Source organism: Schistocerca cancellata, chromosome 4, assembly GCF_023864275.1.
Source record: "Schistocerca cancellata isolate TAMUIC-IGC-003103 chromosome 4, iqSchCanc2.1, whole genome shotgun sequence".
Classification (NCBI taxonomy): Eukaryota; Metazoa; Arthropoda; class Insecta; order Orthoptera; family Acrididae; genus Schistocerca; species Schistocerca cancellata.
The window spans coordinates 784610802-784899159 of NC_064629.1; the positions used below are offsets into that span (position 1 = coordinate 784610802).

The following is a 288358-nucleotide window of genomic DNA, read 5'->3' on the forward strand; positions in this document are numbered from 1 at the left end:
GTATCTTTCGTCCATTTTTGTAGAGAAGCGCTCGAAGTTTACGTGCCTCGCAAAGCAGTATAAATGCTGTCACGGTCTCTGTAAAATGTAACTCTACTCCCTGTGATTCTAAGTGGTGAAGCTGGAAGCTATGTTATTCGGAATGACGTTCAAAAGTGATACCTTTATCATGTATTTATTTACTGAACACCATAAACTGATAATATCGAGACAGTTAATAATGATTAACTGAAAACTAACAATTTCCTCAGAGCATGGTCATACGACAGAACTAGATTGGGAAACATTCTGTCGGCGACTATCGGCTATGCGCACGCCTGTACCTCGCACTTACGCTCCTGATATTTCGCAGCTATTCGTCATTTTCGTTAGCTTAGATATTACTCATTTATTTATTAAGGCGATCGATCGCTGGCGTTTTCGTATTGTTGTAGGAAAGTCCTTATGACCTGTACGCTTCTCCTGATTCTGTATGGAAAAAAGTGATTTTTATAAGCAAAAACACTGACGGGAAAAAATAATACACCTGCCAAGACGACGTTGATTTTGATCCGATGACGGCATATGCCATCTGGAGGATCGTAGATGTACTTACAGTGATTTCAGCGTCGTCCGCCAACAGACCGCGTAGCGGCATAACTAACAGAGCGCCATCTGTGTCTATCGTTTAACAGGGACTGCTCTCAGCCTGAAGACTCAGTGTGATGCAAATGTGTGAAGCAAGCAGGCAATCATGTCACGGAGGTGTACTCGTGGTGCCTACAACCACCTGAGCGAGTTGCAAGTAGGTCAAATTGTGGCCATTCCCGTGGTGGGATGGTCCTTTCCGATAATTGCCACACAAGTTGGACGTGTTGCGTTGGTTGTGCAACGATGCTGGTATCAGTGGTCACGTGAACATTCTCACACCCGTAGACAAGTTTCTGGAAGTCCATGTAGTGCATCGCAGAAGCCCGCAAGGATCATCGTCTTACAAGGGCAGCAGCGACAGATCTCCTAGCAACTACAGTAGAGATAAGAGGGTTTTGGAGCTGTTGCGAACCGTTGATTAGCAGTGGGACTACGGTTACCCACACCTCTTGCCAGTCTTCCACTCACAACACCGATGTACGGCTCCAGCGATGCCTTCAGAATCAGAGGATCACTTGGAAATTGGAATGGTGAGCCGTGGTCTTCAGCGATGAAAACCGTTTCTGCCTGCATGCTGGTTATGGTTGTATGCCCATACGACGTAGACCTGGTGAGTGCTGTCTCGTAGGGTGCATTCGTCCAAAACACACTGGCCGCATCCCACGCCTAATGGCCTACATGCCATAAGCTACAGCTCTCGTTCACTTTCGGTGTTTCTGGACGGGACGCTAAGCAACGTTCGGCGCCTGCAGAATGTATTTAGAGCCGTTCTTTCGCCTTCTTGGTAATTTGTTCCAACAGGATAATGTTCGCGCACTCACTGCTCATGAAACTAAACGTGCTCTGCAAGACGTGGAGCAACTTCCCTGGCCAACACGACCTCCAGACTTGTCTCTAGTCAAGCACATATCGGGCATGATGGGATGAGAAGTGACTAGTGAGACTCGTCAACCAACTGTAACAGAGCTACGTAAACAGGTCGAGCAGGGGTCGAATAACCTATCCCGGGCAGTATTAGCCATCTGTGTGATCGACTGGATGCCACAAGTTCCGCCTGCATTGCCACCCGTGGAGGCTACACGACATACTACTCGGGTCTTTCAGCATGCGTCGAACATCAGAACCGCTTGTGCTATTGATCCTTAAATGCAATCATTTCATGTACTCTATGTGCACTGTTGCAACAATGAATCCTCACTGAATTGGAAACCTTTAAAAGGGTATACATTTTTTTACTCCAGCAATTTAACTTGCTTCTTGCCAGAGGAAATGTACTTTCTCTCCTTTCCTTGCTGCTGACGTAACGGGCGTTCTCATGTATAGCCACAGCGCCTCACATCACCGTCCACTGGCAACGACATATGGTCCATCAGCTCCTTCAGCCAACGTAGGAACTGAAATCTTTCTCCCAACTGTGTGCGTTCTGCAGTACCGCATTACTGGTTGAAAGCCACATGACATCTGCAGATGTGATGCAAAATTGTAAAACTGGAAAATAAGGAAATAAGATGTGGTTTCAACATAAGGGGTACTTTCCACATTGCCGTCGGCAGTTTGTTTTCAGAATTGGGATTTATTTTAAACCAAATCGTAATTGTGGAAACAGTTCGAACAAGTTCCAGAGTATTGATCATCCACATAAAATTTGCTCAGAACAATTGTTTGACTTTATGTACTTTTGGAAAATTAATAAAAACATTTCCATCACATTTTCCACTGGGTAGACGCCCAGCGCAAAGAAATCCACCAGACCCTTTCCCACAATTTGCACTGTACATACACAAAACAGACAGAATACACAAATGCAATATACACAATAAACACGAGAAATGCATTTCTCTTAACCCTACAATGGAGCATTACTGCTCACCATTACACTATTTTAAGAAGCACTTACGACTCAACGTCGTTCTTGGATAACGCATGACACTGACACCAATATTTTGCTTGAAACACTTATTTTTCGGCCGAAATTGCTGGCCCTAAGCGACGCGTTTCTGCTGTGTTCCGTTCATTACAGCCATCATTTCTGTCTACACCAACCGCGTCTCTTGTTGCTGATTGCTGATCTGGTTCGGCCCTAAGTATACATCAACTGTTTATGTGTGCTCCGAATTTTCCCGCGTAACCATCCATCATTACCCTTAGTTTGAGTACATGCAATAAGAACAAATATTTTAGAAACAAAATAAGGGCAATAGCTTACATTTCCTATACAACTAATATTTTAAGAATCATATTCCCTTTTTCTGTCCAGGAGGCAAATTCATAAGACTCTACAAGTATTAACTAACAAATATTTTTTTTCAAATGCGCTTCTTTAATTAATTATTTCACAATAAACAACCATATCATCATATGACACACTAATGCTTTCACTGTTTTCCACGAACTAACGAGTCTATTATATTATTTCCTTTAATTGATCACTTAATCATAAATAATAATCCGCTACATAAAAAAATACTACGTATGAAGTTCATTATTTATTCACATTCCTTGAGGACAGTACCTTTCTCTTGGTTTGTTTACTTACAGAAACATTCAGATTCGTCCTTGATTACGTTACGCCTGCCTTCATTCATTCTCGCACTCCGGCCGCGTCAGCTGCCAGCCACACCCTTCAGAGGCCATTAGTACTGCACAAGTTGTCTGGGCCGTGTAAATGCCTCGCCAGCGGCACAGCACGATTGACTTTGGCCCTCGCGGAATTCATTCATCTCCGACTGCGTATTGAATGCAAACATGAAACTAGACACATGTTCTCTCAAAATATTTAAAACAATTGTGTCTCTTAATACTCTTACATTTTTACTGTGATACTGTTGTTGTGGTCTTCAGTCCTGAGACTGATTTGATGCAGCTCTCCATGCTACTCTATCCTGTGCAAGCTTCTTCACCTCCCAGTACGTACTGCAGCCTACATCCTTCTGAAACTTCATACGAGGGAACCTCCCCATCGCACCCCCCTCAGATTTAGTCATAAGTTAGCACAGTGGATAGTTCTTGAAACACTGAACACAGATCACTCGAGAAAACAGGAAGAAGTTGTATGGAACTATGAAAAAAATAAGCAAAATATACAAACTGACTAGTCCATCCTCAAGATAGGCAACATCAAGAATAGGTGATCTGAGGATCGCCGTGGTCCCGTGGTTAGCGTGGGCAGCTGCGGAACAAAAGGTTATTGGTTCAAGTCTTTCCTCGAGGGAAAATTTTACTTTCTTTATTTTCGCAAAGTTATGATCTGTCCGTTCGTTCATTGACGTCTCTGTTCACTATAATAAGTTTAGTGTCTGTGTTTTGCGACCGCACCGCAAAACCGTGCGATTAGTAGACGAAAGGACGTGCACCTCCAATGGGAACCGAAAACATTTGATCGCAGGGTCATAGGTCAACCGATTCCTCCACAGGAAAACACGTCTGATATATTCTATACGACACTGGTGACGGCATGTGCGTCACATGACAGGAATATGTTGTCGACCCACCTAACTTGTACACTTGGCGAATGGGTAAAAAGATTCTCCTACCTTGCCCGATTTAGGTTTTCTTGTGGATGTGATAATCACTCCCAAAAAAGTGATGAAAACATAAGAGTTTGTCACATAGACTGCAACAAATGAATGCAACAGTTTCACATTCGCTCAGTTTTTCCTGTGCTCTGTCAAAACATATGTTTTTAACGTTTTCAAATTTTTCCGTGTGTAGACCGTCAAATCCAGCATATGTCCAAGAAAATCTGAACATGTCCTGGAATTTTGTAGAGTGAAGTTGATTTTGTGTGAGTGCCTGCACTTTGATAATTGTCTGAAAATAAAAAATTAAAATTTTCACTCTAGGGAAGACTTGAACCAAGGACCTCTCGTCCCGCAGTTGCTCACGCTAACCACGGGACCACGGCGCTCCTGAGCTCAGATTATCCTCTATGCTGCTTATCATGATAATGGCCTACTCAATTTGTATATTATGCTTATTTTTTTCCTAGTTCCACACAACTTCTTCCTGTTTTCTCCATTGATCTGTGTTCAGTTTTTCAAGGCCTATCCGCTGTGCCAACTTATAACTAAATCTGAGGGGGGTGCGATGGGGAGGTTCCCTTGTTAGTGTATTCATCTCTTGGTCTCCCTCTACGATTTTTACCCTCCACGCTGCCCTCCAATACTAAATTGGTGATCCCTTGATGCCTCAGAATATGCCCCATCAACCGATCCCTTCTTCTAGTCAAGTTGTGCCACAAATATCTCTCAATTCTATTCAATACCTCCTCATTAGTTATGCGATCTACCCATCTAATCTTCAAAATTCTTCTGTAGCACCACATTTCGAAAGCTTCTATTCTCTTTTTGTCTAAACTATTTATCGTCCACTTTTCACTTCAATATATGGCTACACTCCATACAAATACTTTCAGAAACGACTTCCTGACACTTAAATCTGTACTCGATGTTAACAGATTTCTCTTTTTCAGATACGCTTTCCTTGCCATTGCCAGTTTATATTTTATATCCTCTCTACTTTAACCATCATCAGTTATTTCGCTCCTCAAATAGCAAAACTCATTTACTACTTTAAGCGTCTCATTTCCTAATCTAATTCCCGCAGCATCACCCGATTTAATTCGGTTACATTCCATTATCCTCGGTTTGCTTCTGTTGATGTTCATCTTATACCCTCCTTTCAAGACACTGTCCATTCCGTTCAGCTGGTCTTCCAGGGCCTGAGTAAATTCTGTGCTGTATCTGGGTCTTTCAGGTACACTTCATATATTTGTTTACTAGAGAGATTTCTCGTCGATAGCTGGTTTTCGAACTTGTCAGAGCCGGCAGGCTTCCCCTTAACTACCAAAGTATCTCTTAACATCAAGTAGACTGTGTATACCTCTTAGTACTTTGGATTCAGCATGTGCCATTTCTACTGGATTTCGTCTATATACATGGCTCATAATATGCTGCTCTCCAAAACTCCCCTCGTACATCTTTGTTTCGTCCTTCATGTTGACTGATTTCTCGTCATTTCCTTACTCTTGTAAATTTCTAAAATACGTTCTGTTTCCTTGAAAACAAATTCTGTAACCCTCCTTTTACAGCTTCGTAAATTTCTTTTATTCTATCAGTAACAATTTACCTATATCGTCATTCTTCATCACGATTGTACTGCTTGAGAATACGTTCAGTGTAGTTTAATATCTGATGCTTTACTCTCACTTTTACTATTTTGTTAATCATATTAATTCCCTATAGTTTAGTTCTCCTTTAACAATTTGCTAGTTTGCTAGTTTTGTTACACTGAAGTCACTCCTTCTTTATCTTTACTGGGCTCATACTGAAAACATTCACTGATCAACGCCACATAGCATCGCTTATCACTTCCCTGCAAGAGACCATCAGTATTTGCAAATTTTGTTGTAATCTCCGTACTACTTAACTTAAGGGTCATACTACCCTTCTCCTAACACAAGACTTGAGCATGGTGTACCAACAAATTCTTTTCCAAAATAAAACTGATCCATTTATCTGTACCACCATGTCAATAATTCTCACTACTTTTTCTTTATACCTCATTTACATTAACTTTTGTTTGTTTCTTCCACCGGCATCTACGACCTCAAATTCCTGCACTAGTAACACCAGTACGGACTTTCTCCCTATTAATTGCTCACAAGATCCTATTACAAAGGCACATAACTTGATGACTATCGCAATGATCGCTATTGTTTCAATACTGCCAGCTTCAAACGTCCCACTACACTGATAATTCTCTTTATTCTCATTGCTTGACTCTTTCCTCTTATCCACTTTTTCTTTGTCTTTGTCATTAGATCATCTGTTTCCATGGAGTTCTGAACTCTCGCCTAGGTTCTGACTGTGAAAATCATCATTTTATCTACACTAATGAAAATGTACAATCTCATCAGTGTTTGCTGTGTCACAATCATTATTTTATTTATCTCGACAAAAACGTGAGCCCCTTCGTTTCCCACCTATTAATTTTCTGCGAGTACCATCACCGTATATTTCATTCCCATTTGTAGGAACACTGGTTCCGTATTACTGTTTTCTTTCCCATTGTACTTTGATTTCCACCTTACACCATTCCAATCGTTACCTTCCGTTGTTTTCTTTGGCAAAGTAATCACCAGACACGAAACCTTCAAAATATTCGCAGCTTTCTTTCTGTTATTCTCAATAGGACGTACCTCGCTCTTGGTGACGATCTTGTGTAAATTATCTACTTTCAAATAGTGGCCTTCATGAACGACTTTTAGATTTATCTTCCCATGCTTACTTATACTGTGTACTTTTCTCTTAGTAGATAATTTGCAGGAAGTAACCATTTTTACATACTAGACTTCTTCGTTAAAATTTCCGCCATTGTTATTCATGACAGCCGGCCGAAGTGGCCGAGCGGTTCTAGGCGCTACAGTCTGGAACCGCGTGACCGCTACGGTCGCAGGTTCGAATCCTGCTTCGGGCATGGATGTGTGTGATGTCCTTAGGTTAGTTATGTTTAAGTAGTGCTAAGTTCTAGGGGACTGATGACCTCAGAAGTTAAGTCCCATAGTGCTCATAGCCATTTTGAACCATTATTCATGATAATAAGTTTTCTTAATTTTGAATATAACTTTTCTTCTACTTTTGCAGCAAACGCATCAGTGCCTCTGGAAGTTAAATCCATGAGCTTTAGGTGAATACCAGCCACATTGTCAGGTATTTCTCTAGGATTAGTTTTCACAAAATTCTGTACTGACTATTACGAGGTGCATTCAAGTTCTAAGGCCTCCGATTTTTTTTCTAATTAACTACTCACCCGAAATCGATGAAACTGGCGTTACTTCTCGACTTAATCGCCCTGCAGACATACACATTTTTCACAACGCTGACGCCATGATTCCATAGCAGCGGCGAAGGCTTCTTTAGGAGTCTGTTTTGGCCACTGGAAAATCGCTGAGGCAATAGCAGCACGGCTGGTGAATGTGCGACCACGGAGAGTGTCTTTCATTGTTGGAAAAAGCCAAAAGTCACTAGGAGCCAGGTCAGGTGAGTAGGGAGCATGAGGAATCACTTCAAAGTTGTTATCACGAAGAAACTGTAGCGTAACGTTAGCTCGATGTGCGGGTGCGTTGTCTTGGTGAAACAGCACACGCGCAGCCCTTCCCGGACGTTTTTGTTTCAGTGCAGGAAGGAATTTGTCCTTCAAAACATTTTCGTAGGATGCACCTGTTACCGTTGTGCCCTTTGGAACGCAGTGGGTAAGGATTACGCCCTCACTGTCCCAGAACATGGACACCATCATTTTTTCAGCACTGGCGGTTACCCGACATTTTTTTGGTGGTGGTGAATCTGTGTGCTTCCATTGAGCTGACTGGCGCTTTGTTTGTGGATTGAAAAATGGCATCCACGTCTCATCCATTGTCACAACCGATGAAAAGAAAGTCCCATTCATGCTGTCGTTGTGCGTCAACATTGCTTGGCAACATGCAACACGGGCAGCCATGTGGTCGTCCGTCAGCATTCGTGGCACCCACCTGGATGACACTTTTCGTATTTTCAGGTCGTCATGCAGAATTGTGTGCACAGAACCCACAGAAATGCCAACTCTGGAGGCGATCTGTTCAACAGTCATTCGGCGATCCTCCAAAGCAATCAAAGCAATTCTCTCCCCTTTCTCGATCATGTCATCAGACCGGCTTGTGCGAGCCCGAGGTTGTTTCAGTTTGTTGTCACACGATGTTCTGCTTTCATTAAACTGTCGCACCCACGAACGCACTTTCGACACATCCATAACTCCATCACCACATGTCTCCTTCAACTGTCGATGAATTTCAATTGGTTTCACACCACGCAAATTCAGAAAACGAATGATTGCACGCTGTTCGAGTAAGGAAAACGTCGCCACTTTAAGTATTTAAAATAGCTCTCATTCTCGCCGCTGGCGGTAAAATTCCATCTGCCATACGGTGCTGCCATCTCTGGGACGTATTGACAATGAACGCGGCCTCATTTTAAAACAATGCGCATGTTTCTATCTCATTCCAGTCTGGAGAAAAAAAATCATAAGCCTTAGAACTTGAATGCACCTCGTATGTCAGACAACGCTGACCCAATTTCAGCCGGCCGGTGTGGCCGTGCGGTTAAAGGCGCTTCAGTCTGGAATCGCGTGACCGCTACGGTCGCAGGTTCGAATCCTGCCTCGGGCATGGATGTGTGTGATGTCCTTAGGTTAGTTAGGTTTAATTAGTTCTAAGTTCTAGGCGACTGATGACCTCAGAAGTTAAGTCGTATAGTGCTCAGAGCCATTTGAACCATTTTTTTTACCCAATTTCAACGATTTCTCTGTTTAAATCAGAGACTGACACAGAACTCTTTTCAATCTCCTTACTGAAATTACATTTGAGGTACTTGTACAGGAAAACAGGTACACCTATATCTGAAAATTAAGTTGCACCACAAGTTTCCGTAATATGAGAAGTCACTTGGAAATATTGGTTTGTTATATGCTCCATTGGAATATGTAACAGACAAAGCTCAAGGGAAAGTTGACAAATTCTGGCGAAACATAGAGGAGATTAGAGCATGTTCGGAGATATGAAGACAATAACGTTTTACTCCATCAGTGCACGAGTACTGCTACGATGCACCGTCAACCATGCACTGTACAGTGGCTTGTTGGTTATTTATTTGTATATGAGGCAGTAAAATTGCGGGAAAAATTGTGGAGGGTCAGTTATTGGTGAAGGACTGGCAGCTGACCTGGATGTAAATAAGTGTTAACTATACCACACAAATAGTGCTGGAAGTCCTCTACTGGAAAAATTACACCGTACCTGGAAACACTAACTACCGTCAAACATCTAGGAGTATGCAACTGGAGTGACATAAAGTGAGATGCACAAAGTGAAAGTTTGTAAGGCTCTGACTGATTTGCGGAAATATCAAGGGAATGCAGTGCCTCGTGCGCGAAAGAACTGTGTTTGAAGACACCTGATAGACCGCTCTTTCTTACAACTGTTAGCTCGTCAGTCTGAGACTCATACCATGATCGATAATAGATGCAAGATATAAGATGGTTCGAGTAGAAATATCTCTCAGTCTGCCTCGTACGCACGTTCCCTGTAATTAACAAACGGGGTTTCGCAAGAACTACTTTGTCGCCCTTCCGTCGAACCTCATTTGCTACAGAAATGGGAACGATGTCAAAGTACTGCATATGCGTATGTCTGAACAACTATTAGGCTGAACTGTGGAAGAGACAAACAGCCGCAGAAAATGCATAAGTGTAAATCGCATTTCACTACTCTACACTGTACACACTAGGTCGTGTGTAATTTCGTTCAGGTGATTGGAGGGGACCGCGCCCCCTGGAGCCCCTCCCCCCCCCCTGCCACTTAGGCTACTGCTTCAGTTCATGCGTAGTGTCTATGTGAGGGGTGAGATATTTTATATTCCAGTCGAAGTCCGATATTATGCGGTTGCCTTGCTAACTACAGTATAATTGAAGGTTCAGCAGCGATGCTTATTTGGTGATGGCTCTGGAAAAGTATTATGCCCACTTCCGTTTGTATTTTCACTATGAAGAAACTATATCTCGCGTAGTGACCATGAAACAGATTAGCGTACGCACAGAGGGAGACAGATAATAAATTTTTAATCGTTCAGCACGGGTCTAGGACGGAAGGGAAATCGATAACACTGTTACAATGTACGCCACACCATGCACTGTGAAATGCCTTGTGGTCTTGCGATAGCGTTCTCGCTTCCCGCGCACGTGGTCCTGGGTTCGATTCCCGGCGGGGTCAGGGATTTTCCCTGCCTCGAGATAACTGGGTATTGTTGTGCCATCATCATTCATCCCGATTACGGTGGGAGGAAGGCAATGGCAAACGACCTCCGCTAGGACCTTGCCTAGTCGTCGATGCGGGAGACCCGCACCGTCCCCTAAGCTCCTCGGAGTATGGGACCTCATCATCATCACAGTCAGGTGACAAGTCGTGGGATGCGCCCTAATATCATGTCGGACCTCCTGTTTTCCCGGCTTAGTGCAGCACCTTGACGTGGCATGTACTCAAAAAGTCGTTGGAAGTCCTTTACAGAAATATTGAATCATACTGCCTCTATAACCGTCCATAATTGTTAAAGTGTTGACGGTGCAGTATTTTGTGCACAAACTGACCTCTTGATTATGTCCCATAAATTTTCGTTGCGATTATTCATGTCGAGAGATCTGGGTGGCCAAATCATTTTCTCGAACTGTCCCGAATGTTTTTGAAACCAATGGCTTCGTGGAGTCTGCATCACACTCGAACCCTACCATCAGCTCTTACCACCGTAAATGGGACTCATCTGACCAGGCCACATTTTTTCATTAGTTTAGGAGGCAAACGATATGGTCACGAGCCCAAAAAAATGGCTCAAATGGCTCTGAGCACTATGGGACTCAACATCTTAGGTCATAAGTCCCCTAGAACTTAGAACTACTTAAACCTAACTAACCTAAGGACATCACACACACCCATGCTCGAGGCAGGATTCGAACCTGCGACCGTAGCAGTCCCGCGGTTCCGGACTGCAGCGCCAGAACCGCTAGACCACCGCGGCCGGCAAGGTCACGAGCCCAGAAGACTCGCTGCGGGCGATGTCGTGCTGTTAGCAAAAACACTCGGGAGAAATGAAATATAAGCCTTATAAGTGAGGGAAGGTCCAGCAGCAGTCTCTGTCGGAGACCTGTGTCGTTGGCGGTGGTCGTTCAAATCCATATGTGTAGTTGGAGTTTCGTATTCTTAAAGCTTGCGACCAAAGTGTGTTTGTAGCTGTATTCATCTAGGAAAGGTATGTCATAATGCTGAAACATTAATAATAATGTGTCATTCCTGATGATTAAGTGTCATCCTATAAAATTTGAATGTAAGACTGGCGGTATCTGTCTATGTATGTCGTACTCTGATTGCATACAGACAGACAGATCTCTGCTGCTTCAGCAGGATGTGGGCTGAGCGTGACTCGAAGACAGATCCGTATCTGATGTGGAATGCGGGGTACTTGGTGGTTAAGTTGGTGTGGGAGGATAATGTGTTTGTGCATATCCACTCCCGCTCGCGGAGGCTGCTACCGCCCTCCGCTAGACATACATGACCTCCTAGTTGTGAACAGTAGATGGAGCTAGAGACATGGGACGTTCCATTTCGAAAATCGTTAGTGAATTCAATATTCCGAGGTCTACAGTGTCAAGAGTGTGCGGACAATATCAAATTTCACGAATTACCTCTCACCATGAACAACGCAGTGGCCGACGGCTTCACTTAACGGCCGATAGCAGCAGCGTCTGCGTACAGTTGTCGGTGCCAATAGACAAGCAACACTGCATGAAATAACCACGGAAATAAATGTGGGAACGTACGACTAACGCAGCCGTTAGGACAATGGAGCAAAATTGGGCTTCAGTCGGCTATGAAAGCAGACGACCGACGAGAATGCTTTTGCTAACAGCACATCACGTCCAACACCTTTCCTGCGCTCTATGTCTTTTGGACCCTAGACGACTGGTAAAACATGGCATTGTCAGATGAGTAATGATTTTTTAGAAGCTAATGGTGGGGTTCGAGTGTATCACCTATGATGCCAGGAAGCTACGGACTGAAGTTGTGAGCAAGGCACTGTGCAAGTTGGTGGTGGCACCATACTGGTGTGGAATGTGTTTACCGCTAATTGACTGGAAATGGTTATGTTTAGATACCTCAAGGCTATTTGCAGACAATAATTTATTCAATGTTTCCAGAAAACTATTCAATTTATATCGATGACAATGCGCCATGTCATCGGGCATAGTTTTTCGCGATTGGTTTGAAGAACTTTTGGCACAGTTCGAGAGAATGATTAGGCCAATCAGATTGGCCGATATGAATCCCGTCGAATATTTATGAGACGTAATCGAGAGGCCAGCTCGTCCATAAAATCCTGCACCGGCAACACTTATGAACGGCTATAGGGGCAGCATGACGCGGTATTTCTACAGTGGACTTCCAGCGTTGAGTACATGGGAAAAATATGCCCGACACGATATTGGGAGGTATCCCTTGACTTTTGTTACTTCAATGTAGCCGGCCGCGGTGGCCGAGCGGTTCTAGGCGCTTCAGTGTGGAACCGCGTGGCTGCTACGGTCGCGGGTTCGAATCCCGCCTCGTGCACGGATGTGTGTGATGTCCTTAGGTTAGTTAGGTTTAAGAAGTTCTGAGTTCTAGGGGACTGATGATCTCAGATGTTAAGTCCCATAGCGCTCAGAGCCATATTAACCATTTGAACTTCAGTGTACGTCGGGGTCAGTAAATATTACTGTCATATAGTTATTATTGTTTAAGAGAGCATACATGCAATACGATGACTCTGCATGCCTTCATCTCTCTGCAGAGTGCTTGCTGGTGCAAAGATGAGTGAAGCTGGAACAATGGTCTGCTTGAATAAGGGCCAGACGTGGACCAATACCTTATTAACCATCTCAATTTGTGAAGCTCTTTCTCTTGAATGAATTATCCAGTTTTTCTTGAAACTGTAATTATTTGTTTGTCTATTCAGGTACATCACATCTAGCGATTTCCACCCTACTTGGGTTACTCCTTTTTGGTGTGTGCTTTCTTTCTCTTATAGTGAACATGGATAAAAAATAATAACAGACAGTATATAAACACACCATTACGTCTGTCAAAACAATCCAAATGGTTCAAATGGATATGAGCACTATGGGACTCAACTGCTGTGGTCATAAGTCCCCTAGAACTTAGAACTACTTAAACCAAACTAACCTAAGGACATCACACACATCCATGCCCGAGGCAGGATTCGAACCTGCGACCGTAGCGGTCGTGCGGTTCCAGACTGTAGCGCCTTTAACCTCTCGGCCACTCCGGCCGACTCAAAACAATTACTTGATATATATACCATTACTCTGATGAAGAACGGTACGTGGTAGACCTGAATTCAGATGGAAGAAGAAGTTGGAATGTGTGTGAATCCCTAAGGGACCGAACTGCTGAAGTCATCAGTCCCTAAACTTACATACTGCTTAAACTAACTTACGCTAAGGACAACACGCACCCCCATGCCCGAGGGAGGACTCGAACCTTCGGCGGGAGGGGGCGCGCAATTTGAGACATGGCGCCTCTAACCGCGCGGCCACTCGGCAATTCAGATGGAGAGGCGCTGCATCAAGAAAGAGAGCTGTGAGCGGAATCAGTGAGTGAACAGAGTATACAGATAGTGGAATTAATCCTGTGCCGTTTTTTGATCCTCTCCGTGTTCTCTATGTGAGTTGTGGGGAACAGAGTGACTCCTGACTCGCTTTGCAATTCGCTACGTGTGACAAGAGGCCGAGGACAAATGCTTACGCGACTCACGTATACCAAGAGTGGAGCTGCTCCAAAGAATAAAAAGTAATAACTCACTGTAAAGGATGTAAATATTTATTGGGCTTCTGAAATTTGAGATTTTCTTTTCAAATGAAGAGCAGGAATGTAAGTTGGTGCAGTATTTACTGTGCTAATGCAGCATTCTGAAGAAGTGACCTTTCTCCCTTCATGGGAGAGAATAGCTGCACACATTAATAAGACGTGCAAATCCATCCGTTATTTGTCACCTGTAGTGTTTTCTTTTGCATCTTTGGGAACGTTTCCATCGGAATGTAGCGTGGGGTACAGTTGATTAGCCTGCAGCAAAATTTTCACTCTACTCGATAATGTCACCAGAGGAACACTTCAAATCAGACGAGGTACCGCTCCTTTTTGTGAGTCACCAATCGCCCATCGCTTAGAAGTATCTGGCTCTTTAAATTAGCTCAGGAGCGGATCGCGTATCAGTATTGTTCGCTGTCCTAGTAAGATATATAAGGGGCTTGAGCAATGTCACATATTGAGTGATCACTGTGAAAGACAAGGAGGGTCCACACATTCATGGGTAACAGCCTTATCAGCACCAGACAGAAACTGAATGGGGCTTCACTGTGGGTCTACATTTAGTTAGCTGGTTGAATCGTGCAAGCGTAATCGTCGTTAAGGTTCCAGTCGATAATGTTTAACCATCGCTAGGGACGATTGCACTGTGCATCACAGTAACCCTTCACATTTGCGGCTGACGTCTGAGAACAGGTAATGGACACCGTGCAATATTCTGTGTCATGAAGCACTACTGGTAAGAGTGTAGGAGATGCTGGGGTAGGACATTACTGTCTCATGCGACACCTCAGCATAAACAGCTGCAGTTGTAGGCATACCACTATTGGGAAACATGGACTTCCAAAGAATGGTATCGCATTATGTTAAGCGATAAACTCCCGTTCTTCCCTATCCCAGAAGACCACTGTAGGAGTTTATGGCGACGATCTGAGAAGAGGTCCAATTCTTTCAATGTTTTGGAGGGACACAGTGGTGTTGAGTCTTGCATCATGGTATGCGGTGCCATCGAGTATAACTTCAGGTCACAGACGATAGTCATTAAGGGAACAACGGTACGCCACAGATATCCATCGTCGCCATGCGCTACCTCACATACGATAATATCATGGTGCCAATTTTCAACAGGTCAATGCTCGTCCATATACGGCACGTGTCTCCATGAACTGTCTGTTGGATGTTATGGTACTGCCACGGGCAGGTAGATCCCCCGATTTTTTTGCGCTACAACATGTGTGGGACCACCTCGGAGGTCAAGTTCGTTGCAGTGCCAGTCTCCTGGATATGGAGGACCAGTTGGCCAGCTTGCATCAGGAGGGGATACAATGGCTTTATGACACTTTCCAGCCGAATCAGCGCATGATTCTAGGCCAAGAGTGGGTCAAACGTCGTTGTAATTAGTGTGCTCATACTGCCAGGTTCTTTATTAACATTTTCTCGTATTGTAATCCTTGAAATAACATCAAACACCCATTCAAACTGTGAAATTTCATTTCATTTCCGCCTCCCTTTCTGGATGCTTTATTGTGTCTACAGTAAAATACTTGTATCTCTGTGGCATCCTGCCCAGAAGGTGGTCAAAACATAGCGCATATCACTCTCCCACCACTGTCCCGTGAGGTCATCCCGTGTGAGAAGAGGGTTCCTGAGACGACGCACTGCTAGTTTAAACTAGTTCAACGCATAATAAATATCAGGAGACAGCACAAGCAATGTAATTCGATTCTTTGCTATCCTGAAGGTAGGTGTTCACCAGATGGGGTCAGTGTGGCCGTGCATTATCGTATTTACAGGCGACATATAGCTGAAATATTTAATGCAGGTCTAGGCAGTAATTGGCAGCATCCTATTCCGATACTGCAGCGATGTAAAATTATCCTCGATGAAGATAAGAGACGTTCGATATCCGTCTATGACACAGACTTTTTACAGGAATTTGTAACGAACGAGTAGATCTTGCGGAGGCGGTTGCGTACTGCCTGCGTATATACTGCCGTCCCAGTTGCCTACAGAAAATCAATGAGCAGTTCTATTGCTATCACTCGAATTCCCCTTTGTTTACCTACCGTAGTTTCCAGATATCGGTCATCAGTTGATGATGTTGATGATTGGTAACAGCTATGAGACAGATCTTGTACGTCTGGAGTCTCACGTTAGCGGTCGAATGGTAGACTGACATTGTAGCAGTAAATTTACCGTGGAAGAAAATTACAGTGGCGACCACTTTCTGGCCGTTTACTGGGATTCCGCGCAGAGTAGGAGCTTCAAATGAACGTTTGAGGCAGACCAAACAGTGTACACAAGCGAATTCGTCACACTCACGACTGAAGACACAGCAAGCCCTGCTGAACTACATTCTGAATCCATGTTTACATTTGCCTCCGTTGCAGAGGACAGTACTCAGCCGTTTCCTGTGGTTAAAAAGTATCGAGGAAGATGCTTGCAGTGAAAGAAACACGAACTACACAGGTCATGAAGGTGGCGCAAAATATTGATTTTAGCAGTTTAGATAATCATACAGTTTACAGACACATTGAAAAATTATATCTTTATATCGGTGGGTCGTGAGTCCATTACTCCATGTAAAATTTACGTAATTATCAATATTTGTTTTTGTTACTTAGGTTAAATTTCATCTATGAAATGAAAGAAGGGAATTTAGAAGAGTATTTCTCTGTATTTTACCATGAATATGTGTGCAGCTAAATATCTAATTGCAGATGGAGAGTAAAAACATATTCCTCAAAATTAAGTGAACAAGTTTGTTACAGGTAATTGCTCAATTTTCTATAGCAGATGTACACCATCAATGTTTGTTAGCAAATAAAATATATTCACACAACTAATTCTTGCAATCACTTTTACAGTGACAGAATATGTTCATTAGCTCGAACTTCTTTCTTCCGTTTTTAGCCTTTGGATCTTTTACAGCACCTACTTTAGCACTTCGACGTTCATTTTTTGTTTTCCGTTATTCGGGGAAATCTTTCTGTAGAAGACAACGAGACCAACGATGTTGTCCTCCCTGATGAGCCCTTTTCTCACTGAGCTGCTGTCTTGATTATAAAGCCCATTGGGCAGGGATGCCCTGTCCTGTAACACTATTTGGTATCGTATTTTAGTTCATCTGTTGTGCACAAAAGCCATCTAGACAGTAAGTTTCTGAAAGTTGAAAAAGTAACAGAATCACATTCGCGATTCTAGTTTGTGGCATGTACACAGACACATGACACTAACAGTTAAGAACTTCTGTTTGAGCTTCTGTTTAACACTACACAATTTTAATTGCGAAGTCATGTCCTCATAACAGTTTCCGAGTAACTGATACGCGAGTCTTCTGCTCGGAAATCAGTTCCCTTACAGATAACACACCGCTTCATACTTCTTTGAAGATCATTTCTCTCTCTCTCTCTCACTCACTCACACGCGTGCGCACACACTCAACACACACACACACACACACACACACACACACACACATACACACACACATCCCTCTCTTATTTATTTCCTTGCCAGAACCTAATTAACATTTCTGCAAAGCATATTTTTGCATTACATAAAAATAATTAACTTATGTAGGGCACATAATTATCCATACGTACGGCAGTTACACGAATTCCGTATTCCACTCGACGATCTAATTGCCACAGTCTAGACCTTTATATTCGATTATTATTTTAGTAAAACTGTCGCTCCGCCATGCACTGTACAGTAGCTTGTGGAATAATTATTTAAACGTAGATGTTCTTCCCTAGTATCGATCTATGATAACAAAACAGTCTAAGATTAGATTTCCGGAATAACGAACGTAGCTCGCTAGAAAGTTTATCCTCCACTCCCTACTTGTTTGCTTGCAATCATAGCTCCGGTCTTTCCCCAGATTACGTGCTGTAATTTTAGACATGAGGATTTGCCTCCAAAACTCACGGAAACAACATGTGTAACAACACACAAAAATTTGTATTCCCACCGCCTCTGCTTAATATATCATTAATATTTTTGGTGTGCACGCCAGGACTGGTCCTCTCACACATGGCATAGAAATTACATATCAAGCGACAATAAACACAATGTTGTAACGGTGTGTCACTGTCCGGGAAGTCTGTCCCCTCAGCGGTTTCCGCTGAGGCTCATATAGGTCGGCCACATCCCTCCCAACATTAACAGCCAACGGTTACTAATTACATTTGTAGTAAACAATTTATCTTCTCAGTGCCCAGACCGAAAGATAAATTGTGTACCTCATCTAAAGCGCACTTAGGGGCTAATTAATTTCATACCCCATGGTCATCAAATGCGAATAAATGCATTAGTTATCTTAAATTAAAAGTGGTGCCCCGTCCATGTGACTAAACAACATCGAACTTAAATCTTGCTGTACAAAATACACTACCCAAAGAGCCCCAGACGCTTAACTTCAAAAATATATAGATGGTACAGAGCCCTAATATAAGTACAGGGAGAGCATAAAAATTTCCCTGTTAATTATAGTACTTAAATTAATTTACTAAAATTATTTCTAAAATTAACTAAAAATTACATACATGTAAACAGTTCGTTGCAAATTGTAGCTTAGGTAATTAACTGAAGATCAGAAATGAATATTTAATTCCTGTTGATAAAAACAACTGACATCTTAAAGAAAGAACATGAGAGCGCAGTAACTGTTCAGAACCACCACAGTGTCTCAATGCACGCTTTAAAATAGCAGAAAACAATCTGCCTCTAGTTTGACGTATAATGTGGCTGACAGCAAGCATCCCACATACCAGTTTTCTCTTGTTTCCCACTGAATTTAATAAACTAACGATTTCACGCTACCTTATAAGAAAATTATTAATAGAAGCATATTGTGATTACTGACTAATGTTGTCCTACACAGTCACTCTGCCGGCCGCGGTGGCCAAGCGTTTCTAGGCGCTTCAGTCCGGAACCGCGCGACCGCTATGGTCGCAGGTTTGAATCCTGCCTCGGGCAGGGATGTTTCTGATGTCCTTAGCTTAGTTAGGTTTAAGTAGTTCTAAGTTCTAGGGGACTGATGATCTCAGATGTTAAGCCCCGTAGTGCTCAGAGCCATTTGAACCATTTGAACCATCATTCTATTACACTCTGTGAACCGACATTTTCTTCGATAAATTTGGCTAGTTGTCCTTGGCTTGTACTACCCGACCCAGGTAGCTACAATATTTCATAATTATTTAAATAGATCGATCTACTCATCACTTAGTCATGTAAAAATCGTCCATGTACATGGCGTTAACTACACGTTGTCATTTATTTTCAAAACTTTTCACATAAAAATCTGCTGGTTCAAGCTGCAGTAATTGCTTTTATCATAAATTAATTTCAACTATTACGTTTTTCATTTTGCCTAACACATTTACATGAAAATCATAAAATATTCATACTTATAGCATACCTTATACTCATTCCACGAGAAACCCACTGTACTCGAAAAACTGACCGTGACTATATTAAGGCCGGCCGGAGTGGCCGAGCGGTTCTAGGCGCTACAGTCTGGAACCGCGCGACCGCTACGGTCGCAGGTTCGAATCCTGCCTCGGGCATGGATGTGTGTGACGTCCTTAGGTTAGTTAGGTTTAAGTAGTTTTAAGTTCTAGGGGACTGATGACCACAGCAGTTAAGTCCCATAGTGCTCAGAGCAATTGAACCATTTAAACTATATTAAGGCAAGACAATTTGTCCTTAAAAACTTCATTCGTACAGTATGTGATTGAAAGTATCCGGACACCTGGCTGAAAATGACTTACAAGTTAGTAGCGCCCTCCATTGGTAATGCTGTAATTCAATTCTTCACGGACTGCTGCACTGAGGAGAGGTTAACGATGTCGATCGGGAAGGCCTGGCTTGAAGTTGGCGTTCCAAAACATCCCAAAGGTGTTCTATAGGATTCAGGACAGGCCTCTGTGCAGGCCAGTCCATTACAGGGATGTTATTGTCGTGTAACCACTCCGCCACAGGCTGTGCTTTATGATCAGGTGCTGCATCGTGTTGAAAGATGCAATAACCATCCCCGAATTGCTCTTCAACAGTGGGAAGCAAGAGGTGCTTAAAACATCAGAGTAGGCCTGTGCTGTGATAGTGCCACTCAAAACAAAAAGGGGTGCAAGCCCCTCCATGAAAAATACGACCACACCATAACACCACCGACTCCGAATTTTACTGTTGGCACTACACACCCTGGCAGACGACCTTCACAGGACATTCGCCATACCCTCACCCTGCCATCGGATTGTCACATAGTGTACCATGATTCGTCACTCCACACAACGTTTTCCCACCGTGCAAACGTCCAATGTTTACGCTCCTTCCACCGGCTCGATGTGTGGCTTATGAGCAACCGCTCGACCATGAAATCCAAGTTGTCTCACCTCACACGTAACTGACATAGTACCTGCAGTAGATCCTGATGCAGTTTGGAATTCCTGTGTGACGGCCTGGATAGATGTCTGCCTATTACACATTACCACCCTCTTCAACTGTCTCCTGTCTCTGTCAGTCAACAGACGACGTTGGCGTGTACGCTTTTGTGCTGTACTTATCCCTTCACGTTTCCACTTCACTATCACATTGGATACAGTGGACCTAGGGACGTTTATGAGTGTGGAAATCTTGCGTACATGACACAAGTGACACCCAATCACCTGATCACGTTCGATGTCCGTGAGTTCCGCGGAGCGCGCCATTCTGCTCTCTCACGATGACTAACGTCTACTGAGGTTGCTGATATGGAGTACCTGGCAGTAGGTGGCAGCTCAATCACCTAATATGAAAATCGTATGCTTTGGGGCAACCTGGATACTTTTGATCACATAGTGTATCTTAGTATATATACTCTGAATATGTACAGGGAGACCAGAAACAGTCTGAAAATCTTGTAAGAGTATTACAGAGTAATTTGTGCTCAGAAATAATTGCTAAGAAAAAGTGAGATATGTTGCATCGTTTCTGCCTTAATTAGCATTTATGTTCGTCAGTTAGGCCGTTGCGTGTGCAGACTGAAGTGGCCCGCCAGATGAAATTAGTAACAGTTGTTCCCGAAGCGGATATGATAGTGCAGGGACTGCTCAGCCACTTGCTTGTGTTAGATCCTTACTACCTTCCCATGTCCAGTTATTGTAGCGCCCTGTCTCTTGGTTTTAGGAAACCAAATGAAGAACACATTTGGTGACACAGTCTCTCTGTTAGCCAAATTCAAAAACATGATAGCTAAACTTATGTGTGAAAAAAGCAATTACTGTGGCTTGATCCAATAGGTTTTTATGTGAAAAGCTTTGAGCATAAATGATAATATGTAACTAATATTATGTACATAAACCTTAACCACCCTCTTTCTAATCAGCCTACTGGACTGCGCTATAACTGACCGTCATCGCGTATGCTTAATGACATTTTACAGTGAGTAAAACTACCGTTACCGAAGGAAAATAATACCTGTTAGCAGGAGGAAACTGTACAACAGGCTCTTCTGGGAGAAGAATCTGTCCTAAATACTGATTATAATTTTGAAATGGGTGGAATTTAGGACAGTCGCTCACAAACCACACAGAGGGAAAAAGAGTATCATGTAATATTTTAATACAAAAATACTGATTATACAAAAAGTACTGGTGAGCAAAAAAGGGATAATTAAACGGTCGCCAGCCCACCATGGCAATGGATATCCAGAGTCTTAAGAAAGGTAATCGCAAAGGACATTAATCAAACAATCACTGCCGTGGTAATACAAGTTTGTCACCCTTTTCCACAACACGACAGTTCACGATAAAATAAATGAAACAGAAAGCAGTGAGTTTGTAGTTACATAATCTGAAATACCGAGTTTTGAAAGTAAATTTAAAAGAAGTTTCAGGTTAAATAAATGACTGTAACTGAAACTTCGTTTAGTAATAAATGACTTTCAGTAAACTCAGTATAACGTTATGCAAAATTTGGAAAAAGGCAAGCAATTTACTTTCAATTATTGAAGATTGAATTGAATTTACTTTAAACAAATGAGGAACTGATTTATTTTTAACGTAACAATAAGGTATGTACTAAGCCAGCAGAGGTCACTCGCAAAGCTAAATACTGAAAAAATTAAACTGCGCAGTCTTAATTTGTGCTGTATCTTTAGGAATTAGTTTTACCAGTGAAATCTTACGTTACATTAAGTGAGCGAAGTTAATATGCAAAATGGGAAAATAGTTAGATCTCTGCTGTGCAACAGAAGAATAAACAGTTACTGAGGAATCAAAATTTATACTGAAACTAGTCGTTAGAAAACAAACAAAACTGGCACTAGAGTTAATCAGTTTTCATATATTTACGACACTTCGTGATTGCATGGGAAGGAAAGGGACCCTGTTTGGTAATAATGTCTGAGGGCAATGACAACACAGGTGTGCCACAAGTTTTAACCATTACAGTTTGTTATTGAAGAAAGTTACACTTTGTGAAAGAAATACCACTGGATCATACCTGTACAGTATTACGTAACAGTCTTACGATGTTGTAGCTGTGCGGACAACGAAGAATGTAGCCGACGGCAGTGCTGTGCTGCCGCTGTTGCTGCAGCTGCTGGTTGAGAACGACGAGATGTCTCCAGAGCGACGGATAATTATGAGACAGGCAATAGTTAGAACTGCAGCTTCCTCCGGCTGTGCACAGATGTTGTCTGGTGACTTGGCGAACGACGCTGTTGTTGTTTTGTGCAGAGGTCTGTTGGTGTACCACTCAGTGGAGTTATCGTTGCTTGTGCTTAACAGTTTGGCTACTAGCTAGCAAAGCTGGAGTGTAGGTTGAAGCATTGCCACTAGATGATGGGGCTGGTGCTTGTCCAAATCTCGTCACTTGCTGCTGCCGCACAGGTCGATGTGGTTCTTCTGCAATGTTCAGATTCCAAATGTGATTTCGCTGCAGCAGAGTGTAGAAATCACTTACCTACAGGATGCTCTTTGACTTTCTTACTTTTGTGCGCCTGTGTTACGTCACTCAACAACCACATTGTTGTCAGAACTAGAGTAAGCAAGAAAGTTTATGTATCCACAAAATATCAACAGATTTCACCCGTTAAAGAAACAATTTCCGGCGTAAAATCACTAGAAAACACTTCTATGATAAGTTAGTGACGAATACTTGGGCATTTTAGACGCAGTAATGCTCACACGTGTCTTTCTTTAGCATCTGAATTCCCCAGTTCCATACATGGATTTTCACATTCGCACATTTGGATATAGTTCACTGAATCTTTTGTACTGTTTGATACGATGAAAACATTGTTTGATATGATGAAAACGAGTTTGTTGGCGATGCATGAGATCTATGAGGGGTATTCAATAAGTAATGCAACACATTTTTGTCTGAAAGCAGGTTATTTTACTAAGGATTCCAATACAGCGTACTATTCCAAACTCTATTATTCAACATAATCTCTGTTCAATGTGACGGCCTTACACCACCTTCCTGTGAGAGCGTGTATGCCTGCGTTGTACCATTCTACTGGTCGAAGTTGGAGCCATTGTCTTGCTGTATCAATAACCTCTGCATCATCCTGTGGACTGCATCCTTCATTGGGACAAGCAGATGAAAGTTGGAAGGTGCAAGATTGGGGCTGCAGGGTGAATGAGGAACAACAATCCAATAAAGTTCGGGTGAGTGAGACTTTGTGTGATAATGTAGAAGGAGTAGTTTGTCTGCATTTTTGTGGCGACGAACACACTGAAGTCGTTTCTTCAATTTCGTGATGTACCATAACAAATTCAGCTTTTTTCAACCGAAATTGACCGAGAAGAAATATGTTACATTACTTACTGAACGTCCCAATACGCAGAAAAGCACGCAAAAAATTTATAGGGGAACAAGAAGGCGCTGATCCTTTTAGTTTTACTGATTTCCGAACTCAGTCACGCTGCATATCAGTCAAATATGTATCCACTAAGAAAACACGTCCTTGCCGACCAAGAGCTGGGACGCGAGACCCCCTCCCTCTTCCCCTACCGCAAACACAAAGTCTACCTCTGTTCCTTGTTCAGACAGATGGGCAAAAAGTCGCTAGAGCTACTTGCTGTTTGAGCAGACGACTGAAACGAGGCGGAAAAGCCTGTAATTCGTTAAAACTGGTTCGGGGAGACCTCTTTGCGGCACAAAAAATACATGAGAAGCGAGATTCTAAGGGTTGGTATTGTTACTTGGGAGAGTTAGTGTAGGGGATTCTTTGCCTTCTGGTAAGTATTCAGACCACACACCCATTCGTTCAAGTTAAATGATCAATGCGAGAAAAGGAAGTCATTATGGCTACATTAGTGAGACTGTTGCATTTAAGGAAAAATGAAACGAAATACACCTAAGAGAGAAAAAAAATATGTGTCACGAAGGAATTTTTTGAATGGGACGGAAATCGGTAGATGTGATGTACATTACCGAAAAAAAAAAACAAATGATTGGCTCTGAGCACTATGGGACTTAACATCTGAGGTCATCAGACTGAAGCGCCTAGAACCGCTCGGCCACACCAAAACAAATGATAACAATTTCAGAAAAATAGAATGGTTTTGTTAGATGACCCACGGATTGTCACCCATGGAGTGTAAAATGAGATGTCAGGATGACAGTAGATTTGTTTAATTAACTTCTTTATTCTGGCCCTCGACTGCAGTAATCCACAACAGCTTGGTGGAGTCCAGTTGTCCCTCATGTGAAGCAACAGACGTCCACCATTGCCGACAGCACAAAGAGTGGGGCAGTGTGTGGCACTACACGAATGCCATTCTGGCTTCGCCTATGATGATGGCGTGAAAGCACAGCTGACAGTTTCATAGGGGCGGCCGTGATCTCTCTCCAGCAAGCGGGTGGCTCCTTGCTCCAGCAGTGGTTACATTCATACTGAGGGCAACTTTCCCTGTCTCGTGGGCGAACAGCAGACCCTGTACTGCATTCCAGGATGTTGCTGCATGCATCACAGACTCGCGATGGAGGCTGTGTTACTGAGACAAGAATATTTTAGTACACGAATGGCTCGGTACTTATACGTTCCAGACTTTGTTCCTTTAGGGCTTAAGCCACATACTCTAAGCACTTCCGTGGTGACAAGTAAGGAAAAGCTTCCATCCTTCTGCTAGCATATTGCAACATCAGCTGTTGCTATACCGTGCCTATCTGGCTCAGCTTTGCAATGCCTGTTGGCCGTGTTTTTCTTAGCAACGCTTAACACTTTTGCCTGCTTGCGGCTGGCTCTGTTGCAGCTCATTTGCGCTCTGGAGTACTTTTTGACTGAATATGGTCGATATGCCACTGCGCTCATTGTTATCATCACTCGGTCCATCGGGTCATCCAAACGAGATTATCCTTTACACGAGAATTCATAGCTACCGGCCTTTCTGGCCCTGTTTCACCTCTTAAGAATTAGTCTAACAACTCATTTCCTTAACCCCACTATTCAATCTTACACATTTCTGCAAAGACTCTTGCCCTTCTCCTTAACTCAAGCAACATGGAATTTATTTCATTATTGTGTCCCAAACATACAAGCTAAACTTAATCAATTATCCTTAATACTACACCCTTGTGTGTTCAGTTTCCTTCTGCTGCTTTTATGCTCTTCGTATCCAATCCACTTGAATCTGAACAACAGCTGGGTCCAAGATAGGTTTTGTGCAATATGTTCTATGCACCAAAGCAAAGACTACTCTCAGCAGAACAAGGGCCACTGCAGTGGTTGGAATGACAATAGTCAGTGTTGTCTCTTTCTAATATCGATTTTACCGATATAAATTTACGTACTGAAATAAGGTTTCCAGGGAGACTCATCCCTCCTGCTGTTCCAGAAGCGTATTTACAGACTGCATTAATTGCAGTCCAAGAGTTTGATTTAAGCTGGTTAGAATTGCCGCAGGTAGCACATCCATGGGCTCCTCTGGCCAATACAGACGAGGCAGTGAAATATTAGTTGAGATATTCCTGAAACCGGCGATCAGATGGAAAATAGGCCCCCTTAACTATCACACTGTTCCATTTAATAACAAACTATTCCCGTTTAATGCTAGCCTCTTTGCTGACGTAAGGTTTCCCTGCTCCAAACAACAATCCACTACTACCATCTTGTCAACATTAGAGTACAACCGATGCCCCTCGACCTGCTGAAAGTACAATTCCGACTTGATCACTTCTTTATTGTAGTCTCTAACCTCCTTTCGTCCCATGCAATTTCACTGCGCAGGAATCCTGCCTCTCTCTTATTACCATAGTTGGACAGATTTCCCCTCAGTAGCATCTTTTGGCACATTGCTTCCTCCATTTCTACATATCTTCCCTTGCTTTTTTTTTTGCAATTAGTAATACTTTCTACGTTTTTACTCTTTCAAAGTTCTTGAATATCCCACACCTGACGGGATACGTATAAACTTTGTAGCACTCGTAACATGCTTATTTGCCTGCTACTGGTATAGAATCAGAAATGTAAACTTTCGCTCCCTCAGTTCTCACCGATACTGTGGCTATCCTGAAATAAAAAGGTAAACTATTGTGCTCTGGTTCTAAATCCAACCCCAACTCCGGCGGTAAAAATTCCTTCTGTACTTTCTTAGACTCCCTAAATACTGCTCTGGCGACAACAAGTTTACCTGTAGCTAACCTCTTACAGCTTGCTGCATAGCCTCCTGTAGTTCTATTATTTTCCCTCGTGTTTCCCAAACACTACCTTCTACTGACTGCAACCATTCTGTCATTACTACTTTCCTATCTAAGACTTCTACTTTGGTTTGTAGTTCCCTAATATTCTGATTAATTGACTCTCTTATGGTTCTAGGATACCGCATTACTTCTCCAGTCAGTTGTCGGAATAGTCGTGTGTTGTTCAATATGTCCTTCTCTAAACTTGTAATCTACGTACTGTGCCAATCAGTCACGGCTTAGTTACCTTTTCCCACCGCTTAACCTCTTCTACAGTGTCGGTCACCCTTCAAATGTCTTCCTCATCAGCAGTGATAAATTAGCCGGCCGGTGTGGCCAAGCGGTTACAGGCGCTACAGTCTGGAACCGCGTGGCCGCTACGGTCGCAGGTTCGAATCCTGCCTCGGGCATGGATGTGTGTGATGTCCTTAGGTTAGGGAACTGATGACCTTAGAAGTTAAGTCACATAGTGCTCAGAGCCACAGCAGTGATAAATATTGTTTTCATAAGCCGGCCCCCAGCGTCGATCGAACCCCTCTTCCTTCATGTATGTGGAATAACCCCCACTCCTTAATTTCTCGTACTGTCTCACATACGCAAGCTCTTCCTTTGAGTATCACGTGCCTTTCCGTTCCCTGATGGAATCTATCGAATACTTCTCCAAATCTTCTCACCTCGTGAAGCACTTCCATGTGTTGAATACCACCTGTATCACCCAGAAATGACTGGTGAGCACTGCGTCTTTCTGCATGCCGAAAAGCACTCCCCCAGAGGTGCTGGTACCTTAACGCTTCCACCCCGATGAAGATCAGTACTCCCGCTATGAAGGGCATCATCTGATCTTCTCTGCACTTCACCTACAGGCAGGAATACCTGTTACTTTCTTCCTCCTGAAATTCATTGCTGCTCCGTACCGGCTTATACTAATTACACTAAATCTGTACGTAACCTAAAAATATATATATAATGACTATCTCCTAGGTCTTAATGCATACGGGTTCCTCATTGACGTTTCATTGACAACCTCTTGTTTATCTTCCGACACCCTTCTCCTCGCTCTCACTTCCTGGCCCACATCTCCTATCCCTGGATAACTTCTGGACTATATTAAAAAGGTTTCAGCCACCCCACACGCACAATTAACATTCTGGTCGGTAAATGAGTCTTGACATTTACTGGCACCGTAGTCGCTACTACTTGGTATGGCCCCTGTTACTTCGCAAGAAATTTCTTTGTCTTTTCCTTCGATGTATACGAAGTTGATAGGATCACCCTCTCACAAACCCTAGACTGTGGTCTTCTTGCAGTGCAGCCCACTGTTTCTTCCTATTTCATCTGTGATTGTGTATTTGTCCTCTGTACTCTATTCCAAATGTCCCTAATCGCCCTGGCAAATTTCTTAACAGAGTCTCCAGTCTTCATTTTCTTCGTTCACAGTATGTCAAACGGTGATGGCATTTTACAATCATATACTACTTCATATGGCGATAACCCTACATTCTATGCTGTTTTGAGTTGTAGACGGAGACGACGTACTTCAAATAGACATCCCAGTTAGTAAGATACGATTCAACGCAGTATCCAAGCATCTTCTCGATTGTCCTATGCATTCTTTCAGTCGTGGACTGTGCGGCTGGTCCCGGCGGAGGTTCGAGTCCCCCCCTCGAGCATGGGTGTGTCTGTTTGTCATTAGGATAATTCAGGTTAAGTAGTGTGTAAGCTTAGGGACTGATGACCTTAGCAGTTAAGTCCCATAAGATTTCACACACATTTGAACATTTGAACATTCTTTCAGTTCTTCCATTGGCTTATGGATGGGGAGGCCTCGTCCTTAACATCTTCACGTTCAGTAACTTATACAATTCCTTGAATAGATCTGATATGAAGTTCGTTCCCTGTTCTGTGAGTATTGTCTCAGGCCCTCCAGGCTTCAGTATCCAATGTGCTTCTGCCACTGTTGCTGCCAGCTGTTTCAGCGTAGTGACCATTTCTACATACCTTGAAAAATTATCTATTATTGTGAACACGCACTTATCCCCTGCAGTTGTTTCATTGAATGGGCCTAAAACATCAATCCCTAGAAATTTGAATGGTGCTAATGCTTCAGATAACCCCTGCAATGGTACTCTTGTTTGACACAGTAGCTTGCTGCTAGTCTTCTGTTGGTAGATCTGCAGCCTTCGTGACCCGCTACTATGTGATCACGAGCTTCTTGTAGCACTGTATTCCTTAGTTTCGGTAGTATCACTACCCTTTGTCCCTACTTGGTTCTCTGCATAGCAATTCATCCTGCATAGAAAACGGCGAATGCTCAAAATACCGCTTACATTCGTCATCCGTTGTCAGTGGAGTTTGCCATTCTTTATGCTCATTACCCCCAATATGTAATACTGCTGATTTTCTACTTAAGTCATCCACATTTCCGTGCTTCTTCCCAGGTCCATGTGGGACATCGAAATCAGAGTCATTTAGTATTACTAGCCATTACATCAAACTACTAGAAGTATCCTATAATCCCAACAACCATACTAATGCCACAGCACGGAGATGAAGTGCTACATACGTGAAATTTAACCGACAGGAAGAAGATGCTGTGATATGGGAGTGATGAGCTTTTCAAAGCATTCACACAAGGTTGGCGCCGGTGGCGACACCTACAACGTGCTGACATGAGGAAAGTTTCCAACCGATTTGTCATACACAAAAAGCAGTTGACCGGCGTTGCCTGGTGAAACGTTGTTGTGATGCCTCGTGTACGGAGGAGAAATGCGTACCATCACGTTTCCGACTTTGATAAAGGTCGGATTTAGCCTATCGCGATTGCGGTTTATCGTATCGCGATATTGCTGCTTGCGTTTGTCGAGATCCAATGACTGTTAGGAGAATATGGAATCGGTGGATTCAGGAGGGTAATACGGAACGCCGTGCTGGATCCCAACGGTCTCGTATCACTAGCAGTCGAGATGACAGGCATCTTACCCGCATGGCTGTAACGGATCGTGCAGCCTCGTCTCGATCCCTGAGTCAACAGATGGGGACGTTTGCAAGACAACAACCATCTGCACCAATAGTTCGACGACGTTTGCAGCAGCATGGACTATCAGCTCGGAGACCATGGCTGCGGTTATCCTTGACACTGCATCAGAGACAGGAGAGCCTGTAATGGTGTACTCAACGACGAAACTGAGTGCACGAATGGCAAAACGTCATTTTTTCGGATGAATCCAGGTTCTGTTTACAGCATCATGATTGTCGCATCCGTGTTTGGCGATATCGCGGTGAACGCACATTGGAAGCGTGTATTCGTCATCGCCATACTGGCGTATCACCCTGCGTGATGGTATGGGGTGCCATTGGTTACACGTCTCGGTCACCTCTTGTTCGCATTGACGGCACTTTGAACAGTGAACGTTACATTTCAGATGTGTTACGAATCGTCGCTCTACCCCTCATTCGATCCCTGCGAAACCCTACATTTCAGCAGGATAATGCACGATCGCATGTTGCAGGTCCTGTATGCGCCTTTCTGGATACAGAAAATGTTCGACTGCTGCCCTGGCCAGCACATTCTCCAGATCTCTCACCAACTTAAAATGTCTGGTTAATGTTGGCCGAGCAACTGGCTCGTCAGTATACGCCAGTCACTACTCTTGATGAACTGTTGTATCGTGCTGAAGCTGCATGGGCAGCTGTACCTGTACACGCCATCCTAGCTCTGTTTGACCGTTATTACGGCCGTTATTACGGCCAGAGGTGGTTGTTCTGGGTACTGATTTCTCTGGATCTATGCACCCAAATGGGTGAAAATGTAATCACATGTCAGTTCTAGTATAATATATTTGTCCAATGAGTACCCGTTTATGATCTGCATTTCTTCATGGTGTAGCTGTTTTAATGGCCAGTAGTGTATTTGACGGTCTAGACTTAACGGTCGAAATGGTCTTTGAAGGTTAAAACACATGGTAACAAATTTGTTAAGGGAATAATGATTCTTCTGCGAATGAAATGATTAAATATTCAGCCCATTCGAAAAGATCTTTATTCTCCGGATGTTACTGATGACTGCAGAGTGACGTTAATCATCCGCGCAGTCTCATCGGTCCGAGCACGCCAGGCGTGGTCTTTCGGTGCGACGGCCCTGTTTATGCGCAGGCTGAGGTTAGCTTTTCTCGGTAGTGTATTCGCAGGAGAGCGCAGAGGGTGACATTTACGTGCGGCCACGTGACGGCGTTATTGGCGCAGCACCGCCAGTGCAAACCAGTTTGTCGGCCCGGGGCGAGAGGCGGGCAGGCGCAAAGCCGCAGCCGATGTCATGGGGCGCGTCCAGACGGCGGGCTGCGCTGCGCGCTGCGGCTGACGCTAAGAGCCGCGCCCGCTCGCACATAATTATGGCGCAGGTCCGCGGACCGCACAAACGTCAGCGCGGCTTAACACTGCAGCTGGTAATTATGGCGGCGCTCCCCATTATAGTGTCCCGTGCGCTCAGCGGAGCGGATTAATCCCAGCGCTACGTAAACTCGGCCGCGTGTGTGCGCCGACGCCTGCTCCAAATACGTTGCACCGCGTCCATTTCCGTCCTTCCGACACAGCCGAATATAGCGCACGCACGGTTGGTGTCGGAATACGCGTGTAAGTGCTGCCAGTCGAGTGGAACGTCACTTTTTGTGTCCCCGCTACTCCGCTGAAGACATGCTGTGTTGCAGTAGGCTGTACGCCACCGATAATTGTAGAGACAACAGATGACACTGCCGTAAACATTTTTCGTGCGTGGGACGGAAGAAACAAAAATACTCACAGGTTCTTCTGCAGAAACTAAATGCTGTCATATTTACCACGTCCTTTAGAGACCAGAAGCAAAGTCCATGCAGTGAACTAAAGCAAACCACCTGTGATGTTTACCTGACCTCACGGACAGTAATATATTCATGAATAATCTTATTCGTATGATCACACGTTGTTGTCGAGCATGTTTCATGCATGACACATGACACTGCTAATGTGGCAAAATTACACATCGTTAGAGATAAATGTTACTTTGCTTTAGTTTTCTATGGTAATACGAACTTACTTTCCAGCCATACAATGCACAATATTGTTGAATGTGGTCTCAGTAGTGAAATTTATTCAGATTAAAACGGTGGCAAACATTCAGAAGTGCTAAAATTACAGTAAATCATTAAAAATGCAAAGTGTGTGTGTGTGTGTGTGTGTGTGTGTGTGTGTGTGTGTTATATACGATAATGTTTTCAATAATTTCTTTCTGAGGTAAGACAAAATAATAGTTTACATTCAGCTCACCTCACATTCGTGAGGTTTGTGCAACCTAAATCCCTATACTTGACGTGCGCTTTTCTACATATGAGCAGCCATTTCGGGCGCTAAAATGCACGTTTATACTTTTGCTTGTGACGATAATGTTGCGTTCTTCTTCTCTCACTTTTCTTCTCCTCCTTCTGTACTCTTCTCTCCCTAAGTTTATGGATTTCCTTTGATGGTGATACCTCTGTCAGACTGTAACGAAATGTTTTGGGGATAACGAATCAATGAAACGTAGTCACCTACACCAAAGTACGAAATATTAACATCTAAGAAAGAACAATTTTGGTACACTAAAATCAACGTTCACTTGCTTTGCTTCGGTAGAATTTAGAATCGAGTTACTCTCAACAATATTTTAGCAAGGTATTAGAAGGAAATAAAATTAAATCAACATACTGGCCATTCCTTCGTGAAGTCATGGTCGTAAATTATTTGTCAACTGTTGTTCCTGACACACGGTGGTTATTCTGAGAAAGACAAACAGCTTCCGTGTTCGTTCTCTAGAGTGTAGAGAAGCAGTACACTTTGATAATAAATGAATTGATATCTGAAGTATAATACAAAAAGGCCAGTTCCAATTTCTGACACTGAAGCACGAATGCTTGCTGTCTTCGGATACTTTCACTCTCTTGTATTTCCGGTAGTTCTCAGAATTTAAAAAAAAAAAAATATTTCTAATTCAGGAAGGAGGAGTCAGTTTTCTTTAAGAATTTTTCGAAAAAGTCTGAACTATTCTGCAATTTCATTTTCAATAGACTTCAGGCAGAATTGCTAAATTTAATTGATAAAGTAAAGAATATCAGATCTAGATGGCAAGTCTCCTTCTGGCACACTCATTTTTTTCTGCAAAAGAGCTATTCCCGATAGTTTAGAGCTTCGTACTGTAAAGTGTAATTAACTTTATTTACTATTTTAAATGCTTTTATTAATTTTTGTAACTTTATATTATGAAACGTCCCCTTAGAAAAATTATACATGACTGTGCTTAAACTGACACACAATATTTTTAGCGCAACGCAATCTGACTTTCAAAAATCCCTACAAAAGAATGGCCCTGACTAACATTAACCTATACCATTCACAAACAACTTACCTCACAAAAATCTTCGTTACTCGAACTACTGCAATACAGCGAGCGCCACTACTACCAGCTAAATAAAAGATTCAAACTACTGAAGGCACTAACTACTGATAGGCATAGTTAGCAATTGAAATATTTTGATAGAGAACAAACAATGTATTTACCTTAATAGTGTTGAAAAATCATAATATACATAGCAGTTCATGACATCCACTCTTATAAATTTCAAAACTCCGCCATTTCTCTCCCCACATCCACCATTGCTGGCGGCTCACCTCCAACTGCGCAATGCTACGCGCTGTTAACATCCAACTGCCCAACACTACAATGGCAGACAACAATGCAAACTAGCACACAACACAGCCAGTCATTTTTCATACAGAGCGCTACGTCGCGTTACCAATAAGAAAACCTAAACAGCCTACTTACATAGCCCCCATGCTCCCCACAAAAAATTTATACAAATTGTTTTGGTCACTGGCCAATACAGATTTGAAAAGAAATTTCATAATTACAGTAAGAAAAATATCAAATGTACACACTTATTAATACAATGTTGGTCAAAAGCTAAAATTTTCTCACAGTCCATAAAGACAGTCCTGATCATTCATCACAGTAAAACTGCCGTTTCTTTTCTCAAAGTCTGAGCAGTAAAAGACAATGCACATGGAAGTAGTGGATTTCCATGCAGTCTTGAAGAAGTAGTGTTGTCCTTCCAACAGGAAGACAGTGCTGACTCTTGACATGCTGACAGGTAATGGGCCACAACAGAACAAACCCACAGCAGAGTCATTCGACGTTTTGAAGAATATTGGTAGGTAGGTCATCACAGAGCAGACCCACTGTAGTCCTGGTAGAGATTACGATATTGGTGGGCCACCAGAGGTGATGGCACACTGCAGTCCTTGTAGAAACAATGGTATTGGTGAGTCATCAAAGGTGTAGACCCACTGTAGTCCTTGTAGAGATGTCTAGCAGCCATCTGCTGCGACTGTGCAGGTGCACAATCGCCATTGAAGAGTCTTGCGGAAAATATAGCAAGTCCATAAACCACCACTTGTGCACTCACAAAGATTTTGGAATTGTCCTTAGAACCAGCAATGCTGTTATCCAGTCCCTTGCTGAATTATTAACACACTTGCAAACACTAACAGTCCCTACTTCTCACATATTGTCCATATACTATGACCAACAGAAATGTGTGCAGTGAAATGGAACTTACAAGTTAATAATATGATGAACTGGTGTCAATTACAATTTTATAACATAAGAATACAATTACAAAGGTACAAAATACATCATTAAAGAACATAACAATACAGATAACATTTGTAGTACTGGCTTTACAAAGGAATCGAAATAACATATACATCAGTGTTACAGGAATTATGACATGAGTACATACATAAAAGATCAGAATAACTTTCAAAACATCAACTTCACACATGAGCAACAAAACAGAACAGATAAATAATGTCTAAACATATTTACAAAGTAAATAATATAGTATTAATGCAAATTATATTTGAGGGTAACAGTATTCCTCATCATAGTGAATGTAGCTGAGTATTAGAAAAATTCTACAACATAAATCGTATCAGATAAACACATAAAGACAGGATGAACACAAATACACAAGGGTACACAAACATATAGCGGAATAATACAAAAAGAAAGGACAGGGTTTGTTGTACTGCAGTATTTTGCAAACAAAACTTTCTTTACTTCTCGGAGATCTCCCTTCGTTCTTCATTATTTCCAAAAAGTCCTATCTATACCTGTTTTCTGTTCTTTTCTCGTATAACCTCTCAGTGCATTTCTTCAAATTCATCGTAACTCATTCTCTTATAGGCTACCCCCTCTTAAACTAACTTAAATCTACTGAGCTCAGATGCATAAACTAAGGGACGAGGCAATGCAGCAGCACAAAACTATTAACACAAACAGCAATGACAAAAAAATGCCAATTTGCAAAGCAAGCAGCAGTAAATCTAAATTAAGAGATAAAATGCAAAATTACAACTAATATGAGCCAATGTGCAGCAACAAGAAAAATAAATCAGTAGTAAAACTGGCTTAACAGAGTAATACAAAGTTAAAATTAGTAGCACTATGCCTGGCACACAGCAGCAACAAATGCAATATCTTATACCTACACATGACATAGCTCAAGCAGAAAAAATATTACGCTAAAGACAACAATGCAGACAAGGGAAATGTATATTCACATCTTAATGTCTATGTAATTAAAGTGGTGCACCACAAAAACTAATTCTACTAAAAATTACCAAGTACTTGAAAAGAAAATTATATATGCAGTTACTGTTATTAGTCCCTTCTTATTGTTCTTTCCATTCCGAGAGCTCCTTTTTCGAAGAATTTGGATCAGAAAATAATTATTTAATAGATCTGTTGACAGAACGTGTTCACATTAGCAGATGCATTTAAGTTTATTTTATAAAACCAATGCTGCAACACAGCTGGAAAACAGATATCAAATGAAATAAGCAATTACGCTAACCAAAGCATAAAAACATCATTCAATAGCTATGTGGCATTTCGTAAGTCAATAGCTCTCAACACTCGTAGAAAGACACTTGTCATAATCAGGTTTGCAGATGTAAGAATATCTCCCATCAATTCATAAGCATTTCAGTAAGTAGCACAAAATACGATATGTTTCCAAGTAATGAGCGTGTCGTATTTGCGATGCTTTCTACAATGGAATGTCAATAGCGAGGATAATGGCCTCCTTTTTTCTCCCCCTGCCCTGACTAACATTAACCTATACCATTCACAAATCACTTACCTCACAAAAAATCTTCGTTACTTGAACTACTGCAATACAGCGAGCGCCACTACTACCAGCTAAATAAAAGATTCAAACTACTGAAGGCACTAACTACTGATAGGCATAGTTAGCAAATGAAATATTTTGATAGAGAACAAACAATGTATTTACCTTAATAGTGTTGAAAAATCATAATATACATAGCAGTTCATGAAATCCAGTCTTACAAATTTCAAAACTCCGCCGTTTCTCTCCCCACATCCACCACTGCTGGCGGCTCACCTCCAACTGCGCAACGCTACGCGCTGTTAACGTCCAACTGCCCAACACTACAATGGCAGACAACAATGCAAACTAGCCACAGACTGCACACAGCACAGCCAGTCATTTGTCATACAGAGCGCTACGTGGCGTTACCAATAAGAAAACCTAAACAGCCTACTTACAATATTATAGTTATTAAATGTTTTTATCAGTATATAAAACATATTTTGATCAAATGGTCCCACGAATCATGATGAAATAAATTAAATGTAGATTTGAATGTGAAGTCAGACACAACCTAATTATAGTTTCGTTTACCTGTCGTGGGATACGTAACAACGCAAAGCTATATGTAGTTTTTTGCAAGTGTGTAATATTGTGTGTGTTTGTTCTGCTGTGAATAACACCAACTTATTAAATGAGACTGTGTGTCTCAGCCGACTCTCAACGGTGTTTCTGAGGACGTAAATCATTTTCAAGTTGTACTCGTATCGACCGCCAGTTTGTTTGCCAACAAACTATTAATGGCAATCTGTCAATGAACCGAAGTCTACCTTCTGCCTTACCTACGACTGACTCTATGTGATCATTCCATTTCCTTTCCTTTTAAATAATTACACCCGAGTTTTAATGTGAATTCATTTGTTGCAGTTCCGACTCATTAACAATGTAATCGTAAGATACTAATTTTTTCGTATTGTGAAGTGCTCAGTTTACATTAAAGAACATTTAAGGCAAGTTATCTATCTTTGCACAGCTTTGATATCTTATCAAGAGCTCACTGAATATTGTGCAGATATTTCTTCGGACAGTATTTCATTATAACTAGCTGCTTCGTCTGTAAAATGTCTGAAATTGCTAGTCATATAGTCTGAAAGGTCATTATTATAAAACGTGGACAGCAAGTGTCACAATACATACGAATTTATTTCTGCTTCTGTCGACTTTCCATCCAAGAAAACATGCTGCGCTATTCCTATCCACCCGCAGTCCTGTCACGTATTCTGTTTGATACCCACGCAGTTGTACTTGTCTTAATAAAGGTAGGCGCGGTACCGCTTAAAATGTTTATCGTAAGTCAAAAAATGTTGCTTCCACCATACTGCCTTAACCAACGGATTTCAGAATGTTTTTTTGAGAAAAATGCAAGTTGTATTTCGCGTAATCGATGTTTTTGGAATCGATGCTGGTTGGCATGGAGGAGGTCATTCGAATTTCCTCAAACATGCTTAAGCTCAGAGTATGTTGTACAATTCTTCAACACACGGACGTCAATGAGATTGGACGGTGGTTTCATGGATCACTTCGGCTATCATTTTTGTACGTGGGTATGGACTGTACTTTCTCCAAAACACAAGGAACAGTTTGTTGTTCAATGTATCTACAGTATATTGAAATACAAACTAACTCAGAAACGTGTGCTGGAAAAATGCAGTTAGTCTACAAAGGAGACTTCTCAGAAATCACTTGCGTGACCCGTATTAGAATATTGGTCCATTAAGTGGAACCAAAGCCTAATAGGAATAACGGGGTGTATTGAATATATACAAAGAAGAACGGCACAAATGGTCCTAGGGTTATATGACTCGCGGGAGAGAGTCGGGAGAAACGTTGACAATCTGAACTGGCAGAGGCTAAAAGATACACGCCAATGCCCTCGTGAGTTTACTTAAAACGTTTCAAGAACCAGTATTACGTGAACAATCAAGATATTTTACAGCGCCCTACTCATCGCTCCATTAGGGATCATGAAAAAAAGATTGGACTAATTACAACATACACAGAAACGTTTAAGCATTCATTCTTTCCACGTTCCGTTCTTGATTGGAACGGAATGAAATACTAACGTGTGGTACATGATAAGGACTCTCTGACATGGACCTTACAGCAGTGTTCATAGTATTATCTTGCTGTATTGGTCTAAGATATCATTGGTCTGTTAAGAGACAGGGAGGGTGGGCATTTGTGCCTGATAGAACTGAATAAGGAATCGGCTGTATGGCCACAAAAGATTATTGTCAAGAGTTCAACAATGCCCCGCTAAAAGGCTGCCGATTAGTTATTACCTGCTGGTCATCTGCATGTGTGCTACAAATAAAATTTCTCCTTGCAACCATTTCATACTGTACAATTTCTGTGGACCCCTATCAACTGATGACGCCTTATAAATGTTAGATCATTTGGGAAAACCGAAGATGAGTTCCAAATGTTTCTCTATAAATTACCCGTTACGGCAAAAGACTGTGACTTTAAGGCATTCGCTACAAAATGAGGGTAATGGAATTTCATGGCAGTGAACCGATTCCATCAATAATCGTGCTGCAGAACAAAACCCAGGAGCAACCCCCACAATTTATCGACTTGGGCTGAGATATTTCATATTTTCAAAACAGAAAGTGCAGAGAAATGTCGAAACTTATCAATAAGAATATGATGATATCGACAGCAATTTCAAAAATTAGGCAAACACAGAAACAATTGTGAAATTCTACAGAACAATAACGATTTTGTCACTGAAATTAGGAATTCAGACATGAACAGTAGCAAAATAGAAAAGAACAACACTAACAAAAATCAGAAATGAAAGTGCTAGGAAGAGCTAAAAGTGTAATAAGGCTTGTACGTTAGCGAAACGAACTACCTACTCAACAACAGTGTATTAAATATTTACGAATTACAGAGAAAATAGTTGACAGATGTGAAGGGGCTGAAACATAAGGGAATACTATAACATTTACTGAAGTATATACTGCAGAGGAAGCTACGTTTAGCAGAATAGGTCTCACCATGAATGCAATGATGAAGCAGCAAAAATCTGAGATACGCTCTTACACTCTTCGGTGTTTGTTAATTTATTTCATTATACATTATGCCCCCCCCCCCCCCCCCCCATGAACCATGGACCTTGCCGTTGGTGTGGAGGCTTGCGTTCCTCAACGATACAGATAGCAGTACCGAAGGTGCAACTACAACGGAAGGGTATCTGTTGAGAGGCCAGACAAACGCGTGGTTCCTGAGGAGGGGCAGCAGCCTTTTCAGTAGTTGCAGGGGCTGCAGTTTGGCTGATTGACTGATCTGGCCTTGTAACACTAACCAAAAGGGCCTTGCTGTGCTGGTACTGCGAACGGCTGAAAGCAAGGGGAAACTACAGCCGTAATTTTGCACGAGGGCATGCAGCTTTACTGTATGGTTAAATGATGATGGCGTTCTCTTGGGTAAAATATTCCGGAGGTAAAATAGTCCCCCATTCGGATCTCCGGACGGGGACTACTCAGGTGGACGTATTTATTAGGAGAAAGACAACTGGTGTTCTACGGGTCGGAGCGTGGAATGTCAGATCCCTTAATCGGGCAGGTAGGTTAGAAAATTTAAAAAGGGAAATAGATAGGTTAAAGTTAGATATAGTGGGAATTAGTGAAGTTCGGTTGCAGGAGCAACACGACTTCTGGTCAGGTGAATACACAGTTATAAATACAAAATGAAATAGGGGTAACGCAGGAGAAGGGTTAATAATGAATAAAAAAAATAGGAATGCGGGTAAGCTATTATAAACAGCATAGTGAACGCCTTATTGTGGCCAAGATGTCAGAGGTTGACAGATATGAAAATTACCGAACTATCAGTTTAATAAGTCACGGCTGCAAAATACTAACACGAATTCTTTACAGACGAATGGAAAAACTGGTAGAAGCCGACCTCGGGGAACATGAGTTTGGATTCCGTAGAAATGTTGGAACACGTGAGGCAATACTGACCCTACGACTTATCTTAGAAAATAGTTTAAGGAAAGGCAAACCTACGTTTCTAGCATTTGTAGACTTAGAGAAAGCTTTCGACAATGTTAACTGGAATACTCTGTTTCAAATTCTGAAGGTGGCAGGGGGAAAATACAGGGAGCGAAAGGCTGTTTACAATTTGTGCAAAAACCAGATGACAGTTATAAGAATTGAGGGGCATGAAGGGGAAGCAGTGGTTGGGAAGGGAGTGAGACAGGGTTGTAGCCTCTCCCCGATGTTACTCAATCTGTATATTGAGCAAGCAGTAAAGGAAACAAAAGAAAAATTCGGAGTAGGAATTAAAATCCATGGCGAAGAAATTAAAACTTTGAGGTTCGCCGATGACATTGTAATTCTGTCAGAGACAGCAAAGGACCTGGAAGAGCAGTTGAACGGAATGGACAGTGTCTTGAAAGGAGGATATAAGATGAACATCAACAAAAGCAAAACGAGGATAATGTAATGTAGTCGAATAAAGTCGGGTGATGCTGAGGGAATTAGATTAGGAAATGAGACACTTAAAGTAGTAAAGGAGTTTTATTATTTAGGGAGCAAAATAACTGATGATGGTCGAAGTAGAGAGGATATAAAATGTAGACTGGCAGTGGCAAGGAAAGCGTTTCTGAAGCGGAGAAATTTGTTAACATCGAGTGTAGATTTAAGTGTCAGGAAGTCGTTTCTGAGAGTATTTGTATGTAGTGTAGCCATGTATGGAAGTGAAACGTGGGCGATAAATAGTTTAGACAAAAAGAGAATAGAAGCTTTCAAAATGTGGTGCTACGAAAGAATGCTGAAGGTTAGATGGGTAGGTCACATAACTAATGACGAGGTATTGAGTAGAATTGGTGAGAAGAGAACTTTGTGGCGCAACTTGACTATAAGAAGGGTTCGGTTGGTAGGACATATTCTGAGGCATCAAGGGATCGCCAATTTAGTATTGGAAGGCAGAGCGGAGGGTAAAAATCGTAGAGGGAGACCAAGAGATGAACAAACTAAACAGATTCAGAAGGAAGTAGGTAGCAGTAGGTACTGGGAGATGAAGAAGCTTGCACAGGATAGAGTAGCATGGAGAGCTGCATCAAACCAGTCTCTGGACTGAAGACCACGACAACAACATACATTATGGTATGATATTATGCACAAAACGGATTTCCTCAAATCGAGGCTTCAGCGAAAGACTGCGGTCTTGCATAATACGTTCAAGAATGTGTCGAATGTTTTGAGAGAGGTTAGTGCGATAGGCTCAACGTGACATCAGTAATTCATAAGACACGTTCAACACGACGCTTGTCAATGGTGGTGAACCTCTGTGCCCTTCAGTGTAAGGAGTCACTCACTCTTTGAATCACAGTAGCTGCTGAATACGTCCTTTCCAAACAAGAGACTGACTGATTTATTCGCTATTGCTAACTCTCATTCACTGGTTACACAGTTTTCGGCCACTACATGTGCCACACGCGCATCCATTGACGGCATAGCGGCTGAACTAAGCTTCCCACTGTTTACCTGTTTGTTTGCTAGGGAACCATTGTTATTGAGATGCCGGAGCTGTCGGTACAACAACTTATCATATGGTATTCTTTGATGTGGATATTTTTCAGAACTGGGGACACGAACCAGCAACATGAGATAGCGCAGCGCTTAGCAGAGTGGACTCATTTCAGAAGGACGACGGTTCAAATCCTCTTTCAGCCCTGCAGAATTAGGTTATCCGCGATTTCTGTAGGTCACTTAAGGTAAACGCCGGAATGATTCCATTGAAAGGGCACTGCCCATTTCCTTCTCCCTCCTTACATAATCTGAGCTTCTGCACCGTTTCTGACGACCTCGTTGTTGACAGCGCGTTATACACTAAATTTTTTTCTCTATCAGGCTACTTTCATTATTTTAACCATAGCAGAAATTTATATTTGCCACATATTTTGTCCTGGTGACCCTGTTGGCAGATTGCCAATGCTAGATCTGTGCTCATATCCGCAACCAAACGTCAGACCAATGAGAACTGTGCAAATCTCAGTAAGTATGTGTTTACAGACCCATTTTATTGGACTTCCGAGGTGAAACACATTACCTGGTGAGCTTTAAATCATTCTTACACCTTAAATTCAAGATAGCTGTTGTGTAACGCTTCTCTTTCCCATGGCTGAAAATTTTATTATTACCAAGCATGCCATCTCGAGTGTAGAGGTCTAAGGACGACCTAAGCAGCAGTAGTCACCACGATCTATGGTATTTGTCAGAACAATGAAGGCCACGTATTAATTATATTACGAACCACATATTAAAATTCACGTATCTCTTAAATGTTCATCACTTCAGTCATGTGTCTACACTGTATGCAAGAGGACAGCTCATTCTTGCACACGTTGTCTTTGTTTGGTGACATGTGTGTATCACAGTCAAGAAGTTGTGATTTCTGTCAGTAGGGGTGGAGTCAGTGTAGATAGGAAATACGGCGATGGAGGAGGCGTGAGCGATGTACTGACGTTCACATCGCCACGACATACAGGGAACAGCTATCCTTCCAGGCACCAGTGTCAAGGCTACGCGGTCTTACGAACCAACTGCAGACATGTGTTCAACTAACTGCTATTCTATCACTATGCAATATAAATGTGAAGGAAGAGGAGGTGGTACTATAGATGACTATGCAAAACCGACCTGATGCGCGTGGTTTAGTTATTTGCGGGTTCCATGCATTACAATTGCGGCCCCTCGCTATTGTATGGGAGGTTCAAATGGATCAAATGGCTCTGAGCACTACGGGACTTAACATCCATGGTCATCAGTCCCCTAGAACTTAGAACTACTTAAACCTAACTAATCCAAGGACATCACACAACACCCAGTCATCACGAGGCAGAGAAAATCCCTGACCCCACCGGGAATCGAACCCGGGAACCCGGGCGTGGGAAGCGAGAACGCTACCGCTGTATGGGAGGAATCATTTTTATATTTGTATTAAAATTTCTCAGTGATGAATATGACAACATGCTGACCATTTACAAGGAAGTGTTAACACAGCCACTTTCACACGACTGGTGCTTCGTATCAATTGCAACCCAGCCTCACGAGTAAGTCACTTGGTCTCAGAGTCTGTCCAAAGCGAGTTCCGTCTGTTAGTGAAGCGTTTCTGTACAAAGTATCGCGAGGTACGTCTTAGTCGCTTCTAGACCTACGACAGTGACAGCTAATTTGGGTACTAGCTACCAAACTATTTTTCTGTAGAACTATGGGTGAGTGAGAGAAGCTTGTTCTCTTGTCCCTGCAAGTTCGTTGAATAAATGTATTTTAGACACTTGTCAGTTGGAGATGGTTACATTCAAACTACAGCTATAATGGATTTGGTGAGGTACACAGCTTGCTTAGTGTGTTAACGTATTTTTTTTGTTGTTTCTGGAGCGTGCATATACTTCAAACTATAACAAATCGAGGTAATATCTGACCCTGTAGTTTTCATTCGAGCTGCGGTGGGGAAGTTGGTGCATTTGTAGTTATCCGATTTCACCAGAGCACATGGTAGTGAGAATACAATTTTCACTCAAATATCGGAGGTTGCATGTGACTTAAACTCGTGTAGTCACTATCTGTTACATCACAACGTTATTTATTTTTAAATTTTCTTTGTGCGACGATATACATATGGGGTGTCTGAAATGTTAGATCTGACACTCTGGGCTGGTGATTACAAGGTAACTAATGCTGTAACCTCTCTCACTGATCGTTGAATTACGTTTTCTGTATTTTTGGTATTCGATATTTATTATTCGCATACTTCCTTTGCATTACAATTCTGATGACGTATCCTTCAATTATCAATGTGCGAACATAAAGTTCAGTTAAATTGCATTTTACTCAGTGCCAACAGAATTTAATCACACTGTGCTTTTACCTTTGTCTTTCGTAAGATTGTTCAACATAACAGTTAAGTACATGCGATGCAACACCAAGGCATGCGGTTGCAAAGACGACGTCACCGGATATCATTTTCTTCATCACAACAATTCATAAGTTAATAGGTTTCTCACTTAGACTATTACATTTGTTCTACACTGGTCGAGTCTATACGGCATTGTTTCGCACACGACAAATTATCATTGTTTTTGGTTGGTAATCACTACCCGAATCTAAATTATTCCGATTTACTCCATCGTTGCTTTTTCTGAAGTTTTCATCACTTCCGAAGTAGTGAAATTTATATCTATATGAATGGTGTCTCTTCTTTTGGAGACAACCGAAAGAATATACGCCATTTCCGTGTTTGATCGCACGACCGGACGTAGAATACGTTCAGAAAGGAAAAATTTCAATCTCTGCCGTATTCGGCAATGAAACAATTCACAGACAACAAACGAAAATTTGTACCAAGTCCGGGATTCGGAGCTGGATCTCCTGCTCACTAGGCAGATGCGTTAAACATCTGCGTCACCTAGGCACAATGGTTAGACATACGGACTACCCGAGTACGCTTCCATCCCCCACCCCCCCTTCTCACCCTTCCCACTCCAGACATTTTGCTCGTCGCATAACGCATAACGCGAAGTCCTGCTAGAACGCTGTACAGCGAATATTCAAACTAGCCTTCGAGTAAACATAGAAAATGGGCTAGGGGATACAATTTCGGTAGTGTGTGGCAATTGGATATTTGGATTGAGGGGGGACGCACACTTGGGTAGTCGATACAGTTATGTCTAACCATTTTGCTAAAGTGGCGTAGATGGGTAACGTGTCTGCCTACTGAACAGGAGACCTGGGTTCGAATCAATTTTCATTTGTCGCCGATGAACTCTTTCCTTGCTCGAATACGGCAGGGATTAGAATTTCTCCTTTCAGGACTTACAGTTCAGTTAGATTGCGTTACCAGGGGGTCTCAATCAACATCTTGTGGTAATCATCACGAACATCCAGGTCATATTTACAATGAGTGGCAATCTTAAAATGTCTTAAGCTAGGTTAATATCTCTAAAGCGCACATCGTGCGATTATTAGTCGTGGGTTTTCATTTAATAAATGATGCGTTGAATGCTTTGCATCACTGGGTATTTGATCAAAGATTTTTATGGCTGAATACCTGTCTCCCTTCTACGCTGTACTAAGAATGCGTGAAGGATAGCGTAACCAATATTTTCTTCTAACATTATACTAATGGATATTACTATTGTTTACGAGCTGTGATTGATTATTCACAAAACTTTTAAACGGTGTTACTGTGAGACTGTTACCAGTGTATCCAACTGAAAGGGTGCCTGCCGTTGTGGCCGTGCTGTTCTATGCGCTTCAGTCTGGAATCGCGTGGCTCCTACGGCCACAGGTTCGAATCCTGCCTCGGGCATGGATGTGTGTGATGTCCTTAGGTTAGTTAGGTTTAAGTAGTTCTAAGTTCTAGGGGACTGATGACCACAGATGTTAAATCCCATAGTGCTCAGAGCCATTTGAACCATTTTTTGTTGAAAGGGCAGTTTCTAGAGTGGACATCGCTATCACCCATATTAAACGCTTGTCTGCAACAAGCACCACCTTCCTTAGTTATGAGTGACCGTAAAATATGATGTCATAAGACATCAGTGAACGAAACTAGTAAAAGACAACCATTATATATTTCCATCTCCAGAATTTAATAGTACTCGTAACGATGAAGTTACAGGGCTTAGACGTTTAAGAATATCTGCAACATGTGACTGCCAATTAAGGTTCTTTTCGATTTAACACCTAGAAGCTTAGAATATTCTGACACTCAACCGAAGAAGTCGGGAATGCACGCATAACAGAATGGATACTTGAAGCAAATACCGATAATCGGGAACAGTTTCTAGCGAAAAGCGCTCCATCCACATACACAACATAACACCAACAGCTTTATGTACAGAGTAATACTAAAATGTGTTGCCGGTGATAGGGGATTAAGTGGTATGATGCGAGAGTTTTTACGTTTCTACAGCAGTTAGGGATAGATACGTTAGTTAGTTTATAACTCGAGTCAGAAAATAACTGTATCTGAAGGGAACTCATGTTATTGGTAGAATTATGACCATGGTCCTTACTAGGAGTAAAAAAGTAAAATAAGCGTTCTCTGGCTTGACAGCTAATACTATGGTACGTGAATCAATATTCACAAATAGCTGTTTGGTGGCTTACAGTACCTGATTTGTGAATAATAAACTAGGTATTAACCGTAACAGCATAGTGGCGCCAAACGAACTTGAACTCCTTGATGTAATAAAAGTTTGCAGTATAGTTACAATAGACCTCCTGAAGAAAGTCAAAGAAAACACTACTCTCTTACGTAAACAATTTCCAGTTTGCTCTATCACCTTAAAGATATAGAGCTTTGAAGCTTGTCTCTATCCACGGAGTTCGATGTCCCGCAGGGTGTTGTGCAATCTTAGATTTGTCTTAGTTATGACCACGGAAACAAGTAATATCACATTTAGGAAAGCTATGTTAACAAACAGATAAACGTGATTTTGTGTAGAGCTTTAAATTGACCCCTCCGTAAAGCGAACACCGTTCTTGCTGTTACATATGAAATGACAGAAGCTGGCCAGATTATATACGGCGGATGTGCATTAAACAGGTGATGGCATTTCTGTATATTACCAGCAAGGACGCCGGAGGGAAGTGTTAGAGCCAAACATACGCCAACGTGGCAACAGTGTGTCTAGCAAATTTGCGGTGTCTAAAGGCTCCCACCTGCAGCAATAAGCAAGCCAGCTGCACACGCAGCTGTAAAATACGAACATAAGACAGAAGCTACCTGCACACTAACAGCAGCCACGTCGTGGCCAGACTCTGCAAGTCTCGTAGCAACAGCGAAGCTCCTTAACGAGTGGATAGGAGTAACAGTTTCGGCATTGACGGCTGAGTCAGAGTAGGAACGTAACTAACATTTAGTGTCATACAGAACATATCAAGCCGGCCGCGGTGGTCTCGCGGTTCTAGGCGCTCAGTCCGGAGCCGCGCGACTGCTACGGTCGCAGGTTCGAATCCTGCCTCGGGCATGGATGTGTGTGATGTCCTTAGGTTAGTTAAGTTTAAGTAGTTCTAAGTTCCAGGGGACTGATGACCACAGATTTTAAGTCCCATAGTGCTCAGAGCCATTTTTTTTAGTACATATCAAACTTCTAGGAGCAAACAAGCATAAGTTGCCTTTCATCAGCAGCGTTATTATTTGATGTAGATACAAAATGTGCCGGATAAAGTCCTCATCTATAAGAGTAGCCCAAATGCAGAAGCCGCAAAATTCCTTTTTATCCGATTTCGTGCTGGACACACTGCGGTATACACAATGGTATAGGTTTTATAGGTGCAAAACCCGCTATATACCATTGAAAATGGCTGCAGAAAAATAGTGTTCGGATGTAAAGGACGCTAACTGCACGTTGTCTTCGGGTGCAAAGCCCCTAAATGTCTAATGTTTCCAAAACGCGTGAAGTTCAACTGACATGGAGGTCGCCGTGCCATGTTCGGATGCAAAGCACTCCAACTGACATTAGACTTCCCAATATAGACATTCAGAGCTACCTTTCAGACTGTTACAAAAAGAAGGGAAAATTTTCGCATTCAGAGATAGTTTGGCTGCGCTGTAGCGAACGCGTACGCAACAACGAAGCTCACGCCTCCGATGAATCGTCGAAATATGTGCCGGTAAGTACAGTTAAACTGATCAACAGTGTGTCTGTTGACATGTTTGTTGTGAGTGTTTTGAAGAAAATGAGTGATTTTGTTGTCGATTTAAATGCAGAAGGTAGTATAAGAAATGGGAATAATTGAAATAATAGGAATTCTGAAAGAAGTCGAATCCATCCAAGTAGTTGCAAACGATCAGAACGAGACTGAAGGTGACGATCCCTCCCAGGAAAGGATGAGGTATCCTAATCAGTAGAAGAGAAATGTTTCCACAGCAGAAAGGTAAGAATGTGAAAAGTATTATTATGCTTTATCGGTTGAAACATGAATATGCAAAAGGATCAAACCAAATAAAGTCCATGGTTCACCACATACTAACTATCCTAAACTTCGAAGGAGCGAAAAATCTTCCTTTTTTTTCGACGGATGTGGTGGTCAGAATAAAACAGGACGATGATCAGCACGCTGTCACTGGTTTCTTCTCGCAGTTCCCGACAATGTAGAAGAAATAGAATTGTGCCAGAACAAGATTTTCACTCTACAGCAGAGTGTGCGCTGATATGAAACTTCCTGGCAGATTAAAACTGTGTGCCGCACCGAGACTCTAACTCGGGACTTTTGCTTTTCGCGGGTAAGTGCTCTACCATCTTTCTTCTTTTGCCTTTTCCGGGCAAGAGTCCTACCAACCTTTTCTTGTATTTTAGCGCGAGCGGTCGCCTTACCACTTTCTTTGTCTACAATGACCAAATTTTGACAATTATAGGGTAATTAGAAATTAATTTAGTCAGGAAATGAATAAAACTGAAACTCTCCAAATGAAAATGACATGACGACATCGCTGATAGTACAAATACCAAAGAAACATGCTCCTCTAGCAATGAAATGAAATTCAAGTTGTTAGCGACACCTGATCACCATCCGACGGTCGACAGAGCCATAGAGCCATCTATTGAGCCGTCCTCCAGACGTTGGCGTGAGACTGGGTCGTCTTCTCTAAAATAACTAAGGTTCCGTTAAGTGTGATCGATGCCTGTCTCGACTTACTTCGTCTATCTCATCTCTCACCCGTCACACATCTGGCTGGCACGTTGGTGAATGTCCGCCGCAGATAATTAGCGAAGTCTTGCCTATATTTCTTATGCTCTTGAAGCTTCGCGTATTAATCCAGGAGAAAATGCCAAAAATCCATTCTGTCCTTTTCGATTCGTTGTAGACGTTGCCCACAACCATTCCCCGTACCCATGTCACTGCATTTGTTTTATGGACCAGAAAATAAGATTCTTGGGGGAAAAGGATGTGTCCGATGAAATTGTGTGAGGGGCAGTGCATAACAGGAATGCCAATATCTGTCGTGCCAAGTGCCATACCGGAGCCGCCCCACTACATGCTAAACGATGTTTATCAGTGTCCACTGTTGCACAGCTTAAACATAATGGAGTGTCTGCCAAATGAATCGCATGCCGCCTTTGGTTGGTTGCGAACTTCCTGTTTACCACCACATACCATGCTGAGCGTACCGACGTTGGGAGGTAAACGTTCCGTATAATGGTTCAAATGGCTCTGAGCACTATGCGACTTAACTTCTGAGGATATCAGTCGCCTAGAACTTAGAACTAATTAAACCTAACTAACCTAAGGCCATCACACACATCCATGCCCGAGGCAGGATTCGAACCTGCGACCGTAGCGGTCACGCGGTTCCAGACTGAAGCGCCTTTAACCGCACGGCCACACCGGCCGGCGTTCCGTATAATGCGCCATATCTTTTCCAAGGTATTCCTGGGGCACCGGCGCAGTAATATTTGGTACACATCTCGCGAGGTCGGCAGTCGTGTTGTTGGGAAGACTTCTCCGACATAGCTGAGCTCCACCATCTGAGCTACCCAAGCACGGCTCAGGCCCGTTCCTCACTGCTTCACTTCTGCCAGTACCTCGTCTCCTACCTTCCAAACTTCACATAAGGTCTCCTGCAACCTTGCAGAACTAGCGCTCCTGGGAGAAAGGACATTGCGGAGACATAGCCTAGCCACAGCCTGCGCGATGTTTCCAGAACGAGATTTTCACTGATATGAAACTTCCTGGCAGATTAAAACTGTGTGCGCACACTCCGTAGCAGAGTGAAAATCTCATTCTGGAAACATACCGCAGGCTGTGGCTAGGCTATGTCACCACAATGTCCTTTCCCCCCAGGAGTGCTAGTTCTGCAAGGATGCAGGAGACCTTCTGTGATGTTTGTAAGGTAGGAGACGAGGTACTGGCAGAAGTGAAGCTTTGAGGCCGGGGCGAGAGTCGTGCCACTAGTAAGCCAGCACGACTGAATGCTGTCGCCGTGTGAATGCGTTTGAACCGAAGCGTTGCAAGGCTGTCTGTTCCAGTCTGCATTTCGGCGCGGTCTTTTCCGATCTTTTTCGCTCCTTGCCAGTTTTCCTCGGCAGGATGGTAATGGCCTGCAGTCGCCGGTATATGCAGTAAAAGAAGATTCAGAATTAGTTATTTTTTTCCAAATATATACCGGTAACGCCTTGACTCGTCGTTGGCATCGTCTGTCAGTGCCCGCTGAAAGAATCGCGTCGTAAGCAACCTCCAGCCCACTCACGACAGCTAACACCGCACACTTCTTTCCAGCCGGCTGTTGCACTGGTAGTAGCCGGCCGCTGTGGCCGAGCGGTTCTAGGCGCTTCAGTACGGAACCGCGCTGCTGCTACGGTCGCAGGTTCGAATCCTGCCTCTGGCATCGATGTGTTTGATGTCCTTACGTTAGTTAGGTTTAAGTAGTTCTAAGTCTAGGGGACTGATGACCTCAAATGTTAAGTCCCATAGTGCTCAGAGCCATTTGAACCATTTTGTTGCACTGGTAGTTCACCGCTTGCGGTGGCCCCGGGTATGACTGTACCGCGACGCCACGGCAGTGACCGACGGCGACGCGTGTGTCGAACTTACACACGCCGAATTTGGAGGTGATCCGACGCACTACCCTTCTCGTCATCCGCCGTACCGCGATGACTATTGTGCAGCTGTGAAGTTCGACGATATTGGTCTGCGTCCTAGTAGGCCCTATTCAGTCCGCTGGAATGTCAGGATAGCTGGTGTCATGATCGTGATGGGTCAGAAAGACCTCCAGATCATCCCATCGGCTACAGAGGCAGACTGTGGTGTTGAGCTCTGAAACTGGTGATTATGGTGATGTAGCCATCTCTCCCAGTAGCAACTGTTGTTGTCCGTAGCGTGCAGGAAATCTACAACGGACTTGCGCCAGACGTCACTTCGCTGCAATCATGTACACCATCGTTCCATCTAACTGATTGCCTTAAGAGCTAAACTGCTGTGGTAGCTATGGAGCAAAGTTGTGGCTAATGTTTACCCGACCTCATTCGTCATGATCACATAGGGCTTGCTATTACGAAGGTGTCAACGGCTTCCCTTCTGCTGTGCTTGCTTAAAGAGCTTTTTCGAGCATAGAACTGATTTGTGAGAGCTCTTGGTAGCGTTTATTGCGTTCCCCTTAGCCTTGCTTTCGTCACATAACGAAGGTGACGCGACCCTGTTTGGCTGCTCTGCCGCACTACATTCTACTGAATTCTGCTTCCTGGCTAGCCAGAAAAGCCTGTAGCGAGATAGCTTCTCTCTCGGACTTCGAAAGTTTTATCTACACTCCTGGAAATTGAAATAAGAACACCGTCAATTCATTGTCCCAGGAAGGGGAAACTTTATTGACACATTCCTGGGGTCAGATACATCACATGATCACACTGACAGAACCACAGGCAAATAGACACAGGCCACAGAGCATGCACAATGTCGGCACTAGTACAGTGTATATCCACCTTTCGCAGCAATGCAGGCTGCTATTCTCCCATGGAGACTCGTAGAGATGCTGGATGTAGTCCTGTGGAAAGGCTTGCCATGCCATTTCCACCTGGCGCCTCAGTTGGACCAGCGTTCGTGCTGGACGTGCAGACCGCGTGAGACGACGCTTCATCCAGTCCCAAACATGCTCAATGGGGGACAGATCCGGAGATCTTGCTGGCCAGGGTAGTTGACTTACACCTTCTAGAGCACGTTGGGTGGCACGGGATACATGCGGACGTGCATTGTCCTGTTGGAACAGCAAGTTCCCTTGCCGGTCTAGGAATGGTAGAACGATGGGTTCGATGACGGTTTGGATGTACCGTGCACTATTCAGTGTCCCCTCGACGATCACCAGTGGTGTACGGCCAGTGTAGGAGATCGCTCCCCACACCATGATGCCGGGTGTTGGCCCTGTGTGCCTCGGTCGTATGCAGTCCTGATTGTGGCGCTCACCTGCACGGCGCCAAACACGCATACGACCATCATTGGCACCAAGGCAGAAGCGACTCTCATCGCTGAAGACGACACGTCTCCATTCGTCCCTCCATTCACGCCTGTCGCGACACCACTGGAGGCGGGCTGCACGATGTTGGGGCGTGAGCGGAAGACGGCCTAACGGTGTGCGGGACCGTAGCCCAGCTTCATGGAGACGGTTGCGAATGGTCCTCGCCGATACCCCAGGAGCAACAGTGTCCCTAATTTGCTGGGAAGTGGCGGTGCGGTCCCCTACGGCACTGCGTAGGATCCTACGGTCTTAACGTGCATCCGTGCGTCGCTGCGGTCCGGTCCCAGGTCGACGGGCACGTGCCCCTTCCGCCGACCATTGGCGACAACATCGATGTACTGTGGAGACCTCACGCCCCACGTGTTGAGTAATTCGGCGGTACGTCGACCCGGCCTCCCGCATGCCCCACTATACGCCCTCGCTTAAAGTCCGTCAACTGCACATACGGTTCACGTCCACGCTGTCGCGGCATGCTACCAATGTTAAAGAATGCGATGGAGCTCCGTATGCCACGGCAAACTGACTGACACTGACGGCGGCGGTGCACAAATGCTGCGCAGCTAGCGCCATTCGACGGCCAAGACCGCGGTTCCTGGTGTGTCCGCTGTGCCGTGCGTGTGATCATTGCTTGTACAGCCCTCTCGCAGTGTCCGGAGCAAGTATGGTGGGTCTGACACACCGGTGTCAATGTGTTCTTTTTTCCATTTCCAGGAGTGTATTTTACTGCCCTACAAAAGGTTGGCATGCAGCAGTGTACGTGCTTTCATACCCACGATCCTTAAACAATGGTGCGCGTCCGTGGAGCACCACAGTCAATCCTCCCGGTTGCTAATGTATCAGTTTGTCGCAACCGATGTTGTAGTCGAACAAAAATGGTACGTGATATATTGAGGTGCAACGGAAAACTTTCTCGATCCATATATTGAGCAGTTCTACGATTATGCACCACTCCGTGAAGCGGGAAATTTTAAAATGATGCAATCTTAAAACTGTTCTTATATCCAAGCAGTAGAGATCCTAGCATGGTTTCTTCATCAAAAATTTATGTACTATGTCCCATCTACAATATCTAGAAGCCTGTAATAGGACCTATGAAATACTATGTATATTTAGGGCGAGTCAGAGAAATTGCTCCCTTAAATTATTTCCTGAAACATTTAAGAAACCGTAATTCCGTCTTCGTATAAATTCGTTGTTAAATGTCCTTACTAAACGACGTATGACCTTTTTTCATAGTTACGATGCAACAACCTAATGAAAGATATGCGCACATCCAATATAGCGAATCAGACAGAACACGAATCGGTTAATCAAGGTATATTCTGAATTCGCTGACGTACAGAGGACCTGCGCAATACAAAAGCCTTTCCACTTCAGTTGTATGGGTTACCAATGTGGTGTCACCGCCAGACACCACACTTGCTAGGTGGTAGCCTTTAAATCGGCCGCGGTCCGTTAGTATACGACGGACCCGCGTGTCGCCACTGTCAGTGATTGCAGACCGAGCGCCGCCACACGGCAGGTCTAGAGACAGATCCTAGCACTCGCCCCAGTTGTACAGACGACTTTGCTAGCGATGCTACACTGACAACTACGCTCTCATTTGCCGAGACGATAGTTAGCATAGCCTTCAGCTACGTCATTTGCTACGACCTAGCAAGGCGCCATGACCAGTTTATATTGAGATTATATAATGTATCAACAAGAGAGATGTTCACCAATTGTGGATTAAAGTTAAGTATTCCAAAAGCTTCGTATTTTATTTATTCGACTCAACTCCTTTAATTGTTCCAGACCTCACGCCAGTCTGCGTGAGCTTAACGCGTGCATTTCGGCCTCCTCTAGCTATACAGTGTTGGCTCTTCTGCCAACACATCAACCAAAAACTAATATATAACGCATATACCATTAAGATAAATGACAAGCACTCATACCTCATCAACTGGTGAAACACTTAGCACGAGGGCAAACCGATATATACATAAGGATTCGGCTGTTGGAACATTTAATTGAGAAGATGAAGAAACTGGAACTGCCGCGCGGGATTAGCCGAGCGGTCTGGGGAGCTGTAGCAATGGACTGTGCGGCTGGTCCCGGCGGAGGTTCGAGTCCTCCCCTCGGGCATGGGTGTGTGTGTTTGTCCTTAGGATAATTTAGGTTAAGTAGTGTGTAAGCTTAGGGACTGATCACCTTAGCAGTTAAGTCCCATAAGATTTCACACACATTTGAACATTTTTTTGAAACTGGAACTTGAACGTAACAACATCCTAGATATCTTTGATTTTGTTTCTTTGTTTACTAAAGTGATACTCAGTTGCTGTACGGAGCATGTTTCTTCGACTTCCTGCACGATATCATCAGGGCGTACCGTGCATGTCTTACTTCGAGCTGCTGAATATGAATGGCGATTTCTATAACCAGCTAGAAGTCATGGTCTTCAGTAGTCCACTTAGTCTGGTGATTGCAGATTTCTTCGTGGAACATTCAGAAAGACAGGCATGTTTCGTCCCAGCACAGATCCAAGCTACCGATACAGTGTTGGTGTGACCTGCATTGTGCAGGCGCGCGGAGTGGTCGCGCGGTTTAATGCGTCATGTCACGGTCTGCGCAGCTCTTCCCGCCACAGGATTGAGTCCTCCCTCGGGCATGGGTGTGTGTGTTGTTCTTAGCATAAGTTAGTTTAAGTAGCGGTTAAGTCTAGCGACCGATGACCTAAGCAGTTTGGTCCCTTGGGAATTCACACTTAATTGAACATTTTTTTTTTCCATTGCGCAATCAGGCCATTAACGACGATATTGTTTCTTTGTACTTTCCCCTAAATAACCTTTATAATGTAGTCAACAGGGCGTAGATCCTTATTGGATTTTTAAGGTCTGTGTTGGGGAAGAGAGAAGGATATCTCGGCTTCCCCCGTCGGAGGTCCGATTCCTCCCTCGGGCATGGGTGTGTGTGTTGTCCTTATGATATGAACTCTTCCAATGAGTTTATTTAACATAAGACATATTTATATGAGAGGTGTTTGATCATCATATACCTTAACACATGTGTAAATGAGTTGATACCTATTTTTTTACCATTGAAGCACATTTCTTTATGATTCCATTCTATTCCGTATGGGCTTCCCACTATCGAGAGAAAAGAGCCATCTGGCTCCTTGTACAAATCTCATTAAATTCACTATATTTAGTGCCTAATTGAGAGACAAGTGCAATCTTTGCCTCTTGTCGTAACGTCTGCTGAATTAATGACCACTTAGACTAATTATTTTACCACTGCAACCTTGGCCTCCTTCAAAGGAAACAGTCGATATTCGGTTACTTGTTGCTGCTAACAACTGAAATCCGCTACAGTGCTGTATGAGACAGAGAATGTCTGTCTCTGTTCAACACTATTCATTTAAACATATATCAGATACACATAATTTTGCCACTTACCTACTGTTTGCGGTTGTGCCGCCCAGATTAATAGCCACACGGTCTCGGGAGTGTTGCCACGGTTCGCTCGGCTTCCCCCGTCGGAGGTTCGAGTCCTCCCTCGGGCGTGGGTGTGTGTGTTGTCCTTAGCGTAAGTTAGTTTAGGTTAGAGTAAGTACTGTGTAAGCCTAGGAACCGATTACCTCAATAGTTTGGTCCCATAGAACTAACCACAAATTTCCAAAATTTCCAGATTAATACTGTTTTCTCGTAGATGAAGTACTGCTGCTGCATCGGTAGCTGCTGCCATCTCACACTCTGGCTCTCTCTCAGTTACTGCGATCTTCTGCTATTCTACTACTTCCTCGATACTGACATTATTCTGACTATGGCTCTGCTTTGTACACCTATTAAGGCTCTTTCAAATGGCTGTATTCATCAGCTTCTAGGGCTGCTGGAAAATTTCATCCTCACGTGACTATCTTAATTTATGTCTACAAGTCAAGATTCATAGCTGGAATCTTCCTATGCCGAGCTCAGGTCGACCTCTTTCCGTCTTGACATTTTGACAAGTCGTAACAATCTGCATAGTGCCTTGGTAACTTGGTGCCAGTTGTGTATAAACGTAATATCTTTTAAAAATATCCCTTTACGCCATTGTGTCACCTGGCGGCACACAGAGGCATGCCTACCGAGAAGTTACATCGAAACTGTTTCACTTATGCTCTGAAATTTAACTAAAGTACTCCCAGTTAATGACAGGAATTATATCTGGCATTTTGCAAATCTAAGGTATGGTACAGGTATGTAGACAACACCATCATCTTGTGGAACCAAGGGTCAGAACAGGTCAACGACATACTACGTTCCCAAGGCAACATTAAATCAAAAATGAAGGTTGAAATGGAGCAACGGGTGCCCTTTGTAGATGGGATGTTTAGATGAAATGGTGAGCATCGAAATCTAATACACAAGGACTGATAACTGAACTGACTTTAAAGCCATCATCTGAGCCAGAATAAGGGTATGCTTAATTGCTCGCAATGCTTACAGGGAGAATATATGACCTGCAGCATCTCTGACGAGAGATGCAACACCTGAAATGCACTTTGAGGAGCAATGGCTTCTCCACCAGCTGCATAGCAAATGTTACGAGACGTAGCACCCAGCGAAGTGACATAATTTAATAAGACATGTGCTACATCACGAAATGAACTGTAACATACTGAGCAGACTGACATAAGAAAAAAATTAAATTAAATAAGGTTCACGTAATACCTTCCACATAGCCTCACAAAACACTTGATTTCATAGTCCTTTCTGAGCATAAAAAATTAATCTTCATAACGTAATAGAGGTAACTGCACAGTATTTCGAAAGTGGAGTACACTAACACGATGGGCATCTTGGTCTCAGGGGAAGGAGCAAATAGCGACATCTTTTTGATGACGTACCAATCTATTCCCCGGTGGAACACCTCTTGCCTCTCGCCTCAAGTTTGGTAAGGATCCTTCATCCGTACCCCGGGTGGGCCTTATTTGACTTGTAGCCCGTGTTGTAGAGCACGAGCGCGCTTGGGGTGGGTATGGCGCGGAGCGTTTCAGGTAGACAGTTTCTCTTCTTTTAGCTTGTGGTTGCCAAATTTTTGTAGAAATGTTTTGTGGTGCGACGGGCATCAGAATTGTGGCTGCATGATGCACTTAGTCAGTGTACGTCACTTTGCACAGTGCCCGGTGTGTCCCATCTGTGGTCTGATAATGGGCGTGATCTCACCAATAGCCACACTGCACAAAGTGATGACAGAATGGCTTCTGACGTCAAGACAGTTGTGTCAACTCGTCATGCATTGTGGTAGCAGGATTTAGTGGCCCGAAACCGGCGTGACATCAGTGAGTATTACCTTGGGACTGGGGAGGGCAGTGCTCCACCCACAGTGGACACTGCCCTTGGACCACAAAAGAATGACCACCTTTCATAAGGGACAGCCAGTCCAAATGTTCTGTGAGCGCCTTCCCATGCGACAAACACCGATGGAAAATAATCGCAACACCAATGAGGAGCCGGCCGTGGTGGCCTAGCGGTTCTAGGCGCTTCAGCCCGGAACCGCGCGACTGCTACGGTCGCAGGTTCGAATCCTGCCTCGGGCATGGATGTGTGTGATGTCCTTAGGTTAGTTAGGTTTACGTAGTTCTAAGTTCTAGGGGACTTATGGCCCCAGCTGTTAAGTCCCATAGTGCTCAGAGCCATTTGAACCATTTTTGAACCAATGAGGAGTTGTGCGACAGAAACAAAAGTTGGTAGACGAGTTTCTACATCTGAAAAACGATGTCTATTCACATTTCGCGTCAGTCGCATAAGAGCGGCCCTAGTAGCGCCACAAATCAGGTTTGCTTTAAATACAGGCCGTAACGCTCGTGAGTGTTAGTTACCTTTGAGAATGGACGTGGTGAGTTGAAATTAATCAAGAGTGCTTTTAACACGGCCAAGACGCCATTATCAGCACCTCACTGAGTTTGAACGAGGTCGTGTAATAGTGCTACGAGAAGCTACATATTTCTTCTGTAACACAGCAGGAAGATTTGGCAGGAATGTAACCACTATAAATGAATACTGGCCCGGTGGTCACGAGTATATACGGTACCAAGGAGACGGCCACGTGGCAATACCGAGAGGGAAAGCCATCGTGCTCGGCGTATGGGTCTGTCGTATCGTACTGCATCTGCAGCAGCAGCATGAGCAGCAATTGGCACCACAGTGACGCAACGAAGCGTTACAAATCGGTTGCTTCAAGAACAGCTCTGAGCCAGAGGCCTTGTAGCGTGCATTCCACTAGCTCGAAACGACCCCCATTTACGATTTCAGTGGCATCAAGTGAGAGTGGCGGCCACTGTGGCCGAGCGGTTCTAGACGCCTCAGGCATGGATGTGTGTGATCTCCTTAGGTTAGTTAGGTTTAAGTAGTTCTAAGTCTAGGGGACTGATGACCTCAGATGTTAAGTCCCATAGTGCTTAGAGCCATTTGAACCAAGTGAGAGGTCATTGGAGGGGAACGTAAAGCTCTGTTGTGGTTTCTGATGAAAGCTCGTTCTCCCTTGGTGCCAATGATGGCTGTGTGTTGGTTACAAGGAGGCCAGTTGACGGCCTGCACCCAACCTGCGTGTGTGCTAGACACACAGGGCCTACATCTGAAGTTATGTTCTGAGATGCGATTTCATATGACAGCAGGAGCACTCTCGTGGTTTTCACACGCATCCTGAGAGCAAAATTTTACTTCAGTCTGGTGATACGACCTTATTAATGACCAGCATAGCAAGAGGTGTTGTCCAACAGGATAACGCTCGCCCACATAGCGCTGTTGTAACGCAACACGCTCTCCAGAGTTTCTACATGCTGCCTTGGCCTGCTCGCTCACCAGACCTCCTATCGGACACATATGGGACATCATCGGACGACAACTGCAGCCTCATCCACAAACGGCATTAACCCTCCATTTATTGGCCACCAAGTTCCGCAGTCATTGAAATCCATCCCACAATCTGACATCCAGTACCTGTGTAGCACAATGCATGCTCGTTTGCATTCCTCCATTTAACATTCTGGCGGTTAAATTGGATATTAATGTAGCAGCATTTCACATTTGCAATGGCTTATCTCGTGCTTACATTAAACTGAGATCTTGGAATATTAATAATGTGAATATGTCACCTAGATAGATGTATTCCTGAAATTCCACTACTCTACATTAATTATGTTTATACTGAAATTTTTTTCCGTCAGTGAAAGGAGAGTGGCCTTCACTGCTTCCCCCAAACAGGCAGGCCCGATAGCTCTCCTCACGAGCGCAATCCGTTCTTGAGCCCCCATATACGTCCGTTGGTTTACAGGCAAAATTTAGAAACATTAACACACACAGAAGCATCTTAACATCTAACCACTTTCTAGAGAACACGAAGATAAGAAAAACCCGTTTACAAATGGGCAATATTAATCTCTACAATATTAGACAGACACACCGCACAGTGCCCTCCTCAAGAGGAGTATGAAACAATCATTTACAAATTAACAAGCAGCTTGAGTGGTTGGCTTTTCGAAATGACAATGAATAAAAAAAGATGTAATTCACAAGAATGTGATAAATCTTTACAATTCAAATCTCAGTGGCATGACTAACAAGGAAGCTAATTTTCACATCACATACAGATATTTTGTATTGACAATACTCTAAGATGAAGAAAAGGCCTGATAAAAATCCGAGGCATCAATTCTATCTATTCAATTCCTCTAAACTACAGGATCGTCACAATTTAGTACAACCCTTCTGCCTACTCTTGACACTTTACAATATTGCTGAAAGGCTACAATTCCAGAAACTACTAAAATTAGTAGGACTACATCATTATGTTCCCTTACATGCATTCTTTTCTACGCAACAACATGGTCTTTGAATTGTGTCCTTAAAGTCCTATTGCTATATATATTCTTTTTCTCTTGATGACTAATGATAGCCTTCGCTTCCTTCTAATGCGTGTTTGACAGTCACCAGCCATATATCTTAACATCACAGCTCATTTGAATGAATATTTAAATTGGGAAGACACCTACAACCAGTACCAGTACAATGGTATAAAGTATGAAAATTATTATGAACACGCTGAGATGCTCATATATCCATTACTTATTCCACAAAAATGCCATAGCTGTTTCTCTACCTTGCTTATGTAACTTAGCTCGTGGCATTGGTTACCCTGATGAGCACATAATCGTCACCCTTTACAGTAATGCATCTCTTGCTACATGGAAAGATATCCTCATTTAGAAGGCACATGAAAAAAAATCTCTTATTTGATATTCTTGTTGCCACCGTCGTTCATCTCATCCATCTTCGTAGAAGCCTTCACTGTTCCTCCTATCTCCAAGGTCCCATAGTAAAACAAACTAAAAGAAATCTTGGTGTGTTTTTAAGTGCAATACAAGACAGATGTCGAATTCCGAGTATTCTCTCTGTCCTACACGACATATTCATATTTTCCTTACCTCTCCCTTAAAGCACTTTTTCAGCGACCGGCAAAATAAAAATAAATCCTTAATGCCAACTCTCGCTTCACCCACATGGGCACGCTTCTACGTGGCAGCTGGAATTTTTTCACATAACAGCAAGCGTTCTCTGAACTTGAACTTAAATTCATCAACGTTGCACTAACGAAAGAATCTGAAACATTAGGAAAGACATGATGCTGCACAAAAGGCATTCATCTCGCGCAGTAGTTTTCAGAGCTTAATACTCAAATTTAACTGTCTGCACTCCCTTTCGGCTGGATCAATTTCCCACGTAATGCAACCTTACCTAAACATCGTACGAATCGTGCCCACTTATAACACAATTAGGAATACTTAAGTCAACGGTGACACTCACGTAATATTCAGGAACGGAAGATAATCACAAATAACATAGTAACCTAGAGGGAACCATACATTTAAGCATACACATACTAGATACAAAATTATAAGAAAAAGAAAATTCAGCTTTCCATGTCCATTACTCAGTTATCCTATAAATATCTTCAAACTGCACTCCCCTCGAACACTTGGAATGTGGTGTTTCTAATTCCATGGTGTTTGGATGTGTTATGCGAAAAGGCCTGCAATAGAAGTTAAAATACTTGTTACAAAGGAATTTCTGCATCTGCGATTCTAGTGCCACATCGTCATGTATGTGATCTAGAGATAAGATCGCCTCTTGCGACTCTTGACTAATTTCCTCATTCCTTACATTGTCTGCATGATCGTTAGCAATCCTTTGGGGCAAACTGCCATCACACACGTCGAACATGGTGACCCTATAACCCAGCAGGTTGAAATCAGCTGTCTTGTTCGTCAGTAACGAACTCTCATCGTTAGCCTTATTCTCGGCTTTGACCGAGTTATCACACTTCCCCCACACAGTGAGATGATCTATGGCCGATCTCCCACTACTGTATAACGAACTTGATTGTTCCAGGAAAGTAGCAGCCGCAGCAACTGGGACACATCGCCATCGCCTGTCACGGTAATTATGCATGATACCTATACTAACAAATCCAACCTTGCATGAGCTATCGCAGCTAGTAAGCCACTACTGCTCTTACTACCCATCCCACTGTCGCAGAGGTTTTTTTTTCCCACGGCACGAGCCATGGCACTTTTTTCCCTCTGCTCTTCAAATCGCTACCCTCACTCGCGTTTCGTCCACTATCTATCACCTGATGGACCGTGTTAATGCGTAGCCTTACCCAGACGCACGGACAACATCACAGCCCAGCATCCTCTGACCCACCTACTAGATAACTAACATGTTTACGGAGGTGACAGTAGAACTTTTGGCTTGGTCACCACGTTGGTGCGGGCGTGGAGGGGCCCCATCTCTATTAAAAAAAACTCATTCCTATTAATTCACTGACTACTACGCTGCAGTTAGGTAAACAGATCTCTTGAACACCACAAAAGTACTCCCAAGATTTGCATCACGTTTACAAAATACCAAAAAGTCTTAACCACTACACACAAGTCCGCCCTGATAGCTGAGTGGTAGCCGGCACAGTGGCTCAGCGTGTTCGGTCAGAGAGCTGGTTGGCCTCTGTAATAAAAAACTGAGTGGACTGATCAACAACTAACTTGAACGGATGTCATGTGATGTCCGCAACGACCAAACACAGCGATCAGCAACGTACCAAATGCAAAATAAAGTGGTCAGCGTGACGGAGTGCCGTTCTAAAGGCCTGGAATCGATTCCCGGGTGGGTCGGGGATTTTCTGCGCTCAGGGACTGAGTGTTGTCCTGTCTTCATCGTCATTTCATCCCCATCCAGCACGCAAGTGGCCCAATGTGGCGTCGAATGTACACTACTGGCCATTAAAATTGCTACACCACGAAGATGACGTGCTACAGACGCGAAATTTAACCAACAGGAAGAAGATGCTGTGATATACAAATGATTAGCTTTTCAGAGCATTCACACAAGGTTGGCGCCGGTGGCAACACCTACAGCGTGCTGACATGAGGAAAGTTTCCAACCGATTTCTCATACACAAACAGCAGTGGACTGGCGTTACCTGGTGAAACGTTGTTGCGATGCCTCGTGAAAGGAGGAGAAATGCGTACCATCACGCTTCCGACTTTGATAAAGGTCGGATTGTAGCCTATCGCGATTGCGGCTTATCGTATCGCGACATTCCTGCTCGCGTTGATCGAGATCCAATGACTGTTAGCAGAATATGGAATCGGTGGGTTCAGGAGGGTAATTGTGTACATAGTTCCGCGTAGTCAGCGCGTACACAACTTTCGCACTAGAGCGCGCCCCGCTAAGCACAACAGCGCAGGCGCAGCGCTCGTCCGTCTCCGCTCTACGAGATGGCGCTGCCATAAAGACGGACCAAATTCTGCTTCCGCCGATCCGCGTATTAATATGTCACGCAGCCAATGAGATTGCTGCTAACGTAGAACCTTTTCTCCTCATGGATCACACTCGCACAGTGAGGTGACCGCGCGAGGTATTATAACGAGAATACATACCTCCAATTAGTCAGTCTGCATTAGTCTGTAGTCAAGTTTCAGTCTGCGCCTAATAAGATTATCATATTCCTGCACATAGCCATGAAGAGAAATGTATAGACGCTCTGTCAAGTATCAGAGATATGTGAGAATAAGATTAACGTACCAAGACCAAAGGAACTTCAGATTGTCAATTGTAAATAGCATCCAGAACCAAGTTAAGTTATTTTTATGCTTGTTATTATTTTAATAAATGTGTGTGAAAATTAATCAGGTTCTGTTTAAAGTGGGTCACCGTCAATCTGCTACTCTAAGCGTGCAAGTGGCATTTCTATCGTCTGACCTAACGGCAGAAGACAAACACGCCACGATAAGACCACGAGACATGATGCTGACACTCGCCTACTTCGTTAGAGCGACAAGTCAAATAATCTGATGGTGTGTGTACCGAAGGTCTTACAGTACGCACACCACACATCACAAGGTGCACAGGTGGATATTACACACTGCAATAAAGACAAATAAACATAAAAATACAAAATATCAGACAATACATTTTGTGAAGCAGCACAGTAGTGCAGTCTAGCAACACAGAGGAAGAACACATGAAGAAATACGTGATCCTTGGAATTATAAAAATAGACCATTAGATAACATCCTACCATCTAACAGTTTTACGGAATCTCGAAAAGTATGGATAATTCTGAGCAGGGTTGACCAGATGAACGCTGATCCTGTGCTCTTTGAATGTATTTTGACCCTCTACGACTGTCTCTGATAGTCATGTCTCGTTCACGCACGCCATGTTCGCCACCCTGCATACTGACTGGATGAATTACATACCACGCACATAGGAGATAGATGAAAATAACATCGTGGTTTGTGCAACAGTATCCGTGATTTTATCTGTTTAACTCACGCAAGGTCCAGCTCCTTTTTAATACAGTGAATACTCAAAACTGTTGTTCATTTGATGTTCCTGTCCAGAATGACTGGATGGGGAAGTGGTTAAGAAATGCCGGTTATCATTACTCATCACAAAATCTTCTGATAACAAAATTAATTTATTCATTAACTTCTACAAGTGGAAACCTTTTACACGACACATTCCCAAGCGAAAGTTTGTATAAGCAGTATAATGTATTTTACTATAAATATTTCATTAATCAACACTTACTTATGGAAAGTAAAGAAATACAAAAGGTGAACTAATTGAACACAACCAACTCTGTGGGAATCAAAGGATGAAAATAGGAACCAGAGGATGTGCGTGTGTAAGTGATTCATACCGTAATGTATGCAGGCTATCAACCATTCTAATGTAAATGTTCGCCAGACGCAGAGTGCTCTAGGGAGTGTACCGAGATCTAGGTGTACTAGCAGGGTCACCCATCAACACATAAATGGGCCTAAAAATATAAAAATCATTACCAAGTAGTAATATCCCACAATGAATGTAACCATCGTACATACTATCGAAAGGGTTACGTTACAGTAGCCTTCGTATCCTGAGCACGTAATTGATTGATGGCCAGTATTTAGTCTATCTTCAATAAATTCAAAATCGTGAATAAATTACAATTGCTTGTATATATGGGTACTCGTTAAACACAGGAGAATGAATCTGTCGATTAACTATAGCTATGGGTACACATTCCTGCATGGAAAAGCATATGTTTGGCTGACGGCCAGTATTGAGACTATTTCACATAAATTCAGAAACTGCAAAATAAATCAGAATTACACGCATGTTTGGATACTCGATGAACTCAGAAGAATAAGATCTATCGATTAAACATAGACAAGGGCTGATACTCTTGAACTGATAAGCACACGGTTTGCTGATGGCCAGCATTCAGTCGAACATTCACAAAGCAAACCGCATTATAAATAGGAACAGTCCAAGAGATAGAAGGCAATACATGAATGGTAAGACCACAGAAACAAAATGCAAGTAATATTGCACATTTCAAATTACCATAAGCACCACAAGATTCCAAGTTTTACGGTCATACTTTCAAGACAAAGTACGAAGCTGCGTACCGCACGAAACAAATAAATTTTCCTCAAAAATAATGTAGACTCATAAAAATCTTCATTTGTCTCCCCAAAGAATGGTACCAAGCTAACCTCAGATACAAATCGAAATTATCCAATCGAATGCTTTGTCGATGATGGAAGAGCAGTGCTCACAGAAGTGCGTCCTTGCCTTACCAAGTCTTGCTGAAAAGTGCCTGAGTTCCTTGATGCGGACACATTCACCCTGCACCAATGGTTGGGGAATCAACCGCTGCCAACTAGGCACTTGCACCTTGAGAAACGGGACAAGCGCTCACTTTTACTGACCAGCGCCTTTGGTTTTAGAACAAGCTGTCTGAAGTTTAGGTTTGTACTACGAAGCTACTGCTCTACGAAGAGCTCTGAACACACCGGAACGGATTTCAAATTACTCGTATCCTCTCATACACAATCATATGCACACAATCATACTGTTTATCTATCTCTCTCTCTCTCTCTCTCTCTCTCTCTCTCTCTCTCTCTCTCACACACACACACACACACACACACACACAAAGGGAAAAGATAGGTAGGAAAATTGACAGCATGAAGGGAAAATAAATAATTAAACACAGACGCTCACTCTGCAGCTGAGGATGAGTGTTGACGAGGAAGTGAAAATAGAAACACGAAAACTAGCCGTTGTCAACACGTTGAGGCGTTAGTTGGATTTAACGTTTATGAAACGGACCTTACTGACACCTTTCAAGATCAACAGAGTGTACGTAAATGATAGAAGATGCAATCTCTGCAGTAGGTAGAATGACCACAAAACTGGACCGTTATTGTTCATGATTAGTGCTGTCAAGAGGCGTGGTAGGGTATATAATGGGTATGAAAAACTCATATGTTCAGTGAGCACTGTGAAGATCAAAGAGATGCTGCGTAGTCGTGTGAGACAGCGTTATTAACACCTGACACAGCTTAACAGCGACCTCATTGCAGGTCTGCAACTGATCTGCTGGTCAAATCGTGCAATATTCAGATTTATAGGGAGTAAAGTTATGATGTCGGTGGGATGCTGGACTACATCAGAACGTGAGGGAAGAAATATTCATCGTCACCGTTTTGGGCGACCACGTCTGAACATCAGGGAGGACGCTGTATTGTTCAACAAATGCCCATGTTTTGGAGAGGCACGCAGGGTTACTTCTTGCATCACGGTGAAGGAAGCTGTCTGATATGATTTCATGTGATGGCTGGTAGTCACTGAAGGAACTGTAACAGCACAGCGCTTCGTCACCGACATCCTGCGTCGTCAAGTGTTACCTCTAATGAGACAGTAGCGTGGTGCCATTTTTCAACAGATCTTTGTTGGCCCACACATGGCACGTGTCTTTGTGAACTGTCTGCATTATTTTGAGGTACTCCCGTAGCCAGCGAAATCCCCAGATCTGTCTCCGATAGAACTTAAGTAAGACCAGCCGGGACGTCAACTATTTCCCATGTCAGTATCCAGGAGGTTAAGATCCAGACAACAGTTGTTGGCCAACTTGCCACAGGAGACGATACAGTGCCTTTACAACACTCTTCTCATTCTAATCAGTGCCTGCATCTATGCCATATGGGATGCATCAGCTTACTAGTAAGTGGGCTCATACTGCAAGTTGTTTGTCAACTTGTATCGAATTTGTAATCACTGAAATAACATCACATACTCTCCCAACCAGTCATATTTCATTTCTTTTTCTCCTCCCCTTCTTGATGCTTCACTTTCTTTCCCAGGTAATGTAAAACAGTAGTAATTTAGCATGAAATAAGGTTTACACGTACTGTACAAAGTAGTCTAGTGGATGCGTTGGTGGACTCGTATCCGGAAAAGTGGGATTCGATTATTACGACCAATTCCTTATCCAATGTTGACCAACAAGCACTTATGTTCCGCCCAAGGAGACAACGATGTCGGTGGGACTCTAAAGATGAATGTTTCTTTTCTCCTCTCGCAGTTTCAATAAGCCTCATATACAATATGTAACATGCAATCGTTTTGTGAGTAGCACATTTTATCATAAGAAAATCTCGGTGGTATACCATTAAAAACTTATACGTGTCATTTTGAAAATATAGATGTGGTTATTATTTACGTATCCTCAGTGCGTTCTTAAAGAACTGAGGCAGAACCAGTTAGCAATAATGCTAGTCGAACAGTGGACGAAACTTGTAGGCTATAGGATATTTTCCTGTGTTAAAAATATGGTTCGGACTGTTGTTACATGGAGTGACTGTAACATTCAAATCACATTTACTGTCAATATTCTCAGAAAATATGTCTTATTTTCATGTAATTAAAGCTGAAAAATCATTAAATATCAATATTTGGTCACGTGGTCGGTAACGCTATGTTACTGGCCGAGGCTTGGGTGACGTCACAGACTAGGAGTTAAGACGAAGCTACACGTGGGTTACAGGAATGTAAGCCGAAGTTACTAGGTTTTTACGTACTTTTCTGCAAATAGTTTAACTATTTGGTGATGGAAAACACATTTACAACTTTTAAGTAACGACAGAAAAGAATTTTGTGAACACTGTTAGTGGAAACCTTACGAAAATCGATGAGTTTATGCTCCATTCATTTAGAGCTGTGATATGTGTAAGGACGAAGGTTCTTTTCCGTGCTCCTTGTAACATCATTTAAACTCGCTCAACACTAAGAATTGTGGAAGTTTTGCAAATGAGTCCGTATCTCATAGCTAGATTATCGACCATCAGTCATGAAGCACGACCCAAAGCACAATAAAATTATTCTTGGAATATCTTAGTGTTGATTTCCGTTGCACAAGATGCTCAGTAGACGTACTACCACCAGCATGCTCTCTGTGACGCAACGTATAGTGCACGTGACTGCTGATGAAAAGAACACAGATTCGAGTCTTGGAAGAATCTACAACTTTTTAAAGTTTTACACGAAATATGAAAATACCGTTAGCAAGAACTCGTTGTAGCAGTTGATTTGATATTGGGATATATTGTATATAGCTTCACATTAATTTTAGTCTCAGAAATGGACAACTGAAAATAAAGGCATCTACTTTGATTTGAAACAATTACCTATATCAGAGAGCACTGCTAGTAGTGAAGATATCACCATACTCCCACAGTACAATGAGATGTAGGACGATGTGGTTTTGTATCCGGAGAGTTATAAAGCAGGTACAGCATGCAACTAACACAAACGTAAGGGATGTGCTGTTTTGAGTGTAAACTAACGTCAGTATCTGAAGCAGAATTGGTTCAAATGGCTCTGAGCACTATAGGACTTAACTTCTAAGGTCATTTGTCCCCTAGAACTTAGAACTACTTCAACCTAACTAACCTAAGGACATCACACACATCCATGCCCGAGGCATGATTCGAACCTGCGACCGTAGCGGCCGCGCGGTTCCAGACTGTAGCGCCTTTAACCGCTTGGCCACCACGGCCGGCGAAGCAGAATTAACTACATCTTATGTAAGGTGATGAAACTTAAAAAGCTTAAAAAATAACGACCCTAGGTGGATGGTATGAAGATGAGAAAACCATTGTTTCCAATAAAGTAAAAGGTGTGTGGTCACATTAACTAGAAAATAGCTCCTTGAACGTCATGTGTGTGAACAGCTATTGCAAATGTAAGGGCATGTAAATGCCAAGGAAAACACAGTAACACTATGTTTCTAATATGTGTGGTGAAGGTTTGTAATTGTTATTTGCTTTTCATAAGAAAGGACTGTCGATTCGTTTCATAAACAAGTTGAAATACTGTTGTAGATTTGATTCGAAACAGCCACCTATAAATTTCGTCTTACAATATTCGACAATCCACCGCTCTACCAAGTGAGCTACCAATGGTGTAACGATAATTTTCATTGAGAGTTTAATTTCGTCGGCTGACGCTATCCATCCTTGTAATAGCGGGAAAGCGTATCTCGGAGGTAAATTAATGCTAAGACCTTCTTATTGACTTGGGCATCGACCTGGTGGCATTTTGCCAGTACAGTACAGCTAATTTTTACGCAGCTTCTCATTCTCTGAAACACACAAAAACAATTTTTCAAGAGGTTTTGTGGGTTTTATTGGTACAGTGTGGTACTACACACTATTTGTAATTCATTTTTCGAAAAAACAAGACGTCACTGTGAATTGGCTTTATTACAGTAGGAGCAGCGAGCTAGCCGGTGACGTCACAGGCATGACATGACTTGAGTGGAGCGTTTTAGCGGGCTTTGAAAGTATTTGAATTTCATTTTCGTTTATGTAAAAGAGTACAGAAATTCAAGGAGGAAAAAAGCATGTTATTAGCATAAAATGACGTAATTAATCATTTAAGACGATTTCCAGAAAACAGTCAAATACCCTATTCAAAGCGTCAGGAAACCGTGTTCAGGCGCACAGACGTTGCAAATAAAAACTGTACAGTCACACGCCGTTGAGTAACATTTGACGCAACGCAGACTTGTCTGTTACCGCCTTTCCATCAGACGGATGCTGCGCTATTGCATGTGTCTCGAAGACATTGTTGGAGTTATTCTACTCGTGTATAGCTATGATACCATATAATTTACCAGAGTCTAGTGTTGATGTAACAATTGTATTTTAAATAAATCTTTGAGGTATTGCTCTTCAGAATTCTTTCACGATTCTTGTAAGCCCTTTCATCTCAGGTGCCCCCGTTGCTGGTGCTTCTAAGACCAGTCGACTTTCACCACCGCTTATAAATGTAATGAAGCAAGTGACTACATTTACTGATGTAGAAATGTGAAAATTTTATCCGTGTACAGCACGAAGAAAGAGATCGTCTGAAATCAGCACAGTTCACGAGAAGATCTAATACTCTCTTAATATTTGCAGTGAACGCAGAGAGGTATGTAGCAACCACATTTACATTTAAAACTTACAGCACCGAATGGGTTAAATGAAGTATGCATAAACCGCCCGTTACGATCTTAAAAACCCTGTAAATCGTGAAATACTGGGTGAACCACATCTCCACCGACAAAATTTCGGATGTTGTTCATGGGAATTTTCTGAGTATTTTGGTATAAGGACCATGGTCTTCGGTAGCTTCAGTGGAATTTCATATACTTTATTGCCCTCACTTACTATTTTATCTGTATTTCACTGCAAAATCGTGAATAACACTGAAACTTTTGACGGTAGGCACTGTGTGTCCTATTTGGAAACACTTGCTCCATCCACTCATGGCCTAATTAGTTATTTGCTAACGATGATAGACAGCAAGTACGCCGAGCGATGTGGCGCATTGGTTAGCACACTCTCGCATTCAGGAGGACGACGGTTCAAAAGGCCATCCTCATTTAGGTTTTTCGTGATTTCCCTAAATCGCTTCAGGCAAATTCCGGAAGGGTTCTTTTGAATGAGCATGGCCGAGTTCCTTCCCCATCCTTCCCTAATTCGACAGGACCGATGACGTCGCAGCTTGGTGCCGTCTCCCCAAATCAACCAACCAACACAAGTACGGATGGTTTACCGATTGATAGGTTGCCGAAATGCACCTTGTGTGTAGCTTCCCATTACACGACGTCTGCATCTGTTTGAGGGTTTCTGCATCGCTTTGTGTTTTTAACTTTCGTATTACAGACTTTTTCACTGTAGAGTAGATATTTACCCATAAATAAAGGTAACTGGAGTGATAAACTAAATAAATCTTAACCACATCATTACTCTGTAACGAGCCACAGGTGGTCACGGGTCCTTTCCCTTTCGCGTCCTGATAGTACATATAACATCCTATTTTAATGAAAATCTGTTTCTCGGGTATTACACGCACAAATTTGCAAAAAATACTTTTGCTTTTTTAATTTTTACTTTTAATAAAATTTGATATATGGTATCATATTTGATACCTGGGGAATCAAATGTCACATAATATCATGAAAGGAACAAAAAGAAACAAATAATATTCTAAGTTTGCTGATTTAAGTTTTTAGGTTACATACTGTGAAACTTTAAGAAACAGTTGCGTTCACTTGTGATGCAGAAGAATACCTTGCATTTTGTACAACGAATGGACGTGAGACCCTTACCTCTTGTCAACCCACATTTCGATCTGCACTTCTGGTGAGAATTTCTCATCTCTGACAAGCGCAAAGCGTTTCATGACCTAGACTTAAATGGTGGTATCACCTGAAGTACTCTCGGACACTTGGACTCTTGCTGTCCATCATCCTCTTCTGAGCTGCTCTCATTTACTTCCGTAAGCCTCTTGTAGCAAATCATATTTTGACCAATATCAAGTTTAAATGGGTAATATTGCATTGTACCCTTTCTTACCCATTTATTTTGGACACATTCTATCTGTATTCTAGCCATGCAGCAGCTATGTCAAAATCGACAAAATGGTGCGTTATTCTCACTGTCCATTTTATGTCATCCGCTGGAGGAGTTGCATCCTGGACAGTTAAATCAGCATCGTCTTTATCTTAGGAACATTCTTAATCCGATATATTTGGATCTGTCACCTCCAACAGCTCCAGAATTCCGTTTTCAGACAAACCTACAGGCACTTTGTCAACATTTGAACACATATGCTTTTAAAATGTTAATGTCAAAGGAATGATATTTAGGTGTAAGTACTTCAGTGTGCACCTATAAATTGATATTGCTAACAAACGCAATTGCAGTAACAGATTTCCGGGGTATCATGGGTAATGCAACGCAGAAAACTGTGTTAGTGATAGTAGTATCACTTTCAAGTACTGAATTTTGAGTCATGTGAGTTCGAAGACTTTTAAAAATAATATATAGAAATATCCTAAGTAATAACAACTTACGAAGCTGTTTATTTTTGTTGTTCCACATGTCATTGCAGTATAAATTCCGCTACTACTGAACGCGGTTGCCACCTACTGGGATCATTAAGAATGTGAAAGAAGTGACAGACGGCAAGCTCGTAACATATAGTTTACGATACCAGCAGCTCAACTCGCCAGCGTTAACGCACGACAAAATAAGAAAAAAAACCTGCGATATCATATATGATACCAAAGGACGCAGGAGGTTATACTAAAACAATCATAAAATTTCCCTCGACGATCTCCAAAACATTTTCAGCGGAGTTCTGGTTCACCCCGTATATGTCACAAAGAGCGACAGGGCTTTCTCACCAACTGACAGTTAAAATATTTCAGCGAAGAAAAAAAAGCGACTCGTTGAGGGTTTCGTATGGCTAAACGTTATCCAACAGAATAACATGAGAAGGCGATTATCGTTCGAAATCATAGTTTTGCATGCACCGCCAGTAGATCTGTAAAGTGATGGATTCGCCTCGAGCCATAAATATGTTGCTGTTTTTAAGACGCACTCAGGAACGCTATAAATAAGAATAACAGCTTCATCACCTAAGGAAATTAAAGTCAAACAGATTACGTACTTTATCTTCGCAACTTCATTATAAAACTTCTGGTCACGTGTAACTTCAAGCACCCAGCAGAGACGTGAAATGTAACCTAATGAAGACCTAAAATTAAAATAGAGTCTCTGGAGCACTTGCCTGATTGAATGTCAGACCTAGAGTAGTCTCTCTTCAGAAAGACGGAACTATTTTCACTGGGGAGAAGCAACTAATGGATTACTAACACCATTAGATTCACACAGTATGTAGCCGTCGCGACAAATCACAGAAGTTTTAGAATTCATAACAGAAACTTAAACTAAGTCTGCTCAATTTTGTAGCTTCTTTACTTCGTTAAATCTACTCAAGGAACTCACCGTAACCTCTGTGTCATATGAATTGCCTGAAAACTTTTATAGCTCTCTTTTTACAGAAAAGAGACATTATTCCTGTCAAGGTATTGACTGGAAACAAGAAAAAAATGAAACTAAATCACTAGTAAGGTTATGTTAGTTACACTCAAGTCATACAATAAAAATATATGTGTCTCATACCAAAACAGATAAAAGAAAATAATGACATAAGCATTCTTGACTGATATTCAGATAAGTATTGAGAAATATTCTCTGCTGTTTCACAGAAAAGCCATGGTTCTTCCTAAGACGGATTAGTGAATTACTTGAATAAGTACAGCCTTCCAAGTGAATCACGGTTCCGTGTCGGAAGTGATGAGAGTACAGAATTAGCCATACTGTAATTCAGAAAGGCCGTACTTGATGCTCTTAGCAATTATTAGCAATAATGAGGGTTACAGGCATATATTCAGATATTCATGAAGCTTTTGATACTGCTGACCGTAGAAATCCCCTAAATGAGCTAGAATTAGTAGAAATAAGAGGCGTAACTAATGACAGGTTCCGATCATACCCATGAGATAGGATATTAAGAGTAAGCACATACCTCAAATAAGGCTAAACGTTTAGTGGAACACTTACCAGAACCAGGCAAACATACACTCCTGCAAATGGAAAAAAGAACACATTGACACCGGTGTGTCAGACCCACCATACTTGCTCCGGACACTGCGAGAGGGCTGTACAAGCAATGATCACACGCACGGCACAGCGGACACACCAGGAACCGCGGTGTTGGCCGTCGAATGGCGCTAGCTGCGCAGCATTTGTGCACCGCCGCCGTCAGTGTCAGCCAGTTTGCCGTGGCATACGGAGCTCCATCGCAGTCTTTAACACTGGTAGCATGCCGCGACAGCGTGGACGTGAACCGTATGTGCAGTTGACGGACTTTGAGCGAGGGCGTATAGTGGGCATGCGGGAGGCCGGGTGGACGTACCGCCGAATTGCTCAACACGTGGGGCGTGAGGTCTCCACAGTACATCGATGTTGTCGCCAGTGGTCGGCGGAAGGTGCACGTGCCCGCCGACCTGGGACCGGACCGCAGCGACGCACGGATGCACGCCATGACCGTAGGATCCTACGCAGTGCCGTAGGGGACCGCACCGCCACTTCTCAGCAAATTAGGGACACTGTTGCTCCTGGGGTATCGGCGAGGACCATTCGCAACCGTCTCCATGAAGCTGGGCTACGGTCCTGCACACCGTTAGGCCGTCTTCTGCTCACGCCCCAACATCGTGCAGCCCGCCTCCAGTGGTGTCGCGACAGGCGTGAATGGAGGGACGAATGGAGACGTGTCGTCTTCAGCGATGAGAGTCGCTTCTGCCTTGGTGCCAATGATGGTCGTATGCGTGTTTGGCGCCGTGCAGGTGAGCGCCACAATCAGGACTGCATACGTCCGAGGCACACAGGGCCAACACCCGGCATCATGGTGTGGGGAGCGATCTCCTACACTGGCCGTACACCACTGGTGATCGTCGAGGGGACACTGAATAGTGCACGGTACATCCAAACCGTCATCGAACCCATCGTTCTACCATTCCTAGACCGGCAAGGAAACTTGATGTTCCAACAGGGCAATGCACGTCCGCATGTATCCCGTGCCACCCAACGTGCTCTAGAAGGTGTAAGTCAACTACCCTGGCCAGCAAGATCTCCGGATCTGTCCCCCATTGAGCATGTTTGGGACTGGATGAAGCGTCGTCTCAGGCGGTCTGCACGTCCAGCACGAACGCTGGTCCAACTGAGGCGCCAGGTGGAAATGGCATGGCAAGCCGTTCCACAGGACTACATCCAGCATCTCTACGATCGTCTCCATGTGAGAATAGCAGCCTGCATTGCTCCGAAAGGTGGATATACACTGTACTAGTGCCGACATTGTGCATGCTCTGTTGCCTGTGTCTATGTGCCTGTGGTTCTGTCAGTGTGATCATGTGATGTATCTGACCCCAGGAATGTGTCAATAAAGTTTCCCCTTCCTGGGACAATGAATTGACGGTGTTCTTATTTCAATTTCCAGGAGTGTGTTTCTAACATTACTGTCCTGATATTCATTCTGACCTCCCCAGTAGTTTTAGTCATGGGGAAAAAGTTCTCTCAGCTTATGACAGCAACGTTATAGTCACTAAGAAAACAAAAGAACTCCTTGCAGAGAACGCAAATGAAAACCTCAAGAAAGTTTACAACTGCTTAACATGCAATAAAGTGACGTTGAACATAAAGGAAACAAATGCCTTGAATTTCAGTTTCAGGAGGGAAAAATGCCACCTTTAATGTATATGTAGATAGCACAACTATATACTGCATACGGAACACAAAATTTTAAGGAATGTATATATATTCTCAGATGAAGTGATGTGAATATACAAAGATACCTGCAAACAGAATATGTTCAGCATGTTATTCCCCTTGTGGGTCCGTCATCAGCATGTAACAGCCCGTATCGTGTACTTACACACTAGTCATATGAAACTCTCAGTTCTTAGCCAAAGGATTTTTTCCGAGGAACAAATATATAGAATACGAACCCAGTCTACAAACTGTAGAAAAGGGCCATAAGAATAACAAACAAAAATACAAAATCGAGCTCATTGTGAAGATCTGTTCAAAACGCTGGGGGCACTAACTGCACTATACGAATATGTTACCTATCAGTTGTACACATGAAAAATAACATTAATAATTACTGCACAAAAAGCTCTATCCATGTCCATTGCACAAGATCTAGACTAGACTTACGTTTAACAAGAAAGAATAAATATAAACTTCAAAACATTGATTTATACCAAAGATCAAAACTTTACAATAGATTATCCAAGAAGATTAAGGACTACTAAAACGAACTTATTGAGAGAGTTCATAAGAAGTGTCGAATACTTTGAGAGGTGGTAAAACTCAGCGAAACAAGGAAAATAAATCCAATGAACCTGGACCAACAATGCCTACGTTCTGAGATAAGTCCAGTAAACATGGTTCCCGAAATGTATTCTTTCTGCGATAAACACCTCTTTACAGGAGGTGTTCAAAGTGGCATCCACTCATGATAATGCACATCTCTGACCTCCAGCGTAAGGAACGACGCAGCCTTGTTGTTGTACCTGCTGGCACGCACTGAAGACGCGATCCTGTAGTGTCCGCACACCGTTGATTGGGATGGCGTAGACCAATTCCTTCAAGGGTCTCCATAACAAAAAGTCTAGGGGATTGAGGTCTGGGGAACGAGCAGACAAAGATGTTGGCCGGCCTAACTCCCCCACCCGACCAGTCCGCCCGGTCCTGAAGTGTCTGCATCAGATGTTTGGGCAGATTGTGTTGGAGCGCCATTATGCATGAACCGCATTTGTATTCGTTGGTGCAATGGTGCAGCCTCCAGCAAGATAGGCAATACATTACTGAGAAAGTCCAGATAATTCGCCCGTGTTAACCTTTGTGGTAGAATGCAGGGCCCTATTTATCTATCCCCAAGTATAACTGCCCTTATGCTGATTGAGAATCGGTGTTGATGCTTTCTTTCCTGAATCGCTTGGGGATTTACGTCTGCCTATACATGCTGGTTATGGAAATTCAAAACACCATTTCCTGTGAATCCTGCGTCACCGGTAAATAAAATCTTGAATGTGAACAGTGGATCTGCGGCACACTTCTGCGACAGCCATTGACACAACAGCCACCTGCCACGAGGATCCTTTGGTGTTAGGGCCCGAATGCGCTGTAGATGATATGGGTACAGCAGCTGTCCATGAGGTATCCCCAGATAAGAGAGTGAGACACGCATTCTGCTGCTGCTAATCGTCGCACACTGGTCTCGAGGACTTCTTGCACTGAACATAGCACATGCTCCTGCATGCCAGACGTGCAGATTGTACGCAGCCTTCCACAGTCAGTCTTCTGAGGTGCGAGGGTACCTGTGTCCCTAAAATGCTGAAAAAAGCTGTAAAATAGCTTATCAGAGGGACCTCTGCACTGCGGATATATTTCAGCGTAGAGGGCAAGGGCTCGCGGGCTACGTTCAGTTGCTTGATCACCAGAATACCGTATCCACCATTTCACTTATCACGTAGTAGGCTTCCATTGCTAACAAGTGGTGGAAGAGAACAAATGTTAATATACTACACTACCTATACGTACAAACAGCGCAATAACAGTGGACACATTAGTGAATACGCGTTTGGAGGAAGATAAAACACAAAGATACGTACCGAGGGTTGACAGTACTCCATTATGGAGTAAGGGGAGTAGCTTACAATTGGTTCGCCTCTTACTTTAAGAACAGAAAGCAAAAGGTATTTCTCCGCAATATTGAGAATGGTAGTGATGTTCAGTCCCAATAGGGCACTGTTACGTGGGGCTCTCCCAAAGGGTCGGTGCTGGGGCCACTGTTGTTTCTTATTTATATAAATGATATGCCTTCTAGTATTGCAGGTGATTCAAAAATATTTCTGTTTGCTGATGACACCAGCTTGGTAGTGAAGGATCTTGTGTGTAATTTTGAAACATTATCAAATAATGTAGTTCATGAAATAAGTTCGTGGCTTGTGGAAAATAATTTGATGCTAAATCACAGTAAGTGTCAGTTTTTACAATTTATAACTCACAATTCAACAAGAACTGATATTTTGATCAGACAGAAGGGGCATATTATAAGCGACACGGAACAGTTCAAGTTCCTAGGCGTTCGGATAGATAGTAAGCTGTTGTGGAAAGCACATGTTCAGGATCTTGTTCAGAAACTAAACGCTACTTTTTTTACCATTAGAACAGTATCTGAAATAAGTGACAGTTCAACACGAAAAGTAGTCTACTTCGCATATTTTCATACGCTTCTGTCATACGGTATTATTTTTTGGGGTAATGCTCCTGATTCAAAAAGGGTATTTTTGGCTCAATAACGGGCTGTTACAGCTATATGTGATGTAAGTTCGAGAGCCTCTTGACGACCCCTATTCAATAGTCTGGGAATTTTGACATTGCCCTCACAGTATATATTTTCTTTATGTCGTTTGTTGTTAGCAATATTAGCTTAATCCCAAGAGTTAGCAGCTTTCACTCAGTTAATACTAGGCAGAAATCAAACCTGTATGTGGAATGCACTTCCTTCACTCTTGTGCATAAAGGAGTGCACTATTCTGCTGCATACATTTTCAATAAGCTACCACAAGAACTGAAAAATCTTAGTAGTAGCCCAAACGCTTTTATGTCTAAACTGAAGAGTTTCCTCATTGCTCACTCCTTCTATTATGTGGAGGAGCTCCTGGAAGAGCTGATAAATTAAGCAAATTCCAGTGTTACACTGTTGATTTTCTTTATTTCAACATACGAATTGTCTCCTGAATACGTTTTTTGTACTTCATTTTATCTGTTTCTACTATCGTGTTATAATTTCGTGTATTGACTTGTTTCATGACCATGGAGACTTCTCCTTAATTTGGTCCCACGAAACAATAAATAAATAAGTCAACAAATAGTACGTACAATAAGGCACGAAAACTAACGTCGCCTACAACGCGACTCGAACCACAAAACTGACTGCAGACCACTTAAACCACTTAATACTAGACACAGTACTGTGAGTAAGACATCACAACACCCTGCCGACACAACTGACGGAACGCCACGACCGTGCTAATATCCGCAACCAAGCGTCGCAAAGCCCTAAAGCCCTTCTCATATACACGTACTCGTATTTATCTCGGAAAGTTTGCGTTTCCGGACCCATGTTTATAGGACATATTTTTCTTGTTTTGATGAGTACTACCGCTTCTCAAAGTATTCGACACTTTTTTCTGAACACCCTGCAATAAAAGACATTTAAAAAGTGTTAAGAAAAACATTCTCTACAGACAAATTTACTTACAAGGGAAATTCCCCGTGGCAGCCCCCCCCCCCCCCCCCACCCACACACACACACGCCCATCACATTCAGTCGTAAGTTGGCCCATTGGATAGCCCGTCAAAAACTGAACACAGATCAAGCACGAAAACAGGAAGAAGGTGCAGTGAACCGGAAAGGGAGGGGGGGGGGAGGCAATCGGCGGTATCTAGCCCGAGCGGCAATTTCAGGGGGCGGCAAAATCATATTCTTGAAGGAAAAAATCACAAAGCGCTTAGCAATCAGCGCACGTTGGTCTCTCGATTATTCATATAATTTCCAAACGCATCCCTCTTGGTTTTTGTACATTTTTTAACACATTCCAAGTTGATTTCTGAACGAATAATAATTGATTTTTGAATGCATGCATAGTGTACGTGATTTCTCTACCAGGGGAATCCTCATCGCATCTGAAAATAAAAGAACTTTCCCACAGACAAATGGGGATGTGGTTATACGAGCTGAACAGAATAAACTGGTACGGGTAAATGCCAAAAGGTGTTAAGCCGTTTGTTTTTGAGGTGGATTCCGTGTGCGAATGGTAAGCGTTGTTATAATTATTAGCGAAATCCATAGATTCCAACTACCAGAGTGAAAATAAACGACTAACGCGAATAACAAGTACGAAAGATTACATTTACCTTCTCGGTGTGTCGAAGAAAATGAAATTTCGACAGGAAATTTTTGCCAGATCGCTACACTACTAAGGGCCAGTTGTACGGTCCCCAGTTAGCAGCCGCTTAAGTCCTGTTCTCTGACTAGCACGGAAAACGCGTTGTACGAACACATAATAACGCCTAACCGGGGAATAAACTAGGAATAACTGAACCGGCGATTCTGGCAGGTTAGCAAAGTTAACCGGAGAATAAGTTTTGGCAATGGCAGGAACAGTTACAGAATTAGTGATGACAAGACTGTTTGTTTGAACGAGGAAGGAGAAGAGGCAGGAAAATCACACAAATTGTAGGAAAGAATATCATGATTCCAAATTAATTTTAAAATAGCGTAGTACTACTACTTTTCGCTCTCATGCTTGAGGAACTGGAGCTAATGAATGAAATGTGACACTATTTTCTGACATAAAATTTTTTGCTTGTAGCAGGCCTAATAGGTATTTGATATTGGTACTTCGTGAATTATATTTTGTCGTGTTATTTATGTAAAATGATCACCTGACCCAAACAGTCTCGCTTATTTGGCGTGTGTTACAACTGCTTAGAAAGGATTGATTCGTTTTATCTAGCAGACAGCGACAAAATACACGTAATCAGATCGAGAAACCACACCAGTCTTGGGTGTGGTGTCACCGCATGACACCACACTTGCTAGGTGGTAGCCTTTAAATCGGCCGCGGTCCGTTAGTATACGTCGGACCCGCGTGTCGCCACTGTCAGTAATTGCAGACCGAGCGCCACCACACGGCAGGTCTAGAGAGACGGACTAGCACTCGCCCCAGTTGTACAACCGACTTTGCTAGCGATGGTTCTCTGACAAAATACGCTCTCATTTGCCCAGACGATAGTTAGCATAGCCTTCAGCTACGTCATTTGCTACGACCTAGCAAGGCGCCATTACCAGTTACTATTGATACTGAGTCATGTACAGTCAAAAGCGACGATGCCGGCCGAAGTGGCCGTGCGGTTAAAGGCGCTGCAGTCTGGAACCGCAAGACCGCTACGGTCGCAGGTTCGAATCCTGCCTCAGGCATGGATGTTTGTGATGTCCTTAGGTTAGTTAGGTTTAACTAGTTCTAAGTTCTAGGGGACTAATGACCTCAGAAGTTGAGTCCCATAGTGCTCAGAGCCATTTGAACCAGTCAAAAGCGTCGCTCATCATGAATGGATTAAAGTTAAGTATTCCACCAGCTACGTCCGTTTTTCTAAAGTTTAATTTCCTTGTACTGTTCCAGACCTCACGCCAGCCTGCGTGAGCTAAAACGCGTGCCTTTCGACTTCCTCTAGTAAACCGGTGTTGGCTGTCCTGCCAACCCACAACATTGGCGACGAGGCAACACTGCGTTCTTAACTATACTGCCCTGCTTTCCTTGTGTAGTAGCTTCGCCACCGTCTCCAGATGTACTGTTCGAATTTTATCGCTTACAGAATCAGCAGACGCAGGCCTTACTGGATGCCCTTGGACAGCTCGTCCAGGGTCAGCGTGCAATGCAACACGATGAGGCAGCCGCCGCTCCACCGCTAACGCAGCCACAACACGCAGTTGCACCCACTTTTCGTCCTTTTCATGCTGCACTGGAAAGCTGGTCGGAGTGATCACGCCAATTTGGATTCCATCTCGCCGCCTACAGAATTCAAGGTAATGAGCGGCAGCCTTTTATGTTGTCCTCCGTAGGGGTGCACACGTATCGTGTGATAGTCAAATAATTTCCCCGGCGCGACGTAGCAACTCTATCCTACGACGAAATTTTGTCTGCATTAAATGCATATTTCAAAGAATCGGTCAATGTAGTTGCCAAACGGTATACCTTCTTTCGTACAAAACGTACGGCAGGTCAGACTAATCGGGAGTGGGTTGCAACCTTGCAAGACCTTACTAGGGATTGTGCTTTTGAGTGTCAATGTAGACTCCTTTATTCAGATACTATGGTACGTGATGGAATTGCACAGAACGTTTCTGATGTTCGTATACGGGAACAGATTTTGAAACTAGTCAATCCCTCCCTTCAACAAGTGATGGCCATATTGGATCGGCAGGTCACACTTCACTTTGCTCAGGAATCATTTGAAACTTCGCCACCCATGTGTCAGGTTAACCGGCCCACAGGGCGAGATGCACGGCACAGTAAACAGTCCTCTTGCCTGGCCGCGCCGCTGCAGCCAGGCTTTCAGCCATGTGTACCGCGCCGGCAAGCCAATGCAGTGATAAAATCATGCCTGCGGTGTGCTACTAGACATTCGCATGTGACTTGCCCGTCACGCCAAGCTATTTGCTTTTACTGTAATAAAAAAGGACATGTTCAAAGTGTTTGCCAGAAAAAGCTCAGAACGGAAGCTCAAAACAATTCCAGGCCCTTTGCTTCACGCCGGAATCGGAATCGAACCAAGGATACTGAGGCTCACGACACTTCGCCCATGGAAATTCATGTAGTTCATTCCACTCCACCCATTGCCACTCTCTCTAACCGTGACTGTGTTCGTCCCACAAATAGTGTGCGTCGACATCGCCGGAACTCCCATCAAGTCGCAAGTGATTTTGTACCAGTGTCAGTTCACGTTGCACGAGACAGTCGCTCTTGTCGTCAGCAGGGCAATAAACTTTTTGTGGACTTGGAAATTAACCGCAAAGTGATACCATTCCAGCTCGATACTGGGGCTGCAGTTTCACTGATCAATCAAGACACTTACAAACTGCTGGGCACATCTCCGTTGCATGCCACAACTGTTAAGTTAGCTAGCTATTCAGATCACAAGATCCCTGTGTTAGGACAGTGCAGCCTTATTGCAACATACAAGGGACAAACAAAACTTGTGTCATTTTACGTCCTTCGTTCTTCCTCTGCAGTGAACTTGTTTGGTTTCGATTAATTTCAGTTGTTTAACTTGTCTATAGTAAATCAGGTCCTATCAGTGAACCAGACTGTGCCTTCCGACAGTGTTTCTCGTCTATGTGAAGAATTTGCAGACATTTTTGCACCAGGCCTCGGTTGGGCTAAGAACTGTAAAGCACATTTGGAACTGAAAGTAAACGCGCAACCGAAATTTTTCAGAGCGCGCAATGTTCCCCACGCATTGCGTGATGAGGTCGCAAAAACATTACACGATTTGGAATCACAAGGTGTAATTGAACGTGTGCAGGCTTCTCTCTGGCCATCACCCTTAGTAATTTTGCCAAAACCTTCCGGAAAATTGAGACTTTTTGTGGACTTCAAGGCAACAGTGAATCCACAACTAGTGACTGCAACTTTTCCTTTACCCCGCCTGGAAGATCTTTTTGACAAACTGTGCCCGGGTAAATATTTTTCGAAGTTGGACCTAGCAGATGCGTACTTGCAAATAACGGTGGACGAAGAGTCCCAGCGCGTTTTGGTGGTTAACACGCATCTTGGTTTGTATCGATTCAAACGACTGCCATTTGGGTGTGCATCCGCCCCTGCATTGTTTCAGCAATATCTACAAACTGTTTGTGCGTGGGTCCCTACTGCAGCAAACTATCTGGACGATATTGTGATCTCCGGAAAGACGGAAGAAGAACATTTAGCCAATCTCAGAACATTATTTCAGGTTTTGCGACAAAATAGTCTTCGCTTGCGGAAGGACAAATGTGTGTTTTATGCTCGTGACTTACTCTACCTGGGACATGTACTCAATGCCTAAGGCATACATCCGTCTCGAGCACCTCCGTGCCATACAAGACTTGCCTTCGCCGCAGAATTTGAAGCAGCTACAGAGTGTGCTGGGAAAAATTAACTATCATCGCTATGTTCCACAGGCCTCTTCCATTTCAGCTCCGCATCATCGCTTACGCCATGAAGGTGTTCCGTTCGTCTGGACGACGGAATGCGAACGCGCCTTTCGCCAGTTGAAATCGGCGTTGCTTTCCAATACTTGCCTTACGCCATTCGATCCCCGGAAGCCCCTTTTGTTCATGGTGGATGCATCGGATTTAGGGATCGGTGCTGTGCTTGCGCACAAAGATGATTCGCACAATCGCCCTATTGCCTTTGCGTCCAAATTGCTAGCGTCTGCGCAAAGAAATTATTCGCAGATCGAGAAAGAAGCATTGGCTCTAGTATTTGGTGTTACTAAGTTTCATGATTTCTTGTATATTCGTCACTTTACCATCATCACAGATCACAAACCTTTGACATCGCTTTTTCATCCGACCAAGCCTGTACCTCCATGTACAACGCAGAAATTCATTTAGTGGTCTATTTTCCTCTCGCAGTACCACTACGATATCTTGTATCGGTCCACTGCTAAGCACGGAAACGCCGATGCGTTGTCCAGTTTGCCTGTTGCTGAGGATAGAGCATTCGATTCTTCCGAACTTGCTTGCATGTTCATTGATTCGGAAACCGATGACGTTGTCGAATCGTTTCCGATTGATTTTCGTCGTGTAGCTACAGCCACAGCTGCCGACCCTGTCCTTGCTACCGTTCTGCATTTTGTTGCTACGCAATGGCCCTTGTCAAAGTCACGGATCGTCCGGGGATCTGTTGGTTCGCCGATTTTATGGTCACCAGGAGAGACTTCCGCGGGCTACGCGTAAAACTTGCCCTCACGCGTTCAACCGTTTCTTCGCTCACTGCAGGCCGACCCGTTGATTTCCCCTTACAGAGGCAATCAGAAGCTTTTAACTGTGCATACCATCGCCGAATGGAGTTAGCAGTTGGTGAATCTTTGTTGACCTTCGTCCTGAAGTGTCGTTGCACTGTTATGACTGACAGATGTGAGTGCATTTCAAGCACGACATACGCTTTCTCGGCTCCTGTCGCCAGTTTGTCTCACTGCGCTCTCGAGCGCTCTGGCGGCAGAAACCTGAAGTGCGGCTTCAGCTGAGTTTTTCTACGTATCTGTAGTGCGTCATGACTATATGTCAATGAATGGAGCTACAGTGAATTTATGAAATCGCTTCAATCATTTGTAATAGCCCTGTACATACAACAAACAAAATTGGTACTTTCTGGCGACAACGCTGTTGTTATAAAAATCTCATTAAGGAGAAAGCAGAATAAGAGTTTGTTAATATCCTTTTTCAAATAATTATTAAGTGGATCTCCAAAAATTTGTTCTATATAAATTTTAAGAACACACACCCTGTTCAGTTCAGTACAACCAAAGTCATAGCAACAATTGACTTAGCACATAAGCAGGAGACAGTAAACAGGGAAGAATGCACCAAATTTTGGATGTACACATTGTCGATATCTTCAACAGGAAGAAACATTTCATTGAGCTGCTCAAACAATTAGGTTCAGGCACTTTTACTCTTCGTATAAATGGTAGTCTTGGAAACAAGCGAAACAATCTTCTGACATTTTTTTGCATGTTTCCACTTGCAATGTCTTATGGAATTATTTCTTGGGGTAAATCAGTACTTAGGAGGAATGTATGGATTTCTGAAAGCGAGCAGTAAAAATAATCTGTGGTGTTCACCCACAGTGGTCGTACACATAACTCTTCATGAAGTTATGGGTTTTAATTGCACAGTCACAATACCAATATTCGCTAATGAAATTCCTTATAAAGGATCCATCTCAGTTTGAGAAGAACTGTGATGTCCATACCTACAGAACTAGACGAAAACATGATATCACCCATTATTAATACTTCTATTCCACGGACGAATTTCACTTTGAAACCTGGTAGTCTTATTTCCTTTTTTTTTTTAACTTCGTTTTAAGTGTAATCGCTGAGTAGAGCTAAAAGGTAATTCGTTCATTAAAGTTAACGATATACCTCTAAACTGACGCGATTCACTTGATTTCCATAAAAGAATCACTCAAGTGATTTATGGAACCCGTAGTTAACTTACACTTTCACAATAAGTTTTCTTTCTCCTTTTTCCCTTTTTTCTGGAAGACCTTACTCACAAAGCTATGCAATGCATAATACTAACACCTTGTCCTCTTTTTGAGCGCAAAATCTCACTCACAGGTGTACTAACGCAGTTTTTCAAGCTAGCAAATGGGAGGCTGTTGTACGTTAAATAAAAACGAAGAAGTGTCCCTGTCGTCTTGATGTAAGCTGGTATGTCCAATATCATTGTAAAAGTGATCTACGAATGATTAAAACTACTACTACTACTACTACTACTACTACTACTAATAATAATAATAATAATAATAATAGTGTGGTTATTTTTACATAGTTTTCCTTAACTAATGTTGAATCTGAGTAGGGATAATGTTATCTTTTCTGAAATAGGAGTTACACATACTACTCCATTCATTACGCGTTTATTCCATCCAGTTAACGTTATGAGTCTACGTCAGATGGATGGTGCGATGTTAGGATGACAGTCTTCGTTGAATGTATTTTTGACGTGGAGGGAAAGGAATAAACTCCGCTCGTTGAGTTGGGTACTACACTTTTGCTTGTGTACTTCCAGTTAGTAGCAGCGCCTGTACAGAATTTTTCCCTTAAAGGGATGGTTATTACACTTAACTATTTAACTAATTTGTCAGTTCCTTTCTTTTTTTTTTAAATAAAAGAGAGAAATAACTAAGTGCAGCAATAGAAGAGAAACGCGAACAAGGGCAGCGTATTTTGACGAACGATCTTATATTCGAGAATATTTTTACATGGAGCAATAAGAAATAACTTATAATAGTATTAATTACGGTCGCATGGGAACAGGTAGAAATTTGATGATAAATACGGCCTAGTCTTCATTTGAGAATGGAGCAAATGGTAATATTTTTGAAACAGTGCGAGGTACCATATTAATGTTCAACAGCTGCTAACATTAGATGACAATAGTAGCCTCTTTACGGACCGGAAATGTGAATAATTAGCTGTAATCCAATATTAAAGCTTCACTGCTCCTCTTATTAACATCGCGATGGGGCAAAAGCTCGCTCCAACAACGCTCTAACATAGGGCTTTGGAAATGCATGCAACCCCGCTCGCGACGTAATTGCAGTGTTACTTGCGAAGGAATTGTTAACGGGCGGATGCGGATCAGCTCGCTGCGGAACTAGATTAATGAATTAGTTTGACACGCTTGATGAGATTGAACGACCACAACTCTGACGCTGCTTGTAATTTCCATTCAGCAGTTTGATTGTATTTCGAGAATGCAACCCGGGTTGTATGCAACCCGATAGACCACGTGATATTTCGCACGCTGTGTTTCTTTGTAACTGGTGTCCTTAGCACAATTCCTCCCCATCCTCGGGCGAGCTCATCAAATACCTATAATCTTTCCGTAACGGTTATACACCAATGAGCCAAAACATTATGATCACCTGTTTAATAGCGCAGTGGTCCACTTTACAATCACATTACTGAAGCGATTCAGCTTGGCATGGAGTATACAAATCTTTGCAGAAGTATGTAGCACCAGATGTCTACTTACAGGTCACGAAATTCGCACAAATTACGGGTCGATGGTTTGCGGGTACGCAGCTGGCGCCCGATATGTGTTCGAATGGATACAGATGAGGAGCATTTTCTGGCTAAGACATCAATGTGAGTTTACTACCATGCTCCTCAAACCACTGCAGCACGATGCTGGCCTTGTGTCACGGAGAGTTATCCTGCTGGAGGATGTTATCGCCATCAGAGAAGTCTTCAACCATGAACGGATGCAAGTGGTCAGCAATAATGTCAACGTAGTTCACTGCTGGCATGGTGTCTCCGAGCACTACCACACGTTCCATAGAAACCCAGTTCAATGTACCCCGTAGCATAATTCTGATGTCATCGGCCTGCATTTGTGGCCGTGTGCACGTGTCAAGCAGCCATTCGCCTGGATGACGGAATGTAAGTACCCAACCATCGATCTGGTGCAACAAGAAACGCGATTTATTCGAAAAGCGACACGTCTCTATTGATCCACGATAAAAACTCAGTGATGCTTCGCCTACTGCAGTCGGATTTTACGATGTGATTGTGTCAACACAGGAACACGTAGGGGTCGGATCACGTGGCGCTCCATGTTCAACAATGGTCTTTGAACGGTGTGCTGCGAAACACTTGAGCCTGCACCAGCACTGTACTCTGTCGTCAGATCTGCCAAGATCGCTGCCTGTCTTGGGTACACAGTGGGGGATCCTCCAACCTCAGCGTTTTGTGACGAGTCGTGACCGTCCAATACCATACGACCTACTCATTATTTCAACAATCGTCAACCACTTTCCGTAGGTGTTCACGACAGTAGTGCGCAAACAGCCGACCAGACATCTTCTTTTCAAACCGCAGCGCCACAACAATGTGCCCGATGTCAAAACCGTTTGTATCAGTGGATTTCCGAATTTGCTTCTCCATATATTCGCAATAATGACTATCCATTCGTCTCTCTTCCACCTATATTCTTTCTTTGCTGTATCAAGTGCCCGCAGCCCCACCAGGAGGCGTTCAAACTCGAGGTGGGCAGTTCTCATAATGTTTCGGCTCATCAGTGTACAAGACCGGATGCAACTAGCATCTGGCTGTAACTGTGCATACATTAAATGTTTCTCCATCTACTGCTTCATTTTAGCGATACGATGCTGGAACAAACTATCCAGTATCCTTACCTATTCTTCAGATCTCCATAGCATTCTAGATTAAATGCAGTTTAGGGGTTAACCCCTGGATTATCAGTATCAAAGTATTTCTTATTACGTTACGAGAACTTCGCTATTGATTATTTTGTAAATAAGATTACAGTTGGTTCAGTTAAGCGATAGTCTTAAATACAAAGTTTCTACTAATTCTATGTGTATCTGAATCAGCGAAAATTCCATTGTATGAAGTGCAAGCCAGTTATTCTGTAGCTGCAGTGTGGATTCAGAAAGAGGCCTACATGTTAAATATATTTTGCTACTTGCTCTTAACTAGAAAATTAGAGCTGAAATAATTGAAGACGTCTCCCCTGAGACAGAAATTATTTCATAACTACAAAGCTATATTTTAGTAGAATTTCTGAATCACTTAGACTGTGTTGTTTCTGTGAAAACTGAAGTCTTTGGTTTTATTTACGTCTACATTTGTATCACCTAGTAACGTCAGGACCGTCAGGCCATCTATTACGTCTTCACAGGTATTTTTACTGAGTTAACATTACATATACATGGTAAATGGTACGATATATAACAACATGAAGAATATTAATGAATACAGATACAATTATCGTTACAATTTTCATCGCATATTAGCATAATAATAATTACTGTAGTAACAGAACAATAATGAATAAATGGTGTTTCAGATATGTAGATCTTATTAACACTGCATTGGACATTTTCCCCGTTACATTCTTGTAGAATGTGGGTAATGACACCTAACATAAATGTATGACAGCAGTACAAAAGAAATCAAATATGGAGAAGTTGAATGGAAAGTGGACGAAAGAAAAATCTTAGGGAAAGGTTTAAAATGACATGGAAGGATGAAACCAGAAGTATATAAGGACGTGGAAAGTATGTATAGTGTTGATAATATGACAGATACACTGTGCCACCGTTGGACGGAAGGAAAGGAGAAGAGCTTACCGGCGGAGAAACTACGCTGATGATAGCACATGAAGCTTTAATTTCATCTAGAATGCAATGGATGGTTCTCATCAGTCCATTCTGTGCTGTCTTGAACCTCTTCGCACATCCGGTACACCCCAATGGTGTGGAGGATGTGTACGAGTAAACAGCGACCCCAAGCAATTTGCAAAGAGCAAATTATACGACGCCTTGCGCCGTAAAACTGTGTAGTTCTTCGTTAAATAATGCTAAAAATGTAACATCTCTGTAACACTCTCACTAAAAATGTATGACGAGGCCATGCCTTTAACACACATCGTGGTATTATGACAAGCAGCAGGGTAGTAAGTGGCGTCGGGATGGGCCACTTTGGTGGGCCCTACAGACTGCAGCATCCGTTGCAGCAACAAAGCCAACGGGCTACTTCTGAGGAGTCAGCAGTCGGCAGCCGTATCACAAACGAAACGGTGCTTGTCGGTGTCGATAGCAGCGCATCTGGGGCATAGAGGGTCCTCGGCCAGATGTATTGTGCACAAACGTTGCCGGAAGCGGAAATTTTCGGTCGTCCTGTGGATCACGGCGAACAGCAGGCACCTCCCGCATCCGAGTTCGAATCGATCCGAGTGCTCACCTTCCTCACACGAATGGAGTACAGACGTGCTCGCTGCTGTGGGGCACGCCGACGATTCCGAGGCAGGCCATGGCGTCGTGGGTGCGGAAGCCGGGCCCGCGGGGGTCGCTAACCGAAACCGAACAACGTCCAAGCCCGTCATTTTCCGCGCTGCCTCAGCGTATGTAAGAGGCAGCGTCGTCGGTTGCGATGTAGGCGTCGTGTCTGGGTGCTGTGTCTGGACGAGGCGTCTCTGCAAGCGTTCGGAGCGAACATGCCCTTCCTGTCCGCACCCCGAACAAGTCCACGGTTGACTGTCATAAATGATAATCGCTCGACAGCCGCCAACGCTCAGGTAAGGTAGGATATGTTTGAACAGTTCGATTCGCACTTGACGCACTCCGTTCAGAACAGGATACGTCTCGAACGTGTTCCACTTTCATCCACGTGACTTAGGACTTCGCCATAGGGCCGCAGCGCGTCCACGACAAGCGTGGCTGGAACTACAGACGACAGCACGTATGTTCCGAACTCCGAGGACTGTATGGTCGACAGTCAGCGCACCCACACTGCCGTCCGAGTGGGGGAAACAATATCCATCGGTGGAACGAAGACTAAGCTATTCGCACACTGCTTCACTCACAAAATTCACTTAAACTGTGCTGGAGACGATCGTAAGTTGTATACAGAGGAGCTCCTGTGGATCGACGTGCATTACTTTACGAGGGAAACGCTCTACATCGTATGCCTTCGGTCGTGAGTACTGGACGTGGTATGTGGCCTTAATACAGGAAAGCACCATCGTGGCTCGAGGTGATGTGTTTACTCTGGAATACCACTACCAGCGCTAGTAGACAACGTCTCGCTCGGGGAGTGCGGCACAGAGCCCCCGCATGTCCGCTTCGCAACACGGCTGAGAACCGACTGCCCATTTGGCTATCCGAGCAGGACTCACGTCCTGACTCAAACTTCCATATGTCGTCAACTACTTTTCTACAGCCTGTACTCGTACATTCATTGCGTATAGTCCGTTACAGGGGAACAGTTTACATGAATGTCGCTTGCACCGTGTCGGCATACCGTATCGTATCGTATATGCTAGAGCAACTCACAGTATTTATTTAATAGTCATCAGGACACCTCTACATATGGTGCATTTAAACAGGAAGAATATCGTGTCTGTATTCAGTTTCGATGACCATCGTAACATGTTCTCTGTTACTCTTGCAATTACATCAGTGATATAACGTCTTAGCATTAACACTTTGGCTGCCGGACCTGAGTGAACAAAGGTTGTATACTAGACCAAGGTCTTTTCAGCTGTGTAAACCTGTTAGATACATGGCCTCTGGAGCTAATTTCTTCAATATCATACCTGCTAGGCCACTTGTATGGGAACTATGCAGAACTTTTAATAACAAATCAAGAGTCTTTCAGCATTTCAGACGAATGATATTTATTTCTTGGAGGAACAGAACAAAACTAATATAAATGAAGAATATTTATTAACTCAACAGGTTAGTTTATAAATTCACAGCAGATGTAATAACATATTTTAATTGTTTAATAGGTTGTATTCTTTACTTTACATGTGTGAATAGTGAAAGAAACAGTCCAAGAACATGAACTTTTCATTCGGGCAACCCTTACAGTTTGTGGTGACTTGCTTTGATTTCTTCATAGCTTCAGCGCATCCAAATGTGTGAAAGTATCGTCGGTAACAAAATGTTCATCTGTTTCCCTTGGTGCCTGTTTCTTGCAATACATGGTTTCATGAATTTGATGCTCCTGATGTTCCTGAGGATCTTGATACATGTTTCGGGTTTCCAATGTTTATCAATGCAAGTGCAGAGTTTTCTCAAAATTTAGTTACGTGCACGGTTTTGTCAACTATTTGCTTGTAGATAGTATAAGCATTGACAGTTACCTATTTGTCATGAGCTCGAATGCAATCTCGGGGTGCAACTTCACTCCTCTTCGTAAAGTGAAGGCATCAGCTGCTATTTGATATGACACGTCTATGAACGATTTTGCGTAATTATATTTCAAAATTGTATATAGTTTTGTAGTTGCTACTTTTCTTGAGATTGTTGCTACCATTTCTGGAATGTCATTAGTGCTCAGAAACAAGACATCTCTCCTGTCATTCCATTTTCCTATAACAAAATTTGTATACTCTTCATGAATAACATTTTATCTTTCTTGACCTTTCTTTTCACCTTGGTCGTTGGACTGTACTTTCTTAATGTACGAAAGAGGTGGGTTGAATTTTCGTTCAACTTATGGCTAAGACTACTCTTCTAAAGCAATTGTCGACTTACGGAGTGCATCCGGTTTTCAGCAATGGACGCATTAACTCCATCACTATACAGAAGCACATGTCATAGTCTGCGGGGGCCATCTCCTTTCTAGCAATCACATTCACTTGCCTGGTATAGCCTCCACAAACATACAGTCTGAATAGCTTGTTTCTGCAGACCGCACTATGTCTTTCGCGTGTTGCTGTGGACTCCCCATTTTCACTTCATGCGATCATACTGCACTCACGCGACAATAGTTGGTACACATGAGGCGGGAATGTAAATTCTTTGCGATGCTCTAGCATATGGTGCAATTTTCTTATCATATCTACTGCAGTTCTTTTTCCTGGGCCTTTGAAATGTGCGCGGTTCGAAACGGAAATACTGTACTACTGAGGCAGTAGCGAAAATTCTTTCACTTTCCTCCTGTACCCTGCATAAGACAGTTTATAATACTGATCGATTCTTGGGATCAATATCCATACCTTCGGACAGTGTCAGCATTTAATCCTCTCGACACAAGTAGCTTAAATGAACCCACACACACACAGGGAGAGAGAGAGGAGATGGAACGTTATGACCACCTGTTTAACAGCATATTGGTCCTCTTTTGGAACGCCAGGCAGCAGCGATCCCGCATAGCATAGATTATTCAAAAGTAATTTATTGGTTGCAGGATGTATGATGCACCAGAAGTCTAAGCAAATGTCACACAGTTCCCATAAATTGTGGACCAATGTTTTTTGGACGTGGTGCTCGCGCTCGATAGCGCCCAAGTGCGTTCCATCTGGTACAGATTAGGCGAATATGGTTACCAAGACATGTGAGTTAACTAACAGGCTCAGCAAACCACTGTAAAACGATTATGGCATTATGTTAGCTAGGTTAAAGTAGTTCTAAGTTCTAGGAGACTGATGACCTCTGAAGTTAAGTCCCATAGTGCTCAGAGCCATTTGAACCATTTTTGATTGTGGCATTAAAAAGTCGGCTATCGCCGTATGGAAGAACACCGAGCACTAAGAGTTTCGGGTAATTCGCAATAATGTTCATGTAGTCCACATTTGTTGTGACGCCTTCGATTATTAGCACAAATCCCATGAAATCTGTGTGTGTGTGTGTGTGTGTGTGTGTGTGTGGTAGGTGTGTGTGGGTGCGTCCCATTTTATGTGTGATTTATGGGCGCTCAACGACCAGGTTATCAGTGCTTTTACTAGCTCATGGAACCTCATGCCAATGTTCCTCACAGTATAATATTGTTCCACTATCCTGTGTCTGCGGTGCGGTGTTTGTTTCGAGCCGCCAATCGCCTGGATGATAGCGTATCCCTGGTATAACATGAGACGTTACTCATCCTACCATGTGACACTTTTCTCTTGATCCACGGGCCAATCACGATGATGACATGCCACTTGAAATGTAATTCACAACGTCGTTGGGTGAACACGTGAACACATAGTGGTCGTTTTCTACACAGCCGCATGTTCTTCAACAGTGTGCACAGAACTATGTACAACAATCTGCACTGCACGATGTGTTCGGAAAGAATTGTGTCGGCACAAGCACTGTACTCTATCATCAGACCTGTCACAGATCGCTGTCTATCCTACTTTACAGGGCTGCCAATAGTCCGAGCTCCACTTTCTGTGATGAGGGATGTACGCCTAAGGCCTCGTCACCCTTTCGTGATTTCCCCGTCCATCAATCAATTTCTATAGATGCTGACGACAGCAGCATGCGAACAGTCGATCAGTCGGCATTCACTCTCACGGAGGACAGTGGTTTAATTTTTTGGCTCACCAGTGTATGTGCTTATAGGAGTTTGTGGAGAGTCAGCTACGATATTAGCAGTCATAGGTGCCCATCTGGACTTTTTTTAGCTGCTCCCTCATGGTGTCACAGAGACATGTGGCTGTTACAGTTTATACAGATTTTTTTGGTATGTAGTATGGAAGATGCTTGATGATCATTCCCTCTTAATTATTCCTTATCTGCAGACTCACAGGGAATTTCCGACTCCTTCCAGAAAAGACTTTCGCCACAATTAACGCAAGTTCGTGGAGATTAACGCCTTTACTGCACGTTACCTGTTGCAGTGGTGTATCTAGGTGGTAGCAGTTGTAACACATTAAAGAATTCTATATGTAAGATCCTAAACCTACGATGGCTGAACGATACTTTAAGAAAGAGTGTAAATTCAAGCATGTTTAATGTCTGTAGCCACTGACTTCTGGAGCAATAATGTTCAATAATGACTCTGATGTCATACTGGTATAACGTCACCTTACTGAAGTGCGCCCTTATGCCCTACCTTTAGTGCTATAGACATGTTTACTAACACCAACTAACCACACCAGCGTACTACCATGACCTATCGATCATGTACCTGTAAGCTGAGCACTCATTAATATGCTCAGCCAAATTTCTGTTCAACTCTCCCAGTATCTTTACAAATTGCTGGCAATTTGGCTGGATTGTGTATGTGCAATTACTATAGATATTTAATCTTTCTTTTATTGAATTTCCATTGCTCCTACTATCAGCATTTAAACCACCATATTATTCTCATTGCTTCTCTTTTCCACAGTACTGGATTGAAATGAAAATTATTTTCGTCCATTCTTGTACGCCTCTGAGAGTTCATATCTGGGATAGAGAGCAAATTAGTGAATGACTCAAACATTGTCATTTTGATGATACTTCCGGTAGAGCACTTCATAAAACTTGTTGTATATGTGAGACTTCAATTTCAGTTACAATTCACGGTAAATATTCCAGTATACGTGAAGTCGCGACTGACAATGTACACTCCTGGAAATGGAAAAAAGAACACATTGACATCGGTGTGTCAAACCCACCATACTTGCTCCGGACACTGCGAGAGGGCTGTACAAGCAATGATCACACGCACGGCACAGCGGACACACCAGGAACCGCGGTGTTGGCCGTCGAATGGCGCTAGCTGCGCAGCATTTGTGCACCGCCGCCGTCAGTGTCAGCCAGTTTGCCGTGGCATACGGAGCTCCATCGCAGTCTGTAACACTGGTAGCATGCCGCGACAGCGTGGACGTGAACCGTATGTGCAGTTGACGGACTTTGAGCGAGGGCGTATAGTGGGCATGCGGGAGGCCGGGTGGACGTACCGCCGAATTGCTCAACACGTGGGGCGTGAGGTCTCCACAGTACATCGATGTTGTCGCCAGTGGTCGGCGGAAGGTGCACGTGCCCGTCGACCTGGGACCGGACCGCAGCGACGCACGGATGCACGCCAAGACCGTAGGATCCTACGCAGTGCCGTAGGGGACCGTACCGCCACTTCCCAGCAAATTAGGGACACTGTTGCTCCTGGGGTATCGGCGAGGACCATTCGCAACCGTCTCCATGAAGCTGGGCTACGGTCCCGCACACCGTTAGGCCGTCTTCCGCTCACGCCCCAACATCGTGCAGCCCGCCTCCAGTGGTGTCGCGACAGGCGTGAATGGAGGGACGAATGGAGACGTGTCGTCTTGAGCGATGAGAGTCGCTTCTGCCTTGGTGCCAATGATGGTCGTATGCGTGTTTGGCGCCGTGCAGGTGAGCGCCACAATCAGGACTGCATACGACCGAGGCACACAGGGCCAACACCCGGCATCATGGTGTGGGGAGCGATCTCCTACACTGGCCGTACACCACTGGTGATCGTCGAGGGGACACTGAATAGTGCACGGTACATCCAAACCGTCATCGAACCCATCGTTCTACCATTCCTAGACCGGCAAGGGAACTTGCTGTTCCAACAGGACAATGCACGTCCGCATGTATCCCGTGCCACCCAACGTGCTCTAGAAGGTGTAAGTCAACTACCCTGGCCAGCAAGATCTCCGGATCTGTCCCCCATTGAGCATGTTTGGGACTGGATGAAGCGTCGTCTCACGCGGTCTGCACGTCCAGCACGAACGCTGGTCCAACTGAGGCGCCAGGTGGAAATGGCATGGCAAGCCGTTCCGCAGGACTACATCCAGCATCTCTACGATCGTCTCCATGGGAGAATAGCAGCCTGCATTGCTGCGAAAGGTGGATATACACTGTACTAGTGCCGACATTGTGCATGCTCTGTTGCCTGTGTCTATGTTCCTGTGGTTCTGTCAGTGTGATCATGTGATGTATCTGACCCCAGGAATGTGTCAATAAAGTTTCCCCTTCCTGGGACAATGAATTCACGGTGTTCTTATTTCAATTTCCAGGAGTGTAGTAAGATATGGGTTTGAGAACGTTTATAGTTATCTGCCTTCTCGTGATTCGGGGAAATAGCTGGAAACTGTTGTTCTTCCTCCAGATACGTACTTTGAACATGACAATGTTCAGAGAATTTATACCCCGATAAAGATTTGTGATAATTCTGAGAATGTTTCACCATTGTGATAACTGTGCCAGTACACGAGCAGACAATTTGAGAAAATATACCAAATACTGTCGACAAATTCATATGCATCATCAGCTTTTCACTGAAAGGTGGCCACTGTTGTTCGAAATGCGATTACTTTTTAAACGATTTATATCATCCAATAGAAATATCACTGGAGTTAAAACATTAGTGCTGTGTGCATGAAAGACTGGTAATGGCCTTAAGAATACTTTCGAGTAAGTAGTTGCAATAAAAAATGGAATTCTGTGGTTTGGAGAATAGTAGTGGCATGGTGCCCTACTCATAGGAATTTCCTTGAAATGGAGACATACTCGTTGTCGACCACTATGGTTACTGGTCAGACTCATTCCTTTGGTTACTACACCAAGAAACAATAGCAGCTAATCCTGCTTGTAGAAAAATGCACAACTTATCAAATCTCTATTAGATCTTGAAACGAACGAAAAATAATGTTTAAGTGAAGTGATACGATTCTTGCCATCAAGTGGAGATATTCCGTTAGTTAAAAAGTCTGTTCTTTCAATGTCTAGCTATAACACTGGATAAATACCATCTGTCTATAATTTAAGCCCCTGGTACGTTTTATTTGTGTATGTTTCTATGACTTCACATGTCACAGGTAATAGGAAATTGCACACTAGGCAAAAACAGATTTCCAGTGATAGATTCACTTTGCATATCTTTGTTCCTAAAATTGGAATACAAAAGCCAAATAAATGTTTAGGGCTCTTAAACCTACAATGTTTGGCAATTAAAGATAAGAGTTCAATAATAATAATAATAATACCACGTGTCAGTGTAGAATTATGTACGAGGTTGGCCACCATCAGCCATAATTTCATCGTTCTCTTACACTGAAACAAGTAAAGAAAGCAGCCATTAACATATTCGACCCCCTACTTCGCTAATACACTGACGCGCCAAAGACACTGGATTAGGCATGAGTATTCAAATACAGAGGTATGTAAACAGGGTGAACCCGGCATTGTGCTCGGCATCGCCCATATAAAACAATAAGTGTCTGGCGCAGTTGTTAGATCGGTTACTGCTGCTACAATGGCAGGTTATCAAGATTTAAGTGAGTTTCAATGTGCATTACGGTGTGCATATAGTGTGCACGAGCGATGAGCCACAGCATCTCCGAGGTAGCGATGAAATGGGATTTTCCCGGACGAGCATTTCCCGAGTGTACCGTGAATATCAGAAATCCGGTTAAACATCAAATCTCCGACATCACTGCAGTCGGAAAAAGATCCTGCAAGAACGGGACCAACGACGACTGATTTCAAATTGTATCGAGCCGATGGACGTGTACGGGTATTGAAACAACCTCAAGAATCCATGGATCCTGCATGTTCGTAGGGAACCGTTCAAGCTAGTGGAGGCTCTGTAATGGTGTGGTTCGTGTGCATTTGGAGTGATATGGGACCCCTCATACGTATAGATACGACTCTGACAGGTGCCACGTTCGTCAGCTTTCTCTCATCACCTGCATCTATCCATGTCCATTGCGGATTCCGACTGACTTGGGCAATTCCAGCAGGACAATGTGATGATACCCCACACTTTCATAATTGCTGCAGAGGGCTCGAGGAACACTCTTCTGACTTTAAACACTTCCGCTGGCCACCAAACTTAAACAGTCCCCTACACGATATTGGTCAGTTGTACCAGTTTCTTTGCCTCTTCAGTGTAAATGACGCTAAAGGACAGTTCAAACCAGATAATTGGACTACAGACTGCACATGACGAATATCCCTAAGTATGTTATCGTTAAAACTGTTTCCAGCCATTCATTCCGTCCCGTTGCCTGTTATATTCTGTTTCGGCGTCAGTATGATCGCTGGGCAATAGATTGGATGATTTTAACAGTTTCCTTGGCTTATATAAGACAAAAATTTCTTTTGATATGATGAATATTTGGGTATCGTGTGTGAATTTTCTAACTGTGAGACGGCTGGAGTGGCCGAGCGGTTCTAGCGCTTCAGTCGGAACCGCGCGACCGCTACGATCGCAGGTTCGGATCCTGCCTCGAACATGGTTGTGTGTGATGTCCTTAGGTTAGTTAGGTTTAAGTAGTTCTAACTTCTAGGGGACTGATGACCTCAGATGTTAAGTCCCATAGAGCCATTTGAACCATGTAACTGTGGTTATCGATTAAGTGTTGCACAGCTCTGACGTTAAATTTAATGAAATGCCCATAACATTAAAACTTTTATTTCAGGGAAGTACCAACATCAGCCGCAATTGGGCATCGCAGTAGCTGAATGACGGAAAATTTGTACTGGATTGCGATTCGAACCCGGGTTTTCCGCCTTACGTGTGCGGTCGCCTTGACCCTTCGGCTGTCTGGGCACGTGTTCCGTCCGACCCACAGTCTTAACTTATCACACGCTATTAACTATCGGCCATGTCCATTTACCACATTTTCTCGCAGTGTTTCCTGTATTTCCGACTCTACCGTTCACCCACCCTTCGGATACCACGACAGTGAAACTCACAGATTTACTACATGCGTGTGATCTGTTCTGCTGGACATGTCCGACAGAACAGACGCCACTGTCTTTTGATACAGCGTCGTAAATATAAATATATCAGAGAGATACCGATGCGTTCGCAAATGAGCACTGAAATAATGCATGTTGAAAATTTGTGCTGGACCGGGACTCGAACCCGGATTTCCCACTTTACTTGAACGGTCGTCTGAAGCGCTTCTAATTTGTAACAAGATTTGAAAATGCGGAAAGTCTGTGCGAATTTGTTAGCGAGGCTTTTGTTAGTAAAGCAGACGAAATGCAGTGTGGTTATTTGACATGAACAGATTTTACGTTGGGGGATACAAAAATGTTTTGAGGGACTGATAACTGTTTACAAAACATGTGTTTTCGAGTACTAGCTGGAGATCAATGAGTAATGTGACGAGAAAGACGTGAATAGTACAGATGTCCTAACAAAGGCTCACAAGGGCTACTTATCAGAAACGATACTCGTTGTCTCCTTTGACTTAAGATACATATTCTACAAAGTGGTTTTGGGTGATGAACAAACAGTGACTGTTGAATTTTAGCATCTGAAAGGATGTTTCTTGTGCCTATATGCCCCATCATGGCAGTGTGCTTTTGCGTCCAAACATTAATTTTCAATCAATTTCTTTCTATATCTTTATTATCGATACGTAAAAGGCAGAGCCTGTATGTTACGGTGCTCTACCTATCTTTAAAGTCGCACAACGTGACGTAATACGCCGATGTGGATCAATGGGTTTAATTCGATAATGAATACATCTTTGAATAGCTACAAATTATCGGTATTTTAATCGTATTTATGGTAGGAGGTTTCTGACTAAGATGAGAATAGACGATGTTTAATCAGTAAAAACATTTCTTGACGTAGCAGAAATAACAAGTTTTCTTTATGAATACCTCGTGCTTTTCGTAATATTACAAGAAGTGTAAAATGCTATTCACCACTAGTTTCTTCTTCTTTCTTTCAATTTAATAAACCAGAGATGGTGTTAGCAAACTTGTGAATTTGAACCGACTGAGCCTAAACTGAACAAATCTAATTGATAAAAAGATAATACTCAGAAATATTAACTCTGAGAATAATTTACAGTTGCTGCTGGAAATATTACTGTCGGGATAATTTTTACTTCGTAACAAGTTCTATTGATGTCGTAGCGGTATTTACGAGAAACTGAAGTAAACAATCTAGTCTGGCCCTTTTAAATCAATAATATTCAAACCAATCTGTTGTTTTAGTTTAATATTTCTTCACTTGTAATTCATAAAGTGATTTTAATGTGAGCCATCTTTTCCATTCATAATCATCCTTTTGAAATCAAAGTTTATTGATCAGATTAGGTTTCAGTGCATTCTGCTTCCCATACATTTTAAGTACAATGACTTTTAGGTAGTAGTCTGCTAGCATATGGCAGTCAAGTTTCATTTAAAGTAACTTACAAAATTTATTCACAGATAGATGCACTTGTGGGTAGTATGCTGAGTTTATGAAATCTTGTAACATTCCCACAGTAGCTACTGCCTCTGCTTTTACGTGGAGAGAAATAATAATTAAATAGTCTCTAATCAACGAAGCAACTTTTTGCCTACAAAAAAGGTTCTCTACCACTTCACCCCCAATGTTTCTGAGATAACTCTTTCTAGTATTTGTAACCACATAAATTACAAATGCAAATGCTCAGTAGCTTCCCACACAAAAAGGGGACAGAACAAGCGCTGCGATGGCCTATACTTTACCGCAGTTCTGTGACAGACTGCTCCTCTCAGGACGGCAAACCCTAAGCTTCTTTCACTTCGTTTGAATTTAGAAACGGAGAGCGCTTTTCCTCTCTCCAGTAATCACCAGCATTGTTCCATGACGGTTTAACAGTACATTCAACGGTTAGTAATTATTATTCTTCGTTGGCATTTGTGTTATTCTTCGCGAGGCGCTGGCCCAGTTGATTTGTGAGATTCTCACCGGGTGTCTACGACAGCGCATTCATTGCTGCCGGTAGGCGCCCTAGCTCAATTGAGCGTCTGCTTTTACTTTGGACGGATCACCATTAACAAACATGTAATATAATAAATCATAAATGGTTACAAAAATGCAAAACCAATTAAACACTTTTGCCACTATTCCGATGTTTACTCTAGTTGGCCTGAAGAAAATTAATGGAGGTGGTTTATTGAAGTTAAATGCAAAGGTGAATTTACGGTGTATGTTAACATATTTTAATAAATGAATCCACGTCCATGCCTCTATTGAAGAAACAGTAGTCTGCGTATCATTAATGCAGCTGTAATACAGCATTCATCTTTACTGCTTTTCATAAACGCCGCCACTTTCTCTTCACTGATAGCCCCAAATCGTGCTCCCAGGAACACCAGTACTTTCCTCATGAAGCTTGAGACTCAGAGGATTGGGAATTTTTCTTCTTCTTGCGTGCAATTTTCGTATTCTGGGCCCAGTTGTATCAAATTCTGTATGACAGGATAAGAAAATATCCTCGTTCTCTTTAATTACGTGGAATCCCACAATTGTGTTAAAAATTTTAGGTATCAATGTGAACCGGCTTAACTCGGATTTTTCTTGCAGGTGGGAAAAGTAAGCGCGGACAAAGTGGTGACGATGTTGACGAGAATGAGGCAGTGACGTAAGAGGCAGTGCTGCTGCTCTTGCTAACCATGATCATGATGCTATTACCAGTTGGCAGAATTTCATTTTTGTCGAAACCACGCACACACAAGGAAGAGCATCTGACACACTTCTACTCCCTCTTAGTATAATCTTCTCAGCAGACAAACGTACAGCATCAATAAAGTAACAGTAGTTACACGTTTGTACCACCTACAGATATTGTCATACTTCAGTTGTGTGATGTCAGTTCAGATGCAGCTTTCCTTCGTCAGATAAACCATTTTTAAAATCATTTCTGACCTGTTATCTCCACAGAGCTATACGTAGGTGCATACCAGTGCCTCGCACTAACCTGTAGTTTTGGAATCGCCACCAGAAAATGATCTAACGATCCAATTCTACAGGCCTGCCATAGTCTCCAACAGTCCAGTTCATACCTGTAGTGACCAACATACCATCTATTAGTCCTCGCTTGGTTGGGTTACCTATCGTGGAGATGGAATAAAACGTAAATGTCTTGTGGCTAGGGCCTCCCGTCAGTAGACCGTTCGCCGGGTGCAAGTATTTAGATTTGACGCCACTTCCGCGACTTGCGCGTCGATGGGGATGAAATGATGATGATTAGGACAACACAACACCCGGTCCCTGAGCGGAGAAAATCTCCGACCCAACCGGGAATCGAACCCAGGCCCTTAAGATTGACATTCTGTCGCGCTGACCAATTTTTTTTTTCATTTTGTTCGTCATTGATCGTTGTGTATGGTCGTTGCGGACGTCGTAAGACATCCATTGAAGTTCGTTGTTGATCGATTAGCTCAGTTTTTTTATTACAGAGGGCTGCCAACCCTCTGACCGAACACGCTGAGCTACCGTGCCGGCTAACACTCGGCTACCGGGGGCGGACATCGTGGAGATGACTTGTTACTCTTTGAACACGTAACACAGATTTATTGTGAACTGTATTGCCATTGACTTCACCTTCAATAGCAATCATGAATTTTCGTGCAGTTTCCAACAAAACCAATCTCCCCTTTCAGGCATTTCATCCTTCACCTATGTTATAGAAAGTATACGATTTACCTAACAAAATGCATTATTCAAATATATATGTGTTAAGATGTTTTTACCTTCTTTTTATTTACTCTTCGAATCACGCCACAGTAAGTAATTACCAACAATACGAGCAGTCCACCACGCAGCCTTCACTGTCGAATCAGTGTTCTAGAATGTACCTGCCTCGCTACGTGTATTCACATGAGCTCGTCTGCATTTTCACTTGATGAAAGCTGTCTAGTCAGTTCTCGACTCTGCTCGCTGCGTCTCAACAGCCCGAAATAATGTATGTCCTCGACTGCAAAGTGTGTGACCGAAAACCTAACAGCATATCGAACATTGTTTCCGGTCGCTTGTCTGCATATCTGGAGGTGTTCTTTGTACTTACAACTCGACCGCAGGTCGTTTAAAAAAAGCGCATTTAGTTGTACATACTTAGCGAAACATTTAGCCACCAGAACATCCCCCTGAGCTCAGACAATTACGTAAGACAAGCTGCATCCACCCCTTAAACTTTGAACGGTTCTGGCTCCCTCACTAAAACTGATAGATATCTGATTTCCATTATTTTGTACACAGTTGGTTGAATATGTCAGTTACATGATACCAGTAGAAAATATTAATGTTCTGTCCAAAAAAATATAACACATTGCTGTATCTCTCTGGAAGCCAGCTAAATAAACGACTTGAAGACCGTTTAGAAATAGCAGTGCTTCTTAAGTTTACCAATGAGAATAAAAATCCCTTTCCACTTTTTGTTTTGTAAATTACAGAGAAAACACCCTGTCTGAGACACAACTTTCTCAGTTACTATTTAACATTACAACATTACACTCACATTGCGATACCAAACTTACAGTGAGTAGAATTTTCTGAAGATATTTCTTCATAATGCTTAATCCACATAGTTATCAAAACTTAATGTTTCAATATGTTCACCACAGGTCTAGAAAATTTAGAAACTAAATGAGAGAGATATTAGCCTTATTTTCTAAGTAATATTCATCAGAAATTTTCTTGAATCTAGTCAGTGCACTGTATACAGCTGAGAGCACATTTAAATGGATTTCTAACTGCTAGCTCTAACGCCTGAAGTCCGTAACAGAGCTGTGGCAGCTTTGTAACCGGATTCATGTGCGTTGTAAAAGGTACTCTCACTAGCAAGCGTTGAGTGTGCATGTATTTTCAGAGAAGAACTGTGAAAAACACTTTATTTAGATGAGTTGAAATTACACTGTTATACGTTCATTTTAGATGAAAAATAGTATGATATCTCTGTGAAAAAACACTGAGTGTGAGTAATGTTTAGTTTTACATTAAATCCCTACTTATTTCGAACATTTTTGCTACCACTTTTTGAGTTATTTTCAGCTATTTTCCTCAGAAAAACTGAATGAAATGACATTTTCTACGTTTAAAGTAACTCTGTCAGAATTCCCTTTCAACCTCTACGATTATAGAAGCATAATTTAATGTTCGAAACTGATTTAGATGTAAAACTGTCGAGTATGGGAATAATTTCTTAAATGCTGAGTCATCGTGAAGCTTGCAGTGACCACTGGAGTTGGATTCTTACTCCATTGCAACTTTGGGAGACGTTGGTTTTTGCGTGTGACGACCTGACAATGGATTCCTGTACTTTTTAGTTAAGCTATGTTGTTCTGTATTGGGGTACAGTATGATCTGATCTGGCAGGGAAAGGGTACGAACTACACTGATGTGCAATACTTAAGGACGAAACTAACTTACTCATGGTGTGTCACTACCAAGTAACAGAGCTCGGTGATACTTGGATCACATATAGGAAGAACTGCTACAGGTAACTTAAAGCAATACACATTGAGACGAAGATTTATTCAAAGAGACTAATTAGTCTTAAGTTATAAAGATTCTAATAAGTTGTATAATCACCATGAACGGCAGTATATGCTCTGCAGCACGCTCCCCATGCTGACCACAAAGTTGGTAAGCAGCTCTTGCGTTAGAGCGTTCCAACCATCGACCAGCGTTGGATGGTCATTGGCTCATGTGAACGTGTTGCAACAAGCCTGCCAAACGCATCAGACAAGTGGCCGATGGGATATGAGTAGGGGGCGTTCCAAGAGCTCCTCCACCTGCACTGTAAGATGCTGTCAACCCATGAAAAGACGCACATGGGGAATGAGTGGAGTATTACAATAACGTTGACCGGTAAGTATAACGTGTTCAATGATTTGGAGAACAGTACGCGCATTTTGTCCCGTTGCACAACACCTGAACCACCAAAACGATCAAGTATGACAGTGTTCCTGGGAGCAGTACCTGATCCCTCCTCTCTCCATATGAAGGTATGTCCAGAATCAATACTCAGACTGAATCTGCCCTCATCCGAGAAGGATCGTTAACCTCAGCGGTTCGGTCCCTTAGGAACTTAACAAATCATCCGAGAAGATCAAGCGACCTCACTCCCTGTCGGTAAAGTCCCTAAGCTCTTGGCGCCATCGATAACGGTGTCGCCGATGTGTGGATGTCAACGGAGCACAACGGACTGGTCGGGCAAAGAGAACACCTCCATGCAGTTGCCGTGCACGCAGGAGACAGAGACTGTGTGGCTTTCAGTCTTGTTAAGGGTGGTTGCAATTGCACCCGCTGACATGGGTCCTTTCTAGTCTATTCCACAATGTTGACAGTGGTTGTCCACCTGATCTCCTCCTGGCAGCACGGTCATTGGTTCGGAACGCTCTCCGTGCAGGTAAAACAATACTGTGAGCCGGACCAGGTTCATGACTAAGCAGTCACACTTTTCCTTCTTCCAGTTTACCGATGATTCTTCCCCGTGTGAATTCGTCCAAATGTGTCGCTGGGCAATGTTGTAATGTATAACACCACCAAAAATCACCATAACTGATCGCTGACTGACACAATCTGTCTCTGCCCTTCCTTGCAACCTGCCGGCATCTCGTGGTCGTGCGGTAGCGTTCACGCTTCCCACGCCCGGGTTCCCAGGTTCGATTCCCGGCGGGGTCAGAGATTTTCTCTGCCTCGTGATGGCTGGGTGTTGTGTGCTGTCCTTAGGTTAGTTAGGTTTGGGTAGTTCTAAGTTCTAGGGGACTGATGACCATAGATGTTAAGTCCCATAGTGCTCAGAGCCATTTGAACCTTCCTTGCAACCGGCACGTGTCGAAGGGCCAGTCCCATTCGGCTCTATAGTTTCGCTGACGCCGAGCCATGTGACGTGTAATTTGCTGTCCACAATTGGGAGATGTCTGGCAACATGCTTCCGTACTTTCATTCATTTGCAGTGAGTAGTTAATGCATTATGTTACTTTATCTACATCGTCGTTAAGTTTTGCAGAGTGGTGTATTTCAGTTATTGTACTGCGACTGCGTTGGTGAATAAATCACGAGTATTCGTCAAATCGGTGTGAAATACAGTACTTCGCAGGTCTGTACCGGACTATATTCATACTTTCAAATTAAGGAGAACAAATTGGAACATGTTGATAGCCTGACACCACGAGTTTGTTTTACAGAGATTGTGTGTGTGTGTGTGTGTGTGTGTGTGTGTGTGTGTGAGCACCGTCAGTATAACTATAGTGTTACCAGGCAATCCATTATATCTTGAAGCAACTGACCAATTTTTTAAAAACACTCTCTCAACGACGGGAGAAAGAGAAGCGGGACAAAGGGTTGGACATGTGGAACATGTGTGAGGTGAGAGAGAAAGGGCAGCCTAGGGGTGGGGTAGGTGTGTAGCCTAGCGGTATAGGGATGGGGCTCTGCTGTTTCCGTGTCTTCCAGATAATACAGTACACAGTCTACGTAGAAGAGCGTCAAGCTACCAACGGGTCATCCGCAACGTAGTTGAACTGACTTCCAGAACGGGTGCACACAGTACGGACTATGCTACGCTTCGGCTTAACGTCGCTCAAATATTCGCCAACTGGACATCCATCAGTCCAACATTTGTGCAGCGTCCAGCTACATTAATGTGACTACGTGTTAAAAGCCTGAGTAACAACATTTTGCAGTGCAGAGCGATGCAAGAAGCGCAGAAGGAAGTCCGTGAGGTTCTTGAAGGTACTGGAAACGATGTGGAGACATTCCGACTCCAGTGCCATGACCAGCTGCTCTAGATTTTTTGGTTAAGGATCCACGACGCGCACAGTCTGATCGAGTGGGTTTAAATCTGGGATGTTTGATGTTCAAGCAAGTACAGTAAACTAATCCTTCTGCTGTTCGAAAGATGCACGTACAGTGCGAGCTGTGTGACGCCTTGCATTCTCCTGCTGGTAAACAAAATGCATAAAAAGGTGGACATAGTCCCGAAGGATATATGCCTACTTATGTTGAAATTTACGAGGTCACCCGTGGAATGGAACGAAAGCATTCCCCAGGACATAACGTTACATCATCCGGCACTGACCACTTAGAAGAGTGTAGCAAGGTGTTTGATTCAGACGTTTCACGCCGAATACGCCAACGGCCATCTGTCCAATACAGAATAAAATGATATAAATCTGAAAACGTCATCTGTGGACACTCGATGGGCGTCCAGTTAAAGTAATGGCATGCGAATTCCAGCCTTTGCCGTCGATGAACAGCAGTCACTATTGGTGAATGAACCAGACACCTGCTGTGGAGTACCATACAAAGTAACTTTTGCTGAACCGTCGTTGAGGAGACACTATTGGTATCCCCTTGATTCACCTGGGTGGTCAGTTGCTCAACATTCGCGCGCCTATTCCCCCTTACACATCTCTGCAGCCGTCGTTCAACCCTGTCATCTACGGCCCGTGACGCACAACAGTAGCCTCAGCGCCGGTTTTAGGTGGCGCCATTTCGGAGACACGTGGAGTTTAGAACTTCGTCGTTCCGAAAATGCTTCCAACCTTGTCCCGTAAGCCACTGATTATGCCCTTTCGAACGTCAGCCGGCCGTCGTGGCCGAGCGGTTCTAGACGCTTCAGTCCGGGACCGCGCTGCTGCTACGGTCACAGGTTCGAATTCTGCCTCGGGCATGGATGTGTGTGATGTCCTTAGGTTAGTTAGGTTTAAGTAGTCTAAGTCTAGGGGAATGACGACCTCAGATATTAAGTCCCATAGTGCTCAGAGCCATTTGAACCATTTCGAACGTCGTCAGATAAACCGCTCCTTTTCCGCCTTACAACAACGACTATACTGTGTCGGCGGCCCCCAACATGCTTATAGATACCCTCCACTGCTAGTGCTTCCACAGGCATCTGTGAGTAGTCATTGTACGTTGATATTGAACATAGGCAGCGGCCACATTAATGTGGCTGGTTCATGCAAAGTAGATACACGCTCCCCTCGGTAGTTAGTTCGATAGTACCTCATGACGTTATCTCAGGATTCATCTACAGTCGCCGCCAAGGGAATCAAACAGGACATCATTCAAGTGATGTTAGGCATCGTTCATTGGATTTAAGATTATACCAGTGTGTAAAGGCGGATCAGTGCAAGTCGATATTCAACTATTTCGCCGCACACAATGTTCAAACTCGAGTTAAGTATTTTCTATTTTCCATCGATTAATCATTATAAATAGTTGCTATTTTGTGCTGCTATCTATCTACGCCATAGCTGTTGTCTAACGTTATGTGGGCCCTGTACGACTGCTGTGTGCAATCGAGTCACCTAATAACAGCTACTGGTCCGTGGTTACGGGATCTCATCGTGCCATATTTATGTCTTTGATGCCAAGTGTATTTGGTGAATGTCATTGTCGCCGAAGGTTACAGCTACAGATCACAAAAGATCAATGTTCATATTGATTCGGAATCATAATTCCTGTCCAATTCTGTGAACAAATGACGGTAGGCAGGTGAAATTTGTGATTATAAATTAAAAACATAACAAGAGTGTGTGTGTGAACAAAAATTGGTCTGACAAGGGCTCTTTATTGATATTTCTAACAAGAATTGCAATCTTCCACATAGGAAAGACCGTACTATGTAAAAGAGGAATCCTTCATAAAAGTAAGAAAAAAAATGTAAAACTTGTTCATACTTCAGAACAGATCGCTTGGGTAGCTTAGCGCCAACTGTGCACAAGCAACTTGATTGACATTATTTATTCAGTCCTGAGTGCCAAGTCGCCTGAAGTCCCATGAAATTTTAACTGATTATAAGCCCTGCTCTCCGACGTGAAGAGAAAACTACACAATTAAATTTTAATTACTGAATTCCAGAACGGCTGATTAGGGACCACACTTTGCTAACATATTAAGTAATTTTCTCTCAAGTGGTACAGGACGCCGAACATTACTAGACATGTGTACATGTGCAGATGTGCACTTAGGTGGAAGAGTTTAACAAACTAAGTAGGTGCTTTATTATTTCACATACGGAACCTACTCCTGAGACTATATATACAGCCGGTCGGTGTGGCCGAGCGGTTCTAGGATCTTCAGTCTGGAACCGCGCAACCGCTACGGTCGCAGATTCGAATCCTGCCTCGGGCATGGACGTGTGTGATGTCCTTAGGTTAGTTAGGTTCAAGTAGTTCTAAGTTCTAGGGGCCTGATGACCTCAAATTTTAAGTCTCATAGTGCTCAGAGCCATGTGAACTATATTTACATGGAACACACACAAAAACACGTAACCTATGGTTCTATGCTAGCAAATAACACTAACGTGCCGATCATTTGTCAGCAAAAGGACGAATGTATTAAGGGAGTGCAACATAGACTCGCAATTACTCGCACTCAAGGAATCAAAAGCAAAATTCTCCATTTTCCACTGCTAACTCAACAATCACAGGAAGCTCGTGACTCACAGCGGAAGGAACAATGGAAATCAATTGGGCATACGTTCCATAAAAAGCTTCTAAATTGTCAAACGCCGAATTCGGTTCCATCTGAATTTACGTAAAAACGGTTCTGAAATCGTCGCTTGCGATAATTCAGTACTGCTCCTAACGATGGAGCTCCATCAATACGTAGAACCCTACTTCTAAACCGATCTAATTCCCATACAATGCAGCAACTTCTTGCTGCGACTACTCTCACCCACGTTCCGCCAACTTAACCCTAAAACTAAGCCCCACTTGCCATAACGCGCGTTATTAATGGAGAGGGGGCGGTATTTTATGCGCAACTAAAAAAAAAATTAAAAATGCAAAATTAGTTAATTGTTGTTGACCTTCTCTCACTTTATAAGAACATACGCTTTAAAGAGCTATTGGTGTGTACGGTAATTAAGGTCCTAAACTTGAAAATACTGAATAAGACCTTCGTCGTGGACAGTGACTTCTACTACTAACAGTTATATTTTTAGGTCAGGCTTAACTAAAAAATTTAAAAGATTTATGGAACCTGGTAGAAGAGTTCTTTAATAACAATAATTATTTTTCTAGAGTTTTAAAATTTAAAGTAACTGACAAGATTACAGTGAAACTTCCTGGCAGATTAAAACTGTGTGCCGGACCGAGACTCAAACTCGGGACCTTCGCCATTCGCGAGTAAGTGCTCTACCATCTGAGCTGCTCAAGTACGACTCACAACCCGTCCTCACAGATTCAGTTCTGGCAGTACCTCGTCTCCTACTTTCCAGACTTCACAGCAGCTGTTCTGCGACCCTTGCAGAACTAGCACTCCTGGAAGAAAGGATATTGCGGAGACATGGCTTAGCCACAGCCTGGGGGATGTTTCCAGAATGGAAATTTTCCGCTTCGTTCAACGGCTGACATTCTGAATAGGGCGTCCGAACGCCCATATGCAAAACGTCTAACAACTTAGGCAGATATCTAGGGACGCGTGGCCGCGTTCGGCAACATGGCGTCACGTCGAATTGACGCCACCGGAACTGAATTGGAAATATAATATTTAATTGGCTGACCATGCTGCTACTGCAAAGCTAAACCAAGAGCCTCCACCTAAATTTGGTTAGTTGCAAGCTTTCGTTGTAACTCACAACCCGTCCTCACAGATTCAGTTCTGGCAGTACCTCGTCTCCTACTTTCCAGACTTCACAGCAGCTGTTCTGCGACCCTTGCAGAACTAGCACTCCTGGAAGAAAGGATATTGCGGAGACATGGCTTAGCCACAGCCTGGGGGATGTTTCCAGAATGGAAATTTTCCGCTTCGTTCAACGGCTGACATTCTGAATAGGGCGTCCGAACGCCCGTATACAAAACGTCTAACAACTTAGGCAGATATCTAGGGACGCGTGGCCGCGTTCGGCAACATGGCGTCACGTCGAATTGACGCCACCGGAACTGAATTGGAAATATAATATTTAATTGGCTGACCATGCTGCTACTGCAAAGCTAAACCAAGAGCCTCCACCTAAATTTGGTTAGTTGCAAGCTTTCGTTGTAACTCACACATTCATTCAAAAGCAATAAGCATTCATGTTTGGAACAAGCGATATGTACGTTTTGAACTGACTGCCAGTTCCTTTTAAGGTAAGAATAAACACAAAAGAATTCAGGTTCCCAGCGAGATGTTCCTCAGTGGTACCTAGAATTAGATTAGATTATTTTTTCGTTCCATAGATCCGTGCTGAGGAGATCCTCGTGGATGTGGAACATGTCAATTTTTTTATGTGAAATAACAATACTAATAGTATGAATATATACAATACATCATTTGTTTCTATTAAAAAATTCGTCAATGCAGTAGAAGGAGTTGGCCACTAGTAAGTCTTTCAGGCTCCTTTTAACTGATCTTTATTTGTAGCTAAATGTTTTATGTTTGCTGGCAAATTATTGAAGATGAGTGTTACTGAGTAGTGGACTCCTTTTTGAACTAAAGTAAGTGCTTTTAAGTCCTTGTGCAGATCAGTTTTGTTCCTGGTATTGTATGTATGAACTGAGCTGTTTGTTGGAAAAAGAGATATATTATTTAGGACACATTTCATTAAGGAGTAAATATACTGAGAGGCAGTAGTAAGTATACCCAGTTCTTTGAAGAGGTTTATACAGGACGTCCGTGAATTTACTCCACAAATAATACGTATTACACGCTTTTGGACTCTGAAAACTTTTGTTTGACTTGAAGAGTTACCCCAAAATATTATACTATATGACATTATGGAATGAAAGTAGGCAAAGTATCCAAGCATTTTCATTATTATGTCGCCTATGTCTGCTAACACTCGAATTGCAAATACAGATTTGTTAAGGCGTTTCTGCAGTTCTGTGGTGTGCTCCTCCCAACTGAATCTATTATCAAGTTGTAATCCCAGGAATTTAAGACTGTCAACCTCTTCTATCTGCTCTTCTTCATATTTTATGCATATGCTGGGTGGAAAACTCTTACAGGTTCTGAATTGCATATAGTGAGTCTTTTCGAAGTTAAATGTCAGTGAGTTGGCTTTAAACCATTTACAGGGTGTTTCAAAAATGACCGGTATATTTGAAACGGCAATAAACACTAAACGAGCAGCGATAGAAATACATCGTTTGTTGCAATATGCTTGGGACAACAGTACAATTTCAGGCAGACAAACTTTCGAAATTACAGTAGTTACAATTTTCAACAACAGATGGCGCTGCGGTCTGGGAAACTCTATAGTACGATATTTTCCACATATCCACCATGCGTAGCAATAATATGGCGTAGTCTCTGAATGAAATTACCCGAAACCTTTGACAACGTGTCTGGCGGAATGGCTTCACATGCAGATGAGATGTACTGCTTCAGCTGTTCAATTGTTTCTGGATTCTGGCGGTACACCTGGTCTTTCAAGTGTCCCCACAGAAAGAAGTCACAGGGGTTCATGTCTGGCGAATAGGGAGGCCAATCCACGCCGCCTCCTGCATGTTTCGGATAGCCCAAAGCAATCACACGATCATCGAAATATTCATTCAGGAAATTAAAGACGTCGGCCGTGCGATGTGGCCGGGCACCATCTTGCATAAACCACGAGGTGTTCGCAGTGTCGTCTAAGGCAGTTTGTACCGCCACAAATTCACGAAGAATGTCCAGATAGCGTGATGCAGTAATCGTTTCGGATCTGAAAAATGGGCCAAAGATTCCTTTGGAAGAAAAGGCGGCCCAGACCAGTACTTTTTGAGGATGCAGGGACGATGGGACTGCAACATGGGGCTTTTCGGTTTCCCATATGCGCCAGTTCTGTTTATTGACGAAGCCGTCCAGGTAAAAATAAGCTTCGTCAGTAAACCAAATGCTGCCCACATGCATATCGCCGTCATCAATCCTGTGCACTATATCGTTAGCGAATGTCTCTCGTACAGCAATGGTAGCGGCGCTGAGGGGTTGCCGCGTTTGAATTTTGTATGGATAGAGGTGTAAACTCTGGCGCATGAGACGATACGTGGACGTTGGCGTTATTTGGACCGCAGCTGCAACACGGCGAACGGAAACCCGAGGCCGCTGTTGGATCACCTGCTGCACTAGCTGCGTGTTGCCCTCTGTGGTTGCCGTACACGGTCGCCCTACCTTTCCAGCACGTTCATCCGTTACGTTCCCAGTCCGTTGAAATTTTTCAAACAGATCCTTTATTGTATCGCTTTTCGGTCCTTTGGTTACATTAAACCTCCGATGAAAACATCGTCTTGTTGCAACAACACTGTGTTCTAGGCGGTGGAATTCCAACACCAGAAAAATCCTCTGTTCTAAGGAATAAACCATGTTGTCTACAGCACACTTGCACGTTGTGAACAGCACACGCTTACAGCAGAAAGACGACGTACAGAATGGCGCACCCACAGACTGCGTTGTTTTCTATATCTTTCACATCACTTGCAGCGCCATCTGTTGTTGAAAATTGTAACTACTGTAATTTCGAAAGTTTGTCCACCTGAAAATGTACTGTTGTCCCAAGCATATTGCAACAAACGGTGTATTTCTATCGCTGCTCGTTTAGTTTTTATTGCCGTTTCAAATATACCGGTCATTTTTGAAACACCCTGTATTAATATCCATGAAAATATCATTAGCAGATCTTTCTAGAACTACACTCGATATACTATTTATTGCAATACATGTGTCATCTGCAAACAAAACGAACTCAGCTTCTGGCAGTGTAACTGACGGGAGATCATTAATGCACACAAGAAAAAGCAATGGCCCTATGATGGATCCTTGTGGACCACCACATGTAATTTCTTCCCATTCTGACGATGACTGATGACTTAATTCATTAGTCCCTTGCACTGACACCCTTTGTTTCCTGTTAGCGAGGTATGGCTTGAACCAATTTGCAGCACTGCCCGTGACACCATAGAATTCTAATTTATTTAAAAGGATGTCGTGGTTCACACAATCGAATGCCTTTGACAAATCACAGAAAATACCTGCTGCTTGTAACTTGTTATTTAATGAATTAAGTACATTTTCACTGTAGTAAATAGCCTTCTCGATATCAGAGCCCTTCAGAAATCCAAACTGTGTTCTTGATAATATGTTATTTGTGGTCAGATGGTTGAAAAGCTGCCTGTACATTACTTTTTCTAAAATTTTTGAGAATGCTGGCAAAAGTGAAATCAGTCTGTAGTTTGATGGTATCTCTTTATCCCCTTTCTTGAATAGAGGCTTAACATCTGCATATTTTAGCCAGTCAGGAAATGTCCCAGTTATAATTGACTGGTTACATAAGTAACTTAGAACTGTACTAAACTCACAAAAACATGCCTTAATTAACTTTGTTGATATTTCATCATAACCACTAGAATTCTTTGTTTTTAAAGATTTTATTATGGAAGTTATTTCTTTTGGCGAAGTGAGTGACATATTCATGTACCTGAAGCTATTTGTAAAGACTAGTTTCATATATTCAAGGGCATTATTTACCGATCCTGACAATCCCATTCTAAGCCTGAAAAACGCAGGCAGTGAAAAAATACTCTGACGACCTTGATAGGGCAAAAGAAACAAAATATGAGAGGTGGATTTAATAACGCTTTTTATATACAGCTGACAGTCTGTACCAAAATAAGTTCAGGACATAAAACCACCTCTGGGACGACTGTCTTTGCAAGATATATGTGGCTGTAAACTCGTATTCACTGTTTCCTCACGTTTGTAACATATCGTAGCTAAAGATCTGGCGGCAGATGACGTCACTACGTATTCGGCCAACGCAGTGTTGAGGAATACTTACGGGTGTCGGGGTAGAAATGGTGATATATTTGATAGGACGGCGCCATCCGCCGGCGGCGTGTAAACAGAACGGCCGAGTGGCTGGACACGGCCGGACTGTGCTGTTTGTACTGCTCTCCGGCTGCGGCGCCAGCGCCGCCACCTGTGTTACGCGCTCCTTGTTTACCTACCTCTGGCTCTGCGTTATTCCAGACGCCCTATTACAAAAACACCAAAAACAGCGCTCGTCCTCCCCGCAGCACGTCCCCACATAATAACGATTTGTCAGACGCGCTCAGCGGAAATAACGCTTACGTGCCTTTCGCCAGAGAACATACGCCGTCGCTTTTTGACGGGACCGGCGAAAGCTTAGCAAACATTACAATGAACATGTCGTTTCTATTTGTGCTGGGTTTCCGAACCAGGTCTATGAGTACATTTTAGCCATTTGGCCAACTGACTACAGCTACAGAGTGGCCAGATCGTCCCTATTCGCCTCAACTAAATGCGTGTAGTATGCTAAGATAATAAGACTAGAACCTCCCGTCCTGAAGACTGATATGGTACATCTATATTTAGCCGGCGCAAGTGACCAAGCGGTTCTAGGCGCTTCAGTCTGGAACCGCGCGACCGCTACGGTCGCAGGTTCGAATCCTGCCTCGGGCATGGATGTGTGTGATGTCCTTCGGTTAGTTAGGTTTAAGTAGTTCTGAGTTCTAGGGGACTGATGACCTCAGAAGTTAAGTCCCATAGTGCTCAGAGCCATTTGAACCATTTGAATCTCCGTTTATATCATACCAAGTTACCTCATGGTGTGTGGTGGAGGATACTTCTGGTACAACTAATTGGTCCTCCCTACCCTTTTGCGCTCTCAAATGGCACGTGGGAAGGATGGTTGTTGGTAAGCATCTACCGGGTGATCAAAAAGTCAGTACAAATTTGAAAACTGAATAAATCACGGAATAATGTAGATAGAGAGGTAAAAATTGACACACATACTTTGAATGACATGAGGTTTTATTAGAACCAAAAAAATAAAAAAGTCCAAAAAATGTCCGACAGATGGTGCTTCATCTGATCAGAATAGCAATAATTAGCATAACAAAGTAAGACAAAGCAAAGATGATGTTCTTTACAGGAGATGCTCAATATGTCCACCATCATTCCTCAACAACAGCTGTAGTCGAGGAATAATGTTGTGAACAGCACTGTAAAGCACGTCCGGAGTTATGGTGAGGCATTGGCGTCCGATGTTGTCTTTCAGCATCCCTAGAGATGTCGGTCGATCACGATACACTTGCGACTTCAGGTAACCCCAAAGCCAATAATAGCACGGACTGAGTTCTGTGGACCTGGGAGGCCAAGCATGACGAAAGTGGCGGCTGAGCACACGATCATCACCAAACGACGCGCGCAAGAAATCTTTCACGCGTCTAGCAATTTTTTTGGTTCTCATAAAACCCCATGTCATTCCAAGCACGTGTGTCAGTTTTAACCTCTCTATCTACATTATTCCGTGGTTTATTAAGTTTTCAAATTTATACTGACTTTTTGATCACCCGGTATATTAGCTCTAATTTCTCAAATTTTCTTTTTGTGATCACTATGGGAGATGTATGCAGGAGGAAGTAATATGTTGCCTTGCTCTTTCCTGTAAGTGCTGTGTCGAAATTTCAATAGTAAATCTGTCGGTGACTCACAACGTTTCTCCCGTAACGAGCGTCAATGGAACAGTTCGGTAACGCTCTTGTGCCGACCAAACGATCCCGTGATGAAACGTGCCGCTCTTCGGTCGATCTTCTCTAACTCTTCTATCAGTCGTACCTGGTTAGAATCCTATATTGACGAACAGTACTTGAGAATCGGTGGAGCAAGAGACTTGTAAGCCACTTCCTCCGTGGACGAGCTACATTTCCTAAAGATTCTTCTTATGACTATCAGTTTCGCATCTGCTTTTTCTACTATGTGTTTTATGTGAAGGTCTTATTTCAATATTGGTACTAGTCTATTACCTCCTCTTTTCTGCCTGTAATGCTTATGAAATTAATGATCCAAACAAACAGAAAGAAATGCTCATCTCTTGCAAGAAGCCATATGCTTGAATATTTCTGGTATCTCAACTGCAGATTTTTCAGCTCTCATTTGTATCTCAAAGTGAACAAGAACGGACTTGTACCACTCTTGAAATAAGCCCTTCATGTGATCATTCCATTTTAGGTCGCACCTGGATAGTTACTCCCAGATATTTTACGGTAGATAATATTTGTATCAGTTTCTCATCAATATTGTTGTATAGTAGTGGCTTTCTTTTTGTATATCAGCAATATGGTACATATATTAACGTTCATTGTCAGCTGCCATAGACTGCACCAAACATCGATTCTCTGCAGGTTATTTAGCAAATCGATACTGTTTTCTGGAGTCGCTAGTTTGTTATAGACAACCGCATCATCTGCGAACTATCTTAAAGAGCAACCGATGCTTTCTACTAAATCACTTACGTACATTGTAAACAATGATGGTCATATCACACTTTCTTGGGGGACACCGGAAATTATATCTGTCGATTTTGTTCCGTGAAGAGCGACGTGTTGAGTTCTATCAATACGGGAATCTTGAATCCAGTCCCAAATCTGGTTCGATACTCGATAATCTCCTATTTTTTCACTTAATGGCAGTGCGGCAAGGAGTCAAATAACTTCCCTAAGTCAAGGAACACGGCACCAACCAGAGCGCCTTTGTCTACAGCGCAATGGATCTCGTGTAGGAACAGAGCGATGACTTTAGCAGGATCTCTGTTTGCGGGATCCGTGGTGATTTTTATAGAGGACATTTTCGTTGTCGCTAGGTACCCTACGTCTCTCCAGGGATCTACGATAAACTGCTAGTAGAAGGGAAGCAAGTTCCTTCGCTTAGTCTTTGTGGAATATTATAGGTATCTCGTCTCGTCTTGATTCATTTCCAACACTATGCGATTTTAGTTGCTTTTCTATTCTGCCATCGGTTATCTCATTATCTACCATTTCAACGTCCGCGTGATGATTGAAATCAGGGACTGTGTTACGATTTTCCATGGTGAAACCACGTCGGAAAACGGAATTCAGTATTTAGGCATTCTCCCTGTTATCTTCCGTTTTAGTGCCAGTATGATCTCTGTGTGAATGAGTACATGATTTCGAAGAGCTTACTGATTTTATGTAAGATGAAAAGCTCTTAACGTTTTTACTCAGATCGATGAATAAAATTTTACTTTCAATATTACTGAGCACTTCGTTCCTTTCTGTCCTTGCGCCCATATTCGCTCCGTTCGGCTTTCGTTTGTCAGCTAGGTTTTGACCTCTCTTGAAGCTGATATGAAGCTCTCTTTGCTTACGTATTAGTTTTCTAACACATATATTAAACCGCTGTGGGTCTTTCCCTCTCCTTAAGGCCTTGGTGAGAACATACTTGTCTAAGGATTATTGTAAGATGTTTTTGAATTTTTTCCATTTGTGCTCCACATCTTCGTCCTCATCACTGAATGCTGACTACTCGGGTACTCTGCAATTTGTAACCTGATACTCTTGTCGTCTACCAAACCCAAGGGAAACTTATATTTAAGTTACTGCGTCACTGATGCGTTCACCCTCCAGGTCGACCGAAAGTCGTGCCGCGGAACTTGGAATTAAAAGGAACGCAACACGACTTCACATGAAAATAGGCCTAGATCTGCAGGCATTCTAGCTAATGGCCGTCAATGAACTAACGGAAGACGACTTAACCTTCTGGAGGCTTATCAAGGTGAGAAGGGATAACGGTGGTCAAGAAACAGACCTTTTTAACGAACAGATGTGTTAAAAGTGTTTCAAATAACTGAACGTGCAATGACAGTTCCAGGCCACTTTGCAAAATTATAATCGAGTAGTTAAATTAGATTATAATTCATATAGAGTACACACAGCAACAACACATGTAGTATCCACATCCATGCCCGTTACTAGCTGCAATCAGCGACATCGGCTTTTCGAATTAGTGACGCCACACTCACGCCTAGATGCATGCGTAAATATTTTCATAATGAATCTTTGAGACTGATTTCTTGACCTCCAGTTCGGGCTGTGAAATGGAGGACCTCCATTCATAGATCAGGAATGCACTACACGTGGGAAGCGGCTGCCAGGATAGTGGAGTACCTATCGCATGCACTTGTGGTTTTTCTAGGATAGATAAATCCCTCTACAGTTGCAGAAAGACAGGGTACCATACGTCATAGCAGATCGGTGAAAGACAACGTCAGTATAGTATTAGTTAATTGCAGGAGCGTCTCTGGAAAGGTGCCAGAATAAGCATGTCTTATAAACGTCAACAATGCCCAAATAGTATAGGGACAGAAAGCTGGCTGAAACAAGATGTAAACAGCAATGAACCTCTGAAGTCTGACTGGAATGTGTATCAGAAAGATATGCTGAATGCAGGTGGTGAAGTTGTGTTTATAGAAATAAAAGTACGATAATATTTAGTGAGAACTGTACAGATTAAAAATGTGAAATAATTTGGGTTGAGATAAGTTTTAAACGTGGACCAAATACGGTCATCGGATGCTCTTATAGATCACTTGCCTGAGCATCAGTAATGGCGGAACATCTGAGTGGAAATGTAGTGAATATTATGCATAAACTTCCTGGCCATGTTATTATTTTAGGTTGAAATTTTAACTTACCGACTATGGACTGGGAGACTCAAGTGATTAGGACGGACAGTAGGGACAGAGAATCGAGTGAAATTGTTCCGGAAATTACCATATGCAGTTAATCAGAGAACTGACTCTTGGAGATGATGTCTTAGTGCTGCTGGTGGCAAACAGACCGGAACTTTTCAACTCAGTTGGCGTGGAAAAGGGAATTACTGATCATTAGGCAGTTACAGTATCACTGAATACGGCTGCAAATAGAAAAACGAAGAAAGGCAGGAAGCTCATTCTAAAGCAAGAGCGACAGAGACGGATTTCAGCTTACCTAACAAAAAATGGTTCAAATGGCTCTGAGCACTATGGGACTTAACATCTATGGTCATCAGCTACTTAGAACTACTTAAACCGAACCAACCTAAGGACAGCACACAACACCCAGTCATCACGAGGCAGAGAAAACCCCTGACCCCGCTTACCTAACAGGTCAACGCCAAAATTTTATCTCCAGCACTGACAACGTTGGGAATCAAGGGACAAAGCTGAAGAGCGTCGTACAATGAGCTTTAGGCAGGTAGACCTATGTGCCCAGCAAAATTGTGAGCGATGAAAAAAACTCACTCTGGGTCGAAAACAGTGGTAGGAAGCTTCTAAGAAAGCCAAGAGAGCTTCACTGCAAATTTAAATGCAGCCAAAGCCTCAGAGACAAACAAAACTAAACGAAGCCAAAATTAGCACAAAGAGACCAGTGCTTGAAGCATTCAGCTAATTTGAAAGTAAAAGTCTATCCACCGACTTGGCAAAAAATTCTACGAAGTTTTTTTCTTATCTGGAACCAGTAAACGAATCGATACCATCCGTGAAGACACTCAGTGCCCATAACGGCAGCGAAACGGAAGATGACAGAGGGAAGGCCAAAATACTAAATGTCATTTTCCAAAACTGTTGTACAAAGAAAGATCACACTGTACTTCCTGCTTTAAATCACCGCACGAACAACAAAATGACTGATACAGAAATAAGTAACCGTGGGACAGGAAAGCAACAGCAATCGCTCAGCAGAAGGAAGGCCACTGGATCTGACGGGATACCAGTTCGGTTCTACATACAGTAAGCGAAAGAACTAGCCCCTCTTCTAGCAGTAGTGTAACGTAGATCTCTAGAGGAGCGAAGCGTTCGCTACGATTGGAAAAAAGCCACATGACTTTCCCGTTTTCAAGAAGGATCGGTGAATACAAGAACAAAACTATATATTTGACCTAGGTTGTTACGTATATGCAACCAATATGAACCTACAGCCAATATTGCCTGTGTTCGTCAGTGAAAATGGACTCGATAAGCAACCTGAGCTTTCAGTAAACGGAATCTGACCTGCATAACACTATGTGCGTGTTGTATGAGTGTCAGTTTCACTGTCATTTAAGCCCTTAACAGATCGTTACATGAAAAACTGAAAACAAACATTTGGAGAGGCTATCTGACTGCGTATTTGAATAAGAATTTAAAAGTGATACAGAATCTGGCTTGTGCAATGGAATTTACTGGAGTAGAGTACATAACATGTTGTCGTGTATCAGTGTGTCTGTTTTGGCCCTACGTTTTGCACTCACCTCTTTATGTGACTGCCTTTTCCCATATGGTTTACAGCAATGCGCAGCAGCATACAGTAGCAGCGGCTAAAGCTTGTTACTAAGAATGAATTTAATAAAAAAAGGCGTTTGTTTGGGTCCTGTTAACTACTAAATAACTTGTGAGAAGGGATAACATAAATTACGTCTATTTAAAACTTCAGAAACAACATAACCCTTAACCAGTTATAGACAATTGCAGTTACAATGACATAGGTATCAATAACGGCTGAGTACCAGATTAACAAATTATTTCAATTTCAAAGTTACATTAACATTTAATAACCACATAATTTATTTATTAATTAGATGTGGAGAAATATAATTATTATTTGGAGGATAAGGAAGCTTCTTTAACTGACTAGCAAAACATGGAGTTATTGCAAACTCTGACTAACAATCGCAAGCCTAACCCTGCAATTGCTTTTGCGCTATGATTGCGAATTTTATCTTGAATTCCATCTTCAAGTGGCTAAATCTCTCCTGGCTATAAAAATGAAATCAGGCCTTGAGTGTGGTAAGATCTGTCATCATCAAAGATAGGGCAGTATGACATGCCTTCTGTCTCCAAGCTCTACTACTTCCACTCTCGCAGACAGAACTCATCTCACAACAATGAATCGCGCTCCCATGTTTCGCCCTCAGATTGTTACTATCGATATCTGAGTGCTTACACAATGCAAAGAATAGCATTTAAGTTGGATATATTGTTTCATGTAAGGGAGAGTTCTGACACACTCCTTACAAAATATGTTGCAGAATTTTGGAACATGTTCTGTGCTAGCGAATTCTGATATACAGTACATGATCAAAAGTATCCGAACACCTGGCTGAAAATGACGTACAAGTTCGTGGAGCCCTCAATCGCTAATACTGGAATTCAATATGGTGTTGGCCCACCCTTAGCCTTAATGACAGCTCCACTCTCGCAGGCATAAGTTAAATCAGGTGCTGGAAGGTTTCTTGGGGAATGGCAGCCCATTCTTCACGGAGTGCAGCACTGAGGAGAGATATCGATGCCGTTCGGTGAGGCATGGCACGAAGTCGGCTGTCCAAAACATCCCAAAGGTGTTCTGTAGGATTCAGGCCAATACTCTCTGCAGGTCAGTCCTTTACAGGGATGTTATTGTCGCGTACCCACTCCACCACAGGCCGTGCATTGTGAACAGGTGCTCGATCGTGTTGAAAAATGGGATCGCCAATCCCGATTTGGTTCTCAACAGTGTGAAGCAAGTAGGTGCTTAAAACATGAATGTAGGCCTGTGCTCTGATAGTACCACGCAAAACAACAAGGGGTGACCTGCATAACACTGTGTGCGTGTTGTATGAGTGTCAGTTTCACTGTCATTTAAGCCCTTAACAGATCGTTACATGAAAAACTGAAAACACAGCCTGCCATGGGATCGCCACATCGTGTAATGTGATTCGTCACTCCACACAATGTTTTTCCACAGTTCAATCGTCCAATGTTTACGCTCCTTACACCAAGCGAGGCGTCGTTTGACATTTACTGACGTAATGTGTGGCTTGTGAGCAGCCGTTCGACCACGAAATCAACGTTACCTCACCTCCCGCTTAACTGTCATAGTATTTGCAGTGGATCCGGATGCAGTTTGGAATTCCTGAGTGATGGTCTGGATAGATGTCTGCCTATTGCACAAAACGACCCTCTTCAACAGTCGGCGGTATCTGTCAGTCAACAGGCGAGGTCGGCCTCTACGCTTTTGTGCTGTACGTTTCCCTTCACGTTTCCACTTCACTGTCATATCAGAAACAGTGGACGTAGGGATGTTTAGGAGAGTGGAAATCTCGCGTACAGACGTATGACTCAAGTGACACCCAATCACCTGACCACGTTCGAAATCCTTGAGCTACGCGGAGAGCCCCATTCTGTTCTCTCACGATGTCTAGTGGCTACTGACGTTCCTGATATGGAGTACCTGGCAGTAGGTGGCAAGGTGGCAACAAAATGCAACTAATATGAAAAATGTATTTTTTTGGGGTGGGGGTGTCCGGATACTTCTGAATACATGGTGTATCTGAAGACCGGAAATATCCTCTGTAGGAACCGACAAGGGTTCCGGAAAAAAAAAGATTTAAATACAGGTACCCAGGTAGATTCCGTCTTCCATGACTTCCGGAAGAAGTTCAATATACACACATCAAAACACAATTTTGCATTACCTCGGTTCCCAGAACTCTTGAAGACAGATGTTGACTGTGGATATTGTATCACAGACATAGTCCGTTTGACTGTTTAGAGATGTCACTAAACCCGCCCAAAGACGTAAACAATCATGCATGAGCAGCGTCTATTAAACGGAAGGGGTCCGACAGCCTATCAGTTCTAGTCATTCCAGAAAAGAGGTACACGGCTCATGTTGTCTGCAGTTCAACCATGCCTAGACGGCCAATACCTTGGGTCGATCGCGTCCGCATTGTTACTTTGTGCCAGGAAGGGCTCTCAACAAGGGAAGTGTCCAGGCGCCTCGGAGTGAACCAAAGCGATGTTGTTCGGACATGGAGGAGATTGAAAGAGACTGAAACTGTCGATGACATGCCTCAACCAGGCCGCCGCCCAAGGGATACTACTGCAGTGGATGACCGATACCTAAGGATTATGGCTCGGAGGAAACCTGACAGCAACGCCACCATGTTGAATACTGCTTTTCGTGCAGCCACCGGACGTCGTGTTACGACTCAAACTGTGCGGAATAGGCTGCATGTTGTGCAACTTCACTCCCAACGTCCATGGCGAGGACCATCTTTGCAACCACGACACCATGCAGCGTGGTACAGATAGGTCTTACAACGTGCCGAATGGACCGCTCAGGATTGGCATCACGTTCTCCTCACCGATGAGTGTCGCATATGCCTTCAACCAGACATTCGTCGGAGACGTGTTGGGAGCAATACGATCAGGCTGAACGCTTTAAGACACACTGCCCAGTGATTGCAGCAAGGTGAAAGCTTCCTGATGTTTTCGGGTGGCATTATGTGGGGCCGACGTACGCCGCTGGTGGTCATGGAAGACGCCGTAACGGCTGTACGATACGTGAATGCCATCCTCCGACCTATAGTGCAATCATATCGGCAGCATATTGGCGAGGCATTCGTCTTCATGGGCGGCAATTCGCGCCCCCATCGTGCACATCTTGTGAATGACTTCCTACAGGATAATGATATCGCTCGACTAGAGGGGCCAGCATGTTTTCCAGACATGAACCTATCGAACATGCCTGGGATAAATTGGAAAGGGCTGTTTATGGATGGCGTGAAACACGAACCACTCTGAGGGATCTACGCCGAATCGCTGTTGAGGAGTGGGGCGCTCTTGACCAACAGTGCCTTGATGAACTTGTGGCTAGTATGCCACGACGAATACAGGCGTGCATCAATGCTACTGGGTATTAGAGGTACAGATGTGTACAGCAAGCTGGACCACCTCCTCTGAAGGTCTTGCTGCATGGAGATACAACATGCAATGTATGCTTTTCACGAGCAATAAAAAGGGCGGAAATTATGTTTATGTAGATCTCAATTCCATTTTTCTGTAGAGGTTCCGGAACTTTCGGAACCGAGGTGATGCAAAACTTTTTTTAATGTTTGTAGTTCTGCACTGCCGCCTATTGCTGTAATGCTAGGAAACAGAACACAGTATGCCATTATGAAGGGAGAGACGTCGTAAGAAGTAAAATAATGTCGTCTGTGGCCAAAAGGAGTATTACAGGACGACTAACTTTCCCATCATTCCCGTATAAATGGCCTAGTAGAAGATAACGCGGGAAGTTCGTTGAGATTTTCGCTGATGTTGCTGCTGTATGCAGAGAAATCCCAACGCTATAATATTCAAGCGACATGCAGGGGGACCTACAGAGGATCGACGGCAGTTGATCCTAACATAAACTAATGTAACGTATTGTGAATACATATAAGGAAGACCCTTTAAGGTAGTAGCTTACAAAACAGTCGTTCGACCAGTACTTGAATATTGCTCGTTAGTCTGGGATCCGTATCAGCTGAGACTGATAGAGGAAATAGAGAAGATCTGAAGAAGAGCAACATGTTTCGTTACAGGTTGATTCAGCAAGCGCGAATGTTTCAGGGAAATGCTGAGTCAACTCTAGTGGCAAATGCTGCAAAATAGGCATTATGCGTCACGATATATTCTGCTGTTAATATTCCGAGAGCGACGTCCTAGATGAGTTAATCAATATGTTGCCTCCTCCTACGTATATCTCGCGAAAAGACCATGAAGATAAAATTGGAAGAGATTAGATCCCACACAGAGGTTTACGAACAAACGACATTCCTGCGAGTCATTGCCGATTGGAACAGAAATGGAATAAGTGACAGTGGTGCACGAAGTACCCTCCTCCCCACACCGACCCTCAGTAGGTATAGTTTCTATATTTGATTGAAACCAGAATTAATTGGTATTTGCAAAGAAAAACACAGTGAAAAAATCATGATACGTCGCACATTAGTATCTCATGGAACTTCACAGTTAACTTCAATTTCACGATATACGGTGACTTTTAGCTGCACAAAGATAAAGTTGAGTAAATTTTATGCCTTCTAGTATTGACAGTATGTTTCATATCCATTCGTAAAATCGTGGAACTACATGTATAGTAACTTGCATTTAGACAAGAAGCAAGGGAATGTTCATTGCCACCCAACCCTCTTTAAAATTACCTCTACCATAAGAGACGATGTACTTTTACATAAATAAGCGAAAAAAGTGAAATGATAACGAACTTGAAACTTTGTGTATTGTATTCCTGTGTTATAACTTATTAATTATGTTAAATTTCCGTTTAGACGTCTGCATATGTGGTGCGAGATTGTCTACCCTTTGAACCCATTTTCGTACAGTGCTCCATGAAAACTAGTGGTGATGGCTCTTTTTTGTAAAAATAGGCAGGAGAGTTCCATGTTTCATAGTTTTAGCGGAAATCTAGGTATCCTAGAGTACGCCTAATAACGTACAGGTATGATGTTACAGTAACTAAAATTGGATACCGTAAGATAAAATCATAGTGGAAATAAACGTTAGACAGAAATATTTGGTGTGAAAATACCACTAACTCCAGTGACAAGCAAATATAAAATGTAGGAACCAACCTTTCAGTAGGCGTTCCATTAACAGAACGTAGTACTACAATAAGGCGCTCCTTAAAAATCATTACTAATTCTAATTCAAAACTTATTTTTGGAATTTACCGGGTTTTCGACAGTGAGCTTATTACAGACTGGACATTATCTGAGCTTTGACGGAAAATGTTCAAAGAATTACCCGCATTGTTCTTGAAGAAAACATATCAGCCTTTCGTAGTGATTTATGGGAGCGATTGACCACCCAGAGTAGGATAACCTATCAGAACTTGAATGATTATTGCTCTATTGTAACATAAATTTATTCTCTATATCATATTCACTTAAACGTATATGTTCCTTTTGGTGGCAAATTTTTTAGGTATAAGGACAACTGATGAAAGATACAACATTCACAGTTGAGCGTAGCAGTGACAACTCAACGAACGGTCCGAATACATATCGAGGCGTTGCCATTAAAGAAAACTGATGTAATTAAAAGTGACACAATGACGGCAGTACTTCAACATTCAAAGTGAGTATTACTATATTCAGGATATTCTAGTATGAATGTCTGCTGGAAAGAAGGGCTTCCGAATCTTTTTTGTTTAAAACGCTTAAAGCTCTTTAAATACACAGACTTTATTAATACTGAAGATCATCATTCTTCATGGCTACATATTCATTTCTAGTCATAGTCACCCTGGCGATGAACATCTTTCCCCTAACCAGAGACCAGTTCGTTGATACTGTCACTGTAGACCGCTGACCTCGCTGTTTGGTCCCCTCTTCCAAATCAACCGACCAACCTCTGCTTACACCGCTTTATCACTATAAAAAATAATTCGTCGAAAATGTCGGTTAAGTTTTGAAACAGATGAAAATGGGAAGGGGTGAAATGGGGACTGTATGGAGGATGATCACTGTGAGTGACCCCAAGGCGTCGGATTGTTGCAAATGTTGCAGCGCTCGTGTATGGTCGGGTGTTGTCATGCTGGAAGGGAGGGTGCTCCAAGTGTGGAACGAACGTTTTCTGCGGTTATAAACTGTTTCTCACGCATCGACATAGTTCGGTTACACAGTTCAAATGTCATGCGCTACGATTCGTAGCCCTCTAGCGGCAGAAAATAGCAACTTGCGTCAGTGTAGCGGGAAAGTCAACCGAGTAATATGCCTGACATGTAATACCTCAACCATCATGGAGAAGGAAATAAAAAAAATCTTAATTATTAACTTTCCAGCACGCATCCGTACTTTAAGGAAACAAGATGCAGCAGGAATTTCTCAACTATTTATACGAAATTAAAGAATTTTATTATAAAAACCGATGAGAGGTTGCATCTAAGGAACGTGATAAATATTCTTGTAGATGGAAGTAGGAAATCAGTTAGGGTTAACATTCCCACACATTTTACTCGATGTCAGTATATATACGGTGTGCTTGAGGCGTCCGTGTGACACACTTCGATGTTGACGTTTCATGTGTTATGTGTGACAGAACAAGAGCATTTAGTGAGAGCTAGAAGGGCAAAATCGGTGGCTAAATAGCACTTCGGGTTTTTTTTTTTCTTTGTGACAAAAGATGTCTGATAGAATTGCAGCGAAGGAAGAAAATTTCTTTCAAAGCACCGTCACGTTTTAGGACTGTTCACCGACTTTTGCTAGTGACTATACTCGAACAGTTCCTTGGAAAACGAGTTGCAGGATATTGTAAAGTAATCCAAGAATCCATTCAAGGTTTGTATACTTATTAAGCTCCTTCTTTTGTTGTATTAGGTTTTTCTATTTCGAAAATACAGATCAGACGAATTTCCACAGAACGCTAGTGCTTTACATATCTTCAGACATAAAAGGAATCTCACTGCAGTAAAATAATCTGAATTTGGTTTTTGAAACTCCTGTTCCTGTCCTGGTGGCAAATATTACAAAGTTCTGATCGTGAAAAACGCACAAAACTGGATCCGAAGGATCTCTCCAGAAACTGAGGAGCTGAGGCTTGTGGTACATGCTTCTAGTGCTCCGTGCCAGACATCAGCCTTCGCCTTTTTACTGTCTTTCCTCTGATGCTAGGTCCTCGGTTAGAAACTACTTTTAGTCATTGAGGTGGTTGAGGTACGATTTCTTTCTGAAAATACCGATATTTTTATAGTTTTCTATACGATTTTGTGTCTAATAGTCTGTTTAGAGCACCAGATGATAGTTTGTTACGTATGTCATAGAAAACTGCGACCTCATCATCAGCCAATCTCTGCATGAACTTTGATCGTTTGATCGATTTTTTGGACCAATTCGACTGTTGCTGTAGTATGTAGTAAGTTTCTAATAATGATAAAGTTTAACGAGATTTAGTGGTAAAAAAATGATTTTTCCAATAGCGACTATATTGTGCATAAGCTTAGAGGATTTCTCACAGATTTCATACATGTAGGTGTTGTACATCCTTCCCTCATACAGATATATTGCCAGATTTCAGTTACCTCTTTTCCGCTAATCGGAACACTATGGATTCGGTCATAAAGAATCCTAGTTTTGGACAACTTTGCTTCAGAAACATGTAAACAGTCTTCTTTGGAGCAATAATCAATTTCTTGCATTCGTATAGTTGATTCATGAGATTATCTGTGTGAGACTTTTGCTCTTTGTGAATTTTAGGTCTTTCACAAACTACTATGACGATATTGCCCTCTTATGCTACGACGCCGGCTATCATTGCACGATTTTCTGTAATTTCCAGTAGTGGTTCGATTACTACATCTACGAACATGATTTCACATAAAGATCCATGAGTGCATTATTTCGTTATTTTTCTTTTGATTATCGTATATCGAGACGTTCCTGTCACTACACCAACACGACAATAGTCTCGAGAGGAGTTATACGAACACATGGATAACTTCAACTGGCTCAAACTCGCATCAACGATTGCAGTCGGCAGTATTCTTGAGTCGTCGAACGACTTTCCCTTCGTAAAACTACACTGTGTTTGACTAAGATATATTAGATGAGTGTGTGCCATTAACTGATTCCCTAGAAGTTGAGCCGGTATTTTTATTCCCTGGTTCATCAGGCAAATTGGTCTGTGGAATTTAGAAACTGTAGTATGGCCCTCGGAGACTTTTTTTAAAAATAATAATAATGTCTGCATCCTTGCAGGTCGTGATGTCCTGTCTCGGATTAAACACTCATTTAATGGATGTTTGTGTAGGAATCATTTGGTGTTTAATTTCGTGAAGTAATTCCGACAATAAAGCCTCAGAATAGCAGCTGTTCCTTCATTTTGTTTCATAATTTCTATAAGCTCTTCATCCTGAGGATATGAGAGTGCTACCCTGTTTTGTTGTATGGTCGATCAAAACTTATCTTCTTAGACGAATTAACAGACTTCCTACTACATCTGTACTTATATCTCTTCTTCTTCTAACTTCCATTCGCTAATGGTTCGGGGGTTGAATTACTCAGAATTTTACGAGAAGTATGTAGAAGGAATTAATATGTCACCCGACTCTTCTTGGAATGTAGGATCCCAGAATTTTAAAAATACACCTCTCTGTAATGCGTATGACGTTAGCGCATTTATCGTAAGAATATGTGAAGAGACACACCGTTCTTCGTTTTCTGTTTCCTATTAAACAAGTCTGGTTATCTGGATAGTGTCTCGCACAATCTAGCAGTATTCAAGACATTGTCGATCGAGTATTTTCCAAACCATTTCCTTCGTGGACGAATTACGTTTTCTTAAGATTCCTGAAATGAATCTCAGCCAGGTACAGCTAGGCATCTGCTTCTCCTACAACCAATTCTATATGGTCATTTCACTGTAGGTCGCTCAGGATACCTACTACTACGCATTTTAAATTCTTACTAGTGGTTTGTCACCAAAGACATAATCGAACAGTAATTGATTTTACATGTGAAATAATCGGGTCTACTGCCGGATGTTTGTTTCGCTCTGGCACAATATTTCGGCCACGTAACTCGTTGCCTTCTTCAGGTGCTACCTGAGACTGCAGTCTGCAGTCCCAGGTAGCACCTGAAGAAGGCAACGACTTACGTGGCCGAAATATTGTGCCAGAGCGATTAAACATCCGGCAGTAGACCCGATTGTTTTCCATGCCAAGATCTCGCCAGGGAAGCCTGAAGAGTTAGTAATTGATTTCTATATATATAGAGGATGTAACGGGTATAAGTGCAGGTATTTCTATTGGTGACTGAGAACCGTGTGGTGAAAAACATTACACTAGTATTTACGTCATCTGCAGACTAACACTTATAGCTATTACAAGTAGTATTTTTAAGCTGTGTAGTACTTCCCAGTAGATATGGCAAGAGTAAGCCATTAATGCTTATTTTCTCATGGGCAGCAGCTCAGGTGTTGTCGTGTGGACACATGAATTCAAATAATTAGTCTTTACTGGCCGATATAGTCCGCTTAGTGGTGCAGTTACGACTATGTACAAAATATATGGTCGTTGTCTGTGAGAAGACTGTTCGACACATTGAAAAAACAATCAACACACTGACTTTTCCACATACTAAGGTACCACATATAAAAATAACTTCACTTACACGCATTGCGCCCTGTATATTCAGGGTGTTAGTTTTTACGTGAGACAACTAAATATCCCGAAAACAACGCTGCGAACAGAAATATATTGAAGGTGACAAGTTAACATCAGTAAAGGAGAGATATGTCTGTGCTGCAAGTGGCCCCCTCCTAACTACCCCTCCTGTTTTAGCGGAGTCAGCTTCGTATTTTGAAACAGGAACCCCTCATTTTTATCGTATATTTGGATTCTACGCCAACAAATACGTTCAGTTTATTCAACACATTTTTTCCCGTTAGATAGCGCTGTAATCGACAAATATCAAGAGTGTTTGGTTGTGCAATTACGAGCCGACTTATTTGATTCTACTTTTCATTTATGATGTAAATGTTCGAAATTTACAACATTGTTGCCAATTTGAATGAAGAGTACAACATGGTTAGCGGTTTCAGTATCCAGTTACGAACTACGTTTAGCGTGATCCAGGAACAACGACGTGAATATAATAGTTTTCGGTTCCTATCGTGATGCTTGATGTCGATGAGTCCCCTTGCCTCCCACCATTGTGCAGCTTGAGGTCGTGTGATTTCCCTTACCTCTCACGATTGTTGTGTTTGATTTCGATGAGTATTCATCATAGGTACATCTGCTACACTTCATGGACATTTTACTTAATTACAACGATTGTGGTTTGTATTCCGCCGATAACCTCGTAGCGACAAACCCTAGAATTACGGCGGTTGGATGGAAACACACACACCAACATCACTCACCCCGATGGTGTTCGAGGACGGCCACCGAAATCAAGGATTCCGATGGTTTGTGGCCTCACCACAAACAACCCCGTAGCGAACAGAAAACTAAGTTATCTCCCAAGTAGCTTATACGCCAGTAATGTAAAGGTGTAGCCATATTATTGTTACTGCACAAACTCTCGCAAGTACCATACGAACATCAGTACCAACCGTTAGCTCACAAAGATTTACATTTACATCGCAAACGAAATGTAGAATCAAACGCGTAGGTTCTTTACTGCAAAAACATGCATACTTGATATTTGTCGATTGCAGCACCATCTGTTACGAGCGTATTTATTTCTTGACTTAGACTTCGAATATGCAACAAAAATGGGGGGGGGGGGTGAAATACAGAGTTGACCACGCACTCGAAGGACGGGTGGCTACGGAATGCCCAGTTGTATCACAGATAAAGGTCGCCTTTACTAATATTACTTCAGAAGGAGAAAAATCTAACGAAAATTTTACTAGTAGATGGAGCTGTAAGTGTCTTACGGTAAACGGGGTTTGCTGCAAATGAAAGATGACTCGCAATACGACGGCTATAGTTTGAGCTGCACATTGCACCATCCGTTATGTTTAATGTGCATGACTGCACAAGATCTGGAGTCAACAGTTGTGGCACTGTTAGTCAGGTAAACCCATTCACTGCCGCGAGGCCGTACCACATCGGATGCAAGAAAAAATCGATTTTCTATTGTCTATTGCCCCGAGGCCAAAATCCGGGTAAAAAGGAAAATGTCATCGGTTTATAATTGTCGTGAGACTGGCACAAGACATGTTCAGTATGCGTCCCACTGTCTAATGCCACAAACTGAAATCGAGAAACTGCACGTTCTACAACAGATCGGAGTGACTTGGGGATCACGATCTGAATGTGTCGCGCAGTGCATGCCTTCAATTCCGCTACGTTAATAATTGGGACACGGAACACAATATCTTTCAGATAACCCAACAGACAGAAGTAAGACCAAGTGAACTGGACGGCCAGACTTTGGGAAATGATGGCTCATAATTCTAGCATTTCCGAAATGCCTCTGCTGCAGTCGCTTCACTGCTTGTGCATCGTGCAGAGGACCGTCATCTTGCAGTAAAAGGATCCTACTCACATAACCAAGCCGTTAAAGGACTGGAATGACTTTGACGCGCAAAGAACACTTATATCGTTTACCAGTGACGGTACAGGTAGCAGGACCCGCAGCACTCATCTCCTCAAAAAATATGGCCCTGGGATAACGATGCCGTCAACCCGCACCACACAGTCACCTTTTCAGAACAAAATGGTCCAGGTATATGTGCTTGCCCATTTTTCGTTGTCCATATTCTGCAATTCTGCATATCCTCGGAGGTGAAACTGCCCCGAACGCGAGTGTAATGTCTTATAACTCCTCAATCACCCTCGGTTGGTCTGAAGCTGTGAAAAGACGATGAAAGATATTTATGTGATACCACAGCAAGTTTATATATTAAGAAGAGAGAGAACAAGAGGAGTAGCTACTCACTTCCGCCAGCTACGCTTTGGGCTTTGTTGGAACGCCCTCTTCCGAAAAAATATTCAAAGTTTCCAGTATATTTTATGATGTGAACAGCTTAGTCCGTTATCTCTGTTCCCTTGTAAGAAAACTCCTAGGATGTAAGTGACCATGTTTCACTATGTAAAGAGGTTTGATTTAGAAGTCTACTAATTTTACACGCTCGTCATATCTGCGCTAGCCCAGGCGTAAGAATGAACAAGATAATTTTCTTTCGGTATGAGGAACGTTACTGGAGTGCCGATACGTGTGTCCCTCCGTTTATTTCCTGTGCCGAGACAACTTTATCAGGGCCGCTTTAATCTTTTTAGAAGCTCTTGGCGAACTGTTCCACGCGCCGAAGTCAATAGCGCTAACGGACTGAGGGAAGAGAAAGAGGCGCGGACGGCGCGCACCTAAAGCAACAAGATGTATGAGTTTCTTTGTAAAGGAGCTCTACCCCAGAAACCGAATGAATACAGCCACACGTCAAGTTTATAAATATATATCTCACACAAACTTTTGAAGAGGCTTGCCTTAAGCGTTACTAATGCATCTTGCTCATATTTCGTTGTCGGGGCTTGAATTCTAGGTAAGGGTTTGAGGTGAAGCGAAAGACAGCGGGGGCAGAAGCAGCTGGCAAGAGCAGCGTAGAGACTACAAACTTCAGGTGACAGTACCTCACGTCTACTTCAGTATATACACTCTGCAAGCCTCTTACGGTGAGTGTTCTGCAAAATAAATTTACCTTCTTCCTTCTCTATACTAGTCTTTTTCGATGTAATTTGCGATGTACTACGTATTTTTAATGGTGTTTTCCATTGAAGTTCGTTGAGAATTTCTATCACTCGCATACGATAACTGTACAAGAAAGTGAAGGTGCACGCTGCTCTCAACTGAATGTTATCTACCTCTTCCATCTTTCCTAAGGTATTTGTTACCTGCGCCAGGAAGACGAAAAATACTCAAGAATTCGTCAAAGAGGATTTTGTAAGCACCCTATCCCGCAGGTCAATAAAATTTACGTCGGACACAGGTACTGTAATACTCGTCCTGGAGAGCATCTGCCTAGCAATTGGAGGTTACGAGAAATTACTTCGAATAGAGAAGATGTTGTGCCCGCTTCGTCGAAGAAAATGTAAAACAGTGTTAAATTATGAGCTCACAGAAGTAATATCTAGGCTCACAGTGAACTGATAAGTATACTTTTTTAAAACGAATCTATCGTTAAGTGTTCTCAACTGACTATACAAGACGAACAACAACTGTCTTACGATAACATGCTAACAACAACTGTACAAAGCATTATTTTGAATAATGGTGCATAAAAACTCGTTTTAAGTAGAATATGTATCCGACACGTTAACAGTAAAATGTATTCCGACAAACATATCCAACGGAGGACGTTCGTCATTTGAAGTGATCAGGACACACTGATGGAATAGGTGAATCTGTTGCAGTTAAAGGGACAAAAGGGAGTAACAGAGGAGGCCCGCAGAGGACGGAAAATTCAGAGTAAACAGCAGCTAGGTACAAATAAATCTTAAAAAAGTAAGTCTTAAAAGAAAATGATGGTACAGTAATAGAGAGAGAATGTTTGAAAATAACAATATTTATTACAGATGGTGGCGTATCTTTCACACCCACGTCTACTGCATAAGCCTTTCCAGCTAGTGACCTTCAGTGCTCAAGGATTTTTGTCGTATTGTCGGCATTCTTCGCTTCGGTGATGAATGTTTGCTGTTGACTGCTTGAGTAATTTATAACAATTTTTTGTTGTCTCTACCAATAAAAAATCTCTTTTTGGCCTACTTAACCATTCTCTCAACACTACTGGTCAGTGATGATGTAGTAACTTTGTTTCTGCTGATTCTTATCACTTTAATAACCGAACAGAAAAGTACGTGTGTGTTGTTTGTTGGCAGAACTAGTACATTATCTCCGCTATTATGATGTCTAACCAACTGCTTATAGTTATTTTTGGAAAAATACCGTTAGTCGAATCTCACAAGAAATTACCTAAGCGTATAGTTTAGAGCGCAGTGCGCAGCGCATTCAAGTCAGGGAGATAACTAGTACGGGATCGAACCGGCGAGGCAGATTAGCCACCGTTGGTCTGGAACATCGTCCAAACTGAGTGCGGCTTTTAGGCGGCTATCCACAACCATTTATGCAAACACTGGACTGATCCACTATCTCTGCCTCAACAGTTAAAATACAGTAACACGCAGAACAAAATTTACACTATTCTCAGATAAATGTCAGACACAGCTTCCCCCCTTAGGTGAACTGACGACTATGGCTACAGGGAGAGTAGCCGGCGGCCAAGTTAAGGTAAGGTAGACTCGCCGTATCATGAAAAGAAATTGCTCCCATACTCCTAGAAAAGCGCTAGGAAAGATAGAATCTCACGTCAATCTTTGTACCTGCCTCCCGTTCTAAACGTGAGCGTCTGGTAGTTTGCGAATAGGATATGAAAGTCTTCCCTTACCACAACAGCACTCTCATGGAGTCCATGCAGGACACATACCGAGTTCCCTCTGAAACGTACCGCTGCTTCCATATTTGCTATGGTGAATGATAAAAATGGATCAAATGGCTCTAAGCCCTATGGGACTGAGGTCATCAGTTCCCTAGACTTAGAACTACTTAAACCTAACTAACCTAAGGACATCACACACATCAATGCCACAGACAGGATTCGAACGTGCGACCGTAGCAACAGTGCAGTTCCGGACTGAAGCGCCTAGAACCACTCGGCCACAGCGGTCGACTATGGTGGATGATAGAAGGATGTGTTGCTATTTTTGACCAATCTTTGACGTCTACCGTCGCTCATATTTCATGGCACCCTTTTTTCACTTTCTCAGACGTAATGGGTCTTTTACGCAGCCACTATCAGTACTCAGCCCTTATTTTGAGTGAGTTTACTTTCTGTTTCAGAAATCAGTATGTTACAATTTTCTTTCGTTTGCTTATGAATAAATTTACTTTTCCACAAAATCAGAGAAGTTAATCCGCTCTTGGCTCTCAACAGTTATACATAGGACTGTCTATCGGCATTACAGAATGAGTTTCGTAACCTATAAAATCTACATGTTCACGCAACACAAACTTTTCTACACGATTCTGTTTTTTTGAGCGTTCTCATCACCTGACCTATTCAAAAGGACCCTAAAACACTCCACCTAATAGCGCACGTCAAGAAATCTACGCCCGAGATCATCATAATATTGACGGAAGGTCTGGCTTAAACAACCACTCTGGGCTCTTGAGCACTATGCGACTTAACTTCTGAGGTCATCAGTCGCCTAGAACTTAGAACTAATTAAACCTAACTAATCTAAGGACATCACACACATCCATGCCCGAGGCAGGAGTCGAACCTGCGACCGTAGCGGTCGCTCGGCTCCAGACTGTAGCGCCTAGAACCGCATGGCCACTCCGGCCGGCAAACAACCACTCTAAAAGACCAGAGCAGGTCCAGGGAGAGACTCTACAGACAATGAGTTGGGCTCCTACCTCACAGTCGAGGTCAGCGAGCCGCCAAAAGGATTGAAACCAAGGCAACAGACGTAGTTGTTGACGGCATGAACCATAATCTGCAGCTAGCTGTATGCAACGAGTTCATTCTCTACGCACGTCTATCAAGACCTCCTGGCAAACAGACTACATACAAAATTGGCTTTCCTAATAACATGATACTATTTCTCTGAGGCTCTCCATTACCCTGAGGTCTCTGCCTCAGTGTAAATCCGAATGTTATAGAAATATAAGCCCCAATCCCAAGAAATGAAGCCACTCATAATTGTGTAGATGGTTCACTGGCAAAAATTATCAACTGAAACCTGTTATTGTGGCTTACAGGTACAGCCTGAGGGCCTGCATTCACATTTGTCTTTCACTTGGGATTCAACGTCCCCACTACTGTCCGTCAATCTCTTTCCGGAGAAGAACCGGCAAAGCTAAGCCCTTCGGAACTCACAACGGCACCAAGTACTGCAAGTGACGGTAGACTCATCGGAAGTGCAATAGAGACCCGATGGCCGCCGTATCTCAGTGTATCAGTCTGGGGTCTAAAGACTGTAATCGGACATCTTCTGGCTGTTTGCAGACAGCGCCAGCCGCCCGAAAGCCGCATACAACTATCGCTGGCCCTACGCGTTTTTCATTATGAGTTAAAGGCTATGAGGTGTATTAAGGAATATAAAAGGTGACAGCAAGTAATTACGTACACGAACTAAACACTTCGCGCAGCCTAAATGCAGAGGCTGTAGTACGTAGCGTTGCCAACAGTCCCTAAAGAGAAATCTGTTGATCTGGTATGTCTCCAAGGATCGCCGATCTATTGGGATTAGGTGACAATAGCGTCAATAGCAGCGTGAGGCAACTGTACAGATTTCATATTCGTGAGCCTAGGTCTCGTATACTTACAAACAAGCAAATAAAACAACACCATTAATACAAGCAAACGAAAGAGAGAAGAGGTTCACTTCCGATCAGAAGAACGTAGTAATGTGAATAAACACAATGTTTGGAACTAATTAAATATGCTGCTGAAACTGCGAAAGCTTATTCATGACAATTATGGCTTTGGCTTTGCATCGTTTCCTACTTAGGATTTGGTGTTCCTGTTGTGAACACTTCCATAACATCTTTAGCTTGTACGCATTAACTGACAAAACTCTGGAAGCATTCTGATAGCTTTCTACAATTTCTCATAGTTACTTTTGCATAACACAACGGTAGCGTCGCTCGGAAAGAGATCCCGCCTTGTGGGAACAACTTCAGAGTCGAACTGTGGATTCATTCCCTTACACTGAATCATCCTACAGTCCTCGAACCCATTTGTGTCCATCATCTTCAGTTTATGACCTCGAGACAGATATTTTTAATAATCATGAGAAATTCTATTTATTCCTCTTCATATTCTCTCCAGCTTTGTATCCCAGCACTTCGTTTCCTATTGAAACTAATGTAAGTGTTATTATGCGATAAACCCAAGTGGTCTGGTGATTTATTACAGATATGAATGTCTACCTATTTCCTGTATGAAGTCAGATGATTGCTAATGGATTAACCTAACGCTCACTATCTCTCTAGACTGACAGAGAGTGTAATATTACGATCAATAAAACAGCACTTGGAACAACGAAAATTTCTCTCTGTAACGACTCAACTGCAAGGTGCAGCTTGCAGAGGCTTTCAACATTATTGTTTGGAGAACATGCTTATCATTGCACTGCCACGCAGCGATATACTACTCCAATTTGTGTGAAAATTGCAGCACTGGAAGTACACATGTAAGCTGTATTTGATTTACATCACATAGGCTCTACATGGTATACCGTAGAACAGAAATGATCAGGGCTTCAGAACGGCATCTGATCGTTGCCACCTAGAAATCAGTATGGTGTTAGGTCCCTGTGTGCTACAAGGCCTGCAGGACGTCGCGGCATGAAGTCATACAGCTGTGAGCGTTATTATGTTGGACTTCCTAGCGTTGTGCCCGTCCTTGCATAGAACAGATTAAGAACGTCAAGAACGTCCATCTTACAGTAAAACACAGTTATATGTTTCTGTTTACAAAAAAATGCTAGACCGCAGTTCTTGTATCCTCAATGGACGCTCGTTTATTCCTCTGAAAATGTGAATGACAAAAATTCTGTATATATATATATATATATATATATATATATATATATATATATATATATATATATATATATATATGTGTGTGTGTGTGTGTGTGTGTGTGTGTGTGTGTGGGTGTGTTTGCGTGTGTGTGTGTGTGTGTGTGTGTGTGTGTGTGTGTGTGTGTGTGTCTATGCCCAATACACAGAATTTTTTATCATTTTCAGAGGAATAAACGAACGTCCATTGAGGATACAAGAACTTCAGAGATTTGAAGGTCAGCTTTGTTTTTCTAAATGGGATGATATAGTTTGGTACTTATTTTCTGATAGCGGCTATCGAGACAAATCCAATGATGTTTAACAGTAAGATCGTCAACGAAGGTCACAAAGGTGGCATGAACGTCCATTTACAGGAGGTGTTCGAAGTTATGACCATCGGTACCAATGCAGTGCTGCAATCTTCTTATCATGGATTGAGTGGTATTCCTTATCACATCAGGACTTACCAAAGCACATTCTCTGACTATTATTTCTGGCACATCATCAGGTGTAGTTGGAACATCTTTATAAACAATGTCTTTTACGTATCCGCACAAGAAAAAACCCAGAGGCGTCAAGTCTGGCGAACGAGCCGGCCACGACAAATCTCCTCCGCGCCCTGTCCAACGATTTGAGAATTGTCTCTGCAACTCATTTCTAGCCATCAGCGAAAAATATGCTGGACATTCATTGTGTTGATACCACATTTTGTTTCTTGTTCCTAAAGGTATTTCTTCCAATAACAAACCTAATGTATCTTGCAGGATGTGGTCTACTTTCTACGATTAAGATTTCCTTCGATGAAATAGGGGCCTATAATTCCTTCCTCCAGAATCCCACACCATACATTCACCGACCACAATTTTTGGTGTGCAACTAGCCGCAGCCAACATGGATTTTCATTTGCCCAATAATGCACGTTATGCAAATTAGCATTTCCATGGTTCGTGAATGTAACCTCGTCAGTAAATAAAATCCAATTAATAAATGTGTCACCCCTCTGAATCTGAAGTTGAGCCAATCGGTAGAATTCTATGCGGCGCATTCCGTACCAGTTAATTCTTGGTGGAGACTGATATTGTAAGGATGATATTGATGGCGATGCAGAACACGAACAACAGTACTCTGGCTCATGCCAGACTCCCTTGCGATTTGACGCGAACTAACACAAGGATCTCGAACCACAGTGGCACGAGTACCACTTTCCGTTTCCTCGTTAGTAACTTTCCTTTGCGAGATATGTTTCCGATGCGTTAAATATCCAGTTATTCTCAATTTAACATACACATATTTAAATGTACGACGTGTAGAGTGAGTACGTTGAGTATACCTTTCAGCGTATAAGTCTGTACTTCTCACTGAATTTCGTTCGCATTCTTCGTAAATGAGAAGCATATCGACTTGTTCTTTCAAGGAATGCATCATTCACATTCGCTTGATTCGACGATACTAATCATACCGTTCCTATTTGTGTTGTATTGCGAAACCACCGAATAGTAATTACATGTCAATGGCACGTTAGATGGATACGCCGTATTTGGTGCATATTTACTATTTGCACGATATACTAGAGAGAATTGACAGAGCATGTGCTTCTATAAGTCCCGATGTGATGAGGAATACTATTCAATCCATGATAAGAAGATTGCTGCACTGCATTGATACCAAAGGTCATCACTTCGACAACCTTCTGTAAATGGACGTTCATACCACTTTTTTGACCTTAGATGACCTTCAAAGGTCTTAGTATTACACATCATTGGATTCGTCTCGATAGCCGCTATCAGAGAATAAGTACCAAACTTTAGCACACCATTAAAAAAAACAAAAAACGTTGACCTTCATTTGACCTTCATATCTTGACGTGACCCCATCTAGCAACAAAAAACCCACTTTTGAGCTATAATCATGCTTTCGGAGTTATTCTACGTGGCACTAGTTAGTGGCTCACAATATATATATATATATATATATATATATATATATATATATATATATATATATATATATATATATATATATATAGCATGTTTCCTTCTTTCCACAGAGATATGCACACCCAAACGGAAAGAACACGAGTACCATTAAAGTCAATCTAAAGCAACTAAATTTCGCAGCTAATGATTACCGTCAGAATGGCGGAACAAATGATTGACGCCAACTTACCAACTTGACGAAGTGCTGTAAAGTTGCCAAGACATCATGTTGAAAGTCGAATAACAGAGTAAAACTGTGAAAGAGCACGGGAGAAAATAAATGTGAACACCGCTACAGCTGCAGAACGTAAAAAACATACAGTACATTAGTCGACCACAATATTATTGGACCTGCGGATGGGGGCGGTTCGTTAGGACTATCGTGAGTTTTTATCGTTATATTTCACGAGGGTACGCTGAACTTCTTGAGAGTATATGCAGAACTGTCTAGCAGTCATTCAAAATGCAATGCGTTTTCCTTAGTCACCAATGTACTTGTTTACTGTAATTTCACCACTTGTTTCTGATAACGGCCACTCGTGGCCAAGTGTTATAATATTGTGGTCAAGTAATAACATATTCTCATAAAGAGTTAAAAATACACAACCGCTGACCGTTCACAGTTCGCTAAGACCAAAAAAAGTTCAAATAAGAAAAATAAAGAAGCCTAAAAAAGCTCATTTCTCAAGGTTCATAGCAGGCCCACTATAGCAACAAGTTAAAATTTCATACTTTCTAACAATTGTTGTCCAAATATATGGTTTTATGTTTCCATCGGTATGACGATAGAAGTATATTATTTTGTACCGTTCAGGACTTATTATTATGCGAAACACTTTCTTTTCAGTGTAGATCAGAACGATATTAGCCAGGAGTTCACGCGTTGATAACCCCACAGGAAAATATCCCTGTTGTAGGAAAACTGTCGTGACGATTATGACCGCATAGTCGACATCGCACTAGATAGAGGCCAGATACCATCTTTATGTGTTTACCTCTTTCGTGGAGCGACCGGTTTGCTCTCCATACTTCCGCCAGGCGGTCGGCAGAACGTTTACTATCAGCGTTCTTGTGTGTGTGAAATCTTATGGGACTTAACTGCTAAGGTCATCAGTCCCTAAGCTTACACACTACTTAACCTAAATTATCCTAAGGACAAACACACACACCCATGCCCGAGGGAGGACTCGAACCTCCGCCGGGATCAGCAGCACAGTCCATGACTGCAGCGCCTCAGACCGCTCGCCTAATCCCGCGCGGCTCAGCGTTCTTGCATTCGGTCTTTACATACGACAACCAGATCATTTATGTCATTACTTCGGAAAAAGATGGTGATTATTTAGTATAAGGTAGTTATTAGTGCGAATCGCCTGTTTTATTCGTCACGATGCTGTAACTTTAGCCAAATTTGGTGTTTTGTTTAACTGCAGAAAACATGAAGATTTTCAGAGAAACGAAACGCGTCGTAACACAATAAATGTGAAGGTGTGTAATAAGACAGCTGAGTGGCTTTCGTTAATCAATAACATTAATGTCAGCTACGAAAAATGGTTCAAATGGCTCTAAGCACTATGGGACTTAACATCTGAGGTCATCAGTCCCCTAGACTTAGAACTACTTAAACCCAACTAACCTAAGGACATCGCACACATCCATATCCGAGGCAGGATTCGAACCTGCGACAGTAGCAACTGCGCGGTCCCGAACTGAAGTGCCTAGAACGGCTCGGCTACAGCGACCGGCTTCAGCTACGAGATCAACATTATCAAAAAAAAATGGTTCAAATGGCTCTGAGCACTATGGGACTTAACATCTTAGGTCATCAGTCCCCTAGAACTTAGAACTACTTAAACCGAACTAACCTAAGGACATCACACAACACCCAGCCATCACGAGGCAGAGAAAATCCCTGACCCCGCCGGGAATCGAACCCGGGAACCCGCGCGTGGGAAGCGAGAACGCTACCGCACGACCACGAGATGCGGGCAATCAATATTATCAAGATTATAAAAATTATCGAGTGCGTGCCAGTGGAGTTCGCGTCAGTGCTTTACGAGCATAAGGGTAGTGCGTATTGGTAATACTCTCATCTTACATCCATGAATGTATGATTGAAGTATCAAAGCAGATGCCGATGCAGCTTCATGACAGTAGTATCTGTACATGCGGGAGGAATTCATAACCACTGAAAGCTACTATAAATGCGTTGTTATTGGTTTAGATCCTCTCTTCTGGTAATCAAGTCTCCCATATGGAGGCAACAAGGAAACATTACACCAGACCCTACCCACGAGTAAAACTACTGCGCGTATAATGCACTGTATAGCTCATGACTGTTACAGACCCGTGTAAATTCTATTTTAACTTGAGGTGTTCTTGAATTGTTGACATGGGGTTTTAAAAGAAATGTAAATGCAATATACTTAAGTAAAGGATTTTAACATTTGAAACTTTAGACAGTTTCTAGAAACTAAGCACAGTAATAGGAACACAGAGTATATAGGAATTGGCAGAGGTTCAAGAGAATTAGATTTATGATGACAACCGTGACTTTACAGTGAAAATGTCGTGTTATAGAGCTTTCTTTTCCCTTAACTTGGAATTAAATATTTCAATGATTATGCTCATCACAATATGGCACTTTCAGATAGAAATTAATTGTTCTGAATAACTCTAGTTTACAGAATAATATGCGGTCTACAGCTTCTCGTTCCTGATGACGGCATGCTAACTGACAGTGTCCAATGTATGTTTACAATCGTACGAAACGAAGATAAATACTCTGACTTACTATTCACGACGACGCGCGCATTACAGCAGTTTGGATGAAAGACAAATAATTTGCGGACTCTCTTACAAAGGGCAGAAAATTAATTATCTAGTGTGCATAATGAGGTGTGCCTTTGTCCCTGGGCTGGTTTCAGAGTACAAACGCGAATGTCTGGCGGTTAATTTCCGGTTGTCGTAGCGTTTCCTGGCGGTTACTGAGAATTTCACAGGCATTGTTATGTGTATGTGCAAAAATCTTTCGCCGCAGCTCGGATTCTACACGTAGACCGCATTTAACTGACTTGTTGAAGCCCAGGACGTTTCACTTTGAAGGAGACATTACATACTAAAGCACTGAAGTTTATGGCGTGTAGGGCAACGACTGCTTTATTTCTAATCAGATGAGATATCGTTAGTAAGAAGTAACAGACGGTCATCAACTTCTGTCACGTTGTATATCGTGTTGCCCATTGACGATGGGTAATGGTTATTATAACCTAAATAGTGTCTTAATAATACATATAGCTATATACATAACAGTGCAAGAATAAAGTAAAATAAAAATTTGTACTATGAATGGCTTACTTAGTTTTCTCTATTTCATATCGTCGTTACAAAGTAAAACGACTCCAATGAGACCATATGGTGATGTTCGTAATTTTTATCTCATCCACGTAAAGACAACAGTTGCGTGATACTGCACCACTACTGGACCACATCTTTCTCATATACAGGCTAACATCTATTATTTCATATAACATCGTGTTGTTACGGAAATATAATGTTCTCAAAGCTATCTGTTACTACTTTAAGATTTGTAATTGTAGACAAGAAGTCACTCACACGTTGCACTAGCCATCAGTGAAAATATAACTGGGATGAAATAAATGACGAAAAGGACAATCAAAAAATCGAAGTAGTTCTCGTTTCCAAGTTAAATGGGTGCAATTAATTATAGTTATATTATATAGTTATAGAAGAGTCGAGGGGCATGAAAGGAAAGCTGAAGGGAGTGAGACAGGGTTGTAGCCTATCAACGATGTTATTCAATCTGCACATTGAGCAAGCAGTAAAGGAAACAAAACAAAAATTTGGAGTAGGAATTAAAAACCATGGAGAGGAAATAAAAAATTTGACGTTTGCCGACGACATTGTAATACATTCGGAGATAGCAAAGGACCTGGAAGAGCAGCTGAACGGAATTAACAGTGCCTTGAAAGGAGGACATGAGATGGACATCAACAAAAGCAAAACGAGGATAATGGAATGCAGTCGAATTAAATCAGATGATGCTGAGATAATTAGATTAGGAAATGAGAAACTTAAAGTAGTAAATGAGTTTTGAAATTTGGGAAGCAAAATAACTGATGATGGTCGAAGTAGGTAGGATATAAAATGCAGACTGGCAATGGCAAAAAAGCGTTTCTGAAGAAGAGAAATTTGTTGACGTCGAATATAGATTTAAGCGCCAGGAAATCTTTTCTGAAAGTATTTGTATGGAGTGTAGCCGTCTATGGAAGTGAAACGTGGATGATAAACAGTGTAGACATGAAGATAACAGAAGGTTTCGAAATGTGGTGCTACAGAAGAATGGTGAATATTAGATGGGTAGATCACGTAACTAATGAGGAGGTACTGATTAGAATTGTGGAGAAGAAGAATATGTGGCACAACTTAACTAGAAGAAGGGATCGGTTGGTAGGACACGTTCTGAGGACTCAAGGTGTCACGAATTTAGTTTTGGAGGTAAGCGTGAAGATTACCATCGTAGAAGGAGACCAAGAAATGAACACACACAGCAGATTCAGAAGGATGTAGGTTGCAGTAGTTATCTACATCTACATCCATACTCCACAAGCCACCTGACGGTGTGTGGTGGAGGGTACTTGAGTACCTCTATCGGTTCCTCCTTCTATTCCAGTCTCGTATTGTTCGTGGAAAGAAAGATTGTCGGCATACCTCTGTGTTTCTCTAATCTCTCTGATTTATCCTCATGGTCTCTTCGGGAGACATACGTAGGACGGAGCAATATAGTGCTTGACTCCTCGGTGAAGATATGTTCTCGAAACTTCAACAAAAGTCCTACCGAGCTACTGAGCATCTCTCTTGCAGAGTCTTCCACTGGAGTTTATCTATCATCTCCGGCAAGCTTTCGCGATTACTAAATGATCCTGTAATGAAGCGCGCTGCTCTCCGTTGGCTCTTCTCTCTCTCTTCTATCAACCCTATCTGGTACGGATCCCACACCGGTGGGCAGTATTCAAGCAGTGGGCGAACAAGTGTACTGTAACCTACTTCCTTTGTTTTCGGATTGAATTTCCTTAGGGTTCTTCCAATGAATCTCAGTCTGGCATCTACTTTACCGATGATCAACTTTATATGATCATTCCATTTTAAATCACTGCTAATGCGTACTCCCAGATAATTTATGGAATTAACCGCTTACAGTTGCTGACCTGCTATATTGTAGATAAAGATGAAGAGGCTTGCACAGAATAGAGTATCATGGAGAGCTGCATCAAACCAGTCTCATGGACTGAAGACCGCCGCCGCGCGGGTTTAGCCGAGCGGTCTTAGGCGCTGCAGTCATGGACTGTGCGGTTGATCCCGACGGAGGTTCGAATCCTCCCTCGGGCGTGGGTGTGTGTTTTCGACCTTAGGATAATTTAGGTTAAGTAGTGTGTAAGCATAGGGACTGATGGCCTCAGCAGTTAAGTCCCATAAGATTTCACACACATTTGAACATTTTTGACTGAAAACCACAACAACAACAAATATTTTATTAGCATTCATTGTCAGTGCTTTCTCGTATATGCTTCGGAATCGCGCTGATGGTAGACGGAGTGATGAAGTTTCAAGCGACAATAGCTGTGTGTATTTTGTTGCTAGTTTTACCCTGGGTTCGTAGCGACAAGAGGAAGGGACAAGCGGAGCATGTTTCAGTCAAGCGTACTTTCAGTCTGTTACAAGCTGTATTCTCTACGTGTGCTGCAAGAGCGTCTTACGGTAGTGTAGCTAATGCGTGTGGTCATTGTAATTCATGTGGTTCAATATGGCTCGCAAATGCGTAAACAGTGCTGACAGTTTATGCTACGTTTCGGACAGGTTACGCTGAAATATCAAATAGGGCCAATAATGCCATATAATAGGAAGGCGCACAAATTGCACTTTGGCAGGAAAATCGGGGACCAGGACAATCCCTGTGTTTTCATATATGTTGCGTGTCTTGTGTCTCCAGTCTTCATTCGTGGTTGAATGGTAAAAGACCTTCCATGAGCTTAGCTATACCCATGACGTGACGAGAACCATCAAACCATCTTAATGATTGTTCCTTTTGTAGGACACCTCCATTAACAGATGGTATTTCCAAGAAGAAAAAGTCTTCCTTGACATATCCCAGTCCTCCTTCGACGATGCGATCAGTGCCTCATGGAGACGGACTGCCTGTTCCTGTCTCACCTCATTGTGGTAGTGAAACTAGTGCTCTTCTTTCACTTTCAAAACCTAGTTCTTGAAAGATCATGATTTTGTATGCTACGCGAGCGTACAGCAATTCACAAAATAACACAGTGTGCACTTAATGACCTAGTGAGATATTTCCAACTGCTGAAAGGTAAAACTGAACTGTTGGTGTGAAGACTACCACAGTTTGAATCCTCTTGATGAGACGGTTAATGTGACTGCGTTTCGTAACCACCGTATGTCATTCCTTCTATTTTTCTAAAGTGAAAAGAACCTGGTATTTTGTAGCGATGTACAGGGACTAATGGCAACTGTGGATATTGATCATAAAAGTGATTAATAGATGTTATTCATTGACTCCTGCAGAGGAAGTCTCTTTTGTGTGCTACGGCATAATGGCAACTTGTTACCAGCCATTCCAACTGCTTACGCACCTTATACGAAAGAAACATATGATGAAATGAAACAGTTGTTATTGCGATTGGACAACGACGAGTTTAAATGGCAGGTTTCCGGGGATCTGTAAGTCATAGGCCCCCTACTTGGGCTACAACGCGGCTACACTAAACTGTGTTGCTTCCTGTGCATCTGGGATAGCCGCTCCAAAGCATTTCATTATAAAAATATATATTGGCTTAAGCATCAATCGCCTGAACCAGGATCTCACAACGCTATGCACGAAGTACTTGTCGAATCTAAGAAAATAATTCTCCTTGCCCTTCATATAAAATTGGACCTAATGAAAAACTTCGTTAAGATCGCGGAAAAAACTGGAGAAGCATTTCTCTATTTGCGTTAGAAATTTCCACATCTGAATGAGTCGAAAATAAAAGAGAGGATTTTCGCGGGTCGCTAGGTACGCAAATTGTACAAAGATGTGCATTTCAACTCCATCCTGAGAGCTGATAAAAAGTTACCTTGGTATGTCTGTGTTCAAGGGTCAACAAACTTTATAGGACATAAGAAAGCAGAAGATTATAACGATCTTCAGGCAAGTCTGCTCTACTGTAATAGACTGGGGTGCAGCATCTCGTCGCCGGCCGCGGCGGCCGTGCGGTTCTGGTGCTGCAGTCCGGAATCGCGGGACTGCTACGGTCGCAGGTTCGAATCCTGCCTCGGGCATGGGTGTGTGTGATGTCCTTAGGTTAGTTAGGTTTAAGTAGTTCTAAGTTCTAGGAGACTTATGACCTAAGATGTTGAGTCCCATAGTGCTCAGAGCCATTTGAACCATTTGCAGCATCTCGTCTAAGTTACATTTCCTAGATTTCCACTTGGACTTCTTTCCTACGGTGTTGTAACCCACGAGCAACGGAGAACGGTTCCACCAGCAATTTTCGAACATGGAAATGAGATACCAGGAAAAGTGAAGTGCATCAGTGTTAGCCTATTACTGGTGGACACCATTAGGGACCCGCCAGCAGAAAACTACAAACGCCGGACGAAGCGGTTGCGTCTTCAGTGACCTTTCTCCGAGGGATAACACCAAGTTAAATACATGCATAGGCTTATATAGGCAATAACGTAAAGTTACCATAACTTGAAACCGAGAGCTAATCTTGCATTTTCATTAGCATTTTCGATATAAGCGTACTCGAAAACATAAAGATTGGCCGTTTTCATGCCAGTTACAGAGAAATGTAAAATTTTGATGACTAGTGTTATTATCTGATGATATGTCGACACGTAGTACCGAATTTAAAGCACATTGTGTAAGTTGCTCTCTCCCTCAATAGTACCGCTACCCTGTTTCCGGAGCTCTCCCGAATATCATTCGGGCGGCGGCATCTTCAGATCTGTTACTCGCTTCCCGTGTGCTCAAAGGCTGGCTTAGAACGCCTCCGGTATCAGAGATTCCTCCAGGCAAGGGGGAACAAGTTTACTTCCTCTCAGAATGAGAATAGGCCAGGAGGGCTCTTACAAAATTCGACCACGGCACATATTCGACAACATTTCTTTTTGTGCGGGTGCAGAGGTGTGAGGGCGGCAAAGCTTTTGAAACCCTAGCCGCCAAAAAAAGCGCTCCTTATCGAGAAGCCGGTAACCCGCTGCTCCGCGGCAGCCAGATTGCGAAATCTGAGCACGTGCAAGGCCTCACATTTGCGGTGAGCGGCGCGAAACGCTTTGTGGGAGAGGAGGGGGACTGTTGTCAGTGGGGTGATCAAAGGCTGCCCGGCCGATTGCCAAGCAAATAGAATAACAATGGCCGGCGCTCCAGTAATCATGCCACCGACCCAACACGTCTCTCACGCTCCGTTACGTGAAAGGATATACGCGAGAATTTCTTTGCCACTCCACCCCAGTTGACGAGCTTGTGGTCGGTCAAAGGGCCATTAGAGGAAAGTAAAAAGACTTTCACCGATTCAGCCTTTCCAGGATGAGACTTCTGTGCATAGATACAGGTGAAAGAAGCGAATCATAGCGTTCGCTCATATTTCAGTCACAGGCTAAAACTTGACGAAGATTATGTGACAGTGGAGCAACAACATCAGATTCTGAAACCGTTACTATGCCAATGATCTTGTGCCCTCAGAGCGTATTCATCACTCACAATTCACCTTTGGTGGATTGCACTCTCTTTATACACTGCATAAACTTGTAACAGAAGTTAGGTTAGCAGTCGATTATAGCTCAAACGAGGAAGTCAACGGCCTTGTCAGCAACAGCAACCACTAAGTTCGACATGAAGGAAACTTTTGGTATGACAACTTTCCTGTTCATACGGTGTGACACTGCAACACAGTATGCAACGCTATAACTCAACATTACTGTTGAAATAATTAATGTTATTCTTTTTAATTATAGTGAGTTCTTTATTTCTTTGTTGTGTATAATTAGTTTCACTATTGGTTTAACGGAATAAACTGAATACAAGTAATGCATTTGTTATAAAGCGAACATTATCTGAAACAAATAAACGTATAATACCTGTGCAGTACACTGTACAGTACACTGGAGCTGTCAGGTGCTTTATATAAAATCATATAATTAAAAATGTCACAGTGGTTGAAAGAAAGTCTTTGGAGTGCGAATGCTCGCTGACAGCAGCAGCGGGCCATAAAAGAGGTGGTGTAGACCCGAAGAGAATGGACAGAAGATGATGATGATGATGTTTGGTTTGTGGGGCGCTCAACTGCGTGGTTATCAGCGCCCGTACAATTATCCAATCTTTGCTCAGTCCAATTTCGCCACTTTCCTGGATGATGATGAAATGATGAGGAGAACACAAACACCCAGTCATCTCGAGGCAGATGGACAGAAGTGTATGTTGCTCTGGTGCATCGAATGTGTGTCTCGCAATTGCTTGTGGTTGCGAGAGGTACTGAGAGTTCCAAGGGCTGCAGTACATAGATGACATAATAATGTTTCAAGACGAATAAGGAAGAGAACTATCTGGCTACAGTCAGTATAAGGAATACTGATACATGGAGACGAGGCATTATAATTGTTGGCGCCGAGCCGCTAATTCGTGCCTGGGGCGTTTAAAAATACAAGGTCGAAACACTTCAGACATTCAGCTATCTGTGTTTTGAGTGATTTCGGTAGTATAATCGTTGTACTACCTTTAATTTTAGTTTCATAGTCGTCATTACCCAGTATCTATTATCTGGTACAGATCCCTTGCCCTATAAGCTTATGTTCTGAGTTTAATGTGATGAATGAAAAATTGTATTAATGCAAAGGACAATAATTTAGCCAAAAATAAAACTAATTTCTTTCTTCAGTTGAAAGTTCATATCGTTACTGATTAACTGAAGTCATTAAATATCTTCGAGTTAATAACCGTAATGACTAACTTTTGAAAATTAATATTTAAATAACTGTTGAAACTAGTGAATCTGTCAAATCATAATACATTTTACTTCTTACTTAACTATGGAAATGAAGCCCCATGCTTCTTGACTGAGCATAGGGGAACGATGCGGGAGACCCGCGCCGCCGTACTAGGCAAGGTCCTAATGGAGGTGGTTTGCCGTTGCCTTCCTCCGAATGATGTATTATGATGACGGAGACGACACAACAACACCCAGTCATATCGGGGCAGGTGGTAATCCCTGACCTCGCAGGGAACCGAACCAGGGACCCCGTGCTCGGGAAGCGAGAACGCTACCGCAAGACCACGAGCGGGGATTTTAATTATACTAATCGCTTCTATGCGCTTTGGGTAATTCATATGCCAACGGCGTTGCTGTGGTACGGTTCCTGCCATATCACCGAAGTTAAATGCTGTCGGGCTTCGCTTGACTAGGATGGGTGACTGTCCAAGTCTGCTGAGCGCTGTTGGCAAGCGGGGTGCACTCAGCCCTTGTGAGGCAAATTGGGGAGCTACTTGATTGAAAAGTGGCGGCCTCGGTCTCGTAAATTGACAACTAAGGGGAGAGCGGTGTGCTAACACATGTCCGTCCATCTCCCCACCCAATGACAACTATGGACTGGGGATGACACGGCGGCCGTTCAGTACCGTTGGGTATTCCAGGCCTGTTCGCATGCAGTTCAGTTCTTAGGTAATTTATGTATCGATGTCTTGGTTGCCGTATTCCAGAATCGTCAGGGCATTTGGCTGCTGATGTGTGCTGATTAATGTCTAAATGAATTCAATGTATTTGAGAATGTTTATATGTTAAAATTCGTAACAGGAATGATTCTATTGAGCTTATAAGACGGTATTATCACTGTGTCCCATATTACTGTAATCCATTGAGTTTTCATTTTTTATTTCGCTGCTTTAAACAGCTCTAAAGTTGTCGTTATGAACTTTGAATCACCAAAATATTTTATGATCCCCTGAATGTGAAAATTTACTCCCGCGCAGTTAATGGCCAACGACATCAACACACATATTATAGAGTCTCACGTAAACTTAAATCTAATTATAGCTAACTAGCTTCGGAAACAAATTGTCCGCTCTAGGCCTGGCGACGAAGTGTCTCATTGCATGAGTATAATTTCTATAAAAATACGAGATTTAATTGGTGATGAATTCGACTAACCATTCAAAACTGATGTTTATTTCTTTGCTGTCAGTCAGCCTTATTAAGACAGTGAACCCAGTTACCATTTTAGTAATTAGTTGTACACCTTCCCAAATAGTTACGGTCAATTTTCTTCGGAATCGATGCATTTCCGACAAATGTGCACGTAATTATGGTCGAGCATATACACCAGTCGCATCGGGAAGCCTGCAGTGGGAAATTACGCTAGATCAGTCTATTTGTCCATTGTTTTACCTTCATGATACGCATACATATATGCTACCTGGCTCAATCTGCACTTACTGACGCTCATATTTGCTAGCTTTGATGGCAGCGCTCGATAAAAGTGGGCTGATACGGTCAGGGGACCTAATATAACTGCCATCATCAACATGTGCAAAACCATTATTTGCCGGACGAATTGCTTTCTGGCGTATTTCAGCAAATCCCACTTCCTTTTCACATCTATCTTCCATAGCTATTCCCATGGTGATTTTAATTATACTCCTGTCCAAGAAAATGATATTTCAGTATGAAATATGACCTTGTAAATGATAGTAATTTACCTTAAACGTCCTATCTGAAATGACAGTTCACAATCATTCCTTCTCTGTACACCTGAAAATTCCAAAATTTTCCTGACCTCCATATTCAAACCATCAGGTGCTTAGCATTTATGCACCTGGCATATTTTGCATACACCATCTCTGACTCCATTCACTGACTCATCCCACAGCTAAAAATGTATTACCTAGAGCTGTTAGGAGCGCTAGCATGGTCATCGGCGTTCGGATACATTACTGACTAGCCAGCTCTTAACGAACTCTGCCTCACACCGATAAAACAGTTAAATCAGTAGATTGCTAATTTCATTTTAATTCAAGAAATCAGGGACACTGTGGGCCAACAGTACTGCAGACTAAAAGAAACACTAATTTTAAATAGATTTTGGATCAGACACAGCTATTTTGATATAACAAAGATTTGCTTACTCTCATCATATAGCACAGAGACGATGTGGGGAGGCAGATAATAATCAAATGGTCGTCACGTCGTTACGAAAACACTCTTAAATTGTCTGTCGAGCTTTCACCTATCTGCGCAATCTACAAGAGCCTGAAAACTATAGTTGCGGTCAGCCAGAAAGCGATAGAGGACATACTGACCATAACTTCCAGTCTGCACATCTACATAATTATATGTGATCACTGAAATAAAATGTTGCTACTTACTTTTTATTCAGTAGGATCAGGAACTATAAGTAACGGTTTTGAGTTTTAACTGATTGATATAGTCTATAAAAGTTCACAGGCACAAAATATGTCTTAGTATCGGAACTAATATACCTACTGGAAACAGCAAATTAACAGTTAACAGTTCAGAGGTGACCTCTGCGGGAAGTTCCAAGTAAAATGGTCTAACAACCTGACTTCTGATCACGAAAAGTTAAGTTGTTCTACCTTAAAAGCGGAAAACAATCTCGCCACTTCCACGCCGTTTCGACAACATTACATGCGGCAAAGGAACAGTTACCTCTGTGCAACCACTTTCTACTTGAATGAAAACGCGTTTAAGTCTGTCCAGCTCACACTTTATCCGAGGCACAACGCACACAAGCATTTAACTGTCGCGGATGGTTTGATTTCTTGGTGCGAAGTGCATCCTATCGCTGTCTCTTTGGCTGTATTTATATAGAGACGCAGCAAATTGTCGAACGGAACGTGTGCCATCAACCGCCATAGGCACAGGTAGCAGTATCTAAATAACGACTTTCTCGAGCACATATTAAACAATTTCTGTCGTTTAACAATTTACAATCTTCTTAATTTTTATATAAATTGGGTTAACTTTGCTTTAGTTACTGAAAAAGTTTTTGCTGGACTGTTTTCTAACTTTACCGGTTAAAATTTTTTGAATCGAACCCGGCAGTAGAACGTGACCTGTAATCTGCCTCTTTTAGATTCCTTGTAACCATTGTTATTTACAAAAAAGTCTGGAAACTTGGTACCACTATGTTATATCATGAATGTTATCGAATGATGTAATTAGCACGTTCTATTAAAATAAAAATGATGCTTAATCTACCACGAGTAATGACGTTTTCTTTCCTAATTTGGGTTTTAGTAAGTAACTTTAAAAGTAATTGAAGTAGCCTGTAGGTGTCAGATGATTAAAGTTTCTACTTGGAACGGAGGCTTCATACGAATTTGCAGCTTTCTGAGTCTAATATTTAACGGCTTCAATTTCTCGTAAAAGCGCCGATTTTAACCAAAATATTTCTCTGATAAAGTTGAGATTTCTGATATTTAATTGTGATATACATTTGCATATTCTAACCAATTTTTAGGTTTCTAGTCTTATTATTCAGCGCCACTTATTTTTCTCTTCCGTATATTTCGCCTAACATATTGATTTGATCATTTTAAGACCTTACTACGTTTACATTAATATACTTAAGTATACACTAACATAGGTTGGAAAACTTACTTTAATTTGTAATTGAACTCCCAAATTATGGTTCAGTCATTTGTATGTTGAGCACAGGCGCGTTATGATGACGTGGCGCAGGTAGTAATGAACTGGCGTAAGACCTGGCACATTCGCTCGTCTCTGCACCTCTTGCAATGATACAGCGCTCATTTCGCCACAAGCAGGCAAAGATGGTAAGCCAATATCACTTTTATGAACCCTACTACCTCGATAAATTTAGTACTGGGTATCATTATACTCATTCAATGGCTTTCATATTTTAGTCTGGTTTCCGATTGTCGGGTCAACAGAGATTATCTTGTAAAAGCATAGAATGGGGGTTACTGATGGTGCCTAGGATTCCAAAAGAGAGCAAGCAAATGGGCTACGAGTGTCTGTAGGGCAGAGAGAGAAACAGCCCAGGGTGGATGTGTGACTGTGTTTAACCAAGACGCTGCACTGCGATGCATCAGTATCCATTTTCATGAGTTTTGTGATGACCGAAATCCTTTTCGTAAAACGCAGTCATTTGCGAGGTTATTATTGGTCCCAATTAACAACTTGATTACTAGTTGAAAATCAAACACTGTTTCCTGACAACAAGATGGTGTCAGTCAAGACTCGTTTATCTGTCACGGCGCACAAGTGAACTCTGATTTAAGTCGGATATGATTGAGGGAGAGACCCTGAGGACCATCAGTCACATAGACGATGCATCTCCACAGCAGGGAAGAAGCATTGGGTTCTCGTTGTCAAACAGTCTCGAGAGGTCTAACATAAAAAATGTTCAAATGTGTGTGAAATCTTATGGGACTTAACTGCTAATGTCATCAGTCCCCAAGCTTACACACTACTTAAGCTAAATTATCCTAAGGACAAACACACACACCCATGGCCGAGGGAGGACTCGAACCTCCGTCGGTACCAGCCACACAGTCCATGACTGCAGCGCCCCAGACCGCTCGGCTAATCCCACGCGGCGGTCTAGCATCATGCATGAAATCAAAGATAGGTGGTAACACTTTCCTTTCAAGTCAAATGTAAAAAAGGAATTTCGAATCTCGCAAACGTAGAAGAAATGTGTTCAGAGTTCTGTTTCACCACAACTCACGCACTACCAGGGACTTCATAAAGGAAGGTACGCATTATTATTATGGCAGGCGAAGTAACTCTTATTGAATGCATTAATATACTTAAGAAAACAAAAAAAAGATACATGGAGCTATTCCGCAACATAGTCACTAGTGAACAAGGTCTCAGTACGCCCCGCGGAATGTTAGTTCCTCGAAATAAAGTCACAGTTCAAACATAAAAAATTTGGAATTTGATTAATCGTCATTTGCGGCTGTACTTACACACTTTGCGACAGACAGCAACCTCCTAAATATCACGACTAGCCATAATTAATACGTTTGTGTAGTATCAGTGGTACACGTCCGATCGCGAGAAGAGTTCACTGGCTCCTCGAGAGTCCGCACCAAATCTCGTATGTAATCCTAGCCAGCGCGAAATATCTTGGTTCTGATTGACCGAGTCCCTACGTAGGAAAGCGAATTAACCTTTTCATCAACAGTCTGAAGGACTGAACTAGATATTATGATTATAGAGTCCCATTAACTGGCTGCTTCACAAATCGCAACTTCCCCTTCGTTCTTACAATCAGCATCTCACGTTCAGTTTCGCACACTTGTATATACTCAGTTACTTGCAGCTGCAAAGATTCACGCGCCACATACAAAGCACACATATTCCTTCATTTATACAAGCTAGAAAGCGAATGAAAGTGACTATACGTAACAGAATTAACATATCGCGCGAAAATAAAAATGTTATTTCAAATATGTGTTTTCCTATGTTATTGAACTGCTAGATACATTATTAACCATCTACATTGGAAATGCCGTGTGGCTAGCCTCCGGTCGGGCAGAAAGTTCGCCTGGTGCAAGTCTTTCGAGTTGGTGCCACTTCGGCGACTTGCGTGTCGATGGGGATGAAATGATGATGATAAAGACAACACAACACCCAGTTCCTGAGCGGAGAAAATTCCCGACCCAGCCGGGTATCGAACCCGGGCCGTTAGGTATGACATTACGTGGCGCTGACCACTCAGCTGCCAGGGGCGGACACGCTCTTCATTGACTTTTAGGTAGTACATATGAACTTGTCAAGACGTTACTTATTCAAGGATGTTCTAAATTCTGTGTTTTGTGCAATTTTGTGTGTTTCAAAAAGTACTGTAGATAAGAAAGTATGATTCACTTTGGTATATGGCAAATATTTCAATTAATTTATAATAATGATCTCAACACCTCGTCGCTTGAAAGTAACATCTCCCCGGTGAAGCTGTTAGCTGGATCATACAAGAAAGCATTCATCTCAGAGAAGCCGTGCGTGGCTCATCTCATGTATGAAGCTATCACTTGATTCCGTATGGGCGGTGTACGAGACTTCACTGTATTCTTCCTGTAATGCTTAATTAATCTTACACAAACGGTAAGAACTACCTAAACTGGTGTATCTAATTACAAAATTTTTCAGTGAGAAATGAGAACATCATAATACCTTCAATTACTATGAAACTTTTAACAAAAAAATTTTCCTTCGCAGTGGTCAGTATTTCGGTTCAATATAAAACTTGAAGTTTTTCACTGCCCCCTTGCTTTTGTTAGCGTCTTTACAAATACTGATTTGGTCATACATTACAATCGGTTGTTGTCAGCGTCCTTCTGTTACACAAATAATTTTCTTTATCTTTGTTACAGCACCTTCATTATGTTGCGTCCGCAACACCCCAAATTCACTCCCAATACAGTCCAGGCTTCTGTCACATATAGTTTTGTCCTGTAAACAGTACTCATGTGCTACTACAATATTAAACTATACATGCGTGAAAGGTAAATTTTAAAACACACACTTTGACCAACGTTTCCTTTATCTCCATTAAATTTTTTTAATAAATATAAATTAACAGTGAACCCCTCTTACTGGTTCTCTCAAATGGCACACAAAATAGAAGCTGCTAGAAAACATACGTAATATCCTCGAATTGAAATAACTTCAATAAAAATTAAGTTGCTTCTGAAAGCATCTTCTACAATTATTCAACTATTCCACAATATTTACTTGCTGTTTTTCTCACAACTTTACAAAATATCTATTCTAAAAATCAAATTCTTTTAGCAAAATAGACTATCACATGTTTACTATTGGTTACCCGAGCCATGAACAGAGAATTCAGATATTAATATACTCTACATCTAATATCAGATAGTAAAAATAATACATAAGTATGTTGCTGCAGTTGTAGGGTCAGTTGCTAACAGTAGTGCTGAATATTGAAACACATACAGATATAGACGATTTACAAATCTGCCAGTCTTCAATGCAGTATGCATTGAGTAGATCACGAGCCATGGCCACTTTGAAAATCTGTAAATCGTATTCAACTGGCTAACACACAAAATGGGCTCAGTGCAACAATGTTCGAAGATTAGGTACATAAGTAAACCCGCCGCGGGAGCTCCGGAGAGAGGATGCTTGCATCTCATTGGCAGTGGCGTAATCGTTCATGGTAGCGACCTCGTGCCGCAGTGGCGGCTGCAGAAAACGCGGCGGTGTAACTGGCAATGCGCGCATTTCAAAGTGCGGCAGACCGGATAGCGGCCAATACCGCACATATTTCTAATGAAATCTCACAAGTCAACAACTTTTTCTACAAACAATATATACCATCCAGCACTTCGAAAACTATGTACACTCCTGGAAATGGAAAAAAGAACACATTGACACCGGTGTGTCAGACCCACCATACTTGCTCCGGACACTGCGAGAGGGCTGTACAAGCAATGATCACACGCACGGCACAGCGGACACACCAGGAACCGCGGTGTTGGCCGTCGAATGGCGCTAGCTGCGCAGCATTTGTGCACCGCCGCCGTCAGTGTCAGCCAGTTTGCCGTGGCATACGGAGCTCCATCGCAGTCTTTAACACTGGTAGCATGCCGCGACAGCGTGGACGTGAACCGTATGTGCAGTTGACGGACTTTGAGCGAGGGCGTATAGTGGGCATGCGGGAGGCCGGGTGGACGTACCGCCGAATTGCTCAACACGTGGGGCCTGAGGTCTCCACAGTACATCGATGTTGTCGCCAGTGGTCGGCGGAAGGTGCACGTGCCCGTCGACCTGGGACCGGACCGCAGCGACGCACGGATGCACGCCAAGACCGTAGGATCCTACGCAGTGCCGTAGGGGACCGCACCGCCACTTCCCAGCAAATTAGGGACACTGTTGCTCCTGGGGTATCGGCGAGGACCATTCGCAACCGTCTCCATGAAGCTGGGCTACGGTCCCGCACACCGTTAGGCCGTCTTCCGCTCACGCCCCAACATCGTGCAGCCCGCCTCCAGTGGTGTTGCGACAGGCGTGAATGGAGGGACGAATGGAGACGAAAAGTCTTCAGCGATGAGAGTCGCTTCTGCCTTGATGCCAATGATGGTCGTATGCGTGTTTGGCGCCGTGCAGGTGAGCGCTACAATCAGGACTGCATACGACCGAGGACACAGGGCCAACACCCGGCATCATGGTGTGGGGAGCGATCTCCTACACTGGCCGTACAGCACTGGTGATCGTCGAGGGGACACTGAATAGTGCACGGTACATCCAAACCGTCATCGAAGCCATCGTTCTACCATTCCTAGACCGGCAAGGGAACTTGCTGTTCCAACAGGACAATGCACGTCCGCGTGTATCCCGTGCCACCCAACGTGCTCTAGAAGGTGTAAGTCAACTACCCTGGCCAGCAAGATCTCCGGATCTGTCCCCCATTGAGCATGTTTGGGACTGGATGAAGCGTCGTCTCACGCGGTCTGCACGTCCAGCACGAACGCTGGTCCAACTGAGGCGCCAGGTGGAAATGGCATGGCAAGCCGTTCCACAGGACTACATCCAGCATCTCTACGATCGTCTCCATGGGAGAATAGCAGCCTGCATTGCTGCGAAAGGTGGATATACACTGTACTAGTGCCGACATTGTGCATGCTCTGATGCCTGTGTCTATGTGCCTGTGGTTCTGTCAGTGTGATCATGTGATGTATCTGACCCCAGGAATGTGTCAATAAAGTTTCCCCTTCCTGGGACAATGAATTCACGGTGTTCTTATTTCAATTTCCAGGAGTGTACGTTTCTCCTTTACCATTACATCTTTTATTTCAAAAACCTGGTTACTCTCTCAAAATCTTATCATTATACATTCTCACGTTAGGTCCACAATGAGATTCTATATGCTAGTTTACTGTTCCGCACATCACATGCAGTAATGTTAATGTCATTACTCAAGATGCACTATACAGTTAACATCAAAACATTGCATATATCTGTACTGAGTAATCTCTTATGACTTTACTCAATATCGCCAACGTTTCTCTCTATATACATATTCCTCACGAACTTTACAAAATTCCTTACTGTTAACTCTCTTCTATTTACACACTATTCTCAGTAGGTCCTTCCTAATGGACAATCGACCTCCCCTCCAATTCCGAATGCCGTAAGAGGAATACTGACAATACGAAAGAGAAGTTAAGTATTATTGTCAATAAGTCGTTTACCTGGTGATCATTATTCGTCTACGTTCGTAAAGAGTGCAATTCATCCTGGGACTGTTACCCCCAACTCCTGTTCTTGTTGCACATTTCTTCTTAGTTTCATTGCATATTCGTAACGCTAAGGGTTTTTCCAATCCACAGTTCCTTGAGCTATAAGAACCTGGATGTGATTTTTCTACTACCCTAAATGGCCATGCACCCTTCACTAAACTTTTTAGAAATTTACATTGTTTCGCCAAAACTAGTTCTCCTATTTGAAAGCTCACTGAGATGGCCAAACATCATGCTGCCTGTTTCTTTATTTTATCTTGGGCTACGAAAACGTGTCTTTTGATTTGAGTGAAGCTATACTTACAGTGTGGAGAATGATGCTCTGGGGCCTGCCGGAGTGGCCGAGCGGTTCTAGGCGCTGCAGTCTGGAACCGCGCGACCGCTAAGGTAGCAGGTTCGAATCCTGCCTCGAGCATGGATGTGTGTGATGTTCTTAGGTTAGGTAGGTTTAAGCAGTTCTAAGTTCTACGGGACTGATGATCTCAGAATTTAAGTCCCAGAGCAGTTGAACGGAATGGACAGTGTCTTGAAAGGAGCGTATAAGATGAACATCAACAAAAGCAAAACGAGGATAATGGAATGTAGTCGAATTAAATCGGGTGATGCTGAGGGATAAGTTTATGAAAGAAGGTGGTAGCTAGCAACTTGCATTACACTTTCATGTTTTTGCCTGGAGTATACTTTATAAGAATTAAATGAAAAGTAGTCCCTTAACTCAGTTGTTACCAAGACGCGGGGCGACTGGCGGAGAACAGATGCCTGTTGCCCTTGCCTCATGCTGCCGCCTCAGGGCTCTCCCTCGGCAGTCTTCGTAGCGTTTTGGCAGAATTCATGTGTTTGGCGCTGCTTTTCAGCACTCGACAGATGCACATACAGAGATATTAGTGTAACCGCCAGCTGGTCTGCTGGCGATTGCGGAGGCTGCGACTGAAATTCGTGTGAATGAGAAACTGATTTTGGCATCGCCCTTGCTACGCCTTCTCCCCTTAGCCGCAGCGGAGCATCGTCCGTGCTCCTCCGTACGGTGATGGGGTATTTGCAGGCCTGAACTCAGTGCACTGCACGGTTACCCGCGTTTTCTGAGGCACAGTAGCTGGCTCCAATATGGATACCTGTAATTTGGTTTTGGAGGTGAAAACTAAGCATCATACAGTGTCCCATGGCGACACCAAAGAAAAAATCTGTCAGGTAACATGGCTTCATCGAATACCTGAAGCGGATCCTCAGTCTCCATCATCATCTCGCAAGAGTACTTGCAACCATAATAGCATCACACAAACAATAAATCACACTGACAGATCTAGGCTGACGTCAGTGCGGGAAGAGCTCGAGTCAGACGAGGAGCCGGCCAGAGTGGCCGAGCGGTTCTCGGCGCTACAATCTGGAACCGCGCGACCGCTGCGGTCGCAGGTTCGAATCCTGCCTAAGTCATGGATGTGTGTGATATCTTTAGGTTAGTTTGGTTTAAGTAGTTCTAGGTTCTACGGGACTGACGACCTCAGAAGTTAAGTCCCATTGTGCTCAGAGCCATTTGAACCATTTTTCCAGACGAGGAGAAGCTCGTCACTGATGCGTGCCCGAAGATAGGCTTTGTGTTACATTTGTGGAGTTTCCATACTTTCTGTCCCAGCCAGTGCATACACCGTACTAGAAGACCAACATAGAACGCAAGAGAAACTAGCATTCCACTGATTATTAGGTACCAAAACGTAAATAACAGCTGAGAACTGATTTAAAAAATTGGTACACACTACGTACGTACGCTGTTATTTCTATTTTGTGGTGTGTTGAAACCAACTACTTCTTACAGACTTAAATATTCACTTTGCAGCGGAGTGTGCGCTGATATGAATGTACGTGGCAGATTAAAAGTGTATGGCAGACCGAGACTCGAACGCGTGACCTTTGCTTTCTACAACTACATCTACATCCATACTCCGCAAGCCACCTGACGGTGTGTGGCGTAGGGTACCTTGAGTACCTCTATCGGTTTTCCTTCTATTCCAGTCTCATATTGTTCGTGGAAAGAATGATTGTCGGCATGCCTCTATGTGGGCTCTAATCTCTCTGATTTTATCAAATGGTTCAAATGGCTCTGAGCACTACAGGAGTTAACTTCTGAGGTCATCAGTCCCCTAGAACTTAGAATTACTTAAACCTAACTAACCTAAGGACATCACACATATCCATGCCCCAGGCCGGATTCGAACCTGCGACCGTAGCGGTCACGCGGTTCCAGACTGAAGCACCTAGAACCACACGGCCACACCGGCCGGCTCTGATTTTATCCTCATGGTCTCTTCGAGAGATATACGTAAGAGGGAGCAATATACTGCTTGACTCCTCGGTGAAGATATGTTCTCGAAACTTCAACAAAAGCCCATACCGAGCTACTGAGCGTCTCTCTTGCAGAGTCTTCCACTGGAGTTTATCTATCATCTCCGCAACGCTTTCGCGATTACTAAATGATCCTGTAACGAAGCGCGCTGCTCTCCATTGGCTCTTCTCTATCTCTTCTATCAACACAATCTGGCACGGACCCTACACCGGTGACCTTTTTGGGGCAAGAGGTCTACCAACTGAGCTACGCAAGCACGACCCACGACTCCCACTCACAGCTTCACTGCCGCCAGTACCTAATCTCCTACCTTCCAGATTTCACAGAAGCTTTCCTGCGAAACTTTGCAGAACTAGGACTCTTGCGCAGCTGAGCTCAGTTGGTATATCACTTGCCTACGAAAGGAAGATGCCCCGAGCTCGAGTCTCGGTGCGGCAAACAGTTTTATCTTCCTGGAATTTTCATATCAGCGCACACTCTACTGCAGAGTGAAAATTTCATTCTGGAAACATCTCCCAGGCTGTGGATATGCTATGTCTCCGCAACATGCTTTCTTCCAGGGGTGCTAGTTCTGAAAGGTTTCTCAGGAGTGCTTCTGTGAAGTTTGGAAGGTAAGAGACGAGGTGCTGACGGAAGTAAAGCTGTGAGGAGGGGTCGTGAGTCGTGCTTGGGTAGCTCAGTTGGCATAGCACTTGCACGCGGAAGGCAAAGGTCCCGAGTTCCAGTCTGCCAGGAAGTTTCACAACTGCTTTTTGTCAGAATTGTACAATAGCTATTTTGATTCAGAGCTAGACAATAGTCATAAATAATAATAAGTTTGTGATCACTTGAAGGATCGTCATTTTTCACTACTCATTTATTCATCTCATAAAAAACGCATTAAATAATGGATTTAGATATCAAACGTAAAGAATCAAGCCTTAAAGCATTTCCAGCTTGTGTTTCCTATCCTCTCAAATTGAACTTAAATATAGTACGATTTTACAGATCTTTAATATTTACTTGCAATGCATCTATAAGGTGCTACATTTTGGGTATTGTACAGCGACATAGAAATTTTTACGTAGTTAGATACCAGTCATCGTATGTAATCTCTTGAAATGGAGGTTGCAGTACCTATTGCAGGGACCATTACTTTATTTGGCACTATAAGCAATTGCGTCCTAAGACTGTTTACGAGAGAATTTTAATTTAATCTGATGTATTCCTTGTTGGTTTAAATCTATAGGTAATTTGGCACACTTGCTTCAAGTGTATAAATTTTAAAGTTACGGACAGCATTTGCAAACAGATGAGCAACAGGTATAAGCCATCCAGCTTAACGAAGTATCGACGTAAGTACAGGACAGCATCGAGCAGTTTTTTCACTAAGGGAACGGCGGATGCCGTATGGAAACAACAGTAACATTAGATGTGTTACCGAAAGCATCATAGGAGCGTTAATGTTCTCATTACCCATAACCTATTTATTATACACCGTTAGCATCACTCCCTTATTGTTCACTGGCTATGTTGCTCTCTACAGAGAAGTATCGTTACAGGATGGTCTTAGAGATATGTGGATTAATTTACTGTGGTTGCTTGGTGTATTGAATGACATTTGCCTCTAACTGTGGTTAAATCTAATACAATGTCCACAATGAAGTGAAAGAACCTTATACAGTCCGGTTACAAGATAAGACGTAAATTATGGTAGTTTTTCGAAGAATTTAAATACACGTTACACGACATGGGGCGAACACGAGAAATAAGTAGCGGAAAAAGCTGAGAAAAGGCTCAGATTTGTTGGTAAGTTTCTAGGGCGCTGCAGTCATGGACTGTGCGGCTGGTCCCGGAGGAGGTTCGAGTCCTCCCTCGGGCATGGGTGTATGTGTTTGTCCTTAGGATAATTTAGGTTAAGTAGTTTGTAAGCTTAGGGACTGATGACCTTAGCAGTTAAGTCCTATATGATTCCACACACATTCGAAAATTTTTTGGTAAGGTTCTAAGAAAGTGATACGCCTCTTTAATGGAAACTGCGTATAAAACTTTAGTGCAAATAATTCTAGAATACCATCGAACATTTGGAGTAACTACCAAGTACACATGTAGGCAGGTATCTAATGAACACAAAAACTCACCGCTAGGATCACTACACGTCAGTGGAGCCAACACGAAACTATAACGGAAATACGTGGTGGACTTACGCTTTCTGGAAGAAAGGTTGTGAAAGTGTGAAAACAATGATGAGAAAATTTTGAGAATCAGGATTCGAGAAAACAATGCAGCAAATTTGCTGCCGACGAGATATATTTTGTACATTATCCATGAGAAATGATAGGAGGTATTATAGCACGTGACATGAATATAGGCAGCAATTTTTTACTGGTTCCATACTCGAACATGATAGAACAGAAATTGGATGTTTTACTAACTACCCTCCACCATTACTGTGCAATAATAAGCAGAGTAGGTACGAGGGCAGTTCAATAAGTAATGCAACACATTTTTTTCTGAAACAGGGGTTGTTTTATTCAGCATTGAAATACACCAGGTTATTCCCCAATCTTTTAGCTACACAACACTATTTTTCAACGTAATCTCCATTCAATGCTACGGCCTTACGCCACCTTGAAATGAGGGCCTGTATGCCTGCGCGGTACCATTCCACTGGTCGATGTCGGAGCCAACGTCGTACTGCATCAATAACTTCTTCATCATCCGCGTAGTGCCTCCCACGGATTGCGTCCTTCATTGGGCCAAACATATGGAAATCCGACGGTGCGAGATCGGGGCTGTAGGGTGCATGAGGAAGAGCAGTCCACTGAAGTTTTGTGAGCTCCTCTCGGGTGCGAAGACTTGTGTGAGGTCTTGCGTTGTCATGAAGAAGGAGAAGTTCGTTCAGATTTTTGTGCCTACGAACACGCTGAAGTCGTTTCTTCAATTTCTGAAGAGTAGCACGACTGTGTTCGCACGCTCCGCCATTGCAGGAGTCACAGCTGTGCACGGCCGGCCCGCACGCGGGAGATCAGACAGTCTTGCTTGACCTTGCGTCGATGATGACACACGCTTTGCCCAACGACTCACCGTGCTTTTGTCCATTGCCAGATCACCGTAGACATTCTGCAAGCGCCTATGAATATCTGAGATGCCCTGGTTTTCGGCCAAAAGAAACTCGATCACTGCCCGTTGTTTGCAACGCACATCCGTTACAGACGCCATTGTAACAGCTCCGTACAGCGCTGCCACCTGTCAGAAGTCAATGAAACTATACGAGACGAAGCGGGAATGTTTGAAAATATTCCACAAGAAATTTCCGGTTTTTTCAACCAAAATTGGCCGAGAAAAAAAATGTGTTGCATTACTTATTGAACTGCCCTCGCATATAGATATTAATTAAGCAATATTTGATTTCGAACAAGGATATGATGTATAGCAATTTTCTTAAGTGCTAGGGCACATAATTTGTTCAGAAAAAATGTTCTCTTCGGGTGAGTCATCAAAGCACCCGTATATGGGACTTAACGTGTTTTGAGGTACTATATGGAGGAAAACAACGTTTGATACGCAAATTCATTATTACAGCTGGCGTGATACATCGTACCTTATTTATTGTAAATTCTGAACGTTTCTAATGACCTTTTTTACATCACCAAAATGGATGTTCGATTACATATGCCTCCTTCGGCTTCTACTGGTGAGTTAAGTTGATAAAATATCTATTTTAAAATTAGATGAGTGAAGCAACATTGACATTTCATGAGTCATCATTGTGCCAAAAATAAGAATTTCTGCGAAAATATTGGATAAAACATGTCTTTAAGTTTTATCGTCACTGAAGTTTAATATTGTATTTTACTATCTGTCACGTCAGAAACAACGTTGTAGGACTTAAACTGGCCTGATCCACACTGGAAATAGTTTACTTAATGTGTAAGGTTCTATGCCAACTGAATAGAGAGTGTTAATAAGCAGAGTTTCACTGAAATACTGCCGGATGTTCTCAGTTATTTACTCATTACTACTCATTTTGTAGCACAACATTTGAGAATCTCAAAATTGTAAGTCAGTTCCATGTTGAATGATGGACTTCACGGAGGAGTGGCAATCTGACACGTTTCTTGCCAGGGTCCTAAGAGAGTGACTTAGGTGGTGGCTTAAAATTTCTTCCAGCACTGCCTATCTCCAAACAGAGCTTTCACTGAGGTGGTAGAATAACTGAGACAATAGATTTACTTTCAGGATGTGTAGTGTGCTCTAAGGCGCTGCAGTCATGGCTTGTGCGGCTGGTCCTGGCGGAGGTTCGAGTCCTCCTTCGGGCATGGGTGTGTGTGTTTGTCCTTAGGATAATTTAGATTAAGTAGTGTGTAAGCTTAGGGACTGATGACCTTAGCAGTTAAGTCACATAAGATTTCACACACATCTGAACATTTTTTGTAGTGTGTTAGTACCAATCCTGTTAGTTCATCCTGTTACGTTTTCGTGGCTTCACTAAATCATTTCCGCTGAATGCTGGGAGAATTCCTGTGTAACGTTGTAAAACTGAATTCGGCCTCAACCAATAATGATCTCGATACCGATTCAATTGTATCCTTCCTTCTATTCTTTCTTCCTTCCACACTGAATGTCAACACACTGTCGTACAAGAGATATCTCAGCTTCACATGTGGGTGCCTGAGATTAATCAGCTGTATATCATGTAAAAACGAATTCGTTAAACGTGAACACGAAAGTACTGAGAATGGTATATCTTCCTAAAATCCAGGAACTGACGATAATTCTTAACCTATAATATCCGTTCGTTTATTAGAAAAGGCCCTTATGTAAGTTGTTCAATACTTTCTGCATATGCTTCACTCCTTAACTTCTAATCCGGTGAGATATCCATCAATACGAAAACCACTGTTTTGTCAAAAGCCCTGGAACCAATAAAAACTTCTTTGTATGGAAAAGCTACACGTGCGACACGAGCCTCGTTCCTCTGGTAACATTATCTGACAACGTAATGATGAACAACAGGGCAGACTAACAGGGGATAGCTCGTGTTTACAAACAAGGGCAGCGCCAGTACTCACAGGCACGTCTGGCGAGAGAGTATAGTGGTAATGGTGGAAAACCTTAGCTGGTCGATGCTCAAAGCAAGCTGCTGTACATCTCGTGACAAACTGCTTAGAAAATTGAAGAATCTTATCTCAGTGTAGAAAGTGCGATTACTCTGCAACTACATGCGTATCTACAGAGAATGTGGAGATAAAATCAGGCAAATAAAGGGTCGCACAGAGAATCATTCTGCCGACGAACCATCTGTGAACTGAACGGGAAAGAGTTTTTAAATATGGTACTATAAAGGCTATTCATTCCTCGAACATTTACATCTGCATCTACATAGATACTCCGCAACCCACAGTACGGTGCGTGGCGGAGGGTACCCTGTACCATTAGCTGTTATTTACTTTCCTGTTCCACTCGCAAATAGAACATGGGAAAAACGATTACCTATATGCCTCCGTGTGAGCCATAAATCCTAGTATCTTATCTTCGTGGTCGTTAGGCGCAAAGTACAATGGTTGCCTAGAAAGTAATGCACCGCATTTTTTTCTTCAACAATTCTTTATTGAACATATAGAGAATTAGACACTAGAAAGAATGGTGTTTTATCTACATACCCTATTTTTCTATGTAATCTACATCCTGTTCTATGGCCTTCCTCGAGCGCGAAACAAGAGCCTGTGTACCCTGTTGGTACCAATCCTTGTCATGGTGGCGAAGCCGTTGCTTCACTGTGTGAATCACCTCCACATCGTCCTCAAAATGTCTTCCACGAATGGCATCCTTTAACGGCCCAAACAAGTGGAAGTCCGAGGGGGTAGGTCTGGGCTGTAGGGTGGGTGGGGTAACGCTGCCCAACCCCGTTTAGCGATGTGTTCAGCAATCCTCAGACTTGTGTGGGGCAGAGCGTTATCGTGTTGCAGCAAAACATCTCCTGGGTTGCTGTGGCGCCGAAGCCACCGGAAGCTTCTGAATTAATGGTACCACCTTATGGCATCACATCAATGAAAATCAAACCCTCACAGACCCAGAATACGATGATCGTGGCTTTACCGGCGGAAGCTGTTGCTTTGAATTTTTTCTTCTGTGGAGAGTGGGAACGGCCCCACTCCGACTGTCGTTTTGTCTCGGGCTCAAAATGGTGAACCTAGGTTTCATCACCTGTCACAATCCGGGACAAGAAGGCCTACCCCTCAGCTTCAGAACGTTACATCTAATCAAGACAAATGTTTTTTTCTGTGCGGGTTATGATCCACCGTTAGACACTGCGGGACCCATCTTGCACACACTGCTGAATATCCAATAGTGCGGATAATTGCATCCACACTTCCTTTGCTGACTAACAGATGAAGCGCCCGAATAGTAATGCATCTGTCCTCGCGAATGACAACATTAGTTCGCTGCAACATGTCAGATGCGACCAGCCGTGGATGGTCTCCCCGACCGCCGCAAATCGTGGAGTTCCGCCGATCCGCCTTTTGAAGGCATCACCTTCCGTGCCCAGCGACTAACTGTACTTCTGTCGACACCAGATGCTCCATAGACTTTGCAGAAGCGTTTCTGAACATTCTCCACAGTGTCATTCTCTGCAATGAGAAATTCAATGAAGGCACGTTGATTGAAACGTACATCACCTACAGCCGCCATTTTGAAATCTTTCTGCAGCTACGCTATCTGTCGGAAGTGAAGGAAATTGGGCGCGCTTACTCAGAAGACTTCAAATTATGCATATGTAACGTTTCGCATTCGTAGCATTTTGTTCAGCGGAGAAAAAAAATGCGGTGTATTACTTTCTGGGCAACCCTAGTGTTTTGACGGCAGTAGAATCTTTAAGAAGTCAGCTTCAAATGCCCGAAAAGAACGTCGACTTCCCTCCAAGGATTCTCATTTGAGTTCCCGAAGCATCTCTCTAACATTTACGTGTTGTTCAAACCTACCGGTAACAAGTTGCGGAGTATAGACGTACAAGTAGATGTGATACATATCTTATTTATAAAAACGATATTACATTGCCTGTGTTACACCGAATTACAATCCAGTGTTCCCTCAGATATGCATGCATGTCAAAATTAATATCGCATCGTAATTCGGAATAATACAAGTACTGCAATATCGTATTTATACACCGACACCGCGCGAGTAGTCCGCAGCTCGTGGTCGTGCGGTAGCGTTCTCGCTTCCCACGCCCTGGTTTCCGGGTTCGATTCCCGACGGGGTCAGGGATTTTCTCTGCCTCGTGATGACTGGGTGTTGTGTGATGTCCTTAGGTTAATTAGGTTTAAGTAGTTCTAGGGGACTGATGACCATAGATGTTAAGTCCCAAAGTGCTTAGAGCCATTTTTTGAACCGGGCGAGTAACTTTCAAGTAAAATGTTTCCTCTGTTCGGTAATGTACACATAAGATGCACGAATACAAGTTGTAGACTCATGGTAAAGGACGAATGGAAGTCTGGTTCTGGTCGTAAGTCGTTCTCGGATAGCCAAATAGTAAGGCGACCGCTCGCGATAAACGGGAAATGCGGGTTGGAGTGCAGGTCCGGCACGAATTTTCGTTGTCTTCATTCCATTATACAGCTGATGGTTGTTCATATTTACAACTGTGAATACATTTCATGTATTACTAAAAATACCGTTAAGGAAACATTTCTGATTAGCCAACGTAATACGTTGTACTCAGAGGAGGGTGTGTAGGTAAAACTGCAGGCTATTATTGCATATAATTTATCGTAGTGTAAAATATTTGGCTTCCCTACGGGACTTAACTTCTGAGGTCATCAGTCCCTTAGAAGTTAGAACTACCTAAGGGCATCACACACATCCACGCCCGAGGCAAGATTCGAACCTGCTACCGTAGCGGTCACGCGGTCCCAGACTGTAACGCCTAGAACCGCTCGGCCACCACAGCCGGCCTTCCCTAATTTAACTGCAATAGCATTCGCAGATAATATAATACGAAAAGTAATGAGTTACAATATGAAGATCATGTAGGACGAATAGCATCTGAGTCTGGATCAGTTCCGCACTTTTCTTCTGAGAACTTTCGATGTCTTGAAATAATTTCTTGCAAAATGAAGGTAACGTAATGAAAAACTGAAGTGCAGGATGAGGGTTTTTTACGTTCGTGAACGTGGCAGCCGTAAGTCAATTGTGACCTTGGTGCAACTGAGTCGAATTTAGTGCAACCTATCTCCAAAGTTGTGCCGTTTCTGTGGGATAACTGCTTGGCGCGGCCCACACTTGAAACGGGGACCGTTATAACAATTAGCAAGGGGCCAAATATGTAATTAGATTGCCAGCCGGTTGGTGTAAGCAGCATTAGCGGTGCAATTACCACGTACGCGGCGGCGCGCGGCTGTTACATATCTCAGGCGGAGCACTCGGCCCGACTCATCTGTCATTATTCTCACGTGTAATGGCGGTGCGCGGCGCCCAGAACGGCATTAATTAGAGCGGACCAGGTAATGCCTGCCGTCTGTCGTCTGCGCGCCACACGCATCCCGCCAGCCCGCCCAATAAGCCTTTATGGCCCCATCTTTTCACTATCCCTGCAGCAACAGTCGTATTGGCACCTATGACGCAGCGGAGGCAAGCCAAAGTAATTCTTACTTTTGCTGGAGTGAATATTGATGGACTCAGCTACTCCACGTCTCTAATGAAGTCATAAGCACCCAGAATTACTTAACGAAAAATGTTTGTAAATTAAAGAATCTTTTTAAGTTTGCTTCAAGATCTCCTCATCTCTCAATGTAAAGACAACAAGCCACGAGAAATGAACGTGTACCTTTGCTCTTAATGTTTACGCTGAGGTGACTCAAGTCCTGGGGAAGCGAATTGCTCATATACACATGGAGGTTGTATCGCGTATACAAGTTATAAAAGGACAGTCCAGTGGAGAGGCCGAGCGGTTCTAGGCGATACAGTCTGGAGCCGCGCGACTGCTACGGTCGCAGGTTTGAATCCTGCCTCGGGCATGGCTGTGTGTGATGTCCTTAGGTTGGTTAGGTTTAAGTAGTTCTAAGTTCTAGGGGACTTGGTTCAAATGGCTCTGAGCACTATGGGACCTAACTTCTAAGGTCATCAGTCCCCTAGTGCTTTTTTTTGTTTAAAAAAATTCTTTATTATCACAACAATACTAATCATACATATTTGGCCCACCTCCTAACATGATTAGTAGGCCATTAAATGTTACATAGAATTAAGTTATTGCAGCTTAATATTACAATTATGTTAGTGAACTACAGTTTAAGTTACTAAAGTATGGTTAGACTCCTACAACAACAATGGACAGTTTAGTTTTACCTACTTTCTTTAGTGAATTATCTAACCTATAAATGACTACTAACTGCAGCGTCACATGTGTGCCAGTAAAATACAAACCTACTTAGAGTGGCCAGGCTCCTCGAGCTAACCCCGAGGAGCATGTCCCTGGCACTGGGCCGGCCAAGGTTAGTATTCGCTGCAGTTTCCTATGTTAGTGTTCTAAACTAAGTCCTACTACTACTAACTTAACCTACGTCATCATTGGTGCTTTAGTCGCAATCGGTGTAGTTGACCCCACCCCCCCTAATCCCGTACGTCGCGGTTTCCAACTGATGGAAGTCGGCCATTCCACGCACAGGCGGTATGGGAATGGGATCAGGTCTTAATCGGTTGGTTTATGAATTTGGTGTCTATTCTTGGTCCCTCAAGTATTCTATTAACACTTTTCGCGATACCTCATCTGCCAGAGCATTCAAAGTATGGAAAGTGTCTTCTTGTCTTAGGAGATTGTATGTCTCGTTGTTTGGAAGTCTGTCTCGGAGTGTTGTTGCAACGTCGTTGAAGAGAGGGCACTCGAAAACCACATGATCAGGAGTTCCTTCCGCCGCGCCACAGTCACACTCGGGGGTTGCCCTTTTCCCAAACCGACATGAATATGTCGGATAGGGTCCATGACCAGTGAGAAAGTGGATGAGTCCTCGTGTAGGTTCGAAATATTTCATGGCCCCGCGTTCTTTAACGTCAGGTAAGAACTGGAATGTTCTTCTCCCTGTTTCATCTTCCTCCCAATCCATCTGCCACAGTTCCTCCCCTCTGTTTCTTATTTCTCTCTTATCCTCTACTCCCACACCCATGATATCTATTATTTTCTCCCCATTCCCTTTTTTAGCCCAGTACCATGCCGCTTGTTCACGTATCTTGATATCTAACGGGCAGAGCCCCATTGTGACTAACAGAGCTCCCCCTGGTGATGTCCTGTAGGCCCCTACTGATCTCAGAATCATGTTTCTTTGGACTCTTCTCACTATCATGGTGGGCACGACCCGCGTGAGCCTGTGCGCCCAGACTCCCGAGCCGTAACCCACTACTGAGGTCACAATACTATTATGATAGAGTTTGATGAGATGAGGGTGGAGATGAAATCGTTTATGTCCAATGGAAATGAGATTATTTAGTAATTGGAGGGCTCTCTGGGTTACGGTTTCTATGTGTTTTCCAAAGTTCCATCTCTCGTCAATTATGACTCCCAGATATCGCGCCTCCCGTCGCCGAAGAACTGGTGAGCCATCGATTCTGACAGTGGGATTCCTGATAAGCTGACCTTTTAGCAGTAAGTATGCGGATTTACTCGGAGATATTTTCATCTTCGTGTTTAGGCACCATTGGTGCAGTTTTTCAATGGCCCTTTCGATCTTTGGCTCGATGTCCTCTCGGCTACGACCGCCGACCAGCAGGAGGAGATCATCTGCGTAGGCTATCACCTCTAGCACTTCTTCACTTTGTTGTAGTCCGTCTAGTAATGGTTCCATATGGATATCCCAGAAAAGGGGCCCCAGAACAGAGCCTTGGGGACACCACTTTGTAATTACTTTTCCAATTCTCCCGCTAGGGGATGATAGCCAAACCTCCTTGCCCTTACAATAGCTCCTCAGACACCCATAAAGCGGCCTTGGACACTCTTTCTCCCGTAAACAGGAGAAGAGCGAAGGCCACCACAGGTTGTCAAAGGCGCCACTGATATCCACCATGATGCCGACGATGTACTTATGCGGGGTTGAGCCGCAGACCTCAGCCACCAGAGCGATAGCATCAGATGCCGACCGCCCCGGCCTGAAGCCTAACTGCCTGCTGCTCATCCCACACAGTACCTGGTGAGCCGTCAATCTGTCAGACAGCGGTTTCTCCAGAAGCTTCCCGAACAGGTCCAATAGGCAGATTGGCCTGTAAGATTTAACTTCGGCCGGATCTTTTTCTGGTCCTTATTTTATTATTACCACATTCGCGGTTTTCCATCTCTTGGGAAACCTCCTTTGTCTAAGACACTCGTTGAATAGGTGGGTCAGCGGCGCGACTAACTGGGGTGCCAGAAATTGCACCACCTCAGCCAAAATGCCGTCTGGTCCTGGAGCTTTCCCTCTTTTTAGGGATCTTATTTGTGCAGACACCTCCTCTTCCGAGAATGGGTAGACTGCCGTGTTGTTGTTGTAATCTACTAGGTATGTGTCTCGCAGTTGCTTCTGGCTTTCGGTTTCTCCATCCGCATTGTCGTCAGGCAGCAGGGATTGGAGAACGACCTCAGCAGTTTCCTGCCAAGATTCCATCATCCCATCCCCCTGCCTAACTGTTGATAGCTCCAGGGGAGAGCGGATTTTTTCCCTTACTAATTTATAACTACTTAGAACTATTTAAACCTAACTAACCTAAAGGCATCACACACATCCATGCCCGAGGCAGGATTCGAACCAGCGACCGTAGTGGTCGCGCGGTTCCAGACTGTAGCGCCTAGAACCGCTCGGCCACCTCGGCCGGCTCTAGGGGACTGATGACCTCAGAAGTTAAGTACCATAGTGCTCACAGCTTTTGAACCATTTGACAGTCCATTTACGAAGCTGTCATTTATACTCAGGTGATTCATGTGAAAATGTTTCCAACGTGATTATGGCCACACGACGGAAATTAAGCGGAACGGTAGCTGGAGCTAGACGCATGGGGCATTCCATTTGGAATTTGTTGGGGAATTCAACATTCCGGTATCCACAGACACAAGAGTCTGCCAAGAATACCAAATTTCAGGCATTACCTATCACCACAGGCAACGCAATGGACGACGGTCTTTACTTAACGACGGAAGCAGGGGAGTTCGCGTAGAGTTCTCAGTGCTAAGAGACCAGCAACACTGCGTGAAATAACCGCAGAAATGAAAGTGGGACGTTCGACGAACTTATCCGTTAGGACAGTGCGGCGACATTTGTCGTTGATGGGCTACGGCCGCAGACGGTCAATTCCAGTCTTCGTCAACAGCACAACATAGCCTACAACACCTCTCCTTGGTCCGTGACCATATCGACAGGACCCTAGACGACTGGAAAACCGTGGCCTGGTCAGATGAGTCCCGATTTCAGTAGGTAAAATCCAGTGGCAGGATCAGTGAGTGGCGCAGATGCCACGAAGCCATGGGCCCGTGTTGTCAATAACGTACTGTGCGAGCTGGTGGTGGTTTCACAATGGTTTCAACTGTGTTTACATTCAGTGGACTGGGTTCTCTTGTCCAGTTGAACCGATCATTCACTGAAAATATTGGCCTCCTTGGAGACCATTGGCAGCCATTCATGGACTTGTTATGGATGGTAATGCGCCATGTCACTGGGCCACAGCTGTTTGTGATTGGTTTGAAGCACATTCTTGACAAATCTAGCAAATGATTTGGCCACCCAGACCATCCAACATGAATAAAATCTAACATTTATGGGACATTATCTAGAGGTCAGTTCGTGTTCAAAATCTCACACAAGCGAAAATTTCACTTTTATGGACGGCTAAGGAGGCGGTGTGGCTCAGTATTTCTGTACTGGACTTCCAACGACTTATCGGGTCCATGACACATCGAGTTGCTGTACTAACCCTGGCAAAAGAAGGTCCGACACCGTATTAGGAGGTATCCTGCGACTTGTCACCTCAGTGTAAATTTTATTTCAATAATTTTTACATACTTTATTCTTTCAGATGGAATTGTCTGGCTATACATAACACGTGCGCGATAGCAGGTGAAGCAATTGCTGGAATTTGAAAGAATAGGAAAAATATATCTGTGACCGCTACCAATACGCTACAGAGAAACTTAGTTTCAGCTGTCCGCGTTTCCTAGTACTTAATTGTGAGCCGCGGAACTGCGTCGAAGAATGTTATTCAGATGATTCCATTAAATTCGGTTAACATTTGAACACAGTACTAAAAAAAGCCATACTGCCAAATGAAGTCACGCAGTCGCGTTTGGATCGGACACGTGATCTAGTAACTCTGTGTGAAAAGTTTTTCCGGTCCCTTATGGCTGCGAATTTTGCAGTTCTTTGTTGGGCACTCGACGACAAATGAATAAATAAAATACCACTCATGATCCTAAATACTTATATAACTGTCCGCTCTTTTAATTGAGTGGTCAACGCGTCCTATATCCATGCAGCGAGCCCGCACTCGACTCCCTGCCGGTTCGGAGATTTTCTCCCCTCGGGGACTCGGTATTGTGTTGTCCTCATCATACGCATGTCTCCCAGTGTGGCGTCAGATGAAAAGACGTGCAACTCGGCAGGCGAACCTTCCCAGATTGTGTCTACCGGCCGTCAGTGCCATTCGATCCTTCATTTCACTGTTCTCATATTAGTAACTTCGTTATTGATGTCACTATGGAGACGTCATTGATCTGATAAAGAGAAGTAAGGAGAGGAATGTACTATAGGCTGCTAGAATCGGCTTAAAGCGAATCATATTTTCGTGATTCCTTTAAATTATGGATGGTCACGGCGTGCCAAACTGCATACCAGCTGGATAATCGTACCACATGAGGACCGAGGCTCGGCCTATCTCGGCTTTGCTCACTGCTTCTTGGAAGTAACCTGTGCTGTGCAGCATTTACTTTTGTATTGCGGTGTGGCATTTTCCGGTCGTCACAACCTTCTTCAGTTCGACAGCATGTCCGCAGTTCGTGGTCTGGTGGCTAGTGTTTTGCCTCTGGATCACGGTGTCCCAGTTTCGATTTCCGGCTGGGTTGAGGATTTTCTCTGCCCGGAGACACGGTGTTTGTGTTGTCGTCATCACTTCATCATCACCATCATCATTCGTGACAGTGACTAGATTGGACCGTGTAAAAAATTGGACAGTGAAAAAATTGGGATTTTTTTAGGGGCGCTGATGAGTGCGCAGTTGAACGCCCCACAAACCAAACATCATCATCAGTTCGACAACATCGTGGCGTCAGCGCTGTTTACCCTTCCCTGTTTATTTGTGATATGAAACACACTCACAGATACAAACCTTTAAAAGTATACGTTAATGACAGCAGAGAGGGATGAGATTTCATAACGACTATTAACGGTCGCATAATCGGCGGGTACTGCAAATACGCAATCAGAAAACATTACAGTACCACACAGAAAAAATTTAATGATATAGTTGACATTGAAACAGCAAAAAATTCCAATGAGCGAAGGATTGGATTCATTATTCTATACATCAAGACGCACTGTGTGCTAAATTTGCAGGTCTGGAGGACGTAAGAAATTGGTGGTATGAATGGTAGAATTCCTGAAGTCGCATGCATGAAGCGCTGATGGAACAGCATGAAGACTTTATATATTACTGCAAATTATAGTGGTTAAGTCAAGGAGCATGCGTGGAACCCTTTTTCTATTTAAAACACGCTATTGTCGAATTTATGAGGGAAAATCAAGTGCAGGGTCGAAAATTAGAACATCCAGAATGGATTGCAAACCTCACATATTAAATGGCCTTGGCTACACACTTTCCCTAGTAGGACCCCGAAACGTGAGAAACAACTTATATCTGATTTGATGGGGATGTAATAAAACGAAAATCTCATTGTAGAAGGGACAAGTCCTTACAAATACAGTCCAGTTCCCTGAGCTCATTGGAGTAACAGAAAATGAGGGATTTGAAGAATTCATTATGGCCCTCAAAAACTATAAGAATATGTTTCTAAACATTTTGAGGGCACTGTCACTCTTACATCTATTTTCGACTAGTTTTTGAAACCGTTTGTCGTTTCAGTTTAAAATTCCCCTCTACATGTTCAGATGTAACTGACTGATCTGCAGTGTAAATCCTGTTTTAAAGACAAATCCTATTATGTTATAACTGTCCCGGACGCTCCGTTGTTTTCGTTCGGTAGAGTTTCCACGCCTCCTTAATGGGGTTGGAAAAGTGGTACAATACTTTGATGAACATATGTGAGTGGAAGACCTTTCTCCGATTATGAAACTAAATAAGTAACGATTATGTATCACCCTTAGTGCGAAAAGTTGTTAAATAGTCTACGTCTGTCCATACGTCGACAGCTTTTACCGATAAAAATTACGTCTTCAGCACGCCAAGAGTAGTTAAATACGAGAAACATTTTACACTCCTGGAAATTGAAATAAGAACACCGTGAATTCATTGTCCCAGGAAGGGGAAACATTATTGACACATTCCTGGGGTCAGATACATCACATGATCACACTGACAGAACCACAGGCACATAGACACAGGCAACAGAGCATGCACAATGTCGGTACTAGTACAGTGTATATCCACCTTTCGCAGCAATGCAGGCTGCTATTCTCCCATGGAGACGATCGTAGAGATGCTGGATGTAGTCCTGTGGAACGGCTTGCCATGCCATTTCCACCTGGCGCCTCAGCTGGACCAGCGTTCGTGCTGGACGTGCAGACTGCGTGAGACGACGCTTCATCCAGTCCCATACATGCTCAATGGGGGACAGATCCGGAGATCTTGCTGGCCAGGGTAGTTGACTTACATCTTCTCGAGCACATTGGGTGGCACGGGATACATGCGGACGTGCATTGTCCTGTTGGAACAGCAAGTTCCCTTGCCGGTCTAGGAATGGTAGAACGATTGGTTCGATGACGGTTTGGATGTACCGTGCACTATTCAGTGTCCCCTCGACGATCACCAGTGGTGTACGGCCAGTGTAGGAGATCGCTCCCCACACCATGATGCCGGGTGTTGGCCCTGTGTGCCTCGGTCGTATGCAGTCCTGATTGTGGCGCTCACCTGCACGGCGCCAAACACGCATACGACCATCATTGGCACCAAGGCAGAAGTGACTCTCATCGCTGAAGACGACACGTCTCCATTCGTCCCTCCATTCACGCCTGTCGCGACACCACTGGAGGCGGGCTGCACGATGTTGGGGCGTGAGCGGAAGACGGCCTAACGGTGTGCGGGACCGTAGCCTAGCTTCATGGAGACGGTTGCGAATGGTCCTCGCCGATACCCCAGGAGCAGCAGTGTCCCTAATTTGCTGGGAAGTGGCGGTGCGGTCCCCTACGGCACTGCGTAGGATCCTACGGTCTTGGCGTGCATCCGTGCGTCGCTGCGGTCCGGTCCCAGGTCGACGGGCACGTTGTAACGGAACATATTAAAGGCTTTACTGTACCGAAGTATGCGATACCCTCCAAATTCAACCAGTTTAACGAGTATTTATGATTATAGAAAAGTTATTGTGTATGTTAACAATGATTGCGTAACATGTCTCCATAAACAGTCAACCCATTAAATTATTCTGAATAACTAACCCACACAAAAGTTAATATCACCTGATCACTGATACAGCAAATGTCATCATGTAAAAACACTGAGTTCATCTTAAATAATTAATATGAAGTACGAAAAATAGTGTACAACTTAGGTATTTTGGATCTCCTTAAATAAAAATCACCCAGTGAAACCTATTTGTTCACTAGGAGCGGTTTCACTTAGTATTCACGAAATCAATCCTGTTTTAGACGAAAACCAATGTATTTCTTAATAATTCAGGTTAATTACTTAGTTATGCAAATTAGAGAAGTCAATTGACAAACTTCTAGAAAACGGACTTTTTGTAACAAAGAATTATTCTGTCAAGTCAACAAATCTGTCTGTCATTTTAATAACATGTTAAATTATGTCACTCGGTGCAAATTAATAACTTTTCTGCACAAATTATGATAACAGATGTACATGTGACTTGTAAACTATATCTCTTTTTAGTAGTTCTTTGACAATGTTATAAATACGAGCAGCAAGAAGGGTCGAGAGGCAGTCGGAATGTCACTTTGGTACAGTGTGTTTGTGTGTTATTGTTTGAGGTGGATAAACAATCCAAAGAACATGTAAAGGAAGTTGTGTTGTGTCATAGTCTTTGGTGGGCAGTGGAATTAAGATGGCCACCAGAGAAATAAATATTTGAAGTTTACCTATTTGTTGGTTTCGTTCATTCTTTATCGTCAAAAGCACATAAAAAACACGGGACCTCATGTTTTTAACCCTAGACAACCAGATATAGAGCCAGCATCAACATCGAGACACAGCAGCGATCCAGCAAGCAGCAGTGAGTACTACAATGCATTGTAATGGCGCGCAACCTAACATTAAGTGCTAACAAGCTCCGTAAAGGGGAGTGAAATAGTGCGATTATAGCAATTAGCAATATCTACGACCAGGCGACCATTACAAAAGTGGGGGCCTGTCCGGGATCTTTAAGTGCATCGATGATAATAGTGCAGCGATAAATTTCGTAAGTGCTTAGCATTCCAAAAAAAAAAGTTTATTTGTGCAGTGTGGCAACAGTGAAAATATGTCAAAAAAATTAAATAAATAAATAAAGTGTGTTTGTGCGACTACCTAAAACCATCATCACACCGATCGGAAGATTAACGTCTGGATTATGTCAACAGAAGTCATCAATCAAGACCTCAGCTTCAATAAAACCGAATAGAAGGGAAGAAACCGACAGGAACACCGATCACGACATCTTAGCATAAAGCAAGGTATTTTGTTGTTGTTGTCATTTAAAATAATTAATAGTTAACATGTCTCTACCTGAGAGTGATGAGATCGTAGGAAATATAAAAATTGAACCAGGGGATGGTGAACAATTAAACTTAACAGAGTGGCTAGCAGGGTTTGCAACTCAAATAAGCTCGCAACTTAAACAATCCAGTGAAGAAATAAGTGTGAAACTGAAAGAAGTTCTCAATGAGAAGTGTGAGGAAATTAAAACTACCCTCAGTAAGGACACTAGAGAACAGTTGATACACTTCAGAAAAGAATTTCAAGTTGAAGTTGAAAGTTTAAATGAAAACATACAAGCTAACACAGACAGCATTGCTGTCATCTACAACAGAGTAGATACTGAAGTTGAAAGATTAGATCAGAGAATAGACAAAACTTCAGAAAACCTTAAACAAGAATACAACCTGTGTACCACTAATGTAGATACAAAAGTAGAAAATATGCACACTAAATGTAGACAATTGGAGGACGCATTGATGTCCAAACAAACGATTTACAATCAAAATACAATGTATGGGCACATCCAAGTGAAATTCTTTCCTGGTGAAAATCTGCACCCTATTGACTTTATTCACCAATGTAAGGATATGTTTGTGGTAGGAATGTCAGATAACATAAAAATTAAGTTAGTAAAACGGTTTCTAGAAGGGGAGGCCCTATCCTGGGCAAATGAGAATAATAATTCTTGGAATACTTTTGAATAGTTTGAAGCTAAGTTTATTTGCAAATTTTGGTCACAATCCATACAAGCCAGATTAAAGTCAGAATTTCTAAATGGACCAGTGTATAGAGGGAATGTAGGGGGAATGCAAAATTTTTGCAGAGATCAATTGAAAAAGCTTGCTCACTTGAATAACTCTTTTGATATTATGACACAAATTGATGTTTTAAAAAGAAGGTTACCAGAGAGACTGCAGTGGGAATTGGTCCATGGACCAGACGATTCAATGGAAGAGTTCCTGAAATTTGTAGATAGATTAGATAGGGCCTTGGAAAGAGAAAATAACCAACGTTTTGGCTCTGGCAACAACCAGTATGGGGGGTGGAACAGGAATGTAAATAGAGATTATTATGGGAGGAGAGACTTTGAAAATCCTGGAAATAATGCTCCAAATAGGGGAGATAGGAGATATGAAAATGATTTCAGAAACAATACACAGGAGGGAGGATGGAGGAGAGATAACAGGAATGATAGAAGTAGGTATTGGGGAAGAGAACAAGATAGAAGGGGGTTTGCTGAAACTAGTGAACAAAACGACAACTACAAATGGACAGACCGAGGGAACCAGCCGGGAAACGGTGGACAGTCCCACTAGATGTCCGTAGTTTTGGGGCTAGACAATATTATGATAGGACAACACATAACCGAAACTGGAAAAGGAGAGGATACAATGTAAAGAGTAAGTACCATGAAAACACTGATGTAGTTAGAATGAATAAATTAGAATTTAATAAAAGGTTTTGGGATACTATGAGTAAAAGTGATACAGTTAATAAAAACAGTGTTCAAGCACAGGTAGTTAGTGAAAGTGCAGAAGTTGAAGGTATTGCAGAGTTCCATAGTTGGGCTGAAAAAGATACTGGTGTTAATATCAAGTCAGACACACCACAAATAGAATCTATTTTGGGGGGTTTATTTGATAAGAAGGGGGATGACGAAGTGTTTAATGGAGCCAAAGACACAATTGCTAAGATTCAGATACATAGGGGGGAAACTGAAGATGGGGTTGTTGCGGAGGAGGAGGAAGAAGTAATAGAGGGACATTTAAATAATGATCCTAAATCAAGTGATGTTGTTGATGAGAGTGTGGAGGAAGAAATAAAAGTATTTGTAGAATTGAAAAGTGATGATGAGGTAAAGGTAAGTGGTGTGACAAACATGGGTCATAATGAGGTTAATGTAAGTGAAGTGCAGACTAGGGAATGTGTATCTGAGGACAAGCTATTGCCTATTGGGAACTATGAAACACTAATCTATGAGAATGGTAATAATTATAATATTAAAGAAAATATAAAGGGATGGAATGTAAATGTGTGTTTTCAAGAGAAAGGGGAAAAGTTTTTAGAAGTTTTGTGGAACAACTATGGCAACTGTATAAACAAAGTTGCCTTTTTCAAAGAATTAGCAAAGGTAAGTGCAACCTTGTATCCTACATGGTGGACAAGAATCCGTAGTGGACTTTATAAAAAAGGGGGTGAAAACAGTAGTTTAAGTGACAACACAGTGTTAAAAGGAACAGATGAAAATAAAGGTTTATGTTTAAATGTCAATGCTTTGCAAACAGAGAGGGATGTGTCTAAGTGCAGGAAAGAGACATTAGACTTAGAAACTAAAGAAATTAAAAATGATCAATTGTTTGAAAATACTGAAATAGACAAAGATGTTGAGCTAGGTTGTCCATATGTTAAAGTGAACATTGACATTGGTCCATTTGAAATAAAAGAAAGCCCACATCCTAATGCGTATAGACTTATCTTTCCCAGATCAAGAAGGTTATTTGGATTAAGAAACATCACTGAATTGAAACCATATAAACATGGTTAAGCACATTTCCCTGTTTGAATACAGTTACTTACCCATTTTCCATAAAGCATGTTATCAGCAAAGTTTTTACTGGGTGTGTCAAATAGCAACTACCACTCATCCTACAGACCCTGGAGAAGTTCCAGATCTCTGAGAGAATGTTTTTATATTTATATTGTCACTATTGAATATTAAATTTTGAGACATCTTCTTTACTTGCAATGGGCAAGAAGGTGACAAACATTTATTACTTTCCTTTTGTATTGTTGAATATGGGACATACTTGCACCAAATAAAAGACAATGAAAAAATTGTTGTGCAAGACCCATCATTTTGTGACTATTGTGTTCTTAGGCATAAGATTTGTGTACAATTTTCTACAGCTAATCAGATGTTCACCAAGTTTGATGTTTGTGTTATGTTGTGACCAATTTAAGTGTCCAATTTTAGTATTAATATGTTCTTGTACTGTCTTGACTATGCATCTCAATGGGAGACAAGTTTTTAAATAATTCCTTTTTTTTGCAAGTGCATATTATATTCATACATGTGACTTCTCTAGTGTTTGTGTTTATATATCATGTCCATACTTATATTTATGTTCTTTGTTTTCATTTCTTTTATGAGGCTCAAAAAGAGCAGACAGTTGCAATATTTTCCTATGGACATCTGACCTGTCCATCTATGTAATATATTTATGTTCCTTCTATTATCTTGATTAATCTGTGACTCAATGAGAACTGACTTTGAAATAATTTACATGTATTTTGGATATATCTTAAAATCGCATGTGATATATTTGTGTCTGTTTTTAATCATTTTCCATGTGGCTCACTGGGAGCAAAGATTAACATATTTTTTACTTTCATATATTACTTATTATTTTTATTATGCTGTCATACTGAATGACATAACACAAAGTGCATTTGAAACAACACAACTAAAATATTTGCAGGAAAAAGTCATTTTGAAACGGTGTAACGGTCATTGCATACATACACATTACGCATAGTAAAACAAAAAAAATTATTAAAGTAGTACTTTTCCAAATTTTAACAATTTGACACATTTGTCCTAGTCGGCTAACATCATTAACATTCTGTAAATGATATTACCCGAGGGGGGTATTGTAACGGAACATATTAAAGGCTTTACTGTACCGAAGTATGCGATACCCTCCAAATTCAACCAGTTTAACGAGTATTTATGATTATAGAAAAGTTATTGTGTATGTTAACAATGATTGCGTAACATGTCTCCATAAACAGTCAACCCATTAAATTATACTGAATAACTAACCCACACAAAAGTTAATATCACCTGATCACTGATACAGCAAATGTCATCATGTAAAAACACTGAGTTCATCTTAAATAATTAATATGAAGTACGAAAAATAGTGTACAACTTAGGTATTTTGGATCTCCTTAAATAAAAATCACCCAGTGAAATCTATTTGTTCACTAGGATCGGTTTCACTTAGTATTCACGAAATCAATCCTGTTTTAGACGAAAACCAATGTATTTCTTAATAATTCAGGTTAATTACTTATTTATGCAAATTAGAGAAGTCAATTGACAAACTTCTAGAAAACGGACTTTTTGTAACAAAGAATTATTCTGTCAAGTCAACAAATCTGTCTGTCATTTTAATAACATGTTAAATTATGTCACTCAGTGCAAATTAATAACTTTTCTGCACAAATTATGATAACAGATGTACATGTGACTTGTAAACTATATCTCATTTTAGTAGTTCTTTGACAATGTTATAAATACGAGCAGCAAGAAGGGTCGAGAGGCAGTCGGAATGTCACTTTGGTACAGTGTGTTTGTGTGTTATTGTTTGAGGTGGATAAACAATCCAAAGAACATGTAAAGGAAGTTGTGTTGTGTCATAGTCTTTGGTGGGCAGTGGAATTAAGATGGCCACCAGAGAAATAAATATTTGAAGTTTACATATTTGTTGGTTTCGTTCATTCTTTATCGTCAAAAGCACATAAAAAACACGGGACCTCATGTTTTTAACCCTAGACAACCAGATTTAGAGCCAGCATCAACATCGAGACGCAGCAGCGATCCAGCAAGCAGCAGTGAGTACTACAATGCATTGTAATGGCGCCAACCTAACATCAAGTGCTAACAAGCTCCGTAAAGGGGAGTGAAATAGTGCGATTATAGCAATTAGCAATATCTACGACCAGGCGACCATTACAACATGCACCTTCCGCCGACCACTGGCGACAACATCGATGTACTGTGGAGACCTCACGCCCCACGTGTTGAGCAATTCGGCGGTACGTCCACCCGGCCTCCCGCATGCCCACTATACGCCCTCGCTCAAAGTCCGTCAACTGCACATACGGTTCACGTCCACGCTGTCGCGGCATGCTACCAGTGTTAAAGACTGCGATGGAGCTCCGTATGCCACGGCAAACTGGCTGACACTGACGGCGGCGGTGCACAAATGCTGCGCAGCTAGCGCCATTCGACGGCCAACACCGCGGTTCCTGGTGTGTCCGCTGTGCCGTGCGTGTGATCATTGCTCGTACAGCCCTCTCGCAGTGTCCGGAGCAAGTATGGTGGGTCTGACACACCGGTGTCAATGTGTTCTTTTTTCCATTTCCAGGAGTGTATTTCATTTGTGATCTGTCTTGTAGAGAAAAATGAAATTTGGAAACAGGTCTTATGCAATGCGACTGTATTACCATCTGAGTAGGGTTTCCCATTCTTCACGCTACTCATGCTCAGACAGCGTGCCGTGGTGGTGGGGGAACAGTGCAGCCAACCGAGTGCTATGGCTCATGAGCCGGGGCATGGCTTTGATCTCTCGCGTTTCCTTCCGGTCCGTCTTTCCATCGCCTAGAGAGTCATGCTGCTCATCAGGAATGACGTTCATAGCCAAACCATCTCACCTAACATTCATCTGCAAGCTGTTGCAGTCCACGTAATCCTTCCGCGCTTCATCTTTTCTTTTTGCAACGTCTACATACTTCCATCATTCGGAGTCACCAGGGCAGACTTCCTCCAACTTATTGGTCATCTCCCTCACCACTTTAATGCATACCATCCACTTCGCGCTCTTCCAGCACCTGTCCGAGAGGTGCCCTCTTGGCTGAGCTTCTCAGTCAACTCAACCTTGTCTGTCTTAACACTGGAGCACCCACCTTCCTTCCCAAGCCATGTGTAACACCTGATCCACTTTGTATCTCTCGTTCTGCACTACCCAGTTTGCCCGTCGTCTCGAGTGGTCCGTTCTCTCTGACACGTACTCGAGCGACCGTTTTCCGTGTGCTAACCGTTTTCTGACTCTTACCCAAGCTATGTGTAAACAGAACTGCCAGCTTTCTAAAGCTGACTGGAGGCTTTTCTGCCGGCCGCTGTGGCCGAGCGGTTCTAGTCGCTTCAGTACGGAACCGCGATGCTGCTACAGTCGCAGGTTCGAATCTTGCCTCGGGCATGGGTGTGTGTAATGTCCTTAGGTTAGTTAGGTTTAAGTAGTTCTAAGTCTAGGGGACTGATGACCTCAGATGTTAAGTCCCATAGTGCTTAGAGCCATTTGAACCATTTTTGGAGGCCTTACTCCTCCCTGGCGACCTTCGACGAACAACATTTCCCCAGTTGTGATGACCAGGTAGAGTATCTCACGAACGTTATCCTTATTGCCGCAGAACGTTCCATACCTCCCACTTCATCTTTATCGCGCTGTGTCCCGATCCTCTGGTGGACTGAGGCCTGTCGCGACGCGATTCGCTCACGGAGACGTGCTCTCCGCGATTTTAACAGTCAGCCTACAATGGCCAACTGTATTAATTATAGACAGTTGCATGCACAGTGTTGTCGCCATCTTCGCGATAGCGCAAAAGGTAGCTAGATTTCATTTACTCGTTCTTTCAACAGCTTCACTCTCTCTTCCGGCTCTCTGGGACCAAGATCGATTCCCCGATTTCCGGACTGACCAAAGCATATGGTGTCATTTGTGGACCCTATTGCTATCTCATACACTTTGTACCGCAGTTTTGCGGAGATTTCGAGCTTTACCCATTATCACCCCGCCTTCCTTTCTAAGAAATGAGTGGAGGAGGATCGGGCGATTCATTTTCCTTTCAAAACTATGAATGCTGCAGTGCTGCCTTTACTGTGAGGAAGCTAGATCATGCTCTCACGTCTTCCCGATCTTCCACCCCAGGCCTGGACAATTTTCACATTCAGATGTTGCAGTATTGTTCTCTTGTGGGCACGCACTTTCTCCTTCACACGTACAATCGCATTTGGGCAGATGGCGCGTTTCCCAGACGCTGGCGTGAAGTCATTGTCACACCCGTACGTAAGTCTGGCAAGGACATACACGTCCCATCCAGCTACCATCCCATTTCTCTCACCAGCTGTATTCGCAAGGTGATGGAACGTATGTTTCATGGCCGTCTGGTATGGGGGCTCGAATCTCGCAACCTGCTAAACACTGCACAATTTGGATATCGAGAGCGCCCTTCTGCAGTTGACCACCTCGCCACTTTGTCAACCCATGCCATGAACGGTTTTCTGCGGCAATTCAGAGGGGCCTGTATGAAATGTTAGGTCTTTGATTGTTATGTAATATGCCGTACAATACATTAAATTACATTAGATGTGATAATCTCGTTTCTCCATTTCGAAAAGTATTCTCACACTTTTAGACGGGACAACACTAGTTTCAGATAAATGGAGTACACAAATTGTCCCGGGGAAGAAGAGGTCGTGACAGGAAAACAGTCCGGTCAAATTCAGATTACCATGCCGAAACCGTGAAGATACAGGTTAAGGCCAGGTGAAAGAAGAAGGGAAAATTCGTTTCTCAACAGCTTAGCATCTGATAAGATGTAGATAACAATATTTTTTACAAGAGAGATAATTTAAATTGACCATAACCGCGAAAAATTCTTTGGTAATTACACGTTAAAATATTACAATCATTCAGAGTCTATAAACCAGATGGATATTTAAAGAAAATCATCAAATGCTCAATGTAGGAGAAGCACTCTAACTGACACAACATAGGTTATGAAGTCATACACATATCTAGAGATGAAGGAATGGGATATAACTAATATGGTCTTCATCGGAATGAGAGGGGCAACGACAGACTTTTTAAACTTCTTGAGGGAAGTATAAGGGAGCATTAAGCAATACACCAAAAACCAAGTGATCACAGACGTAACGGTGGAACATCAGTAAAATCAGAATCTGGATAGAAACGTGCAGTGTTGGTAACTATAAGAATAGAATATGCACACAAAATATCTAACAGTTTTTCCAAAACCTAAAATAAGTTAGGTTTATTATACATTTTGAATGTGAAAAATGTGGTATGTGAGTTTCTTCTAGGTTTAAGAGGTTTACCGACTTACGGGACAGATCTCTGAGCCAGTTTGAACATCACTTAAGCAAAAGGAATAGATAAGATTAAATATAGCATATTGTAGGCTAGAATCATCTTCAGGCAGCATCAATATGGGTAAAGCAGGAAGTAAAACATACCTGAGAACTTAAGGATAAAGCCATAAAATTGAAACATACCGTTATTGTGTAGATTATAGCCTCGAAGGCCATGCTATTGAGTTGTTAACGAAGAAAATACATCTTTTACAATTCTAATATTTAGCAGATATCCCCTAGAAAACTTTCAACTGTTGGTCACTGCTGATCTGCCTATCAGGCAAAAAAAAAAAAAAAATTCGTCAATAATTCGAGAAAATTTCAATGTAGATATCTTACAAGACAAGACACTTGTAGAAAATTTGTTTTAATTATTATTTTGCTGCTAATGTCTGATTTTAGTAGAAGATTTTCCAACTATTCTACAGTGGTATAGCGTTTTCAAAGCCCTTCTTCACGTTAAAACCTTTACTCGTTGAACAGTTTTAACGCACTTTCATTGCATGATACATAGTTACTCTGGCGAACAGTGCTGCATGACATAGAGCTGAAACGTATGAATGTAAAATAGGACTTCTCATTTGTGATAACAATATATTTTGAAAATGAGGTACAAGCGACAGACTGAGATGAGAGAGGCGGAGCTATACCAGTGGAAAGGTTGGATTGTTCTCCTTATGTAAATGAACTGGCCACTTTTCATAGCCTCCTTATGTAAACAAACATCACTCCAATAAGACACTCTGCTGCTTATTTACAGCATTAAGTAAACACGCTGCTCACTTTTTCTCCTAAAAATATTTACATCAATCTAATTTATAAGCAGACACTTTCACCCTAATCTTAATTACCGTAATTTATGACCCAAAATGGCATCCTGCCTCCACTCCTACCGATCTCTGACTATCCCACTTGCATCATCATCCTAATACACCCTAATGTAACAACCCACCGAATTATGCTCTTAAAATATAACTATGAGTATGTTGTTGTCAGCCCGGAGACTGGTTTGGTGCAGCTCACCATGCTACTCTATCCTGTGCAGTTCTTCATATCCAAGTAACTACTGCACTCTACATCCGTCTGCTTCTGCTTAGTGTAGTCATCTCTTTGTCCCCCTCTACGATTTTTACCCTCCACGCTGCTCTCCAATACTAAATTGGTGATCCCTTGATGCCTCAGAACATGTCCTACCAACCGATCCCTTCTTCTTGTCCAGTTGTGCCACAAACTCCTCTTCTCCCCAATTCTATTCAATACCTCCTCATTAGTTACGTGATCTGTAACTATTCAAGCCTAATTTACAACCAGTTTTAATGCCCATAATTTATGACTAACAATTGTCACTTCTCCCTTTCCCCATCCTCCACTCCTCTAGTTACATTGGTGGGGATGAATTACTATAATTTATGACCCAAAAATCACGTCAGGTGCTTAGAGATTATAGCTGATGTTTGAAAAATGGCAGGATGTTGTCCTATTGGCTGCGTTACTATACATTGGTGATGTCATGGTTGCCCAGTGGCATTTTTTGCACGCACTCCCACAAATGAGTACCCTCATCTTCTATTTGCATTTGTGGAGCAGTTTGCTAAAATTCTGAAGCAATTTGTTACAATTTTTGGAGAAACTTTACTGCTTTCACACATTATTCCAAAGACACAGATAGATTTTCATGATCATGAGGCTTGCACTGGTCAAAATTACCATAGTACATTATTTAATGCCTTCACTGTGATGATGTGCACAGGATGGCTACCACTTCTCCTCTGATGGAGGCAGGCAATACGCAGCCTCGGCCAGTGGTCTCCGGCCAGCTGCAGCAGCTGTCCCATAGCGTGTGGGGCGCCAGCTGTGTAAACAGTTAACTCACATATCTGGAACAATGAAGCTCTGTCTTTGAGTACTTTGTACGCACAGCAGCGGTACCGGTTATGCCATTCCTCATTACACTGAACACAGGGGCAGCAGCTGCGTTTCATCTGTTTCATCATGTTTATTTCATTTTGCATATTTTTTTGGTCTAAAGGTATTTTAGATGCCCTGTGCAGCATTGACCTGTGTGCTACCTGTTTATTGATGTGTGGAGGACATGAGGTAGAAGGGATTGTGGTATCAGTCATTGTATTTTTTTCTATGAAGTTTCAATGTTGATGTGTTGTTGTGTCTTGTAATTGTCTGATTGCCGTTTCCAATTGTTGCGCTGCTTCCATGGTCGACACAGTACGAGACGAAGTAAAGAATAACACAGGCGCAAACCACACCACACAAGAACAAGACAAAAACAAACGTATATCTAGCATCCCATATATTGGCAATATATAACAGAAGACTGAACGTGTTTCCAAAATCCACAAAGTAAGAATAGGGTTTTCTACACCTAATAAACTACAACAAAATGTAATATGCAACATAAACTTAATTATGACACATACGTAGGCTCTGAAATATACAAAGTGACACGCCAGGATCGTTCCATGTTCTACGTAGGAAAACAGGCCGAGACTTCAACACCAGGTATACAGAGCACATAAAGTGTACACAAAAATTAATGGAAAGAAATCGTGACTGTAGGACAAAAGTTATTTACCAACAAACCTATTGCTTTCACATTCTCAGGCTTTCACAACCCGTTTATAGTGGATTAATTGAGATGGGTAACATTTATTTCCACCAGTTCATTAACAGTATATCTCCTTGTCAGTGCACGGCATAGTAATCTCACTTATTTTAAGTTAATATTAATCATATATTTTAACAACATTTGCACATACACAGAGTAAATGCGCTAAAACAATGTGATTACTCATTACGACAGTGCTGACGTGAAGTGAAAGATTACGTTTCATGAGGTCATTACACAGCAGAAATATTCTGCCACAAATACAACCACCAAGGTCAGGGATCCCAAATAGGGCACAAGCCTTGCTTCCATTTAAGTTCCAAAATAGTAACACTGAACAAATGATTGGAGATTCGTAATAGCGCCAGTGTAGAATGACGATCAGTCTCCACGTGTTTTGTGGAAATGTAAGTGATATTCCATGGAGGAAGAACAAATACGTTCTAAGACGATTATTGTGTCTACATCGAAAACCAAATGCATAACATCAACATGGCTCTTATTGTGTGTGGTTGAGGGTACATCTCACATTCATGACTAGTGCTGTAGTCTGTATAATGGACTTCCACGATAATTAATTAAAACTATAGGAGGCCAAAACATCTTCTTCAGCACGTATGATCAACTCATATTCCCGTATTAATGTTCGTAGAAGTAAAGTTTCCACTCTTTGAACTCCTTACTAGATAGGATTGATGTTTCCCTTGAGAAGGATATAATCGCTTTACCTCGCCCATCCGCATCTAATCCACACGTAGCGGTTCCTACCATTTCCTAAATAATTAAGCTGGGATGTCCAACACGTGCTATCCTGCATAAAAAAATTATTGGATGTGGTGGGCTACGTTAACAAACTCGTAACGAGAAGTTTCAGAAAATTCTTGAAAATGTTCTACCTCAACAAGAAGAGGTTTGCTTACCTTTTGCCTAGTAAAGGTGTCTCAATGTTCCTATTGGCTTCCTTCTCAACCAGCCACAGCTACAAACGTACGTGCAATCGGCTGTGAATAAGGGAATGGCAAATGGGAAATTCTCAAGCTGACTAGAACGAAAGACTAGAAATAATACAGGGTTATTACAAATGATTGAAGCGATTTCACAGCCCTACAATAACTTTATTATTTGAGATATTTTCACAATGTTTTGCACACACATACAAAAACTCAAAAAGTTTTTTTAGGCATTCACAAATGTTCGATATGTGCCCCTTTAGTGATTCGGCAGACATCAAGCCGATAATCAAGTTCCTCACACACTCGGCGCAGCATGTCCCCATCAATGAGTCCGAAAGCATTGTTGATACGAGCTCGCAGTTCTGGCACGTTTCTTGGTAGAGGAGGTTTAAACACTGAATCTTTCACATCACTATGCGTGTAACTTGCCCGCACGCATTCAACCGTTTCTTCGCTCACTGCAGGCCGACCCGTTGATTTCCCCTTACAGAGGCATCCAGAAGCTTTAAACTGCGCATACCATCGCCGAATGGAGTTAGCAGTTGGTGGATCTTTGTTGGACTTCGTCCTGAAGTGTCGTTGCACTGTTATGACTGACTGATGTGAGTGCATTTCAAGCACGACATACGCGTTCTCGGCTCCTGTCGCCATTTTGTCTCACTGCGCTCTCGAGCGGTCTGGCGGCAGAAACCTGAAGTGCGGCTTCAGTCGAACAAAACTTTATGAGTTTTTCTACGTATCTGTAGTGTGTCGTGACCATATGTCAATGAATGGAGCTACAGTGAATTTATGAAATCGCTTCAATCATTTGTAATAGCCCTGTAGAATACCACTTTATTTTATTACAATGCGGATACAAATCAGTTTAACGGCAATACTTGAATATAAGATGGTGGAGGCTATTATTTACTTACTGAGCTCTAATGAAAGCTCACAAAACTGTCTCCATAAGGCTTTAATCACTATATGTGATTACACACAGATGAGATTGAATATAAACGTTTTCTGAGGATGTTGATATAAATGCATGGTATCGTGAACTTTCGGCAACGGATGATGAAGACAATACGAAACCAGGACCGCGAAATTCACCTACAAAGTGTGGGTAACAAGAGAAGATGTTGTTGTTTGCAAAAATGTTCTTTGAAGATAGTTGCGACAGGTACAGAAGACTGCAAAATAAAATGGATCACTGGAGATGCTCTCCAACAGATAACCGTGGTAAAAAGAGCAATTGGACACTCCAAGCACCAGAACAACTGGTAAAGGTTATTGGTGCCCATATCATGTCCTTCCCTACCCGGAATTTCCATTATTCATTCATAGATAATCCCAATAGGCGCTATTTGCCAGAAGACCTCAATTTAAGGCCTATTCATGGCAATTTCCTCAACACCTACCGAATAAATGTGTCCTGTAAACTTTACCGGCAGTTTTACAAAACTTTCAACATCCATTTAGGATGTTTCAGATCTGACACTTCCAAAGAACGGGATTCGCTTGGGAAAAAAAAATAAGTACAGCTAAAGAAGTAGAGAAAAGCTTTTGAGGTATAGGAAGCTGTTCACCCGAGAAAAGTCGTGGATTTCTTGGTTGAAAAAAGATCGTTCATTCTGAAAGTCAGCAAGCGCCAGAAGAGCTCATCCGATTTTATGCAGAAATTACTTATCCCTCATTTGCCAAGGAGTGTTGTATATTACATGCGTCAGTTGGGGTATTATGTCTTTCGGATACACCATTGTGGCGTAGATAGTGACAAAATATACAGATACTTGGAAAATGAGGGAACGAAGGGCCCCAGTGAGGTTATCTCGGTGCTTCATTTCCTAAACAGCATCTTACTCTCAGACTTAACACAAGAGCTGGTTTCAATAACTAATACTTGTCGTGCTAAAAACAAATATAAGACAGTGGTTAATTCCAGAATGAGATTTTCACGCTGCAGCGGAGTGTGCGTTGATATGAAACTTCCTGACAGAATAAAACTGTGTGCCGAACCGAGACTCGAACTCAGGACCTCTGCCTTTCGCGGGCAAGTGCTCTAACAACTTTTATTTTTATTTTTGTAGTGTTTAGACCTCTTCCACTTCAGGTGTTAGCCCCTATCACCCCTACTACCCCCAAAAACCTATCTGGCCCAAGAACAAATACAAAGCTAGTGCCACCGCCACTTTCACTGTAAAGCTAACTAGGACGGTCGTGCGCCCAAGAACAAAAATTAAATATACCTCTGAACATTTTCTTAAAAAAAGAAAAGAATAAGCGAAGAGGTATAATACTTTATTATATTTTATTTGTTGTTCATTTTGTTCTTATATTTTTATTGGTAATTCTTTTTTTATGTATCTTTCTTCTCGGGGTGTCCACAGCAGCCAGACGGCGGGATGACCTGGTCGTCTTCTCGTGCAGCGAGGGTGAAACACCCTATAATTACCGTTGATGTCTCTCATAAGTCCATCATGTGCGATATCTCAGTCTCTTCTCACACCCGGTAAACACCAATGGTCTGAAGGGCTCGTAAACAACGACCCCAAGTAATTCGCCAAGAGCGTACCATAGGATGCTTTGCGTCGCAAAATCGTGTAGTTACTCGTTAAATAATGCCAGTAATATAACCACCCTGCAACGCTCTCATTAAAAAAGTGTGACAACGCCATATCCTTATCCCACACCGTGGCGTTATGACGAGTTGCACGGAAGTAAGTGACGTCGGGATGGATCAGTTCGGTGGGCTCTACGGACTGAGGCGCCCGTCGCAGCAACAATGCCAACATGTGCCGTGTGAGGAGCCAGCAGACGGTAGCCGTACCATAAATGAAACGTTGCATGTCGGTGTTGACAGAGGCGCATATGGGGCAGAGAGTATTCTCGGCAAGATGTATCATGTGTAAACATTATCGGGTGGGGAATTTTTCAGTCGTTATCACATACCACAGCACTCTGACCGTGGTGGGAAGGGAAGGGGAGTGTATGTTACTCCACACCGGTCTCCACCCAACTGCCGGATGTCGGCGTTCAACCACATTAGCAGGCAGCGTCCGTTGAAAGTAGCAGTAGAAGTCTTTGGTGATAGGTTCCCGCGTGGTCGGCAAAACATCCAACAGATAACTCATGTCGACCAGATAGTTGCGAATGTGACACAGTGCTGGCGTGATACGTTCAACAGGAATCAGCGAACGGAGGGATTGAGGCACTAACTCCTGAATCAGTGTACCAGGGAGGGTGTCCTTGTCCGAAGTACGTAGGCGATGCATCGTCCGCAGGAAGAGAGCGCGTGTCCTGTTGTGCACGTTTATCATTCCAATGCCGCCTGCATGTGTAGGCAACGTTAGCGCCTCGCAACGGTTCTTGAACACCCTACCCTCGCTGACGAAACGACTGAAGGCCGCCTGGAACTTGGCAGCTACCGTACCGGCCATCGGGAGAACGTGTGTTGAAGTCGTTTAGTAAATTTCGTGTTTTAGTTTTGAACTGACGTTTATTATCTTTTCTAGTGAAATATTTCAGTAATATTTTCATTTAGTGTATTAACTTCGCTTATTGTTACAGTGGTCGATATAATTTTTTGGTTTTAGCTAATAATTTTGTGAAGTTATGCTGGTATTGGTGTCGGCTGTGTTGTAGTAGTATTAATACAAGTAGCAGCTTTCTTAGTAGGCAGAGAATTTCGAGACCATTATTGTTAATTATTAGGTAGTTCTACTGGTGTAACTGAACTTTGGTAAGGTAGACGTACAGTTTTTTTCAGTAACTGTAAAATTTTACCGCGAGTGAAAAGTGTGGACTCTGTCGTATGTTTGTGAGTTGTGGATTACGGTGTGGGATTTGTTCAAAGTATTTTCATTGGGGGGAATGCAGTGGGGAAGCCAGCGGTCATTTTAGGAAAATCCTCTCCTGGGAATGTAGAATCTGTAGTAGAAACAAGTTAATAGAGGAGCAGGAGCGTAAGATCTATGCCCTTTGGGTGCAGTTACAATGCGCAAAGGAGGAACTAGATAGTTTGAGGAGGGTGAATGGTGTTGGGGAATGGGAACTGGCAGATGGCAAGAAGGTAGCTAGGAAGAGGAGGTATTCAGATAGATTTACTTTACATACATGCAATAGATACGACCAACTGTCAGAGTTGAGTGGAGAGGAGCCTCGTGTAGCCGTGGATGTAGGTAACAAGCAGCAGTCCTCAGCAATTAGGAGGCCTAGGTTAGTTGCAAAGTCTAGCAGAAAGAAGGTTCTGCTGCTAGGTAGTTCCCACGGTAGAGGTGTGGGCCAGCAGTTGCAGGAAGTGTTGGGGAGTGAGTAACAGGTCACCAGCATTGTGAAGCCTAGTGCAGGGTTGGCTCAGGTGACTGAAAGCATAGGGGAGTTATGTAAGAATTTTACGAAAGAGAATCAGGTAGTGATAGTGGGTGGAGCAGGGAACAGTCTCGATAGGGACGGGGAATATGATGTCAGTGGTGACTTGGTTAAGATAGCTACTCAAACTGGTGGCACTAATGTGCATTTCGTGCAACTGTTTCAGCGTCATGATCGGCCTCACCTTAATGCGGCTGTTTCTTATGTGGGGCTGGGGAGGGCACTGATGGCGGAGGGCATGGATCACATCTGAGTGATGCCAGTTGGGTCTATCAGTAGATGGCCTGCACCTCAATAGGTATGGGAAGGGGAGGCTGGCTAAGCTTATATGCGACAGTGTAATGGGTGGTGGTGGTGGTGGAAGTGGTATCACTCATGGAAAATTTCCTGTAGTTGTTGGTGTTAGAGCTGCACCTTTTTTAGACTGAAATCAGCTGATAGGTATACCTGCTTAAAGGAAGTGCCTCTAACTAAGGGCTCACCTCCAGAGGATGTAATGTTTGCAAGTAGAGAAGGAATTAGCATATTTCATCAAAATATAAGAGGTATTAGAGAAAAAGTTAGTGAACTACTAATAGATGTTAACTCTGAAATTATTGGGATATCAGAGCACCACTTAAATAATTTGATAATACAGAGGCTTCCTTTACCAGGCTACATATTAGCTGGCTGTTTCTCAAGGAGTTCCTTGCGGGGTGGAGGAGTGGCTCTGTACGTAAAAAACAGTATTTCATTTGAGTCCATAGACGTATCACGACACTGCACTGAACAGATGTTTGAAAGTTGTGCAGCATTAGTTGAATTTAGTGAAACTAAACTTCTAGTTGCTGTTGTTTATAGGTCCCCTATCTCCGACTTCAGAGCATTTTTGCTTAAGCTAGAGAGGGTTCTTAATTCACTTTGTAGGAAGTAACAGAAAGTAGTTATATGTGGTGACTTCAATATTAATTTTGTACGTGATTGTGCAAGAAAAAGGATGTTAGTAGATCTCCTAAATTCATATGATCTGATGCAAACTGCTTTTTCCAACTAGGGTGCAGGGGAGTAGTAGACAGTCATAGACAATATTTTTATTCATTCTTCATTACTAGATGGGCATTCTGTTAATAAAAGGGTGAATGGCCTTTCAGACCATGATGCACAAATTTTAACACTAAAAGGTTTTTGTACTCAAGCCAATGTCGTATTTAATTACAAACTACGTAGGAAAGTTAATCCAACAGCAATAGAGAGTGTTTCAAAACTTGTCAAGGAACAAGAGTGGCTAGATGTTTATAGTGCCGATAATATAGATGATAAATACAATGCTTTTCATAACACATTTCTTATGCTCTTTGAAAGTTGCTTTCCATTAGAACATTCTAAACGGGGCACTAGCAGTAATGGACAGCCCGATTGGCTGACTAGTGAGATAAGGATATCATGTAGAACAAAGCGGGAATTATATCAAAATGTAGTCACAATCAAGCTACAGTAGCCCATTACAAACAGTATTGTAAGGTGCTTAAAAATGTTATTAGCAAGGCAAAAAGTACGTGGTATGCAAATAGAATAGCTGATTCACAGGATAAAATTAAAGCCATATGGTCAGTTGTGAAGGAAGTGTCTGGTCAGCAGCACAAGGTTGATGATATAAAGTCAGTTCGCAGTAATAATATTTCTGTTAGTGATAAATCAGATATATGTACAGTATTTAACAACCATTTTCTGAGCATTGCTCGTGAATTAAATAAAAATTTAGTTTCTACAGGAAATCATATAAATTTCTTAGCAAATGCCTTTCCGAGATTGATGTCTGAAATACTCCACTGTGATACAGACAAGAGGGAGATTGAGTCAATAATTAAATCACTGAAGACTAAGGACTCTCATGGTTATGATGGAGTGTTAGTCCTGTATTTAGCCATATCTGTAATTTTTCCTTTAGGAATGGTCAGTTTCCTGAGCGATTAAAGTACTCGGTAGTAAAGCCGCTTTATAAAAAGGGAGTAAGGGATAATGTAGATAATTTTAGACCTATTTTTATGCCATCAGTGTTTGCGAAAGTTATCGAAAAGGCTGTGTATGTAAGGTTAATTGATCATTTTATATCACACGATTTGCTATCAAATGTACAGTTCGGCTTTAGAAGTCGTTCGACAATTGAAAATGCTATATTCTCTTTTGTCTGTGAGGTACTGGATGGGCTAAACTAAAAGTTTCGAACGCTTGGCGTATTTTTTGATTTAACAAAGGCATTTGACTTTTTTGATCTCACAATATTTCTCCAGAAGTTGGACCATTACGGAATAAGGGGAGTAGCAACAAAAGGTCATTATTCAGAATGTTGATAACGGCTGTGGTGTGGAATCTGAGTGGGGTACTGTCAAGTGGGGGGTGCCCCAGGGATCGGTGTTGGGGCCGCTCCTGTTTTTTATTTATATAAATGATATGTCCCCTAGTATTAAGGGCAACTCTAAAATATTTCTGTTTGCTGATGACACTAGCTTGGTAGTAAAGGATGTTGCGTGCAACATTGACTCGATTTCAAGTAGTGCAGTACATGACCTCAGTTAAGGGGCTCCGGAACGCCCTATACTTGCAATGTTAAAATAACGCTTATAAATTACATCTTTCCTCACAAAGTATTTGAGATAGGAAGTTGAACTTTTTACAGATTATTTATTGGAATATGGGCTACAACTTAACACAGGGATTTTACAAAATTTTAGTTCAGTTATTAAAGATGATTTTTTTCCAATTGTAATGAAAATTCACAACATTTTTTGCAATTTTTTATTTATATGTTCAAAAATATACAGTTTTTTGGAAAAAGGCTGTGTTAAATTATGCAGAAGGTACTGTGTAACATTTACTGAAAGTTTGAAACAAATATGTTTGCAAGATCCTTAGAAAACATGTAATTAGTATGAGAAAATAAAAGTTTTGGGAATCGAACGACAAAGATTGGAATAACTTTTTAGTGCATTCCAGGTCCATAGGATGGATTATCCTCATCCTCTGCAAACTCCTCCTCCAGCTTCCTCTTGTTCCTCCTCCTGTTTACTCTTGCTTGTATTTCTAGACTCTTTACAGCCCTGTGTGCAGCCCGAAGGCGTTCCTTGTCTAAAGCAAGCATCGCTCGTACCATGTTAGAACCTATCTTCATTCCCATATTTCTAAATACCTTGCACCTTACAATGTTGCCATCATTGAAAGTCGTAACGGCATCATACACACCAAAGTGAAGTGTTTCTATTCCAACAAATACAGTCTTGGGGATTCTCGACCATATAACACTATTTACACTTTCATTGGGGTTTTGAGTTTTTCCGTGAATACACTTTTTCAACTGTTCAGGTGCTGCTAAGTCTCTGAAAATAGGTTAGCCACAACACATACATTATCTCACATCACTAAAATGTACCTGATGAACACGGACGTTAATAATAACACCATTTGACAGCAGCTTAACAGCGCCACAGTGGGTCACGCCCATGTAGAACACATTTCAAAAAAAATTTAAAAATAGTTGTAGTTTTCGGAATTGAATAAATTATATATCTATTAAAAGGTAATAGTCTGCAGATTCAGAAAACGCAAAAAAGTAAAAATTGAACTTTTCATGATTTTGAGCCTTTCCGGAGCCCCTTAATGGCTTGTAGAAAATAAAAAAACGTTAAATCACAGTAAGACTCAGTTTTTACAGTTTCTAACACACAATTCAACAAAACCTGAGGTTTTAATGTCACAGAACGGGCATATGATTAGTGAAACTGAACAGTTCAAATTCCTAGGTGTTCAGATAGATAGTAAGCTGTCGTGGAAAGCCCACGTTCAGGATCTTGTTCAAAGACTTAATACTACCATTTTCACTATTTGAACGGTATCGAAAGTGAGTGATACTTCGACACGTAAATTAGGCTACTTTCCTTATTTTCATTCACTTATGTCGTATGGTATTATGTTTTGGGGTAACTCTTCCCATTCTGGAAGGATATTTTTGGCTCAGAAACGGGCGCTTCGGGCAATAAGTGGTGTGAGTTCACGAACCTCTTGTTGACCTCTGTTCAGGAGTTTGGGTATTTTGACATTGGCCTCTCAATATGTATGTTCCTTATTGTTGTTTCTTGTTACCAATATTAGTTTATTTCCAACAATAAGCAGCTTTCACTCGGTTAATACTCGGCAGAAATCAAACCTCCGTTTGGATCGGACTTCCTTGACTCTTGTGCAAAAAGGTGTGCAGTATACTGCTGCATCCATTTTCAATAAGCTGGCACTCGAATTCAAAAATCTTAGCAGTAATCCACGCGCTTTCAAATAGAAACTCAAGAGTTTCCCCATGGGTCACTCCTTCTATTCTGTCGAGGAGTTCCTTGAAAAATTAAGCTGATTCTCATTGTATTGCTGATAGCGTTTGCTTAAACTTATGGACTGATTTTCTTTCAGGTTCATGAACATTTATTTTTATCTGTTATTACTTTTATGTTATAAATTCATGTACTGACACGTTCCATGACCTTCGAGATTTGCTCCTCAATTTGGTCCTACGGAACTTGACATGTAAATAAATAAATGATAAGTTTCGGAGCGAGGTAGAAGTTGACATAATGTACCCGCATGATCAAGTCAAGTATTCGGAAGTTATGGAGACGAACTTGCGTGCGGATCACATTAAGTAGTCTGCAATACGTAGCCGCTGCTGGACGCTGCACGTTCCCATGGAAGGTCACTCCCAAGCACTTCATCGCCGGGATTTTGGTAATGGCCACTGGCGTACTCATATGCAGTCCTCAGCCCACATCTAAGTAGTGCGACTTTCGCAGGTTGGTACTGTTCCCGGTCACCACTCCGTATTGCTGAAACCACGCGATCGCTGTACATATATCTTCTACCGACCTCGGCAAGAATACTACAACGTCCCCATAGGCACAACACTTAAAATGCACATCGCGGAGGTGAATGCCCTCCAAACGCTGTCGTAGACCATGAAGTGCAGGCTCAAGGGTGACGGCGAAGGGAGAGGCTGACAGGGAACAACATCGTTGTCGCACTCAGCGCTCAATAGTGAATCGTGGCGAGCGGTAGCCATTGACCAGAACTGTGGAAGGGTCTCCGTGGATGAGGCGGAGAACCACACCTGCCGATATTGGGGATAGTCCCATCGTCTCTAAGACAGCCTGCAAGAAATGGTGCTCAACTTGGTCAAATGCGTGGTCTAGGTCAACCGCCACGAGGGTGCCTTCTAAGCGGCATGCCGACATGAGCGCCACTACATCTCTATAAGAGCTTAACGCCGTGAGTATGTTACTGCCACTTCCCACACAGGTTTGGTCGGCATGAATGGCATCTTTGACAACAGCGAGGCGATGAGTACGAAGAAGGGGAAAGCTTGTAATCCGAATTCAATAACGTCAACGGTCAGAAGTCTTGTGGTCTGCACCCCCCGTTTGGTTTTGGCAGAGGGATGATCATGCCCCCAAAAACTTCGTGGGGAGTGGCACGGGAGATGATGACGTGTGTCTCTGCGCGTTGCCCGTCCGCAGAAATAACTGCCGTGATGAGTCGCCTCTTACGGTGTCTCCGTTTTCTGACGATGTGATAAAGAGAGGCACGTTCAAAAAAGGGCTCTGAGCACTACGGGACTTAACATCTATGGTCATCAGTCCCCTAGAACTTAGAACTACTTAAACCTAACTGACCTAAGGACATCACACAACACCCAGTCATCACGAGGCAGAGAAAATCCCTGACCCCGCCGGGAATCGAACCCGGGCACGGGAAGCGAGAACGCTACTGCACGACCACGAGCTGCGGACAGAGGCACGTTCCTCTGGGTTGGAATCTTGCAGTCTCGATCAAACACGCGTGCAGTCCAATCTGTAGGCCGTGATCTGCAGAAGTCGTGCCTGTGTCCGATGGACGACCATTTGGCACTTTGGCGAAGGCTGTTGCGACGCTAGTTCCCACAAGACCTTGTAGTAAAACTCAGAGGTACATCGGAACCAAAGCGCCCTGTCTAGTCCATAAGCCATGAGCGTGCGGCGAAGAGCTGGTTTGGCGCAGTATGTCCACCATCGTGTAGTGGAATCATAGTTATGACACCGTCGCTCACATTTGTGTCAGGTATCAGTGACGGCTACAACGCATGCCTCTTCCCGGAGATTGGTAACATTAAGAGTCTAAGGTCCTCTACTATGGCTCGTCTGTTGTCAAGGCGCTGATGAAGGCCTGATAGTCGGTGAACGCAGTAGGCCATAGCTCAGCACCGAGAGTTGCTGCCCGAAGATCTCGGGAGTCATAAATCCTGCCCTACCTGCCGGCCGAGTTGCTGGTGAAGTTTGTATATCCACGTCAGTAACCGTGGATTAGCGTCCATGTATCATGCAAAGCTTGATCTCTGACCCTAGCATGACAGGCTGAACATGGGACATGGTGAGGGATCTGATCCTCAGGGCATAAGATGCTGTTTAAATCCCCGCTAACCACCAGGTGCTCTGTAGCGGCTTGAAATAATGGGGCTACCTCAGTGGAGTAATAGATTGTCCGCACTCGACGCTTCACAGTACCAGATGGGGAATACAGATTCACAAGGCCGACTGCTCCGACGGTGAGCGCAATGCCTCTCGCTGATGGTGAAAACTGAATATCCGTTGGTTCGATGCCATCTCATAGTAGTATGACCGTACCACCACCCCCTTCGGAAGTTGGGTTGACGTAAGACGCGTATCCATAAGCATCCAGGGGCAGATCAGGCCGTACCTCTTGAAGAAACACAAAATCAATGTCCGCCGCCCGAATCATGTCGTTTAACAGCTGAGTTTTAATCGTGGAACTAATGCCGTTGACATTGACTGAATCTATTGGATACACCTGGGTCATTTGATAGTAAGATGACGTATCCTGCGGTCGTTTAAGCCAGTATGTGCCTCGTCGTCCGTCAGACCGTCCCTGTCACCCGCACCGTATATGTTATTCAGCGGCTAAGACAAGATGTCCGTCCGATGATCCGCCGGTCACGGGCATCTGGTTGTCGCTCGAGTCTGGTATCATTCGTTCCATCTCCATCTCGGACGCTCAATCACCAAGCTGGAGGAGTAGTACGTTAGGCGACGCATGACGTTCATCCTATGTCTTAGCTGCAAAATCGCCAGGGGGCTCGTCGGTGAGCGGAGCATCATCAACTTGGCTTTGTCCTTGGGCAGACCTTGCCAGCAGCGAATCAGAAACAGTTGGTGTGAGGTCCACAGCCCTGGCCGCAGATGGATTTTACCCATCCTCTTGCAACGTGTCACCATCTCGCGAATCATTTCCTGCAGAAAGCCTCCTCTTCTTTCGTCACTTGGGTAACATCTGCTTGCGGGAAAGCGTGTCCGCGTCCTGTGGATCACGACACACAGTAGGCACCTCCCGCATCTCCGTGTCCGAGCTCGAATCGATTTGCTGATGCTCTCCTTCCCCACACGGCTGGGGTGCAGACGTGGTCGCTGCTGTCGAGCACGGCGACGGTACCGATAGAGAGGTTGCGTCGTCGTGGGCGCGGAAACGGGGCCGAAGACTGGAACAGAAAAACGTCCGTGTCCGACATGTTCCTCGGTGCGTCACCGTATGCAATAGGCAACTTTTTCGGTTGCGATGGAGGCGTCGTGTCTGCATGTGGTATCAGGATGAGGCGTCGCTGAAGGGATTCAGAGTGTACATGCCCTTTCTGCTCGCACCCTGAACAAGTCCGCGGTTGACCGTCATAAATGATGATCGCTCGACAGCCACAAACGGTCATGTACGATGGGATGTGTTTACGCGTGTTCTATTCGCACCTGACGCTCTCCATTCGGTACAGGATACGTCTCGAACGTATGCCGCTTTTCTTCCACGTGACTTAATACTTCCCTGTAAGGCAGCAGCGCGTTCAAGACAATCGTGGCCGGAACTCCAAACGGCAGCTCGAAGATTCGTATGTTCCGAACTCCGAGTTCTGCATGGTCGAGAGTCACTATACCCATGTTGCCGTCCGGGTGGTTGAAACGATATTTGGCCGGCCGCGGTGGTCTAGCGGTTCTGGCGCTGCAGTCCTGAACCGCGGGACTGCTACGGTCGCCGGTTCGAATCCTGCCTCGGGCATGGGTGTGTGTGATGTCCTTAGGTTAGTTAGGTTTAAGTAGTTCTACGTTCTAGGGGACTTATGACCTAAGATGTTGAGTCCCATAGTGCTCAGAGCCATTTGAACCATTTTTTGAAACGATATCCATCGGTGGAACGGCGAAGAAGTCGTTCGCATGCTGCTTCATCGACAAGTTTCTGGTAAACAGTGATGGAGACGATCTAAAGATGTATACCGATAAGTTCCTGTGGATCGACGGGCATTAGTTCACGCAGTAAACGCTCTACTTTTTTATGTCTTAGGTCGTGCGTACTGGGCATCGAACGTTACTTTAATCGTGGCCTTTCTATAAGAAAGCGCCATCGTCGTTCGAGGCGATCTGTTTACACTGCAATACCACTAACCCGCGCGAGTAAACAACGGCCCACTTGCGGAGCGCCGCACAGAGCTCCGAGCACGTACGCTTCACAACACGGCTGAGAGCCGACTAGGTCAAGTGCTCTGCCATCTGAGCTACCCAAACACGACTCACGACCCGTCCCCACAACTAAATTCTGGCAGTACCTCGTCCCTACATTCCAAACTTCACAGAAGCCCTTCTGCGAACCTTGCTAAACTAGCACTCCTGGAAGGAAGGATAAGGCGGAGACATGTCTTAGCCATAAGAATGTCTCCGCATTATCCTTTCTTCCACGATTTCAAGGATTTTTAAAAAAGCAATCTGCAGTTTGTTTTTAAAACCCCAAAGGCATTCAGCATTCAGAGTGTTCAATCTATGCAGTCTGACTTCAGAAATAAAGCTGGATATTTGAGACACCCTTACCATGGTACCTGGAGCCTTCACATCATCACAGTCCTATGTTCAAAACTCCCTACACAGTCAACTTACCAGGAGCTTTCACGACTCCTGGAGGGAAACCTGCGGGGCCCAAGGACATGTTAAAACTTGCCGAATACCTCGAAAATTCAAATTGTTCAAATGGCTCTGAGCACTATGGGACTCAACTTCTGAGGTTATTAGTCCCCTAGAACTTAGAACTAGTTAAACCTAACTAACCTAAGGAAATCACACACATCCATGCCCGAGGCAGGATTCTAACCTGCGACCGTAGCGGTCTCGCGGTTCCAGACTGCAGCGCCTAGAACCGCACGGCCACTTCGGCCGGCACCTCGAAAATTCTGTAAGCGTAGAGTACTTCTCATAACTGTTTGTTACACCAGCATCAATGGATTCACCTACAACAAGTCGAGACTGTGAAACATACAGTGATGACAATGGTGACGGATGTGAAGGTTAATGCTTCAAGATGTCATTGTTTGCTATACATCACATTTTATCCTCTTGCTTTAATAAATAAATTTTTTACTAATACAAGTCGTAAGATATTACTTCACTCACACAATAACATATATATGGTATATAACAATTTTATTATTATGGATTATATTAGTGACGATTTCATTGAATTCCGCAAAAACCCCACTAGTCCAATCCATTTTCCCTTCTCCACGCCCAAAGAACGCAACTTGACAACACTCAAATAGTTTTAGTAACATTCCTGATTTTTACTATCAAAACAGTCTTGATCACGATTTATTTATTACGGCGACCAGTTACGACCACTAATGTGGTTATCTTCAGACCTACGAGTCGTATACAAAGCTTTAATTATAGAGCTACATACATTAAAGAAAATACATAAAGTTATAAAGCTAGAAAACGATGAATTTCCAATGAGTAAGAACCTCCTTCTGTTGAAGAATCACTACTGGAGAAACCAGTGCACGTCTCACTATATATAATGGAGGTATAATGTCATTACTAACCAATGAGTTATAAGTCGAATAACAATGTAAAATTTCTTAGTTTCAGGAACATTGTCAAGAAATAAATATAAACACACATTAAACTTAGATTATTTAACAGCTATTGTCAATTAAGAACCGTTAAAAATATTTAAACATGTAGAATAAATGACTTTCGTTTTGACAGTACATGGGTTGCCCTCTCAAGGCCTGTTAGTGAACCATTTGGAACCACTGGTTGCCATGGTGAAGTTGGACGCCGTTCCCAAGATGAGGCAGCAGGCTTCTTTCCACTGAAGTTGTTGTAAAGTCGATAGGCAAACTAGTGGTTGCCATTGTGAGGATAACCATGAATACCGGACTACTCTGCTGCTTCCAGTATGCTGCATCAATCATACACGTAGAAACACACAAGGGAAACCCAGCACTTGGTCAGAGGAACTCTTATTCGTCAGCACGATCTACCATGGTAACGATGCATTTGTGGCCGCATGTTCACAGGACTTTTTTTCCCTCTATTTCCACACAGGTGTCCGTCCGCGCACTTTTTTGGTTTTTTAATGTTCACCCTGTATAATAACGACATAAAAATGTACTGACACCTTAGGACTGTTGTAGTGTGCAATCACATTATTTTGACCATTTGTTCTGTGTATGTAAAGATGTTATTAAGTTATACATAATTATTACTAACTTAAAATGAGAACATTACTATACAGTGCACTACAGACGAGGGGATGTACTGTCAGTGTAACAGTGGAAATCTATGTTATGCATCTTAATCCATTCAATACCTCACCACTTTTGTTGACAGGTCTTTGTAGTGAAAAATTATTATTACAGCGGAAAAACGTATCCGTAGGTGCCTGTGATATAAAAACGTGAAACTGACGCTGTGTGACTGCTAGTTGTAGTATATAAACCTGTGTATAACTGCTATAAACTTACCGTGTTTAAATAATGTGTAAATGATGTAGGCACATACTGTGAAATAAAAGTATGCTACAATATAAAAGGGAGATAATTTCACATATCTATACTTAATATAGACATTCTACGAACATTGTCATGTATCACAGAGTTTGATCATATAAATATACAAAATAATGCTTTGCTGTAGAAAAGTTTCATCAGTCTTTAAAATTTTCAACAAGTGGGCGTCTGACGTACTTGGATGTATATAGTGTGTATGTCAGTGTGATGGAATGTTAATAATAATGCATCATCCCTGACAAGTGGGCCACTAACATGGAAGTAACTTCTAGAATAAGTTTTATAGTGAGAATGACTGTTGTCTCTGTTGGTCTTTGTAATGAGGAATGATATATTTGTTCCACTGCTGGCTGTGTGTAGGACTCAAAGACAGTGCTCCATAGTTACACACACGTGAGATTAATGTAAACACATTCAGCACTCTGTCAGTATGCCATATGGGCATGTATGTGTCAGCTGAATAGACGTCGCCTGTACCCTATGTAGGCACAGCTTTTCCATCTACTGAAATGTGTTTTCCTCCATGCTACACGATGTTCCACTATAGAGTACCTGTAGTAGTTCATATTTTGTCCACTAGATGCAGCAGGAGTCGATATACGTATGTGCTTTGCTGAAAATGTTATATGAATGTCAGACACTAGCTGTTGGAACTGTCATGAAGGACAAAAATCTTACCAATAGGCTTCAAATGAAGGGAAGTGAAATGAAATGAATTTTTTTTGTTTGAGAAATGCTCCTGTTCTAGCACTCAAATGGAGAAAGAAGCGTGATGTATATTGCCTCTCTATAAAGCATCAGGCAACCACCGAAAAAGGTGTCAGTACATTCATGAAAAGGATTTAGAACAGCAATGAAGCCAAAAAATGTAGTAGATTTCAACATGAACAATACTGATGTAGATTGTGTCCATCAGCTTTACACTTACTACCTATTCCCAAACAAAACAATGATTTGGTGGAAACAAGTTTTCTTTCAAGTTTTCCCTATGTCTGCTGTGAATGTTTTTACACTCCTGGAAATGGAAAAAAGAACACATTGACACCGGTGTGTCAGACCCACCATACTTGCTCCGGACACTGCGAGAGGGCTGTACAAGCAATGATCACACGCACGGCACAGCGGACACACCAGGAACCGCGGTGTTGGCCGTCGAATGGCGCTAGCTGCGCAGCATTTGTGCACCGCCGCCGTCAATGTCAGCCAGTTTGCCGTGGCATACGGAGCTCCATCGCAGTCTTTAACACTGGTAGCATGCCGTGACAGCGTGGACGTGAACCGTATGTGCAGTTGACGGACTTTGAGCGAGGGCGTATAGTGGGCATGCGGGAGGCCGGGTGGACGTACCGCCGAATTGCTCAACACGTGGGGCGTGAGGTCTCCACAGTGCATCGATGTTGTCGCCAGTGGTCGGCGGAAGGTGCACGTGCCCGTGGACCTGGGACCGGACCGCAGCGACGCACGGATGCACGCCAAGACCGTAGGATCCTACGCAGTGCCGTAGGGGACCGCACCGCCACTTCCCAGCAAATTAGGGACACTGTTGCTCCTGGGGTATCGGCGAGGACCATTCGCAACCGTCTCCATGAAGCTGGGCTATGGTCCCACACACCGTTAGGCCGTCTTCCGCTCAGGCCCCAACATCGTGCAGCCCGCCTCCAGTGGTGTCGCGACAGGCGTGAATGGAGGGACGAATGGAGACGTGTCGTCTTCAGCGATGAGAGTCGCTTCTGCCTTGGTGCCAATGATGGTCGTATGCGTGTTTGGCGCCGTGCAGGTGAGCGCCACAATCAGGACTGCATACGACCGAGGCACACAGGGCCAACACCCGGCATCATGGTGTGGGGAGCGATCTCCTACACTGGCCGTACACCACTGGTGATCGTCGAGGGGACACTGAATAGTGCACAGTACATCCAAACCGTCATCGAACCCATCGTTCTACCATTCCTAGACCGGCAAGGGAACTTGCTGTTCCAACAGGACAATGCACGTCCGCATGTATCCCGTGCCACCCAACGTGCTCTAGAAGGTGTAAGACAACTACCCAGGCCAGCAAGATCTCCGGATCTGTCCCCCATTGAGCATGTTTGGGACTGGATGAAGCGTCGTCTCACACGGTCTGCACGTCCAGCACGAACGCTGGTCCAACTGAGGCGCCAGGTGGAAATGGCATGGCAAGCCGTTCCACAGGACTACATCCAGCATCTCTACGATCGTCTCCATGGGAGAATAGCAGCCTGCATTGCTGCGAAAGGTGGATATACACTGTACTAGTGCCGACATTGTGCATGCTCTGTTGCCTGTGTCTATGTGCCTGTGGTTCTGTCAGTGTGATCATGTGATGTATCTGACCCCAGGAATGTGTCAATAATGTTTCCCCTTCCTGGGACAATGAATTCACGGTGCTCTTATTTCAATTTCCAGGAGTGTATTTTGCACAAGGATGTCACCAAGCGAAATAAATCTTTAATGAAGTTTTAAAAAAAAGTTAGCTCAGGCTTGGTGGCTGGAGGAAAAGTCATTTGCTCATTGGAACCAACACCAAGCACTAACATAAATAGAAATTTTGGACGCTATTTTCCAGAATAGTTGCCACCGACTATTAACAAAATAAAACCTATGTAATGGGTAAAGTCTGCTCTGACAAAGGAAAGAAAGAGAATTGTAAGCAGGAAAAGGAAAGGAAGCAGATAGGTGGCACAAAGAGGCAATGTTGGGATTTGTGCACCACAATGTTTTTAAGACTATCGTTTGGAAGAAAATTATGTACAAATAACATGTCATCAATTTTTCATGAAATATGCACCTGTAAAATTAGTTTTTGGTTTTAATTTTTACTGCTGATATACCAGTACTGATGTGAACATACACAAGCAAACATATTTCTTAATCTATAAAGTATACATTTAAAATGATGGAATGCGTGACTCTAAGATAATTGACTATTGTGTAATTATTCTTCAAAGTTGGTAGAAAATCTCCAGTGCACCAACACAATTGAAGAGGAGAGATAGCATTGTTTGTATGTTACTTGGATGTAAAGAATGCTATGAGACAGTTTCTGCTGCTGGTGGGCTCCCATTAGTGAAGCCTCTACCTTGCATTCATCTATCATAGGAGTAGTGGTAACCATCCTGTGCACATCATCACAGTGGAGGTTGCTGCAACACAACAAGGCAGCTCCGAATGTTGAGGATAGGATTACTTATGCTGTGAATCCAAGAAAATATTTTTTGCTTGTTTCAAATAAAGTGTATACCTCTGCCATCCAAACCTATCCTCAGCAGTGGTGGTTGTAGCAGCAAAAATGTGATAAACTGTTGAAACGATGGATATTACCGTAATTTAAAAAAGTTTTGTGTGCATCTTTTAATGTACATTCTTCTTTGGAGAAAAAGTCCTACTTGGATTTTTTCAACTCCCGACAATTATTTAGATGTCTACAATAATCGTTTAGTGTGAGTCTCCTGAACGGTAGTCTGAAAGTGATGTTGTAGTGTGACTTGGTATGTAACAAGTGTGTATTAGTTTAGATAATTTCCATGAGATATTGGTGTAATTTGTTTGTTTCAGTAATGTATCTCCTCAAATAATGAACAGTGGTAACATCTGAACAGAAACTGTTAGACATTGGTGGAATTCATATGTACTAAGAGTGTATTCGTTTAAATAACACAACATGATAATTCTTAAAACTTAGTCTTTTATTTACAATTGTTTGTGTGTACTTTTGGATGATGATATTGAAAAGAAGTTGAAAGTGGGTATTTGAGGTACGTGAGCAGATTGGCGAGGCTGCTGCCAAAATTGTAAAAAATTCCCCCAAAATTCTAAAAACGTGACCAGAGCTCTAAATATAAAGGAAAGGTCATATGCAGTGAATGCATCATTAAATTATAGTAATCCAGCCAGTGGAATAATGTCCTACCATTTTTCACACATCCATTACGATCTCAAAGTGTCAGACATTATATTTGGGTCACAAATCATAGTAATTTGGTCAAACCGTAACTGCCCTTTGAATTGCACACAACCTCTTTACTGTCAAAGAGTGATGCTATTTGTATTTTCTATATATAGTAATTCAGCTCACCCAGTAGACCTACAGAAGTGTTGTAGGGCTAATGATGGAGGCTATTTTGGATCGTAAATCATGGTAATTAAGATAAGGCTAAAAAAGTGGTTATAAATTAGATGTGCATAAATTTAACTTAAAAGCACAAATGAGTGGTTTGTTTACATTAGGACAAGGGCAAAAGTAGGCTACTCAGAGAAATTGATGTGGGAAGTAGCCATATAGGGTCAAACATTATGATAATGAAGATAAGACTGAAAACATCTGGTCATAAGTTACTGTTTTGGACATATTTGAACAGAACAAGTGAGCAGATTGTTTATTTGAGGACCTGAATAAACAATGGCATGGCTTACTGGATTGCTATTTGTTTTCATAAGGAGGTTATGCGAGATGGCCAGGTTGTTTGTATAGGGAGAATAAGATCCCCATGTGCTTGAACTAATACAGCTCCACTACTGGTGAGATATACAGCGGAAGAGACGATAGTATGAAACTAAATATTTTCATAGTAAACTTTTCTTACTATTCAAGAATACACTTCCAAATATAATCTTAATGTCAATAACGAAAATAAGTTTGGAACCAAGAAGTACTACAGAGATGTAAATATCTTTCAAACATAAAAGGGATATTTATGCACTTGCCAGATTAAGTAAAGATATAACTATATTGTGACTGACACTTGCGATTTTTAAGTCAAGTTATAAATGATATTTTTAGTACAGTAACAAAAGCTGGATCAAATAGCTCTATTGAAGATGCATAGAAATGTACTTAAATTTACATTCCAAAAAATTTGGAGAAGTAGAAGCAGCATGGACATCCTACACTGGATATATTGCAATTATACGTGATCAGAAAAGCAAAATCTGTTATATGGCCAAAGAGATCTCGAACAGAATTATGAATAACTGCTGAATCTCTGGTCAAAGAACTCGATATTTCTGTTATATTTCCAGATTACTTGAGTGTGGAGATTATGACACTCCCTTAAAAATATTCTGTTATTATGAATTGAATGATATTACAAAAACTCATTTGAATCAAACTCTATAGCTCCGTAAAAGTAGAGTCAAATATAACTGCTATTGTCAAAAATGTGTAGAGTGCCGGACACAACACGTTTTTACCCTGAAATTACTGACAGAGCATGGAGGAAGAGCAGTTATTTACCTATTGATAACGCGTCACAGCTGGGAAGTAGTTATTATCACCCGAAAATAAAGTTTCCAATGCATTTATCTCTTGTTACGGATCCCTTCGACGATTTTCAGTACGATGTCAGACATGGAGTCCTAGCGATCAATCGATGTAGAGCATTACTTCCTAAATTTGCCATGCATTCCGGCAAGTTATTCGGCTCTTCTGTGCAATTCTTTCTGAAACAAATGGGCAATATTATGTTAACCAGAAAACAGGTACGTACGTATTGGGTTTACTGAAGTATATTGCTCATAAAAAAACATTTCGATAGACTTAGAATTACAATATAAAATGGCATAAAACATAATGTGAGTCTCCAATGCTATTGTTCGATTGTGATTGTGAAATGAAATTTAATATCAGTAATTTTTAAGTAAAATGAGACTTGCTGCTGCCGGCTGGCGCAGTACTTTTCGGAATATAACTCGTCCGTGCAATCTTATTACAGGTGGTGGGGGTGGGGAGGGAAGAACGGGGTGGAGGGAGGGGTTGGACTTCGAACAGCGCAGGAGGAAGTGAGGCTTTTTCCACGGAAGGCAGGAAGGCTGTATGGCCAGATGAAGGAAGGCAGGCCCACCGCGAAACACGGGAAGCAGCTCCGCGCGGCGTAAAATCTTGCCACGTAATACACTCTCCGGCACCTCTGCGGGGCTCCCTCTTCGCAACCCATTAGCCTCGATACTTCCGGGGTGAGGTAATGCAATCCTCCGCCAGGCCAGAAAGTGAGAGAGGCTTTCTCGCTCGGTTTTTATTTTAATTTTCTTTTTATTTTGTTCCATTCCCGAGTGACACAAAGACAAGGCAGGGACAGCTGCCTTGCCGACCGACTGAAATGTGGTTGGAGTTTGCCACCATACTCTTTTTCAAGGTTTATGGTTTTAATATAAAAAATCCTGCGAAGTATAACCTGGAAAATGAGAATTTTGATTATGACCGTGTACGGGAAATTGCTTATTTTTCGTACTATTTTTACGTCTAAGTCAACATATTAGCACACAACTACAGAACAGGTGAAAAAGCCAATAATTTTGTCTGGCCTTAGAACCTTTATGAATTTCTTACAGTACAGAAGGAAGATAAGGTGATCAGATTTCAACGTCCAGTCGACGACGATATCGTTACAAATGGATCATATCCCCTGTAAAACGTCGGTGTGGAAGAAGGCGACTTGTGGTCCATTCAAATCCATGTAGACGTCTGAAATAATTTAGAGCGGCAACAGAAAATTTATCTGTAGGGAACTGCATGATGTTCGGAATTACTCCCTCAGGTACGAATACTGTGTTTATAATTGATAATATTGAAGTAGCACGAAAAATACTTTTTATCAGAGAAATCAAAAGAATACATAAATTGTCAAAGATTCGAGCCATAGTGAGCCATAATCCTCAATCTATAATTGGCCAAGTGGCCTACTTACAATCAACAAGAAGTAATCAGTATCCTATTATACCGTCATCCAGTCCAATATTTAAAGACGAGGGAAATTTAAAAATCGGCATCCAGCTTTCTCACTTTCTAAGAGCAAAAATCTGCTAATTCAAATATCATCTCTTTCTGTTAGGTCTTAGTAAGTCTACTGAAGTTCACAGTTTCTCTTAGATCTCGCAAGCATGACAACTGACGGAACCAGTTGTTATTAATGGCATATAGGTACGTCGTGCTCGTCATACATTGGAGAATAAATGAAGGCGCAATTTTAAGTAACCGGGGTAAATAGTTGTATTTTTAACGAAATAAATATTTGTTGCTCACAGTATATTAAATATGAAAACTAAGATCAGTGAAAAAAAAGAGAAACGGCTAGCAGTAAGTTAGCAGCCATAGGAGAGGTGTAAGTCAACATCAGCAGGAAACATAGGATCATGTTAGCAGGTCTCAGGTATTGTGACACCATATGCTAGCTTTGGCCAAGTAGTGAGTGATATAGTGTTACTGATTAGGGATCTGAGTGAAGTGGAACAGGCATTGATAGTTGGGAGCATAGGTAAAAACCTTGTGGGTTTTTAGCTGGGTGAAGCAACATTACACATACACATGTGGGCTTTGTTGAGGTTCTACAGTGGCACGATCAACCCTGGATGAACAAAACGTTAAGCTAGATAAGAAGTAGGAGCTCACAGTGGTACTGTGCCAGTTGCTGCTCCTGCGACATGGTAGTACATAAGAGAAGGCCTACACGTTAACAGGAAGGAAAAAGACTGGTTTATTTAAGTAACAGGGGATTGGGGGCGAGGGTACCTTCTCAAATCGTATAACACTTCGGATTACAGTTCTAAGGGGTGAACCGTTTCTAGATCACATACCTCCTTCACAACGACTGCTTTCAAAGAGGTACTGTTAAATGAAGTAGATAAAATAAAGCTAATGATAATCTGTTGTTTTGTTGTTGTGGTTTTCAGTTCGAAGACTGCTTCAATACAGCTCTCCATGCTACTCTATATTGTGAGAGCCTCTTCATTCCAGAATAACTACTGCAACCTACACCTTTCTGAATCTCCTTTTTGTATTGATCTCTTGATCTCCCTCTACGATATTTACCACCCACACTTCCCTCCAGTACTAAACTGGTGATTCCTTGATGTCTTAGAATGTCTCCTATAAAACGATCCCTTCTTTTGGTCAAGTTGTGCCACAGATTACTTGTCTCCACAATTCTATTCACTACATCCCATTAGTTACGTGATCGACCCATCTAATCTTCATCACTATTCTGCAGCACCACATTTTGAAACCTTCTGTTCTCTTACTATCTAAACTGTTTAAAGTCCATGTTTCACTTCCATATGTGGCTACACTCCAGACAAATACCTTCAGAAAAGACTTCTTAAGACTTAAATCTATATTCAACTTTAACAAATTTCTGTTCTTCAGAAACGCTTTTCTTGCCATAGCCAGTCTACATTTTATATCCTCTCTACTTCATCCATCATCAGTAATGTTGCTGCCAAAATAGCAAAACTCATCTTCTACTTGAAGAGTCTCGTTTCCTAATCTAATTTAATGTAATTCCATTAGCATCACCCGATTTAATTCGATTACATTCCATTATCCTTGTTTTGCTTTTGTTGCTGTTCATCTTATATCCTTTTGGAAGATCATGTCGATTCCGTTCATCTGCGCTTCCAAATCCTTTGTTGTCTCTGACAGAGTTACAGTAATATCGGCAAACATCAGAGTTTAATTTCTTCTCCCTCAACTTTAATTTCTCCTCCAAATTTTTCTTTTGTTTCTTCTACTGCCTGTTCAGTGTACATTTTGAACAACATCGGGGACAGACAAAAACCCTATCTCACTCCCTTCTTAACTACTGCCTTCCATTCCTGCCCCACGACTCCTATAACTACCACATGATTTCTGTACAAGTTGTAAATAGCGTCTCGTTTCCTGAATCTTAGCTCTGCTACCTTTACAATTTGCACAGGTTTTAACATTAATTTTCTCAAAGGTGCGGATGAATGGAACCATTTGTATATGTTTTATTCTTAGTTCTACTACCAGAATTACAGAGGAAAGCAGGATATTAATAGACAACCCTTTTTGTAGGTGAACACCTCAACTGTTATGTAATTATTTATCCAGCAGTGAATCCCCTATCTGAGTATAGTACACAACTAGTCAAACTAAACGACGTATCTGATTATAAAGAAGTGGTAGCATGGAAAACAATTTGAGTAATTAATGAAAAGACAGCAGAAAGTTACAATGCAGACTTATAGCAAGCTGAATAGAGGAATCAGTATAATGTGACAGATGTCAGTTTCAATTTTAATGTGTATGTAGAATGGGTATATGTCAAGCGTCTACAGCAGGTTTGTCAAAGAAACAGTAAAATATGGTACTAATAAGACATTAAAAATACCCTGGATTACAAAAGGAATCAAAGTATCGTATACAAGAAAGAAGACATCGTTTGAAATGTTTATGTCAAACAGAGAAACAGATATGATTTAATATTACAAGAAGTACTGTGCTATATTGAGGAAGGTGATGAAAAATAAAATCGCTCTATTGACGTCTGAAATAAGCAATGCAGACAACAATAGTTACCTACATAGGCAATAGTTAAAACATGAATCATTTATGGATTATTAAAGGAAACAGCCAGCGATGACGGACAGGCGGCGAATGAATTTAATAATCACTTTCTTGAACAAATAATAAGGCAGGCCTTGCTAGACAAGGCATAGCAATAGAACGTATGCAAGAACCAATGCATCATACATATAGGCATATTACAGTTGCTCCTTGCTCTGTCAAAGACATTAAGAATACAAATAACTCACTGAGAATCAAAATATCTCATAGAATTAATAAAACCTCAAGATATAGTACTAAAATCCTGTTCTTCAAATACACCAGTATGCCATGTTTTCATTCAGATAGAAACACTTTACTGTTACAGAGGGTATTTCCAGACTAATAAATACGTGATTTCCAAACGCTTTTGCAAGAGAATGAGTAAAACAGATATTAATAATTACTGACCTGTCTCATTACTTATCTCTTCTTTACAGAAATGGAAAAAATTATACATCCAACATTTTAGCGTCTGTCTCTCAAAATACGATACTTAGTCTCCTCTTGGACATTAAAAAAGACTACACAAAACATGGTATTTTCGAATTCACCAATCAGATACTAAGAAATCTGAAAGAGAAAATATTTCCAACAGTTATATACTACAATTTCTGAAAAGCATTTAATTATGCGGTCCGTACTATTCTCTTACAGAAGCTCAAATATTATGGTTTCAGAGATATTGCTGATATTTGGTATTCATCCTGTCTAACGATAAGGATGCAGGATGTTGCATTAAGGAACTCACGAAGTTTACACAATACAACAGGAATCCATGCTAGATTCGCTCTTATATTTGTTACATATCCGTATATGATCTTTCATGAATCCAAGAAGCCAAAATAGATCTCTGCGCTCACTATGCCAGTATTATAATGAAGCCTACTGGAGTGACTTCAGCATTTAAAAATGTAAATAAGACATCTCTCGAAAATCAATAAATAGTTCTCTGTTACTAAATATTGATAAAACGTAATACATAGAATTCAGTACTGCACGGTGTCTGATCACAGCACTAAAATCAATTGTTAAGTGCAAGAAAAAGTGAAACAGAATACCCTAACTTTGTGACTGTTTACGTTGATAATAACCTGTAATGTATTCACATGTGACTCATCTTCTTCTGACTTATGCAACTTTTTCTTTACGGTTAAGATCGGATTCCATAATGCCCTACTGCATCATATTCTGAGGTGATTCGGCATTCAAGAGAATAGTGTTTGTTGAGCAGAAATGTGTTTTAAGAATAATATGTAGTGTCCAGTCCAGAACGTCTTGTAAACAATTCTTTAAAGAGGTGGCCGTATTGACAACAGTTTCACAGTACTTACTCCTTGATGGGCTTTATTATCAACAACCATACACCGACTAAAAACAACAGTGAAATTCTTAAATAAAATTCCAAAAGGAAAAAGAATTTACACTGTCCATCACTCAGCTTTAGTGCGACATAGAGAGGAGTGAGGTATTCAAATCTTGAACCCCCTAACCAGTCATAAAAAGAATTTAATCAACAACATAATGAATTTTGAACACCACCTTTGAACATATCGGTTTGACAACTACTTCTACGAGGAATAATTTCTGAATATATAGTATTAAGGTATATATATATATATATATACACTCCTGGAAATTGAAATAAGAACACCGTGAATTCATTGTCCCAGGAAGGGGAAACTTTATTGACACATTCCTGGGGTCAGATACATCACATGATCACACTGACAGAACCACAGGCACATAGACACAGGCAACAGAGCATGCACAATGTCGGCACTGGTACAGTGTATATCCACCTTTCGCAGCAATGCAGGCTGCTATTCTCCCATGGAGACGATCGTAGAGATGCTGGATGTAGTCCTGTGGAACGGCTTGCCATGCCATTTCCACCTGGCGCCTCAGTTGGACCAGCGTTCGTGCTGGACGTGCAGACCGCGTGAGACGACGCTTCATCCAGTCCCAAACATGCTCAATGGGGGACAGATCCGGAGATCTTGCTGGCCAGGGTAGTTGACTTACACCTTCTAGAGCACGTTGGGTGGCACGGGATACATGCGGACGTGCATTGTCCTGTTGGAACAGCAAGTTCCCTTGCCGGTCTAGGAATGGTAGAACGATGGGTTCTATGACGGTTTGGATGTACCGTGCACTATTCAGTGTCCCCTCGACGATCACCAGTGGTGTACGGCCAGTGTAGGAGATCGCTCCCCACACCATGATGCCGGGTGTTGTCCCTGTGTGCCTCGGTCGTATGCAGTCCTGATTGTGGCGCTCACCTGCACGGCGCCAAACACGCATACGACCATCATTGGCACCAAGGCAGAAGCGACTCTCATCGCTGAAGACGACACGTCTCCATTCGTCCCTCCATTCACGCCTGTCGCGACACCACTGGAGGCGGGCTGCACGATGTTGGGGCGTGAGCGGAAGACGGCCTAACGGTGTGTGGGACCATAGCCCAGCTTCATGGAGACGGTTGCGAATGGTCCTCGCCGATACCCCAGGAGCAACAGTGTCCCTAATTTGCTGGGAAGTGGCGGTGCGGTCCCCTACGGCACTGCGTAGGATCCTACGGTCTTGGCGTGCATCCGTGCGTCGCTGCGGTCCGGTCCCAGGTCCACGGGCACGTGCACCTTCCGCCGACCACTGGCGACAACATCGATGCACTGTGGAGACCTCACGCCCCACGTGTTGAGCAATTCGGCGGTACGTCCACCCGGCCTCCCGCATGCCCACTATACGCCCTCGCTCAAAGTCCGTCAACTGCACATACGGTTCACGTCCACGCTGTCGCGGCATGCTACCAGTGTTAAAGACTGCGATGGAGCTCCGTATGCCACGGCAAACTGGCTGACACTGACGGCGACGGTGCACAAATGCTGCGCAGCTAGCGCCATTCGACGGCCTACACCGCGGTTCCTGGTGTGTCCACTGTGCCGTGCGTGTGATCATTGCTTGTACAGCCCTCTCGCAGTGTCCGGAGCAAGTATGGTGGTTCTGACACACCGGTGTCAATGTGTTCTTTTTTCCATTTCCAGAAGTGTATATATATATATCTGTGTGTATGTATGTGTGTTGAGTCAGAGAGAGAAATTGCTCTTATTGGAGTATTAAATACTGCACACACGAAACAAGCTCTTTCAGTATCATAGGAAAAAAGTAGTAATTATGATTCACATATTTATGTACACACACACACATACAAATATGTTCTAAACGCTAACACCTCGTAAATGCAACAACTCTGTTAAGTCATTGCCTGTTCTTTTTAGTTCCACGTAATCGTTCTCATCCTATCATTTTGTTGATATCTTCGAAATACTTCTTTCTAGGCCATCCACTTCATTTCTTTCCCAGCGCTTTCCATTCAGTAATGTTGATGATGAAAATTTCATGTGTGGCGATTTTGTGACAAAAAACAGTATTTGCTCTTTTTCATTACCTTTAGTAATCCTTCCACTTCACTAACTTCCCTTAAGATTTCCAGGTTGGTGTTTCTTTCCGTCCTACTAGAGCAGTGTTCTTCATACAAATGATTTTGCTAAGAATTTTATAACATTTGTATTCATACATTCACTGGTTTAAATGATTTTCTTTGTCAGGTATGCCTATTCTGCTAATGCAATCCTTCTCTTGATTTCCATTAAACATCTATTGCTCTCTGTGCTTACATCTGATCATTCCTGACGTCATTGACTTCATAATGTTTCTAATTTAGTGCATATTTTTCCGTACTACCATTACTTTCGTTTTCCTTTCGTTCATTTTGAATTTCCATAGTCTGAGAATGTCCAGTAGGACTTGCAGCATTCTGTTCATTTCTTTTTCAGAGTCTGCAACTATTACGAAGTCTTCACCAATTCCTACGCAGTATATCCTTTCTGTCCTTTCACCGTCGGCTTTTGTTCACCTTGTCTTCATGGTCTGAAAAATTTACTCACTGAACACATTAAGCAAACACAGAGATAGGAGACATATTTGTCGAAGTCCTTCCCTGAACCCGTTTTCTTCCTCTACGTTATTGATGTTAATTTTTGTGCTCTGGTTCTGATGTAGTTGATAAAGATTCTCCTGTACTTCTACTCCAGTCATATTTTCTTCATAAGTGTAAAGAGGAGCTTCCTGCTCACATTTCCAAACGGTTTTTTCAAATTCAATGAAGGTGAGATAAATCCATCTATTCACATTCATCTTCCTACACTATAGCAAGTGTAAAATTACTTCTCATGTTCCTCTGCCTTCACTGTATCCAAATAGGTCTTCTCCATAAATGCTTATCTATCTTTACTTTTAACCGGATGCTAATTGTACTAGTGAGTATTTTGGAGGCATGTAATAACATCGACAGTGTTGTATAGTTTTGGTGCACTCAACTGCTATTCCTGTTTTAGGTGTGGTAATGATGCTGTATTGAATCTAGTTTTATGACGTGATTATTCATTCGTATAAATCATTTTTACTTTTAATAACTTGTCATCTGTGTTGTTACCTAAATTTGTCAGCAGTTCTACTGGGATGTCATGAACAACGGTGCGTTTCCTTCTTTGAGATTCCGAAGGCCATTTTCAAAATCATATCCCGTGACTGGCAAACTGCGAATTTCTCTTTCTCATTCAGTAATGTTTAGAATTAGGTTATTTTCGTTTCTGAAGTCTTCATCGTCGTGAAATTTCTTAGCGGTGTGTTTTGGTTGGGAAGTGGTTTACAGTCATGAGTAGTTTGCGAAAGCAGTAATCTATCAAGTTATGCTCTATTTCATGAATGTTCATGACCGAACATTTAATTTGAAACGCAGTTTGAGAAGCAGTTGATCGAACTTACTACTTCATCCGCATTTACATAAATCTGAGCAACCGAAAAGACGAACACGCGTAGCTTATGTAACTGATCATTAAAAAGTAGGTAATCAATCATAAAATCCTGACACAATTATATTGTGTGAACACGTTTAGCTTGTAGTCAAACGCAGAGCAATGGCGATAGCTTCTTCTTACTGTAATTACGAGTCTCCCATTCAAAAAGGTTTATCACTGAAATGTCTCACAGTATTACCTAAATTATAACGTAATTCAAGACAAATTTACAAATATGGAAACGGTGAAGTTATCACTACCACGTAAGGGAAAGTTCTGTACCTGGAGGATGGTGTACCTAGGATTGCATGAAGTCTCGCAGTCGGTGTTTCAATTTATTCACTGATTTCAGAAGCACATGAAGGAATGAGTACTATAAACTGTCGTAAGCAGTATGCAGCATTTCCTCCTGTTTTCGTTGTTGTGAGACAGGAGGTTGTGCTTTGGGCATCGTTTGTAAATATTACGAGTGTTACATATTTTTAATTTTGTGTAATATATTCAAGCTATTCGGAAGGTACTGTAAATTCTTCAGTTAGAGAGTTGTTGAGTAAGTTGAGAACAACTTTTTAAATCTACTTATATAGCATATGGACTAATGAGCTATATTTCGTCAGTCATGCACCATCTTGTACGATGAAATAGAAGATCTTCTGTCATTGAATATGTGATTGTTGCAAAATTAACTTTTTTTCTTTAATGCCTTAACAATTTTCCCTGCTTTGAAATTGGAAATTTGTGTTAGTTGGCAACGTTTTCTATTTCAAAATGATTCCAACTTGTAACTTGCTTTAGATAACAATTCCTCTTAATTCGATTACACTATCTGGTGTCTACAACGGTAGTTTTGTAACACATTTCTTAATAAATAACGTATTGGAAAGATTTTATTGATTGCAACACTTTTAAATGTGAACAGAATATTTATTCCTAGGTACATGACCAAGTCGCACGTCCGAATAGATTTTCACGTTGGGAGAAACCTCCCTTTACAGCAGTAATTTTTCCAATAAAAAAAAATAGACTGGAGCACACATAAATTTAATGCTATAGTTTTAAAATGGAATAAGAAAATATATTAAACCTGCATTACAGCGCTGGCTAGAGGCGAAAGACTGAAACATGTTCTCCCCTACTAGACAGGATGCCCCGATATACGAATATACGCACCACATTGTCTGCCACAGCAATCTGCATTTCAGGCACAGTACCAAAACTTTCCTCTCTGTACCTCCAAGTCACTCACACACAAAGCGGTATATCTACAATTACTGAAATGGAAAGTTGTGTCCAGTCCAACGAAAGAAGGAACCTCACAACAGGTGTTTAGAAGCTGGAGACACACCAAACATGCATCTATCTTACATGGAGCAATTAATAAATGGCTTAAGAATAACAAAAATAAGTAGGAGTAATACTGAATTAAGACGCTAGGTATATTTACCTAAAATGTTTCGGGGACATAAAAAAAAACACCTGCATTTCTCAGTATACGTGACATGAATCGAAGATCTTTAAAGCCAATAAATACGTCGTTACAAATATTTCATATACAACCACTACGATTATGAACACAACGCGTTTCGGGAGTCAAGCATCTATCATCTGGCTGTCTAAGTTAATCCTGTAACATGCATTTCAAAAGCACACAAGATCAAAATATATAAACAAATAAACTTAACTGGGTATGAAGTCCTCGCCTTACTTTAAAAATCTTACCACCAGATTCTCTGCTCCACTTTTCCATGTTACCGCACGTCGACCAAAGCGTTCCTTTCGTAAGGTGGTATACACCCGTCACATCAGCTGCCTCGCCGTTCATCACTAGTTTCTAAACATATTTATGGCTTTGACAGACTGCACTGAGCCATCAGGCTATCCATAACATTCCAAAGATGTTGTAAAAGGCATGGAGAGACACCACACCAGTGGTTATGTGTGCAAAATCGTTCACATTTATCTTACTAACGCCCACCTTAGAAAAAGGATCCAACAGATCTGGAAGACGTTACCGTCCTCGCCAGTTTGTATATTGGACATATTACCATTTTTAGTCTAAGACAGGGATATCATTTCCAAATAACTTCATTTGTTTTTATATTTTGCCTTGTGTGCCTTTGAAGTGCATGTTTATGGAGGATTAACTTAGACAACTGGATGATGGTTGCTGAGGATTATGTCCCTAATATTAGTGGCTGTATGCTAAAATATTTATATCGATTATTTTAACAACCTCTACCTCGAGTCCTTAAGATAGACGATATTAGAACAAGAATTACATATTATCTGTATACGTCGTCCAATAGATCAATAAGCTGTTGAAACTGCAGGAGAGGATGATGAGACCGAATGCTTCATGCATCGGATTCAGTACATACGAATTCATCCCTCAATGACTTTCCAGCTCATTAACGATCTGTAAGCCTCTGTGGAACTACGCGCATGAACACCGTATCATATTTCCTTTCACAGTAAGTTCTGAATGCGGAATGATTGCAAAATAACTGAGCAAATATTTTTACCACACAACTGAAATGATTTAAATGTTGCCTAACAACAACCACTGCAAAATAACTGAAGAGGTCTCACCACAGTCTTCAATATTGCAGTCGTCTCCTCTTGTGAGTTAACGAGCATTTCGCTCTCATTTAAGTATATGGCCGAAAGAGTCAGCCTTCAGGAATTGTGAAACGAACCCTGTCGTCCAGAACCAGATGCCACAAAGAGCGCAGATTCACTACGAGATGGGGAAACTCACAGGCGTCAATTGTCTATTGAGACCTAAGCGCTGTAGTGTGCGAGGGAGACAGACGAGAACCTACGTCATAGGGAAACCCAATAGAAGCTGTTTGTGGCCATATTATGTTAACTTTATATTTCACAATCTTGCCATCAGCCAGAAAATTTAATCAAAGGGTCACAAGTGTCTAATTAAGGGCGTGTAATACGACACGTGTGGTTCAGTCCCTAGACGAGTTTGAGCCAAGACATTTCGATGAAGAGGAACTGCATGGGAGCCCGAACATCTATGAGATGTTAGCTCGCACTCTGAACTCCTATGTGAATCTCAGAACACAGAATAGAACAGAATGCTTTAATATACATCCGGCCACATGGCCCAGACGACCGCACACCTACCTGATTGGCTAAGAAGGAAGGATGATTGGATTTAACGTCCCATCGACATCGAGGTCATGAGAGGTGGAGCACAGCTGGGATTGTGTCATGGATGGGGAGAGAAATCGGTCGTGCCCTTTCAAAGGAACCGTGCTGGCATTTGTCTGGAGTGATTTAGGAAAAATCGCGGGAAACGTAAATGTGGATGGCCGGACGAGGGTTTTAGCAGTCTTCCTCCCAAATGCGAGTCCAGTGTGCTAACCACTGCACCACCTCGCTCGGTGACTGGCTAAGAGACCGATCGTCTCACCTAAGGCGATAAACACGTTACAGCAACTCCATAAAGATAGAACTCAAAGGAACTGCACCCCTAATCGATACCGAATAATGGATGTTCTTTACTGAATTTAGCGACGACTATTTCACGAATTAAAGATAACTTACAGCTGTGGGTAAAAATCAAACAGCATTTTAAGATGCTACTTTCAAGTTCTTTTATGCATCATTTCTAGTCAGCATATGCCTCATCACTGTCTATCAGTAATATTCCCTCTTTATTTTTTACAACTACAGGTTTGCACTGGAAAGATCTGAGTTTATATAAATGTGATCCTGATTTCCTTTCCTCTGATCTCCCTCTTCCTCTTCAGAAATGCTTTTGGTTCAGTACATCGTCTATTTCTTCAGAAATTCTTTCGGTTTTGTCCTCTCTTTCTTACTTAGTTTTCCTTCCTAGGCCTATTGCTTCCCTGAACTGAGTTTAGTATTACTTCTATCGTCGAAGATTTTCTGGGCTTCAGTTTCCTATTTCATTAGACCTCACTTAATGCTTCAATTATCCACATCTCTATTTTATTCCACTGCAATGACACACTCCTTTCATTACCTATTTTATTGGGTGTTTCCTCAAAAGCCACCTTCTTTGCTTCTTCTTTCAATCGGTCTAGGTCTACTCTTCAAGTCCTTTCGATTGCTCTCTTGATTCTTTTAAATCAAATGTTGCACTAGGAGACACAGTTGTATTTTCACTACATATATTGCGACGTGAATAGCTATGGCATAATTTAAACCGATATCTCTGTTAGGTTACATGCTTCATTAGAATGTACTTCACGGTAATTGTTTTTTATACGGCACCTCCTGAAGTGCCGGACGCAAATGCACTTAGCACATTCACATTGACACTCTAGAGGGCTCTACCAAGATTAGATTTACTTCTGGAGGTTATCAGGCGGATACTGCAAAACACACAATATTTTATCTCACTCTATCAAAATTGGAACAACGCAAACTACTTAATTTGGAGGTAATCGATGTCCACAGGTCTATCTATGAATTTTTTTACTGCTGCTGAACAGTTCAATTTATTGTATAACACAATACAAAACGATACACTATTCTCAATTTTCAGGTGACTCTAACCTTTTATAGAATTATGACTTCTAATACAAGCAGCACTGCTGGATCTGAAGTAAGGCGATGCTGTCGTCGTCATGTGATGACTGCACACTGGGCTGAGTGGCACAGCGCTCTGATGTAAGTATTCTTCCGGCAGTGGTGGCGTATGAACGTCTTGTCGTTTGTTGCTGAATCAGTCAGCCATTGTCCTTATTTGTGGTTCCGTCGTGAGGTACTAGCTTTTACATGACAGCTCGTTCTTCGGACGACAATACATCTACATCTACATCTACATCCATACTCCGCAAGCCACCTGACGGTGTGTGGCGGAGGGTACTTTGAGTACCTCTATCGGTTCTCCCTTCTATTCCACTCTCGTAATCTTCGTGGAAAGAAAGATTATCGGTATGCCCCTCTGTGGGCTCTAATGTCTCTGATTTTATCCTCATGGTCTCTTCCCGGGATATACATAGGAGGGAGCAATATATTGCCTGACTCCTCGGTGAAGGTAAGTTCTCGAAACTTCAACAAAAGCCCGTGCCGAGCTACTGAGCGTCTCTCTTGCAGAGTCTTCCACTGGAGTTTATCTGTCATCTCCGTAACGCTTTCGTGATTACTAAATGATCCTTTAACGAAGCGCGCTGCTGTCCGTTGGATCTTCTCTATCTTTTCTATCAGCCCTATCTGGTGCGGATCCCACACTGGTGAGCAGTATTCAAGCAGTGGGCGAAAAAGTGTATTGTAACCTACTTCCTTTTTTTTCGGATTGCATTTCCTTAGGATTCTTCCAATGATTCTCACTCTGGCATCTGCTTTACCGACGATTAATTTTATATGGTCATTCCATTTTAAATTACTCATAATGCATACTCCCAGGTAATTTATGGAATTAACTGCTTCCAGTAGCTGAGCTGCTATATTGTAGCTAAATGATAAAGGTTCTTTCTTTCTATGTATTCGCAGCACAATACACTTGTCTACATTGAGATTCAGTTGCCATTCCCTGCACCATGCGTCAATTCGCTGTAGATCCTCCTGCATTTCAGTACAATTTTCCATTGTTACAATCTCTCGATATACTACAGCATCTTCTGCAAAAACCCTCAGTGAACTTCCGATGTTATCCACAATGTCATTTATGTATGTTGTGAATAGCAATGGCCCTACGACACTCCCCTGCGGCACACCTGAAATCACTCTTACTTCGGAAGACTTCTCCCCATTGAGAAAGACATGCTGCCTCCTGTTATCTAGGAATTCTTCAATCCAATCATACAATTGGTCTGATAGTCCATATGCACTTACTTTGTCCATTAAACGACTGTGGGGAACTGTATCAAACGCCTTGTGCAAGTCAAGAAACACAGCATCTACCTGGGAACCCGTATCTATGGTCCTCTGAGTGTCGTGGACGAATAACGCGAGATGGGTTTCGCACGATCGTCTTTTTCGAAACCCATACTGATTCCTACAGAGTAGATTTCTAGTCTACAGAAAAGTCATTATACTCGAACATAATACGTGTTCCAAAATTCTACAACTGATAGGTCTATAGTTCTGCACATCTGTTCGACGTCCCTTCTTGAAAACGGCGATGACCTGTGTCCTTTTCCAATCCTTTGGAACGCTACGCTCTTCTAGAGACCTATGGTACATCGCTGCAAGAAGGGCGGCAAGTTCCTTCGCGTACTCTGTGTAAAATCGAACTGGTATCCCATCAGGCCCAGCGGCCTTTCCTCTTTTGAGCGATTTTAATTGTTTTTCTATCCCTCTGTCATCTGTTTCGATGTCTAATATTTTGTCATTTCTGTGACAATCTAGAGAAGGAACTACAGTGCAGTCTTCTTCTGTGAAACAGCTTTGGAAAAAGACATTTAGTATTTCGGCTTTTAGTCTGCCATCTTCTGTTTCAGTACCATTTTGGTCTCAGAGTGTCTGGACATTTTGTTTTGATGCACCTACCGCTTTGACATAAGACCAAAATTTCTTAGGATTTTCTGCCAAGTCAGTACATAGAAATTTAATTTCGAATTCATTGAACGCCTCTAGCAGAGCCCTCCTCACAGTACATTTCGCTTCGTGCAATTTTCATTTGTCTGCAAGGCTTTGGCTGTGTTTATGTTTGCTGTGAAGTTCCCTTTGCTTCCGCAGCAGTTTTCTAACCCGGTTGTTGTACCACGGTGGCTCTTACCGATCTCTTACGATCTTGCTTGGCACACACTCATCTAATGCATGTTGTACGATGGTTTTGAACTTTGTCCACTGATTCTCAACACTATCTGTACTTGAGACAGAACTTTTGTGTTGAGCCGTCAAGTACTCTGAAATCTGCTTTTTGTCACTTTTGCAGAACAGAAAAATCTTCCTACCTCTTTTAATATTTCTATTTACGGCTGAAATCATCGATGCAGTAACCGTTTTATGGTCACTGATTCAATGTTCTGTGTAAACTGTTTCAAATAGTTCTGGTCTGCAGAATGAGATTTTCACTCTGCAGCGGAGTGTGCGCTGATATGAAACTTCCTGGCAGATTAACCTCATTCTGGAAACGTCCCCCAGGCTGTGGCTAAGCCATGTCTCCGCTATATCCTTTCTTTCAGGAGTGCTAGTTCTGCAAGGTTCGCAGGAGAGCTTCTGTAAAGTTTGGAAGGTAGGAGACGAGATACTGGCAGAAGTACAGCTGTGAGTACCGGCCGTGAGTCGTGCTTCGGTAGCTCAGATGGTAGAGCGCTTGCCCGCGAAAGGCAAAGGTCCCGAGTTCGAGTCTCGGTGGGGCACACAGTTTTAATCTGCCAGGAAGTTTCAGTTTTGGTCTGTTTGTCACCAGAAGGTCTAATATGTTATCGCCACGAGTCGGTTTTCTGTTTAACTGCTCAAGGTAGATTTCAAATAATGCACTTAAAAAAATTTCAGTCGATTCTTTGTCCCTGCCACCCGTTATAAACGTTTGAGTCTCCCAGTCTATATCTGGCAAATTAAAATCTCCACCCAGAACTATAACATGGTCGGGAAATCTACTCGAAATATTTTCCAGATTTTCCTTCCGGTGCTCTGCCACCACAGCTGCTGAGCCAGGGGGCCTATAGAGACACCCTATTGCCATGTTTGAGCCTGCTTTAACCGTGACCTTCACCCAAATTATTTCACATTTCGGATCTCAGTCAATTTTCTTCGATACTATTGCTCTTCTTATTGCTATAAACACGCCTCCCCCTTCACTCTCCAGCCGGTTTCTGTTGTATACATTCCAATCTGAGTTTAGAATTTCATTACTGTTTACATCTGGTTTCAGCCAACTATCTGTCCCTAGTACTATGTGGGCATTGTGACCGTTTATTGAGAGCAGTTCTGGGACCTTTCTATAGACGCTCTTGCAGTTTACTATTACCACATTAATGTTTTTATTCCCTGTTGCGTTTTTCCTACTACTACCTTGTCGCGTTTCAGGAGGCATCTTGTCGGGCCTAGGGAGGGAATTCTCTAATCTAAAAAACCCACATGTGCTCTCCACACGTACTCCGCTACCCTTGTAGCCGCTTCCTGCGTGTAGTGAACGCCTGACCTATTCAGGGGGACCCTACATTTCTCCACCCGATAGCGGAGGTCGAGAAATTTGCACCACAGATCTCTGCAGAATCGTCTGAGCCTCTGGTTTAAGCCTCCCACTCGGCTCCAAACCAGAGGACGGCGATTAGTTCTGGGAACAAATAATTAGCTCAGATTCCACCCCCCGAGTGAGGCTTTCTGCCTTCACCAACTCCGCCAACCGCCTGTATGAACTGAGGATGACCTCTGAACCCAGACGGCAGGAGTCATTGGTGTCGACATGAGCAACAATTTGCTATCGGGGGAACCCAGTGCTCTCTATCGCCGCCGGCAGGGTCTCCTCCACATCTCGGATGAGACCCCCCGGCAAGCAGAAAGAGCGAACACTGGCCTTCTTCCCCGACATTTCCGCTATTTCCCTAACGGGCTCCGCCTAACATTGGAGCTCCCAATCACTAATAAACCCCTCTTCCCGTGTGCGTGCTCGGACCTTGCTGAAGGGGCGGCCACATGTCTACTCACAGGCAGAGCGGGCGATGCCACACGGCCAGCCTCCACATTGACCCTCAGCCCCGTGCGACGCCAACGCCGCTTAACCCGCCACTCCCCTTGGGGAAGAGGGTGGCCCAACCGCACCCGGTACTCGTGAAGATGTCTTGACAGCAGGGACCGTGGGTGAAGCATGTAACACCTGGGGTGTACCATGAGACGCACCAGACTCCCCACTGCCGCTACATTCCGAGGCAGCAGCCTGAAGACAGCTGACCGCAGCCATCAACACGCTCAGCTGTTCGCGAACAGTGGCCAGCTCCTCCTGCGTCCGTATACAACAGTCACACATCCTATCCATCCTAAGAAATCAACAATTTACTGTAGAGAGTTAATCAACATCTAACTAGACTGCTAATTCACTAAAGGCGGCTGATAGCTGACTAAACTGCGGTTACTAGACACTTCTTGTTGGAAACAATGAAAATAAGCACTACCTGTCTCTGGACTGTATTCAAAACAAACACGAAATCTATGGAACACTATTACTAGTACTCGACAATTAAAGCTTCCAAAAAGCAAAAACAGACGGAAAAATAATTGACAAGTTAGAAAAACACAGTTAATACTTAAATTTATGTAGCTTGCTGCACAGCAGATGTGGAGCAGACGGCAGTTACGAGGAACCTCAGATAATGTGTTTACAATAACCATATCGTTTTGATTCCTGAAATGTACAACATTTTAACATCTTTCAATTATATCCCCCAAGCCAAAGTTCCGTCTATTTTTATAGTGCTTGTGATTCCCCACATCTGTATTATAGTCGCCCATTATTGCAAAAATATCGTTTTATTACGTTAATTTTAATAGCTCTTCAATATCTTCATACACAGTTTCCTTTTCTTCCAAGTCATGAGCCTACGCTGGGAAATATATCTGAATAATTACCAAGTTCACACAGGTGTACTGTTTAGTTTAACCCTCTTTAACCGATCGCTGATATGGCAAACATTATTTGAATATTTTTCTCTTATTACTACTGCCACTCAGTACTTTCCTCTTTTCTCAACGTCATCAAAAACTGCTCTAAATTTATCGCTGTAGAAATCTCCATTTCCTTCTCGTCTTGTCTCACATATACCTAATATATTTTTCTCTTTCCTCCTCATCCGTGATTTCAACTCATTTATTTTTCCCACTTTCAGTAGTGTTCGTTGACTCTATGTTCCCATTTTCATGGCGTTTCTCGACGGATTTCGACTGACAAATACCTGTGAAGCCCCCTACCTCTCTTGCCAAATCCTGGATTCAAAGATCGATGGTCAGTAGTAAATTTCTCATTAATGTCAACTACCGTTGTTGCGCCTGCCGGGGTGGCCGAGCGGTTCTAGGCGCTACAGTGTGGAACCGCGTGACCCCTACGGTCGCAGGTTCGTATCCTGCCTCGGGCATGGATGTGTGTGATGTCCTTAGGTTAGTTAGGTTTAAGTAGTTCTAAGTTCTAGGGGACTGATGACCACAGCAGTTAAGTCCCATAGCGCTCAGAGCCATTTGAACCATACCATTGTTGCACTCTACTTGGGATCTTTCGTGGAGTGGTAACCCATTGCCTCCTCTGTTATATGCCGTTGGTTGGTTCATCCGCCTTTAGGGGCGATTTCTCACCATAAGGACTAATAACTGATAAATTAATTAAGTAGCTTTCATAAGTATTGCCTCTTGGCTTGTTTGTTTGCTGAATTGAGGAGCATAATTCCCAATCTTACAAGTTGTCATTCTTTTTCAGCAAGTAGCGTCATTTTATGTAATATGTAATAAACACGTCCTTGTCGTGCTGTCGACTGCAAGTAATGCTGGTTTAAATTTGGATCATTTACATTATGTTGTTTCCTAAAACAGTAGCACATTTATTGATGACAGTCTCTTCATTATTTGTCTGCTAACTAGCTTATTTTCATTTGGGAAAGAGTGTCAGCCATAAAGTAATCTTTGAATCTGAGCTACAAAAGGTATCTGAATCGACCGCACGCGTCTCATTAGCGTCCCTCCCACCCCACTTCCCGTGTAGTAACCTGCATACCCTAGAAAAACTAAGTGCTTTGTGGTCGGTGAGCACCCTGTGAGTTTACGAGGGCGCACGTGGGTGGCATTAAGGTCACGTCTGAACATTTTGTGCGTGTTTTGGGCGATCTCGACAGCGCCGCTTGCAGCGGTGGAACGTGACGTCAGGGAGCTGTCGGGGAGGAATGAGGCGCGCCTGCAACTCAGGCAGACTGTACGTGAAGTCATGGTGTACCGCATGGCATGTTTAGAAAGCCTGACACGATAAGGGAAAGTAAAGAACGAAACATGCTAATAGCTATACCAAGAAATTGTTTCAAATATAAGGATATACCCGAAATTTCGACAAAAAAATTTTCGAGTGCGATAAATGGATACCGAATGACTGTTGTAAAAAACTGAATACAAAAGAAATATAGAACTGATTTAACTTTTTAAAGAGAAAAGGCATGCTGGTAAACAAGAAAAAGTGGCGGCGTGGTTTATTTTGCTCATTTGCAATGTCTACTCGCTTTCTCTCATCTCATTCCTAGATTACATTCTTTTAACTGTTTATATTCTGTATAATGTTCTACTTATCAGGTCAAGGTTCACAAGCTATATGAGATAGGGTCTTCGAAAACTATTTTATATTTTGATATCGAAAAGTTACAATCACTGCCACCAAGTGTATGCTGAATGATAAGTACAAGCTTTTAACGCACAGGTCATTGTGATTTTGCTTAAGTTTATTAATTTTTTTAATACTGAGCTCACCAAAATTTCAGATTATCACTAAAAATCTGCGTTGATATCAATTGAAAGACCTTCCAGTTGGAAACCGAAACAAAATTCAATATGCATAAAATCACAATGTTGATACGCTACTCACTTATTAATTTTCTGACCAAAATATAACACGGTTCCTTACATCTCAGCTAACTAATATCTCAAGGCAAATGCTGTACAATATGGCACACCGTATTGCGACCTATAAGAAGAAATTTAATTTTCGGTTCACCAAATAAAACTAGAAGTGAAATCATCCTTATCTGATATCAATAATTATGTCCGCTATGTACAGTACTGTGTTACATTGTTCCACATATTTGTACGTGACTAGACACTTAAAATTTTGCAGAGCAACAGATCACTGTTTTAACTTATTCCAGCAAGAAGTACAAGAAGATCGTGTTCACTCTTGAAGCAGAGAATGGTGGTGCAGGTCCATTCCTAGACCGAGACAGATGGCGCAGTGGTTAGCATACTCCACTGCATTCGGGAGGAAGACTGTTCAAATCAGAGTCTGACCATTCTGAATTACCTTTTCTGTCACCTCCCCAAACCGCTAGCGCACATGCCGTATGGTTCCTTTGAAAGGGCACTGCCGATTTCCTTCCCCACCCTAAAATCGTTTTGAGCTCGTGCTCCGTCCCTAATGACCTCCATGTCGACGAGGCGTTACACCCTAATTTTCCTTCCGGCCTACCACTCATAGACTTGCAAGCATTTAGGACACCGTATGGCCCACTAGCACACCGATTATATCGACAGACGAAACACAGGAACAGGTATTTATTTTCAAGACGAATCTCATCAGCACCCAGCGCAGAAGAACTAAGTCAGATGTTTGCTGGCTATTCGCATGCAGTACCTACGTAATGGTGATAATATAACGCCTGAGCTTAAAAGTCTGTAAGACAGGAAGGAAATTGGCAAACGACATCCAGCAAAGAGCTTAAATTGTGAGATAGTTAAGAATGTCACTGACCAAAATGGTAAACACCTGCGCCAATTTGATATGCACCCCGCTCACCGTGTCCTATAGCATCCGCAAGTTCGAGGACGGATTAGTTTCCACCAAGGACAAAATAGATTTCCTGCACATTATGGGCATGCCCTACATCGGCGAAAACGTTGTACCAGAAGCACAATGTTTGTGTAGCCCAACAAATCTGATGTAGCCTAACATTAGAAAAGAAAAGAAAATTCATCGAGACCTGCATGCTTGACAACCAGCCAGGTATGGTGAAACGCGAGATCAAAAAGTAAATAGAAACATGTAAAAATTCAAAGAATATGCGGTTGCTATACATGGGATATCCAGATGGACCTTTAATATTGTAGGGATTTTCTCTGCCTCGTGATGACTGGGTGTTGTGTGCTGTCCTTAGGTTAGTTAGGTTTAAGTAGTTCTAAGTTCTAGGGGACTGATAACCATAGATGTTAAGTCCCATAGTGTTCAGAGCCATTTGAACCATTTTTTTAATATTGTAGTATCCAGTTACTTTCATCTCCATGTCGCGGGCCATGGTGGCTCATGCGCCTTCAGGGATAGTTTCTTATACTGAGGACAAGGGTGTACTCTACCTCTATCCACTTGTCTGCCCTCCAGAAACCGTTGGAACTTGATGGAGGATGACTTCTTGTCGGTTCCCACCTGCGATAGCCACGCCTGAAGCGTTAACCGTTCACGACCACTAGGAGGTGCAGGGTGAACTTTTCGCTTGATTAAGGATGAGACCATAAGGGATATCTCATATCTCTCCAGAAGATTAGAAGTAAAAAAAAAAAAGGAAAGAAAGAAAGAAAAAGAGAGACGGAGCGAGAACAAATGTAGCAGTTATTGACTAGGTAAGGCATTTTACAGGGTTGGTTCAAAGTTATTATTTACAGCAATGCGCAGAGTGGGACATGACTGGAAAGACTGCATTAAGAAGGAAAAATCAGAGGGGAAGTGAGACAAGGGTTCCCGCTATCACCAGAATTATTTAATATGTTCATCGTGGAGAAATAACAACAAAGAAAGAAAAAGGCGACTGGAATCAAAATTAATGATATCCGCGTTCACCGCATCAGATTTACCGATGACATTACAATAGAAGCAGACCTAGAAGAAGAACTAAATAGAATGCTTGAGGTTTAAAAATAAAGAGACAGCAAAACTAAAACTAAAAATATAGATCAATAGAATAAAAGTCATGGTTACAGATAAGAAAGGGAGTGGAGGTAAGACTGACATAAAAATAGGCATTGATCAACAAGAGGAAGTAACCGAATTCCTCTAACTCAGGAGCACTGTTGAGGAAAGCAATAGATGTCTAAAGGAAATCAAAAGAAATTTAGTACTGGTCAGTAGCAGGTGTACAAGCACATCAGCGTCCACACTAAGAAATGATCTGTAAAGACCTTCGTACGGAATGTCCTGATGTAAGGGTATGAAGCTTGGACGTTAACAAAGCAGGGGAAAGTTCCCTCCAAAGCCGCGGAAATGTGGTTCAGGAGAACACTTACAAGAATTAGCTAGAAGTATGGGAAAACGAATGAGACGTTGTACAACAAAAAGGAGAGTATAAACCAATACTGATAGGAATAGGCCAGCGAAAAGTAAAACTCATTGGACAATTAATTAGATAGGGTATTCTTTTACAATTCATTTCCGAATGCAGGATATTAGGGAACAAAGGGGATATGATCAGTGAAATCTGATGTTCTTCATACATGAAGACGAAGAGGGCTGCTGAAGAGAGGAGACTGTAGCTGTAAAGAACAGGCTCAGTCTTTTGAAATAAGAACATCAATATGATCATACAGGATGACCATCCTCACTGCCAACCATCAGAGTTCAGCGGGACTTACAAACAACTTGAGCAGAGAACGCTACCGGCGAGTAACTGACTCTGTACGATCCATGTCCTGCATGAGTTCACACCCCGTGATGAGTCACAGTATATAATGCAAGGGCCAACACACAACAACTGATCCCCACACCCTCAACCATAGAAGACCAATTGTAATGAAGTTTTCTTCTGGTTCCACCACAGCAGACCAGTAATACTGACGGTTTTGTGTGGTGCAAACTCCCTCTCAGTGTAGGAGCCAAACTAAAATCTTACTAGCTCTGGACAACAAAATATACCTGTGTACCCAGAAGACGGCGGCTGAAACAATGACTGAAACGTCGATTTTATCCAGTGATGGTCATTTTATAGCATGACTGACCACGACGCATAGAAAACAATTACTGTAGCAGCAGTAGGCTCCGTAATTATACTTCTATGCCAACAGCTTTCCTAATGCTAGCAAGCACAAGACGAAATGAAATACACTTATCTCCAGTCCCATGCAAAGTGATGGCAGAGATCGCTTGTACAGCACACACAACGACAGCCGAAGCAGGCTACTACCCACGGCTACAAACAAAGCAGTCAGCTCCGTTACTAGCTAGGAATACGCGCCGTAAATATGCCGCACGAAACGTCTACCACGACACTGCCTTTTCCTTTGTGTAAAGTTGCCTGCCTGCAGCACCGGATCGTAGCGGTTGTTATTTCACTACGGCTCTATTCCTTCTCTTTGACGAGACATCTTCTTTCACTGTCTTTAACACCCGATATTGTAGCCGTTCTTGCGACAACTGTTCCGTTCTGCACAGCTTTCATTGTTTCCAAATTTGGAATTTCACTATCCGTGCCATTGGGTCGGACACCTTTGTCTCATTAGCAATCTCTACTTCGACTCGATTACCTCAGTAAGCTCTACAAACCGATCACTGGTCTAAGGTGATAAGCAAGGGACCCAACGAAGAAAAACTATAAAATACTAACTGCATGGTATCACTTTCTGGAACATAACCTAACATAATTTTGCGCTGAGACATTTAATTTCCTCATATATAGAATTTTATAACCTTCATTCTTGAACTTGAGTAGCAATAAAATTTTTATGTGCAATGAGACATTTTCTTTCCTCACTCCAGTGGCTGAAGAAATGTTTTATAAATTTTAAATCTTATACGGAATGGTCTGCACATACAACTTATTTATATCAACTTGCTTTCAGTTTTTCAACCCTTCAGGTTTACTGGCAGTTGCAGAAAGTTTCCAACAAATCTACAAATACGTTTCCCCACTAGAAAACTAAATTGCTTTGTGATCAGCTCAAATGTAATGCACGTACTTGTAGCTTCCATCACTAATGGCAGCACTATGCAAGAACACACTGGATCAGAGCTGCATAAAACTACATGTTGAATGTTGATCCGAGTTAGAATATTTAAGAATAAAAGCTACAACACGCAGTTGTCTCAAAGTAATACATGAGTCAGAAAGTTGCCCAGTTGTATAATAACACTTAATCTCTGTTTTATTCAGTATTAATGAGTTGCAGGTTGTTTCTAAACATCTTTAAATGTGTTATGTTTTCGTACTGAAAAGTCCCAAGCAATGTCACCAAGCCCGTACTGTATAAAAAGTACACTTTTCTTATGCACAGTTCTTCATACAATTGTTCATGTTCATTGTTTCATTTACAATTCAGTTTGTGGCGAAATAAGCGCTGTATATTTGGAGAGATACAGAGGCGAGCGAGTGTGCCGGGAGTTACCCCAGTTCACTGCTAGTATCGCCACGTCCCCATAACGCGTCTGTGATTAGCTTACAAGTATTCCACCATAATCTAAGAATGGAATTATAAGTTAAAGTTGCTATCCGAGCTTTGCTAGCTTGTACTTTAGTATATTAGTTTGTAGACTATCAAATCTCAGAATCAATATTTTCCCTAAATAAATCGTTTTAAGGAAAAAATGAGTGGCGCTAAATAATAAAGCTAGACACCCAAAAATTGGTCGTAATGTGCAGATGCTTGTCAAAATTAATTGGTACAAGTCTCAAGGCGATTAAAGAAGTGTTTTGGTCAGAATCCACGATTTTAAGAAAAGTTGAGTGCTTTAAATATTAGGCTTCGAAATATGAAAATTTGTATGAAGCTTCAGTTCAACATGAAAACGTTAATAATGGAACTCCACTGAGCTACCTCTTATAGTTTTCGAGTAATTTGCAGAAAACTAAATTTGCAACCAAAAGTCCTTACTTATAGTAGATTAAGTATATGTTATATTAATGCTAGAAAGTTTTGATTACAGCACATGATGAAACCTATTACATAATAGAGCTATAACAAATTCCACGGCCTGGAGTATATAATAACAAATACAAGGTCTCTTAAAGTTGTAGTTCAGAGGTCAGGATCTACTGTCAGTGTTAAATGAAAATAAGTATTATTAAATCCGTTTTTAAAAAAAACTTAAAATTATTTCAATATGGAGAATACGGAGCCTGGTTCATATGTTTTCATATGCTGACGATATTGCTCCATGCTTTGACAATGAAATTGAACTGAAAGCTTTGCCGACCCAATTAATAGCTAAAAAGGCATGGGTCTTCTCTTGAATATAGATAAAATTACGCCATCTAGAAAATAATACTGCTCGGAAAAGTAGTAACATAATTATTATGCAGACCAATGTACATAATTATTATCACATACCCAGCACCTGTGACAGCGTCATAAACGTTGAAATCAACTCATGTATTCAGATATTAGTATTTTCTTATGGCCGCTACAAACTTTCTTGGAAATCTAAAAAGTATGTTCCCTTACGGTCAACAGTATCAGTTTTCACCAACAGGTCTGAAATTTGAAGCTTCCCAAAAAAGAAGAAATCTCTATGAACGGCAAATCCTTAGAAAAATATTTGGACTAAAGTGAGATATCAAGAGTAAAAACATTGGAACATAACTTACTGATGAATTATTTCACTTATATACGAATTCAGTAATTTATATAAGAACTGGTTCAGTAGGAAAATTAAAGTCAGAAAACTGAAATGAATAGGGTATGTCATTAGACAACCACCAAATAGGACCATCAAGGAAACAACAGCAAAATTTCCCATTGGAAGACGAGCTCTTGGACGGCCACGTGTTAAGACACATTGCCAACATACAAAGTATTCTCGAAAAATTAGAGCAGCGGTGAGAGTGCTGATAATCGGGGAGTACAGACCAAGTGTCTCAGTATTGTTCACCATGCAGGGGAAAATCCTTTTGACTTGTATGGCTTAGTAAAAATAATAATAATAATAATAATAATAATAATAATAATAATAATAAAACCCGTGGAGGCCCGGGAAAAGAATAGGCCTCCGGTATGTTCTGCCAGTCGTAAAAGGCGACGAAATGAACAAACCACTAATAGGGTTAACCCCCCTTTTAGTGTGATTAGTTGGTTCAGGACAGAACTAATGAAGCTTCAGACAAGCGCTGTCATGGTCGGGGACGACGCTTGAACCCTATGCCCGTCCACAATGGTAGCGACACTGCTAGCCACACGGAAAATGATTTAAATCCAAATAGAGGTGTTTTGCAGGATATGCTTCCTGCAAACACTCTAGAAGGAAAACAAGGACAGAGGATGAGATGGTCAGCTGAAGTTAACCGACACCTCATGTTCTGTTATTACCAAGCAACAAACTTAGGAACCAACACAACTGGATACAGATCACAAGTATACACAACATTTATTACCAAATACCCATAATTAAAATTTTTAACAGAACAACGACTAGCTGATCAGATCCGTGTAATAATCAAAAATAACAGGATACCCCAGTCAGAATTAGAAAACATCAAACAACAAGTACAACAAATACTGGAAGGAAATAATGTGCAATCAGAAGAAGAAGAAAATACAGTAATGGACTCAAACATCCCAGAGCAAACAAACAAAGAACAACACGCATCAATTAAACAATCAGAGGAAAAAAAATCTAAAGACAGCCACCAGAAGAAGCACAAATAGAACACCAAGTGACACTCGTGTTAGATATAGAAGAAAAATTTCAGCTGGCATATATAGAATACAAAGACACAAATACAGACATTAGACCTTTCTTGCATAGACCACCAAATACCCCATAAGCCTAAACAACAGTAACAACTATCAACACAATCGTACACAACAAAATAAATGAAAATACAACTATGGATGAGTTACAACCACTGGTTTATATAGGAGCACTCACTACACTAAATATACACACTACGCAGAGATCAGAACCAACCAACACACAGAAGAAACCCACAAAACCAGCATGGCAACACAGGCTACAGATCAGAATAGAAAAACTGAGAAAAGACATCGGACAGCTAACACAATTTATAAGAAATGAAATATCAGACAAAAAACGAAAACGGTTAGATAAAATCTCACAACAAGAAGCGATAGAGCAATTAGATGAAAAGAAGGAGAAATTACAAGCATTGGCCAAACGACTTAGAAGATACAAAAAAAGTGAAAATAGAAGGAAACAAAACCAAACATTTAACACAAACCAAAAGAAATTTTACGAGACAATAGATAACACACACATCAAAATAGACAATCCACCAAACATAACAGACATGGAACACTTCTGGAGCAACATATGGTCAAACCCAGTACAACATAACAGACATGCACAGTTGATACAAGCAGAAACAGATATATACAAGATGATACCACAAATGCCTGAAGTGATAATTTTGCAACATGAAGTCATCCGAGCAATTAATTCTACGCACAATTGAAAAGCCTCTGGAAAAGATGAAATAGCAAATTTCTGGCTAAAGAAGTTCATCTCAACACATTCACATCTAACTGAATTATTTAACAGTTACATTGCAGACCCATACACAGTCCCTGATACACTTACACAAGGAATAACTTATCTGAAACCTAAAGATCAAGCAGACACAGCAAACCCAGCAAAATATCGCCCCATAACATGCCTACCAACTATATACAAAATATTAACTTCAGTCATTACACAGAAATTAATGACACATACAACACAGAACAAAATTATAAATGAAGAACAAAAACGCTGCTGCAAAGGAGCACGAGGATGTAAAGAGCAACTAATAATAGATGCAGAGGTGACATAACAAGCTAAAACTAAACAAAGGTCGCTACACTTCGCATACATTGATAACCAAAAAGCTTTTGATAGTGTACCCCACTCATGGTTACTACAAATATTGGAAATATACAAAGTAGATCCTAAATTGATACAGTTCCTAAACATAGTAATGAAAAATTGGAAAACCACACTTAATATCCTAACAAATTCAAATAATATCACATCACAGCTAATACAGATTAAGCGTGGAATATACCAAGGAGACTCATTAAGTCCTTTCTGGCTCTGCCTTGCTCTGAACCCACTATCCAACATGCTAAATAATACAAATTATGGATATAAAATTACTGGAACATACCAACACAAAATCACACATTTGCTATATATGGATGATCTAAAACTACTGGCAGCAACAAATCAACAACTCAACCAATTACTAAAGATAACAGAAGTGATCAGCAATGATATAATTATGGCTTTTGGAACAGACCAATGTAAGAGAAATAGCATAGTCAAGGGAAAACACTCTAAACAAGAAGATTACATATTGGATGACCACAGCGACAGCATAGAAGCGATGGAAAAAACAGATGCCTATAAATATCTAGGATACAGACAAAAAATAGGAATAGATAATACAAATTTTAAAGAAGAACTAAAAGAAAAATATAGACAAAGACTAACAAAAATACTGAAAACAGAATTGACAGCAAGAAACAAGACAAAAGCTATAAATACTTATGCTATACCAACATTGACCTATTCATTGGAGTAGTGAAATGGAGTAACACAGACCTAGAAGCACTCAATTCACATACACGATCACAATGCCACAAATATAGAATACATCACATACATTCAGCAACAGAAAGATTCACATTAAGCAGAGAGGAAGGAGGAAGGGGATTTATCGACATACAAAACCTACATTAGGGACAGGTAGACGATTTAAGAAAATTCTTTATAGAACGAGCAGAAACTAGCAAAATACACAAAGTAATCACTCATATAAATACATCGGCTACGTCACTGCAATTTCATAACCACTTCTACAACCCTTTAGGTCACATAACGTCAACCGATACGAAGAAAGTAAATTGGAAAAAGAAAACACTACATGGCAAGCACCCGTATCATCTAACACAGCCACACATCGATCAAGACGCATCCACCACATGGCTAAGAAAAGGAAATATATACACTGAGACGGAAGGATTCATGATTGCAATACAGGATCAAACAATAAACACCAGATATTACAGCAAGCATATTATTAAAGATCCCAATACCACAACAGATAAATGCAGACTTTGCAAACAACAAATAGAAACAGTAGATTACATCACATCACATCACAATACTAGCAAACACAGAATACACCAGAAGACATGACAATGTAGCAAAAATAATACATCAACAACTTGCCATACAACATACACTAATAAAACAACACGTACCCACATATAAGTATTCACCACAAAATGTACTGGAGAATGATGAATACAAATTATACTGTAACAGAACCACTGTAACAGATAAAACAACACCACATAACAAACATGACATCATACTCACCAATAAAAAGAAGAAATTAACACAACTAATGGAAATATCCATACCCAATATAACAAATATACAGAAGAGAACAGGAGAAAAAATTGAAAAATATACCCAACTGGCTGAGGAAGTCAAGGACATGTGGCATCAGGATACAGTTGACATTATACCAACTATACTATCAACTACAGGAATCATACCACACAATATCCACCAGTACATCAACGCAATACAGCTACAGCCAAACGTATATATACAACTACAGAAATCTGTAATTATTGATACACGTTCAGTTACCTGAAAGTTCCTAAATGCAATGTAACGTATACTGTACAGTTAAAAGGAAGTCACACTTGATCAAGGTCCGTGTCACTTTCCATTTTTAACCAGACATAACATCTGAGAAAGGAAAGAAATAATAATAATAGCGACAATATTGATTTACATGACTACTAACAATGTATTACTAATAATAGGATTCTTCAAGATGGCAACTGTTAAGGTGCGTGACACAGTTATAGTTAAGATAAATGTTCGTTCCACTACCTTAATTTTAATAACTCACATGGTCAGACACAATTTAATGTCAGTTTTTTCGATGTTATATAAGAAGATTTTTCTAAAATCACTCGGGCAGAATTTAAATACCCATCCTATTGTGGAAGCAAAACATTTGAGAACTTTTCGTTAAAACACATTTGCCATAGTATTAAAAAGTAACAGTTAAGATTATACTAGTGGCAGATGAAGGCTTTACATACTACATAAGGGCATACTATGTGTCATTGGAAGCAGAAAATCTAATACAGTCTCTAATATGTCTTTCGAGTTTAGCCCTGAGTAGGAATCTGTCTATAACGGGTAATTTGGGCGGTAAAGTGGCAGCATGCTCGTAGTTTACGTGTAGTTTTTTTCCGTGAATCGAGCTAGGACTTTTGTAGAACGGCAGAGCCTTCTGCTTTAGTGTGTTTCGTCGAGCAAATGCTTTGTGTATTTGCATACGATTGGATATTTTCGGAACGCATATATTGTTAGACTGGTAGATAGTTGGAGCAATACGTGAGCGATTAATATGGAGAGTTATTTGTTAATAATTATTATCTGAAAAATTCTGAAAACGAATATCCGCTAATTTCATGCTACAGAAAAATATTCATATACAAACCACATAGTTTGGTTCACAGTCGTCACAGACACTAATTTAGTGGTGAGACAACTCAGTAGATAGGGTATAGATCACCTGGGGGCTAAATGGGAGATCTTGATAAAATATAAAAAATATAGAATCTAAATCACTCATTATTTTTTACCAGCACCTTCAAGATACATTAACGTTTAATAAAACAATACTACATGCTTCGGAGGTAAAACCTTACACAGGCACGCTAGTCAACAAGCCGACATCATAATTTTATTAAAAAGTTCAACGTGTCCAGCACAGTTTAAGTTTCAAAATTTTACACACTGCAACATCTAAAATACACTAAGAGTAACAACAACAGAATCCTTCATTAAAATGAGAGTTTACATGGCCAATGTACACACGGAATGCATTGACAAGAAGTTGCGCCATAGAACTGACAACCAATACATGTGTTAGCTAAGGTAAAATGTGATGTACGAAGCACCATCCAACAGTTATCTTTCAGTTAACCATAAGCCATATCGCAGCTCCTGGACATGAAATAAATAAATTTCACCTTCGTAACCTTAAACAAAAATGTGATCATTCGTGGGGGAGCGTAATTTATCCAGCGTAGCGCCGCCTACAAACCCTGTTCTAAGCCAATAATACCTGCACAGCGAAATACGAAATACAATCAGTCGGAATCTAAACCCCAGACAGTTCAAACAAAGCATCCGAAAGCGTGGGTAAATAGTACTTTAAAGACAATTCCAAAAACTTAAACTAATTACATACCATCAAACACCGCTGTCCAGTGCACAGTCCTCTGATAAAATCTTCTTTCTGACTAGTAGCTTCGATGCACTCGCAAATATAAGTACTGAGAAAACGGGACAGCCAAACTTCACGGTCTTACAATTAGCACGCACAAACAGCTGGTAGGGAGCAATATAGAACGTAAAACTTGTATCCAGTAAGTTGGTGAGTAAATTGCATCTTTCCCCATACATGTACAATCCTGATAATTCATAGACTGTCGAACAAATGCAGCAAGGTTTCGCTGAGAGCAGCTTGGTCTAGTAGATCCGCAGCGCAACTCGCTACACACGAGTTGCAGGACAGCTGATAATAAACGTCGCTTGCAAGTACTGTCATTAGTCATGCTGCACGTTACCAGTGACATTACATTATGACACATTTTCTCCCGTACAGCACAACAGCGCTCTCGGGTTTTCACACGCTAGTCACTTGCTGAGGTGAGTTTCTTCTCTGTAAGGTAAACCTACCCGTTAAGACCACAATACAAGGTAACCCAGCCTTCAACTCCGCCTGCATACTCAACGTAACAACATAGTGCAGTACCCGGCTCGGAAACAAGGATTACACAATTACAGGGAGTACTGAATGTGTCGCTTGCTGGCCCAGTAGTGCAACGCAACTTTAGGAACTTGTGTGTCTTGCGGATGGTAAAGCAGACTGATACATTCGTTTGATCTTAGTGCTAAATGTGACATAAGAGATTAGCTTCCATACTGCTAGACATCACTGTGCATTAATAATTCTGCAAATTAGCTGAATTTAGCAGCAAGATTTAAGTTCACCTTGCTACAACTATGCTGTCTTAATCAGCTAAATAAATTAACAAAAGCACGTACTTATTGTTTAACGTTTGATATTTCGCGAGAGTGCGCAGTCACCCCAATCTAAACAGAAAACTGGCTGTACGTTTACCCTGTTTACTGAAAATTAATGCGCGGTACGCTTGCAGTTTCAAATTTATTAGAAATATTGTGGTGTAGTTCAACAAGAGGACAGTGCGCAGCTTTGCCCGCTAGGCAGACATGCAGCTACCACCGCCAGTGGCAGTGATGAAGCAGGCCTGTAACAAGACCCTCGTAACAGAGGGTACAGCAGTTGTACACAGCAGATGCAGTGCATGGAGACACCAAAGCAGAAATGAAACACTATTGCAGAGCTTTGTTCTGTATTTCCAGTAGTCTCCTACTACAAAGAGCTATAAAGCAGTAGACTATAAAATCATGTAGGATTGCGGCTCAACAAGGTAGTCCAGCACCTTCAGGATAGCCATGTGACACGAGTGAACCATTACACACAGTAAAATGATGAAAGAGATAAATTTAAAATTCAGTAATCTTGACAATAGATTGCAAGAAGAATCTGTAAATACGCTGTCATTACTATGTTCTATAGTTTCAGATATTTCAGAAGTGAAACATTCATTTGAGAAGTCAAAAGCAAATTGATTTCCTGAATGTAAGTGACTGGGCTAGAAATTAAAGAGGGAACTGGATATCAGAAGCAGTATGCGGACCGCAAGAGAAAGTATCGAAGGTCATTTATGACAGGTTCGAAATATGTAGTAATTAGGTAAAGCTGAGAAGTGAGGTCTCAGATTTTACTCAAAAGCCGTAGACAGAAATCTAACCAAATGATTCGTTTTGACTAAAAAGATAGTTTACATTGAGAAAGGACTATATCATTAAGAGAAAACAAATTAGACCCGCTTTAACCTAGTCAGTTCCAGACAATGCTGTATAGTGTTATGAGTCTTTGAATGACAATCATGAAAAGTGAGTGCTGGGAATACTGGAAAAAATAGGCAAAATTTTAACAAATAGCCGCAAAATGGTTACGAATAGTCCCAAACCTGTAAATAGAAGTATAAGGTGGTCATACGTTAAAGTGCCAATGTCAAGGTCCTTGGGCACCTATGATACCATTATGTTATAGTAATTCAGCCAATAGGATAACTCCTCTTTGAATTTTCTATGTACACGGTACTGTCAAAGTGTCTGATGTCATTTTATTTTGGTCATAAATAATAGTAATGATTGTAATTCAGTCAATAGTTTAATGCCCTTTGAATTTCCTGGGTACACTCTACTGTCAAACCATCTGACATATTTTTTTCGATCTTAGTTCACTGTAATTGTAGTACTTCAGACCGACCTGTCATTTATAAACCATTCAGTTAACCTAGATAGGTGGGGAGGGGGAAGATGGGAAGGGAGTGGGAGGCATCAGATTCAGTGAGGTCAGATAGATAAATATCTGCGACATAAATAAAAGATAACAGTATATAGTGAACATATTGTATACATAAGGGGCTCAACGAAGTAACCACTTAGCGTACGTAATTGTCAATGGATCTGACAGCCATTTTTTTTAGGTAAGAGCATCAGCCAGCTGTCTGGTATGTTTACATTATGGTCATAAATTACACTTGCATAATAATAACTTAAGAGCAGACATGGATGTTTTGTTTTTACAAGGCCGTGTGATGTCGTTGTTTACATAACGAGAACAATGAGCACATTTATCAGCAACCCACTCTGCCCTTGTTCTCACACTGTACTGTCTCTGAAGTTCTACTTGCTTCATCCAGTGCAGTTTCTCAGATGCCCAATAATCCCAATTTCTTGCAGTCAGCTTTCCGTTACTTGTGAAGGTAGCTCCAGTAGCAAATAAAATTCTTTGAAGAAGGAACCCATTGTACTAATGCCCCATGAGAACCGAGTGACACAATTCAGTGCATCTTATGGAGTCCTACGTGTTATTGCGTGAAATAACATCTGATACCCATAGACGGTGTTTGCATGCAAAATTTAATCAACTTTGACCTGCTTATTCTAATTTGCTTATGTCTACCTGAGCGAGAGAAGTCCTGTGTACCTCCTGTCATACATCATGTAAACGATACATTGTGGGTAATCGTATTTTAGCCATTTGTATACCGAGTTTTGTAAGGGGAGAATTGGAAATCAGACTGCCATTTGCCTAAGAGAGCATGGGAAATCACATGAATACCACACTGGATCGCCGGCCTCGGTGGCCAAGCGGTTCTAGGCGCTTCAATCCGGAACCGCGCGGCTGCTACGGTCGCAGGTTCGAATCCTGCCTCGGGCATGGATGTGTGTGATGTCCTTAGGTTAGTTAGGTTTAAGTAGTTCTAATTTGTAGTTTGACTGATGACCTCAGATGTTAAGTCCCATAGTGCTCAGAGCCAGCCCACACTGGATCTGGCACCTTCCAGCTACTCGTGCTTCTCTACATAGTCGCCGCTCCGACTTAGACATTTGTCGTAGCTTTGTACCAATTTCCGAATACCCTCGTTATGAAAAGTAGCCGCCTGTGCCTTCCACCAATTCTTTATTCGGGTGTGAAATTCGTTGTCTGTGCCAAAACGTGGTCTTCACAGCTGGCGCTTCATGTGATAAAAGATGAGCATCAGAGGGAAGCCTAGTCCTGGCTGTGTAGTGGGTGATAAAACACTTCACATCGAAAACACTGCAGGGGCGTCCTTATTGTTCTTGCAGTGTGCAGCCGAGAATCGTCATGCAGAACTAAATGCATGCCAGATACGTTATGTGGGATTGCATGAAATCAGGCGCAACCTGTCAGCGGGCACCCTTACTTAGCGGGAGACAATATTTTCCAGGCATCCTTACTTGCCCCTTGTACGCTCATAACAGCAAAGAGAGACCGTCAGGCATACTAGAGATACTTCCCGACATCTGTGCAAAGCTTCATTGGATTTTCACTGTCGTTTCCATTTCGTGACCTACCGAACCTTAATATCCGAATAAACCTCATATGATACTATCGTTTACTTGATGTTATTCGAGAGGACTAGGCTTATGTACCGGCACCGACACAGGCCCAAGCATCCCTTTCCCTTCTGTCACCACAACGCAGATATGACTCTACACTACTCAAGACTCGACAGATAAAGTTACGATACAGCTCTGTACATGTGTAGAAAAGAGCTAAAGTGTGAAGAACGGGAAAACCCTTTCCGATTGGCTCAACAAGTCCTCAGAGTCTCCCAGCCAACAACGACACTCGACTCTCTCTTTTCTTTGCTCCACTCATAGTGTCTCTCTGGCTCTTGACTGTATTATGAAATGGACAAGCTGATTGATTAAAATTCTGTGTGACAGTGTACGTCTCCGTGTTATTTAATTATGAATCGAGAGGGCATGTTCGTCCATTTATCCATGTACTCTGTTAGACCTATGTGTGAGTGTGAGGCAGCCACGTAAGAGAGCATACACGCCACAAGGTAGTCGATACACCAATTCAAAACAAATAGAGTATGGTGATTTGTACCTGTGTTATGTAGAGAATGTCTGTAGCACGAAAACATGGCACATTATTTTATTAAACCATATTTGATCACGTAAACCACATTTAACTTTGATGCGATTTCAGTCAAGACCTTCTGATATTATCTCTTACTGGTAACAACAACGAAAATGTTATAAAGGTTCTTGAAACAATAATCTAAACAGAAACGAATGTACATTGTTTCATTTTCATTTTATACGTTAGAAAACTTGTTTTATACTCATTTTACCCTAAACTATCTTTTTTATATTCTACCAGTAGCCAACAATTTACATTTTACTCTATTACTTTATGGTTAATTTAGAAACTCATTGACAGACGTATGAATAGAAGGAAGAAGGACGGAGGATTAAGGTTTAATATCCCATCGACATCTTGAACATCAGAGACTGGGGGTTGAACAAAAGCGGAACACTTTTTCTTGGGGACAAAGCACCAGCAAAATATTAACCGTTTCCTTGTTTAAAGAATCATCCCCGCATGAGTCATGTCTGAATTACAGAAACCCCGACGCTCACAAGTCCTAACTCTGGGACAGGGATTAGAATCACGCAGTTCGCGAATTCGCGTGTATCTACATTATTATATTCTAGGGTAATTTGAAATCAGCCTCCAATAAGAGGGTTTTATATTAAGGGAATCGTTGTGGAGCAAATATTCTTAAAATTGTGTTTACATCTGGGTTTTTATCTGTGCAGGGAAGGCAGCTTTTGAATGTTGAGTGCTTACACTTTTGGTATAAGATTTAAATGATGTGAAGATCGCTGCGCTTTTCAGTCAGACAGGTCTTTTTCATTACTCAGTTAACATGTATTGAACTAATAAACGGAATTTCATACATCCTATGTATTTCACATTATTTAATGTGTATGCCTGCAAAGATGTATTTCACATTATTTAATGTGTACGTCTGCAAAGACAAGAACTTAAACTGTTAACAAGTCAACTACATATCTACTGGCTACAATAACGTTCAGTTTGAATCTTATAGCCTTTAAATTAATCGAAAACTCTAGAGCAGTATTCATTCTACTTTTAATAAATTGCAGTACTTATTACAGTAATCATGCGCCGTACAATCGGTATTAGAGGAATACAATAAAAACGTTTTCACAGTCCATCGCTATTCCATTGAACTTCTGAGTTACTTTATCTGTTTCTAGTGGGCGTTTTGCTACAGATTTGTTTTTTGTTTTGTGTTCCTCCAGCTTTTTCAACTCTTTCTACGGTAGTCCGTGCTTCCTCTAGCGAGTTCCATTTAGAATATTCGTATCGACGAGCAATTCTTTGTCAGCAAGCGGTTTCCTGCGCTTTTATTTGACTTCCTTCTCCCTCGGTGTTTTCAGACTGCAAAAGTCCAACTTTGAGATCTCTCGACTCAGCAGTAGGAATTCAGACACGCGTCTCTCGATGGAGCCGGAACGGCCGAGGGCATTAACGTGATATTGCACGTTGCTTACGCGGGCCCGAACAAAATGCAATAACTGTAGACGAAAACTCGATTACGCCGACGGCGACGGCGACGGCGAGCACGCCTCTCGACAATCAGCCGTTGCTGCTGTGCTGGCGCTGCGCAACACGCGAGACCCCGCCAAAGGGCCTAATACAGCGATTTCAGCGTTACAAAGCACGTCCTGATCGTTGCGACCGCCCCACAATGGACTGCCCCCTCCCCACTTCCCCCCGGAAAACCCAACTTGGCATCTGTATGCAAATTTTGATAACAATTTTATGGGCACATCAACGAGATGTGGGATTTCCTACAGAATATTAACATGTCAAAACTCATGCCTATAAATCCGTGATACATTCGTAAATTCGCTTGCAAAGCTATATTGTGATCGGAGCCATGAATCCTATTAAGAGTTCCTCCTGGGTTTTAACCACTGGAGTCAGTGTATACCTATGCAACCAATATCGTCATAACGGATTTTCGGACGAACGTTTGATAATAATTACAGAGCAAGTATCCCGGTCTCTCAGGAAATAAAGTCAGTTAATGACCAGTCACTTTAAGAAAACAAATCATGATGTGGCCATACACTCGGCGCCGTCATGGCAGGTACGCAACACTACAATATTTTTATACAGTAGTATAATTAGGTTTGCATGTATTTCCATACTATAAATACTTCCAATGTGGCCAGTGTTAAGTGGTGCATGGAATGTCATTCGCTCCACTGATTCAGCACAGAAATCGCCCAACGTCACTATGAAATTATATCAACTGAACAAGGTAAACCACATTTTTTCGATTCTTAGCCACGTGCATGAATAAGACCTTCTATTTTTGACGTATTGTCAGGATCATCATTGATAATCATTATTACGCACTAGTGCTCACCATTGCTCTCCGTTATAGAACTCGGAACATCAAATAAGAAACCCACACCTATTTCAAGGACATGGGTGATAGCACCGAATATTTAAATAAGCTGCTCAATTTTGTCTCACGAAGGACCACTTACAACAACGTTTTGTACAGCCCATCCTGCCTAGCTCACAAATCGGCGAATAAGAAGATGTAGCCGTGACGAGAGGACGTAGCTTCGCGTAGCGCGAAATCCGAAGTGCACCCACGTGAATTTTAAGCACTTAACTCAGTCAAATGAATTATTTTTTGAATAACATGCGGCTTATATTTACAGCTAAACTGTTGCAGATGTAACTGTTACACAGCTGACTAACATAAGAAAAAAAAGGAAGATAGTGTATGATGTCTTGTTATAGACGACTTCCATCAGTTGGGACTTCGATTTGTTGAAATTAAGTATTTTGTAACAGTTGCTGTAATACAGTTCTCTTGATAACTTTTGATAATGTATATTTTGCTAACGGTGACATGGTTCCTTGTTCTTTCCCTGTAGTCATTTCAAAAGTGCGAAGTGTGTAATGGATGACGAAGAAAAAACGTTTTCCTTAGACCAGGCATACCTGCTACAAGAAAAAGCAATGCATTCAAGCACTTCACAGCAATTAATAGTTTCATTTAGACAGAACTGGTGTGGAGTAAGGAATGGTTGTGGCCGTTGTTATGCATATTGTCCTGCGCACCAAGCACATTTGATCAAGTTCGTAAAATGTGGTGATCCAAACTGACAATGCACAAAGAACTGAAGTTTAACAATCCTTTTCCGCTGATAAAACTAAACTGACAGACAGAGGAGTCACTATGCCCAGGCCAAGAGTAGAAGAAAAGAAATGAATTATTCTCAGCAAGTGGTAGGAAGACGTTTCGGATGTAACATTGAAAATTATTCCCTTCCACTTTTCCAGATTTTGCTACGCTGATGACGAGACTTTTGCATGTAAATAATACTTTTTTTCTAATTTTTGGTCCTAATTTGCCTTGTTCCGGAAGACAAAGTTGCGGAATAGTAATCCATAACCAATTATCACTAATTCTATACGAACGTAACATAGGATTCATCAGCTGCACAAGCGACTCTGTCTTTTTCCTCACTCGAAGTGATAAAGTGTGATTTCCACGAAACGTGACCGATTGTCTTTATACTCAGCTTGTGCGGGATAACAAGAAGCGTCGTCTTTAATTCAGCTATGGATTTCTCTATCGTATTACCTGTTAATTACTTCTCCTCTACATGAAGCTTCCTGGCAGATTAAAACTGTGTGCCGAACTGAGACTCGAACTCGAGACCTTTGCCTTTCGCGGGCAAGTGCTGTACCAACTTGGAATTCTCCTCTGCATGTTTACTTGAGGTTATCTACATAATTCTGAGTCTTACTTTTCCACGTAATTTCCTGGATCTTTTTTACAAGGCCAAAGAAGCATAGAAATCAGTTACTTTCGTCTCAGATGTAAATCACAGTGCCGAGTTTTGTAGATTTCCCCAGCAAACGCTGCACTGGCTCGCAAGCGCAGTTCTGAATCTTTCGATTAGTTTTTCTACCACACTTCTGAGAGTTTCATTTCAGCGTGTATTTTGTACTTCGAGTGCATCTTTGGTCCACTTACACGATACTTATTCAGATTTTACGAAAAAATGCCACCTTTGCACGCTATTGAAGCTTAAGCGTTTCCTGCCTGCTTCGTTTAACAAAAAGAATTCAGCCTTTTCTTTGTGACTGAAAGCAATTACTGTACTTGTTTTCTTTTGTGGTAGAAGATGCTCTATTTTTTATGGAATTGAATTATCACGAAAATCATCCTTCGAACCACAGTTCACGAAATTCTCAGAGTTACTTCCTGTTTCTTCTAATGCTTCCAAAATATCTAACAAAATGTTGACATAATTGATACTAATGTCCAATAGATTAACTAATAAATAATACGTTTGTAGATCTGGAGAAGTAAGTAACTTCAGTTGAATACCAAGTTCTTCGTATTCTATTTTTGCAGGGTTAACGACATTAATTGAACTCCACACTACTGTGAAACACTGGAACCGGCACAAAGACAATTAGCAAGCGTATAGGAAGAAAACACAAAGAAAATTACTTCAGTTTTATCTCAATTGTTAACTTTTGTGATACCATAAAGGCAAATGCTAATTTTTATGGACATTAAGTGAGCTACGCATTCGAGTGAAAAGTAACGGTGAACAGCTGTCTCAGAGAAACTACGAACAGAAACTGAAATTCGCTTTACAGATCTGCGTTTTATGTCATTGTGTTCCTTTCGGCTTATTCTATCCAAATAAAAAATTTCAGGTGGAATTTCGACATGGCGGATTGGACAGTTTGTCTTATAAGTAGCGGTTTGCTGCACAAGTAGGCACCAGTTCGCTGCCGAAATCCACCACAGACTACTGCGACCCGTGTCATCTACGACAGAAGGCCGGTGAATATAGGACATCTGAGACTGAAATTCTTCACATAACTCCTCAGCGTCTACCTCTATTTCAGAGGAGCAGGAAAAACCGCGTGTACTGAAGTTAAGAGTGTTACCCAACCAGTCAGCTTAGGCCTAGCATCCCAGAAATTTAGATACTTGGTTTGAGGTTGCAGATACCAACTAGAAGTGTTCCAATTCGATGTCGTTTAGCAATTTCTAACGACCCAGCAATACCCTCAAATATCTGCCTTTTGAACTCTGGTGAAATGACACACATATCTACAGCTACAGGTTCATCTTCAACAAGTGGTCTTTGATTTTGTTCCTCAGAAACTGTAAACTCAGTTCAATGGGTACGGGCCACGGATTTTCATTCCAATGAACGCTTTCCGGTGTGTATTCGTCCAATGAATCGGATGGTGGTCGATAGTAGATCGCGAGGATGGTTGGTTCAAAGGGCAAATTGCTTGTGATACGTCAGCAGGCCGTTTCCTAACAACAAGATTGCATCGAGGAGATGGTGTACCATGTCATCTGTGTGATCCAACGAGTTCCCGCAGATTCTATCTCTACCGAAGGTCTGTCCCCTGGTTGTATGAAGACTGTCGTTCGGCAATTGGAGCAGGACTCGCAGCTTAGCGGAAGCTCAAACACCATCCAAGCACAGAAAACCTTAGTGACTTAGGTCTGCGAGAGTGCAAGCGAAGCGAGTCGAATAAGAACGGAACAGAACGAACTGGAAGGAATTTGCGACTTCCATGAATCGACTCGCTCCCACTGCACACGTTTGGGACTCAACAAGGCAGAGATCAGGCCAGGATGGTACACATCCCCATGTGGCCTTGCTGAGAAACAGAATCTTACAGGACGTCAATACAGGTACGACTGAGATTTTAGTTGAACTCGTTTTTACTTTCAGTGAGTCGTCCCAGGCAAACTCTAATGCTCCAGGTGTTCAGTAGGACTGTGGACATAAGGAGGCTCAGTTCATTCTCGTGTAATTAGGAGTCCACAATCTTCCATTCCATTCATGTAATTCAGCTCAGTCTTCGGCCAGAGATGCTGCTCCTGGACCGGATAAGATTCATTATAACATGTTCCACCATATGTGGCCTGGAGCCAAAGGCGAATTCCCATCTTTCTGAATCAAATTTGGTTTGATGGACAGTACACCACCACATCCTATGGGGTAATATTAACTCCTTTATGAAACCAAGAATCGTAATGGACTCTATTACCTTAGCACTTCTGTGAGTAAGGCTACCGAGCGCATGGTCAACCGCTTCCTCATCCGGCTCCTCGAATCCCGAAGTCACCTGTGCCAGTCTCAGTGCCCTTTCAGGCACTACCGTTCTGCTCTTGACAACTTAATTCTAGTGGAGACGGTGATACAGCGTTCCTTCTCACGCTGAAACAATTTGGTTTGTGTGTTTTATGACCTCGACAAAGTGTACAACACCACTTGGAGGTGCAAAATCCTTAGTGAACATCGCAGATGGCGCTACGTGGACGTCTAACAATTCTTATCCATTCCTTCTTGAGGACCGATGTATTCGGTATGGCGTTGGTGATTGCAGTGATAAAAAAATGGGGTCCCCAAAGACAAAGTACCTAGTGTCACATTGTTTGCAACGGCAATCAATGGCATCTCCACCGCAGTCAGGAACCCTGTTAAGTACTCTTTGTTTGTAGATTACTTAAAAATCTTCTACTCTCCTTCCAATCCTGCAAAAACATCGAGCCAATTGCATCTGACCATCAGGAGACTGCAAGCTTTGTCGAATAAAAAAGGGTTGTAGCTTATCACCAGAAATGACTATTTGTGTCAGTTTTAACCACGCTCGTCAAACTTTTAACCAACGAGAGCTCACAATGTAGGGAAATATATTCCATTTTAAGGACAATGTATGATTTTTGAGCCTACTATTTGAGTCGAAATTAACCTGGCTCCCACACCCAAAAGAACTGCGAACAAAGGCTTTTAAACAGTTGAATATTTTCAAATGCTTCAGCAGAAAGGCTTAGGGAGCTGGCAGATACCGCCTCCAGCAGTTTTATAGGACATTTGTCAGATGAAGCTTAGATTATGGCAGCGTGGTTTATGCATCTGCCTGAATTTCCTAAATCAAGAAGTCAGACACTGTTCACCCTGAGTCCATTCGGATATCGACTGAATATACACTCCTGGAAATTGAAATAAGAACACCGTGGATTCATTGTCCCAGGAAAGGGAAACTTTATTGACACGTTTCTGGGGTCAGATACATCACATGATCACACTGACAGAACCACAATCACATAGACACAGGCAACAGAGCATGCACAATGTCGGCACTAGTACAGTGTATATCCACCTTTCGCAGCAATGCAGGCTGCTATTCTTCCATGGAGACGATCGTAGAGATGCTGGATGTAGTCCTGTGGAACGGCTTGCCATGCCATTTCCACCTGGCGCCTCAGTTGGACCAGCGTTCGTGCTGGACGTGCAGACCGCGTGAGACGACGCTTCATCCAGTCCCAAACTTGCTCAATGGGGGACAGATCCGGAGATCTTGCTGGCCAGGGTAGTTGACTTACACCTTCTCGAGCACGTTGGGTGGCACGGGATACATGCGGACGTGCATTGTCCTGTTGGAACAGCAAGTTCCCTTGCCGGTCTAGGAATGGTAGAACGATGGGTTCGATGACGGTTTGGATGTACCGTGCACTATTCAGTGTCCCCTCGACGATCACCAGTGGTGTACGGCCAGTGTAGGAGATCGCTCCCCACACCATGATGCCGGGTGTTGGCCCTGTGTGCCTCGGTCGTATGCAGTCCTGATTGTGGCGCTCACCTGCACGGCGCCAAACACGCATACGACCATCATTGGCACCAAGGCAGAAGCGACTCTCATCGCTGAAGACGACACGTCTCCATTCGTCCCTCCATTCACGCCTGTCGCGACACCACTGGAGGCGGGCTGCACGATGTTGGGGCGTGAGCGGAAGACGGCCTAACGGTGTGCGGGACCGTAGCCCAGCTTCATGGAGACGGTTGCGAATGGTCCTCGCCGATACCCCAGGAGCAACAGTGTCCCTAATTTGCTGGGAAGTGGCGGTGCGGTCCCCTACGGCACTGCGTAGGATCCTACGGTCTTGGCGTGCATCCGTGCGTCGCTGCGGTCCGGTCCCAGGTCGACGGGCACGTACACCTTCCGCCGACCACTGGCGACAACATCGATGTACTGTGGAGACCTCACGCCCCAAGTGTTGAGCAATTCGGCGGTACGTCCACCCGGCCTCCCGCATGCCCACTATACGCCCTCGCTCAAAGTCCGTGAACTGCACATACGGTTCACGTCCACGCTGTCGCGGCATGCTACCAGTGTTAAAGACTGCGATAGAGCTCCGTATGCCACGGCAAACTGGCTGACACTGACGGCGGCGGTGCACAAATGCTGCGCAGCTAGCGCCATTCGACGGCCAACACCGCGGTTCCTGGTGTGTCCGCTGTGCCGTGCGTGTGATCATTGCTTGTACAGCCCTCTCGCAGTGTCCGGAGCAAGTATGGTGGGTCTGACACTCCGGTGTCAATGTGTTCTTTTTTCCATTTCCAGGAGTGTATTCAAATCAGCCCAGCTCAGATTATGTGTGCACAGGCTGGTAAAGCACCATTCTGAAATCGGCGACACCTCCTTCTCGCCTGGCAGGCTCTGAAAAGATCAACCTCACTTCAGTTATTGGCATTTATCGTGGTAGTCCCAACTTTGAGTGCCTGTTCAGACATTGGCCCCATGCAACGAAACCATTCGACACACGTGATGCTGACTGTGTCAAGGCTCTGGATCTATCAGACCTTAGAATTTACAGGAAGATATGGAGCAAATTGACACCTTGGCGTCGTCAGACAACCAAAGTGATCATAAGCTTGACGGAATACAAGAAAACTATTGTTTCAGATGACATTCTTGCAACTCTGTATTCTTCAGTTTTAAGTACGAACTACGGTTTTGTTGTCGTTTATCCAGATGGATCCCACGAAGAGAATGATCTCGGTTGTTCAGTTGTTTTCCCTGACAGGATTTTCAAAGCTTGCTTCTGGAACTATTAATAAATTTTGAGGCGACAAGGCATTATGACGGCATTGGATCAAATTAACAGTCTTGCTCAATACGCCACAAGCTGTGAATCATATGTAAATGGTAGATCAGCTGATTCTGTTCATCAATGACTCTTTACAGCGGCTCCAACACCATGGCGTTGAAGTGGTCGTTTGCTGGGTACTTGGGCACATCGGGATACAGGGAAACGATATACACTATGTGATAAAAATATCCGGACACCTCCAAAAATTAGGTGCATTGTGCTGCCACCTGCTGCCAGGTACTGCGTATCAGTGACCTCAGTAGTCATTAGACATCGTGAGGGAGCATAATGGGGCGCTCCGCGGAACTCACGGACTTTGAACGTCGTCAGGTGATTGGGTGTCACTTGTGTCATACTTCTGTGCGCGAGATTTCCACACTCCTAAACATCCCTAGGTCCACTGTTTCCGATGTGATAGTGAAGTGGAAACGTGAAGGGACACGTACAGCACAAAAGCGTACAGGTCGATCTCGTCTGTTGACTGACAGAGACTGCCGACAGTTGAAGAGGGTCTTAATGTGTAATAGGCAGACATCTATCCAGACCATCATACAGGAATTCCAAACTGCATCAGAATCCACTGCATGTGCTATGATAGTTAGGCGGGAGGTGAGAAAACTTGGATTTCATGGTCGAGCGGCTGCTCATAATCCACACACCGCGCCAGTAAATGCCCTACGACGCCTCGCTTGGTGTAAGGAGCGTAAACATTGGACGATTTGAAGAGCGGAAAAACGTTGTGTGGAACACAATGTGGCGATCCGATAGCAGGTTGTGGGTATGGCGAACGCCCTGTGAACGTTATCTGCCAGCGTCTGTAGCGCCAACAGGAAAATTCGGAGTCGGTGGTGTTATGGCGAGGTCGTGTTTTTCATGGAGGGGGCTTGCACCCCTTGTTGTTTTACGTGGCACTATCACAGCACAGGCTTACATTGATGTTTTAAGCACCTACTTCCTTCTCACTGATGAAGAACAATTCGCGGATGGCGACTGCACCTTTCAACACGATCGAGCACATGTTCATAACGCACGGCCTGTGGCGGAGTGGTTACACGACAATAACATCTCTGTAATGGACTGGGCTCCACAGAGTCCTGATATGAATCCTATAGAACACCTTTGGCATGTTTTAGAACACAGATTTCGTGCAAGGCCTCACCGACCGACGTCGATACCTCTCCTCAGTGCAGCACTCCGTGAAGAATGGGCTGCCATTGTCCAAGGAACCTTCCAGGTCCTGACTGAACGTTTGCCTGCGAGAGTGGAAGTTGTGATCAAGGCTAAGGGTGGGCCAATACCATACTGAATGCCAGCATTACCGATGGTGGGCGCCGAGAACTTGTAAGTCATTTTCAGCTAGGTGTCCGGATACTTTTGATTACATAGTATAGCTGACAAAGCATCCAAAGGAACGTGTCGAGGTGTTGTTGTACATCGATGTCCCATTCCACTGCATGTCACCATCTCATTATCTGACAGGTGAATCAAGCGTCAGCGGGAAACAGAATGGTTGGAGTTAGCGCAATACGAACTACGCAAATCGAGCTCACAAGCATGACAGACTTCATACCAACCTCGTCGATGGTAGAAAGTGTTGCTCACCAGACTGTGCATTGGATTAGATATTTACTCACGGTTTCTCCCTCCAGTACGAGGATCCTCCACGTTCTGAAGTTTGTGCTGTGCCACTTCCGGTTCTGCTTATTTTGCCTACGTGTGTCTTATATCCCGGCATCTAGGTAGCCTTCGGTTTGTCTGGAAATCTTCCAACCATTCTCTCCCACACTGATACAAGCGTTACACTGGTTGTGAAATTTTGTGAATCCCTTATCCCAAAAGTGTAGGGGAGTGGAAAAGGACTTTAATGCAATATAAACGACTCTGCATGTGGAGGCAGCCTTTCTCTATCCACCTCCCTTCTATCTCGCGAAAATGGCATGCTGACATTCCTTGACTAAGCACTGATGGCTATAACGTTGACCCAAAATTATCATCACCATCATCTTGTACACCGTCTTTCGGAAATATGGAGAGCAGTCTGAACTCAGTTGAATCGTTAGAGTAGTTCACCCGTTAAATAGAAATTAGTACAGCATGCTTAGAAAACGTATTTCTGTAGATGAAGAACATAAACCAGTTCAAATGGTTCAAATGGCTCTGAGCACTATGGGACTTGACTTCTCAGGTCATCAGTCCCCTAGAACTTAGAACTACTTAAACCTAACTAACCTAAGGACATCACACACATCCATGCCCGAGTCAGGATTAGAACCTGCGACCGTGGCGGTCACGCGGTTCCAAACTGAAGTGCTTAGAACCGCACGGCCACACCGGCCGTTCATAAACCAGTATCCAGCAGCAGTGGAGATTCACAACACCAGTAACTCCCGCGTGACTATCGGACGCTGCAGGGATGAAATTGATGTGCACGCCGTTGTATTACAAAATGATTGTCGGTATGGAGCAGAGGAGAAACCTAACACATTGACTGTTAAATAATAATAGCACATCTATTTCACAGTATAAAATTAAAACCATATCGTCAGTTGTGAAGGACGTGTCTGGTCAGCAGCACAAAGTCGGCGATATGAGGTCAGATCGTAGTAAAAATATTTGTGTTACTGATAAATCATATATATGTACAGGATTTAACAATCATTTTCCGGGCATTGCTGGTGAATTAAATAAAAATTTAGTTCTTACAGGGAATCATATAACTTTCGTGGCATATGCCTTTCCGAAATTGATGTCTGAAATACTTACTCTGTCATACAGACAAGGGGGAAATTGAGTTGATAATTAAATCACGGAAGACTAAGGACTCTCATGGCTATGATGGAGTGCCTGGCAGAATATTAAACTACTGTGATGCACATGTTAGCCCTGTATTTAGCCATTTTAGTAGCCATTTAGTAATTTTTCATTTAGAAATGGTCAGTTTCCTGAACGATTAAAGTACTCAGTAGTTAATCCGCTTTATACAAAGAGTGAAAGGGATAATGTAGACTATTTTAGACCTATTTTTATGCCATAAGTGTTTGCTAAAGTTATTGAAAAGGCTGTGTATGTAAAGACAATTGATCATTTTATAGCGCGACCGCTACGGTCGCAGGTTCGAATCCTGCGTCGGGCATGGATGTGTGTGGTGTCCTTAGGTTAGTTAGGTTTAAGTAGTTCTAAGTTCTAGGGGACTGATGACCTGAGAAGTTGAGTCCCATAGTGCTCAGAGCCATTTGAACCATTTGATCATTTTATATCACACGATTCGCTGTCAAATGTACAGTTCGGCTTTAGAAGGCATTTAACAACTGAGAATGCTATATTCTCTTTTCTCTGTGAGTTTCTGGATGGATTAAACAAATGGTTTCGAACGCTAGACATATTTCTGATTTAACTAAGGCGTTTGATTGTGTTGATCACAAAATATTGCTCCAGACGTTGGACCATTACGGAATACGGCGAGTACCTCACAATTGGTTCAACTCTTACTTTAGCAACAGACAGCAAAAGGTCATTATTCACAATATTAAGAATGGCTATGATGTGGGGTCTGAGTGGGGTACGGTCAAGTGGGGGTGTCCCGTTGATCAGCGTTGGGACCAATTCTGTTCCTTATTTTTAAATGATATGCCCTCTAGTATCACGGGTAACTCTAAAATACGTATTTCTTTTTGCTGATGACGCTAGCTTGCTAGTAAAGGATGTTGTGTGCAACATTGGCTCGGTTTCAAAAAAATGCAGTTCATGACTTAAGTTCATGGCTTCTATAAAATAAACTAACGCTAAATCAGAGTAAGACTCAGTTTTTACAGTTTCTAACACACAATTCAACATAACCCGACGTTTTAATTTCACAGAATGGGCATATGATTAGTGAAACTGAACAGTTCAAATTCCTAGGTGTTCAGGTAGATAAACTGTTGTGGAAAGCCCACGTTCAGGATCTTGTTCAGAGACTTAATGGTGCCATTTTTACTATTAGAACGGTATCTGAAGTGAGTGATCGTTCGACACGAAAATTAGCCGACTTTGCTTATTCTCATTCGCTTATGTCGTATGGTAATATATTTTGGGGTAACTCTTCCCATTCTAAAAGGATGTTTTTCACTCATAAATGGGCGGTTCGGGCAAAAAGTGGTGTAAGTTCGCGAACCTCTTGTGGACCCCTGTTCACGAGTCTGGGTATTTTAACAAAATATATATTCCTTACTGTCATTTCTTGTTAACACTGTTAGCTTATTCCCAAGAATAAGCAGCTTTCACTCAGTGAATACTCGGCAGAAATCAAACCTTCATTTGGATCGGACTTCCTTATATCTTGTGCAGAAAGGTGTGCGGTATGCTGCTGCATTCATTTTCAATAACCTACCACTAGAATTCAAAAATCTTAGCAGTAATCCACGCGCTTTCAAATCGAAACTGAAGAGTTTCCTCATGGGTCGCTCCTTCTATTCTGTCCAGGAATTCCTTGAAACATTAAGTTGATTCTTGTTGTATTGTTGACTGTGTTTACTTAAACTTATGGACTGACTTTTTTCGGTTTCATAAACTTTTTATTTTGATCTGTTATTACTTTTATGTTGTAATTTCATGTACCGGCACGTTCCATGACCTTGGAGATTTCCTCCTCAATTTGTTCCTACGGAACTTGACGTGTAAATAAATAAATAAATAATGACTAGATTTTCTAGACTGCAATACTTTAAAATCTGAATGGATTATTTGTTCCCTGGTACACGATCTATTCACGTTTGACTAAATCTTAGTCCGCAGAGTATTTTTTTTTTAATTTCGGAAAAGTAGTGCAGGACACAGAAAGTGAATGCTATTATTTCATAATAGAATGACAAAGTGTATTTAACTTCAGTTACATGTCTGGCCAGAGACGGAAGTCCGAAAAGTTTTCCAGCATGCAGCCCTCTGTCCTACTCTACAACTTCATCATTTGACGCCGCTAATTCCTGTTAGCTGCAAGTAAAGCAATAATATAAATCATCGCTTTCGATCAAACCCAGGCGATAAATATTAGTACAATCACTTCCGCATGTGGGAGCACAAGTAAAAGCAACAGGAAAAAAGGAGACAGCTTTGATCAAACCAGAGATTGAAGAACCTGTGAACGGTAGACAAAACGCTGCTTCACATAGTAATAAGACCACATCTCCACAAGGAAAGCAGATGAGCTCAGCAAGCTACAAAGTGCCGCCAAACAATGTAGCTGTAGGACTATCACACAGAATAATGTCTTTCTGAACTGAGGGCTACAACTCCTACGTAGACATACTAAGAAGTCCCCCCCACCCCCACCCCACCTTTCCTTACTACTCCTGTCCCCTATTAAAATCCGAATTGCTGCATAAAAGTGTAGAAATGTATAAAAAGTATATTCATTTTGACAGATTGCCCTCATAGTGCAATGGTTTAAGAAATTTGTTGGAAGGCACACTATTGACATAAGGTGGATCCCAGCGCATATGCTTACAGGAGATACGTTTTAAGGTATCAGACAGTCCTGAGCATCGCTTTTACGACCATCACAGGAAGAACACCATGCAAGGAGATAGATCTATCTACCCGTTCAAGACCTATACTACTATTGTCAGGTTCCGCTACTCACGAAGACATAGCTGCAGATCTGTGTAAAGTATACACCCTCGAAAATCACGGTATCTTCCTGGCACTTCTCGCAAACCATCATAATGATATTTTAGCACTTGAAAGTATCGTCGCTCAAATTTCCCGCACAATTCTGCTTCTTGAAGGAATCTTAAGGTATCTTATACACAACCTTATCTGTCTTTTGAACACAGGTTCAAAATGGCTCTGAGAACTACGGGACTTAACATCTGTGGTCATCAGTCCCCTAGCACTTAGAACTACTTAAACCTAACTAACCTAAGGACATAACACACATCCATGTCCGAGGCAGGATTTGAACCTGCGACCGTTGCAGTCGCGCGGGTCCGGACTGAAGCGCCTAGAACCGCTCGGGCACCGCTGCCGGCCTGAACACAGGAAAACCGTTATAACATAGCTCACATGCAGGCTGGTCATCAGCCATTGGTGTATCACCATGTTCTCCTTGCTTAACATGTTATGCGTAGCGAGTAGTAGCTTATTACTTGCTTAAAAGGGAAAGCTCCAACATCTGGATTAACTTGTGACGGACAGTATGTAGTGAAAAGCCGCCGTCATAGTAGATGCTTAGCATGCAAAAACGGTGCTATACGGCTGACCCGTATCTGTCCAAGAAATGGCTGACCACATCACTCAGATATTCCATCAGGTTGCTGAAGGATCAGTTTCAACCATGTAACGAATCACCTGGTTGTACAATGATGACTATTCTGCGGAGAGGAATTTATGGATGGTTTTACGGCTTTTTTGACAGAGTCCGTCAGATAAGATCCCTCCAAACCCTCCAAATAGGTAGAATAACAATAATCAAAAAAGACGAAAGACGTTCATGGCTAGTATTCGCAACGTTATCAGCCATTTAACACCATATACAAAATTTATTATTCACTGAGGAGGATTAAGAGTAAAAACAGAGCATCCTCGAAACTGGACACAGTGTACAAAGGTCTTTTCAGAACCACACCTACACAGTCCACCAGATACAGCCAGGAACTTGCAAAAAGAGAGAGTGAGAGAGAGAGAGAGAGAGAGAGAGAGAGAGAATCATAAGATGCGAGATCGGAACACACACACCATCATGGGCTGGTATGGGCCATCTCAGTTTCATTTCAACTAATGAAGACAGGTAGACAGGTACAACCACCTCTACACCGTATGGAAACTGAAACGACCCTTATGAACGGCTCACAGTGTGGCACCAGTGCCAGTAGAAATGTCAGTAGTTATATTGGGGACGCACTCGAGAAGATGGTAAACGGTCATTTAATATGGGTTCTCCAATCTAAGAAAGTTATCAGCATCTTCCAGTGAGGCTTCAGAAAGAAATCATTAGCACCTCAAAAACCTGGTACCACTGTGTGTGGTGACATAAAACACTTCTGTGTTCATCATCCTGCTATTAGTTCAATTTTCCGATACAGGAACGATCTAGTCTTTTTACTGATTGGTAGTATAAAAACCACGGGAAATGTATATATTTCTCTATTGCAATCGTTTCCAATGGGGGGATATGCAGATATTGAGTGTTAATCCGTTATTGGACAACTGGTTTACAATATGAAAGTTGGCATTTTAAGTTTAGAATAATAATAACAAACACAATTAGAAATAAGAAAATGTGTTAAGATAGATACCCTAAACTTACTTCAACATCCGGTATTGAAAAATGTGGTCATATTGACTTGCATAAACAAGCTCTCCTCCTTAACAGCTCATTGTTTTCAAGAAAGCGACTAGAATGTATAACTAATACATAGAAATAAAGTAATAAAACAATGAGGTGAAGAAGGCATAAGCTGCAAGATTTCCAGCGTGGTCTTGTTATCTACTTACATTGTTGTGAGGCTCCTGCAGTTTCAGATTTTAATGAAAATTTCACATTCTACACGAAAAGTTTTGAAAAATCTTCGAAGGACACTCCTGAAATATTATATAGTTATTGGCGTTAATGACTGCTCTATTGGGCACCCACAATACAAACAACTATTGTCATCTTCACCATCACCTTGAGTATACGTTTTGCAGAAGGCTGTATTGTGCTCGTTATGCTCATTTGTTTTAATGCTCATTAGACGTTTATTGCATGAAAAATTGCTACTTTGATCCTTGGAATTGTTTTTATGTCTTGTTTTACGGGGTCGCCGAAAATTTTTGTTTCGCCAGCGGAAGTACTTCATTACCTGTGACGAGGCGAACGTCTGGGGGAGGCGAGAGGCGACACATTCCACGGCGCCTGAGTCACGTTGTTAGTGTGTTAGTTAAGGTCCCTCCCCCCCTGACGCCGTTCTGTCAGATGTAATTACTAATGTAGTAGTCGCGGAATCATAAGGCCACATAATGTAATCAACCGGAGACAAATGAAAAGCCAGCTGTAATAGACAAAAGAGAGCCCGGCAGCTGGGGGAAACACGGCGGGCGGCTCTGTGCTCGTCACACCGCCTCCCTGCTCCAGGGACGCGTTTTCATCAAATTTTCAAGCCAGGCGTATCTCAGGTATTCCTGCTGTGTCACAAGAAGACACGCGAGAAATACCTCGCTGCGTGACTGTGGCTCTCCGCAGTACGTACCCAGAATTGTTATCCTAATAGACACACCATATCTTAATCCTTTTCTTTCATGAAACATTAAAGGCTAAATACAACACGTCCATTATAGGTGGTGGATATTTTATATATTCATTTTTACATAAGTATGAGAACTGCTGAGATACTGTTTAGACAATGTTTAGACTTGTTGATGCATAAGCGAGAAAATTACATAAACAAAAGTAACTGATTCAAAGAGATGTCGCACACTCTAAGTACATATTATTAGTGGTTGACACGACATTTTTCGATCTTTACTGTCGTGAGTCGGCATCAATTCAGTAAGAAATAAATGCAGTAAATGGTGGTGGTGGGGGGGACTGGTGTCTCAACCAGACTAAGAAGTCCAGAAATAAAAGTCTGTATATAAATACGAATTTTGTAAGAAAGTATAAATTGACAGGACAAGTAAAAGTACTGCAGAACTGGAAACAGCTAGAGGCAGACCTTAGAAGATTGGAAAATGTGGTTCGCTATTCAGTGTTTGCAGTTAGCTCTTTACAAGTTAAAGAGTCCTCAGAATCATTGAACCTCTGTATTAGGGTGACATGGACCTTTCGTAAATACTACACTGACGGAAAGAAATCACAACGGTAAAAAATCATTGATGTAGAGTAATGACATTTCGGGAATACATTTGTCTGGGTGACACATTTAAGTGGTTAAACACGAGATAAGCCATTGCAAATGTGAAATGCTGGTTCATTAATAACCGGTGTAGCCTCCAGAATGGCGCCTGGAAGCATGAAAACGTGCATACATTATGTTATACAGGAACTGGATGTCAGTTTGTGGGATGGAGTTCCATGTCCGTTACAGCTGGTCGGTAAATACACGAAAGGTTAATGCTGTTTGTGGATGACGCTGGATTTGTCGTCCGATGATGTCCAATGTGGGTTGGATTGGCGACAGATCTGGTGGTCGAGAAGGTCAAGGCGACATGTCGACAGTATGTACAGCACGCTGGGTTACAACAGCGGTATATGGACGGGCGTTATCCTGCACGAAAACACCTCCTGGAATGCTGTTTATGAATTGCAGCACAACAAATTGAGTCACCCGACTGACGTACAAATTTAGTCAGAGTGCGTGGGATAACCACGATAGTGCTCATGCTGTCGTACCAAATTACACCCCAGAGGATAACTCCAAGTGTAGGTCCAGTGTGTCTAGCATGCAGACAGACTGGTTGCAGGTTCTCAACTGGCCTCCTTCCAGCTAACACACGGCCGTCACTGGCAGCGATGCAGAACCAGTTTTCATTGTAAAACGCAACAGACCTTCGCCCTGTCTTCCAGTGAGGTCTCGTCTGACACCACTGAAGCCGCAAATGGTGGTGGTTTGGGGTCAGCGGAATGCTCCCTACAGAGCGTCTGGTTCTGAGCTTTCCTTGAAGTAACCGATTTGTAACAGTTCCTTGTGTCACTGTGGTGGCAACTGCTGCTCAGATCATTGCTGCAGATGCTGTACGATGTGCCAGAGGCATACCCCGAACACCATGGTCGTCCCTCTTCGTAGTGCCACGTAGCAATCTGGGGCCCTCTCTTCTTGCAACCGTGCAATCTCGTGGCCACCGCTGCCAGCAATCATTACATTGGCTACATTCCTGCCAAATGTTTCTGCAGTATCGCAAAAGGAACATCCAACTTCTCGTGGCCCTGACCCAACGTCATTCAAACACTATGACGTATTGATAATGTTGTGTTTGTCGCCTTACAAGTACCCATGACTAACATTAACTCACCACGTCCAGTCTCACAGGTAACTAACACTCACGACCATTAGAGCGTGTAGTCCGCAGCTCGTGGTCGTGCGGTAGCGTTCTCGCTTCCCACGCCCGGGTTCCCGGGTTCGATTCCCGGCGGGGTCAGGGATTTTCTCTGCCTCGTGATGACTGGGTGTTGTGTGATGTCCTTAGGTTAGTTAGGTTTAAGTAGTTCTAAGTTCTAGGGGACTGATGACCATAGATGTTAAGTCCCATAGTGCTCAGAGCCATTTGAACCATTAGAGCGTGTATTTAAAGCAAACCAGATTTACATCCTCATAGTGGAGCTACTAGCGCCACTCTTAAGCGACTGGCTCGAAATTGGTGTAGACATCATCTTTCAGATGCAGAAACAAGCCTACTAACTTTCATTTACGTCGCCCAACTCATTCTTGGAGTTGCGATTTTTTTCGGTCAGTGTATTTCCCCCTTTCTACCGGTCAGGATATCCAGAACATAACTTAGTTCTTATGTCCAATGAAAAATACAAACCAAGATACAAATTCAGGCACTTTTCGCACACAAGAATCGCCCGAAGTTAAAATCGAATTAAGCGCCAAATTATTATTTCTTAATGTTCAAACCAAAAAATTCACTTGTAACATATTCCCCGGAAAGCCTGAAGATGTGCAATGACTCTACCTTATGGGGCACCAAACGACAGTTATGCCAGCCAACAGAATGTAATACTGCAAAGTCACTAACATCACCCATAAGTAAGAATGATGAAACCGACTTGTTCCTCAAACATTAAAAAATAAAATCATCGTCATCATCATTTAAGACTGATTATGCCTTTCAACGTTCAGTCTGGAGCATAGCCCCCATTATACAGTTCCTCCATGATCCCCTATTCAGTGCTAACATTGGTGCCTCTTCTGATGTTAAACCTATTACTTCAAAATCATTCTTAACCGAATCCAGGTACCTTCTCCTCGGTCTGCCCCGACTCCTCCTACCCTCTACTGCTGAATCCATGAGACTCTTGGGTAACATTGCTTCTCCCATGCGTGTAACATGACCCCACCATCTAAGCCTTTTCGCCCTGACTTCTACATCTATAGAGTTCATTCCCAGTTTTTCTTTGATTTCCTCATTGTGCACACCCTCCTGCCATTGTTCCCATCTACTAGTACCAGCAATCATTCAAGCTACTTTCATATCCGTAACCTCAACCTTGTTGATAAGGTAACCTGAATCCACCCAGCTTTCGCTCCCATACAACAAAGTTGGTCGAAAGATTGAACGGTGCACAGATAACTTAGTCTTGGTACTGACTTCCTTCTTGCAGAAGAGAGTAGATCGTAGCTGAGCGCTCACTGCATTAGCTTTGCTACATCTCGCTTCCAGTTCTATCACTATGTTGCCATCCTGTGAGAATATGCATCCTAAGTACTTGAAACCGTCCACCTGTTCTAACTTTGTTCCTCCTATTTGGGACTCAATTCGTTTATATTTCTTTCCCACTGACATTACTTTCGTTTTGGAGATGCTAATCTTCATACCATAGTCCTTACATTTCTGATCTAGCTCTGAAATATTACTTTGCAAACTTTCAATCGAATCTGCCATCACAACTAAGTCATCCGCATATGCAAGACTGTTTATTTTGTGTTCACATATCTTAATCTCACCCAGCCAGTCTATTGCTTTCAACATATGATCCATAAATAATATGAACAACAGTGGAGACAGGTTGCAGCCTTGTCTTACCCCTGAAACTACTCTGAACCATGAACTCAATTTACCGTCAACTCTAACTGCTGCCTGGCTATCCATGTAAAGACCTTTAATTGCTTGCAAAAGTTTGCCTCCTATTCCATAATCTTGTAGAACAGACAATAACTTCCTCCTAGGAACCCGGTCATATGCCTTTTATAGATCTATAAAGCATAGATACAATCCCCTGTTCCACTCATAACACTTCTCCATTATTTGCCGTAAGCTAAAGATCTGGTCCTGACAACCTCTAAGAGGCCTAAACCCCCACTGATTTTCATCCAATTGGTCCTCAACTAATACTCGCACTTTCCTTTCAACAATACCTGAGAAGATTTTACCCACAACGCTGATTAAAGAGATACCTCTGTAGTTGTTACAATCATTTCTGTTTCCATGTTTAAAGATTAGTGTGATTACTGCTTTTGTCCAGTCTGATGGAACCTGTCCCGACTCCCAGGCCATTTAAATTATCCTGTGTAGCCATTTAAGACCTGAAATTCCACTGTATTTGATGAGTTCCGACTTAAATTCATCCACCCCAGCCGCTTTATTGCACTGCAATCTATTGACCATTTTTCCACTTCCTCAAATGTGATCCTATTTCCATCATCATTCCTATCCCATTGTACCTCGAATTCATAAACATTACTGATCGCATTTTCACCTACATTGAGCAACTCTTCAAAATATTCCCTCCATCTGCCCAAGGCATCCACAGGATTCACCAGCAGTTTTCCTGACCTGTCCAAAATACTTGTCATTTCCATCTTACCTCCCTTTCGAAGACTGCTAATTACACTCCAGAATGGTTTTCCAGCAGCTTGACCCATAGTCTCCAACCTGTTTCCAAAGTCTTCCCACGATTTCTTCTTGGATGCTGCAATTATCTGTTTGGCTTTGTTTCTTTCTTCAACATAACTTTCTCTGTCTACCTGGGTTCTGGTATGTAGCCATTTTTGATACGCCTTTTTTTCCTTTTACAGGCTGCCTTGACTGTATCATTCCACCAAGCTGTTTGCTTCATCCTACTTTTACCCACTACTGTTCCAAGACATTCTTTAGCCACTTCTAGTACTGTGTCCCCGTACCTTGTCCATTCATTTTCCAATGACTGTAATTGACTACATTCAACTAACTGGTACCTTTCTGAGATCGCTGTTATGAACTTGTGCCTGATTTCCTTATCCTGAAGTTTCTCCACTCTTATCCTCCTACATATGGACCTGACCTCCTGCACTTTCGGCCTCACAATCCCAATTTCACTGCAGATTAAATAATGATAAATATCATCAAAGAATCCCCTGAATACACGTGCGTCCCTCACAGCCTTTCTGAATTCCTGATCTGTTATTATATAGTCAATGACAGATCTGGTCCCCCTGCCTTCCAAGTATACCGGTGAATGTTCTTAAGTTTAAAAAAGGAGTTTGTGATTACTAAGCCCATACTGGCACAGAAATCCAAGAGTTGTTTCCCGTTCCTGTTGGCCTCCATATCCTCTCCAAAAAATAAAGTAAAATAAAACAAAAAAATTTAGTGTTCTGCGAAGGAACCACTATTTATTTCTCGACAACTTAAAGTACCCAAGCATCTAATCTCAGCTACATAATATTATCGTGTAATTAAAGAACGATGATAAATAACGTAGTGCGGAGAGATACATTGTAATATTAACAATACACAAACAATACAGTAATAACTGCCTAAATGCATGATCTTCTTATTCTCGTATTTGTTTTTGTTTGAGGAATGTGGGCCCTAAACGGGGCATAGAGCTTTTGTGTTGATCTTTCATTATTCTGCCACTTATCGACGCATTCCTCTCTTGTCCGAGAACCAGTACCCTTTCTTCATCACTCCTAAACGGTTGTGCATAGGGATGGCTGAAGCAGTCCAGAAACATCATTATGGTGTGATAGATGGAAAGTGGTACTGCCTTGCTACTGTTGACTACATACAGAAGACATTCTCTACCCATCTATTAACAGGTTGTGGCTTGTCAAAGGAAAACGTCGGCGATACCTGTCCATTCAATATTGTAGTGGGAATGAGGCAGAAAGGCTGAATGCTAATCTTTGGGATCTAGGCAAACAAGAAGGCCGGTACCATAACTATAACAACGGTAGGTGCCGAAATTCGACTCCTCAATTGGGATATTCTCTGCATTCAACATTAAGAAAGCAACTGAAAACAAATGTTAAAAATTGAAATCGGGAAGAAAGAGTTCACTAGTATTCGATATCAAATGCACATAATATCTGGCATCAATTAATATACATTTTAGAAAAATGTAATGAATGAAAGCCCAATAAGTCTGACACGAGCATGAGAGAGAAATGCTAGCAATGAGGGGCAGCAGTGGAGCACGATTTCACCTTACCGAGCCTGCATGCATCTCACCGTGTTGTGCAGAGGGCGGCTAGTAGCTCTGCGTGAGGTCCTCTGTCATGAACACGGATGCTACGTGTTGACTGTTCCAGTGCATTGACAAAACTGAGGCTGCGTGACCCTACTGGGTCACATTTTAAAATTCAGTCCAAGCAAGAAAACAGCAGACTTTCAGGGTAGGCATTATTTTCTCTTGCCACCCTAAACGGCCGTTCCTACAAAAATCTGTTTATCTTACCAGCAAGTTCTGAGAGAACTCTCCACATCCATTAGCTTGCCAATGACTGGCTGGTCCTAAACACCGACTACCTCCCAGGGATTCATCATTATAGTCCTGGCGTCCTTCTTCAAACAGTGGAACTTCTCTTACAGTCACAGCCACTTCGGTGACTTCCACTAATTATAATTTGAGAGACGTTGCCTAAAAAATAACCTGACCTTAAATTACCGCTGTCTCAGTCTCGTTTCGGAGCCACACAGATAATCGGGAGGCATGGATTTTTATTTTACTCTATATGTTAATTTCCTAGTAAAATAAAGTATCACGAATGGCGAGACAAAAGACAACACTGGAAGTAGGTATGTAACCATCTCGTTGTTTCATACGCGTCCCGGTCCTGCCCACAGTATCATAATGGACGTATCGGGATAAGAAGGCTCAGATGAGGCGGAAGCCAGATCAAATTCATCACCCTCATGTGAGCCCCAACTCTGACGTAATGCTGTTGGGTGCCATTTGGTGCACAACACGGTCACCTCTTGTTCCCATCACCAGTAGTCTCGGCATCAGGCATTATACACTCCTGGAAATGGAAAAAAGAACACATTGACACCGGTGTGTCAGACCCACCATACTTGCTCCGGACACTGTGAGAGGGCTGTACAAGCAATGATCACACGCACGGCACAGCGGACACACCAGGAACCGCGGTGTTGGCCGTCGAATGGCGCTAGCTGCGCAGCATTTGTGCACCGCCGCCGTCAGTGTCAGCCAGTTTGCCGTGGCATACGGAGCTCCATCGCAGTCTTTAACACTGGTAGCATACCGCGACAGCGTGGACGTGAACCGTATGTGCAGTTGACGGACTTTGAGCGAGGGTGTATAGTGGGCATGCGGGAGGCCGGGTGGACGTACCGCCGAATTGCTCAACACGTGGGGCGTGAGGTCTCCACAGTACATCGATGTTGTCGCCAGTGGTCGGCGGAAGGTGCACGTGCCCGTCGACCTGGGACCGGACTGCAGCGACGCACGGATGCACGCCAAGACCGTAGGATCCTACGCAGTGCCGTAGGGTCCGCACCGCCACTTCCCAGCAAATTAGGGACACTGTTGCTCCTGGGGTATCGGCGAGGACCATTCGCAACCGTCTCCATGAAGCTGGGCTACGGTCCCGCACACCGTTAGGCCGTCTTCCGCTCACGCCCCAACATCGTGCAGCCCGCCTTCAGTGGTGTCGCGACAGGCGTGAATGGAGGGACGAATGGAGACGTGTCGTCTTCAGCGATGAGAGTCGCTTCTGCCTTGGTGCCAATGATGGTCGTATGCGTGTTTGGCGCCGTGCAGGTGAGCGCCACAATCAGGACTGCATACGACCGAGGCACACAGGGCCAACACCCGGCATCATGGTGTGGGGAGCGATCTCCTACACTGGCCGTACACCACTGGTGATCGTCGAGGGGACACTGAATAGTGCACGGTACATCCAAACCGTCATCGAACCCATCGTTCTACCATTCCTAGACCGGCAAGGGAACCTGCTGTTCCAACAGGACAATGCACGTCCGCATGTATCCCGTGCCACCCAACGTGCTCTAGAAGGTGTAAGTCAACTACCCTGGCCAGCAAGATCTCCGGATCTGTCCCCCATTGAGCATGTTTGGGACTGGATGAAGCGTCGTCTCACGCGGTCTGCACGTCCAGCACGAACGCTGGTCCAACTGAGGCGCCAGGTGGAAATGGCATGGCAAGCCGTTCCACAGGACTACATCCAGCATCTCTACGATCGTCTCCATGGGAGAATAGCAGCCTGCATTGCTGCGAAAGGTGGATATACACTGTACTAGTGCCGACATTGTGCATGCTCTGTTGCCTTTGTCTATGTGCCTGTGGTTCTGTCAGTGTGATCATGTGATGTATCTGACCCCAGGAATGTGTCAATAAAGTTTCCCCTTCCTGGGACAATGAATTCACGGTGTTCTTATTTCAATTTCCAGGAGTGTATTTCTGGCGAGTTACAGCCGGTGGCTGTGCACTCTCCGTGACGTTGTCTTCCAAGGCAAGATCATCTGTTGCCGATGATGTCTTAACTAAATTAACTAAACTGAACAGTCCTCGGAAGGAAAAACGGTACGGACTGACCGCGCTGTCATCCTCTCCCGATAGGCGTCACTGGATGCGGATGTGGAGGGGCATGTGGTCAGCACACTGTTCTCCCTGCCGTTCTCAGTTTTCGTGACCGGACCCGCTACTTTTCATTCAAGTAGTTCATCAATTGGCCTCACAAGGGATGATTGCAAACCCGCTTGCCAACAGTGCTAGGATGACCCGGGCAGTCACCCATCAAGTACTAGGCAAGCTCGACAGCGCTTACATTCGGTGATCTAACGATAACTGGTGCTACCACTGTGGCAAGGCAGTTGGACTCATACTGCCCTAACCAACCTCGAAACAGAGCGTGTTCGATTCTGGTCTGGTCATCACATTTTCCACTGAAAACATGGTCAAGTGTTGTCGACAGACTGTCACGCTACCACTAGCGAGGCATTACGAATGAGGAACTGTGGCATAGAGTTGCTGCAGTATGGAATGACGTACCCGTATCTGTTCGAGTCGACGACCAGCCAGGCTAGACTGATTCTTTTTGTCAGAGGTGAGTGCTCTGTGTATCAAATTTCGGACCCTACACATCCTAAATTATCTAAAAATTTCATTATGCAAGCTGTATAAAAAGAGTAGGCGACTGAAAACGGTGGCCTGGTCAGATGAGTCCCAATTACAATTGTTAAGATCTGGGTAGAGTTTTAGTGTGTCGCAGACCGTACGAAGTCATGGACCCAAATTGTCAACGAAGAACTGTGATAGATGGTGACCATTAACAGGAAATGTTTATGTTCAGCTGCTTGGAGACCATTTTCAGCCATTCATGGACTTCACATTCACCAACAACGATGGAACATTTTAGGACGATAATTCGCCATGTCAACGGGCAGCAAATGTCCGCGTATAGTTCGAAGAACCTTCCGTACAATTCTAATGAGATGATTTGGCCACCCACATCGCCCATCATGAATCCCATCGAACATTTATGGGATATAGTTGAGAGGTCAGTTCGTGAATAAAATCCTGCGCCGGCAACACTTCCGCAATTGTGTACTGCTATGGAGACAGCATGGCTCAGTTTTTCAGCAGGGGCTTCCAACAACTAGTTGAGTCCATGCCACGTCAAGTTGTTGCACTGCGCCGGGAAAAAGGAGGTCCAGCAGATATTAAGAGGTATCCCATGAATTTTGTCACCTCAGTGAATATTGTGCCGGACAACGAGCAGGAAACGAACAGCTTCGTCTCACAAAGCTTGAGCTCAGTGGAGCGCGTAACTAAGAGGGAGTAAACGCTAATGAAAAGAAGAAGAAAAGTAACCGAGCATAAATGGGAACACGTTCCAGGAATACATCACTTTCAGTTTTACAAACCTATCAGAATAATTTAACTGAAGAAAGAGCTAGAAGTGAAGACACTGCTAGGTTTATGGAGTTCCTAGTCAAAGTGGGCGTTTTTTGTTACCCATAAAATAAAAATATTACTTACTAAGTCCTACTCAGGCTGCTGTAGTTTTATCAGAAAAAAAGTAGGCACGTAAATAAATAGGATCCCTAAACAGGCCAAAAATGTTAAGCTTGTGAAGACATTATACTGAAAAATCTGTGAAGCGAAAAAAATCTTACTCATGCACCAAACACCCCACGAGATAGCTGCAGAAGCGTGCCGCAGCCGGAGCTGTTAGTCTGGTATGTTGCTACTTTGTGCCGGTGATTGATGCCCGGTGCGTGCCGACGCAGTTCTGCGTGCCGCGCCGAGGCGGGCAGCCGCGCCACACCCGTACCTGGTACTGTCATTGTCTCCGTCACGCCACGCAGGGCGCCTCTCTCACCAGAAACGCAATCCGATAAGAATAACTAATTGCTACGAGCTGCTCCGCTGATTCAGGTTCACAGCTATCATCTGAAAGGCTTCTTAATCATCTGTAAAACGAAATAAAAATGAAAAGAAAGCCACATTAATGGGACATTATACTATTTTGCTATTTGTATGTTTTGCAGTGTACTATGCAGTGTCCTTCAGACACGTATGCATGTATGAAGGAACAGCCACTGCTACGATTTACAGCTAGTTACAATAAAAGAAATGTATATGCAACTGCGAGTAAGATTATACTTAAGCTGCACATCTGAAAATTTTTGCTGGTCTGGGGCTCGAAATCGGAATTCTGCATTACGCGTCCAGTCGCATTAACCACTTTTTGTTTTTTTCGGATAAAAAGGTATACACATCAATGTTATTTTGCACAATTGGTTCCTTGCGGTAAGTAAACAATAACACCAAGTTGGGAAATAATGAAAAATAGAAAAAGAAAAATCGCCGCCTCTGCGTAACTAACAAAGAGGCCGCACACCCTCGGCTGTCTGCGAGTTGTTATAAAATGAGCCCTTGTCCAACAGTCGGTGTCCGGACACGCCATCTCGAAGAAAATGCCGTATGTCCCTGTCAGTGCTCTTTTGCTCAGATTTAGACACTCACTCTGAAATTACAATTTCATGTCCGACACATCTCAGCTGCGGGGAGGGTGCAAGAAATCACTACCCAAAAATTGGCATAGTACTTCTACCAGCACAGGTGGTGCTGAAGACGAGTGAAACGTTCCTGTAGAAAAGTCGTAAAATGAAGAATATTTTTGTCACCGTTGTGGAACAGGTAAGACATTGACATTCCTGTGACCCATGTCACGGCATTAGTCTTAATGCGAGGAAAGAACGTCTCACCGAGGAACCACTGCATGTGGGACTGTGCGAAGAAGGGCAACAATTTTCCTTATCAACTGCCGCTCTCCGCAGAAGATCCGCATCTCAGGCAATGTACATCCGCGTCAGGCAGACGACAATGTTGGTAGAGTGAGGAGTCAGCTATTCTAATAGCATGGAGCTGTTTCCGCGCCATTTTTGGTTCACCACCGGATACCAGCTCTTCAGGGCTTGGTGAAGAGAATAGTGCACTATAATCCAGATCACGGGCCAAGCTGCCATAGGTTGACATCGTTCCATTACAGTCGAGTTATCTCCTCTCAACATCAGGCGGTAAATATCACGAGCCATAGCACTGGTGCACTGGAGATGAGCGTGGATGTAATTGTAGACAACGAAAAAAGTGAAACTTCCTGGCAGATTAAAACTGTGTGCCCGACCGAGACTCGAACTCGGGACCTTTGCCTTTCGCGGGCAAGTGCTCTACCAACTGAGCTACCGAAGCACGACTCACGCCCGGTACTCACAGCTTTACTTCTGCCAGTACCTCGTCTCCTACCTTCCAAACTTTACAGAAGCTCTCCTGCGAAACTTGCAGAACTAGCACTCCTGAAAGAAAGGATATTGCGGAGACATGGCTTAGCCACAGCCTGGGGGATGTTTCCAGAATGAGATTTTCACTCTGCAGCGGAGTGTGCGCTGATATGAAACTTCCTGGCAGATTAAAACTGTGTGCCCGACCGAGACTCGAACTCGGGACCTTTGCCTTTCGCGGGCAAGTGCTCTACCAACTGAGCTACCGTAGCACGACTCACGCCCGGTACTCACAGCTTTACTTCTGCCAGTACCTCGTCTCCTACCTTCCAAACTTTACAGAAGCTCTCCTGCGAAACTTGCAGAACTAGCACTCCTGAAAGAAAGGATATTGCGGAGACATGGCTTAGCCACAGCCTGGGGGATGTTTCCAGAATGAGATTTTCACTCTGCAGCGGAGTGTGCGCTGATATGAAACTTCCTGGCAGATTAAAACTGTGTGCCCGACCGAGACTCGAACTCGGGACCTTTGCCTTTCGCGGGCAAGTGCTCTACCAACTGAGCTACCGAAGCACGACTCACGCCCCGTACTCACAGCTTTACTTCTGCCAGTACCTCGTCTCCTACCTTCCAAACTTTACAGAAGCTCTCCTGCGAAACTTGCAGAACTAGCACTCCTGAAAGAAAGGGTATTGCGGAGACATGGCTTAGCGACAGCCTGGGGGATGTTTCCAGAATGAGATTTTCACTCTGCAGCGGAGTGTGCGCTGATATGAAACTTCCTGGCAGATTAAAACTGTGTGCCCGACCGAGACTCGAACTCGGGACCTTTGCCTCTCGCGGGCAAGTGCTCTACCAACTGAGCTACCGAAGCACGACTCACGGCCGGTACTCACAGCTTTACTTCTGCCAGTACCTCGTCTCCTACCTTCCAAACTTTACAGAAGCTCTCCTGCGAAACTTGCAGAACTAGCACTCCTGAAAGAAAGGATATTGCGGAGACATGGCTTAGCCACAGCCTGGGGGATGTTTCCAGAATGAGATTTTCACTCTGCAGCGGAGTGTGCGCTGATATGAAACTTCCTGGCAGATTAAAACTGTGTGCCCGACCGAGACTCGAACTCGGGACCTTTGCCTTTCGCGGGCAAGTGCTCTACCAACTGAGCTACCGAAGCACGAGGTACTGGCAGAAGTAAAGCTGTGAGTACCGGGCGTGAGTCGTGCTTCGGTAGCTCAGTTGGTAGAGCACTTGCCCGTGAAAGGCAAAGGTCCCGAGTTCGAGTCTCGGTCGGGCACACAGTTTTAATCTGCCAGAAAGTTTCATATCACCGCACACTCCGCTGCAGAGTGAAAATCTCATTCTGGAAACATCCCCCAGGCTGTGGCTAAGCTATGTCTCCGCAATATCCTTTCTTTCAGGAGTGCTAGTTCTGCAAATTTCGCAGGAGAGCTTCTGTAAAGTTTGGAAGGTAGGAGACGAGGTACTGGCAGAAGTAAAGCTGTGAGTACCGGGCGTGAGTCGTGCTTCGGTAGCTCAGTTGGTAGAGCAATTGCCCGCGAAAGGCAAAGGTCCCGAGTTCGAGTCTCGGTCGGGCACACAGTTTTAATCTGCCAGGAAGTTTCATATCACCGCACACTCCGCTGCAGAGTGAAAATCTCATTCTGGAAACATCCCCCAGGCTGTGGCTAAGCCATGTCTCCGCAATATCCTTTCTTTCAGGAGTGCTAGTTCTGCAAGTTTCGCAGGAGAGCTTCTGTAAAGTTTGGAAGGTAGGAGACGAGGTACTGGCAGAAGTAAAGCTGTGAGTGCCGGGCGTGAGTCGTGCTTCGGTAGCTCAGTTGGTAGAGCACTTGCCCGCGAAAGGCAAAGGTCCCGAGTTCGAGTCTCGGTCGGGCACACAGTTTTAATCTGCCAGGAAGTTTCATATCAGCGCACACTCCGCTGCAGAGTGAAAATCTCATTCTGGAAACGAAAAAAGTGTTGATGCTCTACGATTGGGGTGGACGTTAAGCTGTGCCGACGTCGGCTCCACAACTTTATCATCGTATTGACATACAAAGCAGCATCTCGTACTTGGAAGTTGACGAGATCTTGGCCTCCATTGTTGGTGGGTAGGATGAGCGTATCATAACGAATTTTCAGTATCATACCAGCTCTCACGAAGCAGCAAAAGACAGCCATCAACCGTTACGTCATCGTCTTTAGCGTCTGTAAAATGGTAGCCTGGTTGGGTATGATGGACACCAGTTAAATGTTAACATAAGCAACCCTTTGAATCATGTTGCATGTCCGGAGTAGGTTGACTCGGATGCTCCTGCATATCCGTTGAAAAAGTCAGGTATAGTTAATGTCCGCATTGCGTCAACTGTGAAGAGAAATCGCAAACGTTTATGTGTATATTGCAGTCGGAATGGGGCCTCAGTTCTTTTCGGGAAACTATTTCCTTTTACCACTGCGCCAAACTTCGCAAAGTTCGCATGGATGCCTGCAGCAGTTCAGTATCTGGCAGTCTATTCCAGTGTGCCTTGCACTTCTTCACCCTATCGCGACGATAATACGAAAGCGTCTACGTACGCTCGACCGATGAAAGCATGACCTCTCAATGTACTTCCTGTTGTGGGTTGGCAGGAGAGCCAACACCGGTATGAGAGGAAGCCGAAAGGCACGCGTTTTAGCTCACGCAGGCTGGCATGAGGTCAGGAACAGGACAAGGAAATTAGAGTGTAGAAAAAACTGACGTAGCTGGTGGAATACTTATCTTTAATCCATAAATGGTGAACGTCACTCTTGACGGTACATGTTTTACAGTATCAATAGTAACTGGTAATGGCGCCTTGCTAGGTCGTAGCAAATGACGTAGCTGAAGGCTATGCTAACTATCGGCTCGGCAAATGAGAGCGTACTTTGTCAGTGAACCATCGCTAGCAAAGTCGGTTGTACCACTGGGGCGAGTGCTAGGAAGTGTCTCTAGACCTTCCGTGTGGCGGCGCTCGGTCTGCAATCACTGATAGTGGCGACACGCGGGTCCGACGTATACTAACGGACCGCGGCCGATTTAAAGGCTACCACCTAGCAAGTGTGGTGTCTGGTGGTGACACCACACTTCGCGTCGGCCGGCATAACTGTCCTTATAATAGTGGTTCGAGGGCGATGGCATACAGAACAGTTGGCATCTTTGCCATACAGATCGGAGATGGTAATCGGGCCAGCAGCGCGTCTGTTGATCGTCACTCCCGGCGCATTACCTCCGAGTAGACGCATGACAATGAAAGTAAAGATCAGGGGGAGAGGGTGGAAGGATCGAAGTCCATCAGCCACAACACCTCCACCTTTAGGCAGCCGAGATTCACCCAACAAAAGCAGTGGTCGAAGTCTACTGACACCAAAGCTCCCCACTCAAACGACAGGCCTCTGCCAGGGTGATGAAGTCCCTATAATCTCTGAGCGACGTCTGTATACTACTGTTACCATCTAGGCCCTTTTGGTCCAAGGAAACAATTCGGGCGTGCCACACAAAATGCGAGCGGCTAGAATCCGGGTAAAAATTTTGAATTCACTGTTAAGCATAGTTAAAGGCAGATAATGATCATCGGCGATAATAATCAACGCCCCCGATTACGCAGAGATCGGGAGAGGTAGACCTTCAATTAATTCAGGTTGTAGGGGGACACCAGCGTTCATCAGTTCCTGGTACATCATTACCCAGTGAAAAGCCGTGAGGTCTTTGAATGCGCAGTACAACTCAAGTTGAGAACTATCTGGGCCAGGTGATTTTTTGGCAACCAATTTGAGAAGAGCATCTTTAATGTCGTCAGTCGTGATCGGGTCTGTTACAGTCGCCACAGCATCTGCATCGAGAACATCAGTAAGCAAATGGAGAATGTCTTCCGTCACAGAGACGTCATGATCCTCTGCTGCATAGAATAGCTGGTAATGTTAAACAAAAGCATTTGAGATCTCCTTTTGGGGCGTCAGGCGTCGGCCACCCAACATGTTGAGAGCATGTACTACCGTTCTCCAGCTTCACTTTTTTTGTGGATTATATGAGCACATACTAGTGTCCCTTATAGACACTGTCGTGGGAACATAATGATCTTGACCTTTAAATGCTGTAGTATCCACCTGACGTGCAGCAGATGGCGTTTCGGCAGAGATTTCCTACAGCAGCATGGAACAGTACTCTATTACTTTGCGATGTCAACACATTGTTTCGCAGCTGTATTGGATCAGCGTGAGTCGAAAGGAAGGCTTGAAGCATTCGAGTCACCACTGAATCGTGGACACCAAGCAGGCGCCTCTCACATTCCCTCCATTTCTCCATTATCAGTCGCAAACACTTTCTTTCCTTGAGAAGCTCACAATTCAGTTTCCATTTGTCCTTTCTTCTGCCGTCGTAAGGATAACGTTGAGACATTTGCGACGTGGTCAGAGAATGCCATCAGCCATAGATCCGCATCAAGTGGCGCTGCAGTTAAGATCTGGGAAGATGTAGACACGATCGAGGCAGTTCGCTGAGTGGCTAGTGCTGGTTGAGAAATAAGACGCAGTTGGTCACTTCGGTATACGACGAAGTCGTAACAGCCCCAAAACAATGGTGCTACCTTTTACATATAAAACCACACCCGCTTTTTCATTTATCAGTACTGGAGGGTGCGTATGTTGGTAATCCTGACGATCCGAAAAGTGACTGCGAGTCCCCGAGGCGATGGGAGGTAGATCATGTTATCCGCCTTAATAACTTCCTTCAGGATTATTGCCATACTGCAGCCCTTATCCATGCACAGTGTTTGTAGACTTCGTACCTCTAAATGGGTAGCAGATCGAGGCGCAGGAGGGCGACATGGAGGTCCACCACATTCAACATATCGTAGAGCATCTGGAGCTTAGCCCCTGTACCGATGTTACTGAGATATATAGCGCTTATGCGATAAGCTTGCCGATGAATGGTGATATGGGATGCGGTAGTGAGGGCAGGATGCGTTGCAGTGGTCTCAAACGGCTTCGCCATCAGCAGCACAGCATCCCTAAGATGCTGCAGCCTCTGCGGACGCCCCGATATGCGACCCTTCTTTGAGATTGTTGGAGCACAACAGAGTGCTGGGTTGTTGGTCGTCCTGCTGAGGCAATATATCTTTAGCGGTCAGTGTTTCATCCACCTTGGAGCTGTGGATTGTGTCCACCTTATGTCCTGCGTCCATAGGCACTTCGCGGTGCATATAAATCCCCAATGACATCCCCACCACCGGTCGGACTGGAGGTTCGACGACTGTTTTTTCCTGCGGATAAGAATCACTGCTGTCAGAGTCATCTTCTTCTTGAGATAATATCTGGCAAAAGCCCGATGAAACCAGCCGGCGTTTTTTCCGCCTCTTCGGACAGCTTTCTTTGCACACATGGGCATCAGTGTCCGAAGACATCTGAGGATCCTGACGTCAGAGGTGAAGGCTGAGGTTGGCACAACCATGGAGGGGACTTCATCCGCATCACCTGTATCACCACAGTGCCCTGCGATGAAAGCATAATGGGATGGGATACAATATAAGTCATCGTTCTTTCTGCGTCGTCCAGAGGCGAAGATGGTCCTGTTAAAGACGACATTGTGGTCCGTAGATGGTCGCCTTGAAGATTCTGGACGTATGATGATGGCTGCGTTGTCAGTATGATCATCGCCTGCTCTGCTCCTGGTAGTAATTGGGTAATCCCGCACTGCAGACAGCTGGAAGTTGCAGAGTGACAATTACTGAACTACGAGGCGCGGAGTTAGCCGGGCGGTCTCAGGCGCTGCAGTCATGGACTGTGCCGCTGGTCCCGGCGGCCGTTCGAGTGCTCCCTCAGGCATGGGTGTGTGTGTTTGTCCTTAGGATAATTTAGGTTAAGTAGTGTGCAAGCTTAGGGACTGATGACCTTAGCAGTTCAGTCCCTTAAGATTTCAAACACATTTGAACACAGTTACTGAACTATATGAAAAAACCTAAATTCATTACAAAGTACGGCGTGCACACACTTTATTCAACATGTAACCGTCACTACAGATATTCGAATTTCAGTTATGAAATGTTCGATACGGCTGCCATCATTGGCGATGATGTGGAGAGGACGAATAGCCAAATTCTGCATGAAACGGTTAAGTGTCGGTACCTCGATGGTGTCGATGATCTCCTGAATGGTTCAGCAGTGGTTCTGGGGTTATTGCTCTATACCTTGCGTTTAATAGAGCTCCACAAAAAGCAATCGTATGTGTTCAGATCCGGAGAACACGACGGCCAATCGAGGCCCACGCCAGTGGCCTCTGGGTAACCCAGAGCCAGAATGCGGTCTCCCAGGTGCTCCTCCCTGACATCAAACACTCTCTTGCTTCGATTGGGACGAGATCAGTCTTGCATGAAAACATCTTGTCGAAATCTGAGTCATCACATCGGATAATGGGGATGAAATCATCTTCCAAAACCTTCACTTACTATTCGGTACTGTTCATCTACATCCATACTCCGCAAGCCACCTGACGGTGTGTGGCGGAGGGTACCTTGAGTACCTCTATCGGTTCTCTCTTCTATTCCAGTCTCGTACTGTTCGTGGAAAGGAGGATTGTCGGTATGCCTGTATGTGGGCTCTGATCTCTCAGATTTTATCCTCATGGTCTCTTCGCGAGATATACATAGGAGGGAGCAATATTCTGTTTGACTCCTCGGTGAAGGTACGTTCTCGAAACTTCAACAAAAGCCCGTACCGAGCTACTGAGCGTCTCTCCTGCAGAGTCTTCCACTGGAGTTTATCTGTCATCTCCGTAACGCTTTCGCGATTACTAAATGATCCTTTAACGAAACGCGCTGGTCTCCGTCGGATCTTCTCTGTCCCTTCTATCAACCATATCTGGTACGGATCCCACACTGCAGAGCAGTATTCAAGCAGTGGGCGAACAAGCATACTGTAACCTACTTCCTTGGTTTTCGGATTGCATTTCCTTAGGATTCTTCCAATGAATCTCAGTCTGGCATCTGCTTTACCGACGATTAATTTTATATGATCATTCCATTTTAAATCACTCCTAATGCGTACTCCCAGATAATTGATGGAATTAACTGCTTCCAGCTGCTGACCTGCTATAATGGAGCTAAATGATAAGGGATCTTTCTTTCTATGTATTCGCAGCACATTACACTTGTCTACACTGAGATACAGTTGGCATTCCCTGCACCATGCGTCAATTCGCTGCAGATCCTCCTGCATTTCAGTACAATTTTCCATTGTTACAACCTCTCGAAATACCACAGCATCATCCGCAAAAAGCCTCAGTGAACTTCCGATGTCATCCACAAGGTCATTTATGTATATTGTGAATAGCAACGGTCCTACGACACTCCCCTGCGGCACACCTGAAACCACTCTTACTTCGGTAGACTTCTCTCCATTGAGAATGACATGCTGCGTTCTGTTATCTAGGAACTCTTCAATACAATCACACAATTGGTCTGATAGTCCAATTGTTCATTAAACGACTGGGGGGAACTGTATCGAACGCCTTGCGGAAGTCAATAAACACGGTGTCTACCTGGGAACTCGTTTCTATGGCCCTCTGAGTCTCGTGGACGAATAGCGCGAGCTGGGTTTCACACGATCGTCTTTTTCGATACCCATGCTGATTCCTACTGAGTAGATATTTAGCCTACAGAAAAGTCATTATACTCGAACATAATACGTGTTCCAAAATTCTACAACTGATCGACGTTAGAGATATAGGTCTATAGTTCTGCACATCTGTTCGACGTCCCTTCTTGAAGACGGGGGTGACCTGTGAGCTTTTCCAATCCTTTGGAACGCTACGCTCTTCAAGAGACTTACGGTACACCGCTACAAGAAGGGGGGCAAGTTCCTTCGCGTACTCAGTGTAAAATTGAACTGGTATCCCATCAGGTCCAGCGGCCTTTCCTCTTTTGAGCGATTTTAGTTGTTTCTCTATCCCTCTGTCGTCTATTCAGATATCAACCATTTTGACATCTGTGCGGCAATCTAGAGAAGGAACTACAGTGCACTCTTCCTCTGTGAAACAGCTTTGGAAAAAAACATTTAGTATTTCGTCATTTAGTCTGTCTTCCTCTGTTTCAGTACCATTTTGGTCACAGAGTGTCTGGACATTTTGCTTTGATCCATCTACCGCTTTGACATAAGACCAAAATTTCTTAGTATTTTCTGCCAAGTGAGTACATAGATCATTACTTTCGAATTCATTGAACGCCTCACACTACATTTGGCTTCAAGTAATTTTTGTTTTTCTGCAGAGCTTTGGCAATGTTTATGTTTGTTGTGAAGTTCCCTTTGCTTGCGCAGCAGTTTTCTATCTCGGTTGTTGTACCACGGTGGCTCTTTTCCATCTCTTACGATCTTGCTTGGCACATACTCATCTAACGCATTTTGTACGATGGTTTTGAACTTTGTCCACTGATCCTCAACACTATCTGTACTTGAGACAAAACTTTTGTGTTAAGCCGTCAAGTACTCTGAAGTCTGCTTTTAGTCACTTTTGCTAAACAGAAAAATATTCCTACCTTTTTTAATATTTCTATTTACGGCTGAAATCATCGATGCAGTAACCGCTTTATGATCGATGATTCCCTGTTCTGCGTTAACTGTTTCAAATAGTTTGGGTCTGTTTGTCACCAGAAAGTCTAATATGTTATCGCCACGAGTCGGTTCTCTGTTTAACTGCTCATAGTAGTTTTCACTTTAAAAAATTTCACTGCATTCTTTGTTCTCCCAGTCTATATCCGGCAAATTAAAATCTCGACCCAGAACTATAACGTGGTGGGGAAATCTACTCGAAATATTTTCCAAATTATCCTTCAGGTGCTCAGCCACAACAGCTGCTGAGCCATGGGGCCTATAGAGACATCTAATTACCATGTCTGAGCCTTCTTTAACCGTGACCTTCACCCAAATTATTTCACATTTCGGATCTCCGTCAATTTTCTTCGATACTATTGCACTTCTCGTCGCTATAAGCTCGCCTCCCCCTTCACTGTTCAGCCTGTCTCTGCGGTATACATTCCAATCTGAGTTTAGAATTTCATGACTGTTTACATCTGGTTTCAGCCAACTTTCTGTCCCTAGTACTATGTGGGCATTGCGACCGTTTATTAATGAGAACAGTTCTGGGACCTTTCTATAGACGCTCCTACAGTTTACTATTAGCACATTAATATCGTTATTCGCTGTTGCATTTTCCCTACTCCTACCTTGCCGCGTCTCAGGAGGCGTCTTGTCGGGCCTAGGGAGGGAATTCTCTAACCTAAAAAACCCACATGTGCACTCCGCTACCCTTGTAGCCGCTATCTAGACATGGCCGGCCACTGTGGCCGAGCGGTTCTAGGCGCTTCAGTCCGGAACCGAGCGACTGCTACGGTTTCAGGTTCGAACCCTGTCTCGGGCATGGATGTGTGTGATGTCCTTAGGTTAGTTAGGTTTAAGTAGTTCGAAGTTCTAGGGGACTGATGAGCTCAGATGTTAAGTCCTGTGACGGTACAAACCCCCGTTACTAGATGGATATTTATATATTTCTAGTATGCAAGGATCGCCTTGTGGAGAGTGAGCTCGCTACATCGCGCGATTCGCGGAGGCGTGTGGCGCGCCCGCGTGAGATTTGCAACAGTCGGTGGGATGATCTCCGATGGCCACGTGGCCTGCAGCTTGGAGCATTGTTTGGTTTTTCGCGGATTACGCGAAAATTATGTAACTTGCGGTGAAGAGCGACGCGGGAGTGGATTGTGGCCAGCAATATGCACCTTCTGAAAGATCGATCTTTATTTCAACTCACGATACGCAAAAGTTATACTGACCTCAAAATAGGTTAATATCGCGAATGCTGAAATATTAATAAAAATAGTAAATACCGACATACAGGGATGAGCGAGCATTCACCAAAAACGTTTCGTCAAAGCGGATCGAGTGCCGTAGTCATATGTTAAGATTCATAAATAATTAAGCCCGTAAAGAGCAATGAAGAAAGTTTGAGGGAAAATTGTTTGTAAAAATTCATGACGTAAAGAACGGCACTATATAATATTTTGGGCTGCATCACGCATATTCTTAAACTAGTTAAGTTATACTATGCACTTAACTTGCAGTAGTTTTCATTGTTTGCGAATTATTATAAAATTTATCGCACATAATTAATTAATTATTATAGATACGAAGATTTTGAGCAGCGCAATGTGTAGATCGCTATAGATTACGTCTAAAAACGGTGCTATATGCAGTTCTATGTTAAAACTTTGCAGCACAGATGTAAACAACCAAATTTGCGCTAAGTGGTGAAATTTTTACAAAACCTAAAACTTGATTTACGAGCGATAGAATAATCCTAGAAATTATAGAAACATAGCAAATGAGATGTACTTTTTAGCGTGGTTCTGATGGTGAACTTATTTCTGTCGAGGGATGTATGTTTCAAAATTTTTAACCTTGACTGATGAGATTGGTACTTGCATAATCGGGGGGGGGGGGGGAGAGGGGGGGGGGATTGACGTCCGAGCCTATGTAAGCGAGCGGCCATCTCGGCCAGGGGTGAGTCGTTGGTCAGTCGTTTTGGAGGGTGGCTGGCGAGCAACCCCACTTGAGGGTGGCCCATGTGGGCGTTGGAGAATTATTTTTCGCGCCGATTTATTTCGACAAAGAGTATTGTTTAAGAGTGCAAGTGTGCAAGCATATATTTGGTGAACTGGAAGTGCTACGATTATTTGTGTGAGTACGATTTACGTGGTCGTCGTAAGTCAACATCTATCGAGCTGTGATTTCACGTCAAAACTGTTAGAACAAAAAGGACAGTGGGACTTGTGGTTCTGTTCGAATTATTTGAATAATTTTCGTTTACAGCAGCCTACATTACTGCTATTGGGGGCTCGGAGTCAAATTATTATTAAAGTAAAACTGTAAACCGTCTCACCAGTGCTAATTTCATTGTGTGAAAGAAAAGGACAACGCCAATAAATAGTGACAGAACTGTGTCGTGAAAAACTGATTTTGCTATCATAGTCGCCTAATTTTTGTTCCCTAGCATAAACTGTACTCTTGTCTGAGTGAATAATTAATTCAAAAACTATAACTAATGCGTTGGTGTGGAAATGTGTACTAATGCACCTAGTGTGGAAATCATCCTCTGAGACTTACGTGAGAGCCAAAAATTTGCAATAACATTTTAACCAACATTTCTATGTGCACATTCGTGTGAACATTCGCAACCGCTCACTTCTATATTTTACCGCCCCGTCGCAGTCCCATACTGCTCAGAGTCATTTGAACCATTTGTCTAGACATGTAATACTGTTCTGTAGTGTATGCGTTTTATGGTATGCTAAGCAACGTCCTTCAGAAATGGATGCGTGTCTGAAGGAAAAGACACGGTAGCGATCTACAGCTGTGTGAAATAGATGAAATGTATTCGCAACAGTAAATACGATTAGTCTTCAGCTGCACATTTTATTTGTGACACATGCAGCTATGAAGCGGCAAATCGGGATTCGAGTCCAGGTTCGGAAGAAATTTTCATGCATCGACAACAAATCGTGTAGCTGAAGTGTAATCTAATTCAGAATTGTGTACACATTTCTTCTGTATCACGCAGCTGTGGATCGTAGCGGTGTTGTGGATCGTAGCAGCATCTGCTCCTTCAGACACATGTGTATATTTCAAAGCCACTGCATAGTATATCACAAAAAACAGACGCTGCAAAATAGTATTACATGTCTCGATAGGCCGTGACAATAATACATAATTCTCTCCCTGTGTAGGAGACACAGCAAGTGTTTGGGTGCTGGGCCCACGGTGACAGATAGGGGTTTGGGTCGTCAAGGTGACAGCTTGCGTAAAGTGAGAAACCCGGGTTCGGGTCCTCACATAGCACCAATTTTTATGTGTCACCAATAAATTGTGGAACTGAAGTCTAGTCGTATTCGCAGTTGCCTAGAAATGGTGTGTCAATAATAAATAAGGCTGCCAATATGCGTTTATCAC

At 42.7% G+C, this 288358-nt stretch overlaps 2 non-coding genes across 2 annotated transcripts; both read left to right on the forward strand.

Moving 5' to 3' along the window:
* The first annotated feature begins 277575 nt into the window (after nt 1-277575).
* On the forward strand, nt 277576-277650 carry Trnas-uga (transfer RNA serine (anticodon UGA)). Its single transcript has one exon. It is a non-coding gene; the product is annotated as a tRNA-Ser (tRNA).
* A 226-nt stretch (nt 277651-277876) lies between these two features.
* Nucleotides 277877-277951, forward strand: Trnas-cga (transfer RNA serine (anticodon CGA)). The gene has a single exon. It is a non-coding gene; the product is annotated as a tRNA-Ser (tRNA).
* Nucleotides 277952-288358: the final 10407 nt, after the last annotated feature.